The 288,358-nt window shown below is 38.2% G+C and overlaps 17 protein-coding genes, 1 long non-coding RNA gene and 1 other non-coding gene across 24 annotated transcripts; 10 read left to right on the plus strand and 9 right to left on the minus strand.

The window, feature by feature from the left end:
* Window positions 1-1,977: 1,977 nt before the first annotated feature.
* On the plus strand, window positions 1,978-5,498 carry LOC139934010 (uncharacterized). The gene is made up of 2 exons (XM_071928276.1): window positions 1,978-3,772; window positions 4,228-5,498. Exons 1-2 carry the CDS (start codon window positions 2,152-2,154, stop codon window positions 4,269-4,271), a joined length of 1,665 nt encoding a protein of 554 aa, XP_071784377.1. The 5' UTR covers window positions 1,978-2,151; the 3' UTR covers window positions 4,272-5,498.
* Window positions 5,499-6,140: 642 nt separating this feature from the next.
* On the plus strand, window positions 6,141-17,436 carry LOC139954524 (uncharacterized). Its single transcript, XM_071954365.1, has 2 exons — window positions 6,141-6,673; window positions 13,721-17,436. The coding sequence occupies exon 2, from the start codon at window positions 13,730-13,732 to the stop codon at window positions 15,212-15,214; it is 1,485 nt and encodes a 494-aa protein (XP_071810466.1). The 5' UTR covers window positions 6,141-6,673; window positions 13,721-13,729; the 3' UTR covers window positions 15,215-17,436.
* A 2,371-nt stretch (window positions 17,437-19,807) lies between these two features.
* On the minus strand, window positions 19,808-19,880 carry Trnar-ccu (transfer RNA arginine (anticodon CCU)). The gene has a single exon. It is a non-coding gene; the product is annotated as a tRNA-Arg (tRNA).
* A 1,480-nt stretch (window positions 19,881-21,360) lies between these two features.
* On the minus strand, window positions 21,361-31,491 carry LOC139954107 (U3 small nucleolar ribonucleoprotein protein IMP4-like). Its single transcript, XM_071953765.1, has 9 exons — window positions 31,359-31,491; window positions 30,065-30,173; window positions 29,482-29,565; window positions 27,911-28,017; window positions 26,687-26,819; window positions 24,464-24,618; window positions 23,939-24,033; window positions 23,070-23,143; window positions 21,361-22,876 (listed from the first exon to the last, which is right to left on the minus strand). Exons 1-9 carry the CDS (start codon window positions 31,359-31,361, stop codon window positions 22,764-22,766), a joined length of 873 nt encoding a protein of 290 aa, XP_071809866.1. The 5' UTR covers window positions 31,362-31,491; the 3' UTR covers window positions 21,361-22,763.
* A 224-nt stretch (window positions 31,492-31,715) lies between these two features.
* On the plus strand, window positions 31,716-39,354 carry LOC139953904 (pre-mRNA-splicing factor ISY1 homolog). Its single transcript, XM_071953510.1, has 9 exons — window positions 31,716-31,859; window positions 32,365-32,387; window positions 33,007-33,167; window positions 33,697-33,809; window positions 34,715-34,832; window positions 36,065-36,187; window positions 36,497-36,615; window positions 37,442-37,531; window positions 37,827-39,354. Exons 1-9 carry the CDS (start codon window positions 31,857-31,859, stop codon window positions 37,932-37,934), a joined length of 858 nt encoding a protein of 285 aa, XP_071809611.1. The 5' UTR covers window positions 31,716-31,856; the 3' UTR covers window positions 37,935-39,354.
* An 868-nt stretch (window positions 39,355-40,222) lies between these two features.
* Window positions 40,223-51,946, plus strand: LOC139933909 (haloacid dehalogenase-like hydrolase domain-containing 5). The gene is made up of 8 exons (XM_071928141.1): window positions 40,223-40,379; window positions 42,150-42,362; window positions 42,855-42,967; window positions 45,264-45,360; window positions 46,100-46,308; window positions 47,124-47,169; window positions 48,138-48,280; window positions 49,304-51,946. The coding sequence occupies exons 1-8, from the start codon at window positions 40,269-40,271 to the stop codon at window positions 49,764-49,766; spliced, it is 1,395 nt and encodes a 464-aa protein (XP_071784242.1). The 5' UTR covers window positions 40,223-40,268; the 3' UTR covers window positions 49,767-51,946.
* A 2,961-nt stretch (window positions 51,947-54,907) lies between these two features.
* On the minus strand, window positions 54,908-63,774 carry LOC139954234 (ras-related protein Rab-43-like). The gene is made up of 3 exons (XM_071953953.1): window positions 63,458-63,774; window positions 59,405-59,588; window positions 54,908-58,421 (listed from the first exon to the last, which is right to left on the minus strand). The coding sequence occupies exons 1-3, from the start codon at window positions 63,653-63,655 to the stop codon at window positions 58,171-58,173; spliced, it is 633 nt and encodes a 210-aa protein (XP_071810054.1). The 5' UTR covers window positions 63,656-63,774; the 3' UTR covers window positions 54,908-58,170.
* A 426-nt stretch (window positions 63,775-64,200) lies between these two features.
* LOC139954130 (proteasome subunit alpha type-5-like) lies at window positions 64,201-73,759 on the plus strand. Its single transcript, XM_071953801.1, has 9 exons — window positions 64,201-64,350; window positions 65,422-65,469; window positions 66,138-66,204; window positions 66,695-66,889; window positions 67,254-67,361; window positions 68,205-68,263; window positions 68,988-69,090; window positions 69,660-69,746; window positions 70,565-73,759. The coding sequence occupies exons 2-9, from the start codon at window positions 65,441-65,443 to the stop codon at window positions 70,640-70,642; spliced, it is 726 nt and encodes a 241-aa protein (XP_071809902.1). The 5' UTR covers window positions 64,201-64,350; window positions 65,422-65,440; the 3' UTR covers window positions 70,643-73,759.
* Window positions 73,650-76,084, minus strand: LOC139954131 (meiosis expressed gene 1 protein homolog). The gene is made up of 3 exons (XM_071953803.1): window positions 75,919-76,084; window positions 74,963-75,139; window positions 73,650-74,019 (listed from the first exon to the last, which is right to left on the minus strand). The coding sequence occupies exons 2-3, from the start codon at window positions 75,104-75,106 to the stop codon at window positions 73,891-73,893; spliced, it is 273 nt and encodes a 90-aa protein (XP_071809904.1). The 5' UTR covers window positions 75,107-75,139; window positions 75,919-76,084; the 3' UTR covers window positions 73,650-73,890.
* A 1,438-nt stretch (window positions 76,085-77,522) lies between these two features.
* On the plus strand, window positions 77,523-88,318 carry LOC139954531 (nicotinamide phosphoribosyltransferase-like). The gene is made up of 10 exons (XM_071954374.1): window positions 77,523-77,635; window positions 78,312-78,394; window positions 79,294-79,524; window positions 80,210-80,338; window positions 81,219-81,377; window positions 82,057-82,187; window positions 82,827-83,055; window positions 83,418-83,678; window positions 84,151-84,273; window positions 84,978-88,318. The coding sequence occupies exons 2-10, from the start codon at window positions 78,341-78,343 to the stop codon at window positions 85,086-85,088; spliced, it is 1,428 nt and encodes a 475-aa protein (XP_071810475.1). The 5' UTR covers window positions 77,523-77,635; window positions 78,312-78,340; the 3' UTR covers window positions 85,089-88,318.
* Window positions 88,319-94,935: 6,617 nt separating this feature from the next.
* LOC139934040 (uncharacterized) lies at window positions 94,936-123,229 on the plus strand. The gene is made up of 2 exons (XM_071928310.1): window positions 94,936-95,372; window positions 119,445-123,229. Exons 1-2 carry the CDS (start codon window positions 95,172-95,174, stop codon window positions 119,685-119,687), a joined length of 444 nt encoding a protein of 147 aa, XP_071784411.1. The 5' UTR covers window positions 94,936-95,171; the 3' UTR covers window positions 119,688-123,229.
* A 6,049-nt stretch (window positions 123,230-129,278) lies between these two features.
* LOC139933919 (uncharacterized) lies at window positions 129,279-156,827 on the minus strand. 2 transcript variants are annotated; one of them, XM_071928153.1, is made up of 11 exons: window positions 156,747-156,827; window positions 154,074-154,302; window positions 153,008-153,590; window positions 152,175-152,339; window positions 150,236-150,411; window positions 148,989-149,135; window positions 143,397-143,614; window positions 136,176-136,373; window positions 135,301-135,390; window positions 132,908-133,131; window positions 129,279-131,777 (listed from the first exon to the last, which is right to left on the minus strand). In XM_071928153.1, exons 2-10 carry the CDS (start codon window positions 154,182-154,184, stop codon window positions 132,939-132,941), a joined length of 1,881 nt encoding a protein of 626 aa, XP_071784254.1. In that variant the 5' UTR covers window positions 154,185-154,302; window positions 156,747-156,827; the 3' UTR covers window positions 129,279-131,777; window positions 132,908-132,938. The 2 variants fall into 2 exon arrangements, with proteins under 2 accessions (XP_071784254.1, XP_071784253.1); XM_071928152.1 differs by having other exon boundaries at window positions 129,279-133,131.
* A 1,710-nt stretch (window positions 156,828-158,537) lies between these two features.
* Window positions 158,538-178,235, plus strand: LOC139954137 (uncharacterized). 5 transcript variants are annotated; one of them, XM_071953813.1, is made up of 29 exons: window positions 158,539-158,653; window positions 158,952-158,993; window positions 160,848-160,931; window positions 161,833-161,892; window positions 162,204-162,251; window positions 162,823-162,870; window positions 163,364-163,417; window positions 163,558-163,622; window positions 164,269-164,329; window positions 165,513-165,566; window positions 166,008-166,063; window positions 166,618-166,678; window positions 167,497-167,550; window positions 167,966-168,021; window positions 168,576-168,636; window positions 169,442-169,495; window positions 169,913-169,968; window positions 170,536-170,596; window positions 170,989-171,036; window positions 171,279-171,313; window positions 171,902-171,962; window positions 172,272-172,325; window positions 172,831-172,887; window positions 173,225-173,259; window positions 174,343-174,367; window positions 175,621-175,671; window positions 176,507-176,554; window positions 176,779-176,841; window positions 177,179-178,235. In XM_071953813.1, exons 2-29 carry the CDS (start codon window positions 158,984-158,986, stop codon window positions 177,193-177,195), a joined length of 1,437 nt encoding a protein of 478 aa, XP_071809914.1. In that variant the 5' UTR covers window positions 158,539-158,653; window positions 158,952-158,983; the 3' UTR covers window positions 177,196-178,235. The 5 variants fall into 5 exon arrangements, with proteins under 5 accessions (XP_071809918.1, XP_071809914.1, XP_071809916.1 ...); XM_071953814.1 differs by having other exon boundaries at window positions 158,641-158,679; XM_071953815.1 differs by lacking the exon at window positions 175,621-175,671.
* A 152-nt stretch (window positions 178,236-178,387) lies between these two features.
* On the minus strand, window positions 178,388-189,814 carry LOC139954138 (scavenger receptor cysteine-rich domain-containing group B protein-like). The gene is made up of 9 exons (XM_071953818.1): window positions 189,576-189,814; window positions 186,853-186,909; window positions 185,877-185,996; window positions 184,194-184,402; window positions 182,866-183,001; window positions 182,400-182,711; window positions 181,498-181,809; window positions 180,696-180,756; window positions 178,388-179,774 (listed from the first exon to the last, which is right to left on the minus strand). The coding sequence occupies exons 1-8, from the start codon at window positions 189,625-189,627 to the stop codon at window positions 180,713-180,715; spliced, it is 1,242 nt and encodes a 413-aa protein (XP_071809919.1). The 5' UTR covers window positions 189,628-189,814; the 3' UTR covers window positions 178,388-179,774; window positions 180,696-180,712.
* Window positions 189,815-194,565: 4,751 nt separating this feature from the next.
* On the minus strand, window positions 194,566-197,896 carry LOC139949616 (uncharacterized). Its single transcript, XM_071948056.1, has 3 exons — window positions 197,634-197,896; window positions 196,780-196,896; window positions 194,566-195,550 (listed from the first exon to the last, which is right to left on the minus strand). Exons 1-3 carry the CDS (start codon window positions 197,894-197,896, stop codon window positions 195,493-195,495), a joined length of 438 nt encoding a protein of 145 aa, XP_071804157.1. The 3' UTR covers window positions 194,566-195,492.
* Window positions 197,897-198,425: 529 nt separating this feature from the next.
* LOC139949625 (uncharacterized) lies at window positions 198,426-206,686 on the plus strand. Its single transcript, XM_071948068.1, has 9 exons — window positions 198,426-198,501; window positions 198,790-198,843; window positions 199,350-199,406; window positions 199,743-199,777; window positions 200,855-200,879; window positions 202,117-202,167; window positions 203,015-203,062; window positions 203,287-203,349; window positions 203,690-206,686. Exons 1-9 carry the CDS (start codon window positions 198,426-198,428, stop codon window positions 203,704-203,706), a joined length of 426 nt encoding a protein of 141 aa, XP_071804169.1. The 3' UTR covers window positions 203,707-206,686.
* Window positions 206,687-206,698: 12 nt separating this feature from the next.
* Window positions 206,699-227,726, minus strand: LOC139954139 (uncharacterized). Its single transcript, XM_071953820.1, has 12 exons — window positions 227,565-227,726; window positions 225,429-225,485; window positions 223,848-223,967; window positions 222,561-222,760; window positions 222,005-222,140; window positions 214,267-214,323; window positions 212,875-212,998; window positions 210,435-210,630; window positions 209,514-209,652; window positions 209,049-209,360; window positions 208,147-208,458; window positions 206,699-207,415 (listed from the first exon to the last, which is right to left on the minus strand). Exons 1-12 carry the CDS (start codon window positions 227,611-227,613, stop codon window positions 207,372-207,374), a joined length of 1,746 nt encoding a protein of 581 aa, XP_071809921.1. The 5' UTR covers window positions 227,614-227,726; the 3' UTR covers window positions 206,699-207,371.
* A 2,113-nt stretch (window positions 227,727-229,839) lies between these two features.
* On the plus strand, window positions 229,840-239,861 carry LOC139933914 (uncharacterized). Its single transcript, XR_011785653.1, has 3 exons — window positions 229,840-230,131; window positions 230,653-230,962; window positions 239,772-239,861. It is a non-coding gene; the product is annotated as an uncharacterized lncRNA (long non-coding RNA).
* On the minus strand, window positions 231,123-243,228 carry LOC139933913 (uncharacterized). Its single transcript, XM_071928146.1, has 6 exons — window positions 243,083-243,228; window positions 242,058-242,213; window positions 240,672-240,761; window positions 239,742-240,086; window positions 238,901-239,014; window positions 231,123-238,765 (listed from the first exon to the last, which is right to left on the minus strand). Exons 2-6 carry the CDS (start codon window positions 242,116-242,118, stop codon window positions 234,201-234,203), a joined length of 5,175 nt encoding a protein of 1,724 aa, XP_071784247.1. The 5' UTR covers window positions 242,119-242,213; window positions 243,083-243,228; the 3' UTR covers window positions 231,123-234,200.
* Window positions 243,229-288,358: the final 45,130 nt, after the last annotated feature.

The following is a 288,358-nucleotide window of genomic DNA, read 5'->3' on the forward strand; positions in this document are numbered from 1 at the left end:
TGTTAAGGTGGCAATTTTTTCGGTAAGTTGTTTTTTTGCGGCAATTTTTTTTCCGTGCCGACAAATTTTGGGCCAGCAACCCTTTTCGGGGCAGCAACTTTTGTGGGGACAGCAACTTTTTTGGGGGCAGCAACTTTTTTTGTGGCAATTTTGTTGATTTAGGCCATGACTACTTTTTTACTTGGCGACTTTTTTTCTCACGGGCCCACTATTTTTGGGGGCAACAACTTTTTACGGGGGCAGCAACTTTCGTTGAGTCTTTCGTCGCGTCGAATTACTCCTCTGAAAAACTGCATCTAAATCGGAGCTTTATTTCACCGCTTTGTTGTTCATTTCACATAGAGATACGCGACGAAAGTCGGCAGTGTTACTGCGTAATGTTTGGGCATGGAAAGCTCATGTTAACTGCACTAATCCAATGATATCATTGTATCCACTGGAACCGCTGGATCGAGCGGGCCTGGGGCCTTTCTCGAACCACGGCTTGGGCTCCGGCTTCGCGAGCTGTGTACACAGCTTGCATGTAACCTGCAAGTTGGAGCAGCGCGTTTTGCACGTGGAGCCTGAGCCGGAGCCCAAGCCGTGGTTTGAGAAAGGCCCCTGCCTTTATCCTAATATGGTGGATAAAGACATGCGCACAGAAATCGACCCAAGTCACAGGATTTCCAATAGAGGGCGCATGTTAAAAAAGCCGACTTGAACCAAGTCTAAGTCGATCCCGGTGGGGTTTGATTAGCTCTCACTTCATTACTCCAGGGGCTCACCACGAGGAGCAAGTGTTCAATTAGCTCTTGTCAGGGGCTCACCCGTGCTGGGCGGTGGACACAGGGAAGCTGATCAAAACATGGAGCAATCGAACCCACACATGAGTTGGGTGGGAGAGAGCAGTATTTTTGTTATAGCTCTTTGGACCAGTTTGATCAAATTTCCCAAAAATATACACATAGACTTAACTGTGCCAAATCAAGTGTTTTACGGATTGTTAATTCGTTTCAAGACATGGTCTCGGGATTTTACTCTATACCGACGGTGGTGTTTTTCAAACTTCCCGGGCCAATGCAATATAACTAATGTAGCTGTGAACTACTGCGCATGACAGGTTGTTTTGAATAAGCACAGTTATACTTTTTTTGGTGCATATTTAACCGAGATCCCGCCCATTTCACACTGTCACAGTATGTTCAAACTCTGGGACGGGAGACAAATATACGAAAATATGACAGTGTTCAGACTGTGGATCAAAGTGTGCCCGCACTGCGTTCAAACTGCTGTCCAGAAGAGGAATGTATTCAAATATATGAAAATACATTTATGAACAGTAAAATTACAAGACTATAAAATTATGCCCGTTGTTTGGGGTTGAATGGGAACAACGAGAACCTCAATCGCAAGTTTCTGTCAATATTATGGTTTATTAAAGGCTAGTGGTCATTTACTAGTGGCAATGATTCAAAATTATGAGCTTAAAACCTTAGTAATTGGAGAGATGTTGATAATACAAAACATTGTTACAAACTGCTTACTCTGAAGTAACAGAGGGAAAATTTTCGAGAAAGAAGTAATTTTCCAAGAATTTAATTTTGATACCTCAGCATTAGATTTTGAGGTCTCGTAATTAAGCATCTGAAAGACAAAACTTCGTGTGACAAGGGTGTTTTTCTTTCATAATTATCTCGCAATTTCGATGCCGGCCGGCCATGCAAATCAAGATGTTCTGTTGATCAACAAATGACCGATGTAAAACAAAACGCCCATCCATGGCCATACTGCAAAAAGTGCCCCGGCCCGCCCTACACTGCGTACAAAGCGCTGTCATGAAAACAAAAAACACCCGCTAGCGTTTTGAAACGCACACGCCGCCATTCAATGTGCAGTAAAAGATAGTATTCCATTTCGCGTCCGACAGGCAGGGCCTCTGTTCTATATCGCGTGCGCGTTGAGAAGCTAATTTGCTTTGACGCGTTGCGTTGGTTTGAACTCAACTTGTTTAAGTTTTCCGTCTTCATCATCAGCTGGATGACACTTCTTCATGACGTTTATCATGTATTTTTCCTACTCTTGCAAGAACAGAAAATAGTGTAGGCATAATACGCGTCTTCCCTTGACTAGATGTAACCATGACACTATATCCTGAAGTGCCTGAATCCAGACATGGGTTGCGGAACCAGTGTGGATGTAAAAGAGTTTAAGTATCAGCAGAGCCCCCAGAGAGAAGCCCATCTTGACTTCCGAAAGTCAACTTCCATCGTGTCAGATGCTCCGAGCCCTACATGCAGCCCTTGCACATATAGCATTTACACTGCCACAACAGACGGAGGATCGCTGACGGGTGAGTTTTGGCCATCATCAACCGGTCCCGAAGTGGTGTCAGTCGCAACACTCGAAGGCCACTCTGAGCTGGAAACATCCCATCGTCAGAAGAAGAACAAGATCTTTTTACTACAGAAACAAAGTTTGGCCGTGGCAGTTGAGAAGGCCGTGGTTATTCGAAAGACACGAAGTGATGAGACTGGAACAGACGTCCCAGCACCCCAGCAGCTGGACACCCCGTCCGCGTCACAGTCTTACCCCGTGATTCCTGGCGGCACCATCGAGCAGAGCAGGCCGAGAAGAGACAAACTATCAATGGAGTACAATCGGGACAACTTCACTCACTTGAAATGTAAAGAAGAAAACTCAGCTGACGACGAAGCCATTCGGCACACAGTCTCCACGGAGGAGGCAGTTCGTGGCTACCATGTTACGCTGGACCAACCGTTCAGATCGCAGTATCTTTCACTGCACAGCAATGACCAAACGACCCGCCGAATTCGCATGCTACTTATGTCAGGAGGAGTAGCTCCGGCTACAGGATCCATTGGCCTGAACTATAGACCGATCAGCATCGATGATAGTACAGCCTCCGATGAGATGGACGATTCTGAAGAAAGTGCCGAGGAGGATGATTCTGTGACAACCGAAGAGGCAGATGACACAGACCACCCCAAACTAGACTGTCAAGCCGGCCAAATCGAACCTGGCACAGGACAGAAATCTGGCGATGTTTCTCAAAGCCTGGACGGCATCATTCAAGAGGATGTGGCTTTGGTTGATACGGATCATGATGATAAGATGAGCGAAGTTGCGGAAGAATTCGAAACGCCCTCGGTGTTGTCCATCCTCGACCACGTCGATCACGGTGCAGCATCTGACAAGTCCGACGCCGATGATGAAATGTCAGAGCTAACTTCTCTTCATTCTGTGTCTTCCCACTCAAGCCTCGAAGACTCTGACAACTGGATTGAAGAGGGTTACTATCCTATGGCTGAATGTGACCCACCAGGAACGAAGACACCTCCAATAGAAGACAGCTCACTCTCGAGTCTTCCACACGTCATCTCAAAATTGCTAAAATCGAAAACCCTACCCAAGGCGAAAACGACGAGCAGCGATCCAGCCATAGCACAACCACACACTTTTGTCAATCTGCTTAAACTACCAGAATCCAGCCACAAACTTGGTCTTGGCGACCACAGATGTAGAAGCTCCACAATTTTCAGTCCTTCGACCTCATCGCTGACACTCGACCAACCATCCATAGGCCTACATGATGTCGACATGTCAGACAACACCAACAACAGCGGCTCTGCTCGGGCTGCTGGTGCCGTCATCCGCCGTGTAGGACGAGGGTCGTCCGACGGTGCAATTTCCATGGTATCCGGTGATAACAATGACAGTTTGGAAGAAATGACGAGTTGCAGCAACATTCACTTACACGAAAACTTCTTCAACGGTGAGTTTTATGCAATGGGTTCGTTTGTTTAGATGACCATCCCGTCAAGGGATCTCGGCAATGCTCCCACAATGTCAAGGTGTGAACATCAAATCTCTCTCCTACACACTATTTTGTTTGTAATAAATTGCAGAAATCGGGGAAGTGTGGTTCAGTACTACTTTAGACGACATTATCATAATTAAAGTACCATGTGTAATCAGCGGTGAGCTTGGTAGGATTAGAACCTACAACCTTGCAAGTGCAGCTAACCACATTGGAACACGGTGATTTTTTTTTTTAAATAATCGTGAAAAAAACAATCATTTTGTAACGTAAATAAGACATTGCACCAGCACAATTCATTCAATCTTCATGGAAACATATTCGGCACCACGTTGGGCCTTTGGGATACAAGTGTGTGCAATTGTTTTGATTTTTCTTGATTTCCCCTCCGTTTATTTAATTGTTCACAGATTTTGGTGATAATTTTGACGATGAGGACTTTCGTCGGCTGTAGAAGTGTCGCGTCAATTTACAACCATGACACCGATTGTATGAAGTGACCGAAGAGATAGGTTGTTGCGGGTCTTGGATTAACACCGTGCTGGGTGAATGAGGACTCCTCACTGTTAACTCCAAACAATTAGCCGAACCAAAATAAATGGGTGTAATTGGTGACTTAGTACACAAATAGTGACTTAGAACATTCCAGGGTCCAGTTTAATAGAGGTGCTAAGCCAAACATTTTGCTTAGCATTATATTTCTTCCTTCTGATAAAACATGAATACCACCCAAATGTCCGCGTGAATTTCAGAATTAGCAAACAACAGCTAAATACCATGTAACATTGTAACAAGCAAAATGCAACAAATAAAAATTTGGTTGGTAATCCTTTTTTTATCAAGGAAGTATTTTCATGCTAAGCAAATTTTCGTGCTTAGCAGCTCTATGAAGTTGTGCCCATGTCACGTCCGGGCAGGCGATACACAAGATACACAAGACAGGCCATAATATGGGTAGTCGTTTATATAAGAATCTTTTTTCGTGTCACAATTTCAACAAATATTCAAGTGTTCTAAAAATAGCTGCTGAAAACTTTTGAATGTTACTCTTATAGCAGGATGCAACAGATTATTTGATACGATGAATAAAGGTGAGTTAGAAACATAAGCAAAACAAAACAATACTAATGCACACAAGTGTCCTCGCTATGTTTTTTTTAATTCAAGAGCAGCTATTGTTATTTTTTTAAAGTTTTGTTTTCAGTTTTCGAGACGAGAGAGGGCAGAGTTGTATTATTTCTTCTTTCAAACGCAGTTTTCATTTACAAAAGCAGTTTTTTAAAGACAATTATTTTTTTAAATCAGCTTTTTCTTTCTTTTTCCGAAGCAGTTATTATTTTTCTTTATTATAAACAACTGCTTTTGAAAACAAACTGATGGCTTCTGAAAATAAAAATTAAATGCTTCAGACTTTCATGCAAAAGAATGCCTGAAATAATTGGTTTGCTTTCATGCTCTTCGTTGATTTTAATAGAAAAGGAACACTACTATTACTAAAAAATACATAACTATTTATATGACGTTTTTTTATTGAAACGCCAGGCAGCCGGGCAAAATTGCATTCATAATTATCCTTTGAGAGAAAAAACATTTTGGTTTGACAATAATTATAAATAATCGGAACGTTTTGATGTAACGACAAACAAACAAGTTAATAAAATATAGTTTAAAAAATGTATAATTAGTGTTTGATTGCTTTTAATGTTAGACTTGTCTTTTTATCTTTCTTTCTCGAATTTGTTTGAAACATGTTTAAACATAAGTATTATTAAACTAAATTCAGATTTTGTAAGTTCTTTTTTTTTTTTTTTTTTTTTTTTTTAACGTGATAACGGCTCAAGGATCATGTGGGACTGGAGAGAACATGGAGTCAGGGTTACTGTTCATTGACGACGCTGCAATAATAGTTAAATGGTCACTACAAATTTTGGAGGTGCATTTTAAATGGAACGCAAATCCTGGCAACAAAAATAATGAGTTATGTTCGCACTCATGCGCTATGCTACTTTATAAATAAGGCATTGGTGAATTCCCCCTTGGTACTTTTGGGCAGTTCGAGTACCCCTCCCCCACGTAATAAGTCAAGTGGCCAATTTACATTTCGTCTTGATACATTGTTGTATTAGGACTATCTAGTTCTTTATGGATATTGATGAAGAGGTTATTGCACAATGTAAAATGTTTGTGTATAGTAAACAAACAAGAGTATGTGCAGTGATGCGGTTACACCTGCAGAAAAGACGAGTACGTAAATGGTGTGTACACAAAGCTATTAATATTGACAAGGCCTCTCGCGCTGGTTGCCACCAGGGAGACGGGGGAGTGGGGCAGCTCTCGCACGGTGCAAAGTTTACACCCAGCACCATGGAGACAGGGCAACACAATACCCATGCACAGTTTGCGCCTCGCGTTGTGGTGGGTTGTCACAGAGCCGTGCAGTGTTGCTGATGAAATGGTTCCATAGAACTGCATATTCAATAGGGTCAATATTTGGCCTAACCTCGCGGTCTCTATGTAGTTCACATGTACAAAACAAACCAAAAAGCTAGTTATGTACACGTTCATTGTGTACGACTGGTAGCGGATGAAACATTATCACTGAGTGGTTCGAACTTCTTGATTTGTTGATTCCTCTCATTATTCAGGATAGAATTCCAGCGTTTCTCGTTGTGATAACATCTGAGGCTCCATGGAAGTTTCCACCTACATGTGAATTTTGTTACAACGGCTTGGAATTCTCTGAACTAGGCAAGGACCGAAGTTTACACTTGAAGACAGCCGGCCCCGTGGACGGTGTGTGTGTGAGAGGACCGAAAGGGGTCACATCTGCAGTGGGTCCCCTACTCAAATTACGAGGTTAGTATTTTGTGGTGGTGCGTGTTTCCTTTCTTGATGGTTAACATTTAACCCTGATGTAGGGGTTCCTGTATGATTTGGACCTTCTGCTCAGCCAGGTCTTTGGTGTATGACTCTATCGAGTGTAAAACACTTCAAGTTTAGTCTTCATGTGGGTCACACTTTTCCGGAAACGAATAGATTGTTGGATCTCAAAAAATAACCTGATGGGGTTCTCATGGTTTGGACCTTCTGCTCGTGTGTGACTCTATCGAGTGTAAACAGTTCAAGTTGTGGGTCACACTTTTCCCGAAACGTTGTTGGAACTCAAAACATAACCTAATGAGCTGATCAGGTCACTGGTATGACTATTGTAAACAGGTCAGGTTTAGTCGTCATTGGGTCACCTTTATTCGTAGATTGCAGGAACTCACGACAGACCGACTTCCCGGTTAGACGATCATCATTGCTAATTTGTAGACCCAGTAACGTAACTTAATTAACTTTAATTTGGGGGAAAATGTCCGTATCCTGCCACCATTCCCCAATCCATTCTTTTAAAAAAATGAAAATCTCATTTTGAGTGTTACTAATTTATTTCAGAACGAATGAAAAAGTGGTGGCAGGTACGAACATTTGTTCCTACTTTTTTTGTTTACATTAGCATCTTCGTACGAAAATGCAAAATATGTAAAAACAATTTAAGTCAGTACAGAGTCCCAGTTTATCCTTGTTTAGTCTAATAATAATAATCATTGATAAGATAGCCCATTTTCAATGCATTTAAAATGCAATGCACTAGACTTGAGTGGTTCATACGGTCATCACGGTATAGCGTTTCAATTAGGGCCTACAACGTATTTGTAAGAGTAATAATAAACAAATGTTGTATATCATGGAGGTTCATGTTTTAAAATGTATCCATGATTTATGGTTTTCGTTCTGCACCACGGAAGACGAATTGGTCCCGTCGGAGACAAAACGCTAATACACCTTGTATTGATGAATTTATAAATTGTTGGTTTTGGCCACAATTCCAGAAACACTCAGCAGACCAAAAGACGCACGCAGACAAGACGGGTGCTAAAATTTCCTGCGCTTTTACCAAATAAAATGAGTGAAATGAATGACAGGACTTAGGCATATTAACCATGTCATCCATGATACCCTAACGTCCGTCGATATCGGTTTTTTCCCATTACCGATATATCGAAAATTTAATATCGAGTATACTCGATATATCGAGTGTTTCCCGCGCGCAAGATGAAGCCTAAAAACAGCACTTGGTATACTCATGGCGAGTAGAAATATATATACCGTAGACTGACAGTTTAATAGGGTTCTATTTAAACCTGTTTTTGGGGGCCCCGACCTTGTTTGTAGTTCAAAAATTTCAAATTGCGTAGTCCCGCGCCCCGATTATTTCTGGTTTTACAACAAAGTATGATCGCCGCTACCGCTGGCTTGGCCAATATTGGTGAACGCGCACCACAATTCTCGATTCGTGATTGGCCATGATTGACCGTCTCAAAACGACACAGAGCCTTTGTGAGTTGCGTGACTTGCCGACATTAAGGTGTCAGTTGCCGATGCACTGACGTAAAAGTGTCAATCAAGTTGTCCGACGGGCGCGCGGGCGGGCGGCTTTGGGTTGAGATCTTTGGTACGATGTGGAAAAAAAAATTGGTGCGACAGGCCCGCTGTTGTGGAGAGTGAAGTGTGTTAGGGGAGCGCGGCGCTTCAAACTTTGTCAACACTAAATGAATTAGTTACTAAACTTTTTGAGAGTCTAATGCCCTTCAAAATAACGACAATTCACGGCAATATTATTAGATACATAATAAATGTCCGCTGGTATGTTACACTACTTTTACGGTTGAAAATGGTTGAGATAATCATCCAAAAAAATCACGAGAAAGTCCCGCAAAACACAGACCTACCACTCCGCGCTCACAATATACAACGCAAGCAGCATGATGCAGTCACATAGTCTCCAATAAAGGCTCGTAGCACTTAGCAGTCTATAGTAAAGGCATTAAAATTGAATGCGAGAAAGCCCTCTATTGTCGAAATAACGCAGTGCATCACGCGATACCGCCTTGAAAAAAGACTGCACGTGTCTGTGCATGCTTGGGCAAACGGGTTTTCCCCCCGAATTGCAATAACCACACACGCTGGTGTGCACGCTTAAACCGTACAACAGCAAAGTCTTCGCTGGTACGCACGCAATAGCCGCCGACAGCGTGGTCTGCGAAGCATATAGTTCCTCGGAAGTGTAAGCTTGTTTACGAAAACAACAACGTGTAGGCTTTATTTGACCAAAATGACGCCATTATGATACCTTGGATTGATAGAAAGATTATTTTACTGTATAACGTAAGATTGTTTTCTTCCTTGTTTTGTTATGTCTTGTTGATTCGGGGAAGTTTTTGCGGGGTATTTTTGCAAACCAGCGGTGGTTTCTTGTGAGGTTTTACCGTGCGCTCGCCGCGGAGTTGTGAACTTCTGCGACGGGCCAGCGGCTGATGGCGAAAACACAAAGAACAAGCAGACATACTTGGTTGTAAAACGTATTTTATTTAATAGAGCAACTCGAAATTATGAAATTACATAACGACGACGGCTTTTCCAATACTCAAACACAGATTTCTTTTAAATAATCGGACACTCTTTTGGTATTTTCGATATCATTTAGGAACATCGAATTTTTCAAAACATCGAAATTTTTCGATATATCGAAAATCCGATATTACGATATGATTATAAAAGTGACATCGGCGATTTCGATGTCAAAAAAATATCGAGTTTTTGAGTATTTTCGATATATCGACGGACGTTATGATACCCCATGGAGGCAATGAAGGCAATTGCCTCCATGCCCCCTGGTCATTGCATAGGTGCCCTTGAGATGCTCCAGTAGAAATTTACGATTTCCTTCTAGGGTGCCCTACCAAAGAGAAAGTGCCTTGGTGCCCTTGCCCTTTCAAAAACGAAGCATACAGGCCATGGAGTCTTCCACTCTAATCTTTGGCAGTGCCTCCACTGGCTGTTCCTTATTCCTGTTACGTTTTTGCAACTTACACTCTCACAGCCAGTCGCCAAAGTTTTCTTTGTTTTCCCACGTGGTTTCGATAATTTTCAAAAAGGAGAAAACGAACATTTTTAGTTTTGTTTTATCAAAATTGTGTTTGCAATCATTGTGACGACTGACGCGTAACTTTGAAACATGACTGGGGATCGAAGTTGCTTGTGATAGATCAATAGTTTGCTAAACCGTCTGGCTCGACCTCTCTTTATATAATACAAAGAACGGAATGTTCATTGCTTGGATACTGCGATCGACATTCATGATTTCACTCTCTAACTAGTAACCCTATAGTTTTATACACATTGATAAAAAAACACCACTGAGGACATAAAAAAGCGCGGCAATCGTTTAGGCCCATACATGTCGGAATTTGGTTTCTTTGGAGTGACATTTTTCACATCTACATGCTGCGACGAAAATTGATGATGACAAATTCAGAAACCGCTTTTTGTAAGCATTTAAAGAATGATTGACATAATGTTTTGCCCTTTGAGAACTATTTTGCTGTGGTAAAAACGTCAGGCCTTTGGATACAGTTCACTACAATGTAAGCAAAACAGTAAATATTTGAAAAAGACACAAAAGTGACCCAACGTCCATACTGATAACCAGAATTATATATTATGCCTACAAGATTTTTGAAGATTTAGTTGAACTTATTCTTTACCAAGACATAAAAAGGAAGGCTTTGCTTTTTTTCTCTACGGATTATGTGCCACTTTGTAACAATCCTATAGATACTTCATTACAATGCCACTGAGCGAGTATACCAATTTCTACGTCATGAATGAGGCAATGAAGTGTGCCAAAACGAACCAGAATTGTTTTAATTACGAGAACACTTGTCCAGTTTAATTGATTGTTTAGCCAGCCCTTATACATAATTCTGGCTTACTGGGTAAAAACCCACTTGGACTTTGCGTCGACGTTCGAAGAATTGCATGAGAGTGATCACCGCAATGTTCACATTATGAACTCCAAAACCCCCGTTAAAGGCACTGGGGTGGATTTCACAAAGATAGTCGTAACTTAGGACTAGTCCTAGGCAATGCTAATAGATAGGACCAGTCCTAAGTCAGGATGAGCTACTGGTCCCAACTTTAGGACCAGTCCTATCTCTTAGCATTGCCTAGGACTAGTCCTAAGTTAGGACTACCTTTGTGAAATCCACCCCTGGACACGATTGGGAATATTGTCAAAGACCAGTATTCTCACTTGGTGTATCCCAAGATTATGCATACAACTAATAGCAGTGAAAATTTGGGCTCATTTGGTCATCGAGTTTGCAATAGAATAATGAGAAACAGAACACCATTGCTGCATTGCTTTATGATGTGCTTTCAGATTCAGAATAAAAAAGGCTTCATTTTATTATTTGAGTGAGAAATGACCCCTTTCTCAACTACAACTACGTTACTTCATAGAGAGAGAGAGAGAGGGGGGGGGGAGCCGTTTTCACAATGTTTTGTACCATCAACAGCTCTCCATTGGTCGTTACCAAGCAAGTTTTTAATGCTAACAATTATTTTGAGTAACTACCAATAATGTCCATAGTGCCTTTGATACCTGCGTATAAGACCGATGTGTTACCATAGCTCCATTGACAACCTAACAGTAAACATACTTGGGCTTGTTTGATCAAGCCATATACATGACGCAGTGGAATGAGTCAGATGGTTTTATTTGCTCGAGCCGATATGCAGGATTTTTAATGATTTTGTTTTAATCTGATAAGTTGCAATTTTGCTGGCGGTTGTTTTCTTGAAAACCCACAAGTGGAGTGCATACTCCACGGTTGCTATACACTGCAAACGTGATCATGGGCGACTATGAGCTAATTCTGCTGACAGATGGGAATATATGAGACCGTTAGATGCGTATGAACTATTAATTGCCCCTTCATTAACAACATTGAAACAGACTAGGTCTCAATTAAAAGAACAACAACAGCAATTAATGTGTAATTTATTCGTCGTGGTCTTTACATAGAAAATAATTGCCCCATCACCAACAACATTGATGGATTTTGACACACAGCTTTTTTTCATTTGCATTTTAATTTTTTTTTAATTATTAAACTGGAATGACTGACTGCTGTGCTACACTTTTTATTAGAAAAAAGGTAAATGTTTGTGTTACAGTTCAACGCTTAAACGATGTTGTCAAACAATCTGTGCGTCAAGAGCCTTGCATCTCATTGAGATCGTTACGTAATTCCACTTAGTTTTATCACCAACTTTACAAGCATCGCTTTACAAAACAAATATTTTTTTTTATGTGATGTATATAATGGACAGCTTTGACCTTTGACCAATAAAGACAAGAGCTACATGACGTATGTGGTCATGTTGATGACGCCATAACCTCTTCCTTTTTATTCCTCGCAAAGTTACGAAAATCAGACAACCCACAATAGCAAGAACTAACAAATGATTAATGGTTGGATTTGAAATGATGTTCGCCGTGTCCTTAGCCCTTTTTACACGACAAAGGTAAATTATATGGTACCTGTAATGATCTCTTATTCCTATGCATCAAACAAAGTGATTTGTCCGAATATAAATCAACTCTTTAGGTTCATGAAATCACACAATTTCACCATAGACAAAGAGGACCGGATTGCACGTAACATGGTCCTTTGCTGTATGTTCAGAAGCAGTCGAAGTCGCCCGAGGTATCTCCCCTCAACCTCTCAACACAAACCAAGGCTTATGTGTAATGCGATTGGATCCGTATCTTTACTTAGTCGGGTTGGAGGCAAAACATGCATTGTGCCTCTTTATGATGAAGAACGCTCATCATCTTAAAGACTGGTGGTCTGGAGTGTCTGCTCTTATTTGAATAGACTTGATTTAAAGTCTGTGTTCGCAGATTGTTTGCTTTAAAAAGCCTCCACACCCTAACAAAAACACACCACACCAAGTAGATGGAGTCTGAGACATGACCCTTGCACACATACTGCATTGGTTCTTGTGCAAATCATGGCTTCGATGGGGCCTTTATCGAAGAAGACCCAATATTTAATTACATTGTTGAATGCCTTGTCACATAAGGCAATTTACAGGCAACCCGTTCTAGGCAATCTCCAAGGGAATCTCTGGGGGAAAAAAACCACATTCATATGTTAATTTCTGCACAATTATCTTGGGACAGATAAGATGTGTGGAAAAATGTATGGTGTACATTGCACTCATGTGCATGAGTTTCGCTTTTATGTGTACCCGGACATTGAGGTGGTGGGAACTCCCCTTTCAAGCCATGGCCTAAAAAATACAGGCATATTAACAAACAATGGATAACTTTGGGGAAAAAGGAAACGTGCAGTTTCTTAAAAATCTTACTGCTGATATCAGAAGTACCCTTCAAAGCAATGGGTGTCAAATGGCGCACTTTCCACCGACAGTCTAACAAGTCAACCCACTGAACCGTGGGTCGGCCTCTGACACCAATAAATGGTAAAATGAGGAGGACTTCAGGCAATTTAATGAAAATGAAATCTTGGCAACGACCCGAGAAACAACTGTGGTTCCTATTATACAGAAGAAATGCGAGATGTCAGAAGTTATTATTGCGTTCGGCTACCGGCACTTCTGGGAACTTGGTTGCATTTAATTAAAAGGCTTCAAACAAAAACTCTTGTTTTTTCTGTTGTTGCTCATTGACATTCAGCTCCCGTTTGCCAGCGTACATGGGTAAAATTCTAGGGCCTTCTTTGGGAGGCAAAGCAGCTATTATATGTTCTTGATTCTTGTGTAGGTTTGTTTTTAATGAATGGGCACATGCTGCATTTACTTCGTTAATGACAACAGTCATGTGGGCATAGAACAGCCGTTGGCATTAGGCTGACAGTCTGTCCTTAAATTGAACACTGAATTTTAAATTGTAATTACCATTTGTCCAGTTTTAGTTCACAGTCACCATGAATATTAATTTGTGCAAAGTTTCTAATTATTTTATAATTTTCCATTTCCCCCTTCCAGATTTCAAACATGGCAGACACCGAGACTGCGCAGGAGACGGTTCCAGACACAACGGTCGCCGTAAAGGGCAGTGAAGCCGAAGAGAACAATAACTCTGCAGATAGCCCGGCTGCAGTCGACGAAAAGCCCACTGATGGCGAGCCCATATCAGCAGAGAGTGGGGAAGTGGAGAAACCGGAGGACAGCCAACCAGAACAAGTACCCGAGGGAGATCAAACAGATGCACCTCAAGAAGCAGTTGAACCGGATCAACCTTCAGAACCCGCTGGTGGGGAAGAGCAGACCGTGGACGCACCAAAACCAGATGAGGATGGTCCAACATCTAGTGAAGGTGTTGAAGAAGCAGCTAAAGAGGGTGAAGTACCAGAAGATGCCCCCCAAGAGGTGGTGGTTGATAGCCAGGAAACACCCGCACCATCAGTCGTTATAGAGGATGAGAAACCAGAAGAGGAAACTTCGTCGCCTAAGACAGATGAGGTAGCAGTGGATGAAGTAGCCGATGAACTCATACCAGAGAAAGTTCATAAAACTGAAAATCCTGTTCTTGAGGAACCCAGGCCGGAGAAAGTTCCCGAAACAGAGAATAGTGTTCTTGAGGAGCCCACGCCAGAGAGAGCCGCTGATGAAATCGATGGCGATGCCACCGAATCAGAAAAACAAATTGAGCAGCCACAGGAGGACCAATCAAACATTCATGAAAATGAAGAGAAACCAGAGGACTCAAATGTTGAGGACACAAGCAAAGAGCTTGATTTAAAAGCAAAGGATGACGCCCCCGTAGATATTTCTGTGACCGTCGGAGATGTAGCGACAGCCGATATCCATGAAGCAGTCCCAGAAGATATAGATGAAATTAAACCGGTAGACCCTGAACCACAAGAACCTCCCCAAGAAACTACCACCGAAGAGGCGCAGCCTACAACAAGGGCAGAAGAAGGGGAAACTTCTGGAGAAAATGTTCATGAAATCGGTACATTCGAGGAAAAGTACAGCGCTGCTCAGCGTGACATTCAGGAACTGAGAGCCTTGAACGTTGAGATACAGCAAAGGCTGGATAAATCAGAAGCAGAGTCAAAAGATAGGAAACGCCAATCAAGTGTCGATAATAAAGAAGGCATGAAAGTCCAGTCAGACTACCTGGCAAGGGAGCTCTCCCAACAGCAAGACACAGAAAAGTACCTCCGGGAGAAACTGGCCGAGACGTTGGAAGAGAAGGAGGAGAGTGAACGCAAGTGTAAGGACTTACAGTTGAGGCTCAAGCGCTTCGCCAAAGACGACCAGGCCAAGGACGAGCGGATGAAAAAATTGGAGAGCGATCTGCGCGATATTTCACAGGAAGTTCAGACGCTCGAGGAACATTTCGACGAGGAGACACTGAAGACGATCAGGGAGTCAAAGGGTACGAACGCCACCAACGGCCAGACAACGACAGCAAGGACGCAGCAGAAACAAGAGACCCCTGTCCCACAGTCAAAAACATGTACTATTCTGTGATCTCGTTATTAGTTTTATTTCTAATGACTTGATGCATGCCCTTTCATAAAGTGTGTGATTATGGTTGTTTTTGCAACATCCTTGGGCCAAGTTTGAATGGCGACAATTTTGTCAACCACTAGTTATATTCCATATGGTTATTCCATTATGGTTACCTACGCATTGAAAACGTCCTGGGTACCAGGCAAAATCAACCAATGGTTGACTTTAGTCCGTCACTCAAACTTTCCCGTGTGCAGGGCTGTATGCGCTTCGTTTTTGACAGGGCAAGGACACCAAGGGCATTTTCTCCTTGGAAATGGCACCAAGGCAATGGCCGGGGGGACAGAGGTTGTCGCCTCCGCCTATGTTAAGGATCGGGCCTGCTTGTGTTACGTTGTCTGTAGGGTTAAGAGGGTTTGTTTTGCATTTTTGTTCCAACAATAGTGTGATGTTAACATGTTCAGGGTCTTGGGTAATTTAGACTTATTTTTTTGTGCTTATTAATTGAATTTTATTATTTGGTTTCAATTACCATTGACATACCGATTTTGTATACGCAAAGGGTGATGGCATAGTTTGCCCTGCTCCCTTTAAACAATTACTGTCCCATGTTGATTGACACACCCCTGTAGGACGAGTGGCATGGTCCAGCCTAGGATATCAAGGCTGTGGAGCTAACCAGCGTGCACGATGTGGTCGATACAATTGAAATAATGTTTAAACATAATATGAGGGGAAAACGTACCTCCTTGCAGGGCCCAACTTCATAGAGGTGCTTATAATATGCGCAAAAGGTAGTTAGTACTCAACAGGATTATGCTTATCAGAATTAGGTTACCATCCAAAATAGCATGCCACATGTATCATGTGTGACTGGTATCCTGCTTATTTTTGCTGAGTACAATTTGCTGAGTCTTCGTAACACTACGGTTGGCACTGAGGAAGAGTCCTACATGGCTGGGCAGGGTATACTTTTGGTATTGTCAGTGGCAGTATATATTCCCAAATAACGACCTGTGAAAAATTTGGCTTGCTCAATTAGTTTTCAAGTTGCAAGAAAGTAATGAAAGAAAAAAAAACTCGTTACATAGAATTATCTGTTTCCATATTATGCCTAAAAGCCTTTGTTATAATATTCAAATTTGTTGGTGAAAAATTAAATAGCCTTTTCGCCAAAACAACAGCTCTCCAGTAATTGTTACTAAATCAGTTTTTTTAGGTCGTGAATCTTTAGAGCAATTACGAAAGCTTTACTCTTCATTTAACAAATATCGTTTTGTCATGTGCAACCAGTATGATTTGTTTCCTGCAATTCGGCCCAAACTGTTTTTCAGTGCATAATAACATTAATATACGAGCACTTTAAAGGCACTGTACACGTCTGGTATTATCAAAGACCAGTGTTGGTGTATCCCATCATAAGCATATAAAAACAACCTGTGAAAATTTGGGCTCAATTGGTCATCAAAGTTGCGAGAAAATGATGAAAGAAAAAACACCTTTGTTGGACGATTTTTTGTGCTTTCAGATAGGAATAAACGACTAGCTAGTAGTCTTTTATTATTTTAGAGAGAAATTACCTCTTTCTCAAAAACTACGTTACTTTAGAGGGAGTCGTTTCTCGCAATGTTTTATACTATCAACAGCTCTCCAATGCTCGGTACCAAGTCAGTTTTTAAGTTAATATTTGTTTTGAGTAATTACCAAACGTGTACCTTCCCTTTAACCCCGGACTTGCATGACCATTGTAACAATATCAATGACTTTTGGTTGTTCAGGATTGAAGTACATGTACAATTGTATTGGCTTATCAGTGTAACTGCAGGAGGTCCTTTTCTCAGAAGTTAATTTAATGTTACGTTACGTACAGGGTATAATTCCTAGTTGGCAAAGCGGGTAGTAATGTAAATATGTTTTGCCGTTTATCTTGTTGACAAGTCTACTTGATGAGTCTGGATGTGGACCAATGGGTATAAGGCCGGGTATGTTTTAACCATAGAGCAAGGAATGTTTAACATCAACACAATGTGATCATGGAGCTATAAGATTAGATATAATTAAATTCTTTGATCAGGTGCAAGTACAAAACGACACCAGCGATTTTGTGAGACAAATGGGTTTGATGGTTCATCATGTAACATAATTCGAAACGAATGTTCTTGATTAATCTTAATGAGGAGTCATGAATATATAAATAAGGGTGCTCATGCAGACAGAGCAACTCAAGCAAATTTAAACGAGACCCAAATGCTGTAGATTTTACCTCGTTGACGTGTTTAAATCGTGTTGAAACATTAATTTGTAAAAAAAAATGTAATCTTTTAAATATGGAAACAATGATCATGTCCATTATATCAAACGCAAATTGATTATTTTTTATGTGTAACTACATGTAGTTTAAACAAAATTTGGGTTAATTTGTTTATTTTTTTAATTTCATTTTGAGTAAGACATTTGAAAATAAAGGATATTTTCGACGGGTGTAAGAATTAATGGACTGAAAAGTCGAAGGTAATTATGTGTCAGTAACGTGTGCTATGACAGCATGAATTATTTCAAAATGCAGTGTTTACTTTTTGTTTGTTTTCTAAGTGTGTTTTTTTTTGGACGGGGGGGGGGGGGGGGTGTTGATCTCGAATTCAAAGGTCCAACATTTCTATGCCTATTTTGGAAACGTTTTTTAACTACATGGCATTGTAATAACCTTTTTTAATTTTCATCTATCAATTTAATATAAAAAAAGGTAAACAAAACCAAATGGAACATAAAGAATCAAAAATAAATTGTTTACTGACTTTTTGTATAATTGTACATTATCATAACTCTATATTCTCCAATAATGTATACACACGCCCATAAAAACTACGTCATTCTTAAACAAAACCCAATATTTTTAAAATTGTACTAAGCAGGCGTGCTATAATTCTTTTGAAATGATTTTTGTAAGTCAACGCAAAACGGCACCCATTCAATGAATTGTATGGTTGATAAAATGTTTTGTTGTAATTTGTTTAATGACCCAATATGTACTGGTAATTAGTTTTCAAAATAAATAGTATTTATGTTTTGTTAAAATTTATCAATGCTTTAATTGTGTATACCGTCCAGATATTTTCAAAAGTTTAATGCTAAGGTTTGTAATGTTTCTTCTAACTATTTTCTGTATACGAAAATAAACAAAAGGATAAACTTGAAGAAGAAAAAAAAGGATATTCGATGACCTAATTCGTGCCGATTTTTTGTTTGCTGTCTCGCCAAAACCAACCCTTTCAGCCTGTGGGCATGCAAATGTTTTTAGTGTTGATACTACTAATATAATGTTGACGTCAAACTAAAGGATACAATTTCAGGGGGAAGAATGCACCAACGATTTTTCTTCTTCTAGGGAAGCACTTCTGGTCAATTAAAAACTATATAGTTCCGTTTGATCTTACACGAGTCCCTTTTTAGCTATTTAATAAGATTGTTCCTTTGTAAAAACAAAATACATTGTCTGCGGGAAAATGGATAATTATTTTTGAAAAACACTGCAATATTATCACATTAAAGGCAGTGGACACAATAATTACTCAAAAAAATTATCATCATAAAACCTTTCTTGATAACGAGTAATGGGGAAAGGTTGATGGTATTCAACATTGTGAGAAACAGCTCCCTCTGAAGTGACATAGTTTTCGAGAAAGAAGTAATTTTCCACGAATTTGATTTCGAGACCTCAAGTTTAGAATTTGAGGTCCCGAAATCAAGCATCAGAAAGCACACAACTTCGTGTGACAAGGGTGTTTTTTTTCTTTCATTATTATCTCACAAATTCGACGACCGATTGAGCTCAAATTTTCACAGGTTTGTTATTTTATGCATATGTTGAGATACACCAACTGTGAAGGCTAGTCTTTGACAATTACCAATAGTGTCCACTGCCTTTAAAGGCACTGGACACTATTGGTAATTAGGGCCTACTCAAAAGAATTGTTAGCATAAAAACTTTACTTCGGTAACAAGCAATGGAGAGCTGTTGATAAAACATTGTGAGAAACGGCTCCCTCCTGAAGTGGAGTACTTTTCGAGACAGAAGTAATTTTCTACTAAAATGTTTGAATTAAATTTCGAGACCTCATAATCATAGATTTTGAGGTTCCCAAATCAAGCATCTGAAAGCACACAACTTCGTGTGGCAAGGGCGTTTTTTCTTCCAACTTCGATGACTGCACAAATTTTCACATGTTTTTAATTTTATCCATATGTTGAGATACACCAAGTGAGAAGACAGGTCTTTGATAATTACAGATTGTGTCCGGGGCTTTAAAGCTTATAAAACTAACGTAAAATTTGATTCTAAATGAAAAGACTGGTCTTTGACAAGTGCCAAATGTGTCCAGCTAAAAAAAAAAGGAAACAATTTATGACTTTTCACGTTTGGCATTACTCACACCCTTAGAGTATATAGGCCTACAATGCTGGGAGTATAGAACTAATTCATCAGTAATCTTCATAAAAAAAAACACGAAGATGTCCAGCTTTCGTGCTAAAAACAAGATCAAACCTTATTTATGAGCACTCATTATGGACACAGTGTAATAAAAGTGAATAATAAAAACCCGAAAAAACAAACACCTCCGACGGGACTCGAACCCGCAACCCCCGGCTTAGGAGGCCGATGTCTTATCCATTAGACTACGGAGGCTCTCATTAATTTTGGGGCAAGCTTCACTTTTATAGTGTAAAAGCTATTAACTTATATTGTTCTTACTATCACAGTAAATTTAATCGTGCTATTGTTTATTTCTTGATACTTTGCTTCTTCACACAAACATGTAATTCATCAGACTTGCGACTCCACAAAATATCAATATCAAACGTGTCCATCACAATCACGCACGCAGTATGGGCTGGCAAAGTTTCAACAAAGATGGCGCTATTCATAATCAACAGTCGCGGTACGCACGTGTCTGAAACTACTACATGTATTTCGGAATGACTTCCATCATCGCATCCACCCATAAAATACAAACTTGTACATTTGTATACATACACCATGGCTAATTCTACCTCCATGATACAAACGACTGGTTATTTTTCCCTTCCAAAGAAGAAATTTTTCACCCGGTGAAATAGTTTCACCAGATGTTATGTTATTTTTGAAGAAGAATTTATAATTGTTTTCAGCCGTTCATCGTTTTATTTTCCCAACAATGAACAGTCTGAACCTGTCCTTACTCATGGTCTGAAGAAAAACGAGTGCAAAAAGATGATGGAGAAGCATTATATTATATATAAAATAGGTAGCTTCTTCTGAAGATCACAGTTTTGCACTTTTTTGTTTAGTGCTACGGACGCAAACATAAATGGAAACAGGTCATCGGAACGCTATTCAATTCTACACCAAAACAGTCAAACTGACACAAAAAAAGATAATTTTATAATGCTATTTCCTGTCATGACAAAAAGTTTCCGCTGGCAAAAAGTGTCCGCTGAGTATTTTTTTTCACTACCTAAACACGTACTGAACACTTTTGAATCCAACAAACTCGGCACTATAAAAAAAATCAGCCTCCATAAACCATGGAGCAATAAACCCATTATTTCAAACCTAAGACAAACGACACGAACAATTCCTCCATGAACAAACCATCTCTGTCCTTACTCTATGAACAAACCAATAACGAATTGCCAGTTTCAATTATTACGACAGAATCTTCTAGCTACACCCTTAGGATCATCAGGAAGGGTTCATTCCTCCACGGTTTTGCCGACTTGCTATACCCGCCACAAACAGCGACATCAATCCCCCCCCCCCCAAAAAAAAAAAAAAAAAAAGGCATAATGTTTTTCATTTAATTTTATCATGGACTGATATACCAATTGGTGTCTCCGCAATTTATTTTGATTAATTTTTGTTTCCCACTGAGAAAGAGTGTAGTTAGGAACAGATTTGACCTAACTTCGATGAAGTCGGGCTTTACCCTGGTTTCACTGCAGTTCTAGGCCGTTTTTCCCATACCGGATCTAATTCTGTGTAACGACCGGTTAATATTAAATAATAAATCAATAAATGCATTCGACATAGTTCTCTTCTGAGCTATCACACAAAGTAGCATTTACAAAATAAATAAATAAACAAATAAATTGATGTCTCTTATATCCGATGTTTTGTTTTAACGATGTATCTGGTTTATTGTTTTCATGATATTAGTTTTTTCTTTTCTTAAACAGTTTTGTTATTTTCTGAAAACTAATACATGAACCCTTATGATTTACATTGTCAATGAAGCAAAGTCCAAGCACTTTGTTCAAAGGTATCGTTTCAATAATAAAATGATAAAGTTGCAATTCAACACAAAGAGTATATCTTTCAATATAAAATAATTTTTAGCATAAAACCTTTCTTGGTGATGAGTAATGTGGAGAGGTCTCGAAATTACCCATCTAAACGCACACAACTTCGTGTGACATGGGTGCTTTTTTCTTTCATTATTATCTCGCAAGTTCGAAGACCGATTGAGCTCAAATTTTCACAGGTTTGTTATTTTATGCATATGTTGAGATACCCCAACTGTGAAGGCTAGTCTTTGACAATTACCAATAGTGTCCACTGCCTTTAATGACGATGTGCCTTTTGACAAATTCAAATGACTGTTTATAGGCGCTGTCACTAACAGGCAACCAATTGCACCCACTGTATGCACAAGGAACTATTCGGCGGCAAAAGACACTTTATTTTTCAGTAGTTCACTATCCCCACAAAAGTAGATGAGAAACTGAAATATGACTGAGTTGTCTTATTGATCGATTGCCTCGAACTGGTTGCCTGTTAATCTCCTCCTGTGAAGTGAATAACCACCAGCACCCAACCAACTTACCCAAAAGGCATTGCCTCATCACTGTCCCACCCAGTGAGGAACAAAATTATAATGTCAAACCAATTGTTGACCATTTGTAGATTTCAACCTTGCAGAGTGGTCATCTTTCTGCTTTTTGATTTCCTCTTTTATTGTACCCGTTCCCGCTCTTTGTCTATTATGATGATTGAAAATATGACCGGTTATTACCTGCATGGTTCCATTCCAACTGTTAGACATTACAAGTTAGGTTTTAATATTATGATCATTCTGGACATAAATGGACCAGGAAAACCTCAGAAATGCCTGAAGAACCCGAGAAGACGAAGAAATTTAAAAAAAATTATGCGGAAGGGAAAAAAAAACATATACATGTGTAGAGTTAAAAACCAAGTAATCAGGTAGCGATTGAAAACCCAACCCACATGTAAGGCTCCAATCTAAGGCGGAACTCGAACCACGGTCTCGAAGGTGAAGGAAGGAAAGAAACCACTTTTGCCTAGCCTGGATGGTAGTCTTGCTATTCCCTGAGACAGGTGTAGCTTGGGCACCTCTTCGAAGCACTCTTCCCTGATAACTGAGAGCAGGAAGCAACCTGCCCCCAAGGATTTAGTGTACTTATTTAACTAGATGTAATCAACCATCATTAACCTCTCAGGGCTTGGCTGAATATAGTTTAACTCTGGTTAACCCTGGTAAGCGGTCGATCTTGCTCCAGCTCGTGATGATCATTTTTCGCTGAGATGTTTGCGTTTCTTGGCGGTGTTCATGTAGGGTCTTGCTACCCATTCTGTCTCCCCTGGATCTGACTTTTCGATGGTGCCCAAACGGATTTCGTACACTGCAAGAACAAAAAAATTAATAGTTGTAAACTAAACAATTTTCAAATCTGATTATGATTTGAGCCCGCCACCGAAGCACTTTGTATTTGTGAAAGGCAAGCTAATATTTAGTTTTTACTGGAAGGGAAAAGCTTTTAAAGTTTTTAATTGGGCTCAAACGTATGAATCTGGTAAGACAATAAAGGCACTTACACTTCATTTCAAATCTTGGTCCAACCTCTGATAACTCTATAGTTTTTTGGTCTGCTTTCTTGTACATGTGATGTCTGGAAAAACAATATAGTAAAACAAAATAACTGTTAGCTTGCGTTATGTATATCTGTTGGTGATGGGCCTTGCTTGATCACATCTTAAAAGGTAACATTTACATTAACCCATGGGTATACAAGGTAAATCATTCAACAAGGTATAACACGAGTAAGTTAGTTTGCATCAGCTTTTAGGTAAACTGGAGAGATTAGCAGGGGGCCCATGCCACCCAGTTGATGTCTGTGTCCCCACATTTGATATCTGTACTTTCGAGATAAAAAATATCCAGAATAACAAATTTGCATTTTTCATTGCTTCTATATGTAAAATTTCCAATGTTATAACAACTTGTTTTCTATTTAACACGCAGACCCTGTATTTATGTTTTACCTCTATATCTTGGGGGCGTTCTCATGGTCGTAATCAATTAACTGTTTTGGCCAATGGCCAGTGTTTAACCAATCTCAACCGAAACAGGTATTGGTTATGATTGCAAAAAATGCACCCCAGACTATCTTATAAAAAAAATAAAATAAAAAAAATTACAAGAGTGCTGAAAAGGGGCTTGTTAAAGAAAACTATGAACAAAAACTGCATGTTTAATTAATTGGCCAGGTGGCCCCTAGAAGTAAAATTGTCAACCCATTTGTTATGATATGTAATAGGGACTACTTTAACCACCACATTGTATTGTTCGTAAGAGGTCATCAGACCAAATTCAGAGTCCAGAATCACTTCACTATGTGCCCTACTAAAATATTGCCCAACTTTTGTCGCTGTTCCAAATTGTTATAGAGGTCTGTTCTTCTCACCTAAAGGAAATGACATCATCTTGGTTGGCAAAAGTTATGACCCTCTTACTCTCCTCCTTTGGTACTGGGAACAAGTACTTCAAGATGTTCAAGACCTGTATAGAGAGTGAAATAAATAGAAAGAAAGGTTATATAAGCAGTAGGCATACAGGTAAAGCGTCTACATCTATGCCTCTATATGAAAAAAATGGCCAGAGTGTTTAAGGGAAGGGTTACATTTGGTAACCACTCTTAAAATTACTGGGAACATAAACTTTTGGTTAGAAGCCTACAACCGCTTTCAAAAGTATTACAAATTTGGAAAACATTGCACTTCATGCCCCAAAATTTGATCTGAGAAGCATCACCACATTTCGGCCATATTTCAAAAAAGAAATAAAATTGTTGTATACACCTACATTTATATGGGATTAAAACAATCAAACAGTTTCAAAAACCTAAGGTAAACTTTGCCTTTAATCAGCGCCTACAAATTGGATGCAGATTTTTAAAGCTGCCTCGTAAGTTTCCGCATGAAATTCTTACCCTTTCGCCCAGCTTCGACTTGAAGTTATGAAAGAGGAGGTGTGGATAGACTTCTGACATTGTACCAATATTTGGTATGTCATGTCTCATTACAGTATTGAGGAGAGTGAAGAAGGCGGTCGGTCCATAAGGAAGATGACAAACTTGTAGGGCATCTGTGGACGAAATAAGGAAAAAAGAATAAATCAATGTATTTGCGACACAGTTCAAATTCTAACTTAAATTTGTATCATAGTTTAAAGAATTTTTTTGATTTATATACGTTATTAATATTTGTGCATCTTGTTACACACTGCTGGTTTGTGGCGTTTATAAATATCGTTTGCTTTTACCCTTAGGCAAAAAAAAAAAAGTTATGTTGGCGTAACCCGACCTACCCTGAAAATATGGCCGACCCTCGATATTTATTTTTCCAAGGGAAGAAACTTGATGATTAAAATCCATTAAAGACATAAAAATAAAATAAATGTCATAAGAGTTTAAAAAAACCTATTTGTTGTGTGTAGCCTTGTTTTCTTTTGTTATCGTGTACACTACCGGCTTAAACAATTAGAAAACATGTCATTTTCGTTGCTGGGAGGGAAAAAAAAACCCCCAAAAACCTACATACCAACCCTATTTTGGGGGCCTGTTACACCTGTATAACATTTTATTTTATGCCTTAAACTGATGTGTTTAGCCCTGAAAATCCACAGGCAAATCACTCAAGTGGGATTCGAACCAACAACCTTTGTATTGCTACAGCAGATGTCTTTACCACTAGACCAGCGAGCTAGTATGGTGTTAAGAGGCTGTTCGAATCATATGTTTTAGCAGCATGTACCCAACATTTTAATAGATGTTACTTTTGCATCGGGTGTAACGTTCCTACTGGCTGACCATTCAATATCATCTACTATAGTTTCAAATTATAGATAAACTATGTAAGCCTACAGTATGGTGAATGCATCTACGCAGTTCACATTCAACCCTCCTACTATATGACCACCTAATCATACACTGTGGTTTTGAATTGCTGACAAACTACACCAGCCTGCAATAAAAGGTCACGCGGTACATGCATCACCAGTCAACCTTCCTACTCTTACTACTCAATATCATCCACTGTGATTTTGAATGTCAGATTAATTATGCCATCCTAAGACGTGGTGAGTGTACCTGCACAGTACACAGTCAACCCTCCTACTGTCTGATCATTCAGAATAATCCACTGTTGTTTTGAATGGTAGCTAAACCTTCCCAGTCTGCAAAACCGGGCGACTGTTTCTTGTGTGATTACATAGTAAATTGTATCTAACATCAACCCTTCAGTTTTAAAGGCAGTGGACACTATTGGTAATTACTCAAAATAATTATTTGCACAGAACCTTACTTTTGATTTTCGAGACCTCAGATTTAGAATTAGAGGTCTCAAAATCAAGCATCAGAAAGCACACAACTTCGTGTGACAAGGGTGTTTTTTTTCTCTTTCATTATTATCTTGCAACTTTGACGACCGATTGAGCTCAAATTTTCACAGGTTTGTTGTTTTATGCATAATGTTGAGATACACCAACTGCAAAGACTAGTCTTTGACAATTACCAATAGTGTGCAGTGTCTTGAAGGCCATTGTATTTTAAATACAAATGTTGCTCTTAAAATTAAAAATTAATTGACAAACAAACATAAAAAATGGTTAAATATATGTAGCATTTTAACAACTATGTAATAAAATAAGCTAAAATAAAACCCAAACAGAATGTATATTTTGTTTTTATTCTTACAGCGATGCGTATACACTGTATATTTCAAACTTTCCGTAACAATCCATAGGCAAATAAATCGGGTGGGATTAGAACCCACCCAAGTAATATTTGCCTTGGAATTTTCCTCTTCACAGAACTCTGGAAAGTACTGAGATATACAGACAGTGCTTAATTCACATCACTGTTAGAGTAAAAACAAAATATATTCTTTATCTCTGATGCAAAAATATCATCCAATATAGAATAACCCCTTTGATGCTATGAAAGTGGCCATATTGTATGGCAGACTGTATGCGCGTCTAAACGCGTACATCAATGAAGCACTCAGCATGCAGCGTTCCCGGTTTGATTTTGTATGGCACACGCACACACACGCTCACAGACACCAAGTTGAGGGCAGGTATTGGAGTAGTTATATTCGATACAGTCTAAAGAGTGGGGGAAAAAATAGAAAGATAACATAGTTTCAGTACATACCTGGTACACCTCGATGCTCATGAATTATTAATAGATCAGTGACTTCATTAGCTCGGCAGGCTTGGACTAGCTGATCCACATCGTAGTTACCACGGTTTAAGCGCTGGGCATTCGGGAAGATCAACTTTACTTCCTGTGGAGAGAAATATAAATAGCTGTTGCAAACTGCTTACCAACCAAAAGGACCTATGTATAATTGCAAACATGGCCTGACGTTTCGACCCTGGAAGAATCCTTCTCGAAAGAAAGACTCTGCTAGGGTCGAAACGTCTGGTCATTAAATATGTTTTGCAAAATTGGATTTCCTTGTTAGAATAAAGTAGTTGTTGAGCATCCTATGTAAATCAAGGTGGGAGGGGGGGGGGGGGGTAGTAATGAACAGGGGTGAAATTAGAATCCAAATTTCAGAAGGTATCTTGAACTACTAGAATTTCTACCCTTCGGTAACCCCTGGGGTTTAGATTCTACAGAGCTTTTAGGAACAAATGTCCCCAGCACTAGAGAAGTAATAGGGAAAACAAAGGGAGTTCTTTGTATACGTGGAAACAATTTTTCTCCACCAGACTGACATAACAATTCTGGATTCAGATGAAATGCAAAGGGAACTTCCTTTGAAACAATCTATGAGAAAGTTTGGAAGAGGCACCAAGGCCAAGACCAGGGCAACGGAGCCTCAATTCCAGGCCTTTAATGAGGTCTGATCCGTTTTTAAAAGTTTTATTTTGTGCATATCCTACACAACTGGAATGAACTCTAAAATCCAAGGTTGTACCTATCCTTAACCCTTTCACATGCACCATTTATTTTAGTGATAAGTTTATCATATGGACACATTAATTGTGTAATCGTTTTTTTGGAGGGCAAATTGCGACCCCTAAAACAACCAGCAGCCGATTTTACGAAACTTTACGCAACTGCGTAAGTCCACTTGCCCAATTTACGCCATAAACGTTGCGCAAGTGTATGCCATAAACGTTGCGCAAGTGGACTTACGCAGTTGTGTAAAGTTTTGTGAAATCGGCCCCTGGTCACATTAGCACGCTCTATAGTCCTCCTTCAAATTCTAAAAACTGTGTGGCCGTGCGGTCTTTTTTATTTGTTTTACTACTATTTTTCTGATGGATTTAAACCGCTCGCTAGTGACTGGTCGGCACATGAAAGAGTTTTAAAAAAACAAAAAACTAAAGCATTTTGTTAAAAACAAACAATTTAAATGGTTCTCACTTTGGCAAACTGTTTGAGTTTGGAGCTTGGATCTCTGGAGGTGGTCAGCATAATCTTGGGGTCTTCTACTCCGGCCCAACGATATTCATCATCCATGTGATTCAAATCTGAAGTTGACAAAAGTAAGGTAATTTATCACAATAAGATCTGCAAAGAATGTAGAGTTAGCATATTTACGTAGCGAATTTAACTCAAGTTCTGGAGGCCAAGTCATCAGAGTGTGGGTTTAAATTCTTTATGTGACAGCATAATATAGTGGAAAGCTTCCCTTCAAATATTACTTACTGAGGTGCTGTAGTTTTTGAGAAGTGAGTAAAACAATGTCATGAAAATATGTTTGTAAATGATTAAAATAATTTTCGTCTCAGGAGACGAAAATTATTTTCATGCCATTGTTTTACTCATTTCCCCAAAACTACAGCACCTCAGCACGTAATATTTTCAGGGAAGCTTTCTACTATCATTATCTTCAAACTGTGTAAGTTTAGTGTAAATCTGTGGACATTGCGTTTTTTGTCCTACAAAAGTTACATAGACCCTTTAATGGTAGGGTTAAAGATTGGTTTTTGTCAACGTAATGCTGATTTGTAGGCAGAATTATCAATAAAGATATAATACAAGTCACATGTGAAAGTTTCAGCTAAATATGGCATCTACACTGTACTTGCTAAGAAAATAGCAAAAGAAATGTCAAGGTATTTTCATCAAGACTGTCGCATCCATCCACAATTCCACATTTGGAGAGGTGACAGCAAGTAACAACTATGTCTCTGCATGCAACACTCACAAATAGACATACAATTTTTGAATCCCTAAACTCGTGTTGAGGTCAGTTTTGGAGATTCTAATTTGTTGACATTATTTTTACAGGATCCTACTGCTTACTACATGTACCATTACCATCTTTATAACAATGAGGTTTTTCGGCTAGAAATAACCCTACACATGTATCTATCTTTGCGGGTCATTGCTAAAGTAAGACCCTACATTAAATCATAATTGCTTCTCATTATCCAGGAGTAAATTAGCACCTACAAAGATAAAGATTGTACTAAGCTTGGGCGATATCACTTTATTTTATTCATGATATATCGCCGACAATATATCGCGATATTCGATATAATCGCGATTAATTAAATTTGACATCATCAGTCTTCAAACTCCCACTGAAAGTTGTTGAAGAGACAGTCATAGCATAAGAGAGGTGTTCTAATGACCTATTCTTCTGGTTTTACTCCAAACCTATGGGGTGCAAGATGTCTCAGCTAGGAAATACATCGCGATATTGCGATACTTAATCGATATAGTGATATATCGCGATATATCGCAATATATCGATATTTCGATTAAAACCAAATCGATCCGATATCGAAATCGTTTCCAAATTAGTATCGCGATGTTCGATAATATTGAGATATCGCCCAAGCTTAGATTGTACAGCTGTGAATGATGAGCAACTTGTGTAGCAGAAAGTAGTTGTTACATGGTACACCCTGAAAACAAGGTGAAGTAAAACAAATAAAAGATTGATAAACCAAAGGGAAAAAAAGGAAGAAAAAAAAAACACTTACCTGTCCCTCCTTCATCATCAAACGCCAGGGCTTTTTGTAAACTCAAAGCATCCTTCCTCAACTCCGTTGGGATTGGTTTGTTCTCTATACATTTGAGAAGAATAAAAATCAACAATTAAATGATAAAAGTACTTGAATTACTGAATTTCTAGACAAGTTCAAGAAGTGTTTTGACTGGCCTTTGGCTGCGGATGATTGTTAAGGTAGTCTTGCTTTGCAATGCTCTTGTGTTCTTTATGTGCAAAGTATCGCCAAAACATCACACACACATCACTATCACACACAAACCAGTATCACACACGAACCACTTATGTTAGCTGTTTGCATGTTAGCACACTCTTTTTGCGATGTACAAATGTTGCAAATAAAGTACACAGAAGTGACACTGGCTCTCTGTAGAACTATGGCATCCCTTGGAATAGTTAACAACAAGGCCTGGGAGATGGTAGTCTTGGTGCACCTTCGAAATGCAAAATGCAAATGGCCTTAAACCCCTCTCAGAGATGAAATTCCTGGTTCTATCTCATCCAACTTCATCATCTTTTCTTGACCACTTTTAGCTGCTGTCTGGCCAAATACCTACCGTCCAAGGCATCTTTAAGCTTCCTTTTCCTCTCACTGATGACTCGGTCTTTGGTCTCCTGAGACTTCCTGTACAGATACTCCCGTCGTAGTCTAGATTGTCTTCGTAACTGCCAAATGATATTAAACCATTACAATTTTTCACTACACTTTGATCAGTGTTTTGGCCTAAAATAGTATACTTAGAAAACAGTGTGGTCCCCCACATTCAAATGTGAGGTGGACCACCTCGTTTCCTTATTGTTAGTCTAAGATCAAAGACTATCTGTACTTGTTCACAAGCACTTTTGTACTTTCTGTAGGTCTTGACAGTCTGACGACTCGATGGGTCAGACAATTTGACCTTGACAGCTGTATGGTACGCACGGTCTACAACCGTAAGACAAGTCGACGTTTGATCTGATTGACTGAGCATGCTGAGTGATGTCAGTAACGTACATAGATCAGTCATTCACCGTCGACTTGTCTTGGCTCTTGCGGTGTGGCACTCGAGTTGACTCGTGTGGTGGCACTCACAACCGAGTTGTCTCACTGCTGATGCATCAGTACGGAATGTCAAACTGTCGAATTGTCTGAATAGTTGAGTTTTCTGAATTTGACCCATCAAGTTGTCAGACTGTCTTAGTTGTTCGACATTCGCATCACAAGAGCTGATCAACTCGTTTGTTTTTTTGATATCGCTACAGCGCCCAGTTTTACTACGCGCTGCTTGTTCCGCCGTGGTGAGCAAAGAAATGCATTGTCCCAACCAAAGATTACTCGTCTCTCGCTTGCACGTATCAAATCAACGAATATCATGGCATTGACGATGTTTGAATTTTTGTGCAAAAGTTAATCTCTAATTTCTAACGAATGAAAATGTAAACAACAAATACAACAGTTACATCATACATAAATAGCATAATAAATGCTATATTTATAAAACAATAATAATAATACGTTTTCAATATTAAAATTAGTATATTATCTTAAAAGTTAAGTATTCATGGTAATTTGGGGCCTACTGTATTTAAATATATAATTATAATTTAAAAATAATTATAAACATAATTATAAAATAAAAATTGAAAATTGAACGGAAAAGTTTCCGTATGGCGCCACCACTTTTTCATTCTATTTTTATCTATGAAAATGAAATATTTATAAATATCTAATTTTCTAACTAACTAATTCTAAATCTAATTCCTCAATGAGATATCCCTTTTTGTAAAAATGAGTGAAAAAGTGGTGGCGCCAAACGGAAAGTTATCCTCGTTCTTCTTTTTGTTCTAATCCCACTTACATTCATTACTTACCATTTTTAACTGTTTTTATGTTGTTAATTCTGGCATACACACTTCCTTCTACTTGACATTGCTTAGCTATTTTGTATAAGAAGGTACACGTGTTTGGTGTTTTGTGCCGAGTAGTGTGGTACCCACTTTAGTTGACCAAGTACTCATTTGTACAAACTTTGATGGGTACTGGGTCCCAGACCACAGTGTCCCTTTGCCTAAAAAAGTTGACATGTAACATTGTTTTTCATTGGTTGTTTCAACTACACAAAATTATGAACAACCAATGAAAGTACTTTTTATAGAGTACACGGTGGGCGCTTATAACTTGCGGGACTTTATCGCCGCTTGAGGGCGACATGTACACGCTTTAGAAACGTAAAGTTGATCGAAAACGATTACGAAGAGTTACATGGCTTCTCAAAATGATGGCAGAAAATGACTGCAAATTGACGTTTAACTTTCTCGAACCAAATTGATATTTTCATGAGAGATACCTCTGGGTAAAGAGAACCAACAATGGTAAGAACTTTGTCATATTGATTTTTATAAATTGAAGAAAAAACTAAAAATAAAAACTTTGTTATTTACTTTTTAAAAATAAATTTGAAGAATAATTCTAATTTGTGTTGATCCTGTTGATCTTCGGTACCCTTGATCTTAATATGTGGGCCTTATAATATTAAACTTATTAAACTTAATTTAAAACACTAGGCATGCTGTCAGTATAAATCATTGTCCGTAGCCGTAGGCCATGCTCCATCAAAAAAGCATTAAATTTTTTTTAAAGTCACTAGGGCCTACATCCAAAAAGGAAATCAAACAAGAATCTACGTCTTCATTTAATAATCGTATGTCGCTGTCTAATAAATTTTCTCACCATTTTTCAGAATCCTTTCCTTCTGGTTACAATATTGTTACTGGTGGTGAAGCTGTCCTTGATGTATTAAATTATAACCAAAATATAAAATAGATTAAATTGAAAACGAGATATTAACAAGTGCTTTCTTCTCCTTTGTTTTAACAGGCTCGGAATTCAGAAAAAGCAATGTGAGTATGTTGGCATATACGTGGTGTATACCCCGAGCGTGCCATCTGTGTGTGTGTTTTGCAGTCTTCTCTTTGTTATATTTGGTCTTAGTTGCCAGAAATACCAGAATGCCAGGCTGGATATAGACCCAGTGGGGCTCTGTTACTGGCCTTCTTAAGACAGATAATAGTTCTATTTCTTCTTCCTTGAAAAGTGACAAAGTTCAGCTTCTTCTCCCATTTTATTACTTGACACTAGAGAGTCCATATCTCAGGATAAAAATGCCAAGGAGCAATTGAAGTGTTTGGTTCAAAGATACAAGACCTGCCGGGGACCGAGACTTTGAGATTTGAACTTGCATTGTGATGACTGAGCCATAAATAATTCAATTCAATTCAATTCAATAAACGTTTATTCCATACTCTAGTAACAATACAATAATGCAATATGGCAATGACCCATTATGATATCAGTTATGAAAACTGATACCTTGAACTAGCCTTGAAGCTGCTCATCTTGAAATTCACGTAGATATCGTTTTGCAAGGGATATGTTGATTGGTAAAAGAGAGAAATAAACATAATAGCTATGACAACAGTTTAAAGTGTAACAATACTATTTTTCTCACCCATTTTTCAGGACCAAGCTGGCACGATGGCGTCAAGCACAGATGGAAGAAGGAAAGGTGAGGGAGAAGCGACCTTACCTGGCCACAGAATGTGAAGACTTACACAAGGCAGAGAAATGGAGACGTCAGATTGTATCGGAGGTGTCCAAGAAGGTAGCTCAGATACAGAACGGTGAGTACTAGCTGCGAAAATCAAAGCAGGGGGTGCCTTACCCACTCAGGGGATAAGTCCACAAGACCGATGGGCTTGTAGTTAGCTCCAAACTTTAGACTGACTGCAATTTTATTTGCCATATTGGCTCCTGACTGACCTTACTTTGTGTACTCAGGAATGTTATTTGGCCAGTGGCCAGTAGTAAGTTTGTGGATTATGCCTGTACTAGTGAAATTTACTACTAGACTAGTCGAGTCACAAATAGTTGCGACTTAAAAACTAGTCATGAATAGTTGCATATGGGAAATTGTCTGATTGTGTTGTAAATTATGTTGTTGTGAATAGTCCTGAGCGACACACAATTGGTTTCCAAAGCAGGAAGTCGCGACTATTTTTGTAGTAGTCGTGGCAGAACGATTAAGCGAGTAGTTGAAAAACAGTAGCCGTGACTCGACTAAGCAATAGTCACGACTTTGTTGACACTAGTCGCCCAGGCTTAGTTTATATCCTTAGAAAAATTGAACATTCCATCCATTACATCCAACAGCTGGACTCGGTGAGTTTCGAGTGCGTGATCTTAACGATGAAATCAACAAACTTCTGAGAGAAAAAATCCACTGGGAGTCTCGGATCGTTGAGCTTGGTGGTCCTGATTACAGGGTGAGTCATCTTTGAAATCAGTGTTCGAACATAAGTTTGTTAAATTATTATTGAACAGTTTTAAAAATTTCTTTTTGGTACTCCAGGTAGAAAGTAAAAGTATACTTTGTCCCTAGTTTAAGAATAACATCTTGGAGTAAATGTTTTGTTTTTAAGTCCCTGAAACTTTGTTGCGTATCAATAAGTTATGGCAAAAAATTGCTGAATGGTTTTCCAAATAAAAGCATGATAATAAAATTAAAATTTTATTATTTTATTAAAAATTTAAATGATGCTAATGCTCTAAAACAAAAACAAGAGACCCAAAAGAAATAAAATTTTGGCTCATTCTTTGTGTGAATCAAATTACTAACCATTCGACAGGCCAGTAATTTCATCTGTGAAAGGTGAAAGCCATTTTCATTTTGCAAGGGCACTACCTTTTGAAAAGTCTCTGGGAAATTTTGAAGGGGCACTTAGGGCAAGTGGAACCTACCTGGGCTCTGTGTCATTCCAGTCCGACTTCAACGTTAAAAGCTGATGCAGTTATAATAATAATAACAATATCAAAGTTTTATATAGCACACGTATCTACCAAACAAGGTACCCAAGGCGCTGAGTATATACAACTTTCAGAAAGAAAGGTTATTGCAGTGATGAGTTCTGAAACCCAATTATTTAGCACCTTATAAGGGTTCACAAGGTGCTACGGCGCAAACAGCAGCCACAGCCAGGAACACCGGGGCGCGAACTTCTTCTCTTTTCGATAAGTGCACTGGGTTCTTTTACATGCGTTACACAACACATGGGACCAACGGCTTTACGTCCCATCCGAAGGACGAAGCAATGGTTAAGTGTCTTGCTTAAGGACACAAGTGTCAAGGCTTATGTCACTGTTATACTCTGTTTGGTCCCCTCATCCCCAGAAAATTGGCCCAAGGATGTTAGACAAGGAAGGAAAGGAAGTTCCAGGAAACCGAGGGTATAAATACTTTGGAGCAGCCAAGGATCTACCGGGAGTGAGAGAACTCTTTGAGCATGAACGTAAGTTTAAAACTAAACACTCAGTTTTTGTCAACTACAAAAACCTGGTGTTCGAGAAATTTTAAAGGATGGGGAGTGGCTCACTAAGTGGCGTCTCCTAATGAATATCCAACTATATGTGAAGTTTCAAAATTATAGGAGTTTTTGAAGTGTGCTTTTGTTAGCTGAAACTCGCAGGGGGTTAGGAAAAAAAAAGAGAAAAAAAGTCTTTTTAAAACCAGATATTTAGAGTTTGTTTTCAGACAAGCTCAAGGTTTTCAGCTTACGGATGTACAAGCCTGGTGGAAAATAGTACAAAAATATTGCAGTTTGATTTATTCTTGAGATATGTAATAATACCTAATTTATTTCAGTAAATGATAAATCTCCTGAGGATGAGCATCCCCTGGTCAAAACTGCTTAAAGGAACACGTTGCCTTGGATTGGTCGAGTTGGTCTTTGAAAAGCGTTTTGTAACCGTTTGTTAGAAAATCGATATGGTTAGAAAGATGTTGTAAAAGTAGAATACAATGTTCTACACAAATATGCCTCGAAATTGCGTGGTTTTCGTTTTACCTCGTCGACAAACACGGTCGGCCATTTATGGGAGTCAAAAATTTGACTCCCATAAATGGCTGACCGTGTTAGTTCGCGACGTAAAATGAAAACCGTACAATTTTGAGTAACACTTGTGTGGATCATTATATTCTACTTTTAAAACATCTTTCTAACCTTATGCATTTCATAACAAACGCTTTTCATAGACCAACTCGTCCGATCCAAGGCAACGTGTTCTGTTAATGCGCCGTAGCACCTTGTAAACCCTTGTAAGGTGTTACATAATCGGTTCTCAGAATATATCACTTCAATAATCTCTTTTTCTGAAAGTTTGTATATGCTCAGCGCCTTGAGTACCTTGTTGGTAGATACATGCACTATATAAGACTTTGATATTCAATTTTAAAACTTCAAGGCTGTTATCATTTATCACAAAGAAGCTACTTTACCCATGTGGTTGTTACCCACAGTCTCATTTCTTATTTTGGAAATTTGTTTTGCAAATTTCGTCTCTGGAAGTGTGGTCAGATCCCCCCTACCTTGCCCCTCCTGTCCCCCTGCCCATCTCACTATCTCACTCACTTCCCAAGTACATAATGGTCAAGTTTTTTAAATGCCCTTGGTACCCTTTATGAAACATTCACAACAAAATTAAAACAGTATCTAGCAAATGTTTTTTGTTTCGTTTCATTCAGCACCACCACCTCCAAGAAAGACGAGAGCAGAATTGATGAAGTTTATTGATGCTGATTACTATGGTTACAGAGATGAGGATGATGGAGTCTTGGTACCTCTTGAGGTGGAACATGAAAAAGAAAGTAAGTGTTTGCGTAAGTCCTTTTATAGGCTGCATCTTCTTGTGACGCCTTACCAAGCCATTCATATTTTAAAAGAAGATTTTGTTTTAAACTGTGTGAGTTCTTTATATTGAAAATAAAATCTACTAGACTGACAAACACTTCCTGTGACATCACAAATTCACAACAAATAATTTGCATTAGTTGAACTGCGAAAACTGCCATGTGACAATTAAATTTGCTTCACAAACTTAACTTGAAAAATGGTCCACCAATGAAAGAGAAAATGAACTTGAAATTCTCACCCATCCATAAATTTTTATCTTCCAGTTATTGCAGCAGCAGTAAGTGAATGGAGGTCGAAGAAGGAGGCAGGGTTACTAAGCGAGGAAATCACCAAGGACCAAGAAGCAGAAGAGGACATCTACGCCATCCAGCAAGACCCAGTGGTCAGAACCATTGATTATCTTAACCCCCTAGTATCTTTGACCGTAGACCCCATTCCAGAGCTCCATTATGAGAAGGAATTCGAACCAGGGTCCATAAAGAGAATGGCAGGGTGAGATACCACTGATGAGCCAACCTGAACTAAAAAAAACCAATGCATATGCTGGGGCTCCACTTTGAGGCGGGATTTAAACCAAATTTGTTTGCTAAGTGTGGTAGGGATCCGATCTTGGTTTTTCTCATTTAGCAAGCGAGTGCCCCCACAGTTAGTATTTTTGTTAGGTTTATTCATTCTTTTTTCTAAGTGTACCCTTTTTCGGGGGTTTCATTAGCAAAAAATGAATGGGGCACCAGTCACAACAATGTCAACTTGGAATGTTGGTTGGTAACCTGTTTCTTCTAATAAAGCAAGACTTATCTATACTTAGTAAGTTGTTTGCTTACCACTTCATAAATTTGAGCACATGGCCCAGTTTCTTAAAGCTGTTAAGCAATATTTATTGGCTAAGCAAGAAAGGACAGGGATACCAATAGCAGCAATGGAAACTGTATTTTAATATGCAAAGGTTTGTTGTGCTTTAGTAAGTTTGTGTGCTTACAGGTTTTATGAAATTGGGCCCAGGGGCGGATTTCTCAAAGACTTAGGACTAGTCTTATCTCGAGTTAGGATGAGTTACATGTCCTAACTTAGGACTAGCCTTTAGTTGTTAAGATCTCCTAGGACTAGTCCCAAGTTAGGACACATCCTAAGTTCTTTGTGAAATCGACCCCCTAATCCCTTAAGTTCTATTTTCTGACCTGCATTTTGTGTATTTGATTTACAAACAGTCTGATGATGATGAGGAAGCTGAGGAGATGGATGCGGAGGAGGGCCAGCCTCGGTATGTCGCCCACGTACCAGTACCATCACAAAAAGAGGTCAGTTTAACAAACTTATTAATATGGGGTTTAGAACATTGCATGCTTGGTTTTTGAAAGGGCAAGGGCACCAAGAGATGTCCGCCTTGGTAAAGGGCACCCTATAAGGAAATTGTAAATTTCTACTGGAGCATTTCAAGGGCACCAAGGCAATGACCAGGGGCATCGAGGCAATCGCCTACGTTGCCTCTGTGAAGTATAGGTTTGCGGTAACACCATGTGTATATCTACTTGCTAGGTAGATTTGTTCTTTCTACTGGCGTATTTTGATGATTTCTTATTTTATTTTGAACAGGTCGAAGAGGCATTGTTGAGAAGGAAAAAGATGGAGCTGTTAGAAAAATACGCCAGTGAAACGTTAATACAACAAGGGAATGAAGCTAAGACATTAATGGGAATTTAGCAGAACTTTATCTTACTGTGGTAAAAAAACCTTGTGGGGTTGGAAAACGTTGGCTCTGAGAAAGAACAACTTTGTGGGTAGAACAACTGTTTGGGGGTTGGAAAAATAATATTAAAAAAAATGACAACTTTGGGGGTTGGAAAGAGCGGGTTCATTTAAAATAAGTATTTTGTTTTTCAGTAAAGGTCAAATATTGTTTCTATTAGGTTTGTGGTGAAGTTATTTTCTTTATTTTTTGGCTCGTAAAAAAATCTCATTCTGGGTCATTGATATCTGTATCTACAATTTACCCTCTTTATTTCCTTTCATCAATGAACACTTCTTAGTAGTTTGCTCAACCCATCGCTGATTCAGTACTAAAAAGTTGTTTTATTGCGTCGGGACAAGTGTGAGCCAAATTTACATGATGCAAAACGTGTAAAACAAAAAGATTCTCTGTTTTTCACTGTTATTAATATTTATTTTGTTGGTGATTGAATCGAGAAAACAACTGATTTCAAAATTTGTTTGATTACCAGTTGGGGTTTTAGTTATTGTTGACTTCAATATCATGTGAACTGAAAATATTTTTAATGAGACGATAAAATGTCTATAATATGGATACAGGATAGTTGAAGCAGGGAAATAAGCTCCCGGTTAAACCTGGCTTATACAGTGTCATGAAACTACTCACTAAAGTTAAAGTTAAAGAAACTGGACATTATTGGTAATTGTCAAAGACTAGTCTTCTCACTTGGTGTATCTAAACTTATGCTTAAAATAACCAACCTGTGAAAATTTGAGCTCAATTGGTCGTTGAAGTTGCGAGATAATAATGAAAGAGAAAAACACCTTGTCACACGAAGTTGTATGTTTTCAGATGCTTGATTTCGAAAGCACACAATTCTATGCAACAAAGATATTTCCCCTAATTGTTTTTTTTTCCCAACTTTGTTAACCAATTGGGCCCCAACTTCGATAACCAAATGGGCCCTAATTGGCACAGCCTTGGATTTCACAAAGGTAGTCCTAACTTAGGACTAGTCCTAGGCAATGCTAAGAGATAGGACTGGTCCTAAGTTAGGATGAGATACTGGTCCTAACTTAGGACTGGTCCTATCTCTTAGCATTGCCAAGGACTAGTCCTAAGTTAGGACTACCTTTGTGAAATCCACCCCAGGTTTGTTATTGTATACATATGTTGGAGTACACCGAGTGAGGGTACTTTTCTGTTAAGTTTACCAAAATAATACCCTCCCTGTTCTTTTTTTGTTTTATAGGGACACAAATAGCCATGGATGCGTTTTTGTAAAAATGTAGTTGTAGATAATGTTTTCAATTGTAAGGTTTAAGCTTACACTCATTAAATTTGCTTAATCTTTTGTTAAGGAAATGAAGACATAATAAAGATGTAAAAAAAAGTACTCAGTTTCACATTCAATTGTGTTTTGCTTGAGTCTTTGTAAATGTTGTAGGTGTAACTTTTTTGTTTAGCATTTTCTAAAGAGATAACCAAAGAACTCAAACTTAGAAAGGACACAATTGTTGAAAAGAGAAATAAGTTACTTGCACAGTTCACTAAACATGAAAATTAATGTGAGAAACCCATCAGTTTGCCCTGTGGTTTTAAAAATAGCGACGGAGCATACACTTGTTTAAATCTTGTTTTGGGTAATTTTAACAGTTTAGCCCGTGTTTATTTGTGTACGGCCAAAAAGGAGATGTGACAACGCAAAGAACCTCACAACAATTCTATACCATCCACCCTGATAATAGGACAGTTCTTTTCAGAACTGGGAAGTCTCCCGAACCCCCGATTATCAACTCCGCGGCAGTAGAATATAGCATGAATATAGCAAGACAGTTCTCTAAGAACAAACTCTACCTGGCTTCTCTAAGAACAAACTCTACCTGGCAAAGTAGATACACAATTCTAGATACAACAATTCTAAAGTTGACAATAGTACCGGGGTCCGCCCAAAATAATTATTTACTGTTTACAAAATAAATAGTTTGACCCGTACTAGTTTCTGTGTTGTTTTGTACATCATGTGCTCTCCATATATTACCAACAAATAAATAGGGGTAAGTACATGGTACGTCATTGCATTTCTGGGCAGTGTCCGGTCACGTGAGACAAATCGTGCCATGTCATTGGTCACGCCCACTTTCTATTAATACGTCATATGTATGGTACCTGAACGTAAGCATACGTTTAAGAGCGTTCCGATTCTAAAAATTAGTGGGTACCAGTTTAAAGTAGATAATTAGTCGCCTTCTTGTCGCTGGAACGCCGGTTACAATGCTTTTCTGACGTGATTAGAAAGAAGTGTTTTTCTGTTATATTGGCTGAACATGGCGGCCAAGAGGTGTATTCAGACACTTTTGCAACGGAATTGCTCCCAGTTACGGAGACATTTTAGCGTTTTTAACAACCGGAGACAATCCTTTAATGTTCATAACGAGGTATGGTATACTTTTGTTTGGTAAACTAAGTGATCAAAGGTATTTTTTTTTTCTCCGAAGATAAATCAATATTTGTTGCCGATTTGGTCGATCGTGTGTCTTTTCAAAAGAATTGTCTGCTAGAAAGTATTTTGCATTGTGTTTGGTTTGGCATTATGATTATTATACTGAACTGAAAGGGAGTTCTTCATCTTCAAACCCCGATAAATAAATGCTTGTATAAATTGCTGAATAGATGCGATGATCATAAACCCTCTGGCCCGATCAGGAACCAGACTGCTCATCAATGGTTTTTTAGTATTCTTTTTTAGAAAACATTGTTTTTTATGATGAGGAAAAAATAAAATAATCAAATCCAATGGAATCCAATTTCAGTAAACCATGGAGGAAGAATGTGAAAATTACATCCAAGTTGGTGTTCACTTTGTTACTTTTTTTCTGAAATATTGCTGCAATATGAGTCAACTCGGTCCTAAGTGAACTCGGTCCCAGTCAACTCAGTCCCAAGTCAACTCGGTCCCAAGGCCAAATCAACTCGATCCCAAGTCAACTCGGTCCCAAGTCAACTCGGTCTGTATGGTTGACGGGAAGTATGTTTTCTTTGAATTGGAAAAAAAACAACTAATAGACCTTATGCATTGACGTCATCCAGTCGCCATCTGTGAGGTCAAACGGTGAAGAAATAATCGAAACGCACATAGATTGGGCGGCCAATGAACGTTCTACTTTTGACCTCAATGCAGGGGCGCCGTACTGAAATGACGTCATGTGTATACGGTCTATGTAATGTCCTTTGACTTTGTACATGAAACGGGATAAGTGTGCATCGATGTTCGGGGTATACTATTCGATGCCTTCAATAGCGACCCATTTGTTTCTATATTCAACATTCACTTTTGAAAATTACCGATTGCGTTGGCCAAAAAAAAATGTATTGGAATGTCTCTTTGCTTTCAGTCAGAGTATTGTTTTCTGTATGGCTCTCCTAATTCATTAACGTTAACTGACAAACATTAATAATTGAATCCTCTTTGATTTCTTTTCAAGTAACTTACGTTTAAAATTAAATGATAAAAAAAACAGTACGAATTACATAATTTTTAAAAACTAAAGAAAGGATATTAATGTTTGGTTAAATTATAAAGAAAACTTTCAAGTTAACGGATCACCAATTTAAGAATAATAAATAATATCCAAAATCTACTAATTAATAATAATAATAATAATAATAATAACAATAAACAACAAGACTTATAAAAGTGCATTTTACAAGATACAATTAAAAAACTAGAAACTATTAAGGAAATTAATGTTTGGTCGAAAATAAATAACAAATATAATATCGTGTATATGTGTTACTTTCCCTGCTTTTCACCTACGTGACTCCCGGTTAGAATCACACCTCAGACCAAAGCTTTGTATGTGGATTGGATTTTCAGTCCCTTCCTGATTGCGTGAGTTTCCCTTCAGTTGGGGTTTCCCTCCCACATCCAAAGACTAAACATTTCCTCACAGTTCCTATTCATCCTGTTACTGGCGCTCATTGTGCTATTAAATGTGTTTTAATAATAACAATTTTAAAAAGATTATAGATTTTCCATTTTGAGTGTATTTTGGGCCAAGTAAAATGAGCGAGACACTCTTTGTTTTTCATAGAAAATTTTTTATTAGTTAAAAACAATTAAATAAACAATTAAAGCTCCTTGTTGTCGCCCGATTTAAAATATGGATAATTCTTTTTACTTGTATTAATTTTTGTCTACGATTCAGGAATTTGGCCAGTCCCCTCAGTTCGGCATATTGTTTGACATTGACGGAGTTCTAGTACGCGGGAAGCGTGTCCTGAACGAAGCAGTCGAGGCCTTCCAGAAGCTGTCCGATGGAGAGGGTCATCTACGAGTGCCAGCGGTGTTTGTTACCAACGCTGGCAACAAGCTGAGACAAGCTAAAGCAAAGCAGCTAACCGAATGGCTGGGCGTTAAGGTAACTACTTTATTGTAACTAGTCCTAACCCCTACACATAGTTAAAAAAAAATAAAAAATGGGCTACTGAATACTCTCAGCGGTCAGAGGCCAGTCAAGCTTGGCTTAGTTTCACAGTGCTGCTTACTACAACTGTGTTTGAGGTTATAACTTATGGCTGTCATACCCTAAGCCATGCTTAACTCAAAATAATCACATCGACATGGCTCCTTTCAGTGAACAGAGTTCAACCTGGGACTAGTTGTACAGTGCTGCTGACTGCACAACTGTGTTTAATGTTACATTTTTTGGGCCTACCTATTTATGTAACTACATTTATCATTGTAAAGCGCTGCAGAGCTCAAATCAAAATAAAAACCATTTTTAGTGTGGCCAGAGTTCAGCTGCAACGGTGTTTAAGGTTATAAATACATCTCAAATGTTTACACTAGTTTGTAAATTCATTGTGTTTTGATAATATTTTCCAACCTGACTTAATCTTTTTGTGCGTAGATTCATCCGGACCAGGTGGTTATGTCCCACAGCCCGCTCAAGATGTTTCCGCAATTCCATGACAATCACGTTCTTGTCTCGGGACAGGGGCCTATCAAAGAGATCGCTAAATAGTATCCTTTTTTATCACTTCTGTATAATATATTAGATGTTGAGTATCATGTTATCAAGAGTTATATTTATCTGAATGCTTGATGTTTGAAAATTGTTCTCTAGAAAAGTTTCATTTATGCACAAATTTCAAAGGAGCTGGTGAACAAATAACTACAGTACACGTATATAATACAAACCCTAACAAAAAACAAAAAAAAACAAGCGTCCACTTTTCTTTTGAACCTTGAAGGATCTGTCAAAACTATATCATGTGTAGGCCTATTTGGTGTTTTTTGTGTACAAATCAAGCATTTTCAGAGTTTGACCTTCTTATCTGCCAATATTGCACAATATTTAGTGTGGCCTCATACTTTCAAACACCAATCTAGATTTAGACTTTGCTGAAAGGTTGATGATCTTTATTTGGTGAACACCTGATTCATGCTATTACTGGGTTTTTTTGTGGAAGGCTCACAAACCATTTTTACTCTGTATTTTCTTGTGTGTTTGGGAGATTAACAGCAACAAGCTGTGAGATGGTGGTAACCATGATTGCGTTAACTCTGGGTATTTTTTACTTCCATTGTTTGTTAAAAATGTCAAAAGTGGATCAGGCTCTCTATTTTGTTAGTTGCTGATTCAACAAAATGAAAAATAAATAAACACTTACAGCCGGATAATCTTGGAGCCATTTGATATTTTATATCGTCAATCGTCTACAAGTGGTGGCCACAAACATTCGTAAAATTGAAAACTAAATGTCTACAGATGTGCGCAGTTCTTGCATGTTATAATCACTATAAACACATAGTCGAGGTGTAAAACTGTCCTCAAAATATCTTTTCCTGAACTGCAATAGTTTTTTTGAGAAATAAAAGTGTGGGTACTGGTTTTCGACAATACCATTAACATTGTACAATTGTCCATGGGCTTTAAATTCAAACCACTTAATGAAAATTCAATGAAAGTTTATTTTCTTCTCAGAATGTACAAGTGACATTGGTAAACAAACTTGATTACATGGACAGATGTTAATAATTTTATTTATTACCAAAACCAGTGGTTACCAGTACACAATTTGTACATTAATAGTAAGACTGCAAGGTCAGACCATGGAGCTGAACTGTGTACTTTTAACCCAGTAATAACCCCTGCTGTGGCTAGACAGAATGTAAGCATTATGGTCTCTGTTCAAACAAGTTCATTTGCATCAAATGCAGACAGACCATTAGCCTACCCTGGATGTCAAACCTTCTGTCACAGTTTAACATCAGATAATTATTTATTTTTTCCTTCTTTGGAAGGCTCCATGTTTAATTTGTTCATTTCTGGATACGTCAGAACTGTCATGGAGATTTCCTACTTGTGGGCTTTAGTCACCATGTGAATCATTGTGGTGTGATGGATAGTGCGTGTAGTTTTCCGGTCACAGGTCACAAATGCTTTTAATCTAAATAAAACCCTCCACAAAACCCCACATGAAAAGAAGGAAACATACACACAAAAGGATTACATATATATTTCTGTGACTTGTGGGTATCATTTTGCAGTTCTGTGAAATTACATACTTAATTTCTTAGAATGTTGTTATACAGCATTTAAATGTAGCACATTCCATTGGATAAGTGCAATGCAACTGACCATTTGGTTCATTTGTTCCTTCCTCTTTCGTACCAGACCAGTTTCTGCTCATGTTCTGAGCATGTGTACAGTGCTGTCTCTCAATGTGACATGTGCAGACACTTAGTATTGATTTTTGAATGTTCAGACCAGAGCAAATGACCATGAAGCTTTTTTACCTAATCCTACCTCCCTGTTCATCAGACCATATAGAGCTAGTGGGAGTTCTATGGTCCTTTCATAAGGATCTGTCCAGACTGCTGCTGGACCAAGGTCGAATGTGATTGACATATCACATGTGTCCACAGTTAGTGTTTCTGGCTAAAGCAAGGTTTTTAAAGCAAGGTTCAATTTCCTTTCTCTGTCCATGGTCCATTTTTTTCTTCCTCCATGGTCCAATAGACCTTGGTATGTTACCTGGGGCTTGTGGAATCACATGTTGACTATTTAGTGCCACATAGGCTGGACCCCATGTAGGCATGATTTGTTCATCAGCCCAAATGACAATATATTTTTTCTATAACAACTTTAGATATGATGAAAAGGGCACATCTCAAAACTACACTGTAGCTCAGTTGTTAGGGTTAGGGTCGGTTACATATATACACTAGTCAAAGTAATTTGTTCATTTGGTCAATGGATGATTTAATGGATTACAAAGACAGACTTTTCCTTAACCATGCTTTTCCTTCCCAGTCTTGGCTTTACTAAAGTGACCTCAGTTGAAGATGTACGTGATATGTTTCCACATCTAGACATGGTTGATCATCAGAGGAGAGCACCAGCAGGCAATGTGAGTCTCCTGACGATGACTAGAGCAAGCTAGTCGAAATGTTGAGACCAATTCAGAACTGACTCCGCGGCAGTACAGTTATTACGATCCTATAAGCTAAAGTAGTAGTCCAGTCTAATTTCTATACCATCTGCCCTGGTAATAGTTATAAAAGCAGGACAGTTCTTTTCAGAACTGATTATCTACTCCGCGGCAGTAGAATAAAGCAAGACAGTTCCCTAAGAACAACTCTACCTGGCAAGTAGATACACACATGGTGTTACCGCAAACCAAATATATATTGATACCCCACCATGCAATGCCTCAAATCCTATATAATGTAAGTACGCTTACACTGATGCGTTTCTTTGCAATAGTCTTTCTTGCACATTCGCAACACAGTTTCTGTTAAAAACTTTTTGTTTGAAGCTGCTTATTTGTTATCTGCTTATTGTAAGCTATTTTTCACTCATTGTATTTTTTATTGTTCTCTTTACAAGCTCAGAGGCTTTTGCATTAGGCATTTTGCACATGAATGTGCATCTAATGGCAGTTCCTTTGTTTTTAAAAGAAAAAGGCTCTGAGGTGTTTTCCTAAGTTTTAGGCATTAAAGATGAGTCGCATCCACACTACACGGACAAGTTAGTATTTAAGATCAATGCTCAAACAAGAACTGCACCGGAATGAAATTTAATACCACAGCAAATTGTACTTGTTCTTATTTTATTCTGACTAGAATACTTTTCTTTTTCTTCTTCAGCCCAACGTAGATATTTTCCTTCCTAAGATCGAGGCAGTTGTTCTATTCGGAGAGCCAGTCCGATGGGAGACCAATCTTCAGCTGATTCTCGATGTCCTTATCACCAACGGCCAGCTCAACCAAACGCTGGACCATGTGCCATACCCTAATATACCCGTGCTTGGATGCAATGTGGACCTCATGTGGATGTCTGAAGCCCCCCGCCCAAGGTAAGAACGGTCTCGGTCTTTTGGATTTAGATATATTCCCAACGCTCTTATTTAAACCAATCGAGAAGAGAGGAGACATTGAAGAAACTTCAGTTTTAGATGTGGGAGGAAAACCCCAGAGATTTTTTCCAGGGAAAACACGCGCAGTCAAGTAGGGACTGAAAACCCAGATTCACATAGTGCCCCATAGAGCCGAATGAGAAGAGAGGAGACAATGAAGAAATTTCAGTTTTAGAACCCCAGAGAATTATTCCAGGGATCGGGAACTCCCACGCAGTCAAGTAGGGACTGAAAACCCAATCCACACAGTGCCCTCGGTGGGATTCGAACTGGGATCATAGAGGTGGAAGGCAAGGCAAGACACCACTACACCAACCTGACCGCCTTTGAGATGGGACTGGTCAACTGTTCTCGGCCACTAAAAGGATAAAGTTTCCTTTTTTTCTTTTTTACTTGCGAACCTAAAGTATCCAGTCAACCATTTAGTATGGCCCTGGCTTGCTCAGTCAACCATGTATTGTGGCCCTGGTTTGCTCAGGGACTGTACATGTACATGTTATTGTCATGCACCACTGAATCATGTGAAAAGCTGTTGCTATGGTAACTGTCAATTCCAGCTTTGCTTTTGTCATACTGTACATGTATGAAGCATTAAAGTACGTAGTAATTTCACAGACATACAATGTAAATGTAAACAACAACAACAGTTTGTTATAAATGAGCTTAGCTACAACTGTTATTGTTGTAGGTAACAAAGCCATTTTGAATATGCTGTTGATGTTTTGTAAACTGTTGCTCTCTTCTTGTCCTATTAGGCTGGGTCATGGCTCCTTCATGGTCTGCTTAGAATCATTGTACAAGGTAAGGCATAGATTGTAATCACTTTATGGATGCATGCACAGAAAGTATCAGAGGGAAACCTCAGCCAAAAAATGCTTCAGGAACCTGAGTTGAATTAAACATACCATGTGACTTGATGTCATGTTGGAGAAAGAGGTTAACGGCAGTGGACACTATTGGTAATTACTCAAAATAATTATCATCATAAAACCTTTCTTGATTACCAGTAATGGGGAGAGGTTGATAGTATAAAACATTGTGAGAAATAGCTCCCTCTGAAGTGACGTAGTTTTCGAGAAAGAAGTAATTTTCCACGAGTTTGATTTCGAGACCTCAAGTTTAGAACTTGAGGTCTCAAAATCAACATCAGAAAGCACACAACTTCGTGTGACAAGGGTGTTTTTTTTTCTTTCATTATTATCTCGCAACTTCTACAACCGATTGAGCTCAAATTTTCACAGGTTTGTTATTTTATGTAATGTTGAGATACACCAAGTGAAGAGACTGGTCTTTGACAATTACTAATAGTGTCCACTGTCTTTAAAAATTGGAGTGGATTATGGTTTCTGATGGTTTATTTTTAATATATGGAGACTGCCAACTTCAGGGCTAGATAGCTTAGTTGGTAGAAAGCTGGCTCGTTCATGGTGTTAATCAGGAAGTCACAGGCTCTAATCCTGCACCAGTCATATTTTTCTTTGTTCAACCAAATAATGTAAAAAAAAAAAAAAAAAAACATTCTAAAGATTTTTCTCAAACCAACTGGAAAATTACAAAGGAATCGTCTGTAGGTTTCTCAAACACATTGCCAAGAATAGACCCCTTCCAATGGACAGTTCAACAGGGTGAACTCTCAAAATGCTTATTTATTTAAAAGTGAGCACTGGTTGTTAATTGTTTGGAGGCATCTTAACAGTATACAGTAGTTCTGCATTGATGCAAGGCAACTGTAACTTTACTTTATATCTTGATGGATTTACTTTCCACAGAAAATCACAGGGCGTGATCTACTGTACACAGTTCTAACGGGTAAACCCAGCCAGATAACCTACCACTGTGCCGAGAATGTACTGAGTCAACAGGCCCAGGCTATGGGGTGTACGGCACCGCTGAGGACCCTTTATGCGATAGGGTGAGTCTATAGAATCACTAGAGTGTGTTGCTAATGTGTGTTTTGTGTCTTTTTAATGGAAGGGTCATGGCTGAGCGGGATGGTATGTTCCCAGGCCTGGAATTTCAGCTTTGAATATGTTGAAAGGGCAAGGCCATTGTCATTTTGAAAAGGGCACTTCCATTTGAAAATCTTAATTATGGGAAACTTTTGAAGGGCGCCAAGGCCGAGACCAGGGGTAATCAAGGCCATGGCCGCTGTGGTCTGCATTTTAGGCCTGTATGCTGTGTGTTTGCCAGAGCCCAATTTTTGTATAAGAAGTTTTTATGCAGAAATTATGCAATTAGCATATTAGGCAAATCTTTCTGCTATGCAAAAAGAAGCAGGGAAGCATTCTGAAACTGTATACATAATGGGATTTGGCTGGTAACATGCTTTTGCGAAACAGGATTAACTTGCCTTGGGTTCAATTTCACAGCAATGCTTACCACGGAATTTTGCGCTTACGGTCCTCATTATGCGTTTACAGGAATGACACTCAATAAATGCGCTAGTTATGTAGAGCAAAGAGTTTGCGTATAGACAAGCATACAATGCATAAATTTCAATGTTACAGTAAGTGAAGATATATTGCAGAGATATGGATATACATGTAGGCTCTGGCCAGTCATGAGGCCCTTCCTTCCTGAGAGCGAATAATTCTATGTCAAAAATATCAAAGTTTGTATATTGCTTATGAATTGAGGGACTTTCCTATTGAATTTAAGAATTTATTCGGTATTGATTTGCACTTTCTGACATACTTCGACACTATATCCCAGAGTCTCTTAACCTCAGCACTCCAGCCATAATCTAACAATCCCTTTCATGACAAAAGGGTAGGGGACCAGCCCTTTTCAGTTGCTGGTCCCCGATGCTGGAACTCTCAACCAAATCACCTCACTCCAGACATTCAAGTGTAAATTAAAAACCTAAAAGTATTGTATCTCTGCAAAATATGCTTTTCAAGTCTTACTTATTAATTTTTGTTCTTATTAATTTTAGTGACAACCCCATGACGGACATCTACGGTGCCAATCTCTACAACCAGTACCTGATGGCCAAATCCAACAGTCGTCTCAAGGTCCCCGGTCATCGTCATACGGCTACAATCCGCCAAGGTGTTGCCATGTCGGACAGCCATCATCCGATTCCGGACATAGACACCAATGGAGAGGATAGCGGTCACCACATCATCAATGAGCTCAATAGTCATGTATGTGAGGGGGAGGTTAAGATGAACGACGTCGTCGATGACGGATGTTCCGTCTGTATGGAGTCTGTACTCGTCTACACCGGTGTGCATTCCAAACCCAACGAGGTGGGCCTTCTCAACGAAACCACGCTAGAGTTAGACCATGGACACAGGGACTTTGAATACAACAAAGCTCTGATTAAACCCAGTATAACCACGCAGAATGTACTTGAGGCAATCGACGTCATCTTCGATCGAGAGAGTTTCAAGTGAGCCTGTACCGCAAATCGTTCTGCCAAAATGTGTGTGATAATGGAGTGAAATGGGTGACTCCTTTAAAATGAAAACCCATCTAATTTATTGCTTCTGTGCACATTCTGTACTACGGTATGAAAGCAATTTTTGAAAACACTTTTGCATTCAAGGCTTGGGTGTGACGTGCAAACAAAGCTCTATTTTATATTTTTACTGGACTCTTTAAGGTCCCATAAAACACCGTTATTCTCAAGAATTTAACAACAATATTTCAAATATTTATTCTTGTGCACCATAAATTATTGAATGTTTTAAGTTTTTGGCGACAGATATTTTTTAAATGCCCTGCTCATCATAAGAGAGAAGAGAAGAATAATTTCCTCATGGGTGACAATAAAGAAAGTTTGAGCAAAACCAAGCTCGATTTGTGAAAATCATGAACCTCAAAACTGATTTTTAGAGGAATTGAATAAATAAAAGCGTCAGAAAAAATTACAAAAGCCTCACAAAATGATTTCTTGCCCCTGTTTTGGACCCCCCCCCCCCTCTCCAAAATGTTGAGCCATGCTATGGGTAATGTAGTGGTGTGTTGTGAGTGAGCGGTCAAGCACCCCAGACACAAGCTTTGTTGTTAAGAATCAGCAAAATATGGGTTCGAGTCTCGGTCGTGAAACTGACTTGTAAACACTATGGCCACAGATTTACATTAAACTGACACGGTTTGAAGATAATGATAGTAGAAAGCTTTCCTTGAAGTTTTACTTCAAATCGCCCTGCCTTTAAACATTATTACACATGAGCTGACTTGATCTAGAGTTGGCTGAGAAGGTTCAGTCATCCTTTACTAATTCTTATTCAGCCAAACGTGCTTTCATCATCGTAAATTATAACTTCAAATTTGTTAAATAGGGTGGTGTCTGACATCTTTTTAAAAAGTGTATAATTTAAGTGTTTTTCTCAAAGTATGCATTATAGTGTTTGATAGGCAAGGAGTGTGTATAGAGTTGGGACATTAGTTGTACAGGGGTGGTCTGCAGGACTAAGTGGTCTTGTTTTAGTGAACGTAATTAAAACTGGGCTTAATTTATTTGCGGCAAATAAAAATAAGCAAAGGGTAAGTTGCAGGGTCTTCAAATGAAGTTTCAACAACTTTGACAGTTTTACTTCATGCTTCTCTGGAGGATTAATATTTATTATGAACCTTGTAATCAGTGAGCTTTCAGATTGAAATAAATTCATTATTATTTCTGATTTTTGATAATAAACAATCCTGCATTAAATTAACAATCAAGCTTTAAATTTAGTTGTTTGTTTGTTTCCTTATAGCTAAGCATCGATTACCAAGCTCTCTTCCAACTTGGACTAAAAAATGTCTGCAAGATAAACCCAACTAGACAAATCTTGGTAAAACAGAAATTGGTTACTGGCTACAATATCATGTGATATACCGTCTTTTCTAACTGGTTCCCTCACGAATATTGTGCTATTTTTTTTTACAAGGTAAATATTAACCAAACTAATGTACTGTATAGGTTTCCTTTATTTAACATATGAACATGCAACTGTAAATATATTAGCATTTTCTGTAAATATCACTTCTGAATAAAAAATAAATCACTGTACTATCGCTAATAAACAGAAGCAAACATCAAGTGTTCCTAGTCACACATCATTTTCTTAAACTATTTATTTTATCATTCTATCACCCATTTTGTAAATTAATTTCTATAGAAGATTGAGTTGAACCAATTGTGGATATTATTTTGATTTAAAGTAAAAAAACAGTGAAAGTTAAAGAATGCTTTTCATACATGTTATTTGTTTGCTTTTGGAAGGTTTAATGCTATTTATTTTAAGGCTTTTTCATAAAAAGCCTTTATAAGAGCAGCATCATTTCAGATGCAGAGGTTTTTAAGTAGCAGCATTTGTACCACCCACATTGTTTCAGATAATGCACATCCTTTCATTTTCAACTGTACTGTTTTAAATATTTCATAAGAAAAGTTGAAAACTTACTAGAAATGCTTTTGTATGTCAAGCCTTTGTGTTCAAAGCACATTTAATGCAGATTTGACTATTTGCGGTGTATGATTACTTTCATTTTCATTGTTTTACCCTAGGTGTAATAGGTGAAATAATTTTAGAGAAAAATATAGGGTTAACTAATAAAGTGAACACTTCGGACATAGAGAAACACATTCCTAGTTTTAGTTTTTTCTCCTTTTGTTTTGTGTCTTGTATTTTGGGGGTTGGTTGATGGGGGGGGGGGGTAGTTGAGTAAAAACTTTCTGAGATTTCCTGGAAGAAAGTTTGGAAAAAGTACCAGAATTGTGGTACTCAGTTCTGTTAGATTATTAGGTTATTTCTGTTTTATATAATAAAAATTATAGTCTTCTTCTTTTTTATAGTCCTTTATACACAGGAGGGGGGTCTAAAAGTGCTTCCTAATTTTGAAAATGTTAAAATAGTGGGTAGCGACTGATACCCTAAAATTTGAAATTTAGCAGACTGAAAAGTAGCCCAGAAAAAAAAATGGGTCAACAATATCAAGCATTTCTGGGAAGAGGCTTGTTTGTTCACTTAGATTATCTTCCAGTGAAGGGAACTAAGCAAACACCAAGGTGGCAACAACCTATCTCTCTCATACAAACACATTGTGTAATGTCTGCGATTGTGAATTGCACAAATCAAGAAGTTGTGATTCAGTAACTAGATGACAATACTTAGTCTAGTCATTGTGAAATCAGCAGTTAGGTTTTAAGAATTGAACCTACAACCTTGTGATTGGAAGTCATTCGGTCTAACTGGACCCTGGTGACAGACAAGCAGTACAGCCTAAAGACTAACATGTTTAATTCCCAGGGAACTTCCCCCTCCAACACCAAAACACTACAAAAACAGGACCTATGGTATACAGGTTGGCTATGGTTTTCTTCCTCCATGGTTAGATATTTATAGTGTGTTTAATGAAAACTGGAGTATGGGAATGAATTTAATCTGTCAAATACAAGTGTTGTGCTGCCAATGATGCAGAGTCAACTCGGATGTCTGTCGTATTAATTAATAAGTCGTTGCTTGTATGCCCTCTAAGTTCAACAATTACAAACTACCAAACAGCCGATGTCCCATAGCAAGAGTTGAAAGCCTTTATGCAGGACTGTAGCCTATGCTTCGTTTTTTAAAAGGGCAAGGGCACCAAGGCATTTTTCTATTTGGTTTTAAAGGCATATGAGGAAATTCATTCAAAAGTGTAAATATCTACTGGAGCATTTTAAGGGGATCCAAGGCAATGACCAGGGGCATGTAGGCAATCGCCTTTGTTGCCTTGGTGAAGTATTAGTCCGGTTTATGACTTTTCAAGAAGCAGCAATCATGAACAGATATTGATATAATTTTTGTTAAACATTTTTTTATTTTTAGTTCCTTTTTTTAAATACATAAAAATAATTTCCAGAGAAAGCACTTCCAAAAGTGATTTACGTCTTTACACAAATTGCAATACACAAGAAAACATTGTAGGAATTGTTCTTGGCTGGTAAATAGTGCAATGTTTCTATAACTTTTGGCTTATACAAAATGGTCCCACACCGACACTTGACTGAGTTTACAGCTAGACCCTCCATGCATGACGCCACAATGTTGGAAATAATAGTAAACGGTTCTCATAGGAATATACAATTTATTAAGCGAAAAAAAATAATTTGACAACTTATTCTAGCACTGTACAGGCTAGGGTTTTGACATCTTGTTTGCATGAAATCTACCGGGACACAACAATTTTTATTAAGTGTTTATAATGGCAAGTTGTCCTGATGAATTAGGAATTCATAATCGGTCAACACCAAAGTGTCTTCCACTGTGCACAAATCAGTGCCTGGCTCAGAACCGCAATAAAATAGGAGACTTTGGCACGCTAGGTGGCAGCAGACTTACCAGGTAAAAGTCTATTGTTTACGTAGTTCTAAGCATGCGCACATAACCAAGAACAATGAATTTTACCTGGTAAGTCTGTTGCCACCAAGCGTCCCGAAAGTCTCCCGTTGGAGAGATTCTTGGATGGTACATTTACGTGGCTGCAGAGTTACACCCCAGGGCACGCTAAATTCCATGAAGCCGACAAGCACAAACAGGCAAGCACAGAAACGTTAGGCATTATGGTCCTATACAAATTCAACAGCTTAGCATTTCCAACATAAAGTTGTACACACAATTCTGTGAGATGACCAATAGTGCACACACTCCACACTCATGACTTCTGTAATAGGCCTTGAATTATAATTTTTGAATATAATTCTCATTTCTCAACAAGCCTGGGACAACCCGTAATTTCAAATTTAAATAATATAATAAACGTGCATGAAAACATCACTGAGGCAGCATGACCAGTAACAAGTCTGATACTTAATACAGAAATATCTTATTATAACCCACACACCAATACAAATTTAGCATTATGCAAATGCATCAATGAACCAGAGTGGACATTAGTGGACACAATAAAAATTTACCGAAACAAACTGATGAATTGAGATTTCCTTTTTTCCCTTTATGATCAAATAAGTTTTACTCATGACATATTTAACACATGACCACAACATCCATTTATTGAGATATGATGTTTTTCTGTTGTACAAACCAGTGACACAAACCACATGATGTGTTTACAATTTACATTAAGGTGGACATTAAACGGAAGACTGTGAATACGGTAGCTTTGACTTCACATCAATTAGACGCAATAATTTCCTTCATTCCGGGGTCGATTTCAAAAAGAGTTAGGACATATACAAATTGCATGGATAGTCCTAAGTTAGGACGAGTAACTGGTCCTAACTCGAGATAAGACTAGTCCAAACTCTTTGTGTGAAATCCACCCCTGCATTCATAAAGGCAATCACACACTTTCCAAAATTGTAAAAAGGACTCCAAGGTCAAACTCAATATTAATATAGACCAGATTGAGTATGTTGTCACCCTTCAAATATCTGCCCTACAGGATGGCGACTTTCATAGCAAAAAAGGGGTTATTCAAATGGTCGATTTGACTCTTTTATAAAAGAAAGTAGATCGAGTCCTACAGAGCTGGATGAGAGCTTTGTGACATGGAGAAACCAGTTTTATTCCGTCTTTTGATTGCTGTCCAAATTCAGAACAATCCACAAGGCAGTCTGGTCTCGCACCCAGGCGCACCACTGAGTTTTTTAAAACCCAAAATGGCTTTAAATCGCATGTTGTCAGAACTCTTTCAACACACAGCTCAGGAGCCATTACAATGGTGGGAATATATTTAAAGTCTGTATACCTCGCTTTAAATGGTGTCAATTATCATTATTTGATACTCTTTAGGAGCAGGAATTTGAAACATGTCCAAATTGGATATCAACAACAAATCGGTCTGACATTCCATAAGGAATTACATGAACTTCGCACATGCACAAACAAAAATCCCTGCTAACCTTGAAGTATGCTTAACATAAGAGCAGAATTCCCTGCTTAAGTAAGCGCCGATTCTTTGCTTAGGGTAAGCAGAGCCATGAAATGTGGCCCTAGAGTGTTTTTTATTCACCGTTTTCATTAGAAGCTCTGCTGATGTATTGCCCTGGCATATCCCTCTTGTCAAGGCACCATTATGAAAATAACAAAATTGGATGTTTCCAAAGAGCATGTGGAATAAAAGACACTTTGATAATTCATTAATTTGGCCTTGGTAAGAGCTAAATGCCAAAGAGCTTGATTGTATGTACATTGTACATCATAGTGGTAGTCATCTGTGAAGGGAGAAAAACTACAGAATGACCTATAAACTAATAAACACTTGCCTTTGAATTGTTCAAAATGTGACAATAATTGCATTAATTCAAACCATGATAACAATTCCCCCAACTATTGCACTTTGGCAGTTTTTGGCGCTCATTGACTGAACAAAATAAACCTCACCCCATGATTAGTTGAGGTTTAATCAGCATTGTAGATGCCACACACAACCATTAATAGCAAAAATAATTAATGGCATTCGTACACATTTCACAATTTATGTACTAATTCTTCCATAGGATATGGAGTATGTAAAGTATAAGTATATTTTGATCTTGAATTCTCTTTGGTAAACATGTGATGTCGTTAGTGTTATCATAATCATGGAGTGCTGATTTATACGACTGACGACTGTGTATTACATCTGTATATATGAAGGATTTACATGTAGGCTGAATAACAAACATTGAGTTTGTAGTAGTACTGTACTTCAAAGATGATGACAGGCGATAGAAAACAATTATGCTGTGATTGTTTACATTCAAACATACATGTAGCTTCACACTTAATTCAGGCCTGGAATTAAATCTTTGAAAGGGCAAGACCGTTTTCATTCTGCAAAGACCATCCGTTTGGATCTGGAAATTGTGTAAAGTCAGCACCATGGCCCAGACCATGGGCAACAAAGACCATGACCTCCATGTAATTACAGGCCTGATCTTAACAGGGCTTGAAATTGGTGGAATTGGTCAGGTCTTGGAGCTCAAAACCTTTACTGGACCAGAAATCCTCTTTTAAAAAACCTGGAAAAATCAGAAAAATCTTTCCAAACCGTTTTCTAAACAGTTAACTGTTTATAGTTGACAGAGGGAGAACAAAGATCTCTTTGTCTTATCAGTAAGTATCCCACAATATTCAACAAAATTGGTTGATATTGATCAAACTCAACGTCATCATTGAACATCATTTTTCATTTTAAAAAGTCAGTGAGGTATTACTATTTAATTGAAAAACACAATTAAAATACATCCTAAGTTTGGACGAGTTACTCATCCTAACTCGTGAAAGGATTATTCCTAGTGTTTTCGTGAAAACGGCCGCAATGGAATGACAAGCTATCTGGTTCTGCTGGATAGTCACTGACAAAGTTTGAAGGAAACCCTGTCCAATATTCTCCTCTCTTCAACAGTCACACCATAGAGCAAGGTCACACCATGAAGGTCGGAACCTCCGTGGTGACACCATCATGTTTTAGACATACAATGTATATATTGGTTGGAATGCCTAACCAAATGCCAAGGGTTTGTTATTTGGGCCTACCCATTGGCCCTGAGCTCTTCTGGTCTTTAATAGATAGAGGATCAGATAAAAAGAAAACCCAGGAAGCACTAGGGTAATGTTTAATAAAACGTAGGGAGGCAGAAAAAGGGAACTTGTTCTGAACCAAGATGCTTGTCAACAGTTTTATACAAAGTCGTTGTTTGGGCAACTTTATACTCACTTCAAAAAATTGACAGCTAAAAAAAAACAGCCTATAAATGTACTTAGCTATATTTTGTTTATAAATTAAAGCACCCAACTGTAATTATACCGATCCTCTCAAAGGTTTTTATCCCCAAAATAAACCCAACATTTCACCAAACCAATGTTTAAAAATTCCCCTCAAAATGACGAATTCAACAGGGACACATTACATCTACTGTAGTTGTGTAACAAAATATATATATATCACTAAAATTCACTACATGGACGTTTAGCAGTCTGCCTATATAGGGCAGTTTCTGCATTAAACAGCAATGGTGTCTTGACCCTGTGCCACTGACACACAAAAAAGATGTCAGCATTACTCAATACACATCTAACGATCAACCAAGTTACATGATACAAAAGGTGAAGCCATTTTATTTCTTCTTGTCCACAGTGTACGGCCCACTCTGAATCAAGCGATTACAGGGCTGGCTAGAGCCGTTGGCAGAAGTGACAACATCTAAGAAGGGGGACTTTCAGCAATCCTATCATAGTGACTGCCAAAGCTGTCGATTCAAACACAGCCTCACTTAAAGGGTCTACGTACTTTTTGTAAGACAATAAACACAATGTCCACAGATTTACATTAAACTTACACAGTTTGAAGACAATGATAGTAGAAAACTTCCGTAGAAATATTTCTTGCTGAGGTGCTGTAGTTTTTGAGAAATGAGTAGAACAATGTCATGAAAATAATTTTCATCTCATTTTAGCATGTAAAAACGTATTTTCATGAGTATTGTCTTTTCTCATTTCTCAAAAACTATACAGCAACTTAGCAACTAATATTTTAAGGTACGCTTTCCACTATCATTATCTTCAAACGGTGTAAGTGTAAATCTGTGGCCATTGTGTTCTGTGTTAAAAAAAGTACACAAACCCTTTAAACCGAGGCTGCGAGAGGAAATAGTCTGGTCCCTTTTTATGAGATGAGAATTTGAACTACATTGTTGTTAATCACACAGGGTATCAGACAAAGATGGCCACTGAAGGCCTATAGCAGGAGTCTACTCTATCCACCACTCAACACAGCGTAACTGCTACAGTATCATCTGAGGCAGCATTTCCTTAATACATATTATTCACAGTATTAATTTATAAACACAATGGGACCAACAAAGGTGATCATGTCGTCCAACCATCAACCACAACAGTTCCATCCATCGACCCTTTTGGCATTGTAGTTCAGTTTTAAACTGTCTCCGCCTTCTAGTGCTGGTCCCCCAGCGTGCCGAGATTTGAGTTCCCGCGCCAGCAGGGCGAATGTTTGTTCCACATTGGTGGAGTCTTTTGCTGATGTTTCCAAACACTGGATCATACTGTGGTGTTGTGCGATGGCCTGGGCGTCTGAAAAATCCACCTGTCTCAACTCCTCCAGATCCTTCTTGTTCCCTGGAAAAAAAGGGTTGATAAAAAATATTTGAGTTACAACCCCAAAAATATAAAGTTTTGTGTTTTGTGAAAAGCTTCCCGGTTATTTAAAATTTGTGTCACTACTCCAGAATTGCAAAGGTCGTGGGTTCAAATCCTACCCGAGTAATATGCCTGTGAATTTTGGTCACAGAGTTCGGGAAAGTACTGAGTATACAGTGCTAACAAACGACGGTAAAACCCAAATTAATATTGTGTCATAAAGTTGACATTTTAGTCTTGACACTTGTGCCTATGGGCTATACACTAAAACCATTATTGCTTCATCCTTCGGATGTGAGGTAAAGCTGCATGACCAAATGTGTTGTAGGATGCATGTAATTGTAAAAGAACCCAGTACACTTATCATTAAAGGGGGTCTGCTCCGGTTTTTTCTGGCTTGGTTGTTAACCCTTACAAGATGCTATAAAATTGATTCCAAAGTTAAACAACATGGCAGACGCCCGTGGACATAAACCCTATATAAAAACGTATTATTGTTCTTTGAGAGTTAGTTTGTGTAGTCAAGTTTGTACAATCAAATTTATTTAATAATTAGTGGCGCTTTGGCCTTAATTTGCACATGTCACCCTACAATTTGCATGTATCAACCCAATTCGCCAGCCTGTGCATGAGGCAACCCCTGCAGGCTTCTGGTTAGTGTTCTCTTTTGCAAATTAACAATTAAAATTGATAAGGCGCTAATAAATCACGATCATATCGCACATGGGAGCAATTAATATGGAAAAAGGCAAGTCTTTAGAACTTTATTACAGTAGATGAAATACGCTAACACATTCTTTAATGAGAGTAGGAAGAATATTCCAAATCATTGGCCCAGCTACACTGAAAGCTTTTTGAACTAGAATGTTGTTTGCTCGGGGAACTTTCAAGCGAGTGATGTCAAAAGTAGACCAAAGACTAACCAAGGCATTGGCCGTACCCATGCACAAAAAATAAGTTACCTATTAAAACTTGTGCTACTGCATTTCCAGCATACTTCTGCACATCTTCAATCCACCGTGGTACATTATTGAACGTTTCCTTCTTTGTAATGTCGTACGCAATGATGACACCATTTGCACTCCGGTAATAGCTTTGGGTGATAGTTCGGAAACGCTCCTGACCAGCTGTGTCCCACACTTGAAGCTATGAAAAGATAGAAGGTAGCAAATCCAAATTATTATCCACACAATTATTATCAATATTATCCAGTGACTGTTTCGTTTTGAATGACATGTGGTGTGTTTTGGGGGTTGTAAGTAATAAATGTTTGTCATTGACCAGTGATTAACCATTGGCCATTTCAACTGAAACAGTTATTGGTGAAATACTACTATTGCTTACTATTGCCAAAACGCATCACATAAACTTATGAAATCCTGTAATATTGTGGTGAACGTATGTACAATAGGCCTACACACATTATACAGTTAGTCCTTTGTGCCATAAACCTACATATTTCCTGCCCTTGAGTACAACCTCTTTCCCAGTGGTAGCGCAACCGAATACCACTCTATAGAAAGGCAAGATTGTGACACTCACTAGTGACAACAAGGTTGTTTTATAGAGCTGCCGAAAGCTTTGTAAAATGAACATCAATATGTAATTATTTCTAAAGCATTTGTTTAATAATTCTACAAGGCCTATTCTTCTGATTATTGCCTTTCCAGACTATTTGTCAACAACTGTCATACTATTACTCTAATACTTTTATTTCATCTTGTTCAAATAATTCTACAGCACTATGGTCTGAAGATTATCTGATGATAACTGAATCATGGTTAGCCTTGCTCAAGCCAGTCGAATTATTCACTCCGAAAAAAGACCGCCGCTGTATAAAAACCCACCCGTATTCACTGTGCGTAAAACCCACCCGTATTCACTGTGCGTACTATCGCACGACACGATGCCCCCGTACACTATCCGCATGCGGAGGCCATCAGGCCGACAGCCTTGTAGGGTCTGTGTTGAAGCCACTGACCTCATTACTATAATAAGCGAAGAGTTCCCACGGTCAGCTCATTACCATAATGCCCGCGAAAGATGAGACATGTCTACATCATCACACACCACCACCACGGACGCTCAGCGAGCATGATAGGCGTGTGTGATTGGACGCCAAAATGAATAATTCATTTGCCTCACATCCTGTGTTGTCTGATAGGTCTGACGAACGATATACATATTCATGAGCTGCATACTAGCATATCCTAGAGCCCCCCCAATTTCGTCCACTATTGGAATTTTTTCAATACAACACATTAAAACGGGAAGATACAGACCCGACAAGGCTGTCGGCCTGATGGCCTCCGCATGCGGTTAGTGGTGTACGAGTGCGATGACTTGTGTGAACAGTATTCGTACGATCTGACAGTGTGTATACGGGTGGGTCATTCGGTGTGATCGCACACACCATGCACAGGGTACACGGCGGGTGGGTTTACAGCTGCGTCTTTTCGGAGCGAATAATGCGACTGCCTTGAGCAAGGCTAAATCAAGGTTGAATTTTTAACATGATTTATGTGGCTGTCAGTAAATGATCTACATGTATTTGAGTTACAGGACTGACCGGGCGTACCCTCATGGAGGCAACGAAGGTGATTACCTCCATGGTCCTTAGTCATTGCCTTGGTGCACTTGAAATGCTCTAGCCTGAACGTCTGACGTCATTCTCGAGGCTCGTGAATAACGCCTGAGACCGGCACAAAACCGGCGTGTGGTTTGACCTTTGACCTCTCATAGAGATACACACAAATTCTACACCAACATTAAAGCAAGTACCGCATCCACCATGCATGTACTGTATGCATACTACCACACACGTGGACACACACGTGCCGACGACCGAAAGTAAGCTTTCCATATCTGTGTTTTGATTGGCCAACCGAGGTGAGTCAGACCAATCAAAACAAACCCAGCTACGGTAGCTTTCAGTCACTGCATTTATCCAATGGTATCGTTATACCCAATGGAATCACTGGATCTGAATAGCTGGTACCTGTCTTTATCCTTCCGGATAAAGACAGGGGCCCAGTCTAGAAATGCTCTGGCCTAGTAAAAATTTTTATAATTTTTATAGAGGGTGCCACTTACACTAGAAGAACATGCCTGTGGGTGCCCTTGCTCTTTCAAAAACCAAGCACACAGGAGTTACTTTCTACTGCCTTATATTTTAAGATTATCACATATACTAATCACTTTAGAACATTATCAACCACAAGAGCATAGTTTTCATTTTGTATATTACAGGCTTAATACTAAGCCTAGTAATCTGTTAATAACTACATTAAATGAATAAAATAATAATAGTACAAAGCAATGATATGGCGCTCTACAAAGAACACCACACCTCACCCCATTGCACATAATCAACAACATAATTCAATACAAAGAAATGAAGAAAAATGCATTAAAAACAAACAAAATCAATAAGCTGGGAAACAGGTGAGGTTTGTCACGCAGCTTCACTGATAGCACACGGCAGCTTGTTCCAATATTTAGGGGCAACAACAAAGAATGAACTATCCCAAGCCTTTCTTTGGAAGTTTGAAGCGCGGAACAATCAGCCAGGTGTCATCACTAATTCACTATCAGAAGAGGCGCCAAGCGCCCTGTGACCTTTAGGCCCATCTGTCTTACAAAAAGCGAGATTGTCAGAAATATGTTAACTTGGAGTATTATTCATAGTTTACTCGGAGTATCAGTTATGTCAGAATAAATAGGTCCTGAAATAGAACTAATCATGTTCACTGTTCAGGCTCGATCAATGCATTACTGAGATTAGAGTCCTAAGATGTCTCCAAGCTGAGGGGCCTGGTCAGTCGTTGCCAGCCTTTGGTGCTTATCTGACCTACATGTACAATGTCTCAAACTCAAGTTCAATCTGCTATCATCTCCATGAACCTCATTTAAGCCATTTGTTCAAGTACAACATCCTGTTCAAAACTTTTTGCCCTTCACGTTTACAAGTATGCAGTTTATTTTTTGAAATAAGATCTCGCCAAAAGTAGGCTCTATTTTGTCACTTGTGTACTTGTTTTCACAGTGAGCTCGGCATGTTGGTCTCAGTGAATTCACTCCACAAAAAAAAAAAAGAAAACCTGGCTGCGTACATGTACCATTTTCATTGTCATTCAGAATCCTTAAATTTCTGTAACAAAATGGCTGCTTCCGAGCCATCAATGAATGGTAGTAGGCTGCTTGCAATGCTGGTTCACGATAATCAATTGCAGCCATACCTTTTATTTCACATCCCATGCTAAATAAAAACAAGAATCGCTGCTAATGGCATGGAGGACTCCCACCTGCTGTTGCCCCTACAACCCTGTCTAAATTAAATATTGATACGATTTTATACAAACAAATAATGTTAGCAGTTAATCATTTATTTGTGAATTTTCTGTTTCTTGTGGCAGGATACAGACATTTCCCCCTATTTTCTTAATTGAGAAAACAATGTCCGTATCCTGCCACCACTTGTTCATTTGTTATGGAATAAATTAGTACAAATTTAGTTATTTACTCAATTGAGATATCCCCTTTGTTATATTAAAACTACAAATTATTGAAAAAATGGTAGCAGGATATATGGAAATTTTTCCGACAATAGAATTAGCCAGCAACGAACCAGCAAAAGGACCTGTGTAGTATAGTAATACATGTAGTTAGAAATAGGTCCTTTTGCTGGTTGCTGGCTAATTCTATTGATTATGATTTATACCAAAAATGTGGTATAAATAAATGCAAAGTATGATTAATGACCATGTAGGTTAATGCAGTACCAGTGTCTTTCTCTCTGTATGGTGTGTAGCAGAGGAAGGTTATGGGTTTAATTTATAATTTATAAATAATTTATAAATATAAACAAACCTTAAATTTGTAAAACAAAAATACAAACAGGCAAAAAATAACAAAGGAGTTCCCTAATAATGCAAGAACAAAATAAAACTCAGGCTTGACCATCGATGATGTTTCACATGCTGATACTGATAATGACATCTTAACGGTTCACCTACCTTAATTTTCTTGCCGTCAACGATTAGTGATTTCATTGTGAAATCAACTCCGATTGTGCTATGTTGTTTCTCCAGAAAAGTTCCAGATTTAAATCGCTGCACAACACAAGTTTTACCTACTCCGGCATCGCCGATTAACACAATTTTAAACAGATAATCAAAAGAGTCATCAGACTCCATATGGTATGGATACGACATCCTTCCCTCCTTCAGTTTGTGCAAAAGATAAAATTACTCTAAGTTAAACATTTTTTGATGAATCAGTGAAAATCGGCAGGTTTATGATGAGAGACACACCGCAGCCGAGCAGTTCACGTTTTTATAGATGGAGTTGATGACATCATCATCGTGCTCGTCATCGTTTTTGTTCATTTATGTGTTATATTTAATCCTATCACAGCAGAATCTACATGTATACAATTTTGCAACGGCCCACACGTACCTAGGAATACAACTTTTTATAATTGGCTGGTTAACAGATTATGCATTGTTTAATCGTTGCAATGAGCCGGATACCACGTTAAGTTATAAACCGGAAGAGGAGTCAGAAAGGCTAAACTTGCTGAAGTCGCTGCGGCGATTAAAAAGTCGACCTGAGAACTGAGGTTTTTTGTTTTTAACAGTAACTGTCAGCAATTTTAAAGAAAACTAAATTCGAAAAGTCGCATTAAGGATCAAATTTAATAAAAAATAAATGTATGTGGTTAAAAAAGAAGGAATTCACTTAATAAAGCAAAGAATAAACACGATAATATTGAATCTTTGTATCGCCCTTGTGTGTCAAAGGTGAATGGGGTCAAATATTACCTTCCGGCGTGTGTTCGCAAAATTTGAAGGCTTTCTGTGCATGGCATTTTGCATTGCAAAAAGGACAGATAATATAAGAGTTTGTGGTAAGTACCAAATGATAAGTAATTTCGGTGTTCATATACCGCTTTTGTACTAAACACAGGTTTTGAAGGATTTTGAATTTGTTTTTGTTTACAAAAAACTTGTCAAAAATAAATGGTCCAGTCTCCGGACAAAATTGCATTGACTTGCATTGCATTGCATTTGCAATGCATTGGTGAACTGAACATTTTATGACAGTAGATTTTGCTTGGTTGGTATTTCAATCATAATTTTCATTGGTACATACTGAGTAAGTAAGCAATTTTCATATAATTTTTATAAACTTAACATCACATTCAAAACCATTGGAATTTGGAGTTGTTGGACACTTCTGATTCTCCCGAGTCCCTGAAAAAACTGAACAGAACAAAAATAAAGTTCACAGATTTACATTTTACAATTTACAGGGTTTACAGAAGGCAATGGTGAAAGACTTACCTTGAAATATTATTCCATGAAATGCTTTACTTTTTGAGAAAACATTAAAACAGTTATCAATTCTCGATATCGAGAATAACAGATTTATTTTAAACACATGTCATGATGACCGGCGAAACATGCGGAAACAAGGGTGGGTTTTCCCGTTTTTTTCTCCCAACTCCGATGACTGATTGAGCCTAAGTTTTCACAGGTTTGTTATTAAACGAAGTGTGGTCCTTTGGTTTGGACAAACAATACTGTTTACCGATGTTGTGCGATTGCTTTAAAAATCAATTTGTTTTTAATTGAAATAAATAACTTTATACTCAAACTCACTCAGTCAAACATTTATTTTTTAATTGAAATTTAATTTGTTTCTCTCATGGTACACATTTAAATGGTTTTATATTTACATTACATTCAATTACAAAGCTGATGTTTCTTGTAAAACTTTGTTTTGTTTACATTTTGTTGATACCTTGGCAGCTGAGAGATTGCAGCTTCGTTGGGGGGGGGGGGGGGGTTAGGAATCTCCAAGGTCCATGTTAAGTTAGAACTTACAAGATTATTTAGTATATCGTCTATCATGGCACTTAGTGTAATGTTAGAAACGTATTTTGATGTTACCACTTGTTTCTTTGTTATCCTTTCAGATACAGAAATAAAAACACCATGTTTCAGACAAGATCGGAATATGACAGGTAAAGTGGTGAACTGCTTTAGCATGTTTGGTGTTGTGTACGGACGGCGTTGGTTGCGATAAAGTAACCCTCCTCCCGCCGTCGGGACGGCGTGGGGTTTCATTTCTACTTTCTCCCACTGCTCTGAGCCACCTTACTTCAGCATGTTCAGCTTGGCCCCTGCAACAATGTATTTAGTTATTAAACATGTTAAATTAATTCAAACCTTATTAAAAAATTCCATTCAAAATACACCTTTTGCACAAACAACAACTTTGAAAACAGCATGCTATTCGTTTAAAATCGTATGTGAAAGAATTACTCTAGTCAACTGATGGACACTCGTCTTGTTGGACACTCGTCTGTTTGCATGCAATGGGTAGGACTAAATATTGATACCATTTGAGACCATTTGAGACCAGCAACTTTGACACAAGAACATGCTCATTTTGAGGTATGGCAGACGTGATAGGGCTTTTTTTAGGCGTGTACTTGGTTTGGGTGTATACCCACAAATTTAACCCAAACCAGCGATTGTAGCATTGTGTCCGCTATATCTAAAAAAGGCTTATTCATGAAATGAATAACTCTAGTCTGCTGTTTGAAATCTTTTTCCTGTTTGACACTTCTGTTATTTTGCTTGAACCATGGCCATTATTTATTTGAATGTTTTTTTATTTTTATTGTAGGGGTGTGAACACATTTTCACCAGAGGGAAGACTGTTTCAAGTCGAGTATGCCATTGAAGCTATCAAGGTATGAAACGTCCTCTCCATTCTTTTACCATCCTGACTCTGTACAAGGTTCAAAATTAGCGACCGCCCGGTCGCCAAATGACTCTGTATAACATTGTCCAGCGAGTTTAATAACTTTCCAGAACCATTCAGGTTGTGCATGGTGAACCTTCCACTTTTATATGAACAAAACCATTTTTTATAGTGTTACCATTATACTGAGGATGATCAGAGCATACTGATCGAAACGTGGAGTTTTTAAACCACTCACTGGTTCTTCTCCGAACCGACACAGCTCATAAATAGATTTATAACATGGTGTCTCTGCAAACCTTACTTGATTGTACCTTCACCAAGCAAAGTTTCCAATCCTACTTATACCATTAAACTGTTAATAGTCAAAACAGTGTACAATAGTTTAGAAACACAGATTGGAGAAAATGCAAATAAAGCACAACGGAAACTGCAATCAAATTAACTTTTAATTCACAAAATAATGTATTCTTTTGCAGCTTGGCTCTACAGCAATTGGTATTCAAACCTCCGAAGGTTGCGTCCTGGCTGTGGAGAAGCGAGTTACATCCCCCCTCATGGAGGTGTCTAGCATTGAGAAGATTGTTGAAGTGGATAGTCACATCGGGTGTGCTATGAGCGGACTGATCGCAGATTCCAGGACGATGATCGACAGGGCCAGAGTAGAAGCACAGGTAAGAGATAAGCCTTAAGGAACATCTCAAAGCACCTTTGATTTCGCATTCATTTTAACATGGAGATTTGCAGTCAAATCCTACATACATGTTTACAAGCAACATTACATACAAACATTATGCACGCTGCATGACAACTGAAAGTGCAGCCCCTGACCAATCAAAACACAGATATAGAAAGCTTACTTCACTGCACGCTTATATTTGCTCCGGATTATATCTTTAAAAACGTGATTTTCACATGTTACGTTTGATTGTATTTATCTACATTTATAAAGGAATAAAACAATTGAACGGTTTCAAAAATCAGAGGTGTATATACTGTGCCTTTCAAGTTTGTTATTTTTTTCTCCCCATTTATCAGAGCCATTGGTTTACTTATAACGAGAAGATGTCTGTGGAGGCAGTAACACAAGCCGTGTCTAATCTAGCTATGCAGTTTGGAGATGATGATGCGGACAGTGGAGCAATGGTAAATCATTAACTCTAAATCCCTGTGCATTTGGCCCTCCTATATCTTCTTAAGAACCCCAACAGATTGAGACAAACTGATGTTAAAATTTGCATCAGGGATAAAGGATATTATTTGGTTTTACCCTTACACCGATGTGTGTAAAGTGCTGTAAAACTCATTGCTTTCCCGCGTTATGTGAACAAATAATCCACAGGCATATTTGAATCCATGAATAAATATATATTGAATCCGTGACCTTTTCCATTCTAGAGCAGATACTTATTACCACTGAGGTCGCCCGATAGCTAAAGGCAGTTCAAACTCTATAGTTTAGCAGTGGGTACTGCAAGGATTCTTAAACCAGTTCTTAAGAATGCCAATTTGTTATTTTGGCCTTCTTAGTTGGACAATTGTCTGGATAGGATTTTAGAGGATTTGATCCCGTTATGGTCAAGCAAAATTATAAAACTACTGGAATACCCCAGAGTCGGCAGCAAACCATTGTTTATGAACCCTGCAGTTCAGTGATGACAGAAAAGGATTTAGATACCACTGATCTTATTTACTCACAATTTATGCAAACTTGACTTATCCCAGGCCAAAGATGCTTAGACACAAAAAGTTGTGAAGTACAAATAAATATTGCTCACTAAAAAAAGAGGGTTACAAATGTGTTAAACGTTGAATGGCTATCACTAATTTTTTAGTATGCAGTGACATTTTTGTATTGTCAATTAAATTAGTTAAGCAATGTTTTCTGTTAAATCCCTTTACAAAAAAGGCTCTGTAAGTCTTCTGGCACCGCTGGTACTCTGAGAGAAATGTATGTATTGAATATATGTATTTGGTTGTTCCCAACAGAGTCGACCATTCGGTGTTGCTTTGCTGTTTGCTGGTTGTGACGAGAAAGGGCCAAGATTGTAAGTAAATGCTGATATTTGTATACGCTAGTGTAATAATAATAATAGTAATAATAGACAGGAGGTTTATAGAGCGCCTTTCAGGCCTCAAAATAACCCATGGCACCCACAGCAATTGCCATGGTGCCCTGTGCTTTAGCTGTGATGCCCTGTGCAAGGTTCCTGTACAAATTAACATTTTTCTCATAGAGGAAACAATTAACATTTTTCTCACCCAAGGAAAATTGCTGTGCCCCTTTTCAAGTTCAAGGCCTGGTTAACCAGAGAATGCAAAGCTCTGGAAAAAGAAAATGATTAGAAAAGCCAGAAAGATTAGGTGGGGGTAGACTGGGTAAACCCAGATGAAATATGACCAGAAAAAAAGATGAGTCTTGAGGGCCTTTTTGCAAGCAGTGAGACCAGTTGAGTTCCTTAAATGAGGGGAAAGAAAAAGCTCGGTCACCAGCTTAAAAATGAGATCTTGGAAAATCAAGACATTCACCTACAGACGAAGGGAGACAGTTTGAGGATGCCTTCTGTTATGAATAGAAGAATTATGAATAATATTAAACTTGCGGATACAACCATGTAAAAATTCTCTTTGGAGGGAGTGTTGGCTCTGAAAAGAGATTGTTTGGTCTCAACATTCCAAACAGTATTCTCTGCTCGTCTCCAGAAGAGAAAAAAATAAATCAATTTGGCTTCTTGTGTACTGAATATTGTTGTCTGTATGACCCTTCTGTAGATTTCACATGGATCCATCAGGAACCTTCATCCAGTACGAGGCTAAGGCTATAGGGTCAGGATCAGAAGGGGCGCAGTCACAACTGCAAGAGGTCTATCATAAGGTAATGAAACACAACGTCCCTTACAGATGTTTCCAAATCCATCCGCATATTTCAGCATTTTGTACTTCAACACCCAAATGTTTTGACTGTGATGATATTTGTTTGTCTGGCCTGATGTAGACAGGCATGTGATTTCTCAAAAGTATTCCTGATTTCAGGTTTTTTTTCAAAATCTCTTTGAACCTTCAAATTTGTTTGGGAGTAAAGCAGTTACCAATGGGTGAATAGCCTTTAATGTTGTATAAACCTGTAGTTCTATTTCTAGTGAATAGAACCCATAAACCTCCTGAATTGTAACATCTGAAAGGTTCTGGGTTTAGAATAAGAGGGAGGCCAGGCAAACATTTTTCCAGAAGTTTTCACATCTCATCCATGAAAGAATCGTGACTTAGTATGGACAGATCATAAATCAAATGGACAATGTATTTTTGATATGTATTTAAATAAACTTTTCACACCAGGAAAAGATTTCATGTACTTTTTAACGTGACAAATATTGAATTGATAGAATTGATTGTATTGACACAATTCTAGAGTAATCATGTGTTCTTGTTATTCTTGCTCTGCAGTCCATGACACTGAAGGAAGCTTCCAAGGAGGCCCTTGTCATACTCAAGCAAGTCATGGAAGAAAAACTAAGCTCAACTAATGTAGAGGTAAGGGTACACAATGAGAGGAAATAGTATAAGAAGTAAAGAATGGGTGTGGTTAACACCATTTTGCTGTAACAGAAAATCACAACAATTCTTGCCACAAGATTGGACCCTTCTGCTGTTTCTACATCCATCTTATCCCAAAATCTGCCAGATGCAGTGTTTTTAAGACCTAAATCCAGATTTAGTCAAAGGCATTGAGAACAGAGCTTACTGGGACTTCAGAAATTGAAGTAAGAATCAGGTTTCATCTTTGTATTCAGTGAGAGTTGCCGGCATGGAATTACATAATTATATAAGTGGACACTGTCACATTCATTTGTGAAGTGACAGTTCCATAATAGAACATGTTAAAGTCTATTGGAACATTTAAGAGGGGCACCAAGGCCAATACCAGGGGCAACAGAGGAATGGCCTTTAATGCTCGAGGGAAATCCAGGGATGGAGTGAAACAAATATTGTGTTCCACTAATTTTGCTCATCGGTGAGCATATCTGTTAACAATTTAATTGCTTCCACAGTAAAGTGTTACTAGCCATGAGGCAATTACTTTTGGAGTAAAGTTCTTTTCCCTGGCTATGTACATAAAGTGTAATCTCCAATTTACGGTGGTGAACTATCATGCTGTACATGTACATGTACATACGTGTACATTCAAAGAAAATAACCAGCAAGAAACTTGAAGTCTTTTGTGCCCTGTTTGTGTTGTCTGAGATTATGCAAAAGTGTCTTCATAATGTAAAACTCTTATGCTTCGCTAAAAATTAAAACTTGTATTTATTGTTTTTAACAATCAATTTCTTTCTTCTATATTTTCACAGATGGCCAACATAACGAGAGAGAACAATTTTGTCATGTTCACCAAGGAAGAGATTGAAGCCATTGTTGCAGAGATGTAGATAGGTCCAGATTGTTTGTTAAAGTTAAATCTTCTTTTGTTATTATTTGATGTCAAACCATGTCCCCTTAAAGATAAGTTTGTAAGTGGTTAACTATAAGTGGTCCACACAGTCACCCCATCTACTAGTCCACTGCCACTTTGTAAGGTACATTACAGAGTTGATTTTGCTAACAAACCAAACTATGGCAAAGTAAGCACTTTACGTAATCCATATGCACCAACTGATAAGTGATCGATCAGCCATCTGGGTCATGCAAAAATAGTGAAGAATCAATTACACATTTTTCATGACATCTTAACATTGTAGGTTAAGATTTGGGCCTATACATTAGTAATTGAGCTGCTTTAAAGCCATTGGACCCTTTCGGTACAGAAAAAAAAATAAAAGTTCACAGATTTACAAATAATTTACAGGGTTTACAGAAGGTAATGGTGAAAGACTTCTCTTGAAATATTATTCCATGAAATGCTTTACTTTTTGAGAAAACAGTAAAACAATATAAATTCTCGTTAGCGAGAATTACGGATTTATTTTAAACACATGTCATGACACGGCGAAACGCGCAGAAACAAGAGTGGGTTTTCCCGTTATTTTCTCCCGACTCCGATGACCGATTGAGCCTAAATTTTCACAGATTTGTTGTTTTATATATAAGTGGTGATACACGAAGTGTGGGACTTGGACAATACTGTTTACCGAAAGTGTATAATGGCTTTAAGCTAAAAGCTCAATAAAATTGTGTAAAGCAGAAAACAGTTACAAGTCCAAATCATATGCTTGTGGCTTATCATATTCGAATGGTCTTGGGCATCAGACTCAAGTTCTGGTGGTCAAGTCATTGAGGTGTGTGGGTTCAAGGGTTCCACTCTGGGGAATAGAGTATTTTTTAGCCAAGGTTAAGCCAAACCCAAAAGCAAATGCAGTGGTCAGCTACATACACCTTCATGATTGATGCAAATAATTGGCATGCCCAGTTTTCCCATTGTCAATCATAGAAACTCACTTCACTTTCACATAAAGGCTAAACAGGTGTGTTTCTTGGCCAAAGTATGCATTGTTCACCAGAATGAAGAACACCCCTAGAAGTATGAAGGCCTTGAAGATTGAGGCATGTTTATGTATGTGTCTAAAATATTGAGGATCCTTTAACTCTAAACTGTTGTAAATGTAACTGAATGATGGTACAAGTTTAACTTGCAAAATGTGAGCCCGTTCTCATTTAATTATTGAGCAGCATTACATTCCCCCATGGTCAGTCAGGACTGAAATTTCAATTTTGAGAGGGCAAGGCCACTTTCATTTGACAAAGGGCACTTCCATTTAAAAATCTTAATGGCTATGGGGAGCTTCTGAAGGGGCACCAAGACCAGGACCAGGGGCAAGAGACTCTGTGTAATTCTAGGCCTGGTCAGGACTCTATTTGGAATTTACGTTTTGGTGAAAATTGTCTCAGCAACAAACTTGGAATCTGTACACCAGTCAACTTGCTGTTTAAATATTGTATCAAATAGGTGCGCAATCATAGAAATAAATGTTGGTACATTTTTGACTAAACAATTGCTTTCTTTCCGGTTTGTTTGTTACCCCTAGCAGTTTCCGAACAAAGATATTGACAAAATAGGGACACTGCCAACATAGGGCTAGATAGCTCAGTTGGTAGAGCGCCAGCACGTTAATCCGGAGGTCGTTGGTTCGAATCCCACTCTCATCAATTCTTTGTTCAACCCCCAAAAACCCTAGCAGTTTTTTTAGCAAATGCGTAGATTTTTTTTTGTCTTTTCCCAATCCCCTTTAATTTGTTTTGTTTGAAACTTCACAACAAAACTATCAAAATGGAATACATATGTAATGATAATCAAATGTTTGTTTGCTTAAAAGTTCTTCATTTAATTTTATTTACAAACATAAGCAGCTTTAGCCTATTTCTCACAGTTAAACACAGTACAAGTATACATATTTCTCAAGTAAAAAAATTAGAGTCATCAGAAGAAATAACGAACATCCTGATTGGTTCAGTAATGTGGGGAAATAATTTAAAATCTTTTTTTTTTAGAAATCAATCCATATCATAAATGGATATTTAAGTGAATTTTAAGAAAATCTTTGAACAAATTTGTTGGCACTGGTTTGATACAACAGCCAAATCCTTTCTTAATAAATATTTCTAAATATAAGCAATTATCAGCATAGTAAATACCATTTTCACCTATTGGCCCCCTTGCGTGAAGCACAGTGCGCTTGCATGCGCCTATCCGTCACACATCTTGGGAGTCAAAGTTTAGACAAAATTGACCACCAAAATAGTGGAAATGGTAGACACGCATTTTGTGGAGGGGCAATCTGTGTCTTCGAGGGGTCAATAATATGCTGGTACAATTATTTCCACCACAAGGTATCGTAAATGCGTAAATTCATATGAAATTTAACAAAAATATTTCTTGAGCAATACATCAAGAAATTAACAAATTATCAAGTTATTCAATTAAAAAGATTTCAGTTAACATATTTTTGTATGTGTCCGTCATTTTATGCTTCAAGATGATGGCCAACCGATTCACTAATGAAATTCTACCTAGATCTGTTGAATAATGTAGTTTTAGTGAACAAAATTATGTCTAAACAATACAAGCACATTATGCACAAAGCACATTCTCTAATGTCGCCAGTCAGCAATTTAAATTTCTTTGTTTGCATATTCCAACTTGCTGTAAGTGTACATCAACATTTTTGTTTAAAACCAGGGCAATTGGATAGACTTGGGTTTTGGCTGAACTAGCCATATTCAAGTACCAACAGACACTGTTAGCCAAAGCCGTGAAACCACACAAGACAATATTATTTAATAGTCAGACAGTAGGCAGGAAGGCTAAAACCTGATGTACGATGTACGTTGTACGGTGTACGATGACTGAAAGACACTAGAACTGTGATTTGTTGAGGTTAAATTTTTCTGTTGCCACAACTTAATATTCCTTGTATCGCTGAGCTCACAAATATATTGTGGTTACCTTATAATGAGGCTATCTTACAATAACAACAAAATAGTAAGTTCAACTCTGTGAAAAAAATCAAACGGCAACAAAAATACCCCAAAACTCATTTTGAGTTACCCTATAAAGTTAAAGCCAATAACATAACATAAAGTAATAAACCATTTTATGAAACAGGTGGAAATTTAAATAGCACGTGAAAATAGAGTTCATGTCATATCGTGAATGAGTAAACGGCCAGCCATTTATCTCCACTTAGTAGGTGTACAACTTGATCTTGTTAACATCTTTATCAGCACACTCCCGGCCTTTGTTGTAGTAATAGAAGTTGCCATCTTTGCGTTGGAGTTTCTTAATGTAGCCCGACTTCGGCCATCTTTGGATCTGTTGTTGCAAAAGAAGAAAAAAGTGGACATTAGTTCTGTGCTTTCCTATTTTATCAATAATGCCCGATCACCAAGAATGCTAAAGAACATTCAGGGGTAGACTAACTTTATAGTTAGAGTGTGTTAGCACTTTATGTTTATGGCACATCATTTATTACAGATTCTTTTTCATATACTGATTTATCATGAGTAAAGCAGTTCTGGCACTGCAGTAAACAGATGAGCGATTCTTTACTTCACCTTTAATCAATTTTACAAGCACAAAAAGACGCATGCCAGTGAGTGAGCAGCTTTCTGAAATTGGGACCTGGGGTGGATTTCACAAAGAGTTAAGACTAGTCTTATCTCGATCAAGTTAGGACGAGTTACTCGTCCTAACTTAGGACTAGCCATACGTTTTTCATATCTCCTAGGATTAGTCCTAAGTTAGGACTAGTCCTAACTCTTTGTGAAATCGACCCCTGGGCCCATTTCCATGGCTCTGCTTGCCGCCGCATTCTGCACTTGGGATCACCATTCTTCTCTCACAGGGCAAGTGCTGAATTCTTACCCTAGCTGTATCATGAGCAAAGAATGTGAACAAGGGTGGTGTTCGTATGCAAAAGCAAAAAATGCCTGCCAACCCGCTCGAAGTAAGTGCACTATTCCCTTCTTCCGTAAAGCCGATTCTTTGCTTGTGGTAAGCAGAGCCTTGTAAACTGTGACCAAATAGACCGATCCACTAAGCTCCGCCCCATTGCGTATTGACCAATCACAACGCAACGAAGGTCCGACAAATAAGGTCCGACATGTGTGCGGGTATCTTGGCGCACAGGGCAGAGTTGTGAAGAAAGGCATTGAAGAGCCCCACGTGTTCTTGCTCACATGTGCGTCGTGGGCGGAGCCTACTGGATCGGTCTATTCTATCCAAACATGAAGAAGATGTTCACAATTTAACGTACATCTCCTTTGACTGTGTTGTATTCCATGGCATCTCTATAACCAGCAACCTGAAGTCTGTAGGCTTCCTCAACTTCCTCTGACCAATGTTTAGGTCTGCGGAGAGACTTTGGCTTAGCACCAGCAGCTGGAATAACACTTTCCATTATTATGTGTTTGGCGGTTTTCACAAAATACACCTAAAAAAAATGGAAATTAATGACTAATGTTATGAAAAATTGACATGAAAGAATTGATTTAAAAGAAAAATTACACAATCTATTATTAAGACACAAGATTTTTAAAATAGCACAAGGCCTAACAGTAAAGTATTTTAACATATTTTACTGTTTATTTAAACGTTTTTATCTCTACTAAGACTAGCCCCACTTGTGTGGCCAAGGATAGCTGAATAAGGATTCAGCTATCCTTGGCCACACAAGTGGGCCTACTTAGACTAAAGTCTAGTAGTAGAAGTAAAATCAAAACAAATTTTTGTAACTAAAAAGTGGAATTAAAAATGCAACAATAATAATACTAAAATATAATAAAAATAGAAAGTATGCACTACTTTATCAGTGAGTTTTACTTTAAAAATCAATTTATTAATTTTGCAATATTTTGTAACATCTTAAATAATAGTAAAGTAATGTCATAAAGTACAGAGTAAGTAGAGTTGCGTTTCTAATTCATAATACAAAAATTCAAAACTAAAATCTATGTGTAGAAATTCATAGCTTGGCTGTTAAGGGCTGAAAATGAATTGTAGCCAGGAATTTGCAGCTTCACTTTTTAAGATTTATGTCCACGAATGACAAGAATTACCATTCAATTCTACTGTCAATTCAACTTATCGAGCAAGGGTACCCGGAAGTAGGCCTATGGAGTATGGATGCACTTTGCAAAATTTAGTAATAAAACTTTTAAACAAAGTATTTAAAAACTTCATTTATTTTAAACACTATTTTTTCCGTCTTACCAAAGATTTTTAATCGGGTTATCTGCACTCTTCGAGCGGTATGGTTCACCACGGTAAGCTTATCAAGCTGAGCTGTTCCCTTCTGCAAGCTTTAATCTGTTTATGGTTGTTCCATTAAATAACAACAGAGAATAACAAAGGCCGCTCAGCTAAACTGTTTTGGATTGTTTAGGGAGTTGCCTAGCGAGCCAACTCTCACGAACAAGTCTCGCAAAACACGACGATTGGCGAGAAAAGGGTGAACTCGTATTTTAATAGCGCCCTCTTTTGAATCCTCATCCACTATTATTATTCCCCACAGGTTAGTTTTAAATCTCCGGGCGGTATACAAATACTGCAATAATTTTATTATTGTCTTAAGATAGGAGGCAACGGTTGCGACAATGCAGCACGAAATGGGCTTGGGAAAATAGCGAATGTTGCAAAAGCACAAATAAAGGAATTTTATGAGGAATTGAGACAAACACTGGTAAAATTGAGGAGCATGATAAGAAAGTATTTGAATGTGTCTAGCTCCGGTAAATAAAGAGAACCTGGCAAAAGTAGGAGAGCAATAAAAAGAAGGAAACTTCAAAATATTAACAACATGATACATTCAATACAATGTAATATAAGAAGCCAATGATTGTATGGCAATGACATTAATTTGTGCGGCTTTTTTTGAACTTCTGCTACTACTACTCACTGCGGTGCACCCTGTTAATGTGGGCAATCATGTCGATGGAGAGGGGCCGGGTTCGATGGAGGAATATTAATGCATGCAGAGCAGCCAATATTGCGCACGTGCGTGAGAGTCGGAGTCAAAACAAGGAATGCCAGAGAACCCTGGGAGCTAGACCTGTGGTGGACAATTTTAATGGAACAAAGAAAAAAAAATAAGAAAGTACAGTTTTAAAAAAAAAACGAAAGAAAAAGGCAATTCTACCTCCATGATTGAAGCAACAAAATTAATTTTTTTAAATGTTAAAAACTAATTATGTATTATTGTTATATTATGATGAGTGTGAATACCAAACTCGAGTTAAGGCATTTTCAAAAATAATATCAGTGAGCGCTGGCACGTTCATTCGGAGGTTGTTGGTTCATGTCCCGCTCAATACTTGCCGATCACAATCAAGAATCGGCCTATAGGAAGAGCACGCCGGGAAAACAAGTTTTTGTTCTTCAAAAATAAACTGTCTCAAAAATAGACTTGAATTTACTTGAATTACAACTACAAGTTCCACCGACCCCCGCTATTATGACGATCTGGGCAGCTGTAATTGATTTCTTGAAATACCTTATCATTTACCTCTAAATGCTTTATGAGCTAGACAATTCGCATAAACATTTAATTAGGCCTATTGCATTGTTTTTCATCCTCACATGTCAAGAAGGCTGATGAGTAATGCTCACGTCACACACAGAGCATGCGCGAGAACACGTCTTTGAATAGCCTTCATTCAAGGCGCTAGCTCGAACCCATAACACATGTCGAATGAAAAAGACTAGCAATGCATTTGAAAAAGCATGTGGCAACTATCATGTACAAGTAGGCCTACGTGTACATGTGCATGAAAGGGAGTACCGCATAAAACCATTGATCTCACCATAGAGGAAGGATCTCACAGAAACCAAGCGCGTTGCTATTTGTTGGGGGCGGTGTTCTAATGTTATCATAACCTGTGTTGATATTTGCCGTTGATGTTGTGCATTTCTTCGAGTGACATTGATAAAGGTAGGAATTATACCACATTACTTACTGTAAGATATGGTATTTAATAGCATTTTTTCCTTCCAAATTGGAATCCAATTTAAGTGTGTATTTTATTGTGAGAGGTTTGTCGAGTGGTGAGTTGGCTCAACACAAACGTTTTATTTTGGTTCTAGGCTCACACACATTATTTTGCAAGCTCACGACACGATGACACTGTCACGTCACACACTGTATTGCGAATGCGAGGAAATGTGAGGGAATTCCCCTTAAAATGCAATGTTTCTGTATCCAATTCGACCTATGTATGGAAGATTTGTTCGGTTAATTATGATTCTTTGGTGACAATAATATTAATAATAATAATAATAATTTTGTTAAAAAAAAAGATTAAAAAAAAAGAACAGTTAACTTCAGGTTCAGCTAATAGATAGTAATAGTCAAAGTAAAATTAGGTGTTTTTGTAAATAAAAAAGAGTCTATCTCAGTATCTGGTCATCTTTTTTGGAATACAAATTTATTTTTATTAATTAAATACCGACTACGGTAGCGGAGCGACCCTCATACTTAGTTCTAGGAGTAAGGGGGATTGCGTGCTTGGGGGGGGGGGGGATTAGCTGACATGCCTGACGCTTAGTATGGTCTAATCACGTATGTAAATAATCTAGTAAATGTTTGATTCGTTTGTTTTATTTTCCAGATTTTGAAGACAGTTTGTAAACTTTCAAAATGGCACATCCTTCAGCGGTAGACAACATACTGCTATGCACGGATTCTTATAAGGTATATGGTATAATCAAATTTACACAGCAAAAACGATGTATTTTGACGATATAACCCATTCTGTAGCCAGGGCCACTGTCTGTTCTCAGGAAACATACACAGACGGGCCTCCAATGGGCAAGTCCTGATTTATCCCAGTCACATGGCTTCCATGACTCAATATGTGGGGATTTGCTATTGAATCAACAGTGTTGACAATCATATTAAAAAACCATAGCAAGAAAATCATGAAAGACTATCTTACAAGACAAGACAAAAAAGGGATTTGTTTGTTGTCCTGAGAGAAATATTTGTGTAGCCACTCACTGTGATGCACAAAATCTTGTCTGTGGGCTGCTGGAAAGGGCTGAAAAACTACCTGGAGTTATAGATTTTGGGAACAGTATCCGCACTGCTCGAGAAGTAGATACAAAGCATTTATTTAGCTCTGTAGCAAGAACATAGTTGTTTAAGAACTGACTTCACGGTAGTACAGTTAATCACAATCCTATAAGCTAAAGCTGAAGTAGTAGTCCCAGCCTATTTTCTATACCATCCGCCCGGGTAAAAGTTTAAAAAGTAGGACAGTTCTTTTCAGAACTGAGAAGTCTCTCGAACCTCCGAACATCTACTCCGGGGTAGTAGAATAAAGCAAGCGATTCTCTAAGAACAAAGCCTACCTGGCAAGCAGATACACACTAGATGGTGTTACCGCAAACCAAATGCACTCTGTTTGTAAAGCACTCTGTTCTTGTATTTATAAAAAATTATATAAAAGAACAGAGTGCTTTACAAAAGACACGAAAAGAAGAATAAAAATAGAGCTTGACTTAATTTAATTATTCAGAGAAAAATGCAGAAATTGTTTTTACCTTAAACATCAGAAATTGATCATCCCTGAATGGCATTTTTATTTCCAGGTGACTCACCACTTTCAGTATCCCGATGGGACGACAAACGTGTACTCATATTTTGAAAGTCGAGGGGGCAAGTTTCCGGAGACGGTTTTCTTTGGTTTGCAGTACATCATTAAGAAGTGGCTACAGGGGAAGGTGGTAACCAAGGAAAAGATCACAGAGGCCAAGGAGTTTTACAAACTTCACTTTGGCCACGACGTCTTCAATGAAGAAGGATGGAACTATATTGTTGAGGTACATTTTGTTGAAAACCTGGGGCCCAATATCTTAGTGCTGATTAAAGGGAAGGTACACGTTTGGTAATTGGTGGTGTATCCCAACATAAGCATAAAATAACAAGCCTGTGAAAATTTGAGCTAAATTGGTCATCGAAGTTGCGAGAAAATGATGAGAGAAAAAACACCCTTGTTTGACAAGTTTGTGTGCTTTCAGATAGGATTAAAAGGCTTCTGGCTAGAAGTCTTTTATTATTTTAGTAATAAATTACCTCTTTCTTAAAATCAATGCTACTTCAGAGGGAGCCGTTTCTCACAATGTTTTACACTATCAACAGCTCTCCAATGCTCGTTACCAAGTCAGATTTGAAGTTAATATTTGTTTTGAGTAATTACCAAAAGTGTACCTTCCCTTTAAAGCCACTGGACACTATTGGTAATAACTCAAAATAATTGTTAGCATAAAAACGTACTTGGTTATGAGCAAAAGAGACCTGAAGATAATATAACATTAGGTGAGAAACGACTCCCTGTGAAGTAATGTAGTCTTTGAGAAAGAGGTAATTTCTCACTAATATACTTGAATCTGAGAAAGACTTGTAAGATGCCTGTTGCAAATGACAACTGTAAAGTGACTGCCTGATTGAGGTTTAAAACAATTGGAAGACTAATTTCCATATATTTCTTGCCTTTTTTTTTTTTAGAAACACGGAGGTAAACTGCCCCTGCTCATTAAAGCCATTCCTGAAGGTACAGTCGTGCCGACCAAGAATGTTCTCTTCACCGTGGAGAACACTGACCCCAAAGTGCCCTGGCTGACAAACTGGTTTGAGGTACGCAGAAATGTCGCTCTTTTCTTATGAATTTTGTTCAGTTCATATTCTACATAATTATATTTTTTAGGAGATTTACACTTTGTAAAATACATTTTATACTTCACAAAGGTAGGGCCAAAGATTGGTTTTTGTCAACGTAGTGCCGATTAATAGGTGTAGGACACATTGTTAATAAAAGTCACCGGAGAAAGATTCAGCACGGTCTGCACTCCAGCTGAGGTTAACATTGGGCCTTTTCACACTACACAAAATCTGCGTGTTGAACACCGATACGATCCGGATAATGTGCACTGACCTTTTCACACTACAACTTTTCAACACGGTGTCGATCCGGATATGGCGCTTTGTCCGTGTCGAAACCAACCCTGCCCGGGAGGTGGGTTGATAAGTCTCTATCCGTGTGGAAGATTCCAACACGGATCGAAAGCCGTAGTGTGAACCGCTCCGTGTTGTTTAGCTGTCTGGTGGTGTATGAATTTTTGGCAAAGTCTGAATCAATAAACTAGCTTTGCCACAGAACTCAGGAATATACACAGTGCTTACACACATTGGTGTTAAAGTAAAACCAAAGTAAATGTCATTTATCCCCGCTAATTTAAAATCTATTAAATCGTTGGCTGCTAAAATATACGATTTGAACTGCCTCTAGCTATTGGGCAATCTCGGTGGTCTAGTTGGTATGACACTGCTCTAGAATTGCAAAGTTCATGGGTATGGATCTCAACCTAGTAATATGCCTTTGATTCTTTTGCAGAACTCAGGAAAGTACTGAGTATACAGTGCTTAAAGCCTAATACACATCAGTGTATTGGTGTAAGGGTAAAACTAAAGTTAATATTAATGCTATGTAATTTATATTCCCCCCTATTTCTCTCAGACTATATTTGTGCAGGTATGGTACCCTATGACCGTTGCTACTAACTCAAGGGCTCAGAAGGAAGTTATTGCCAAGTACCTGAGTGAGACGGCAGACAACCTAGACTCCCTACCATTCAAACTTCATGACTTTGGATTCAGGGGAGTTGGATCAGTTGAGGTAGTTAAACAAAAAATTGATGAGTAAATTTTGCTCATAAAAAGCAGTACCAGCCTCACTTTTGAACAGCGCAGGGGTTTTCTCTTTAGCCTTTGAGAAACTTATGGCCAGTAGTACCACATTTTGAATACTACAGGTCATATTGGTTTTAAACGGCCATTTAACATCTTCAATTTTGATCCATGTAGAGCTCAAAGTAGTTCCATGTCCAAGTTCAGAGCTGAAGCTTTGGTTTAGTCAAACAACGTGCAAGTTTGAAACTTGCATGACCCAAAAATGAACATGATGAAGCTACCAACTTAGACCCAAGTACTATGTTTGGTTGTTGCTGCAATTTAAAGTGAGTGCAAAGCGAACTTGTGTAATGTTCAGAGTGAAAATTTCCATTTTTGTTACTTTGACCCCAATTTTTAGTAGCACAACACACTGTTTGAGGCATCAATAGAACCCCACATGCATTCAATCTTGTTCCCAGGGGTGAGTGATCTTGCTGAAAATTTTGTCCCCAGCATGCCTTGTTGCTCATAATCCCTGGAATTGGTTCATTAAAATGTAATGACCGGGACTTGAACCGACACATTCTGCTGTTTAGAATCACCAGAATGCAAGTCTGGTGCTCTTCTCCGCTTGGCCACGACCTGCCACTTTCCTTTTAACTGATTTTATTTTGGTTTCCTAGACGGCAGCCATTGGAGGATGCAGTCACATGGTGAATTTTATGGGCACAGATACTGTGGCTGGACTGGTACTTGCTAGGAAGTTCTATGGTTGCGCGATGGCTGGACATTCCATTCCTGCTGCAGAACACAGGTTAGGACAAGCTTTGAACCTCGTGCCCATCAGGCCTGGAATTTAATTTTTGAACATGTTGAAATGGCGAGGCCATTTTCATTTTTTCCTTTGGGTTTTGGGGTAGTATAATGATTAAGTTTGCTTTTCTGAGAGTCCTTGGCTCAAACACCAGAATTTATAAATGATGGGAGGGCGAATTGCTCATGTCAGATGAGTTGGAGACTGGTTGTGATTGGTTAATATGTTTAGGGCCAGGGCCCAATTTTGCAGAGATGCTGAAGGACACAACTCAGCACAGCCAAATTATGCTTACCAGAATTAAGTTACCAGCCTTTGCATGTATATCATCTGTGACTGGTATCCTGCTTATTTGGCTAAGCAGAACATGTTTTTGAGCAATTTTTATTCTGCTGAACAGCTCTATTAACATTGACCCTGACTCGAATGGAATGGACATTTTCAGTGGGCATGAAAGCAAAGGCGGGAAACTTTATGGAACTTCCCATTGTACAACTTTCCTAAGCAGAAAAACATGTGTTGTATGTTCTTAACTTCTGACCAGATATTAATTTTCTTGAAGGATAGGTAATTGTTGAAATATAATGCTGCATTTACAACTTGTTTAATTTCTCAAAAAAAACATTCTTTTTCTACCAGCACGATCACAACGTGGGGGAAAAGCGGAGAGCGAGATGCCTTTGCTAACATGCTGCAGAAGTTCCCAGAGGGACTTGTGGCGGTGGTCTCGGACAGTTTTGACATCTACAATGCTTGCGAGAAAGTGTGGGGGGAACAGCTGAAGGACATGGTCGTGGAACGAGGCAACAGAGATGGTGTGCTGGTCATACGACCAGATTCAGGAGACCCCCCTGAGGTTGTGGAAAAGGTACTGTCACCAACTCCAAAACATTTCAGTTATTTGCTAACAGTTCTTATAAATGCCCAATTCAATAATCTCAGACCATTCGTGCAAGAAATTTACAGGGCACTGTGGCACTTTATAATAAGAAAGTGTGACTAAGTTACATTCGTATCAGAATGGTTGTGACCAATCTTGCCTCATTTGGCAGGTTTTATTCACAGTAAATTATTTGGTACTGTCACCAACTCCCAAGTATTTCAGTTGTTTGCTAACTGTCCTTCATACATACCCAAATCAACCATCTCAGTTCAGTGGTGCAAGATATCAGTGTGACTAAGTAACATTTTAATCTGAATGTTTGTGACAAGTTTCGCCTCACTTCACAGGTTTTGAACATCCTTGGTAAAGCCTTCGGCACTGTTACCAACTCCAAAGGCTACAAGGAGTTACCCAAGTACCTGAGAGTCATCCAAGGAGACGGCATCAACCTAGAGATGCTAGACAAGATCCTTAGCTGTATGAAACGGGGTCAGTGGAGTGCAGAGAATGTCGTGTTTGGCAGTGGGGGCGCTCTCCTGCAGAAATTGAACCGTGACACGCAGAAGTGTGCATTCAAATGTAGCTCTTGCACCATCAAGGGGGAGCGAGTGAGTAGATATTTTTATTTTCCTGCTTCTTTCTGGATCCTTCCCTTAATCCTTTGCCCCTCTCTTTTTCTATAAAGTGGATATGTATTTGTCTGTTCTTGTTTTATGCCTCTGAAGAAGGTCCGGTTTGGATTGAAAGCTAAGGCCATCTACCCTATTCATTATATATGTTTCTTTAATAGTACACATTTAAATTTTGTATGCAATACTTTGTTAAACCCTTTACACTGGCATTACACGCGGCTACAGTCGACTCATAGTCTGCCATTTTAGGAATGGAATGCACACTCTTTGTACGACGGTGAAAAACCCCATACATTTTTAGCTGTTTAACAACTGTGTACCAACAGTGTAATTTAGACAAGTGAAGAAACCTTCACATGAACATGTCAGAGGTTTCATCCTTAAACAAATCTTTTACAAAAACCGTGAATGTCTATTCCTGTTTTCCCCCTCCATTCTCTTTGTTCAGAGAGATGTATTCAAGGAGCCCAAGACAGATCTGGTGAAAAAGTCAAAGAAGGGACTCTTAACGCTCGAACTGGAGAATAACAAGTTTGTGACAGTCCAGGAAGGAAAAGGGAATCCAGACAAGGTAAGAAGCCATGCAGAGGGTAGAGGTCAACTTCGATCCCTTTAAATTGTTTAGTGTCTAGCCATGACAGAAATTCTCTGCTATCCTGTAATGATTAGCCTCCTATTATTATTATTTGCATTACCAAGGCCCTCTTTAAAGACACTTCTGAAAACCCACTTTTTTCAGGAGGCCCTCCATCAATGACTTATTTATTTTTTCTCTGCCTCAGCACCTTTGAGCCAATCTTTGATTTAGGCGCTTTACAAATTGTTGTTCATTGATTGAATGATGGATAGTAGGGTTGTTTGTTTGTTTGTTAAGATGATCTTCCCATCAAGGGAACTCGGCAAACTCCGACAAGAGGATATAAACACCAAGCTGGCAACAACCAATCTCTCTCATACAAACATGGTTTATAGTTTAACGTTAATGATTATGAATTGCATAAATCAAGAAATTGTGATTCAGTAACTAGACAACAATATTTACTCTAGTCACTGTGAAATCAGCGGTTAGCTTGGGGATTCGAACCCACAACCTTGTGAATTGCAAGTCCTGCAGTCTAACCATTTGACCACGGTGACTTTCACTCAAGCATTAAAGCAAAGTTGTCCCTGAAAAGTTTGATTTTGCACAAAAGTTGCATGGTCCCTCAAAGATATTTGCACGTCCAGATTCTGAGATTATTTATTCTTGTGTCGTCTTGTCTCCTCTCTCTCTAGGATCTACTCGTACCTGTATTTAAAAACGGCGCCTTACTAGTTGACTACAACCTAGACGACATCAGACAACGAGCAGAGCTTCCATTGGTCAAGGAAATTTCGAAAAAGTGAGGAGACTCCCGGTAACAACATTGACAGCATTGTGCAGCTAAGTGAGGATGAATGAACTGTAGATATGACAGCAGGGTAAATGGCAAGATGTGTAATATATTATAACAACTATGCAGACACAATGGTTTAGGCAGGCTTAACAAGATTACTGCAAAAATCTCAAGCTACTCGGTCAATAAATTGTTATTATTGAATATTTATCAATGACGTTGCTGCTTTTCATTTATATATATTGATACCTCGCCATGCGATGCCTAAAATCCCATAATTATGCTTTTTATTTTGTTGAGTTTTTACCATGAACTGGCATGGTATTATTCCCCAATTTTGTTAAGCCCTTGGAAAAAAAATCTGAAAAAACTTTGATAAAATAGCCTGAAAAGTCTATTGAAGCCTACACCATACATACATGGACGTACTAAATAAAGTTGTCCTACTTTGTTCCAAGGACCCAATATCATGCCTTTTTAAGCCTGTGTATGTTGAATAGGCTGTGATTGCATGTTGATTTTTCTTTGGAGTACAAATATCTGGTAGAGGTCATAAGTATATATGGTTTCTATACTACCATATCCATTTCTGTGCATGACTGTATCACTTTGGCAAGTATTGAAAAACACAAGCAGTTACTTTAAAAAACAAAGCATAGTTTTAAAAAAGCGCAATAACACTGTAAATACAAATTTGCAAACACGCGGTATAGAGCAATTAATGCTCCCTGGATGTGGAAAAAAACCTTAATAGTAGATATAGAGGACCCATTGTTTAAATTTTTCTGAACACTGTCACGACAAGAACGTATTTTTAATAGATATCGGGATAAAGAATATTCATTTTTTGTTTTACCCATAATACATACCTAGCTGTGTGAGCACTGTATAACACAGTACTTTCTTGAGTTCTTGGGAAAAAATTCCAGACATATTTCTCTGGTGAAATTTGAACCCATGACCCTTGCTGTTCTAGAGTAGTGTTATACCAGAGCAGTGTCTAAACTGTCTAGTTGGTATGACACTACTCTAGAATTGATAACGCTGTGGGTTTGAATCCCACCCAAGTAATATGCCTGTGATATTTGTTCACAGGACTTGGGAGGTACTGAGTATACAGCGCTTACACACATTGGTGTTTGGGTAAAAAAAAAGTAAAACAAATGAATAAGAATGTATTCAATGTGTACATAAGCCTAGAAACATTCAAAAGTCAATCATGTGTGCAAGAAAATGATTTTAGAAGACAAATGATGATGTAGTCTTCGAACTTTTCACTATACTGGAAAATTGGTTTCACAGATAAGACCATTAAGTATTTTTCTTTCTCATTTATGTTCACCAGAGAAAATAGAATTAGCTGTTGCAAACTGCTATTGTATAGAAGGCTAAATGACAACAACCATGCACACAAAGTACACAAATGTAACAACAGTATACTTTACACTTCTTTGAAAAAGACTCTACTATAGGGACGAAATATCAGGCCATGAACTTTTTTGTGTGTTTATATTTACTGAAATGTAGGAGGCTGGGATTTGAAATCCCAAGTAGAAATTAGCTTTTAGCAAATCTAAAAAAGTATTTGGTGGGGAAATTTCAAGTCCAGTGGACTTGCTTGGTTGTGAGGCTACCCAACTGATTTTAAAATAAGAGATCCCTGCACTGATGGCATCATGGTTTCTCTACCGCATACCTAAAGGCCAGGGGCCCAATTTTATAGAGCTGCTTAAGTTCAAAAAGAGACAAATCGCAACCAAATTATGCTTATCAGAATAGCAAAGTCACATGTACAATTTGTGACTGGTATCCTGCTCGTTTCTTAAGACGATTGTTAAGTAATATTTACTGCTAAGCAGCTCTATGAAATAGAGACAACCAATTTGTATGCAACCAGTTCAAGGCAATCTCAAAGAAGGAACTTGGCATTCACATTTGAATGTTCAAGTTTTTACTTTGGGATCTTAAGACATTGTTTGGAAAATGACTCATGTGCCACCAAAGTGGTCCTGTAGCATGCACTGCAGCTGGTTGCCTCCAAGTTGCCTGCAAAAGTTGCCTCGTGTGACAAGGCCATAAGAAGTGCAGATACTTGGTACTGCATTTCTGACAGTTGAACAGAGACACAATGGTCTCCCAAACTTCTTAAAAATGGCGCACAACCTGTTAGGCGCATAGAGGAATCTTTTATTCATAATGCGCCTTATAAATGCTGTTTATTATTATTATTATTATCAGGGCCCAATTTTATAGAGCTGCTGCTTAAGCAGAAAAAACGCTTAACCTGTCTGCTAAGCGGAAATAAGCAGGATAGGAATATTATAAGTAGTAAGGAAATCCAGGCCGGGGGGGGGGGGATTTTTTTTCTTCATTTAATGGGTATATTTGTGGTGAATGTTTTTTTGTTTTTTATGTATATTAAGTCCCAGTGTATATATCACTATGTTGTCATGATAAATTCACTTGTACTTAATAGTTTTCCAAACCTTTGTATTTTCTTGGCAATAATTATATAAATGTATTATTAGGTATTATTTTCCTATAAAAATGGCCCGATGTTCTCACGAACAGTTTCATAATGTTAAATGCATGTGGTGTAGGTGACTGTGTAAATAATAAGGCCACCTCAAATAGATTCAGTATTAAATTGTGCAGGTAAGTTCTTCATGTGAAGGTGTTTGAAACAAATAATCACATACTGCAGTCACTTATGGGGAGTGAACCACTTGTAGTTGTTGCGTTCCCAAGTTAAAGGAACTATACAGAATTATTTTTTGCTAAAATAAAAACCAGTTGCTGGTAGTGTAAGCACTTTATGTAATCCATACATGAACGCAAAGCTGCAGATGTTTGAGATCGATCGGTCATCTGGGTCACGAGAAAATAGTGAACAAACGACACATTTTGCATGACGTCGATTAAAACAAAATGAATAAAACGCTCGCTGAGAGATTAAACTCCAAACGGGAAATTAGTTTTTCTTTATTTGTCAATTATGACATTTTAGACAGAAATATTCCAAGGGATGCTTTAATCTATTATCATCATTAGACCGCGTGTAAATCTGTGGTCTTATACGGGGTTCTTTCTTACCATGGAGGAACTCCATGTTCTTACAGATTCTGTAATGTTCCTTTAGTAAGTGTCCCCCCCCCCCTGGCTAACACCCGCCCAGTTCGCGAAGGACTAGGCTGCAATGTCTGAAATTTTCATGGTATTTACCAACATGGCAATTAAAGGCATTGACCTCAGACCTTGAAATGCAGTATAAAGCCTGTGAGTGCTTTTATGTAGATTCTGTTTTCCATTTCATGACTCGAGCTTACTTTTTTAAACAATTTTTTTTTATATAAACATATATGCTGACTCCTCGAAGAGGAAAATACTAGTTCCAAATGTCAGGAAACCCCTGGAGAATTATACTGACCACTGCTCCTCCTAATTAATCTACATAAGATATGGTGTAAATAATGGATCCCGTAGAAAGCTTTTAACCATTGGCCCGTTAGTAGCAATCATCACCATAGCTATTCCTCCCACATTCAATCTGATCTTTGAGACGCTTGGTGGTGGCAGCAGACTGACCAGGTAAATCCATTATTCTCGGCAATGAGCGCATGCTCAGAACTACGTAAGCAATGGAAGTTTATCTGGTAATTCTGCTGTCACTTATAGTTCAAACTCTCCCATTGGTCTATTCGTTGTTGAAGCTTTACAAACCATGGCACACAATTAGATTTCAAAGGTGATATTGTGTTTATTGAAAACTAGAGAACTAAAATATAAATCTTCCCCAAACTAAACGATGTACCTTTAAAGCACATTATTCTCAAGACTTGATAGAGTTTCACCTACTGTACCTCTAACCGTACACCATGAGTAGCACGTAAGGGTACTTGATCTATTCTGTATACGCCGTCTCTGTTGTTTGCGTCTAATTAAGTTTAATGAACAGAAACAAAAATAACTTAAAGGGAGTGTCGTACTTTGTTATTGAAAACGAAAATGTGTAAATGGCTTTGTGAAAATGTGCCAAGATCATGTGATAAGCTTGATCATGCGTAGAAACACGGGCAAACATTTAAACGGAATATACTTGGGGTAGTGAATTTACACATCCCCCATTAAATAATTATAAGTTTAAAACTAAATGCCCAAATCGTTATAAAACCGGTACCAAATTATTCTCCAGATAAATGGTTGCGTCTGAAACACTGTAAAATTCAAGGAAATATCATGAGACCCACAAATCGCCGATTATTCATTTCGATTGCAACATTGGCGTACAATTCAGGCCATTCAGAAATACGTTCACAAAATTCCTGGAACTTTAAATCCCCTTAATAGTTTTGTGTGTGCTCTCTCTAAAACGGAACACACCTCCAAATTTGATGGAATTCAAAAGCGTGTTATAATAGGAAAAGGATTGAAGAACATGATATGTTTTTCTCTTTTAAAGCACACCAAATTACCGATTAGCCTACCCCTTTAAGATTAGTTGCTATTTGACCGTAAATAAATACTTTTGCTCCAGTAAGTCCGGAGAAATCCAAGCAGGCGCGATGAGTCAAGGTTGTTGTTATATTTAAAGATCTCAGACTTTGTGAATCACGGCCATCGTACACAGCAGGGCTCATCATAAAACAGGATTGTACTAAGGGATAATGGCTTCGTGTAAATCGCGCATATCCGTCTCTCGGTGACGCTCGAGGCGCTTTAACAAACAATTTTCCGGGAAGGAGTATGCGGGACTACGTTTGAATAATGAGACCTATACCCATTATCACATAATAGTTTATGAGGTGCTGTGGCGCAATATGCTGCCAATCAATCCATGAACATCGGGGCGAATCCCTTTTCTTTTTGATAAGAACAATGGGTTCGTGAATTATACAACACACGGGACCAACGGCTTTACGTCCCATCCAAAGGACAAAGCATCAACTGCTTGCTTCAGGACACAATAATCACGACTGGGACTCGAACCCACACTCTGCTGATCAGAAACCTTTGAATCAGCTGTTCATGGCACACGCCAGGATTGGTTGGTCTGACGAAAAAGTGGCATTGTTGTGTCACCAACCATAACAAACATGAGTAACAAACCTGTGAAAGCCTTTATGTGAGTCTGAAGAAAAAAGTGGAGAGAAAAATGCATCCACATTGTCCTCTGTAACTGTCGAAATCAGATGTTGTGTTTTTTAATAGGTTTTCTGATACTGTTTTTTTTTTCTCTTTCGAATAGGCCTTTGACTTTATGTCAGAGCTAAAACATTCACAGTAAAAACGGTCCTAGAAATAAGGACTATTTAAACTTTGAATTCAGTAAGCTTTCAGACAAAACATAAACATTAATGTTTTGTTATCCTTACCAATCCTGATGTATAACATTATTTTAGATGAAATTTCACAATTTTAAGGGTTTTGACGTGACGGTACATCAGACTGCTATAAAGCAGCGATTTACACTTAAAGCCATTGGACACTTTGGACACATTGGACACAAATAACTTACAGGGTTTACAGAAGGTAGTGGTGAAAGACTTCTCTTGAAATATTATTCCATGAAATGCTTTACTTTTGGAGAAAACATTAAAACAATGTCAATTCTCGATATCGAGAATTACGGATTTATTTTAAACACGTGTCATGACACGACGAAACGTGCCGAAGGGTTTTCCCGTTATTTTCTCCTGATTCCGATGACCAATTGAGCCTTAATTTTCACAGGTTTGTTATTTTATATATAAGCTGTGATACACGAAGTGTGGGCCTATACTGTTTACCGAAAGTGTCCAATGGCTTTAAAGGCAGGGTACATGTTTGGTAATTGTCGAAGACCAGTATCCTTCACTTGGTACCTCAACATATGCACAAAACATCAAGTAGCATATGGTCCCTTTCGAAGCCACGGATTCAGCTTTGGATTCGGCTTCAGCTAGGCTGTAAGCCCCGAGCGGGGCCAATCTAGCCTGAGCCACTTCTTGAGTCGAAGCCGTGGTTTCGAAAAGGGCCTATGTGAAAGTTTTGGCTCAATATTGGTCATCGAGGTTGCAAGAAAATAAGGAAAGGTATATGCCCGAAAAAGACTAGACATGACTTTGATGACTGTTTACATGACTTCAAAGGATGTCATTCCTAATTAATGTATTTAAATATCAATATCTTTATCGTGAATTTTATTTGTCATCATTTGTGGAAAAAAACCAAGAAAAAGAAGAAAGAAAAAAACAATCAGTTTTTTTTTTAAATAGATGTTTCCCGCTAGTGTACCCAACCGGTTTACACACGTCAGAGTTGGGCCCCACGGTACCCATTTGGCTGAGGTAAGTAAAAGTAGTCCCCTAGTGGGATAATTACAGGCCTCATTTATTGACGCCACAACGTTCACATCCTAACAATCGAATTATAGCGTAGTTAAGACAAACAATGGTTAAACAATTGCGAACACACTTATATAACACGTGGCACCCATAATTGGCCAAGGGAATTAATTAAGGCCGGGTATATATAAGAAAAGGTGACTTCGGCTACAGATATGGTTACTCTCTCGTCTGCCTATTCTTCAACACTTTCTCTTCCTTCGTAGACAGACGCACTGATCCAAGGACAAGTTCGATTGCGACCATTTTGTCAACCATTAGTCAATGTTCCATGGTTACCTTTGCATGAAATACATCATTGGTACCAGGCAAAATCGCCCAGTGGTCAACAATAGTAGTCAACTATAGTCCCTTTTTAATCGAACTTGCTCCTATAGCTGATGTAGCTGTAGCCGAAGTCAACGTTTCGGACACGGCCTAATTAGCTCGTTGCCAGCGCCCGAACCAGAAATGGAGGCCGTGGATGAGACCGGGTGGGCGTAGACTTGTCCCATGTCTTTATCCGCAAGTTACCAAAGTGAAAACGGCCTTGCCCTCTCAAAGTGAAAACGGCCTTGCCCTCCCAAAGATGAAGTTCAGTAACGACATAATGTTGATGAAAATATATTTTCAAGCTGAGGAACCTTTCAATCTACTAAATTAAGTAAACGCGTTTAACGATCTTTTAATGTCAAACGGAGGGTATGACTGCACTGTCACTTTTAGATTATGCAGCACAATCAGCTGGGCCAAAAATTGACACCAACAATTATTATGATCCAATTTCCACAAGAACGACTTAAGAAAAAATTAAGAGTGCCTGAGATGGAAAGAATAATGGTATGGGTAAGAAAGACAGGGTGAAAAAAACTGAAGACAGAGAAAAAAAAATCAAGAGTGCAGGATATTATTAAGACGATTAAATCAAAGAAGTGGAGATGGGCAGGCCAGCTAGCAAGGAGGCATGACAACAGGTGGGCATGTAAAACAACCAACTGGACTCCAAGAAACTGGACAAGAACAAGAGGGCGACAAAACAGAATGGAGAGTTGGTGAAGAGGCTTACCAACTGCAGTCTGAAGTGAAATATAGATCCACAAGAAAGTTTCTACTCGTCTGACTTTAAAGGAACACGTTGCCTTGGATCGGTCGAGTTGGTATTTGAAAAGCGTTCTGTTACCGTTTGTTATAAAATCGGTATGGTTAGAAAGATGTTGTAAAAGTAGAATACAATGATCTACACAAATATGCCTCGAAATTGCGTGGTTTTCGTTTTACCTCGTCGAAAAACACGGTCGGCCATTTATGGGAGTCAAAAATTTGACCCCCACAAATGGCCGACCGTGTTAGTTCGCGACGTAAAATGAAACCGGTGCAATTTTGAGTGATACTTGTGTGGATCATTGTATTCTACTTTTAAAACATCTTTCTAACCATATACATTTCATAACAAACGGTTTCAAACGCTTTTCGTAGACCAACTCGTCCGATCCAAGGCAACGTGTTCCTTTAAGCAAATTGATAAACGAACCTCGGCACTTATACCTGTCAATTTGTTCGGCTATAGGAAAGTATATAGCGGGATTGGCGATAGTAAAACAAATAAGCAAAACGAAAACAACGCACTTAACAAACAAACCCGTCGGTAGGTTTGGGGAATAAATTGTGTTTCTTAATCGGCTTAACTTACATTTAGTATAATCGACATTTTTGTCCTCTTTTTAAAAGTACAGATCCACTAGTTTCCATCAATTCAATAAACCAACAAACAACCAGCGAAAGTTTATGTCACCGTACATTAGCAACCTTTATTCAGGTCGAATGAGAGTCTAATTACGGATCCCTTTCATCGTATAACGTGCACTTACCTTTTGTTTCGGGGTCCATGTATATCGCTTTCCGACCGAGATGACGCCTTACTTCGATTCAGTGTGATTCGCCCGCAAGCTGAGCGACCTCACGTCCCGTGTCCAAAGACAGAGACACGCTCTATTGTCGTAAACCACCGTACACACGACACAATGTCAATTTGCCGCCCGAATTAAATTAGGTACCCCGGATTCAGGACGCGAACCCCATCACCCAGACACGTCTGGTGGAACAAAGGCAGTTTGCGCAGAATATTGTTTAAAAATTGGTAATCAGATGGTAAACAAACCCAATTGGTGCGCCTATGAGATTATGTTAACAATATTTTTTCGCATCCATTTATTTTATCAGGTCAGTTTTTGGAATTCAATGTTGAAAGTGATTATAGTCAAAACACAAGTAAAAAACTCGAGTCCAAGTATACCATGACTCGAATCAGCAACTCTGGTTTATCATACCCGGATCATCGATGCCATTTTTCTTCTGTACGTAGAGCTTTTCAATGGGGAATATTGTTTCTTCTAAATCGATACAAACAAGGAATCCTGAAAAAAACAAAAAAACTTTCGAGGATGGCAATTCTATACTAAAGAAGAGAAAAAAACTGCACCCCGGTTCTATAGATAGCACATCCAATAGGGATAGAGAGTTGTGTATTATTGTATGACACATGATTAAAGTCTTCCCACTAACTTGTGACCATCCAACCAACATCTCACACAAGTAAACCAAAATAGCTCAACGCTATTAGCCTTTTTGAAAAAAGTTGGACACTATGGCTTTGCACTGTTTGGTTTGTGTGGACATGATCAGATTTACTCATTAAGTTAGTGTTACAACAGCGTGTCCGCCATAACTCAACATGGCTTAAAGAGCCATACCAAACTAGCAGTTTTCCCAGAAACATTGAGTGTCTATTTCTTCTAGATTCCAGCAGCCGGCATGTGGTCCATACTCCAACTCTACTTTCAGTTGGTTTGTTTTGTTCAAATTCTAACAAAACATCAAAAGAACCACCCGGGGTCAAAGAGGTCTGCTTATTGCAAAGGAGTCAGAAGTACTCGTTACAGATAAATAATGGTCTATTATTATACATCTTGCCTTGGAATGGGAAAGTCAAGGGTGAACAGCTTGAGAGTGTGCAGACCACAGACATCGATGTAACATCTAGAAAAATGTAAACTTTCCTGTAAACGAGGGATCTATCCCACACCAGTTCCATTCAGAACCAAATCGACTTATAATATCAAATTATGTACATGGCGTTATAAGCAAACCTTACATATAAACTACTTTATGGCGGATGCGTGCCCACAGCGGATGGATAAGTGTCGTAAACACCTGTTGAGTCTACACACTTTGAAGGCGGGCATGCGCAGTGTTGTCAACCGTTTTGGTCACGCACGTGACTTTTTTTTTCTCAGCGGACCATTGACAGCACACTAGATAGCGCAGTCACCACAAAAGAAGAAAAAAGTTAACTGCGGTGCTCTGTGGGTGTTTTTTTTTCTTTCTTCATATACGTTCATAGTGATGAGGTACTGGTTGATGGTGATGATGATGATAATGATGCTGATGGTAGAGACTCGTGGGCAAGGGAGCGTACGTGGGCAGTAAGTAAGACTTAAGTAAGCAACAAATCTTGGGAAGACAGACGATCAAGGAAACGACAGGCGAAAGAAACGGCAAATCATCAATCCGTGTGGTGAGGACGGTCAACCGGGAATTTGCGAACTCTCTCTCACACGACAGACGTACTTTGAAGTATTATACGGAGTGTGGAAGAGAGACGGGCCAGCCAAGGGGACGAGACGACGACGACGACGACGGTGGAGTTGAGAGGGGGCAACGAGGCACCGAAGATGTCCAAGACCAACGCGCTGTGCTGGTGTGGGCTTGTACTGCTTCTCTTCTTGTGTTGCATTCAACAAGTGGGATGCTACCACTCCCTCCGGAAGCGCCTGATCCCCCAAAGCAAAGATCTAGCTAACACCGACAGAAACACCCAGGAAGTGGAAGAGAGTGAAATGTATAATAGATATCGACGATTTCCAAGACTTCATGTAAGTAGCATTTCTTTTGGTTCTGCTTTACCAACTTCTCATTCCCCATAATCAGTTTCTGCAATACGGTACGACCACTACTATAGTAATTAACTGTTTTGTGCCTTTGGCGTTGGTTTAGTTGTTTAACAAACTTTTATTTCTGAAAAATTGATTTGATCGTTGGAAAAAATGTGGAGACCGCCAAAAAAACGTGGAAACAGCGAACATAGGGCTGTATACAGTTTGTAGAGTGCCGGCACGCTAATCCGGAGATCGTTGGTTCAAATCCCACTTTAGTCAATTTTCTTTGCTCAACCCCAAATCGAAAAAATATCGGTTTACAATGCAGTAGTGTATATATACTGATTATGAGTTTAACTATAAAATAATTATGTCCACAATACAGACCAAGCACTTAATGACAACTCGAGAAAAGAAAAGAAAACAATAACCAAGTCGAGATGTTTCAAGGTATTTCACGTCCAACACACAACGTTTTCAAACCGAATGATACGTGCAAGTTTAAAAGTGTGTTGTATTTCGAAGTTCAGGGTTATCACCAGAATATACTATAGCTCAATTGTTGTTTAAGTTTACAAGTTGAATTTTTCTCAGAAAACGAGTTTCAACCACTCAACGCGAAACTAGGGGCGCAGTAGGCACGTATTACAATCGACTGTTTGCCGAGTATATGACAAAATGATCTGTGAAAGTTAAATAAATCCATTGGCTGTATTTTGAAGAAAAAAAAGGGAAAGACACACAAAAAAAACAGGAAAGGAAAAACCTAAGAGGCACTGGACACTATTGGTCTTACTCTACGGAATTGTCGGCATAAAAACTTACTTGGTAACGAGTAACGGGGAGCTGTTGATGTTATAAAACACCCCTCAGAAGTATTAACGTAGTTTTTGAGAAAGAAGTAATTTCTGACACAAATATTAAAATACTTCAGGCCTGAAGCCTTTTAATATAGGCGACTAAAAACACACACATTTTGTGCAATAAGGGTGTTTTTCGTTCATTATTTTCTTGCAACTTCAAGTGATCACATTTTCACAGATTCGTTATTTTATGCATATTATGTTGAGATACACCAAGTGATAAAACAGGGGCCAATTTCATAGAGCTGCAGCACGAAAATAGCTCGCGTATTTTTCACATGTTACTGGCAAAAATGTCATGCCACATACATTGCTTGTGACTGGTATTTAGCTGTTGTTTACTTAGCATAACAATTGAGTAGAGTCTTGACCGGTAATATTATTTTACTAAGCAAGTTTTCTTTTGCTGAAGCAACATTTTGTGCTTATGCAGCTCTATGAAATTTGGTCCTGGTCTTTGAAAATAACCAAACGTTTCCAGAGCCTTTACGGCTTCTTTCTATTACAGCTAACAACATCCCTATTTCCTCATTTGATAGATTCAACCTAACCACCACAGTGTGAGAAAAAAACACCCAAAACCTCACTTGCCTCGATTTCTAGATCGTAGTCTTGCAAACAAACTCAAATTAACAGGGCATCGTTGCGAACAAAGTGAGGGGTATCCATGGTAACTGTGTTAAAATGTTGTCACCCTTAATAATGGCGCCATCATTAAGACGTCGCCGCGCGGCGAAAAGTATACATATACAGGTGAAGTTTACTCAGTTAGAAAAAAAGGTGCACTGATTAATGTTAAGGATATGTGTTTTTCTCTTTAAGCAAGAGGTCGGCTACGTGTAACGCATCAAGACCAATAACTCATCAATTTCCATTTGTTGTGCATCTTTAAACAAATTGCTGGGCATACATTTGCCTTTACGCACTCTTCCCGCAGTGTTTCAGCTCTTCAGTCTGAATTTGTTTAAATAAATTTACCTCGGTCAACCAAACTCGACATAAGGGTCTGGCAATGCATGCTCTTATTTTTGAAGAGTGGTGGACAATAACACTATTGGATCTTCTGTTTAGGAGCTTAGAATACAGTAGGGAAAAATAAGTAGTAAATTATATGGTTTGAAATGTTTGCTTGCATAATGTGGTATCTCTACACCCCTGTAGGGCAAGCGTAACATGAAACAAAAACCGAGCATGGTTTAAAGGGAGGGTCAACCATTATTTACGATAAAACCATGTAAGAAGCACTGAATCTGTTAAAAATGTAACACACATTGAGAAACACTGTCTTCCCTTCATACGAATGTGGTTTTTTGAGAGAGGGATTCAAAGACATTGCAATCGGAGACATTTTTCTGCATGAAAGGTTTCTCAGATTGTGTGAAATTCCAATATCACGGATGCGTGGACATAACCGCTCCAATATCTCAAAAGCAGTGTGTCCTTTTGGCAATTTTCGTAAAAAGGGTTTATGAGTTTACGGCTATCGCTATTTGTTTATGGCGAGTATTTGTCGTATAATGATAAAATGCACACATTAGCTTTTCAAGGCTTTTATCTGGCTCAATGCTCATACTGATTAATTGCTAATGACATTAGTTTTCGACAATAATATCATCATGATAAAATGAGCGTTTTGTTGGATAAGAGCTAAATTATTTAATCATCATTAGCGTCGACAAGTCAACTGTAAAGGGGAGTCTGAGTAATGATCTTTAAACAATGATAAATTGACCAACATGTATGACTGTCGGTTTTTTATTTCTAAAAGTTGCTTTTTTTCTACAACCAAAGTTGCTAGCGAGGTTTCCTCCTTCCGCTTGTTTCAATATATCGCTTTAGGCGGCTGGGCAGTCCAGTGGCTGTATTATGGTTAAAAAAACTTCACATGACTGGTTTTTGCCCACAAAACAGTTGCTGGCAGTGTAAGTACTTTATGTAATCTAACATGCACATGTACATAAACTGACCATAGAAGCAAGGAACTGACAAACCTGTAGAAACTTGAGATTGATCGGTCATCTGGGTCACGTGAAAATAGTGAAAACCGATTACATATTTTGCATGGCAATGATGCAAAAAACGCTCATTGAGCGATCTCCAAACGCGAAATTATATTATTTATTTCATATCAAAATGTGACATTTCAGACATAAATATTTCAAGGGATGTTTTCTTCTATCATCATCATTAGACCGTGTAAGTTTTATGCAATTCTGTGATATTCACCATTTGTGTTTCTAACCAAATCTTTAGAACAAAATTATATAATCAAACTGAACCTGGGATGTAGAAATCCAATGACTTTACACATCCAGGTCAAGTTGAATCATCTTTCACTCATCTGACTGCATTTTCCCCGGAGGGCTTATGGTTTATTTATCCTCATTGTTAGAGGGAAAATCACATTTGTTTTTGGACTAACCGTTTGATTGCTTCAATCCTAAACTAACCTGTGAATATTTCACTTCAAAAGATGGATACCGTTTCTGAGATATCACTGAAAAACCAGAGAGTGATTAAGTTCACGGGGGAAGAATTATCCGTAATTAAAAATTAAAAACTGGGAAACGTTACTGTCACGCTTCTCAGACGTTACTGTCAGTAACGCTTCTCAGATTCAAATTTTGGGAATAAAACACGGCATTTTACCATAACCATGCACTAATACTTACACGTGATTTAATTCTACTCGGTTCAAATAAGAAAAACCTTCATTCAAATTAGGTTCGTTTCTTTGCAAAACAGTGCTCCATATACAAGTCTAACGGAACAATCCAAGGCAAGTCAATTTCCCTTCCGTAATTATACATTTATTCTGTGGAACTTTGGAATTCACACAACAAAATATGTTTTACTTGTCTGCATGCGCAAAGAATGTTAATATCCAATGGCCATGATATTTAAACCAAGGCTGAATCGTGACTGGAAGCAAATATAGAAATTTTAATTTTAATTAAAAATGAAAGAAGATTGTGTGAGGAATGACGCCATTTTCAAGGGGGAACACTTGATGCTGAAGATAAGACGTGTATACAGAAAGCACAGTATAAGGCCCAGACAGTGTGGGCAATTAACCGTTTTAAAACTAACGTCGAGGGTGACAACAAAATCAACCGGTAATAATTGTAAGAACTAAACCAGTCCACTTTAGTTTCAAGACGATTTTGAATCGACCGAAGAATAACAAATGAGCAATTCTTGTTCTGCAAGCTTAGACCCACATCAAACAACAGTCCTGCGAAATGTTCATTGTCTAGTACTAAAAACCTACATTGTGCAAGATTATAGTTATCTGATTATCAACTGAAAAATGCACATAATTATGTGAAAGTGCACAAAAGTCAGACAAAAGATGTGTTATATACTGCAAAAGCGGGACTGAATTTTAGTAGATGAACATTTTCACATGTTAGCTGAATGGAGAGTTTGCTGAAAACAAGAACAAAAACACAAATTACTCTCAATATTTCTATTGTCGTTAGGAATCAGGGTGCAAAATAAAGGCAAAGACGGCGTTCACGAAACTATGGGCTTTTTCGAAATCGCAGCTTTGGCCGGCACCAGATTCGGCTCAGGCTATATAGTTGTGCGCCCTTGTGTTAGTGCTCAGGGCTTCAGAGTAGAAAACAGAGCCTGAAGCCGAATCCAAAGCCGAACCCAAGGCTTCGAAAAGGATCTAAGAGTAGCTTGGCGTTAACGCAGACTATGATCCGGGTCTCGTGGGGCCTGACCCTTGCCGGGTCAATTTGTGTCAACAGAACACGGAAAGTTTGACAAAATGACGCAAAATCCTACTTCAAATTCAATTTTAAAACCACTTTCCTGGTAATCTTGACCTGGAAGGATCATGCTGACCCAGAAGTGAATCAAGCTCACTTGGACGCGGAATCCGGGTCAATGCTGACCCGTAGTACGGTAGTATTGGTTGGAGCTGGTTTTTTAAAAGTTTTTTGAATTGAATTTGAATTGAATTGAATTGATGAAAGCATTTACCTGACCACGCCCTCTGTAGGCCTACCCCCTTGGTTTTCCATACAAATTTCCTGTTGAGTAAGAAAGGTTAGCAGTACGCTATGTGCAAATCTCTTTAGTGAGAGTGGTGGCTCTGAGAGGAGACGGTTTCACTGCTCGACGTTTCGGCCAGTTTGCTCTGACCGTCTTCCGGAGAAGGTCAAATGAAAAAGAAAAGTTCTTATTGCTGTCGATATAGCTGTCCCTTAGGACAGCAATTAAGATAATTTTCCACAGGAAACAAAACAAAAAAATACATTTTGCCATCAATGTATGATTAATTATCTGAGAGCGTTGCAGGTTACACTTGGTTGCATTTTGACCAAATTGTTCATTTGTTGACGACAACATTATTTTACGTTCATAAAATGAATATGAAACATTGTTTTTTTCTGATCCATCTGTACATTGATCAATGTTGGTGGTGCCGGGGAGCTTTTATATGGCGAATACGCATGCATGTGAAAAATTAACAATTGCCCCGAGTGTACAGAATAAAGGGGATTTTAAATTATAAAATCCCATCGTAGAACACAACTTGGACTCAACCAACTTCACTATGTTTAACAGGAACCCTTCGATGGTGGATTAATTTAGTTGTAAATATCCTCAGGAAATGAATGAGAAAATTGAAATGTAAATTAGTTTTTTTTTCTCTTGGAATGGGTTGCCTGTAAATTGCCCACGTTTGGCAAGGTCTTTGTGTAGGAATTTATTCTGAACCAACTTGAGTCAGTAGAAATGGCTCGTTATTTATAATTCATATAAAACAAAAATGCCACCTACTTGAAATGTTGTTTTAAAGGAACACGTTGCCTTGGATCGGACGAGTTGGTCAAAACAAAAGCGTTTGTAACCGTTTTTTATGAAATGCATATGGTTGGAAAGATGTTTTAAAAGTAGAATACAATGATCCACACAAGTTTGCCTCGAAATTGCGTGGTTTTCCTTCTACTGTGCGAACTAACATGGTCGGCCATTTATGGGAGTCAATATTTTGACCCCCATAAATGGCCGACGTGTTAGTCGACGAGGTAAAAGGAAAACCACGCAATTTCGAGGCATGTTTGTGTGGATCATTGTATTCTACTTTTACAACATCTTTCTACCCATATGCATTTTATAAAAAACGGTTACAAACGCTTTTCAAAGACCAACTCGACCGATCCAAGGCAACGTGTTCCTTTAAGCAAAGCCAAATTTGATTCTCTTCACAAATTGTGCGTGAGAGAAAAGTAAAACATTTCATGGAATAATATTTCAAGGGAAGTATTTCACCATTACCTTCTGTAAGCCCTGTTATTTGTAAATTTGTGAACTTTTAATTTTTGTTCTGTTCAGAATGTTTATAATGGATTTTAAAGCGTTATTTAGAAACTAAACCATCATGTAGGATTTGAAAGATTACATGGTGAAACTTTACATCCAACACCTATGTCTACAAGTTAGACATTACTGATGTATAAACATACGGGATTTCCATGTATTCAATATCGATGAACAAGGTAGACATTCGCTGTACAAATCTATGCGAATGACCAATGTACAATATCGAAAAGGCAAAATTGATATGCTGAACATGTTACATGTCCAATGTTACATTTTGTAGTTTGACTCAAAACATGTTTTCATCAAAACGGACACCAAGTCTAATGAATCGGATTGTCATCAAGGAAAGGTATAAATAGAGGGCCTGAACCAAGTTTTAGACCATCAAAGATGAATAGATGGAAATATGACTCGGCCAATATATTACACAACCCAATTGTTTCCCTTTTTGTGCATTTCTGAGGTGTGCTCCTTTAAAAAAAAAAACTTTTTATCGACTTATGTCCAAAAATAAAGTACTCCAGTCATCCAATGGGGTAACGGTCCATTTAAGATTTGAATGCCGTACTGCACTCTCTCTTTTCCCCCACTCCACTTTGACACTTTAGACGACGCGTTTTCTTGTGTGAAACATTGAAACGCGCGCGATTTATTTCACCACGCACTCAGTCATTTGAAATAGTCGTGTGCCAAGAAATGTCAAAACATCAGTTTGAGATAATGACTTGACCGATCTTGTTGAGAAAAAACTTGCAAGGATCGAATGATATTGTGTCAACAGTTTGGTGACCACTTTTGAAACATCTGATCAAACATTTTGTTAACTTTGTGCTGTTACTGGTATTCTTACTCATTTGCATCAAGATAATGTACGGCAATGACAGGTTCCTCCTTTCTTTAATTCCAGTTCCGGTAATTCCATTACTTTATTAGTCTGCCGTGCGTACCGACTTACGGTGTTAAACCTTGTGAGTTGGTCGTACGTAACAACAGCAACAAACACCAAATGATGATTGTTTGCATATATGGTGAGAAATTTCGACAAAACATTTGATTGCGGTATTTGCCAAATCCCTCTAATGGCTGGACACTATTGGTATTGTCAAAGACCAGTCTGCTCACTTGGTGTATCTCAACTCAACATATGCATAAAATAGCAAACCTGTGAAAAATTGACCTCAATTGGTTGTCGAAGTTTTGAGATAATAATGAAAGAAAGAAAAAACACCCTTGTCACATGCAGTTGTGTGCATGCTTTCAGATGCTTGATTTCGAGACCTCAAATTTTTATTTTGAGGTTTCGAAATCAAATTCGCGGAAAAATGCTTCTTTCTCAAAAACAACGTTACTTCAGAGGGAGCCGTTTTTTTTCTTAATTTTTTTCACCAAAAAAACCCACGTTTAAATTTGACACAAAAAGCAAGGAAACAATTATTGCAAGTCTCACTTAGCTATTAATTTTTATGATTTGGAAATATAACAGATTTGTAATTCCGGTTCAATAAATACATATTTCTTTGGCATTATTTGGAGACACGGCGAAGACAGAAAAACGAGTAGAGTAAAATGGCGGAATGCTCAATCCTGTCTATGGTGCCATATAGAACGGTTTTCTATACCCGGTGTTACTCTCTCCGATCCACCTTGTATGCCTATTTTCTTACGGGCAACACTTCAACATTTCAACATTAAATCCAGTAATATTTACACCCTAAGAGAACTGTTTAAGGAGAGTCAACACATCCTTCATAAAAACCGCCATTTTCGTTCTCAAAATTGTATCGTTTTTGAAAATAATTGTGATCTTGATTATGATTTTATTAAGATCAATAATTGTGAACAATCCAGATAAAAACAGACAAATTATGTGGCTCATCCGTCATAAAAATGAATAGAAATAAAAAAATAAATCAAAAAAGGAAACTGAAAGAGCCAACCTAATGATAACAGAACCACCTGTTTTGTAAACTTTTATGTAAGCACAACACAATGACATTAATGTTGCAAACATTCGGCCTCCCATATGCCGACCAGTGCGATTGGTTTACCTTCATTACGAATGTCGAGGTAGAGTAACATACATTGGCAGCCATTTTACTTTTTTAAACTCGTTTTTTCTCTCTAAAATGTTTGAATTAAATTCAACACCTCAGCAGCTGAAGTCTCGAATATTCAAGCATCTACAAGCACACAACTTGTGCAACAAGGGTGTTTTCTTCTCATTCTTTCGCAACTTCGACGACCAATTGACTCAAAATCTTCACAGGTGTGTTATTTTATGCATATGTTGAACTACACCAAGTGAGAAGACTGATCTTTGACAATTACCAAACGTGTCAAGTGCCTTCAAACCATGAGCATCAAATGATTTATGACGTCCGATGTTCAGGCTAGACCGAAATCAGTGTCAGACATCATCTGTGAAACTTAACCGACTTCGGAAATGTGAACATTTTAAAAATCGCAATTCAGAAACGCCGTCCATCGAAAACAAAAACTGAAGTAGAAATTTAATATTTCAAGTTGGCCGGTAAGTGGGCATTGGTTCAGTCACCCGAATAAGTGAACGGAATAAGATTTTCATGGCCTAAGCAACTCGTATTATTGTGTATTAAGTTTCCATGCAAACTTCATAATTATTTATGACCTATATGTTACCTCCTCAAATAAGAAACAGTTTTTTTCGAAGGGACCTTTTCCTGAAATGAAAAGTCTAAGAAAAGGGGTCACTTTAAACAAGCACAACAATTATCAAATAATTTGGTCTTTACTCTACACGCATCGGTGTATGGGTAACAAATGAAATATATTAATTATCCCCGATGCAAAAAGTTAACATCTATTATAACAATGTTGTTTTATTATAATACGCAAAGCAGCAACGAATATTTACTATCATCTTGAAAAACTAAATCTTGTGAGGGTTTGATATTTGATTTTTTTTCCCCCCTCAAAATAATGTGATCATTTCGTTAAGAAATTGCAAACAGTAAGAGGGGACCCCCTCCTGAGTAAAAACATCCCCAAAAAGTGTAGTGGTCAAAATCCCACCCCCCCCCCCCCCTTGTTAAACTCTATGTATCTAGACAGACTTTGAACCCATTGTTTCATTTGTGTGGACTTAATGTCCCTTTTGTAATGTCCTCGATTTGAATGTCCTTAAGACAACCACACCCACAAACACATCCAGCCTTAATGATCCAGTATGTAGGGTACTTCCATTATTGTTATCCCAACAGACACAACCTTGTGGGGTACCACTAGAACAAAGAAAACCTTGTGGGGTACCACTAGGACAAAGACAACCTTGTGAAGTAACACTAGAACAGAGCCAACCTTGTGGGGTTTCACTAGAACAAAGAAAACATTGTGGGTAGCAGTGTTCTAATGGTAAACAAATATCCTTAAGTTGGCTTAAAGGGTACAACCACACCCACACTGTGGGCGTCTCACTGTGGTTTGTTAATACTAAATAACACTTGCCTACATGAACAGCTAAGTGGCTTGTTGACTGTGTCCGGAAGACCGATAGCCTGCGGAGGGTAGCCTGTCGTTGCCGGCAGGCAGAGGCTTCTGATGTGGACCGTGTCAAAGTCCTTTTGTACGGTAGTGCTTACATACCTTTTCGCAAGGTAATATAAAAACAATAATCTTGCGGGTATTGGCTGAGGGACCGATAATCCAGTCTTTAAACAAGGCCTGCTTGGAAATAATTCTGTTGGGGTGCAAGCCTCGTTCCATTACCCGACAATCCATCAGTTCAGTCCGGGGTCTCATTTCAAATAGAGCTGCGTGAGCACAAAAGGCAGCTTAGCACAACCAACTTATGCTTACCAAATATTATGGTTATACCAGCCGATACACCATGTCACATGTACAATCTGTGGCTGGTATCCTGCTTATTATTGCTAAGCAGACATTGTTTTAGCATTATTTTCTGCTCTAAAGATTCGGCTGGTCCAAGAGGTTTCCCCCTTTTCAACTGAATACAATCACAAAAAATGCAAAATTTCGTTTGATTGTCGCCCGCGAGCGACTATATAGATGTATTTTACCTTCAAAAGCAAAGTTATCATTACGCCTAAATTGTTGTTATTTACATCGTTAAGAGCTGACGGCTGACACGAGTATTCAAATACTTGGTAATCGATTACTCGAATACTCGATTACTCGATTAATCGAATTCCGGGATACAAGATGTGTCCAACACATGCATTATAATACATCATAATGATAATAAAAAAATCTTCTAAAGCGCACAATCCGCTTAAAATTGCGATTTATTTCAAAAACGTGACCATGAAATATTGTGCACAGGTTAGTTTGATTGTATAGGCCCTATACCTACATATATTAAAGGGGTAAACTTTCCATTTAACTTACACCTAGGAGCTTTTTGTGTAGGCTTTATAACACTAAGTTGACAAAACAATTATTTAAAAATAATTCTCGTTCAAGTATCCTAGGGCAGTCAAGTCAGGATATAAAAACGTGCCCAGTGCCTTTAACATCATTTCACACATTTTTGTTAAAGGCAGATAAGTCATAATATAGCAGAAACCCAGCGTCACCAGAAGTGCAATTTTTCTCAACGATGTTCTTTTCTTCCTATCAAGTTAACAATGAGCAAGTTCGAGTGAGGCACTATAGTCGACTATAGTCGACCGTTGGTTGATTTTGCCTGGTACCCAGGATGTATTGAATGCATAGGTAACCATGGAACATTGACCAGTGGTTGAAAAATGGTCGTCACCCGAACTTGCTCAATGCTGTGTAGATGTAATATTTTTTAAGCAATCGCTCAGAATATTCAGTCGCTCGTCGGGTCTACATTTCAATCGTGTACTTTTAAGCGCCTGAACGCAGGTAGAGCGACAGTACTTCCGGCTGTTCAGCTGAACCAAGATCGTCCGGAGGATGGACTTATTTCAGGGCAAGGGTTCCGTGGCTAAGGGGCATATGAAACCCCCAAAGAGTCATGTTTTATTAATGTGTCTTCCAGTAATGCATGCATAACGAGATGAGAATGTTTTGAATGAATCTGTCCCAGAAAATAATTAACTCGTTTTGTTTTGGGGTTGAGAGGAGGAGGGAGTTTGGGGTTGGTGTTTGTATTTTGTGGAAAGACCCAAAGGGCATTATTTCTGTTAAGGATGAAAAGGATTTTTTACGGTAGCAATGGGAGGGAAGGAGATGAAGCTCTACCTTGAACCAGCCTGCATCTTCTTCAGTGTGTGGCCAGGGGCCCAGGGAATGACCTCACAAAACAAAGGGGAACGATGTCGCTGCCGTGCGGGTATGGATATTAGTTGTTGGGAAAGAGGAAGGTCTCACAGTTCACCCGTAAAATGTTGGTTTAAAACTTCAAGCAAAGGTCCTACGTTTGGTCCTTGCTCTATGGTATTTGGAACCGCTCGATTGTTTTAATCCTATATAAATGTAGATACACAATAAAACGAATTTCTGTTAAAGGCAGTGGACACTATTGGTAATTGTCAAAGACTAGCCTTCACAGTTTGTGTATCTCAACAAATGCATAAAATAATAAACCTGTGAAAATTTGAGCTCAGTCGGTCATCGAAGTTGCGAGATAATAATGAAAGAAAAATAACCCTTGTCACACGAAACTGTGTGCGTTTAGGTGGTTGATTTCGAGACCTCAAGTTCTAAATCTGAGGTCTCGAAATCAAATTCGTGGAAAATTACTTCTTTCTCGAAAACTATGGCACTTCAGAGGGAGCCGTTTCTCACAATGTTTTATACCATCAACCTCTCCCAATTACATGTCACCAAGAAAGGTTTTATGCCAGTAATTATTTTGAGTAATTACCAATAGTGTCCACTGCCTTTAAAATAAAATCCTGTCCAAAGGTGGTAGTTTTTTTAAAGTTTTTTTTTAGATATCGCCAAAAATCTGAAAAACACATTTTGGGAAAATTATCTGACAGTAACGTTTTCCAGATTCAAACTTTGTTGGATAAAAACTGAGGAAAATTTTAGAAGCGTTACTGCGGTAACGCCTTTCAGATTGAGATTTGGTTGGAATAAAAACTTGGGTATTAATAAATGCCAATTTTACTTGGTTTTAAAGTCACTGTTAGATTTTTATTATTTACAACATTGTTGTTTGACTATTAGTAACGAAGTTAGATATAAAACATAAGAACAAATAATTCCATTAAATATCTGAAAATATAATAACAAATAATTCCATTAAATATCTGAAAATTGTGTATTCCTAATACTATTATAGGGGCTACTCTTCCTGTTTGGACATGTTAAACCGCTCCTGATTTTCGGCGGTATTAAACAATCGAACGTTTCCAAAAACCAAAGGTATATTTTGCCTTTAAGCCGTGACTTCGTTGTAATTTTAGGTTGCAGGTATGTTGTTTGATATAAGTGCCATGTCTTGAATATGCAAAGGAACTTTTGGTTCTGTCATAACGTCTGGTTGCTTGCTAAGTTAAATGACGCCCTCAACGGTTTTTGGAAAAGAACAATAATAGTTATGGATACCCATCATCCAGTTTTCAACCAAACACACTATCCGTAATGCAACAACGAAAAATAGTTTAATCGGGATTTCCACAGGTACCTTATCGACGTGTACCCGGAAGATGGGCTCAAGGTTCTACGCCCGTCTTTCTCTTATACGCAGTTTTGGTTTGTGTAGTATGGAATTGCCATCCTAAAAAAAATCTAGATTTTGTTTTAAGGATTCCTTTTTTTAATCGATTAATAAAAATAAAAATACCTTTTAAAAAGTACTATGACAGTGGCAATTTTGATGTACAGAAACTAAAATTGCATCCCACAAACCAACCTCAATTACCATAAAGTGTCTCAGAGAAGGCGGATCCTATCGCTTGTTATGAGGGGGTTCATTCTAAAGCATTTCCCAATGTTGTTGGCTGTTGGCTGTTGTACAGCTGTTGTTGTTGTTGTTTTTGATATGTTTACATGGTGTATTTGTATAGGTTGCCCTACATTGTAGTCTCGATTCAAGCAGTAACAATCTCTCCCTCTTGTCCGGTACTTATAAATTGTCCTCATTTCCCAGGTAATAATGTATACACTGTCATTATTTTTTTCTTCTCCACTGTTTAACAAACAGCCACGCTAAACAAGGCTAACTATATATCCTCAGTGACCATGATGGAAACTTAATCTTTTGATTGCATGCCTCGTGGTAGTAAAGTGTTTTGTACCGTCTTCCTCGTGGTTCCGGCACCCCATCACTCCAAATTGGAATTCTTAATCAGCATATCCTGCAGTCAACAGGTACTTCAGACCCCCTCTGCTCGAGCCCCGTAGTCTTGTCCTTTTTTTTCGTCTTGTCCTTTTTTTCGCGCGGGAACCGTCGGAGAAAAAAAAAACTCGACCCGCGGAGAAGAAGATGGACCTCTCCCGGCCACGGGTTGTTAAGTGATTGCGACCAACCGTACTGTGGTTGGGCCCGGAGTTATACAACACTATGGGGGGGGGGGGGTGCTAAGAGAAGGCTAACAAATAGGGGGAGATGAGTGTTGGTTTGGACGTTGAATATTGGTAAAACCGACCGTACGATAGGTCAAAGTGTCAGGACTTTTTAAAGACACTGGACACTTGGTTATTGTCAAAGACCAGTCTTCTCACTTCGTGTACCTCAAAACATGCATACAATAACAAACCTGTGAAAATTTGAGCTCAATTGGTCGTCGAAGTTACGAGATAATACACCGCTTTGTCAGGGTAAAAACAAGATATTGTTTTTATCCAGATAACAATCATCCAACTAACACGAACCATTAATATTGAAATCTCTCTTTTTACGTTCTAAACGGTCTAAACAAAAGCCTATGTCATTCATTCATTCTAACGGCTTTAATCGGACATATTGTGATGGCTTTTCATTTTTCCCCATTTGTTTGAAGCAGAGAATTCTGTGCTTACGGCAAGCGTATTTCACGGGCTAGCGGCGAATTTTTGGCTTCTGCGCGTGCGTACTCCACTTTATTAGGCATTCTACGCTTACAAGGCTAGCGCAGAAATTCGGCGCTTGCACGTAAGCGGGGAATCGTGATCGTAAGCGCAGAATTCGTCGGTAAGCAGAGACATGAAATTGGGCCCCGATTTTGTATGACTGTATTGGATCCAAGTGAAGACAGGTGGAACGATGTTGTTTATATAAACATACAAAGTCAATTGATTAGTGAAAAGAACAACCAGCAACAAAACTGACCACAAATAATGTATTAATTAAAATAACCTCACATTAATTAATACCACAACTTCAATCCGTAGGACCTACCACGAACGGCGGATGTGCGGTCTTTATATGCGTCCGCAATTGGGGTGTATTATCACTCTTGTTCCCATATCGTTCTAATTCCTCTTTAACTTGCAAATCCAAGTTTCCTTCAATCCTTTTAATGCATTTTAATTGGGAATTACTACTTAAAAATAGGAGAGGTATAAAACAGAGACCTAGTTCCACCTTTTATACACGGAAGTCCGTATCATTAAATGCGCATTGATTGTTCTGTACTTGAAATTATGGAGAAATTCACCGATGCCCAAGGCACGGTGTACGCTACTATAGGCTTCCGTTACGGGCCGCCGCTTACGGGCCAGTTGAAATGGAACTATCCCGGGGTTAATAATGGCCTTTATGAGTTTTGAGGTCATTAGTATAGAATCTTATTTGCGGGGTACCACAGGGATCATACTTTGGCCTTTTAGATTGACAGGAATACATAAATGGTACAATTAAAACTAGAATTTTAATTGTCGGAGAGGACAATTTACAGTGCTCGGGTGTTTCGCTAGCTATAGGTTCGCCCTCGTTAACAATTTTTTGTCGAAATATATTAAACCAGTTTGAAAAGGGACTTGAAACAGGTTTTTTAGGTGTCAACATCAAACATGTCATCCAATGAAGTTATAATAATATTATTTAAGTTATCAGCGAGCACTGTTCTACAATATTATTTCATACAAGCCCGTGAACGAGGAAATATTTAAATATCATAGCGCCCCCTTTTGTTTGTGTGTCCACCTGGATAGGACAGGAGTACGTTTACTTTGTTAAAAGACAACGTATGACTTGCCCTTTAAATGTTTAGATCAAAATATATGTTAAAACATACGCAAAAATAAAAAAATACATAAATAAAAAAATATAAAAAAAAAATACTTAATATGTAAACAAATGAATTAAAGTAAATGAAAACAAATGAAATATATAATGATGGTCATAGAAGTGAATGAAAAGTCTTCATTTTTACGTTTTGTGGAAAAAACCCTGCTGATTTAACATTTAGGAGTTTAAGAACAGCAGCCCGCCGAAAATAGTGTGTCAAAATCTCTGAGTCACAGTTTGAATTATTCTTGGCTATACCACAGGCCCACACCAATCTTTGACGCTCCTTTTGGGATTGTGGATGGCCCAATTTCATACAGCGGTTTCGGAAAAAAGTAGCAAAAAACAACAAAGTACTACTTTCCAGAATTAAGTTACCAGCCAAAACATTATGCCACATCTTCCATTTGTGACTGTATCATGTACCTTTTTTTGCTTTGTTGAGCAGCTCTATGAAATTAGACCCTTATCCGCAAAGTGGTTCAACGTTGAGACATCTCTGTGTTTGTTAGCCTAGTTTCATACTTTTATTCTATTTTCTAAATATTATATATCTTCTGGCGTTTTTGACTTTGGCTTAAGTTTCGTCTGGATGAGGTAAAACCGCGTTATGGTTGTTAGGAATACATGTTGTGAATGTTCACGTTGTACTATATTAGCGATATCTTTGTTCTTACGTAGTATTAAGAATGAAAACCAATATATGTCCATTGGTGTGATAGAAGGTCCTAAGAAGCTAGCGGCAATCATTAAAGTATTCACTAAAAGCTTTAAATCAGGATTAATTTAATTTTTAGTGCAATGAGTCTACAATCAGACCCACCCCCAAAACGGAACATTACATCTTTTCAGCCTGCTAAATTGTCAATAATCACCACTTTCGCCTCCCAAAATAGTGAGGTTGAACTTGAGTGTACAATCGGTGCATAAATAATGCATTGCACGCTCCACTGAGTTCGCGTGCACACCTGTGTGTATGGGCGGTCCGGCGCTGGGCATTAAACAACGCAACGCTTTCGGCTCTTTGGGCTCGGAACAAGATCATCAGGTGCCGGAACAAATAACTTTCTAGCCGGAGTTGAACCGGAAAGACCTTTGAGAGATCTGCTGATGGCGAGTCTCTCGTGGGGACCGAGTGCAAGTCTCCATCACGATTGAGTATGGCTTTATGCTTAGGATAGGGACACAGAGGAAGGCGTGGGTATACCTCAGGCTCACTTAAAGGCACTGGACAGTATTGGTAATTGCTAAAGAATAGTTTGCAAAAAAAACATTTTTAACGTAAAAAACTCTCTCGGTAACGAGCAATGGAGAGCTGTTGATAGTATATATAACATTGCGTGAAACGGCTCCCACTGATGTAATCGGGGATAGAAGTAATTTCTCACTCAAATAAAGACTTCAGGCCTGAAGCCTATTTTAAGCATCTTAAAGCACACATTAGTTTGTGCAGCAAGTGTTTTTTTCTTTCGTTATTCTCTTGCAACTTCGATGACCAATTGAGCCGAAATTTTCACAGGTTTGTTATTTTATGCATATGTTGGGAAACACCAAGTAAAAAAATTGGTCTTTGACAAAATACCAAAGTTGTGCCTAACACTGGATGAATCGTATAATGGTTAACCTTGCAGTGATTACTTCAGAACTATAAATCTTCATCACTAGTTCTTCCATTAAAATGGTACTAATGGGATGGAGGCATGATCGTACATTATAATCCATCTCATGAAATGAATCATTTGGTTAAGAAACCTTGTCAACCAACCCGCTCGTTGCACCTGTTCAAAGGTGACAGTGTGTACTTTGCGGGTCCGGATAAACCAACCAAGAGTGCACCAGACTAAAAAAACATCCATGATAACAACTAATGAAACATATTCAAACATGCTCAACAAGTATTGTTAAAGGAACCATTATCGGTAATTAATCAAAATAACTATTTTCATAAAACCTTACTTGGTAACGAGTAACGGAGAGATGTTGATGGTATACAACATTGTGGGAAACAGCTCCCTCTGAAGTAACGTAGTTTTTGAGAAAGAAGTATTTTCTCACTAAAACATTTGAGTTTGATTTCAAAACCTCAGAATTAGATTTTGACGTCTCGAAATCAAGCATCTAAAAGCACGCATTTTTTGCAACAAGGGCGTATTTCCATCGTTGTCTCGCATCTTCGACGCAAATTTTTACAGGTTTTTTAATTAGTGTACAATGCCTTCTCAGCCTCTTGAAATTATATCAATTACAAGTTGCAGATATAGCTAAACTTCAGATTTATTTCCAAGTATTCTCACTTGATGTGTCGCAAATTCTTAAAATAATAAATCTGTGAACTTTTAGACTCCATTGGTCATCGAAGTTGAAAGGGAAAATGAACGAAAAACACCCTTGTTGCAGACATTTGTGCGCTTTCAGATGCCAAATAAAAGGCTTGAGGGGGAGCCATTTTTCAAAATGTTTTGTACTATCTACAGCTCTCCATTGCTCGTTACAAAGTAAGTTTTGTTATGCTTACAATTATTTTGATTAATTATCAATAGTGTCCAGTGCCTTTTAATGATTCTTACCACATTTTTGATCAGTTAAATAAGATATGTCTAAACTAAATCCGATAAAAGTTCTTGGAACAGCATCGTGTTTGGATAACACAAAGACGCACGTGACGTGACACGTTTTCAAATCGAGTTCCATTATTTTATGAAGTCATTTTTATTTCCTGTTCTGGCACAGAGTGTTATTGCATAGCAATAATATGCAAATCGGTTTGTACATCACGCTCGATCAATCAAAAGCCACGCGTTCGACGGCTGATATAGTCATCACGTGTGCGTAAAAATGAGAAGAGTTGAATGAAAAGGTAGTGTTTGTGATCAGATTGAAAATTTGAAATGATTTCAGTGGTGACGTCAGTGTTCAACATTTCTGACGTCATGTTGTGCTCACTGCAAGTCAGTCCACAGTTGTTTACAAACCCCAACAATACAAAAACACAAAGCATAATAATAAATGTTTTATAAATAAATAAAAAACAATAAATAAATAAATGTATAATGAAACAAAATACAATAACAAAATAAAAACAAAAAGAAACAATAAATATATACATTTTTTTAAACTTTGATTTTTTTGTTTACATTTCTCTGTCGCAAACCGAATATGAAATTTCTGTAACTCAATGTCTTTATTGTTTTTTTCCTTACAAGGACATTATTTGATTAAGTTATCAATCAGTGTCTCGTTATCCTTCTGGTTCACGGGTCTTTGCGGACGCTGGCTACCCGGTTCGCAATATCCCCTTTTAATTGGAAAATAAATATTGTATGAAGTCTAAAGTCGATTTGTCGGCTAGAAATCTCCAACTAAACCAGGTACTTTCTCATTTTCACAGATCTTTGCACCACACATCCATGGGTGTAGTTTTTGTTTTATTTATTATTATTTTTTAAATTTAAATAATGTGGTCATGAAGGGTCTTCTTCATTCTAATTATTTTAAAATTACGTTATTATAATATTCATTATTATAATTTTTTGCTGTATTAAAATCAAGCATGCTGAAAAAACCCCAGAATAAATGTAACTGATTAAAAGCTAAAACAAAGCTGATTACAAAATCGAGCTCCTCAAACACGAAGAAGACAAACAATAATTATATGGGGATACCTTTGATACTGTTTAATCTACCAGTGTTTTATACTTTGCTTGGCAATTTTATTATTTATATGCAGCCCTTTTAACGTTGTTTATTTGAAAATCGGATGCTGTAATTCGATTGTGTTTTTTTCCCCCATTTTTAATTCACATTTTACAATAGACCAACTAAAAATATAGCATACTCTAATGCCATGTTACACTGGGCGATCTTGCATGCAAAAACGAACACTTCGGCAGCACAATAATAAATACATTTTTATAAACCCACGTAGGCCAACTGCCACAAAAAAATATGTGTAACTTAACAAGTGATAGTTTGAATTTATTTTTGGAACTGGTTGCATGACTTTTCCTTTCCCATTGCAAAGTGGATTTGTTTCTTCAAATTATAGTCAGAACCCCTTTCCTCAGCCGATAGTATAGTCATCGAAACCATTAAATTCCCATCATTGTGGTTTGCCCATGTATTTCTTTTTAGGGATTGATTTTGAATGCAAATCACGTGTTGAAGTGCGACTAGTGGTTCTCTAGGGAGCGCCACTTTCCCGCTAATTCTCCCCCCTTCACGGCCGCTTGGTCGTATTCTCGTCTCGGTTCACTCTCCGTGGAGTGGGGCCCGCACTGTAGCTAAACCGTTTACGCTCACAAAATTGCTATTTTTTTCGCGACATTATAGAATGCGCATGTAAATCTGGTGCCCTCAACCTGAATCGCAACTGACAGAAATACAACATTAATCAGCGTAATGACTCACACACAGTGCTTGAGCAGTTTTGGCGCGAAACCAAAGTGCTGCATACTGTTTGCCGTCGAAGAAAACGCGCCGGTTTAAGATTTTTTTTTTCTCTCGATGTGGAGTTATACTACTCCGTTTATTCAACAACAATTATCGGCAACAACATACATCAATACAACAAGCTCCAATACATACTGCTATTATATAACAGATTAAATGAGCTACGGGCTGTAATACATAGAAATTAAATTGATAATATACAAACAAGAACAAGAGACATAAATATTTATATATACATTTTAGCGTGACTTAATCACGGTGTTCGAGAAAAACAATGGGTAGAAATTATTTTAGACAATAAAGGTTAATAAGACAAAAATAAATAAACAAAAAGGTTTAAGATTTGCTGTGGTCTTTATCAATGTCTTTACCTTTTTATGTCTTGCCTTGCGAGTCTCTCCTTGCGCATAGCGGTATAACTTTGCTTGAATTATGGGCTGTGAGTTGTATACAGAGTTGGGTTTCGTAGTAATAGTTTGAATTAACAAGATTTCAACTTCAATTCGGTCGCCTTTTGCTTTAGATTAGGGATAGGGTAGGCTTAACTTAACCCCTTCCAATTATGCACAAACTTCAAAAGAAGTTGTACACTGTGCAAAAACTTTTATCTTCCAAAGAAGTTGACGGCTCTTTGATACGGCATTTTAAATCATGTCAAACAACAGTTTTTATTTAAAGTATTATAATATTGACATACTTATTGGTTAATCTTTAAAAGGTTATTTCAAAAGGTTAATCTGTTTGGAATGGAAGCCTGGTGGTGCGGAAAATGTTGTTATGACCGACTTTAGACCTATGTTGCATTTATCATTCATGACTAATAGTGATAGACACTTTTCTAACGATTCAGTGTTGACGATCTCATAACAGGTTTTTAATGACAGCTAGATACATTATTTATTTAGCTTATATACTTGTTACCAGAAAATTGCACTTGCGTCATTGAAGGGTGTTGTTAGCTGTTCTAATTTTGAGTGTTTTATTTGGCATTTAAAGGCAAAACGTAGGCATACTTGGTTTTTGTTCAACCTTTCGATTGTTTTAATTCTACTAAAATGTAGACGTATATACAATAAAACTAACATGTGACAATTTCATTTCAAAAAGGTAGTCATCATTTTTGAAACATCACCGAAATTCCGTATATCGATTAATTCGGAACAATCCCCAGAACGAATACACAGTCTAAAAAGCATAACCGCAGTCAAAACGGGATGGTTTGTTTTGGTGAGGGATATATCTTTCTCTTAAAATGATTACAAAAATCCTTTTACACGAAAAATATATTTCCGCCTGAAAAACTGTCCGTTTTGAGGGGGACAAAGGTCAATTGACTTTGCCCATATCACCCCCTGCTTCGTCAGCTCGATATACATGTAGGGGCCTAGGGCCTACATGATACTTTAACTTTAAAAACACAGTCTGTCGTTGTTTTCACTGAATGCAGATCACCGCCTTGGTGGATAATTTCACTGAAAACCCAGAAAGAGAGAATTAATTTACGTTACCGAAGAAACACTGTATTTTCCCCTTAAACAACAATTGTGTCTTCCTTCCTGGCATCACATCCGATCAACCGGCAAAAGGTAGTAGGCCTAGTCCTGATAACCCATATAGTTCAGTTAGTCTTTCAAGTCAAGCCGCTTTTTGCGGCGTGTTTGTTTTTAAAGTTTTTTGAAGATGACTAACTGGGACAGGGGATGATTTCCGTAATGGGGAAATCACGATGAAACAAGAAGCCGGGAATTTGGCTAAGCAATTACGGTGATGGAAAACTCACGACAGTATTGGGGGTCATATATAGAGTTCTCTCTCGGAAACACTGAAATAATCTACTGAGCTGTATGGGTGTCATGGAGTGCTGGCCCCGGGAGCAAAAACAAAACAATTTTACAACTCCATGTTGGGAGTGGTAAAACTCTCGTAACCATAATAAGGAAATAAATGTAACCGTTCAATATTTTCCATGGATACTGAGCCATATTGAATAGCTACGTTTTGAACTTTTACGGCCTAAAAGGTGAAGGTGTTCATTTTGGTAATCACACACTTAATGCCCACGGAGTACGAGACCCGAGGAAATACAATTTCGGTAATTTTTTCTTCTTCTTTCTATACTAGTAAAAGTTAGACTTTCCACAGTTCAGTGTTGCATATAGGCGATCAGTAACAACTTTGCGTGATCCAGTTTAGACACTGCATTAGAAAGCAAACGGCATTGCCAACTGCAGGGTTTGTCACACACGACGCATCTTTGAATCTTTTAGATTTGCTGAACATTTCTGAAGATGCAAAGTCAATTTCCCATTACAAGAGATCAGTATCGGGCACTCGTTATTCTCTTGCTAAGAAAAATCTATACATGATAGGTCAAGCCACTACTTGTAGACCCACCCTGAAGCAAATAAACTCTAATTTTGATGGATCATATACTTTATGCATATTTTATCGAACTGCACTGACCGCGTGCTTCAATATTCGGTGGCTTTTACCGGAATTGCCAGTAACCTTGACGTCCTTGGTTTACAACTGACTTTTCGAAATCGATTACTTCTTTACTTTTTAGGTTACTATCACTAACTTTTTGTATGCAAGATGCCAGACACACAATGCCTGAAGGCCACTTCAAGGTGTGTGCTACAATCAATAATTTTTCCAGGGGCCGTTGCCACCTTCTCCTGGGGCTGAGACAGGGTTACTCCCTCTATAACAGTCCATACGGATGCAGGCTTGGGTATCATCCATCGTAAGCCTGCCGGCTGGTGGTAGCAGAAAGCACTACCGCCCCCAACTTTAACGAAGCAAACGTGATTTAATGTTTTGCCTAAAGGACACACGTGTCACGACCGGGACTCGAACCCACACTCCGCTGATCAAACATCAGAGCTCGAATATGGTGCTCTCAAACAGCTAGATGACACGCCACAAACTATAGTTAAAATTTGCTATTGTGATTGGTTTTTGTGGGAGAGAGAGGGGAGCCTATAAAGCTTTCACCAAATTTAAAACTTTCCCTTATAGTTGCGTATTAGAAACCATTGCCTATATCCATCAATTATTTCTGGACCTTTAAGTTTACTATCACTAACTATAGTTTACAAGTTTGCTATTGTGGCCGGTGTTTGTGGGGGGAGAGAGGGGGTTGCCTATAAAAGCTTTCATTTGAAGTTAAAAACTTTCAAACGTTCACACCAATTTACTCGTGTATTAGAAACCGTTGCCTGTATCCGTGTCGAGAGTGATCGCCTGATCCCTGCAGCTGATTCAATTTTGGGGCAACACCTTGTCAGGGAAAGACAACATCATCACTTTACATGTCAACATTTCCCCAACTATAAACCGGTAATCCGGAAAAATATATATCAGCATTGACAAAGTGTCTTTCATCAGTGGCGACAGAAGTGTATACAATAATGGTTGTTTTGTTCAACAAATCACGCTTTGAAATGTTTAATAAAGTAATGGTATCTCGACAGCAAAGAAGTAAAAATGCACAACTCGGTTTTCGTTTCAAAATTAAAATTCAAATCACGGCGAGTGTTTTCGAGTGGAGTCTGAATAAGAAAGATAGACCGATGTTTTGATTGGAGTTGAGTTAAATGATTTATCTATAAAGCATTGACAGGAAGAGAGGTTGACTGACAAGCCGAACCTTAAATTGGGAACCACAGGCTGTTGTCACTGCTGATAGTGTTTACTTGGCTATTATACCAATCAATATTCAACGACTCTGTTATTTTATTTCTTGTCATGTTTACTTCGCTGATCATTGCTTTGAATTAATATTTCCCGTCATTGTTTTTAACTACAACGTTATGAATAACTGATTGTCCTTGTTTTGAGGACCGATCTCTTTCGGAGAAGTGTCCGCTTGTTGTTTGTTTTGTAAGATTACCTTTTGTTTGCGTTCTTTGTACCGCAAGTTATACATTCAATGGGAAAGGGTAAGTCTTTACTGTATAAAATATCTTTTAAAAGGTCGCTCATTTTTAAACCTTTAAGAAATGACAACAAGAAAATTCCCTTTTTCTAAGGGGATTCTGAAATTATTTACAACACACCAAAGATTAATTTTGAGACGAGTTGTCAATATTACCAGATTCTATGTCACTTTCAGCTATTTCTTTGTCGTTGAATCCTGGGTCAAACTGACCCAGAAATGGGCAAGGCCAGACCCAGAAGTGGGTTAGGCCCATCAACGGGACTCGTATCTGGTCGGGTAATACCGACCAGTGAATGAGGTAAATGTTATCAAATGTTATAATTAATTGACTCTTTTTTTTCTCCATGCAGACCTGTATAACTGATTCGGATTGCGAGGGGCTGAACCGACCATCGTGCTGTGTGACGGTACACACCAGCTCCGTCCGGTTATGCAAGGAACTCAGTCAGCGGGGCCATATCTGTAACATCTACAGCCGGCCTCACATGTGGAGCGGGGAAAGACTAGGGCTTCACTGCCCATGTGAGCAGGGTCTGGAGTGTATCTCGGACTCGACTTCATCGTTTGCCAGTAGAGGCACTTGCATGAACTAGTAGGGGAACAACAAGTAAAGTGCCAACATCTCTCAAAGAAAGAACCCGTGCGACTCTTTCTCCAACTTTAGTGGAGATGAAAACGTGTTTATTGACTAGACTATATGACGAACTTACCATACTCTTTAGCAGAAGGTTCTTCTGTCAAGTTGACTTTATAAGAATGTAATACGGGGATGTGGCTAGCCTTGTCTTAGCTATATGAGATGGCCTACTCGCGGAATCATACGCATCAACGACAGGACCTTAAAGTCTCAATAACCACACAAACAACTGGTTTATTGAAATGTTTTTTTTTTAATGTCGACCGACAAGCTGGGGTTTTCATCAAGATCGGAATCGGAGTGGAGATCAGGATTGCATTGACACTGAAACGAAATATTAGACAACTACCGATCCTCCACACCGTAAAATGAACTTGTTAACTCACCACTGAACGGCGGGAAACACGTCTATGATGTTTTGACGCGCCAATTACGGTTTCGCCAGGGACGACTCCAAGTCGTCCTTATTGACGCATAAGGTCCTACGGTGTGACAAAGCCAGTTTTCATCCTCCAATGGTTGCTGGGTCAACTCGACTCCTAGCGGTGTTATTGACCAACGATGCAACACTTTACAAAAAAAGGCTGGGAAATGACTTGAATCGACAGAGAATGACGAATTTAGACATTCATAAGAAACTCGCCTTTTCGAAACGAAAGATCGGCCTCACTGCTAAAAGACACGACCCAGGACGGTTTTACCGAATTGACTTTTTCGAGAATTTTACCCGCTGTTATGAACTAATGTAATTCCATCCTTTAAACTGGCACATGTTCAAGTCTGAGCCGAATCTTGGTACGGAGTCCAAGTTCTGCTATTGCTGATTTCGACACAAGTAGTCTCAATCAGTTCTCATTGTCCCCGTCTACGGGCTGGATCTTGTTGACACATGACTATATACTATAATAATAATTTAGAATGCTTCTAAGGCCGTGTCCGAATTGGCGACTTCGGCTACAGCTACGGCTAGGGCGCGCGCGTCTGCCATTCTTCAACACTGACAGACGCGCTGAACTAGCCGTAGCTGTAGCCAAAGTCGCTAATTCGGACACGGCCTATTCTTCTATTGTCCTCAGTACTGCTGGCCTAACATGAAATAGTTATCGCCTCTATTTAAAACCTACAACTATTTACTGTCCGTGTTATCGCAAAGTGATTGTACCAAATAGTTTTAGAGATTTGAAATAACATACCCGTAGAAACAATGCAGTGTAACAGCAGTGGAGGCTAGACTCGCTGTAACGTCTACCATTGACCGTCACTTTCGCACTAAATTGCAATCAACAACCGTGACGTCATCACATCAATATTTGTTATTTAGTGATAACTATAAGCGGGGGGACGTGCAATTTGTTTACACACCTTCCTAACGACCCAGGAATGTAGCCCAAGTCTTATAATAATGCTATCAATCGTATTCCCCCTCCTTATGGTGTGATGCAGTTGAACATACCCATTGTATATATTATTTGGGTTGAGATGAATAATATTAGACAAGAATATTTATAAAGCGCCAAAATCCACCAAATTAAGGTATACAAGTTATAGTCAAGTATTTACTTATCAAGTTAGAGAGCGCACCATACGCGCTTTAATATGACATCTTATTATATCTAATGTTCGCTATTTCGTTCTTTGATGAAGAAAATTCTGAGATAATTAGGCTGAGATAGAGTTTGCTAATTGTACTTGGGGCATAAATATTATCCAGATGCAGTAACCCCATTACATCCAAAGCCGTGTTAAAACAGACAATCCTTGTAAGACGTCATGCACAACCTCCCGTATTATAGTACCGCGGCATGGAATACATACACTTTTACTCAAAGCGTACAATTAGACATACAATGATAATTTAATTAAGATATGAGCTAAATTGTGTCAAAAATACCTTGATCTATAGCTTGCATAAAAAGTACCACATCGGCAGTAGCATTAACCAAAACAGTAGTTTTTCTTTAAAAAAAACAACCTACACGTCACACGTCACATTCTTCGTGCGTCTTGCACGAAGTGTCTGGCCTCGGCCCAACATATTTCTTGATTGGCGGTCCAAGGACGTATTCGTTTGAAGCACAAACTTGTTGGCTCTTTGGTTCAGAAGACCTTGGTAGAAAGACCTTTGTTCAGAGGACCTTGGTTGAATGACCTTCGTTTAGGGACCTTGTATTTGGGACATAAGTTGAGTGACTTTAGTTCAGGGACCTGGGTAAAAGAGACCTATTTTTGAGAGACCTAGGATGAGGGACCTTGGATGTGAGACCTGGGACGAGGCCTTTGTAGAGGGACCTTGGTTGAGGGACTTTAGTTAAAGGATCTTGGGTTAAAGGACCTTTTATAGTGGCACCTTGGTCGAGGGACCACAGTTAAATGACCTCGTTTGAGGGACCACAATAATTGTAAAGGACCTTGTTTGAATGACCACGGGACCTTGTTTGATGGACTACATTTGAAGGACCTTGTTTGCGGAACCTTAGATGAAGGACCTTGTTTGAAGGACTTTAGAACCTTGCTTAAAGCTGTTGGACACTTTCGGTTAACAGTATTATCTAAAGGCCCACACTTCGTTTATCACAACTTTTATATAAAATAACAAACCTGTGAAAATTTAGGCTCAAACGGTCATCGGAGTCGGTAGAAAATAACGAGAAAACCCAACCTTGTTTCCACACGTTTTTTACAAAGACGATTTAAGGGCCTCACCTTTGACCTTAATATAGACATCTTTTTAGCGGTTTCAGAAAGCTTAATAGCTTTAAATTGTTTACCAGAATGTCATTAACAATGTCCCAAAGCGGCGGCATGCCGCCTATTTAAAAAAGAAGAAAAAAAATTGTAGATTCTTTATTTGTTATTCATTCTTAGGGACTACGCTTGTGTTTGATTAGAAAGACCCGACGTCCGACAATAACAAATAACATCAGTGCACCACAAGTCTAAACAAACTGCACATTAAAATTTAATTTTTGATATAACCAATTCTATAAACATTATCTAAAAAGCAAAATGGTATAATGCGTTGATGAAATATTTATTTGCAAAATGGAAAATGTTTTTTTTTCTGACGTGAATGTAAATGATAGCATTTGGAGTGTAAAGAAAAGACGACTGCTTACTTTGTTGTTGTATAAAAAAAAAAAAAAATGGTGACGTTATTTTGATCCTTGAGGATTTTTTCGACAATGGCACTTGGAGGCCTTCATGAATTTGTGTTTATTAGAAGGATATAGCTACTGTACAATAACAATGAATTATTTAGTTGTGCCAACATTTGTAGTAACAGGCAATTAAATCCTATGTGTATAACATAATACAGGGCTGGTTTTAAGGAGACGCCATAGAAAAAGTAGATAATGCTGAGTGTACAGTAGGTGTATTTTGTTGTTATTCTCGCCAAGTGTGTACAAATATTATTTTCCTGTAAGTTCAATGCATATATTAATATAAATTCTTTATTGAAAAGCAAGTTATTATCATGGCACAATATTGTTCTTTATTCTTATTTACTGCCATATGTAAAACAAATAAACTGATTTAATATCATTATTTTGTTTCAAAGCAAACTTTGACTTTACATTATTTCATTATTTTCTTATCTTATTTTCATCTTTCCTTGCAACCCAAACTGACTTCAACATCAAACGGTACACGCGACTTTGATAACATAAAACAAAAATACTTGACTTTTTGCCACGTTGGTCTTTAAATGCACTGGGCACTATTGGTAATTACTCAAAATATGAGCAATGGAGAGCTGTTGATAGTATAAAACATGGTGAGAAACGGCTCCCTCTAAAGTAACGTATAGGTTTTGAGAAAGAAGTAATTTCTCACTAAAATATTTATTTGAATTGTTTTCGAGACCTCAGAATCTGATTTTGAGGTCTCTAAATGAAGTTTCTAAAAGCTCACAACTTGTGCAACAAGGGCGTTTTTTTCTTCCAGTAGTCTCTCACTTATTGACGTCCAATTGAGCCCACATTTGTACAGGTTTGTCATTCCATGCATATGTTGAGACACCAATAATGCCCAGTGTCTATGGTTATTGGAACCGTTTGATTGTTTTATACAAAAAGTTATCTAAAAAAAAAAAAAACATAAACAAGTGAAACTTTTGTCGCGTTTTTGAAATATCGCCGGAATAATGACCCCTTGTAGAAATACATAATCTTCTGGCAGTAACGCTTCTCAGATTAAGTGAAATGATTTTCAAAATGCTGTATCGAAAGCTGTTGTATAGACGATGTGACCTTAGTTTACATTCAAACCGCCCTCTGTTGAAAAAACACTGTAAACGTAATGTTTCGCCGGGCAAAAAGACACGTAGTCATGGTAAGAGTGCATACACTTTCTAGCTGGCTGCCAAAACACAAAGGTTTTGCCCGGCGGAATGCGCGCGAATCGTGTTATGGTTTTCGTGTGACGTCAGAGGTCATATCGTCTATAGGCTTCTGAAAAACATCGGTATTGCCACACATTTTAAGAGTAAGTGATGTTTACCAAACGTTTAACTTCCCTAAAGGCACTGGCGACCCATGGTAACTGTCAAAGACCAGTGAGCCTATTCTCATCATTTTGTTAGCCCCAACATTATGCAAAAAAAATAACAAAACTTTGAGTGAGAAATTACCACTTTCTCAAAACCTACGTACTTCAGAAGGAGCTGTTTCGCACTATGATTTATATCAAAGTCAGCACTTCATTGCTCGTTACTAGTCCTAACTTTATATGACTATTCAATCATATAGGAGATATTAAACACTTAAGGGTAGTCCTAAGACGGCAAGTACTCATCCAATAACTCGAGATAAGATAAAGTCTCAACTCCTTGTGAAATAAACCCCAGTGCCTTTTAAAAACAAAAAAAGGGAACAAGATGGGATTACACAAAAAACACTTACAGTGAAGGCGAATAAAAGAGGGCAGGTAAAAACAGTGGAACCCAGAAATTATCTGACGAGTGGGTGAGAATTAGATCGTGCCCCAGGCGGGCGGGTGGGTGTGGGATGGCGTTACAAAATAAAACAATATCGCAGCTCAACAACAGGTTTAGTGCCCTTTTTGTACAACATTTTCTCATTCACTTTAAATTTCATTTCCACACCGACAACAAATAAGGGAATCAATGTGTGGTGAAGAGGCTTTCAACTAGTGGTTTAATCCCAACGAGGCCTGGTTCTTGATAATTTTACCAAGACGAAGTTGAGGTAAATTATCAAGAACCAGGCCTCGGTCAAAAAATACCTTTTCGGTCAAAAAACATCAATACTTTTCCCATTCATAAATACCTTTTCGGTCAAAAAACATCAACATTTTTAAAATAGATGAACAAATTATAATTGTTCAATGATTTCTTTCAACACAACACAACACCCCTCCAGCTATGAAATGGTAAGACCCTCCGCCGTCCTCAGGTAAACCACTCCTTATTAGGGAATGCTGTGCGCGTCGTGTCGTATCGCGTGATGTGACACAACTGTCCCGGCCGTTGGTCTCGACCAATAGAAACTGTCTTTTATAAGCATAGGTGCAAGCTCGCGTGTCACGCCCATGTTTCAACACTTATAACTGGTCATAAACAAATGTTTGTACACACCCACGTGACATGCTCTCCACCAATATGAATAGCGAAACTGTCTCAGGTATTTATGAATAACAGCTTTCTCTCAAAAAGACGATCAGAGCTATAGCTGATCGAAACGTTTAAACATACGGTTTGTTTCAGAACCACCTCAACTCATTTAGAGATAATGTGTTACTGCAAATCTTACTATATATTGTTTTTCCGCCATGCAAAGTTTCAAAGAGAGAACCAAAAAATACACAAAGACCTAACCTGGGTGGTTGGCTGATACAGAGCTGTGTCCATAGAGAGTTGAGACAACTTGCGATTTTAAGTCATTTCGGGTCCGACCAAAAACGCATGTGCACACACAGGGTGTCAGACTAGACTGCACATACGGCGTCCAGCACGGAATTTAAAGTTCACAAAGCGTGAGGAGTGCACCATAGCCACATAAGACCACTGTTGGGGAGTATACACTTTTACCCAGTGACATGTATAGCGCCAAGTCGTATCCACCGTACCTCAAAATGGCTTATTCTATTTGCAAGGACTTGTACCAATATATTTGTTGTGAGGCATTTTTAAAGCCACAGAATAAAATTTAAATGGCCGTTTTTCACACACAAGCTGAAGTAGGCGTATCATCGCCACTGCGCAGCTGCAAAAGCCCTCCCCGGAAACATGGCTTCCTCCCCAAACCCCATGTACGTCAGTTTGGGGTTCTGAAGAACCTTCATGAATAATGCATGAAGGATCTGTGTCATGTGACATCTGGGCGATAGCCGGAAGTGGAGGCTCGCATCTCGAAGATTTCGGAGGATGCTCTCTTCGCACGCTCCCCAAGACGGTAAGTATTTTGGAAGATGACCATGGTGTATACCCGCGGGGGATATAAGATGTGGGCCTTATAGTTTACGTGGTGAAGTGCATGTTAGGTTACATAGCCTGTCGGATAAGTGGGTTGAAAAACAAACTCTAGTCCTCTGGGGTCGGTTTCAACTACCTTGGGGCCAGCTGCTGTCCCACAATTCTATAACAAATTCAGTCTTCACCCTTAATTTTGTTCAAAAGATAGGCGACTATCATTAACGTCGGGTAATGACAAATATCATCATAACTGGGGACAGTACTTACATATAAAGAAACAATACCTCACAAAATTAAACTGAGACCTATGGGAGTGTTAAGGCATGAGGAAGACAATTATTTTCTTCTACATGGTTAAAGGGACATTGTGAACAAAAATCAAATAAAGTCACTGTTATGAGCCATCTCATAAAATGTGACTTAGTGCATGTCATAAATATGACTAAAAGCTGATTACGTCAATTATGGCACAGCTTAAAGGCCCTGGACACTACATTTATTATTGTAATTTCTCAAAATATTTATTAGCATAAAAACTTACTTGGTAACGAGCAATGTCACACTTATTAGAAACAAAGTTCACATGGTCTAACACAGGGACCTTGGACTCAAGTCCTCAAATTAAAGAATTATAAACTGTAACTCAGTCGACTGGGTTTATTTACAAACGATGTGTAACCGGAAAGCGTATCCTGACGTCAGCAGGGCCCGATTTCTCCTTCACGCTTTGCAAATTTAAGTACGTGTCAAATTGTGCGAATAATTTGGTTGTGCAACCTTATGACGTCAGAGGCCCCCTCTCCACGTTCAAGGTGTAAATACGTAGAAAGACCGGTCCAAGAATAAAGACAGGTATTGGTTTTACGTAACCAGTGATTTCAATGGATACAGTGATTTCATTGGATAAACGTGCAATGACGTAAGTGTTCCATGATTGGTCCGAGGTGATGTTTGGTAGCTTCAGTCGGGTCGTCTGCATGCAGCAGCAGACATTTGTTTTATAATTATGTATATAAAAATGTACGCAGGATTTGACTGCGAATCTTCATATGAAATGAATGCGAGGTCAAAGAAGATTATGGACTGGAATTGACGCAGGCTCAAGGCAGATCTCTGGCATAGTTAAAGGCAGTGGACACTATTGGTAATTACTCAAAATAATTATTAGCATAAAACCTTACTTGGTAACGAGTAATGGGGAGAGGTTGATGGTGTAAAACATTGTGAGAAACGGCTCCCTCTGAAGTGACGTAGTTTTCGAGAAACAAGTAATTTTCCACGAATTTGATTTCGATACCTCAGATTTTTGCTTTCATTATTATCTCGCAACAATTGAGCTCAAATTTTCACATGTTTGTTATTTTATGCATATGTTGTGATACACCAAGTGAGAAGACTGGGTCTTTAACAATTACAAATACTAAATAGTGTCCAGTGTCTTTAATGAGCCTCAAGTGTAACGTCAGATAAACACGCGAACAAATAGATGACTGTTTCATTGAGTTCTTATACAAACAAATAATCAAACGAACAAAGACATTTTAAATCAAGAAGCCCTTTATCGGAGCACATTACAATTATTTACTGTCACTCACAGTATACCCGCATTACAATAAATGTTTTAACAGGCAATTTGATTTGGCAAATCATACAATATATTAAAAAGGTCATTTAAACTATATAGAAGAAAGCACAATCATTCAGCTGAAAGAAATTAACGATAGGCCCTAATTATTATCACCAGCAGCCATTAACAAAAATGTCTTGCCTTAGATTTAAAAAGGTGATCAGTGACAGCTTAATTAAATAAAGAAAGCACATCAAATGAAGTTTAGTTTAATAGTACGTTTAATTATTGCGTAACCTAGGGGAATACCTCGTCAAGAATACCCCCCCCCCAAAAAAAAAAAAAAAAAAAAAAAAAAATAGATGACTTCATACAAATTAGCAACCCAAAATAAAAATGTCAGTATACCCTACTGGCTTGTCGTCCAGGTTCGGATTTTGAAATGTATTTTCCATCACTGGTTTTCAACAAACTGCCCTGTCATCAAAACCTGTGACCGTTTCATGAAATCACGATTTCGAGAAATAAGTCAATGAGCATTTAGGCTATGATGTTTTTCACACTTTAGATTCCGCTACAAACAAGAATCGAATTTCCTTAATATTGAAATCGTTTATTTTGTTTACGACATGCATTTTTCGATTTTGAAATCGTAAATTTTGTTACCGACCATATACTTTTCGATTCAGAATTTTGTTTCCGGCCATACATTTTTCGTTTTTTAAATCGTTCATTTTGTTTCCGACCATACACTTTCCGATTTGGAAATCGTTCATTATGTTTCATACCAACACCTTTCGACTATTTGTTTTTGACCACTATCTACAATTTTCGATTTTGAAAATTTTCATTCGTTTTCCCAACCATATACTTTTTTAGTTTAGCACGTTCATTTTGTTTCCAACCATATAGGCCCTAACATATTCGATTTGAAATCTTTCATTGTCCCAACCATGCACTTCTCAAATCGTCAATTTTATTTTCGACGCTACACGTTCGATTTGAAAATCGTTGATTATGTTTCTGATTTTCTGACCATACACCGTTCGATTAGGAAATCGTTCATTTCGTTTCATACTATACTTTTCGTTTTTTATTTGTTCTTTACGATTTGAAATTGTTCATTTTGTTTCAGATCATAAATATACTTTACGATTCTGAAATCGTTCATTTTCTTTTCAACTATACACTTTTCGATATGAAAACAAAAGTTAATTTTGTTTGTGACCATACACTTTTTGATTTTGAAATCCCACATTTTTCCCCTGACCATTACTAATCCATGCATCTAAAAACTGCAAATCAAGTGACTTGCTCGAGTCCCCCGAAGCATATAAATGATACTCATTATCGCCTTAAAATAGCCCAATGTTGACAATCTGCCCACACAGACCGCAAGATAAATTTAGAATACAGTAACATGTACACACATGGAATTGGAAAATAACGCAACGAGAAAGTTAAAAATATACGTAAACAATGTGACCATGGTCGGCAAATACAGTATTCTAGTGTCCCCCGCCCCCTCCCCCCCCCCCATAAAAAAACACACACATCAAATTGTGTCTTTTGTTTTCGCCTCAGCTACTGGTTACATACCAACCAAAAGTAAACCTTCAGATCTGATTTTTGTTAACCATGGAATTAGATTAGTATAGTCGAGGTTTTACAAGGAGATGTTTTGAATCTGTGGTTTCTATTGGTAAAACGCAAATTTAATTTCAAAATAAGACAATTACAAGTTAGTTAGTCATAATACATTTAAAGCAAATCAATATTTAGTTCATGTAATAATAAAACATTGATGAAGACATTAATAAGCATAATTTGGACTGTGTTTTGAAAATGTGGATATCTTTGTGGATATCTCCATATGAAATCACAGACACCGGGAATCTCCCGCGGCCTGTTCCACCCTTTCATGTACAATTTCATTACAAAAAGCAAATTTTGATAGCCCCAAAAAGCATAATCCTTGAGATTTAATACATAATACTATAGATTTGATAATTATTTTCAATATAATTATTTACATTTTATTTTGATTACATTGCACTTTTACGAGATAGAGTTGATGGCAATAATTAGCTGAAAATTACCAATTACTTACATGGGCATTGGCCAAAACAAGTGGAGCATGTCTACGCCCCCCCCCCCCACCCTAAAAAAAAAACCTTTTGGTGATCATTTAAATTTCGAACGTAAAACGGTATGCATGGCTCTTTTGCATACCCAAATATGTTTTTGCATACCCATAAATATATTTTCATGGTTTACAAATTAACTAAAAGCATACTTTGTATGTACATTGTACAAGCAACCTGGAGGATCAATAAACTAAAGTCAAGGTTTAACAGACAACAGACAACAGTTACGATTTGCTGCTGTTCTTTTTGAACGAGGCCTATTGGTTGTAATTTAGAATACTGACGGTATACATGCATCCATTCAACCTCTTTAGTTCCAACTAACTCTCAGGGGCCAACATCATGAAACCCGTAAGCGCATATTTGCCGCTAACAGAGAAGCTCATAGCACGGTTTTGATAAAAAAACAGCGTACCGTATTGTAATTATTAAGCAAGCAACAAACCGCCAATTTGGCGGTTTTTGTAAGCAGATAATTGACGCACCCTAGTTTCGTTGGTCGGGTTAACACTTTTGCTTGTGTATATTTTTCTGTAACATATTTACATTGTTATCTCACCCTCTTATTTTATTTCATTTGTAATATGTTTAAATGTTTTTGGTTTTCTTTGTTATTCAGCGTTTGTGTTGCAAGGACTGTTTTTTACTAAACCATTTTATCTATCTAAATGTATATATCTCTCTCTACATTAGGGGAGATGGCCTCAGGTTTTGATCCAGAACAGACCTCCGTCAGAGGCATACCAAACCAAAAAACGAAAAGGGAAGCAAAGAATTAGGGGAAGGCATCCAGTTGGAAATTTAAAACTGTTGGAAGATGTTCCGAAAGGAAAAAGTAAAATTGGAACAAATTAAAATGGCTTTGGTATAAATGAATAAAAACAATGAATTTACTCTATAACTTGTGTTGTTCCCAAAATAAGTCGATTTCATTCAAGGTATGTCAGTTAGTCACATAAGATTTTTTGAGATATGTCGGACACAATCCCTCTACACTATCAGGTTCAGGTAAATTTGCTGGTATACAACAAAACCAGTGCGCTCCTATAGTGTCCACCATATCTCAAATAGGCTTATTGAGTTGTCCTCAAATAGTGTTCTGTGCTGTGACTTTTCCTGAGATTATAGCATTGGTGACAGATCCTTTTTTCATCGGCTGCCCACAAACTATGGAATGAACTGCCATCTGACATTCAACACTCTCAATTCATTCATATTTTCAAGTGAAAAGTGAAGACTTTTCTTTTCAATAATACTTGTATGTCATTGTGTCTGTATGTAGATTTTTTTGTATGTTAATTTGTCAGTACTTTTTATCTAATGTTTTTTAAACTTCTTGATGGAATGCGTGGCTGGTAATTTTTTGTGGAAATGGCAAAATATACATCTCTAATTTTTTGAATTATTGCTGCATAAAATCAGCTTGGAATGCGTGGCTGGTAATTTTTTGTGGTAATGGCAAAATATACATCTCTAATTTTTTGAATTATTGCTGCATAAAATCAGCTTTATATGAAACTGCCAGAGCCTCGAAACCACATCCTATTGGATCCAGTTTCTTATACTAAGGTGCAGCAGCCATCAAAAAAACATTTCTCCGATTCAATCCAAGTTTAACCAAATCAGGTGGTCAACCTTGCTGAAGTGCAAGTGGTGAAACTGCAGGACTCCCACTCACAATGTCGTGGGTTCCAATCTAGCAAGGCTTATTGCTGATTTCACAATGGCTAGAGTAAATATTATGTTCATCTGTGTATTTACTGAATCACAATTTCTTGATTTGTGCACTTAATAGTCATAGACGCTAAGCCATTGTTGTCTGTGAGAGATTTGCGGTTGCCAGCTTGGCGTTGGCGTCCCCTTGTGGATAGCTTTGAGATCCCTTGTTGGGATGATCATCTGAACAAACAAAGTGCAAAATAAGAATAGCGATCAGTATTGATGATTGTATATTTGCAGTTAGCTAAGGTCGTGTTTGAAATGGCGACTATTGCTACAACTATGGCTAGATTGCGCACGTCTGCCTATTCTTTAACACCGACAGCTGCACTGATCTAGCCGTAGCTGTAGCCGAAGTTGCCAATTTTTGAATCGTTCTAAGATTTTTACTGAGCGCTAACAATTCATCCTTGGCAGCGAATTAGGTGACCAGCCATTGCTGTATAATTGACACTAGTTTGATTGGTGCTTGGGGACCAATGACTCTGCTTACCAAGGCCCTTACCATAAGTGAAAAATCTGCACTTAGGGAAGCATATAGATCGGTGACTTACATTAAGGGTATGCCACAGGAAAGCAAGGATGCTTTGAGTGTGTGTGCGTACATCACATCACTAAGCATTCTTTGCTTCCTCAGCTAGCACAGGAATTAGGCGCTTACACTGTACACAGAAAGCAATAACCGTAAGCGCAGAATTCTGTGGTAAGCAGAGCTATGACAGGCCTTGAATTACACAGAGGCCACGGACGGGAGGCAATTTCATAGAGCTGCTTAAGCACGAAATTCTGCTTAAGCAAAAAAATCCATGCTTTGTAAAATTAGATTACCGGCCAAGAATCCACTCAATTGTTATGCTAAGTAAACAACAGCTAAATACCAGTCACAACAAAGAATATGGCATGAAATTTTGGCCTGTAACATGTGTAAAATAAGCAAGCTACTTTCATGCTTAACCAAATTTTTTGCTTAAGCAGCTCTATGAAATTGGCCCCTGGTCTTGGCCTTAGTGCCCTTTTAAAAGTCTCCCATAGACTTTATGATTTTCCAATACAAGTGCCCTTCTCAAACTGGCCTTGCCCTTTCAGAGATGATATACCAGCAGCCGATTTCACGAAATGCTAGGATTAATCCTATCTTGAGTTAGGACGAGTAACCCGTCCTAACTTAGGATGGGTTCAATGCGTCCTACGCCTTTGGATACGGAATTTAAATCGTCCTAAGTCCTAAGATTAATCCTAAGTTGGGAAGAGTTTGGTGAAATCGACGGCAAGCCTGATGAAATCAGCCCCAGTAATTGATATCAGCTTACAAGCCTGATGAAATTGAATGCAGGTGTTGATTCATGGTATGGCCATCATATCCAGTAGGGCATTGATCTTGACGTCTAACCACTGAGTCTGCTTCGGTCTGAGGTTCAACACCCAGTGTTTGGGTAGCTTCTTATAGCCGCAATGGCAGCCCAATACAGCTCCGGCTACACCCACATTACTTGGACTATCCCTTCCAAACATCACTAGCTTCGTTATCGACTCTCTTTGGTAAAAAAGGAGAAGAAAAAATAAGGCAGATTAATAGGATTGTATAGCCTCGAAGACTGTATTCATAAAACAAATTTGAATATTTATATTATAGTATTTTATTATACTTTCAAATATTATTGTTATATTACTATATCATTTTGGTAATGAAACTATCAAGTGACTTAAAACTGACTAGAACTTCAACCATTAGGCCTGAGATACCTGTTTATTGTTATTTTATTAATAACTTGACAAACACAGTAATTGTATTGGTGCCTAATTAACATAGAAGTAAAACAACCAAACTCAGGATGAGAGAAAAATCAAGGGTCTTGGGTTCCAATCACTCATTGGGATTGGAACCCAAGACCTTTGAAACTCCGGGCAGATGCTCTACCAACTGAGCTATGAGGCACAGCGGTATACTCCCTCAGGTTTTCCCTAAGAACCACATGTTTTTCTTCTCAGTGCTGCATGATGCGCAACTATTATTTGTTTGATCTACCAAAAAAGCACTTAAAAATACAGGATTAACAAAACAATACAGCGAGGACAATAATGCAATGGCACATGCCTGGAATAAAAAAAGGTTAACTCATTAAAATAGAGAAAATGGAAATAGCTCACCAACCAAAATGACCAATGGTATGATTGCAAACAAATAGTTAATGGCCTGAGGTTTTGTTTGTTTGTTTAGATGATCTTCCCATCAAGGGAACTCGGCAAATTCCCACAAAGGGATATAAACACCAAACTGGCAACAACCAATCTCTCTCACAAACATTGGTTTAACGTCTATGATTATGAGTTGCACAAATCAAGAAATTGTGATTCAGTAACTAGACGACAATAATTATTCTTGTCATTGTGAAATCAGCGGTTAGCTGGGGGATTCGAACCCACAGTCTTGACAACAAGAAGAGTCTTTCTGAAAGGCTGAAAAAAGGAGTCAAAAAAGTGTGACTCAAAATTGTTTTATCTTTGATGCCACTGGCTACATCAAAATACAGAAATAAAACATAAGAATGACATGAATACAACATACAGAAATACAAGTATAGATATGAATACAAAGAATACACAATTCTGGATAGGTTAAAATGCTACAGAGAAAATATTTATAGAATTATTGCAGTACATATAAAAAATCAAAATTTGATTTCAGCAATATGATATTAAGTTAAAATACACTTAACATACAATGCAAGTTAGTGGCATCTCGGTTAACTTGTCCACCCCTTATGATGGAAAATGGCGGTTTAAGATGCGTGAGGAAAACCCAAACAAGGGAAACCCCAACATGCAAGGCTCTGGTATGGGATTCCCCAACCAGGATCAAAAAAAAGGCACGGAAAAAAACACCAACCAAAATTTTAAAAATGCACATCACCATGAACAATATTAAAAAATAACAGAACAACCTTTACAGTCACGTCCTTTTCTCTGAGTTGTTTAAAAACAACTCTCTCTCCCTCTGTCGTTAATCCGACATGGATTTATTATTAATTTATCCATTAAAAGTCGCTGATACATCTGTAATTTATCACTCTCCTTTTTCGGGGGGTGACACGATATGATTAGTTATTCATTAAATCATTAATAATAATATGTGGAACTTATACAGCGCATATTACTGTGGAGTCTGTTAGGAAAAAATGAAGAAAAAAAACCTCAATAATCCTTGGTCAATGGGCATACTTGACCCCTTCCTAGAAATTCACTAAACTCCCTGGTTACAAAACAACCCTACGCAATTTGTATGAAGAGCAAACAAGTATCAAACACACTCGACTCATCACATCCTGTAAAAATACCTATTTGTACTCCTGGGCATAGGGAAGCAAACAGCAGCTTGATTTAATGCCCGGGATACAATCACAATGAATGACATAATGGGGAATCAAACATCCACACTCAACTTGATTAAAGATTAAAGGCATATAATTTTCCCAATGACCTGCAGATGATTTCGTGAAACGGTAGGATTAATCCCATCTTAAAATAGGACGAGTAATTTGTCCTAACTTAGGAGGGGTTCAATGCGTCCTATCGTCTATGGATACGGAGCTTAAATAGTCCCAAGTCCTAAGATTAATCCTAAGTTTGGAAGAGTTTGGTGAAATGGACGGCAGGGCACTAATTTAAAGTGCATTGACAACAAGTTACTATTATATGTACCCACCTGAAGGAGAGTCCAGATTGAAGGGCGATCATTGCAGCTGATAATGGTTTGAAGGTGTAGCTAAACTTGTTGGGGTGTAGCTTAGACCAACTGAAAGTTAATTAATTTAATTTTAATAATACAGCATCTTATATAGCGCAATTTAAAAAAAAATTATAATTGCGCTTCACAAAAAAACAAAAAAACAACAAAAGCAATTATAACACACTAGAATAAATAAGTTTTGAGATTGCATTTGTTCCATTTAAAAACAGAATTAAGTTGTGACATGAATTAATCCTTAAGCGTTGCTATTATTGGGCTTGTCATGGTTTTGCAACTTAGTTCATCAATTTGGTTTACATGTCTACAAACATTACTGAAGTTGTCATTAAACTGATATAATCAGTTAATGTTGTCATTGCAGAAACTTTTACTTTGGAATAAGAGGGGATAACTTTGGAGAAACAGTTGAAGACTTGCCTACATGTATGTTGGGGTTGTCCCATAGTGGTGTAGAGTACGGGTATCAACAACTTGTTGTTGTTAAAACGATTAATATTTTAAGTAGGATTTGAAACTTTGCATGGTGGAGATAAGATATAGAAGAGTTTGCGGTAACACTATTTTAATGCAAAGTTAACGTGTTACTGAGTTAAAATTAACTAATTTTTCACATTTGAACAAAGAAAAATTTACAAGTTAACGTGCCAGTGCTGAACTGGCTCAGTTACTGAGCTTTCTAGCCCTATGTTGGCAGTTTCCCTATTTTGTCAATATCTTTGTTCAACCCCAAATCATTTAGAATTTACCCAGTCAGTTTCCCAAGTGGTTTACAATATATGACATAATTGTGTTTTTTATAAAACGGTAAAATGCTTTTTGAGTTTTATCACCTTTCGAAGTCATTCAAGTTGCAGAAGTCGTCAAAGTCTTGTAGATGGGAGGGCTCTTTCAGGAACATCCTCCCCGCTTCGGTTGCCATGGAAACAATGGACTTGAGAAACGATGCCTCGGGAGATGTGCAGAGACTTTGGTTATTTTGGAGAAGCAAGGCGATCAGGACGGAGAGGACTACACAGCTTGCTTGACACCTTGTTTAGTAAGATACAGAAAAACAAAGAATGGAATTTATTTTTCCATGGAGCTACATATATAGAACTCAACAAATATTGTTTTATTTTATTTGCTGCTATTGCAGTCTTTGTGTTATCATCGTCACAAGGAGTTTCCTTACATGAGACTGGATTACAAACAACAAAATTGACGGGCAATACTGGTTGATTTTAAAACTTGTTGATAGTTTAAGGCACTTTACACAATTGGTACTTACTAAAAAAATATTTAAGTATATATTTTAGTATAACAACATACTTGGTACCTCAACGGAGAGCTGTTGATAGTACAAAACATTAGGAGAAACGACTCCCTCTGAAGTAAAATAGTTTTTGAAAAAAAGAAGTTATTTTTCACTAAAATACCTGAATCCGAGAAAGACTTCATGCCTGAAGCCCTTTCTCAAGCATCTGAAAGCACACACATTTGTGCAGTTAGGTTGTTTTTCTTTCATTATTTTCTTGTTTCAAAGACCAAGTGAGCCACAATTTTCCCGTATTGGTTATTATATGCATGTTTGAATTCAGCATGTGAGGATACTGGTCTTTAACAAATTAACAAATGTGTCAGTGCCTTTAGGAAGAATGATAAATAACCCTGTTCGAGCGCATCAATTTATTGGCACAAAATGAAGAATAAAAAAAAATAAAAAAAATGACCACGATTTTAACTACAAAAAGCAAAAACAAAATTCTACAGAACTATGATTTTGTTTCAATGCATAAATTTCTCGCATCCTTTTTAAAATGACGAAAAAAAACCCTCCAAAACCATTTGAGTATGCTTTCACAACTAAACGAAAACAAAACTTGTAGCAGGAAATATGTTTAATAGGATGTATTTATTCCAGGTGGGTGCATGCAATTTTATAAGCACTTTTTCTCCACGGTTCATCTTCCGACAATAAGTTTTTAACTGCAAACTCAAACCAAAGGTTAATACACAATTAGTTGCCCAGCTTACACAGGCATATCATAGCGCTGGTAAAATTAGTATGCATAATGTCACTCTACAATGGTTAGATAGACTGAATGATATTTAAATTTAATAAATAATAACTATGACCGGTAAATAATAAGATTAAGTTTGACAAAACCACTCATGTTGAGACTGCAGGAAAACAACATTTGACTACGCCTGCAACAAACAACACCAATAACAGCATGCAATCCTGTTAAAGGCAGTGGATACTATTGGTAATTACTCAAAATAATTGTTAGCATAAAAACTTACTTGGTAATGAGCATGGAGAGCTGTTGATAGTATAAAACATTGTGAGAAACAGCTCCCTCTGAAGTAACATAGTTTTTGAGGAAGAGGTAATTTCTCACTCAAATAATAAACCTTCTTTTATGGATCTGCTGAAAGCACACAAAGTGTGCAACAAGGGTGTGTTTCTTTCATTATTCTCTTGCAACTTCGATGACAAATTGAGCCCAAATTTTTCCAGGTTTGTTATTTTACGCATACATGTTTGGATACACCAAGTGAGAATACTGGGCCCAATTTCATGGCTCTGCTTACTGTCGAATTCTGCGCTTACGATCGCAATTCCCCGCTTACGTGCAAGCGCCGAATTTCTGCGCTAGCCTTGTAAGCGTAGAATGCCTAGTAACGTGAAGTACGCACGCGCAGCAGCCCAAATTCGCCGCTAACCCTTGAAATACACTTGCCGTAAGCACAGAATTCCCTGCTTCCGTAAGCGCTGATTTTGCTTACGGTAAGCAAAGCCATGAAATTGGGCCCTGGGGCCAATTTCATAGAGCTGCTTAAGCAAAAAATTTGCTTAAGCACGAAAATAGCTCGCTTATTTTACACATGTTCTGGCCAAAATTTCATGCCATATACATTGCTTGTGACTGGTATTTAGCTGTTGTTTACTTAGCATAACAATTGAGTGGAGTCTTGGCCGGTAATCTGGTTTTACTAAGCAAGGTTTTTTTTGCTTAAGCAAAATTTTGCGCTTAAGCAGCTCTATGAAATTGGGCCCTGGTCTTTGACAATTACCAAACATGTCCAGTGCCTTGAATGCTACAGACATGACAGAGAGCCCTTTTCATAACTTAATAAGACAGCTTTTCAAAATCATATCTTCTCAATTTGTAATTCTGAAGCTTCATACCGGACGGCCATAAGTGAGCTACAGTTAAATAGCCTCAGAGCAATGAATAATTTCCATGCATTTATAATTGTGCAGAGGGAAAAAATTGGATGACAAGTACAAATCTGAAGCTGGATTTAAGTCAACAAGCTATCTGTATTCAAATGGACAAATATTGCACCATATTATTCTTCTCCCATCCTCGTCTGTCTGTAACATTTAGCAAAAACCATTTAAATGATAATAAACCACACTGATTGCCTTCCTATGGTCTTGTCACAAATTTACATTATGGATTGTGTAGAAATTTCCAGTTAAAGGAACACGTAGCCTTGGATCGGTCGAGTTGGTCTTTGAAAAGCGTTTAAACCATTTGTTATAAAATGCATATGGTTAGAAAGATGTTTTAAAAGTAGAATACAATGATCAACACAAATAAGCCTCGAAATTGCGTGGTTTTCCTTTTATTTTGCAAAATAACACAGTCGGCAATTTATGGGAGTCAAAAATTTTACTCCCATAAATGGCCGACAGTGTTAGTCGGCGAGGTAAAAGGAAAACCGCGCAATTTCGAGTGATACTTGTGTGGATCATTATATTCTACTTTTAAAATATCTCTCTTATCATATGCATTTTATAACAAACGGTTGCAAACGCTTTTCAAAGACCAACTCGACCGATCCAAGGCAACGTGTTCCTTTAAAAAAGGTTGCCTCATCAGTTATGAAGAGAGCGGCAAAGAAATGAACAAAACAGTCAGGTATAAGATGCTATCAGTGAAGGATAACGCATTTATGGACGACTGCAATTATTAATAGCAGCTCAGACGGATTAAGTTTTGATGGTTCGATTAAAACAATGTATATTACAATGCACATGTCTGTGTATCATACATAAATGTACATTACAATTTGTAAGACTTGTTGATCGTGCAAAGAAAACGTTAGGGTAAACGGAAGGGGTTAAAAATACCATGGAGATATCACATCCCTGCCTTGACATTCTTAAAGCATCATCCTCAAGCAGTAGGTCTCATGTAGTGCACACAAAATAACCGTGTACACTTGGGGTTTGCCCTAGCTTTTCTGGCAGTTAGTCTAGACGAGATTGCAAAAAGGGCTCTAGTTTTATAAAGGAGGTGAGCGGCATTTTTTAGTAAAAGTTGGTAACGTATTTGGGGGTGCTGATTCCGAAAATGATGGATACCAAGGCTAATTTTAAGTCATTGTCCCTGTAAAATCTTATTTAAAACAACACAGAAAAACCTAGTAATGACAGTACTTCATGCAGAAAACGCCAGGTTCTGCAGTAGTTCTATATAGGTGTTGTCAGGATTCCATACAAGACAGGTATCCTGTTAGTCAGGTATCCGGTTCAGAGTTTTGAGTGTAATTCATACATTCACAACATGCATTTATCTTACACTTAAAGCCATTGGACCCTTTTGGTAAACAGTGTTGTCCAAGGCCCACACTTTGTGTACCACAACTTCTATATCAAATAACAAACCTGTGAAAATTTAGGCTCAATCGGTCATCGGAGTCGGGAGAAAACAACGGAAAAACCCACCCTTGTTTCCGCGCGTTTCGCCGTGTCATGACATGTGTTTAATATAAATCCGTAATTCTCGTTAACGAGAATTTATATTGTTTTGCTGTTTTCTCAAAAAGTAAAGCATTTCATGGAATAATATTTCAAGAGAAGTCTTTCACCATTGCCTTCTGTAAACCCTGTAAGTTATTTGTAAATCTGTGAACTTTTTTTTTTTTCTGAACCGAAAGGGAAGGTACATGTTTGGTAATTGTCAAAGACCAGTGTTTCACTTGGTGTATCCCATCATACCCATAAACTAACAAGCCTGTGAAAATTTGGGCTCAATTGGTCATCGAATTTGCGAGGAAATGATGACAAAGAACACCCTTGTTAGACGAATTTGTGTGCTTTCAGATAAGAAGAAAAGACTTCTAGCTAGAAGCCTTTTATTATTTTAGTGAGAAATTACCTCTTTCTCAAAAACTAAGTTACTTCAGAGGGAGTCATTTCCCACAATGTTTTATACTACCAACAGCTCTCCAATGCTCGTTACCAAGTCAGTTTTTAAGTTATTATTTGTTTTGAGTAACTACCAAATGTGTACCTTCCCTTTAACAGCAAGAGGTACGTTACCAAATTTAACTTAAAAATGCCGCTCAAAGTTTTTTTAATTTTTAAATCTGGTCTAGACTACAGTGGCTGCTCAGTGTGCCACATCACCTTGTATACCCTTAATAAGGTGCTACGTATATCAGTCTCATTTAACTCAAAACAAAATTTTCAAAAACCTGTCTTCAAAATGATTCTCTTTGATCAAGTTCCTTGAGTATCTTATTAGTACATGCACTGTATAAGACTTCAGAACTGTAATGTGTAGCACTGGACTTAAAGCCATTATACACTTTTGGAACAGAAAAAAAAAAAAAAAAGTTCACAGATTTACAAATAACTAACAGGGTTTACAGAAGGTAATGGAAAAATACTTCTCTTGAAATATTATTCCATGAAATGCTTTACTTTTTGAGAAAACATTAAAACAATTATCAATTCTCGATATCGAGAATTACGGATTTATAGTAAACACATAGTAAAAACGTGCGGAAACAAGGGTGGGTTTTCCTGTTATTTTCTCCCAACTCCGATGACCGATTGAGCCTAAATTTTCACAGGTTTGTTATTTTATATATAAGTTGTGATACACAAAGTGTGGGCCTTGGACAACAATGTTTACCAAAAGTGTCCACTGGCTTTAATATTTCATTACACAATGAGTTAAGTGAAATTAAGGTTGAGTTAGACACAAAGTTATGTACTGGTCGCTAAGCAGGATATTCTGCAAATAACATTTAAACAATCAATTTACAAGTGGATGAACAACAAAGTACCGTAGATATAGAAATGTGTGACTTTTTGTCTCACTAGGTGGCAGCAGATAACCTGCCATTGATTTCACCAAACTTTTCCTAACTTAGGGTTAATCTAAGGACTAAGGACGAGTTAAGTTCTGTGTCCGAAGGCGTATGACAAATTGAACCCATCCTAAGTTAGGATGGGTTACTCATCCTAACTCGAGATAGGATTAATCATAGTGTTTCGTGAAAACGGCTGCATGTACCCATTCTTCCCTGACATCAGTGAATGCTCAGAACTTAATGATCAAGTGAGGTTTGCAGAGACACCATGAACATAGTCTCTCTTTATAAGTCGTGGTGGTTTTGAGAAGAACTGGTGGTTTAAAGGCAGTGGACACTATTGGTAATTACTCAAAATAATCAAAACCTTACTTGGTGAGGAGTAATGGGGAGCTGTTAATGGTATAAAACATTGTGAGAAACGGCTCCCTCTGAAGTGCCATAGTTTTCGAGAAGGAAGTAATTTTCCATGAATTTGATTTCAAGACCTCAGATTTAGAACTTGATGTCTCAAAATCAACCATCTAAACGCACACAACTTCGTGTGACAAGGGTTATTTTTCTTTCATTATCTCGCAACTTCGATGACCGATTGAGCTCAAATTTTCACAGGTTTGTTATTTTATGCATATGTTGAGATACACCAACTGTGCAGGCTAGTCTTTGACAATTACCAATAGTGTCCACTGCCTTTAACAACTCAACATTTTGATTGAAACTTCGCATGGTGGGATCAAATACAGTCAATTGAGGTTTGCCAAGACACCAGTACAATAATCTCTCTTTATGGGTTTTTGAGAAGAAGTGGTGTGTTTGACAACTCAACACTTCGATAAGTGCGGTAAGCCTAGCCGCCAGTTAACTTCATTGTCAGTACTTATAAGCCTCTAGCTACCAGGCAATCTCAGTAGGCTAGTTGGTAAGACCCTGCTCCAGAATAACAAGGGTCGAATCCCACCCGAGTAATATGCCTGTGATATTTTTTCACAGGACTCAGGGAAGTACTAAGTATATACAGTGATAGCACACATTGGTGTATGGGTAAAAACCAAAATTAATATTCTTTATCCCCAATGCAAATTTAACATCTATTCTATAAGTACTTGTTTTTGTTTTTCTTTTGAGGCGCTGTGTTAATTGTAGAGCACCATAGAAACGTTTACTATTATTATTATTATTATCATTAGGGCAGGCAGGTTGGCTCAGTGTTTTTTTTTTCCCCCTGCCTTTCAACTGTATGGACCACAGGTTTCAGCCCAGACCAGTCCCTTAAATGTTGATTAGGTTTGTCAGTCCCTACCTAGCATAGTGGGTTTTTCCTTAGGGGGGGGGGGGGGGGGTTTCTTCCCATCATCTGAAACTTCTTACAAAAAGTTGGTGTGATGTTTCCATTGGGATGCTTTGCTGAATAATAATTCAGATTCAGATTCAGATCATGCAGCAACAGAGTACAGCATTCTCCTGCAGACGATCACAGCATACTGATTTGAAACATTGCTCAGCGTTTTGAAAAGTATACCCTGCTCGTCTTCAGGAGAATCACAAGGACCACACCGACTGTTTTCAGAGCCAACGCTCCCTCAAAAGAGATCTTACACATGGTTGTACCCGGAAGTTTGACTTTTTAGTATTTATAGTAATTTCTTATTAATTTTCACACCATACAAAGCTTCAAACACCAAGGCCCAATTTCATAGAGCTGCTTAGCACAAAAATTTGCTAAGCATGACATTTCTTCCTTGAAAACAGGATTACCAACCAAACTTCCATTTGTTGCATATTGCTTGTTACTGGTGTTCAGCTGTTGTTTGCTTATGCTGAAAATCACATGGAAATTTGGTTGGTTATCCTGCTTTCTATCAAGGAAGAAATTTCATGCTAAGCAAATTTTGTGCTTAGCAGCTCTATGACATTGGGCCCAGATCAATCTGTTGTAACCACAGGCACAGACTCACCTTGGGTCAAAGTGCGTTGCCCTGCAAATCCTGGTTGTATTGTTGGCGACCTCCTTCAGGTTATGGAATTGTGGGACACCCAAAATGGCTGCCCGCACCACTGCAGCGTTGTCTGCAAGATGATCGCATGACTCTACGTCAAGATGATCATGTGATCTATCCCATAATCCTTGGGAGACTCCATGCGGGTCGCTGCTGAATTTTGCATTGGAGAGCACCTGGAGGTTAGAGGAAAAAATAAATGTTGGAGTTTATATCAAGGCACTGGACACCTTTGGTAATCGTCAAAGACCAGTCTTCTCACTTGGTGTATGCCAACGATCGCATAAAATAACAAGTCTGGGAAAATTTTGACTCAAATTGGTAATCTAAGTTGCAAGAGAATAATGAAAGATAAAACAGCCTTGTTGCAAAAATTTGTGTGCTTGCAGATGCCTAATAAAAAGATTCAGGCCCGAAGTCTTTGAATATTTGAGTGAGAAAACCACACGTTACTTCAGAGGGAGCCGTTAATCACAAAGTTCTGTATAACCTGTATAATGGCTACTCCCGGGCCCCCAGGGAAAACACCCTTAGGACCAGCTCTTAGGACCTTTAAATCAACACAACTTTCTCACGATTCACATTCACGGATGTACGTGCATCTAAACCACTCTAACATATACAGAGTAATCCACTTAATCAGTAGGAGAAGTTAACATTCCATGCCAATACCAGGCACTTCCTGGTACAACTCCCAAAGCTGGCTTCAATCGCAGGCCTGGGATATCATCTTTGAGAGGTTAAAAGCCTTTTCATTTTGCAAATGGCACTTTAACCGGAAAATCTTTAAGTGTATGGGAAAATTTTGAAGGGGCATTAAAGACCAGCCGTCGATTTCACAAAGAGTCAGGACTCGTCTTATCTCGAGGTTAGGACGAGTAACTCGTCCTAACTTAGGATTAATCTTAAGGTCTGCATGCTACAGTGCAGGGTTGGGACTCGTCTTAAGTTCTAAGATCAGTCTTAAGTTAGGAAGAGTTTTGTGAAATCGACGGCTGGGTCAACAGAGGCTATGGCCACATGGGATCTGTGTAATGCCAGGCATGCAGATGAGAATAATTAGTTGTATATGTATAGGAGAAGCACCATCAATAGACTCACTCAAGATTATACTAGGCTAGACAATCCAAATGACGACTTTCATAAGGGGAGGTAATTTTGTCTACTTGCCACATCACACCTGCAACTTATACCCCATGTAGATCCTGTGAGGAGTTTGTTGCAGTACTTGACAGATACAGACACAGATACGTGGCTTTAAACAGGGAAATTGATCTTTTACACTGAACAAGTTCTACTCATGAGTTTCAGTTAAAGAGTGATGACATATGAATAAGTTTTGTGGCTTTACAGGGTGTAACTGTGCTTATCATGAATCCATGCTGTCATTAATAATACTCTACAAGTATTATTAAGAAAACCTTTCAAATAATACATAATTAGGGCCTATTAAATGAAAGTACATGTAGTTATAAACCATCACATAGATTTTGAAAAACAACAGTCACATTGATATTTCAGTCTGATGTTTTTGAATTCTGATACAATTTAATTATTTTTGAGACCTGCCTGATTTTGACATCACATTCGGTCCGTCACACTTTGTCTGAAACAAGTCACTTTGCAAAATTGGAAATCATCTATTGTGCATTGTACTCCGGATTCATGAACTATATCCAAATATTACTACTAAACTTCTCACTAACTTAATAAAAACCTTCAATCAAATTATCAAGTGTTCACTTTGAGAAACCTAGTTGAAAACACTTTAAAATTTGGAAGGAAACATTAACATTATCTTCAGTTTTGTTTAGGTCAAGGCCCGCTTTTTAAAGTATCTCCGTCATGTATTACTGTGTTCCTTTTTCTGCTTGTTAGGCTTTTTATAGTTGTTCAGTGATTTGTATGATCTTTTGTGCTGTTTTTAATTTTTTTTATTGCCTTTTCTTGCTTTAATATTTTCCTGGCTGTTCTGGGATTTGGGAGACAATATGCCTTTTGGCAACAGTAACATTTTTAACTGTTGCTCTCCTGGGCATCCCACTGTTGTTTATCTTAAGTTTTTAATATATTTTTAATGTGTGTACATGTACTTGTGAATGTTTTGCCTGAATAAATATTATTATTATTATTATTACTCCTATAGTAGGTTTGTGTCAATGATTATGTTCATGTATGTATATACATGTATGTTACACACGGTGAAAGGGGGTGTTTTTCGTTTCAATATATTCCATTTTGACAGAATTTATATTAGCACCGAGCTGGCGACGGACCAGACGGAGGCAGTCTTGCTGTCTGTCTGAACGAATCTAAATAAAATAAAAACCTACCACGCACCTTCAGCTCGTATTCATTCTCTTGTGCATTACAGTTCATATATATACAAACCGTCTGGAGACCCTGTGCATCTCAAACAAGTCTTTATCCCCGATGCAAATTTCCATCTACCAAAAATTTGATCTTATAATCTTTTGGTGAAATTCGATGAATAAATGAAAAAGTAAGCCACTAGTTAACCTTGATTAACCTTGGAACGGGGTGAAAATAACAATGTTTGTATTTTATGTTTGATATGAGAGCATGTTGGTTGGGGGGGGGGAAGAAGTAGTTCATAATCCCTTCCTAATACACCCATCTCCACTAAAAGCTGTTCCATCAAATATTGAGTACATTAGTGGATTAAGTATTGTTTGTTTTCAAGTTCGAATAACTAAAAAGGATTTTTGGGTTCTACTCCCTCATTCTATTTGTTGATTGCTTAACCTTGAGATTTGATATTATTACCATCTCTAGTCACGTTACCCATGGGTGAAACTTTTAAAATAACATTAAAATAGTCAAGTCGTGGTGGTTGCTAAAATGATTCAGGTTTCCACAATCAAATACTGCTCTCGTGAGATCACTGATCTCAGGCGAACTGCTGGCTGTCGACAAGGACCATAGTCAGGAGAGCAGTAGTCTCGCAGGGGCCAGCTTAAGACTTAAGACGAAACAAACATTGACTTTGCAAGAATGAAACAATTCCAGCTTGACATATATGTAAATTCTGGTGAACGAGGGCGCTATTCATACTCAACAGAGACCAGAGCAGAAAGAAACAAAGATAAACCAGGCCTGATGCTTCACATGGGGGCAACTGTCTCCTTTGCTTCTGTGTTTCTGATCAGCAGAGTATGGGTTCGAATCCCCAGCCGTGACACTTGTGTCCTTAATCTAGACACATAACCATTGCTTCGTTCTTCGGATGGGACATAAAGCCGTTGGTCCCATGTGTTGTGTAACGCATGTAAAAGAACCCAGTGCACTTATCAAAAAGAGAAGTGGTTCGCCCCGGTATTCCTGGATGTGGCTGCTGTATGTGCCGTAGCACCTTGTAAACCCTTCGAAGGTGCTAAATAATTGGGTCTCAGGATTCAACACTGCAATAGCATATCTTTCTGAAAGTTTGTACATACTCAGCGCCTGAGTACCGTGTTTGGTAGATACGTGCGCTATATAACACTTTGATATTATTTTTTCTTGGTGCCCTTTGAACTGTTCCAATAAAAATTAACATTTTCCTCACAGAGGCGACCTTACAAGCAGTGGACACTATTGGTAATTACTCAAAATAATTATTAGCATAAAATCTTTCTTGGTGACGAGTGATGGGGAGAGGTTGATGGTATGAAACATCGTGAGAAACAGCTCGCTCTGAAGTGCCATAGTTTTTGAGAAAGAAGTAACTTTCTACAAATTTGATTTTGAGACCTCAGATGGGGTGTTTTTTTCTTTGATTATTATCTCGCAAGTTTGAGGACCGATTGAGCTCAAATTTTCACAGTTTTTTTTTATGTATACGTTAAAATACACCAACTGTGAAGGCTAGTTTTTGACAATTACCAATAGTGTCCACTGCCTTTAACAGAAGAGAAAATGCCTTGGTGCCCTACTGCCCTTGCCCTTTTAAAAAAGAGGCATCAGACCAGCCTGATCCTGTTTAGTTCTTACTCACTACATCTTGTTTAGCTTCAATCTTAGAAATAATTGAGCTGTAATAACTAGCGGGAAAGTCCCACTAGTTGAGTTAATTTTAAAGGCACTGGAAACATTTGAAAGACCAGTATTCTCACTTGGTGTATCCCAACATAAATAACAAATCTGTGAAAATTTGGGTTCAATTGGTCATCGAAGTTGCAAGAAAATAATGAAAGAAAAAAAAAGCTTGTCCCACAACGTTGTGCACTTTCAGATGCCTATTCATTGGATTCAAATTTTTGCGGTGAGAACATTTCCATCTTTCCCAAACACTGTTACTTCAGAGGGAGTTGTTCTTTCTCACGATGTTTGATACCACCAACAGCTATATGTTTTGACTTATTACCAAAAGTGTCCAGTGCACTTTAAATAAGACGGTCAGTGCACCTAATAATTTAGACATGCAAAGTATTATGTACAGACAGTAGTCCTAATACCATTTCATCCCTGGCCTCTGCATAATGCACTGTCGACGACACGACTGTCCTGATATTGGGTTACACAATGACTACAAAAGTACCCCATTAGGCCTACTGATAATAAGATTCAATACAAAGCACAGCAGGCCAGGGGCTCTGAGAGCAAAACTGCTACTTTTTATGTAGAAATAAAAAGATCTCTGAATCAAGGTGCATTTATCAAGCCAAGTTACAGTGACTCAGTGAGAACTTACTGGAACTGCAGGATATTATGTAAAAAGCAATACTTTCCTGAATATGATGTTTTGTGTATACTTTGCAGACTTTATAAGATTGCGTTGGCTCAAATCCCAACCGAGTATTATGGCCGTCAGGAAAGTCCAGCGGTGTATGGGTGAAATCAAATTAATATTCTTTATCCCTGATGCAAAAATAACAAGCAAATCCTTGTGGTACCTGCTGCTATTCCTGCGAATATAGGGGACTTTACTGGCCTCTATATAGCTATCGACAAGATAGGTGGTATAGTCGTGTGACATCTACTCTAGAATAGCAAAGGTCATGGGTTTGAATCCCACAATATTAATATAATATGCCTGTGGATCTTTCCACAGGACTCAGGAAAGTACCCGCCGCGCATAAAGTGCTATACACACATCGGTAAAAGGGTACAAATAATGTTCTTTATCCCGATGCAAATAAACACGCATGCCACTCAGCTGTTTTTCAGCATCAAATATCAGCATTTAAAATCTCCTGTTCAAGATTTTGATTGCATTTTGCCTTTCCTGTTTTACTGTTCACACAAGAAGCAGAGTATAATCGGCAGTGTTGTAGCTATTTAGACCAACTTTAGCGGTGGGCTATAAATCCAATTTAGTTTACCAAGGGCGAGTGTTTCAACAAAATTATTCATGTTTAGCTATGGGGCCATCATTGCTGTTGTGCAATCTGGGGAAAATCTGTGCTGGGCAGCACCCAGTGTCATGTATATTGGTCAAAGTGCTGGGCGAAATTTGTTAGCTCTGGGCAGGCCCGCCCAGCACCGCCCACCGTGGCTACAACACTGATAACTGTTGCAAACCTGTGGAGGCAAACATTTTCTACCCACCTTAGCGACAGTATTGCTGAAGCCGGTAATCCCCTGCTTGTCTCCTAACTCTGGAAAGCCATGCTGGGTCCAATGTTGAAGCCGTTTTGCAAAATCCAACTCGTCAACGACCCCTGCCCAGTGGAGTATAGAGTCCAACACCAAAACCTGAACAAATGGAAAAACCGGTGGAGTTAAAGGTACAGTGTATATGACATCTTGGTTTTATGCTGGAGTAAATTCAATCCCATCAACTTGTTCTCAGAAAACCTGTATCAACCTTCAAAAATATAATAACATAATATTCAATTCAATTCAATTCAATATACATTTAATTCCAAAAAACATTTCCACAATATTATAGTAATACATACAGGTATATATAAATGATAGAAAAAAAAAATACACTGGCGGAAAACGCGTGAAGGCAAGGCCCAAAATAAGCCAGGTTACAAGGTAGCTTGTAGCGGCTTGCCTTTACATAACAAAATAGATGAAGTCTTATAAAGCGCACGTATCTACCAACCAAGCTACTCACAGCGCTTACAGAAAAAGTGGTTATTTAAGTTATGAATTCTGATACCAAATATGTAGCATTTTATAAGGGTTTACAAGGTCACATAGGTACTACGGCGCATACAGCAGCCACAGCCAGGAACACAGGGGCGCCACCTTCTCTTTTTGATAAGTGCACTGTTTTTTTTTTACATGCGTTACACAACACATGGGACCAACGGCTTTACGTCCCATCCGAAGGACGAAGTGTCTTGCTTTAAGGACACAAGTGTCACCGTTTGGGATTCGAACCCACACGCTGCTGATCAGAAACACCGGAGTTTGAATTTGGTGCTCTTTACCGCTTGGCCACGACACTTCCACTTCCATATAATAACATGGCATGTCCTGGTCAAGCGGTCTACTCCACCGGACCCAAGCTCTGGTGTTGTCAGCAGCAGAGTGAAGGTTCGATACCTGGACCCAATTTCATGGATCTGCTTAAGCACAGAAATAAGCTAAGCAAAACAAAATTATGCAAACCGAATAACGTTACCAGACAGAAAAACCAGATCACACGTACAGTTTTGGACCGGTGCCCTGCTCATTATTGCTAACCAGGGATTTTTTAAGCAGTATTTTCTGCTTAGGCAGCTCTATGAAATTGTGCTCAGGTTATGACACATGTACCCTTGAGCAAGGCACTTAACCATAATTGCTCCCTTAAAAGTTGGGAAGGTACTGCATTCAAACAATCTTTTTTAACAACTAACCATTTGATCAAATGCCGTTGTCCAATCTCCCTTCTCCCACTGCAACCTGTACTTATCGATGATGATGTCTTGGTAGGAAAGAGCGCCCTCGTCGTAATGAAAGCAGCATTCGTCTGCGCTCATCTGAGCTGTACTGAGGCCGAGGGCGTCACCGATAGCTGCTCCATACAACAAACCTGGACGAGAAAAGAAGACACGATTGGAAATTTGTAATTCGAAATTTGTAATTTGAAATTTGTAATTTGTAAAAAACTAAAGGAGTCAATTGTCGGAATACCCTTACTCGCTACAGTGAACGAGCCTTCTCTGTTTGTTCCCCAAAACTTTGGAACAATCTCCCTGTTATCATCTGCAATTCCCCCGACAGTGAACACGTTCAAAACTAGACTCAAAAATTACCAATTGAACTCATGATTGCTCTTTTTTCCATTTTTCTTCTATTGTTTTTTTGTAAAGCGCTTAGAAACACTATGTATAAAGTGCTATATAGATTTTGTACATTATTATTATTATTTATACCATTACAAATAAACAAGCCAAAACAGGCTGAAATTTTCCATGAAACTTTTGATTGTAAACTTAAATTCCAAAAAGTATCTTATTAGATATTGACGACTTCCTTCCTGATAAATAACATCAGACATGGGTTCAAATTAGCATTGAAAGAAAACATGCCGATGTGAGTTGAACAATTTAAACAACTCAACTTTAAACTCCTTTATCCAAGTTTCATTCTCTCACATTTCTTTGTGTTTCTACTTTCACAACTTTTGAACCAAAGTGGTAACAACATGGGGGTCTTTACAGCACTAAAGCATGGATAAAATGAATAAATGAATGAATGAAATAGTAAACATGTCCTGAGTCCACAAACAATTTTTTACTTGATAGCATCACATTAATTGAATGGAATAAATATTGAAAACCAATCCATTGTAAATGCTGTGTAGACCCACATGTAGGGCCTATCTACTAGGTTTTTTTTCTTCTTGCTATTACTGGAATGCAAGTTGATCAACCATTTGAAACTTCATTGCACATGTACAGGTTGTGTATGGTGACGTAACTGTGGACAGAAATGCACCAACCAAATGGTATCAAATGGTATTGGGAGTGTCGTGGCCAAGCGGTTAAGAGCGCCGAATTCAAACTCTGGTGTTTCTGATCAGCAGAGTGTGGGTTCGAATCCCCAGCCGTGACACTTGTGTCCTTAAGCAAGACACATAACCATTGCTTCGTCCTTCGGATGGGACGTAAAGCCGTTGGTCCCATGTGTTGTGTAAACGCATGTAAAAGAACCCAGTGCACTTATCGAAAAGAGAAGGGGTTCGCCCCGGTGTTCCTGGCTGGATTGGCAGCATATTGCACCATAGCACCTTGTAAACTATTACATGGTTCTTAAGGATTAGGTCTTATATCTCAAAATTCACCCCACTCCTTGCAGTAATAATACCTGGCGCTTTGTATACTTCGGCGAAAGGCGCGTTATAAATACGGTTATTATTATTGCAAGTGTATGAACCAAAAATTCAAAACCATATTGGATGATATTAAAGGCACTGGATACTTTTGCAATAACGAGCAATGGAGAGCTGTTGATTGTAAAAACATTGTGAGAAACAGCTACCTGTGAAAAAAAGTTTTAGAGAAAGAGGTACTTCCTCACTCAAATATTTAAAGACCTCAGGCCTGAAGCCTTTTAATTTGCATCATTCTTAAAGCACACCAATTTGTGCAATACATTTTTTTTTTTTTTTTCCTTATTCTCTTGCAAATTACATGACCAATTGAGTCGAAATTTTCAAAGATTTGTTATTTTTATGCATATGTTGGGACACACCAAGTGAGAATACTGGTCTTGTACAATATCAAAGGTGTCCAGTGCCTTAAAATAGTAAGACAGTGGGAGGGAAAAAGCATGGTTTTCATCTTTCCTCACCAACAATCTTGTCTTTAAGTTCATCAGCCTCGAGTGTTGTTGCATCCAATGGAGGTCTTAAGGGCGTTCGTATTCTACTGGTTGTATTCGTTGTTTCTGTTTGCTGCTGAAGGTACTGTGCTCTTGCTGAGTGGGGGTTGGAGACGGCGGACTGTAAAACATCACCTGCAATGTTAAGAGCAATAGGTTAGTGACTAATAAAGACAACGGACACTATTGGTAATTGTCAAGACCAGTCTTCTCACTTGGTATATCTCAACATATGCATAAAATAACAAACCTGTGAACATTTGGTCGTCGAATTTGCAAGATAATAATGGAAGAAAAAACAACCTTGTCACACGAAGTTGTGTGCTTTCGAATGCTTGATTTTAAGACCTCAAACTCTAATTCTGAGGTCTCAAAATCAAATTTGTGGAAATTATTTCTTTCTCAAAACCTACGTTACTTTAGAGGGGGACAGTTCTCACATTGTTTATACCTATACTATCAACAGCTCTCCATTACTTGTTACCAAGTAAGGTTTTATGCTAATAATTATTTTGAGTACATACCAATAGTGTCCACTGCCTTTAACATGGGCAGTATTGAAAATTAAAAAATTATTAGTAAATTTTATCAATATTATCGCATTGTGACCAAAGGGTCAAATTGTCAAAGTCTAATTGGACAACAATTAAACAATATTTATAAAATGGAAACTACCCAGTAAACTGGTAAAAGGGAGCTTATTTAAGTAGATGGAGAGGTTGAAAGGAAAATTCTAACACACTTGATTGAGGTGATTTGAGGAGGACCAAGAAAAGATGGACCAGATACGGCATCTTACACACCTCTTGCTCTCTTGAAGATGTTTCCATGTTCGGTTGCTTCCGGTGTGAAACCATTTCTACATTGTTTCTTTAAGAATCTCAAGATGGCGTCTGATCCTTCATTGCATATCGACTGCAGTGGAACGACACATCGATTATTCACCGCTAAGATCACTCTCAGACTCCCCGACTGACCGAAGGAAGGCGGTATGACAGTCAGAAAGTTATCGCCGACGTTCAGCTTCGTTAACGACTCCATGTTCCCCATTGTCTCCGGTAGCATCTCCAGTGCATTATGGGATACATCCAGCCTCTGCAGCTTTACAAGATGCACAAATGACTCTGGTAGCGTCTGCAATTGGTTGTGGTGTATGAGCAGTGTCTTGAGATGGAAGAGCAGGGCAAAGCTTTCCGGGAGGGCGACAAGGCGATTGTGGCTGAGGTTCAGATGGGACAGATGGGGGACACGCATGGGAAGCTCGGCTGGTAACCTATAGAGCAGATTGAAGGAGGCATCTAAGTGCTCATAAAGAGAGATGGAATCCACCAACTCCCAGGGAAGCTCGGTCAGGGCACCAGGTATGTCATCATTGCCATCCACATGCTACGGAAAAGAAAAACAAAACAAACCAAACTACTTCAATATGAAGATAACTTTTAAACTTTAATCAAATAATAATCCACACAGGAAACTGACTGGGTTAAATTTAAATGATTGTGGGTTGAACGAATTCAAGTGTTTGAGATTCGATATAGCAAGCGCATTGCTATAGCCACTTTGGAAATCGGTTCAACAGAGGCACTTAGCCCTACCACTTTGGTACATGTAGCACATGAGTGGTTTTCCAACCACTATCTTACGATCCCCAGGAAAAATATGTGCATTTCAAATGTTGCTTGCTTTTTACTCTCAAGTAATACACCAATCCGGGTGCGGAGTCTCCAGTGCCTAGATTATGCACAAAGACACCGCAGTTGTTTAATTTTGTCAATAGAGGGCGTTTCCAATTTTGTTTTGTCAGAATTGGTATGTAGGCAAATAGCTAAGGAGAGAAATAAGTGAGAGCTGCAATTTCTGAGAACACACCTTCTGGTATTGCTTCTGTGTAATCTTCCTGGTCAGCTTGAGTTGCCTCCTCTCATCTGGTCGGACAGGAGGAAGGTCGTGAGTCTCCACATTTCCCATGATGCTCCACATACACTGTCACAAATTGTTCTTCCCGCTTGCATTGCTTGTAGAAAATATCAAATTATGGAATTATAGCAGCAGGACTAAAAAACTAAATGCTCACGTTCGTGATGATGACTGAAACTCTCTGGAAAATAAAATGACAGAAAGTAAAGTTACAGGACTGGTAATTATGAGATGAAAACGGTTAGATCAGTTTCATTCTAGGGCTGTAGGGTGTCAACCTGAAAACACTACTTACAAGTTAGGCCAAAAAAATAAAAAATAAAACAGGTGATCGTCCCCTCTCTCACGTTTTTTTTTCTGTGTATTTCTCATTAAACTTACTAATATTTAAGAACTTGTAATGCATTTAAAAGTAAGTGGTGACTTTAAAGTAAAGAATTGGTGGCCAGTTTGAAATTAAAACGCTTGGCAGCACCCCAGACGATCAACTGGTATTTTTTTTTTTTAGGCCTTACTATACAGATTTACACATGGTTGTACCCGGAATAGCCACTTCTCTGTATAAAATGTGCCCTATATTAAAGATCTGTTGAAACATGAACTGTTTTCCTTTCATAATACAAAACCATGACAGACGGATTTTGTTGAATGAATCCGACATGACTTCTTCCATATGGAGCTACTCCAGCTGCTGGGTGTGCAGGGAAAGGTTTAAACTGGGTACAACAAAAGAGGACGCAACAGGGTCCCCCAGTTTGCAGTTAGTTGGAATGCTTGTACGAAAGCAATGAGAGCTGTTGCCTTACAGTGAGTTAGAGTACAAAAAAAGGAACAATCAAGAGGTCCCTGATTGCAGGTATTACAAACTTACAGTGTGTTTATATGGGGGGAGGGGGGAGGGGGGGGAGGGGGTCAGTCCACCCCCATGGAGAATGTATGTTGCCAAATTGTCACGACTCGGGCACGATTATGACTAGAGCCTTTTGTGTAGTGGCAATTGAGTCGGCAGTGCTCAATTATACAAAAGTAGAACTATAGTGCTAGTGGATTTCCGACACTTTGTACCTTTGCCACTTCGAACCCTTGACACTTCGTACCTTTGGGACATTTCGTACCAAAGCCAAACTGGTCACTTTATACCGTAGGCATGGTACAAGGTGACTATCGGCTGAGTCACGTCGTACCTTCAACCGAGTCACTTGGTACCTTCATAATGTGTATTCTTTTAAACAGTTAAAGGGAAGGTACACGTTTGGTAATTACTCAAAACAAATATAACTTTAAAACTGACTTGGTAACGAGCATTGGAGAGCTGTTGATAGTATCAAACATTGTGGGAAACGACTCCCTCTGAAGTAACGTTGTTTTTGAGAAAGAGGAAATTTCTCACTTAAATAATAAAAGACTTCTAGCTAGAAGTCTTTTATTCTTATTTATAGTTTATATTTTCTCGCAACTTCGATGACTGATTGAGCTCAAATTTTCACAGGTGTGTTATTTTATGGCTATGATGGGATACACCAAGTGAGAAGACTGGTCTTTGACAATTACCAAAAGTGTACCTTCCCTTTAATAAGTTAAAATGTTCGTTGAGATACAAACTAAATGATACTTAATGAATTGTAACTTTTTGATTAATTATGTGAATGTCCATCTTCTGCCCATATTTTTTGCTAATGTTTTAAAGTCAAACAATCAAGCAATTGTCAAAATGGCTACTTGGTCCCAACAAAATAATAATAATTTGTTTAATTTGTTTTTATTTCAAAATCATCTGATCACAAAATAATCATAAATGATGCAGAAATCCCGATTTAGTACAAGGTACGAAGTGTCTTGTAAGAATGTACGGAGTGTCTTGTAAAAAGGTACAAAGTTTCCAAGGTAAGACAGTACAAAGTGTCCAAAGTCAATTGTGTCCAGACTCCAGGGTTCGCAGTGGCAACAAAAGTACGAAGTGTCCTGACACCATGCTAGTTAACTTATGGCATGAATAGTAGTACCATACCGTCAATGCATGGAGCAATAAACTTGCTCCATAGTACGGTACTCCATCCACTCTGAGAGTGAGTGCTGGTGCCAGAGTCACAACAGTTAGTTTGGGTCTAGGCCTGGGGGTGTGGTGGGCACTGACTCGAGAGGAGTCGATTCAGGGGTTCGTTAGCTAAACCGCCTGCACGCCTGCTGAGGAGGCTGCAACACGAGCCGTTCAGTTCAGCATGGTTCAGCATACGATACGTGGCAGTCTAGAAATGTAGTTTGTGTTTAATTTACTTAACTATATTAAATAATAACAATAAAGATTGAAGACCTGCATACGTGTTATCATGATGATTTCATGATTTCGTCTACCAGATATTTTACAGTGTTAGTGTATGCTGTGATGGGAGCTTCGGATGGGGTGTTCGAGAATGCCTGATGGTTCAAAAGAGTGATAAGAAATTCATGAGCACCACCAAAAACTTCGCTTTCACTATTTTTATTCCTAAAATTTAAAAGTTTCCTAAACCAGTTGTTTCGCTGCTGTCAGCTCCTCCGGACGGAACAAAATTTCAAGCTTTCCTCTGTCAATCCGGTACATACGTTCTAGTTAAGTAACTATGAAAAATGTTGGCGTCAACGTACCTTTTCGTCGTGTAAATTATGACATTTCCATGTTGTTTTGTTGGTGTTCGCACAGTCTGCACATTGCACTCTCAAGCTCCAGCAGGCAACAAAACGCAAGGTTTAGCAGGGTGGCTAGAGCGCCCTCTGTTGTTGGACTTTGGCGCAGCCCTAAACTTGATGTTTTATTCGACTGAGAATTTTGCGGCCCACAGCCGAGTCGAGTGTGGTGGTTAAAATTTGAACTCCGTTTCTTTTATGTCTTGGGTGTAATTGAGGTGTTTTGGGCAAAAAAATGTTGATGTAATTTTTGTGCGAAAAAGTTGGAAATCCCAAGGTATTGCGAATCGGGCATGTCTCTCCTAATGTATACACAGAAATGTTCGACCCACTGCACCCGTCAAAACGCATAATGATGAAATTAATGTCCACTAAAAATCCAAAATGGCCGCAATTTGTAGCTCTCTAAGATTTTTTTTTTTTTAATTCCACTGAAATCCAGATGGATTGGATGATATACCGCGACAGACTACGGTAGGCTTAGGGCCTACTGCCTCCAGCTGAAACGTTTGAATGCCAATCCGTAACTCCACCTTGAACACTTTTATGTAATTAATTTCTTTAAAGTCTTTTTTAAAACGAACAAATAGTTCGGGCTTGTTATTATTTTCAAAACGGGTAGGCTGATGTGACACATATAGGCCGGTTTTTACATGCCAGATACCGTGAAATACTTTTGCGTGGGCCTCCACAAAGATAAACAAACTTTCGGTCAAAAAACTGTTTTGAAATTGGTGCACCTTCCAGAACAGCAAAATCTCGGGTTCGGAACCGGTGTCGCATGCAATTATGTCCTGTTTGCAAAACTATCCGGAGGACATTATTGCATATGCAATAATGTCCGCCGGACGGTTATGCATATGCAGTCGTGTCCGCCCGGACGCTGCTGCATAATGTGTGTCTGCCCGGACACATTTGCATATGCAGTTGTGTCCGCCCCGTGTGTAGGTTAAGTGCATGCACGCTCGCTTACGCGCGCACACACCCCATGTACAGTCATGTACATGTCCACCGGACGGTTTTTGCATAGCCCCGGGCACGATTGCACATGCAAAAGTGTCCGGAGCGGACAGTATTGCATGGAGGACACAATTGCATCTGACACAGGCGCCGAACCGGAGATTTTTTTTTCAACCCGTTTCACACTGTAAACATTTCAATCCGCCTCCGATCCTAGTAGCATGCTCCTAGCCGGCCGGGTTGAAATCAACCCTGGCTGGGTTGAAAATCTCAATCCGGGTCGAAATTGCATTTTTCGGCGTGAACCGTTATACTGTATTAGCTGGTTCACGAAAAGACCAGTGTGAATGTTGTCTCTGATCTAAATTTATGTCGAATTAGGAGCGAGGTTGAACCGACCCGGGTAGGTTTCATCGCGGCTCAAAATGGAGGCTATGGGTGCGTTCGTTTAGCTTCCCTGGGTCGACCCCGGTGTGTGACGGGTTTTTTTTCCAGGACGAACGTGGGTAATTATCTGCACACGTTCGTTCTTGAAAAAGAAACGCCACACACCGGGGTCACCCCAGGGAGGCTAAACGAACGCACCCAGTGTGAAAAGGCTTTATTTGTCATGGTGAAACTTACGCTCCAAGGCTGTGAGGCAACTGAACTGTGACGAGCCTAAAACCGCAGTTTGAACTCACTTTTTGAAACCTTCAGAAACAGTCCACAAATGGTATAACAATAAACATATTCTTTCTGTTTTGTGGTCATGCAAACGAAGCCTTGATTTTTGTTGGTTGATTGTTCGGCAGTCAGTGAGGCGTGTAGGACACAAGCAAGTACCAAGAACCTTCAGTGGGAGTGGAATATAAGAGCAAAGGTTTACGTGTGTGGGTGCAGTTGTTGGCGTTTTCTGTACATGAACGGTTAGTTACTTCACATCGATTCATAAATACGATTTACATTGTAGACAACCATTTCAAACTTGCTTACTATTACACATTTCCCAAAAGACTTCCAATGATAGGTTCTGATCAAATTATATTATCTTATTTAGAGTGTTTTCGAAGAGCATTTTTGTGGCCAACTGGTTTAGCTAGTCCTTGACAGTGTTGTCATTGAACCTGTGTTTGGATCGAGTTGAAAAAAAGGTCGTAAAAGTGATAGTCCTACTTCATTCCAATAATTGTGCATTGATGACAACTTTTGCTTTGTTTTTATCAGGGAGAGTATCACCGCAAGCAATCTGAGTTTTTATGCAAACGGGTAAGCAAATCGACAACAAATGTTTTGTATACGAGAATAGGGCCGATCCTATGCGAAGCACTTAAAGCCATTATACACTTTCGGTACAGAAAAAAAGTTCACAGATTTACAAATAATTTACAGGGTTTACAGAAGGTAATGGTGAAAGACTTCTCTTGAAATATTGTTCCATGAAATGCTTTACTTTTGAGAAAACATTAAAACAATATCAATTCTCGTTAGCGAGAATTACGGATTTATTTGAAACACGTGTCATGGCACGGCGAAAACAAGAGTGGGTTTTCCCGTTATTTTCTCCCGACTCCGATGACCGATTGAGCCTAAATTTTCACATGTTTGTTATTTTATATATAAGTTGTGATACACACAGTGTGGGACTTGGCAATTACTGTTTACCGAAAGTGTATAATGGCTGTAACCAAGGACTCTCAGAAAAGCGAACTTTAAAGCAGTGAACACTATTGGTAAATATACTCAACATATTTATTAGCATAAAACCTTACTTGGTAACGAGTAATGAAAGCTGTTGATAGTATAAAACATTATGAGAAGCGGCTCCCTCTGAAGTAACGTAGTTTTCGAGAAATAAGTAATTTTCCACGAATTTTATTTCGAGACCTCAGAATTAGATTTTGAGGTCTCGAAATCAAGCATCTGAAAGCACACACCTTTGTGACAAGGGTGTTTTTTTCTTTCATAATTATCTCGTAACTTCGACGACCAATTGAGCTCAAATTTTCACAGGTTTGTTATTTTTATGCATATTATGTTGAGATACACCAAGTCAGAAGACTGGTCGAAACCACCAATAGTGTCCTTTGTCTTGAATTGCACTGTAGGATTACTTACCCCCCCCCCCAAAAAAAAAAATGGAAAAAGTTTCATTTGATAGACGTAGGAGGAAAACCCAGTGAGCTATCACAGAATTATCAAAATACTTAGTGAAGTTTAGGACTCTCAGAAAGTTCTTGTATTTCATTATTTTTTTTCACTGCCTATAAATTTAATGTGTTTTGTTTAGGGATGCTATACTTTTCGTTCATACCTCAGTACACTAAATTATGAATTTAATCAAGCATTTTGGGCGCCCCACTACAGAAGGGTTTTACCTTCTCTGGTTGCAACCCCCATTTTGTACTTTTTAGTTGTTATAAGTTTCTTTACTTACTTGAAATGTATTGTATTTGTGTTGTTGTACGAATAAAAAAGAAAAAACTCTCAGTAGGCCTATGTAGAAACAAGGTAATGGACCATAACCTATTCCACCAAGGATGCGCATGAGTTATTTCAAAAATCAAATAAATATTTATTCAAGCTGTTTAGTCCTCTCAGCCATGATATGCAATTATTTTGCCACAACTAGCTGTTTGTGACAATCATTGACGTGGACATTCAGTTGCAGTAGTGAAGAATTGCCAGAATTTCAATAATACGCCCACGGCATTTTTGAACAGCTAGTGTTCCCCATACATCAAAAATCTTTGTAAATCTTTTGCGAAAATATTTCAACTATTATGGTCTTCTCAAGAATGTTGTTCTGCTGGTGCAGTTTAAACTGTTTTTATTAGTCTTAATATAGAGGGGGAGTTGATAACTGTTCTTTCTTTGTTGCGTTTTATAAGTAATTTTTAAATATTTGGTCACACGAGGAAATTTTTACAGCCAACTTGGAGCAATTTAGAGCAAAATAATTGTAACTTTGTGTATGTGAGTTTTGAAAACCTGAACATGAAATTCGTAAATCTTCTCTCCCATAACAAAAGAACAACAACCTGTGTTTCACAGTACTTATCTACTTTTCAAAGTGTATTATTGTTGTTTCCAGTAAGAAATCTGCCATTATTCAATTTGCAGAAAACAAAGTACAAGAAAACACAACAATGCAACTCTTGATTGTGCTTACTGTATGTCTCGGGTTGGCCAACTCGATGACTTTAGGTAAGTACGGATATACTGACTCTATTCTGAAATTCCACACAAAAATGGGACTCCTTCAAACACAATTATTGTGTCAAGGTTAACTCTGTGTTATGTGTTATGTCGGTCAACTTTATGTTTTGCTTTGCTGTTATGGCTCTTTAGAATGTTTATAAAATGAAGAGTTGTTTTAAGTTTGAATAAAGTATACTGATCATCAACCCCAAACTAAATGCTGAAGAGGTGTACAAACTTACTCCAAAACCTGACAAATTGACTGAGTTTAAGGTGCAGTGTTGAATTGACTGTCGTTGATTGTTGAGCATTTTAGCTTAACGATTGGAAATTTGCTTAGCAGACCTCTAATGAAATTGGGCCAGATGGAATTAGTGCATGCTGAACCGCTTGCCCCTTACCAATGTAGCTCTGGTTCGACTCCCGGTTGGGTCGTGGGTTCTTTTGGTTCTGATGCTTCGTGATCATTTTTGTGTACCTGTCCCTGTCTCACTCGTTTTAAGTACTAAGATTAAAGACACTGGACACTATTGGTAATTGTCAAAGACCAGTATTCTCACTTGGTGTATCCCATTATATGCATAAAATAACAATCCTGTGAGAGTTTGGGCTCAATTGGTCAACGAACTTGTGTGCTATTAGATGCCTGCCGAGGTCTTTTATTATTTGAGTGAGATAACTACCTCTGTCTCAAAAAGTACGTTACTTCAAAGGAAACCGTTTCTCACAATGTTTTATGCTATCAACAGCTCTCCATTGCTCGTTAATACCAAATAAGTTTATATGTCAAACGCCACCACTGAGTGCGTGTGGCTCGAAATGTTGTTTTTCCCGCGTCTTTCCCGAGAATGCAGATTCTCAGATGCAAGTATAGGATGACTATCGTATCAATTCATTTATGTTACAGGTCGTCCCCAACAAAGAGAAGAAGAAAGAGAGATCGGATTACTATCTCAGAAGTTGGAAGGTAGTGTTTTGAATAAATAGAGTCGCAAATATTATCTCGTTTTCTGTATTTTGTTTTCAGGCCGGTCAGTTTTAAACTGAAAATGATACCGTTTATATTGATGTTTTTTTAATGGACACAAACAGTATGATGTTCTTATTAGCATTTTCGTTTCTAGAACAAATTGACAGTGGGCAACTGTTCCATCTAACGTGCTTTATATAAATTATGATACCCTTTGGTAAAGAGTATAAAGTTTGTTAAATACTTGTAATCGATGAAGTCTAAGTAGTAATATTATATTAATTCGTGGTGGGTTTTTTTCAAACTAGGTGAGAAAGAACGGGGTGGTTATGGTGAAGAAGAGAGACACTGGATGGGTAAGTGGAAACCAACCTAGAACGATATCACCAAACAGTATTGATCCTCATTTTGTTTTAAAGGCAGTGGACACTATTGGTAGTTACTCAAAATAACAATTAGCATAAAACCTTTCTTGGTGACGAGTAATGGGGAGAGGTTGATGGTATAAAACATTGTGAGAAACGGCTCCCTCTGAAGTGCCATAGTTTTCAAGAAAGAAGTAATTTTCCACGAATTTGATTTCGAGACCTCAGATTTAGAACTTGAGGTCTCGAAATCAACCATCTAAACGCACACAACTATGTGTGACTAAGGTGTTTTTTCTTTCATTATTATCTCGCAAGTTCGATGACCGATTGAGCTAAAATTTTCACAGGTTTGTTATTTTATGCATGTGTTAAGATACACCAACTGTGAGGGCTAGTCTTTGACAATTACCAATAGTGTCCACCGACTTTAACCATACACTCGCCGTCAAGTTTATCGTGATGCACAATGTTGAAAAAGTACCTTCCCTATAGTGGGTATTCAGTCTTTACATTCGTTGTTCCTTGATGATTTTTTATTAATTGTCTTTATTCTGATCAGGAGAAGAGGGTGGAGAACTGAAAACTACGGAGGAGAAACGAAAAGAAGGTAAACGTTTTGATGCAAAGGAACGATAGTGATTAACTTAGCATGTATACAAAAGGCTATAGTCAACAGTAAAGCCCTGTTAATTTTGTGTTCATACTTCCTGCGAATGCAAAGGCAAATGCGATAAAAATGTTGACGTCACAGGGCTGTGTTTGTAGCGATTGTTTTTGTAGCGATTGTTTTGCAGGAGTTGCCCAAAAAGTCAACTGATGTGAATTATTCGTTGCGAACTTGTGACGTCAAAGTTCGTATCGCATTTGCATTCGCAGGAAGAATGAACCGGGCTCAAGGGTATGTATTTGTTTCCAGATGATGTTTAAATTTTTAACTCGGCTTTCCAACCATAAATCACAAAGTATCTTGTCGTTGTTTTGTTGTTTTTTCATCAGCAATTTTCAAAATAAATGAATAAATAAATACATACAAAGGTGTTTACGGCCTGCTTGACCTTAGACATGGGTTTATGTTTTATTTATATCTTGATAATTCACAGAAGAACTTGCATCCTTGAAGGAAGAGCTGGTCAGAGTACTGAAAGAAAAACTCGGTGAGAATATTATGTTTGTCTTTGTTTTTAAAACTTGGGAATACATTTCGGACACGGCCTAATATTAAAGAATGTAAATTATAAGATGATGCAATTTCATTCACTAAAAATTCATGATAGTATTTTTTGCAACTTTATAGCCAAGAAAGGGAGAGAATGGGAGGAGGAGGAGGAGGAGGAGGAGGAGGAGGAGGAGGAGGAAAAGGTCAGTTCCTAAATCAAATCAGTCAAAGAAATTCCACGGTGGATATTATTATAGATCAATTTATATTAAATGGAAGTAAAATAAGTTGTTGAGGAATTTCTTTAGGGACTACTTATTAACCTAAAGAGTCTTCAGCACTTAGAAGAACAGTAAACAATAAGTGGTATTCTTTCAACTTTCCTCTAATGATATAAACGTAAACATCTCGTTCATTTGTTGGTTTTCTATTCGTGTTTTTTTTTTATCACTAACTCGATAATGTTTATGGAATTTGAGGCATTGCATGGTGATGTATCAATTTACATGTATATTTGGTTTGCGGTAACACCATGTATGTATTTACTTGCCAGCTAAATGTTGTTCTTTAGAGAACTGTCTTGCTATATACTAAATTACCACGGAGTAGATTTTTGGAATTCGGGAGACTTCTCAGTTCTGAAAAGAACTGTCCTGCTTCTTACCTTATGTTGAAGATAGAACATTGGCTGGGACTACTACTTTAGCTTAGAGAGGATCGTATTTAACTTCACTACCACGGAGTGAGTTTTTAATCGATCTCGACGTTTCGACTAGCTGACCCTAGTCATCGTCAGGAGACTCGATAGTTATTAATTTATTTATTGTTTATATTATGATTTTCTTGAAGGCTGAGCTTGAGGAACGCCGATTGGCCATCCAGAAGGAAGCAGAGGAGAAACGAGCCCAAGGTAGCCAACAACACAAACTCGCATAAATAGCAACATTGCATATCGCTGCTTAGCTGGTTATTGATACCAGCTATAACTAAGGACGTACTGTTCAAACATGATGCTGTTTTTGCTAAGAGTTCTTTTTTTGTCTGCTTATCACAATCTATAGCTGTGCTTGGTATATACATATGGAATGTTTTAGCTAATGGTTAACTTTCTTCACGAAGAATGGGCTTTCACCTTCAAAGACAGGCAGCCGAATTCACGAAAGGCTAAGATTAACCCTATCTCGAGTTAGAACGAGTAACTCGTTCTATTTAGGATGGGTTTATATCGTTCTAACGTCTATGAATACGGAAATTAACTCGTTAAGAACTAAGATTAATCCTACTTTAGGAAGAGTTTAGTGAAATCGACGGCTTGAGTAGAAAGGTTTATCCAGTCGAATTCTTAGTTTTGCTGGAGTTGTTGTTTTTTCAGCAAATTCTTGTTACTTTTGCTAAGGTTTTTGTCTGCTTATCACAATCTATAGCTGTGCTTGGTATATACATTATGGAATGCCCTAGGTATAGTTGGTTAACTTTCTTCATGGGCTTTCACCTTCAAAGACAGGCAGCCGAATTCACGAAAGGCTAAGATTAACCCTATCTCGAGTTAGAACGAGTAACTCGTTCTATTTAGGATGGGTTTATATCGTCCTAACGTCTATGAATACGGAAATTAACTCATTTTAAATACTAAGATTAATCCTAAGTTAGGAAGAGTTTGGTGAAATCGACGGCTTGAGTAGAAGGTTTTATCCAGTCGAACTCTGTGTTAGTTTTGCTGGAGTTGTTGTTTTTCAGCAAATTCTCGAAGAAAATAAATTCACGGAGGAAATTCTTCATTCAAACTTAAATTAACTATCCTTCTGAAGACGAGCAGAGTTTACTGTTCAAAACGTCGAGACCAACCGGTGCTTTTTAGAGCCAACACTCCTTCAAAAGAGATTTTACTCGTGGTTGTACCCGCAAGTTTACTATTCATATTTATATTTATATTACTCATGAAACAACTCCTCTGCCACAACTTTAACACTCGGGCATCTATGTCGAAGGTCTCAACGGGAGTTGATGACTTCATCTATATCAAGCAAATTGAAGAAACACTTTTTTTAATCTGTAGGGTGACGTTTTTAAAAATACATCTTGATAATTCACAGAAGAACGTGCATCGCTAAAGGAAGAGCTGGTCAGACTACTGGAAGAAAAACTCGGTGAGAATAATATTAGTCTTCGTTTTTAAACTTGAAATTACATTCTGCGATAGTTCTTGACAACTTAAACACAGTAAAACTACTCATAAAGAGACTCTTTTCTCAACATTTACCCCCCCCCCCCGAAAAAAAAAAAAAAAAAAAAAAAAAAAAAGGAAAACCTGCTACAAAGTGACAGAAATATTGTAGCGAGAATACTTTGCAGTAATTGATTTACTTTTAGCCAGAGCCGTACATTGAGGAAGTTGAGAAGCCATTTTGTGTTCCCTCAAACGCATTGACGAATACCAGGGGATGATTCTAACTTAGGACTAGCCTTATTTTCTAGGAAGTTCATTGTGAAATTGACCTCAAGTGACTGACTAATTGCCCTGGGTTGTCAATTAGATGATGCAATTTTATTCCCTCGAAATCCATGATAGTATTTGTTTGCGTTTTTAGCCAAGAAAGAGAACCAAGGAGACGAATATGGGGAGGAGGAGGAGGAGAAGGAAAAGGTCAGTTCCTAAATCACATCAGTCAAAGGAATTCCAGTAATGACATGTTGGATTTTATTAAAGATCAATTTAAATTAAATGGAAGTAAAATAAGTTGTTGTGTGATATAAACGTAAACATCTGGTCATTTGTTTGTTTTTTATTTGTGTTTTATTTATCACTTACTCGATAATGTTTATGGAATTTGAGGCATTGCATGGTGAGGTATAAATATACATGTATGTTTGCGGTAACACCATGTATGTATTTACTTGCCAGCTAAATGTTGTTCTTAAGAGAACTACCTTGCTATTATATTATATTACCGCGGAGTAGATTTTTTTATTTCGGGAGACTTCTCAGTTCTGAAAAGAACTGTCCTGCTTCTTACCTTGGGTGAAGGTAGACCATCAGCTGGAACTACTAATTCAGCTCATAGAGGATCGTTATTAACTTCACTAGCACGGAGTAAGTTTTTAATTGGTCTCGACGTTTCGACTAGCTTGCCCTAGTCCTCGTCAGGAGTCTAGATAATTATTAATTTATTTATTGTTTGTATTATGATTTTCTTGAAGGCTGAGAATGAGGAACGCCGATTGGCCATTCAGAAGGAAGCAGAGGAGAAACGAGCTCAAGGTAGCCAACAACACAAGCTCGCATAAAAAGCAACATTGCATATCGCTGCTTATGTTATTGATACCAGCTACAACTAAGGACGTACTGTTCAAACATGATGCTACTTTTGCTAAGAGTTCTTTTTTTGTCTGCTTATCACAATCTCTAGCTGTGCTTGGTATATACATATGGAATCTCTTAGCTAAAACCTTCTTCACGAAGAATGGGCTTTCACCTTCAAAGACAAGCAGCCGAATTTTGCGAAAGGCTGTGGATTAACCCTATCTGGAGTTAGAACGAGTAACTCGTCCTAACTTAGGGCGGGTTCATATCGTCGTAACGTCTATGACCGGAAATTAACTCGTTTTAAGAACTAAGATTAATCCTACTTTAGGAAGAGTTTGGTGAAATCGACGGCTTGAGTAGAAAGGTTTATCCAGTCGAACTCTTAGTTTTGCTGGAGTTGTTGTTTTTTCAGCAAATTCTCGAACAAACATTTTTTGTTCACGGAGGAAATTCTTCATTCAAACTTAAAACAACTATCCTCCTGAAGACGAGCAGAGTTTACTATTCAAAACGTCGAGACCAAACCGGTGCTTTTTAGAGCCAACACTCCTTCAAAAGAGATTTTACTCGTGGTTGTACCCGCAAGTTGACTATTCATATTTATATTTATATTACTCTTAAAACAATTCCTCTGCCACAACTTTAACACTCGGGCATCTATGTCGAAGTTCTCTACGGGAGTTGGTGACTTCATCTATATCAAGCAAATTGAAGAAACACTTTTTTTAATCTGTAGGGTTACGTTTTTAAAAATACATCTTGATACTTCACAGAAGAACTTGCATCGCTAAAGGAAGAGCTGGTCAGACTACTGGAAGAAAAACTCGGTGAGAATAATATTTGTCTTCGTTTTTAAACTTGGAATTACATTCTGCGATAGCTCTTGACAACACAAACACAGTAAAACTTCTCATTATTTTTAAGAGACTCTTTTCGCAAAATTTACAAAAAAGCCGCACAACACGCTACAGAATGAAAGAAATATTGTAGCGAGAATACTTTGCAGTAATTGATTTACTTTTAGCCAGAGCCGTACATTGAGGAAGTTGAGAAGCCATTTTGTGTTTTCTCAAACGCATTGACGAATACAAGGGGATGATTCTAACTTAGGACTAGCCTTATTTTCTAGGAAGTTCATTGTGAAATTGACCTCAAGTGACTGACTAATTGCCCTGGGTTGTCAATTAGATGATGCAATTTTATTCCCTCGAAATCCATGATAGTATTTGTTTGCGTTTTTAGCCAAGAAAGAGAACCAAGGAGACGAATATGGGGAGGAGGAGGAGGAGGAGGAAAAGGTCAGTTCCTAAATCACATCAGTCAAAGGAATTCCAGTAATGACATGTTGGATTTTATTAAAGATCAATTTAAATTAAATGGAAGTAAAATAAGTTGTTGTGTGATATAAACGTAAACATCTGGTCATTTGTTTGTTTTTTATTTGTGTTTTATTTATCACTTACTCGATAATGTTTATGGAATTTGAGGCATTGCATGGTGAGGTATAAATATACATGTATTTTTGCGGTAACACCATGTATGTATTTACTTGCCAGCTAAATGTTGTTCTTAAGAGAACTACCTTGCTGTTATATTATATTACCGCGGAGTTGATTTTTTGATTTCGGGAGACTTCTCAGTTCTGAAAAGAACTGTCCAGCTTCTTACCTTGGGTGAAGGTAGACCATCAGCTGGAACTACTAATTCAGCTCATAGAGGATCGTTATTAACTTCACTACCACGGAGTAAGTTTTTAATTGGTCTCGACGTTTCGACTAGCTTGCCCTAGTCCTCGTCAGGAGTCTAGATAATTATTAATTTATTTATTGTTTGTATAATGATTTTCTTGAAGGCTGAGATTGAGGAACGCCGATTGGCCATTCAGAAGGAAGCAGAGGAGAAACGAGCCCAAGGTAGCCAACAACACAAGCTCGCATAAAAAGCAACATTGCATATCGCTGCTTAGCTGGTTATTGATACCAGCTACAGCTAAGGACGTACTTTTCAAACATGATGCTACTTTTGCTAAGAGTTCTTTTTTTGTCTGCTTATCACAATCTATATAGCTGTGCTTTGTATATACATATGGAATGTCTTAGCTAATGGTTAACTTTCTTCACGAAGAATGGGCTTTCACCTTCAAAGACAAGCAGCAGAATTTTGCGAAAGGCTGTAGGATTAACCCCAACTGGAGTTAGAACGAGTAACTCGTCCTAACTTAGGGCGGGTTCAAATCGTCTTAACGTCTATGACCGGAAATTAACTCGTTTTAAGAACTAAGATTAATCCTACTTTAGGAAGATTTTGTTGAAATCGACGGTTTGATTAGAAAGGTTTATCCAGTCGAACTCTTAGTTTTGCTGGAGTTGTTGTTTTTCAGCAAATTCTCGAACACAAATTTTTTGTTCACGGAGTAAATTCTTTATTCAAACTTAAAACAACTATCCTCCTGAAGACGAGCAGAGTTTACTGTTCAAAACGTCGAGACCAAACCGCTGCTTTTCAGAGCCAACACTCCTTCAAAAGAGATTTTACTCGTGGTTGTACCCGCAAGTTTACTATTCATATTTATATTTATATGACTCTTAAACAACTCCTCTGCCGGCCGTCGAAGGTCTCAACGGGAGTTGATGACTTCATCTTTATCAAGCAAATTGAAGAAAAACTTTTTTTAATCTGTAGGGTGACGTTTTTAATACACATCTTGATAATTCACAGAAGAACGTGCATTGCTAAAGGAAGAGCTGGTCAGATTAATGGAAGAAAAACTCGGTGAGAATAATATTTGTCTTCGTTTTTAAACTTGGAATTACATTCTGCGATAGCTCTTGACAACACAAACACAGTAAAACTTCTCATTATTTTTAAGAGACTCTTTTCGCAAAATTTACAAAAAAAGCCGCACAACATGCTACAGAACGAAAAAAAATATTGTAGCGAGAATACTTTGCAGTAATTGATTTACTTTTAGCCAGAGCCGTACATTGAGGAAGTTGAGAAGCCATTTTGTGTTCCCTCAAACGCATTGACGAATACCAGGGGATGATTCTAACTTAGGACTAGCCTTATTTTCTAGGAAGTTCATTGTGAAATTGACCCCAAGTGACTGACTAATTGAATTGGGTTGTCAATTAGATGATGCAATTTTATTCCCTCGAAATCCATGATAGTATTTGTTTGCGTTTTTAGCCAAGAAAGAGAACCAAGGAGACGAATATGGGGAGGAGGAGGAGGAGAAGGAAAAGGTCAGTTCCTAAATCACATCAGTCAAAGGAATTCCAGTAATGACACGCTGGATATTATTAAAGATAAATTTCAATGAAATGGAAGCAAAATAATTTGTTGTGTGATATAAACGTAAACAACTCGTTCATTCGTTTGTTTTCTATTCGTGTTTTATTTATCACATAACTCGATAATGTTTATGGGATTTGAGGCATTGCATGGTGAGGTATAAATATACATGTATATTTGGATTGCGGTAATACCATTATGTGTGTGTTTACTTGCCATCTAAATGTTGTTCTTTAGAGAACTGTCTTGCTATATTATATTTTATTACCGCGGAGTAGCTTTTTGGAGTTCGGGAGACTTCTCAGTTCTGAAAAGAACTGTCCTGCTTTTTACCTTATGTTGAAGATAGAACATCGACTGGGACTACTACTTTAGCTTAGAGAGGATCGTATTTAACTTCACTACCACGGAGTGCGTTTTTAATTGGTCTCGACGTTTCGACTAGCTTGCCCTAGTCCTCGTCAGGAGTCTAGATTATTATTAATTTATTTATTGTTTGTATTATGATTTTGTTGAAGGCTAAGATTGAGGAACGCCGATTGGCTATTCAGAAGGAAGCAGAGGAGAAACGAGCCCAAGGTAGCCAACAATACAAACTCGCATAAATAGCAACATTGCATATCGCTGCTTAGCTGGTTATTGATACCAGCTATACGGATCCAGCTAGCTTGAGTAGAAAGGTTTATCCAGTCGAACTCGATGTTAGTTTTGCTGGAGTTTGTTTCTGCTCAGCAAATTTTCGAACAATTTGATTAAAAAAATAAAATCCACGGAGGAAATTCTTTATTCAAACTTGAAATAGCTCCTCTGTCACAAATCAACACTTAGGCATCTTTGTCAAAGTTCTCTCCGGGAGTTGATGGTGGCTTCACATAATATCAAGCAAATTGAAAAACAAACTTGTTTTATTATGTAGTTGAAAAGATACGTGATCCTTTTCCATTGTTTACTTTGTCTTTAATTCTGATCAGGTGAAAAGAGGGTAGAAGCCCAAGCTACGGAGGAGAAACGAGTAGAAGGTAAACATTCTGATAATAAACATGACATTTATATAGCGCCTTTTACCAGAGGATGCAAAGCGCTGGAGAGAGAAAAGAACAGAGAGCCAGAAGAGAAGGGCAGGGTTGGGTGGGTGGGGGGGGGGTACACTGGAGAAACCCAGATTTTTATTCTTCACTCTTAATGAATGCCATTTCTTGCAATTGTATTAATTTAAAAGGTATTTTAAGACTTTAAAAAAAACCTTTTATTGGATTTTCAGCCCAGGAAGAAGAAAAGGAGGAGGAGAAAAAAAAGGTCAGATATCACATCAGTCAAAAGATTCCAATAATGAGATGTTCGATTTTATTTGGTGGATTATTTGGATGGTATATTTCGTATCGCATAGAAAGCTACCTTTTAATTCCAGGTCTGTGTAAAGGCACCTGGCACTTTTGGTAATTGTCAAAGATCAGCTTTTCACTTGGTGTTTATACATAAAACAACAAACCTGTGAAAAATTGGGCTGAATTTCATCGAAGTTGCAGGAGAATATTGAAAGAAAAAACACCATTGTTACACACCATTTCTGGCTTTCAGATGCCTGAGAAAGGCTTCGGGCCTGAAGTCTTGTATTATTTAAGTGAGAAATTTCCTTTTTCTCAAAAGCTACGGTACTTCGGAGTTTCGCACAATGTTTTATACTATAAACAGCTCTCCAATTTAAGCTTTTATGGTATCAATTATTTGGAGGAATTAGTGTCACGTGCCTTTAATTCAACGCCGTTCCAACACGGAGTGGTTTCACCGAGGAAAGCAAACAACCGCTCTTGTTCCTTTTATCGTTTAAAGGCCTTATTATAAATCGATATTTTAATAACGTATTTAATTATGATTTTGTTGAAGGCTGAGATTGAGGAACGCAAATTGGCCATTCAGAAGGAAGCAGAGGAGAAACGAGCCCAAGGTAGCCAACAATACACGCTCGCATAAATAGCAACATTGTATATCGCTGCTTAGCTGGACGGATTTTGTTTCATCACTTTTAACTTATTTTATTCAAGCTATTATTTATATTTATAATCTTATATTTTAAGAAGTTTGTATTATTATTATTATTATTATTATTATTATTATTATTATTATTATTATTATTATTAGTAATATCATTTTACACATTGGTACTATATTCTTTATCCCCGCTGCAAATAATTACATATTATTTTATTTATTACATCTTTAATCTTTCTAATTTTGTACAATTGTTTTTATTCAGCGGTTGAGCTTGAAACTCTTCATGAGGCAGAAGAAGAGAAGAAACGCGAAGGAGGTATTATAATGAAATTAATCTTGAATTCATCAAGTGCAATGATTCTCAAAATAATCGAAAGATGATGTACTATTAACCAAGTTAATTGGCATTAATTTTAAGAGTGACTTCCAAACTTCGAGACCATGTGACCTTTTTTTACAACAAGTGTGACCTTGTACATGCTTTGGCTAGTCTGGCAGGCAAGATATTGCACAGGTCATTTGTAAAAGTTTACATTTTGTGTGCATAATTTCCACATAAATCCAAGAGTTATGAAAGTAAAAGCTGGACAAGTTTTGAGATGTACCCCCTTTCATCATATCAAAAGTTTATAAGAATTGGACAGTGCAATCTCGATAAAATCTAAGATTTCATGTCTTCTTCCATTAGGCTGTGTACACATCGTGCCAGCAGGAAGTCTAGGCTTGGTGGCTCTTTTGTAAACATATGATGTCACAGGTCACATCGTCTATACCTTCCCTTTAAGTTTTATTTTTGACATAATATATTGTTCTTGTTTCAGAAGTAGAAGTTGCAGCCTTAAAGGAGGAGTTGGTTAGGCTTCTTCAAGAGGAGATCGGTGAGAGTGTAGCATCATGTTTATATATTTCAGAGATTGGATTCGCCCGGCCCATTTAATTCTCTTAAAAGTGTCTATAGAAAAAAAACTCGAAGTTTATATAAGCACATTTTTTCCAACTCGGCTATCACTCTGTAAGCAACATATTCTGAGGGAGGAGAACCCATGGGAATTATCAAATTTCGTTGTTTGTTTTGTCGTGTCTTTACATTGTATTTATTATGGTTAGTGCTAATCGTGTATTATACTTCAAACACACCATCATCTTCAAGATGTTGAGAGATGTTTAAAGTCTTAAGGACAATTTATTGTATAGTTGAATTGTATTCCTTTTCAGCTAAGAGAGAAGAAGAGGAAGATGCACTTAAAAAGGTCAGTTGTGATTTAAAAAATATTGCATACATAAGATTTTGACTTCTAAAGACTTCTGCATGGATTGTGTTGATTGATCATGTTCAAAGGCGAATTAATATAAAGGGACATTACAGAGTTGGTTTTTGCTAACAAAATAGTTGCTGGCAGTGTAGGCACTTTATGTCATCCATCGTATACATAAACTGACAAACCTGTAGAAGTTTGAGATCGATCGGCCATCTTGGTCGCGAGAAGAAAAAAATGGAAAACCGATTACACATTTTGCATGATATTTTCGATGCAAAAATAAAACTATAAAAACGCGAAATTAAATTATTTATTTCTCATCAAAGAAGGTCCGGTTTGGATCGAAAGCTAAGGCCATCCCTACTCATCATTAAATATGATATTTTTCAGAAATATTTAGGCCTAAAGGAATGTTTTCTACGTTCACCGTCATTAGACGGTGTAAATTAATCTGTGATCTTCACGATTTCTTTTCTTACCAAATCTGTAACGTTCTTTTAACATTTTTATCAATAACATTCAGCCATCAAAACTCTACACTTCGCTCTAAATATCTAGAACTGTCTCGGATTCATGGCTCTGACCCATTTCCGGTTCAGGCTGATTCATTTCGGGGTCAGATGGACCTAAAAAGTGGTGAACCACTCTTGTTTTGTCTTGTGTTTTTAACGACCCTGATTTTTCAATCAGCTGTTGGGGTTACCCTTGGCTTTTTTTCATTGTCAATGTTTTGTATTTCCTGTGTATGCTTAAGTTTAATGGCGAATAAATTAATAGTAATAAGGAGAAGAAGAACCCGGATTCTGTGCCGTTTTGAAGCCATATTGAGACAGATTCCGGGTCGACTGATGACCCCCATCTCAGTCAAGTCCACGAGGCCCGGTTTTAGTTTTTAGGGGTGTACAACAATACTTCAAGGTTGGGCCTGGAGAAACAAAATACAGAGCAATTACTGTGATTAGATAAGCAACCAACATGAGCCTGATCTGAGCATAGGGAGAAAAACATTTGCATAACGAATATTGAACATTTAAAATCTGTATTTCCCTTTCTCTTTATCTGACATATCTGAAGGAAGCCGAGGAGGAACGTGCCAAAGGTATTTTGTTTAATTAATGGTTTTTTTTGTTCACCTATCAAATAGGCCTAGATAAACAACAAAGGGAAACATTACTTGTCTAACACTGATTTAAGCCCCGGAACAGCGCAGTAAAACAAGAGAGTTCAGACAACTGCTGATTTAAAGGCAGTGGACACTATTGTCAAAGGTAATTGTCAAAGACTAGCCTCCACAGTTGGTGTATCTCAACATATGCATAAAATAACAAACCTGTGAAAATTTGAGCTCAATCGGTCTTCGAACTTGCGAGATATTAATGAAAGAAAAAACACCCATGCTACACGAAGTTGTGTGCGTTTAGATGGTTGATTTCGAGACCTCAAGTTCTAAATCTGAGGTCTCGAAATCAAATTCGTGGAAAATTACTTCTTTCTCGAAAACTATGGCACTTCAGAGGGAGCCGTTTCTCACAATGTTTTATACCATCAACCTCTCCCTATTACTCGTCACCGAGAAAGGTTTTATGCTTAAAATTACCAATAGTGTCCGCTGCCTTTAATTCTAGAGAGTTGTTGGTAACGTCCGGAGCGCGGCTTGTTGTTACATTCTGGTGTTCGTTATGTGTCAAGGTGATACATTTTAAAATAGTGCATATAATTATTTTGTATAATGGGAGACTTTGAAACGCTAGGTGGCAGCAGACTTACCAGGTAAATTTCTATTGTTACTCTATATTTATTTGTATATCTTCTTCGTTAATTCTGATAATGACTTTGTCTTTTTCTATAAGGATTTATTTAAATGTTACTCTGTAAAGCGCTATGAAGCATTGGTTTTAGATGGATTTTGCGCTATATAAATGTTTGCTGTTATTTGTTATTAGCGATATTTGTATTTGTTGTTGACCTGGGGTGTCTGAAATTCTTTAAAGGATTTTAGACGGTGTGGTAGGCCTTCTTTATCTGTACGTTAGAGGAAAATAGCATGGACTAGACAGTATGGGAACTTTATGTATACCCTCTGCCCCCATGTCATGGTACATGTATATATTGGGCGAATTATCTCATAAGCCATTTTGAGATATAGTAGACACAATACTGTGACACTGTTAGGTTTGGGTATAGTAAGTTTGTCTGATTACACCCAAAACCAAATAATGCATTTCAAATTTTTTCCATCATAATGAAAAAGAGTAAACAACTCATTCCCTTGTCCGAGGGGTGTCAGTTTCCCTCTGTTGAGAGTCCCCCATAGTTGACCTCTGTTGACCTTTAAGCCTTGTTTGTACTCAGAACTCGAGCGTAAAGCCCTTCAAGAGGAGGAACAAAAACGCATTGAAGAAGGTAACGGAACATTATATACTGCATCTTTGATATTGCTATTATATATTGGAACTGGCCACTCATCATGAGATTCGACGTCTCGAATCTAGATTTAAACTTTTTAGGTTGTAATTTTGGAGAAAAGTATAAGCTTTCATTTAAGGCATTGGACGGAGAAACCCGCCATTGATATTTTGGTAGTGAAGTTAAACCTGAAAGATCAATGAATGTTAGGATAACGATATTAGGCCGCTATATCGCGCCCCAAACATTTTGACTTGTCTAGTATTCTAGTGGTAGGCCTCGTTTGTATGTGCCCCCCCCCCCATTTTAAACAGCATCAACTGACAAAGTTCGTGTCAAAACTGTTTATTGTTCTACCCATGTCTTTGAAATGTACTATTTCAATGTTTTTGTAGGTCACAAGTGGAGTTTGAATAAGCTAACATTAACCAATAGAAACGAGTACCAATTATATTGTATTGTATTGTATGTAACGCCAGAGAGAGGCTCAATTTCTCAAAATTGCTCAAAGATAACGATAACGACGCAAAGAGAACGCATTCTATAGGTTGAATATTGCTCCATGCAGAATACGCCCATGCTTATTCAACCAATCGAGGGCATGCATTTTAACGTTCTCGATTTCGTTCTCGTTTTCGTTCTCAATATCGAGGCCTGTGTGACCGGGGCTTTTTGAAAGTTTTTTAACGTGACTGAAAAAGGGGAAAGAACAAAAAAAGGAAATTATCGTAAATAGGGAAGGGTTTCTCCAAATGGGATATTTAGTACCGATTGTTGTCTCAACATCAGTTTCCTTTGAAAACTGAACTTTAATCTTGTTTTCCTTATTCAGAGCTAGAACATGAAACTCTTACCGAGGAGAAAAAGGGAGAGAAAGAAGGTAAACAAACAAGTAAAACGGTATCACCTTGAGCATTGTGTTGAAACCGATGGTTCTTTTTAAATACTCCCAACTCATTTAGAGATTTATCATTACCATAGTGTTACCGAAAACCTTTAAACGAATTTTCACCGTGCAAAGTTTAAACCATACATAATAACAGTGTTATAACAATTGGCATAAGAACGGTATTATACCACAAACATTTTAATTGATGTTTACAGAGATTTTATCAGCCGTCATGAAGGAAGAGATGCTTAGAGTTCTGCGGGAGAGGCTCGAAGAGGGTAAGTTTCCAGAACACACTGCCATATCATTGTTTGAGTGGCCTTCTGCAAAAACCGGGGTGTTAAAATTGACATCGTGTGGTCATAAAGATACCGAAGAGGGAATCAAAACTGGTTACAGCAATGATTTGAGCGCCGTTTTATTATTGTTGTTATAACCTTATGTACAATAATACACATATTGAAGCACTTTTGTCGGACCCGTTGTACTGTCTACAAAGAATAATAACTGTTATTTTGGAATTTTTTTTCTTTTTTTTTCTTTCAACAATTTAAGAAAAAGAATAGGTCTGCAAACCGATTCATGCTTGTATTATTGTTGTTGTTTTTTTCACAGCTCAAAAAGAAGAGTAATTACGCTTTGGGCACGAGACTGACATCGATTTAACCTCCGAGGGAGGCAGCGTGGAGACCCACTTTGGATAGATTTTATGAAATTCTTTAGGATTTGGGATTGCAGTTTTTGAACACTTTTTGTGCAAGATATCTCTTTAATTTTCATTGCTTTAAAATATATAGTGACCATACAAGCTATGTATTAATTCAATCAATTTAATCGACATTATTTCTATTTTTGTAAACAAATAAAAATAAAAATAATAAACAAATTATGTGAGTAATTATTTAAGTCAAAGACAGTCAAGGACAGATCTAGAAATTAAATAATGAAAATTAAGTGAAAACTTCGATGACCAACTAGGCCATTTTCACAGGTTTGTTAAGATATGCTATAGTTTGGATAAACCAAGTGAGAATACTTGTATTTTACAATCACCAAAGTTTACCCTTTCGTTTGCATTGTACCCACTTTGCAATACACGCACCCCTCAACCGATGGAGTCCGTATTCGATATTATGATCCATCAAAGAATCATGCACCAAATTGTGCGAATTTTATTTCAAATATCAGTCAAAATGCCATCTCTTGAAAATTTAAGGTTATAAGTAATTTGAATATATCTACATGTAATGGGTTTTCGGGTTTTCGTTGAGATTATTCTTCCTTTTTAATAAACACCGAGTAAAATAACAGGTAGATAACTAGATAATGGTTTTTAATACTGGTTACTGGGCCCAACAATTAAAGTTAAAAGTGGATAACTTGTTCGACAAAGTTGGGACTTTTAATTAAAAACACGGTCATCTGATGCCAACCAGCCGTTCCTCCATGCTTTCACCATGGAGGTAGAAATTTCACAATTGAAGTTACTCACACAATGGCACGCAAGGTCAAAGGTGAATCTCGCTTGTAACTGGCAGGTTCTAACCGCCGGTCTGGCGCTAGACACAGAAGCCTCGAAGTGTGACGTCAGATGTTGAAATTGGAATGTTTTATTGTCCGCATTATATAATACATAAATTTAGCTTCCATTGGCACATGAGAATAAAACAGTTATTAGTTAAAAAACATGTTAGGAAGTGCAGCGTAACAAATATATTCAAGATACCACTCGTTTGCATTGCATTCCCGGCTGTACTATACTTTTTGGTGGCTGGTTTACACCATATTGAGCCATTCAATAATCAGGATTAAAAACACTTGAACTATGTTACCTCCACTCTTTGCAGTTGGTTTTATTTTTTATATAAAAAGGCACTTAAAAACAGGAATTGCATAATATGTAGTGTAGCTATTCAACCCCCATTAGTTGGTACAAATTAGACGTTAGTAATAATGTGATTCCACTAATAAAAAAATATCTTTAAGCAACCTCATTGCCTTGGCTATTTCTCAGTTTTCTCAGTGTCGCATCAGAGTTTCTTTACAGATGACAGAGGATGACAGAATTTAGTTTTCGTGTTCTTTAATACACTACAGATTGCAATCAACGACTGAGCTGTTTGTATCCCCTTGTCCACGTCATAAGTGTGTCGCTGGAACCGTATCAGCCGTTAGAATGGTTTTAATTATTAACAATAATTCTATATTGTGAATTATTAACAATAATTGTTTCCTAACTGCATGCATCAACTGACCAAATTCCTTCTCACAACCCCGAACCAGACAGAAATGCAAAATAATGTCAATCATTCGCCCTCTACGTTCACCGCAGTGCAAATTGTAAATCTTGATTGTTATTTTACTGAGTATATATTATTTAAAAGCAATAAGCAAAACACACACATTTTTTTAAATACGCTAAAGCCAGCAAAAATTGTTCAACATAATAATAATAATAACAATTGAAGAATATTTATGAGGCGCCAAAATCCACCAAATTGAGGTGCTCAAGGTTCACAAGAGGGAGCAGACCCTTTGCATTGGCTGCCATCTTTGATGAAACGTTCACGCGTGAAGGCTATCATTGGCCGAGTCGTGCGCAGCGTGTACACGAGTAAGATTTTCCATTGGTTGGCTTCAAAGATGACGAACAGTGACGTCATGCGCATTCCTTTTATTGAATTTTGTTCATCATAGACGCAAAGTATTGACCACCAGGTAGTTTGTGAAATCCGAATGTCTACATACAGTGTTGAGTGAATTTTATACGGAATGAAGTTTTAAGTGGTTGAAAGGTCCATTGAGCCGGACTTAAACACCTTTATCTTGATGCAATCATCTTTGTCTGGTCCCCTGCCAACCATATTAATGATGGGCTCTGATTTCTAAAATCACGAAGAAGGGACGCAACTATTTTCTTTCGAGCCTCGGTTTGGTGATATTAGTTTGAATGAGAGAAAAACAAAATGGCTGCACCATGATAAAGGTCTGTACCTTTACTTCAAGCCTCGGTTTGATTACTGGGTTGTCGTTTTGTAAAAATAAGATGGATGCACCACACAAGTGTCTTTAGCTAATTAGAACAAAACATGATTTTTAAAATTGAAACTTACTCTTTAAATTGAAACTATATTCAAATTACTAATAATTAAAGGTAGCGTGGTTCGATAAGATGAAAGTCATCATCGACATGACGTACTGTTTATCATATCTGGAAAAAAACAATAATAAAATAATAAACAGTACGTATGAAACTGTGTAATCCTTATAGGTGTCTGACCAATTTCTCGGTCAACATGAGACCTACCTGGAAACTGGTTTCCAAAAGGATTTCAACTCGGATTATGCGTCAGTTTGACCTGCTTTCCGGGTCAGGTTGACCCTGAAACGGTTCAGATACCACAGGACCAATGAGTTTGTGAAATGAAGGGCCATACTGTCTATTAGTGACAAGTCAATCCCATGGTATTCGAAAAACAAGTTCGGACGAAGCGCCGTGTTAAACAAACTTTTTCTGGTATAACGATGAATGTGGACATTGTGGTTCAAATCAAATTAAATAGTCGCTTAAATGCAGTGCCTTTAGGGAGGGTAAACGTTTGGTAACCACATGTTTATTTAATCATAAATGTATCCATTCTACTCGTGTATTGTCACAAAATCAAATTACTTGGCGAAATCTGCCTTTTCCATTTTCACTAGACTTAAACTTGTGCAATGGAATAACCCAGCATACTCCAGCCCGTAATTATAATCTGCCACAATGCAGCTACGTTCATCGAGCCTTGTCCAAGGCTCTTAACGCAAGCACCGGCGCGGCCCACTCTGAATTCGATCACCAGATAGTTGGACGACGAACTGCATAGATACATGTACTAGCACGGTGCTGATGATGGGTACCTGATACAGTACTTGATAGCGTGGGTCGAAGGATGGTTTTTCGAGGTTTTTCAACCTCGTTTTCGGCTTCGTTGTACGAGGTTGAAAAACCATGCCTCGACCCCCACGGTATACTGTATATCATGTACAGCATGCAGTACCAGTTCGTCGTCCAACGTCTGATTCATGCTACCTGTTGAATTCAGAGCGGGTCACAAGGCTATACATTAATCAATTATTTATAGAATCTTACACTTGACGACAGCAGAATTACTGCAAGGCCGGGATTTCTCCAATCTCAGTCTCCATATTTCCTAAAAGAAAATCATGTGTAAGAACAAAGGATAACTATTTAAATAATTAAATTAAAAGAATGAAAATACAAAACAAATTGACGAACAAAGCTGGTGTTGGGGACACGGTTTGACTCCTCCTGAAATCGATGTATGGTAATTACCAAACAGGTCTCTCGTTTCGGGGCACGAGTTTCGATAGCTGCTCAGGAATTATTATTATTGGTTTATTAAAAATGCAAACATGGCCGAATTGCGGATGCATATATACACCGAGTAAAAATACTGTTACTATTACTATAATTATATTATATACAAAATATTTTTAAAATGCATTAAAGTTATTAACATACACATTACACAAGGTAGATCAATGGACTTTTACCCAAAGGACGTTGATTGAAAACATTAAATATTCTGGGATAATATTGTATAATACTTGCTTGGTAAAACCAAATCATTGTATTAATTTCACACCATGTACGTTTCACACAGTCAACACTTCAGAAGGGGGAGGTGAGGGTATCCACACTATTCACATGTGATTGGTCGTCCTTCGTGAATATTTGTGAGTTTGAAAAGCTGCTGTTTGGGTTGGAATCACTTGTTTTTTTGTAATCATGCAGCCGTGTTCTCATTACCGCCCGTTAATGGTATCACCATGCTCCTTCTGACTATAGGATGGTTTATAGTATCATGTAAAGATATCACAGGATTGTAACTATTTTAGAAAGGGTTCGCAAACTCAAGAATTGAGATTACCGTTATGACAGACGACTCCCGCAGTTTCTGTGCTGTTACACTTCGGCGCATCCCAGCAATGCGAAGGGCAGTCGGTGATCTTGGCCTCGGAACCATCACATGTAACCCCTTGCATGTACATAGGGCCCTCTGGTTCGCCAAAGTAAGAACCGGTCTTTGCCTCCGTGGCACCAGAGAAGCCTAGCTGTCGACAGACTACCCCGGCATCGATGATATCCCACTCTGTATCGCAGATTGTACCCCATGTGTCTTTCTTGAACAGCTCAACTCGTCCACTCGTCTTGTTTCCACCTCCAACCAGCCGGATAGTGTCTGCACAAAAAAATATGATGAAAAAAGAAAATCTTACCCCTAAATGCTTGTATAACGTTTATCGGTATAGTGCATTCCGTTATCACCAGCGGTCGATTTCACCAAACTCTTCCTAACTTAGGACTAATCTTAAGACTTAGGACGAGTTGAATCCCGTATCCAAATACGTAGGAAGCAATCAACCCATCCTAAGTTAGGACGGGTTACTCGTCCTAGCTCGAGTTAGGATTAATCCTAGAGTTTCGTGAAATCGGCTGCAGGCGCTATAATGGATGATACCCATGCCTACATCCTTATAGACTGTGGAGGGGTAGCCCTGTTTCAGCCCCATGGCAGGAGTAGGTGGCAACGTGTCTCTGGTGACAGGACAGTTGAGTTAGGTCAATAGCCCAAATCATCATCAACAACACTATTCTTCATTTTGTGTATACCTCATTGTGTCCCATTACATTTCAAATAACGTTCTTCTCGAAACTTACCTTCTGCAAAACAACACAGGAAACGTCGCAAAACACAAAAAGGAATAACGTGAAAACGATTTCAGAAAATTAAAATGATATTGTCACAAGAAATGATCTGCAATTCCTTACTTGGTTTACAGACAACTCCAGCTGTACTGTTACAAGTTTGATTGCCATCCCTACAAACAAATGCACAGTCGGATAGATAAGACTCCGTTCCTTTACAGGCGACTCGATCCATCACGATGGGAAGTTCTGTCGCTCCAAAGTATGATCCAATCTTAGCCTCACTTGCTTCTAGGAATCCGAGCTGTCTGCATACAGTAGTCGCATCCTTGAAGTCCCAGTTGGTATCACAAACTGCACCCCAACCATCGTCATGGTAAATCTCGACTCGACCACTAGATGCGTCATCACCTCCCACTAATCGGACGATACCATCTTCAATAAAACAGAACAGAGTCACAATCGTAGACTGTTCGTTATGTTTTATAATAGTATGAATTTTCCCTAAATAAAGTTAGCATTTTTTTTTACATTTTAACATAAGAATATAATATCAATTAAAGCAACAATCATATGTTTTGAGCGGTACCTCTACATCCAAGGACTTCAAAATCCAGGTGAGGAGTGAGTGTCCAAGTGAGTGGCAGTATTCTGAGAAATCTGGTTTGCAGTACCTCCGGGAAATTTACAGTCCTTTGTTCTCCACCATTGACATTGCCATTGAACTATAATAGTCAAATTGAGAGGTTTGAGTTTGTTTTGAATGAGTTAACGCTCCTTGCGATCCTGCAAATCGTTTAATTGGAAGTTGTAGCCTACTAACTGGTCATTCGTCACCATCTATGAATTGATTCCAAAGCTTCGGGGATTTAGACATTAATTGCTTTGTAATGATAGCTGTATCCCATTTTTCACTTTTTGCTTTTTGCCTGGTGTGCCGTTTTGTTTCCCAATTTTTCTTAATTTCTATGAACCCGAAGTGGCTAATGAAAAAATCATTACAGATTGCCTTGAAATAAATAGCAAATTACTCTATCCATAATGATTGAAGTTCTTTCAAACATTAGCGTTAATGCGCGATTGAAACTGAAGCAAACAATTTTAAAGTGAAAGCCAATTAACATTCATGAAGCAAACATTTTCAAAGTGTTAATTGTAGAGCGCCATAGAAATGTTTACTATTATTATTATTGATAAGACGTGTACATCAATGAACACAATTCGCAAAACTGTGATTTTGTATTCGTGTTGCACATAGCCGTTCGAACCGCGTACAACCGAAACCCAATTCGTTTGTCGGAATTAAAAAGGTGTTAAAGGCAGTGGACACTTGGTAATTACTCAAAATAATTATTAGCATAAAACCTTACTTGGTGACGAGTAATTGGGAGAGGTTGATGGTATAAAACAATGTGAGAAACGGCACCCTCTGAAGTACCGTAGTTTTCGAGTAAGAAGTAATTTTCCACGAATTTGATTTCGACACCTCAGATTTAGAATTTGAGGTCTCGAAATCAAGCATCTGAAAGCACACAACTTCGTGTGACAAGGGTGTTTTTTCTGTCATTATTATCTTGCAACTTCGAAGACCAATTGAACTAAAATTTTCACAGGTTTGTTATTTTATGCATATGTTGAGATACACCAAGTGAGAGACTAGTCTTTGACAATAACCAATAGTGTCCAGTGTCTTTAACAACGCCAATGCTAAAGGTCTTTTTGTGAACCCCCTTTTATGTATAAAAAAAACAAACAAAAAACAAAAAACAACAATGCTTTATTCAATAGCTAAATTTTGCCCCATCACTTTTGCCTTTCAATTATTCAACAAATGAAGTTGAAGTGCAAACTCTTTATACCATAGCGACTATTGTAAGAAAACCAACAACTGAACTCAAAAGGATATTGTATTATTACATGTATCGTATCTCCTTCGGTGTCGACTAAATAAGTCCAGCTTTCGGCGCTCCCGTCGTCGCTGTACTGCACGCTGAAAGTTGCCACATATTGAGATGTATGCCCCTGCACAATCAGTCCTGTGACAACTGGACCTGGCAGTCCCAGATCAACTTGAATCCAAGAGTCGGCTACTGGGTTAGGAATCCAAAAGTTGCTGCCTCCGTTCTCTTGTAAATTAAAACACCAATACATGTAGAAATAGTCAATTACGCACCCATCTTAGTGAAATGACAGGAAGGTAGTCGTGTATGAATATTGGAAATGACAGGAAGGTAGTCGTGTATGAATATTGGAAATGACAGGAAGGTAGTCGTGTATGAATATTGGGTGGTTTTTCAACCACCCCGCCCCTGAACTCTTATTCCCCCCCCCCCAAAAAAAAAAAAAAATAAATAAATAAATAAGTAAATCAATCAGTAAAAATATAAATAAATACATCAATAAATAAATAAATAAATAAATAAATAAATAAAAAATATATAAAAAAAATATACAAAAATAAACAATAAAATTAAAAAAATATAAAAAAATATCAAAGTAAAAACTTTTGACGTTTTAGGTTTGTTTAATGAGTTGAGGGTATCCACACTAAGTTGTTTTGGTAAAACATTTAATAAGCCGCTATTTGATCTGATGTTTAAGATGCCTACAATATTTTATTGTTTTATTTATATATTACACCGAGTACAACACTTTATGTTCCGAATCATCCGAATCACTGCAATTGTAGAATAGGCTCACACTTTTATGGCACTTTATACAAACGGGTTTGAAACAACTTTATATTAATCATGTACTCTATCGTAATATGACAGAGCCTTGAAGGTGTAGATTTGAGATGATTTTGAAACAAGGGGATTTCAATGAGCATTCAGCAGGCTACTCTTTCTAAAGCAACACGAACCGATCATTAAGGGAATCAATGTGTGGTGAAGAGGTTTTCAACTAGTGGTTTAAAACCCAACGAGGCCTGGTTCTTGATAATTATACCGAAGTCGAGGTAAATTATCAAGAACCAGGCCTCCCCGGGTTTGAACCACTAGTTGAAAACCGATTCAACACACTTTGATTCCCATTCATAAATACCTTTTCGGTCAAAACACATCAACATATTTTGGTCAAAAAGTAAATTAAATGCAAAAATGTTAATTGCCGATCGGGTAAACAACTCCTTATAAGGGAATGCTGTGCGCGTCGCGCGTATCGCGTGATGTGGCACAACTGTCCTGGCCGTTGCTTTCGACGAATAGGAATGAAGAAACTGTCTTATAAGCACAGGTGCAACCTCGCGTGTCACGCCCATGTTTCAACACTTTTCACTGGTCATAAACAAAGGTTTATACACACCCACGTGACGCGCTCTCCACCATTAGGAATAGTGAAACTGTCTGAGGTATTTATGAATGTTGTATAACCATTATCTTTGCAACGCCGCAAATTATTTGTAAAGATATTTGTGATCATTTGCGACATCGCACACATTTGCAAACAAAATTGCAAAGGTTAATGCGAGTTTCTTTTTGAAATTTCAGGAATGTTCAAAGATATTTTTGATGTGGGGTTTACCTTCAGGTCCACCATTTAAGTTTGTGTTAATTGTTCATTGCGAACAAAATCATAACAAGATGGTGGTCCACTTACCAATATTAAGTCGAGCGTATTTAGGGAGCCAATATACGCTAAGGTAAGAGGATGCAGTTATACTCTCATCAGGGATTTCTTCACTCTCCATTCCCAAGGGTTCACTTGCACAGAGGGGTCCTATATAGTCGGGTTAAATAAACACTTGTACATTTAAAGAAATAATGTTATATTTGTTATAGCAATGACAACTTGTTCTCTTGCACCGATTACCTTCGATCTGGTAAGTTGGTGTATGAAAAACGTTTGAAACCATTTGTTATAATAATCATAAGGTTAGAAAGATGTTTGAAAAGTAGAATATAATGATCCACACAATTATGCCTCGAAATGGCATGGCAACGTGTCCCTTTAATTTAAAGAGTCACGACGCAGTTGTGATTTATAACTTCGACACTCAGTGATTTTAAGAGTGTCATCGTTATAGACCCTGAATAAAGTCTAATTAGTAGCACAAACAAATACAATGTTAAAAATATGGCAATGTAAAAGGTTGACAAATTTTGTGTGGCGGTAACGTTTATATATCTACACATAGATGCCCTAAGGTTTTGCGAAGTTACTGCGAATGCATTGAGGTAAAGTGAAGTTTCTTGCCTCACAATGGGAAAAACAGCCCGTACAGATTATTGCGTCACCAAATTTCGCATCGCATTTTACATTTGCAGGAAGTATGAACCGGTCATTCACTCCCAAAATGGCACAACCAAGGCTGTATCGTGATGATGACGTCGGTTGTAATGGGTCGATATGAAGAAATCGCTTCGTAAATTAAACACCAAAGTTATAATAAATAAATAAAAAATAAATAAAAAAGTAAAAAAAAAAAAAAAAATGAGTGTAGTTAAAAAATAAAGTTATTGCGATTTTCAATAATGTGGTCAACCTCACAAGTCAACAAATCGAATTAAAGGGAAGGAAATAAAGAAAGAAAAGAGCCAAACACAACCACCGAATAAAAAAAAAAATACTTCACCTGTTGAATATGGTTCGCGAGTTTCCACACTGCTGATGGGATGGGCCAAAGAAAGTCCTGGACAAGATTGACAAACAAATAGGAAGTAGTACAACAAGGGGGAAAAATTACTCATTAAATAACACCTATTCTTTGAGAGCAAGGCTAGACAACAATAGCCTTGATTCAAGGCTGTTGGCGTAGTGTGCCCCGGCCCGGTGCGCGGCACGATTCGGCATCAAAAACTGCACGCAGTGTATACACGAACAACGTATAAATTGTTTGTGCAGTACATTGTACAGCGAGAACAGTATAGCGTAGTCATGAGTACGGTCGTGTCTTCAACCTCGTGCGTACAGATGGTACATGTATGTACATGTATGTATACGTTGTACACGTATTATATGCACTGTGTTATGTATGGGGGTGCAATGGCGGAATTCAGTGATTGGGACTGGGATTTTGCAGGTCGCGGCTGGCTGGAGCGCCTTGATCAAGGCTAACACAACAACTGCGAGCTGAAACACACACACGAAATATACCCAGCTGCCAGTGGTCGTACATGTATATCCACTTAAAGACACTACAAAGACCGGTCTTCTCACTTGGTGTATCTCAACACATGCATAACATACAAACATGTGAAAATGTGAACTCAATTGGTCGTCGAAGTTACGAGAGAATAATACGAGAATTAACGTCCGTCGATGTCGGTTTTTTCCCATAACCGATATATCGAAAATTTAATATCGAGTATACTCGATATATCGAGTATTTCCCGCGCGCAAGATGGAATCCTAAAAACAGCACTTGGTATACTCATGGAGGTAGAAATATATATACCGTAGACTGACAGTTTAATAGGGTTACATTTCAACCTGTTTTTGTTTGATCCCCCGAACTTGTTTGTAGTTCAAACAATTTCAAATTGCGTAGTCCCGCCCCGATTATTTCTGGTTTTACAACAAAGTATGATCGCCGCTACCGCTGGCTTGGCCATTTGGTGAACGCTCACCACAATTCTCGATTCGTGATTGGCCATGATTGGCCGTCTCAAAATGACACAGAGCCTTTGTGAGTTGCGTGACTCGCCGACATTAAGGTGTCAGTTGCCGATGCATTGACGTAGAAGTGTCAATCAAGTTGTCCGACAGGCGCCCGGACTACCTTTACGGTTGAAAATGGTTGAGATAATCGTCGAAAAAAAATCACTAGAAAGTCCCGCAAAACACAGACCTACCACTCCGCATGCAGTCACATAGTCTCCAATAAAGGCTCGTAGTCTTTTTACTTTGCATTCTATAACAAAGGCAAGAAACATTGAATGCTAGAACGCCCTCTACTGTCGAAATAACGCAGTGCATCACGCGTTACCGCCTTGACCAAAGACTGCACGTGTCTGTGCATGCTTGGGCAAACGGGTTTTCCCCCCGAATTGCAATAACCATACACGCTGGTGTGCACACTTAAACCGTACAAAAGCATAGTCTTCGCTGGTACGCACGCAATAGCCGCCGACAGCGTGGTCTGTGCTGCGAAGCATAAAGTTCCTCGGAAATGTTAGCTTGTTTACCGAAAACAACACAACGTGTAGGCTTTATTTGACTACGAAACCTTGGATTGTTAGAAAGATTATTTTACTATATAACGTAAGATTGTTTTCTTCCTTGTTTTCTTTTGTCTTGTTGATTCGGGGAAGTTTTTGCGGGGTGAAGACGCATTGATTTTGATCACATGCGCAATGGGAAGTTGCATCTTAAACAGCCGATGGGGCAGCAGCGGCGGTTTCTTTTGAGGTTTTACCGAGCGCTCGCCGCGGGGTCGTGAACTTCTGCGGCGGGCCGGCGGCTGATGGCGAAAACACAAAGAACAAGCAGACATACTTGGTTGTAAAACGTATTTTATTTAATAGGGCAACTCAAAATGATGAAACTACATAACGACGACGGCTTTTCTAATACTCAAACACAGATTTCTTTTAAATAATCGGACACTCTTTTGGTATTTTCGATATCATTTAGGCACATCGAAATTTTCAAAACATCGAAATTATTTTCGATATATAGAAAATCCGATATTACGATATGATTATAAAAGTGATATCGCGATTTCGATGTCAAAAAAATATCGAGTTTTTGAGTATTTTCGATATATCGACGGACGTTAACGAGAATAAGAAAAAATACCCTTGTCGCACAAGTTGAGTGCTTTCAGATGCCTTGAATTCGAGACCTCAGCTCGAATTCAATTCAATATTTTAGTGAGAAATTACTTCTTTCTCAAAAACTACGTTACTCCAGAGGGAGCCGTTTCTCACAAAATGTTATACTATCAACAACTCTCCATTGCTCGTTACAAATGCTAACGATTACTGTGAGTAATTACCAACAGTGTCCAGTGCCTTTAACAATCGTTCTCAGATTTTTTTCTTTCTTTTTGCACCCTACTTAAAGTGAAAGTTGGCTCTGCTATACCACTCATGGCAGTACAAACGTACTTTCGGTTGTATAAAGCATTTTAACAATAATTTCACTTCGAACTTAAAATATTTTTCATGGTACAAGATGTTAATTTGTATTCCCCCAAATTTGAATTTAAGAAAACGTTTCTGTCGGAAATGTTTCCCATTTAGGGTAATGACATACTCGCATATACATGAACTAGAAATATAATTGTGTTGGTTGAAGAGGAAGGAATGATAACGTTTAGATTCTTTAGTCTATGAAACGTAAACCTTTACTCACCGATAAGAAGTGCATCCAGCAGCAGCATCGAATTAGCAACAGTAGACATCATGATGATTGTTAATACAAGAATCGGCTTTTGCAGTACTGCAAATAATTGGGCACGGCCCTACTTTTATAAGAAACCCCTTTGAACATACAACCACGTGATGATTGGTGTCTTGCCAAAACAAACAAGAAGGATCTAGACTTTAGCTTCATGGAAAATATGTTTGCCAAGGATCACGTCCGGGTTACTGTGAATCCGGAAAGTTTAACCTTAAAAGCCCCCTATCGTCAAAGAAAAACCAGTTTTTGCAATAGCGCCCTCTCGCTCATAAAAGTTGTTTACGCTGTTCTGCGAGGGTGACTTACACCCTCTGTTAGTTCGTCGTGAATACAAAGATGGCGGAATCGGAGATGATACACTGTTCATGGTAAGCCCGTCACTCTGTGCTTGTTGCAAGAACACTTGCCAGAAAACAGTGGAACACGGGGAGCTTTCCCACGAGCTTTGCGAGTGTGTGTGGCACAAGACAAACAAAAGGACCGGAAGGAAGTGAGGAACAACAACAGGAATCTCAATAATAAAGTAAGCGTTACCACTATTTTAGCCTTATGTGTTACTGTTACAGTCGTTTGACCAGTTCTGGATCACTTTTTGAATTCACATTGTTTTTTGTTGCAATCTCTTTGATATTTTAAACAAAAAAGTTTATCAGTTTCCTAAACATGACATAAAACTCACCAAGTATTCACTGACAAAAAAGATTAGTTCTTTTGAAGAGGCTTTAAGAAAAGTATTGTCACCTGTTTGACCAGTTCAGGATCAGTTGAATCTATTCTGAATCAGTAGAGTGCCCTTTATTGCAATCCTATACTCCCATTCATAAAACTGTCTCTCAAGGACACAAAACTTCAGAGGTGTGTTGGCATGGACTTGGACTTCATTTGTTTAGTGAATGTCATGCAAGTGTCTTCAATAGCAGCGCAAAAACCCAGTGACAAAACCACAAAACAACAGCAAAGGCAAATGAAAAAGTGAAGCGAACCTAAAAAGCATTATCGACCCCTCCAAGTTCAAATTTCTCAAAAAAAAAAAAATCTAAAAGAAATTGTTGAAGTAATGTTTCTCAAAATCATCTGAATAAACTTTCTACTGCAGTAGTATGATTTTACCATACTTAGTAAGTTAGTGCGGCACCATTTGACGCAATGAGATGTTGAGTGATCCCGAACTGGTCAAGGGTAAGTTGCCCCCCTAAAGAAGATTTTGGTAACTTCGTCTCCTCAAAAAAACAAGATGTCTGAACAGTATTTACAGGAATGTTTTTTTACACATTTTTATCATTTTACATAAATATTTTTTGCCCCGGCACTCCAATTCTAAAGGTAAGAAGTTTTAACAGTGTTTTTCAACCAACATTTTTAAACAAAAAAATGATAAATTTTGCAGACAACCTTCAGGAAAACAGCCATAATTTATTTGCTGATGATGTTTGGCACCTTGTTTTGGGTTTGTTGGTTTAATGGGTGTTAATCTTCACATTTATCAACAGAAATTGGTAATAATGAGAAGTGATATAACTATTTGGTTATTGCAAAGTTGAAGTGATCCCGAACTGGTCAATGATCCCGAACTGGTCAAATGACTGTACCCCAGTTTTATCCAAGTCGATCCAATCGTGTTTATTGTCACTTTCGTTATTATTCACCGTTCTGGAAAACGGGTGAATTTTCATCATTTTCTCTCGAGAAAACGGCAAACGGTTTGAGTACTTATTGTACTTGTAGGATCAGGACACAAAACACAAATATCTATAATCTACTAGCCTTGCTCAAGGCAGTCGCATTATTTGCTCCGAAAAGACGCAGCTGTAAACCCACCCGCCGTATACCCTGTGCATGGTGTGTGCGATCACACCGAATGACCAACCCGTATACACACTGTCACATCGCACGAATACTGTTCACACAAGTCATCGCACTCGTACACCACTAACCGCATGCGGAGGCCGTCAGGCCGACAGCCTTGTCGGATCTGTATCTTCCCGTTTTAATGTGTTGTATTGAAAAAATTCCAATAGTGGACGAAATTGGGGGGGCTCGAGGATATGCTAGTATGCAGCTCATGAATATGTATATCGTTCGTCAGACCTATCAGACAACACAGGATGTGAGGCAAATGAATTATTCATTTTGACGTCCAATCATGCACTTCCCTTATCACGACCTTTGGACCCTATCATGCGTCCGTGGTGGTGGTGTGTGAGGTAAACATGTCTCGTCTTTCGCGGGCATTATGGTAATGAGCTGACCGTGGGAACTCTTCGCTTATAGTAATGAGGTCAGTGGCTTCAACACAGATCCTACAAGGCTGTCGGCCTGACGGCCTCCGCATGCGGATAGTGTACGGGGGCATCGTGTCGTGCGATGTTACGCACAGTGAATACGGGTGGGTTTTACGCACAGTGAATACAGGTGGGTTTTTATACAGCGGCGGTCTTTTTTCGGAGTGAATAATTCGACTGCCTTGAGCAAGGCTAATAATCTACAGATTTACATTAAACTTATACGGTAAATACTGATAGCTACCCTTACAATACTATACTTGCTGATACCCTGGTGAGACGAACAATTATTACAGCATGTAAAATATGTTACCAGTAAGTTATACTAGTATTTATAGCATAACTTGTAATTACGTTTTTACATGCGTGCTAAAACGGAGATGGATTATTTTGCGTGACTTTGTTTTACCAAATGCCTCAATACTTTGCAGCAAGTAACTTTTTAAGAGAAGCTTTTTACTACCCAAAATGTGTAAGTTAAATGTAAATCTGAAAACATGTTACAACAAAAACCCAACAATTTGTTTACAGCAATTTATTGTGGCAAACGGATAGGGCACTATAATTAAATTCTGTATTTTTTCAGGAGTCGGATTCAGAAACAACTGAAGGCGAGGGGAGAACAGGCAAATCTGATGCTGTGCGAAACAAATTCAAGAAGAGAAAGCAATATCAAGGTATTCTGAATGTACAAATACAAGTTAAAATATGTCTATATGGTTTACAGGAGCTGCATGTACCTGAATCAGTCTGTGAAAATATATAGATGAATTTCATCAAAATAAAACAATATTTATGTATATGGAAAACTAACTGAACTTGAATGAAGAAAGACAGCAAGGCAAGGGGGAGAATAATAAATAATATTTATACACATAAAAACACTATGAATCAAACCATAAAATTACAAACCAAAAATTAGGGAAATATTTACAGGGGCATATACAAATACAAAATAAATACATAAAATAAAACATTTAGAGCAGGTGCAGGCATGATATACTGGTAATTTTGGAAAACAACAACAACAAATAGTTTAGATAGTGGAAGGGCTGATCTTCACATGGTGTAAGGCTATCGTACACTTATCACAGTTGTCTGGTTTTCCCAAGAGCAACACATTGTCAAACAGCCTAGGATGAATATGCCTGAATGTAAATAACAATAATGTGTGTCTACCGTTTCAGAAATATCTCAACACTCTTCCAAGGAGGTTGAAAATGTAACCGCAGAGCTGTAGAGACAGCAGCTTGTAGCATGTCAATTGCATTCTGCAGCTAACAAGCACAAGCCATGAACCCCAAGCTCCCCCTCAAGAAGTTTTGCCATGGTGCAGATGTAGAAATCGCAGGGATATAACGCTGCTGGAGGAGAATAAGTTTTGCACTAGAAGGTGAAATGGGTGCCTCACACACACACACACACAGCTCATGGATTACATGGATGACATGCTGGCAGCAGAGCAAATCCACAATAATGACAGTTTTTCAGCATGCAGCATAATAGGCAGCATGTTTTTTTTAGCAGCATGGGCGACTTGGTGCTATAAACCGTAGATTCATCCCATGTGTTTTGTTTTATCAATAAGGGATAGGTTTCTAGCACCAAATGGTGTTTATATTGGGTTCAGACCTCGAAGGCTCTTATTACAAATAATATTGCAATTTTTCAGCATGTTCTAAAATATTTTAATTGCTTGAGTTTGAACAAAGAGAAATTAACCGCAGCGAGACATGAACCAATGACCTCTGAATTAACGTACAAGTGTTCTACCAACTGAGCTATCCAGCCCATGCTGGCGGTGTCCCTATTTGTCATCAGAAATTGATTAATAGGGAAACAGCCAACATAGTGCTGGCTAGCTCATTTTGTTAGAGTGCATGTACGCTAATCTTAAGATTGCTGGTTCAAGTCTCATTCCAATTACTTTTCCATTGTTCAAACCCAAACTACTTTTAAAACTCACACAATCTGTTCCCCTTGTTATTTTTTGCATATTTTAGTATGAGTGTCTCCACACTAATTTATAAGCTCAGCTCATTAATTTTTGCAATCGAGACATAGGAGGGTTGTTATAAGCAGCTGTATGTAGCTGGTTTCTACATAGTGAATTTTTTTTACACACAAAAATATTAAGTATAACAACAATATGAGATTTAGGATATGTTTTATTTGCATCAGGGATTATGAATATTTATTTGGGTTTTACCCATATAAACCGATGCGTGTGAGCCACTGTATTTTGGAACTTATCAAAAATCTTTGAAAAAAAAAATCACAGACAAATTACTTGGGTGGTATTCGAACCCACGACCCTTGCAGCGCTTAGAAACTTTGTATTAAGCGCTATATAAATGCATGTTATTATATTATTATTTGCAATTCTAGAGCAGTGTCATAGAAACTAGTCTAATTGGCTCTAGAATTGCAAAGGTCATTGGTTTGAATCCCACCCGAGTAACATGCTTGCGTTTTTTTCACAGAATTTGGTGGAAGTACTGAGTATGCTATTGACACATCGATGTATATGGGTCAAGCCAAAATGAGGAACAAGATTAATAAAAACAAACTATGGATAAAGAAATTACATTAATTCAAAGGTGTATCATTCATAACAAGGACATACTCAAAAGACAAGAAAATGATCCAAGAACACGTCATTTTACCTCAACTTGTTAAATTTAATGATCAAGTCAGAAATGAGACCTTCCACTTGGTACATATGTATTTAGGAAATTAAAGTGGGAGTTAATTTTGGCTGATAGTTGTGATTTTGGCTGATATGAACAATCTTCAAGATGATCACTATTGGTAAACTACTCAAAATAATTGTTAGCATAAAAACTTGGTAACAAGCAATGGAGAGCTGTTGATAGTGTAAAACATTGTGAAAAACGGCTCCCTCGGAAGTAACTTAGTTTCCAAGAAAGAAGTAATTTTCCACGAATGTGACTTCGAGACCTCAGATTTAGAATTTGAGGTCTCAAAATCAAGACATGAAAGCACATAACTTGGTGTGACAAGGGTTTTTTTCTTCCATTATTTTACCGCAACTTTGATGACCAATTGAGTTCAAATTTTCACAGGTTTGTTATTTTGTGCATATAAATGTTGAGATACTCAACGTGAGAAAACTGATCTTTGACAACTACCAAAAAGTGTCTATAAAACAGACGTTACAAAATATTTAACCTGCAATAGTTTTAAACCATGTAACGCCAATGGTTTTAAAACCATTGATGGACTGACCCACAAATTAAAATAGTTTACACATCTTTTAAATTTAGTGCTGCAATGCTGCACTACAAAACATGTATGATTTCAACCCAAACAAACAAGTGGTTTTGTTTTTCAAAGTGAAAAGAATGAGATTTCCAATTTCTTTACTCCTTGTTCATCCCATCAAGTCTCTCCTAGACTAGTTTTTCTATGGATGGGGCTGGCACTTTTGCAATGGTGAAAGAAATGCGTTGTGGATTATCATCAGATAAAGTAAAAAGTGACATGCTATGATAAATAACCATGTACCCGCCCCGCCCACTTATGATCTTTTAGCTGCAATCCTCTCCATCGAATCTGTGATGTAGCTATAGGGCTGCGGTTTGGGCTTGGGATGTGCTGACCATTTCTTTTACCTGTGGAAACCTGGGAAAGGGAAATAATAATATGAGATCAGAAAAATACACCTTGGTTTGACGAGTTAAAGTGTTCTGGAGCTCTTGAAAAATTAAGAATTTTATTACAAGAGGATGTATTGAAATGAATATGTGTGTTCCTAAGAATATCCTTTGGAAGGTTTATTTAGTTACTAGAGGTGTAGTTTGTTGATATAACAAAAACAACTGATTTTGGAAACAGCTTACTTTTACGAAACATTCAAGGATACACGCGCACATACTTGGGTGTTAAAATTGACACAAGATCAATGTCAAACAAAGATACATGTACAAACAACAACTTATTGTTTACATCATTGGGTGTTTAGCAACATGAAAATAACACTCATCGAGTTGGTCTTTGAAAAGTGTTTGTAACCGTTTTTAGAAAATACATTATGATTAGAAAGATATTTTAAAAGTAGAATATAATGATCCACACTAGTATTACGCGAAATTGGGTGGTTATCCTTTTACCTCATCGACTAACACAGTCGGCCATTTGTGGGCGTAAAATTTCTCCCATAAATGGCCGACCGTGTTAATTCGCAAAGTAAAAGGAAAACCTTGCAATTTCGAGGCAAATTTGTGTGGATCATTGTATTCTACTTTTGAATCATTTTTCTAACCATATGCTTTTTATTACAAACGGTTACGCTTTTCAAAGAACAACTCGACTGATCCAAGGCAACGTGTTCCTTTAATTTGGGTTATTTTTAGGGTCTCAATAAAGTGAAAATACATTGGTGTTAATTTTTTACACCCCAGTTTTTGCAGTGCATAAAGGCAAGGCATTTTCTGTCTATTTATTGGCAAGTTAAAAGTTTTAACTGTTTTTCTGTTTAGTCGTAATTTGGAATAAAAGGCATCCTAATTGTTACAATAAATGTTCTTTCAAAAACAACCTGTCATGCCCATTTTTGTTTTGATACTAGACTTGTTTAACCTGTATGAGTGACGTTTGTGAACAAACATCAAATTATGATTATTGTCTGTTCAGAAACAAAATTAACAGTGTATGCATTTAGCCTTCGAAATTAGACTGGGTTGAAACGTCAGGCCATTATCTATTTTGTGCATTCACGGTCGTTGTGGTTGATCAGTTCACAAGTAGCCTTAGTATATATAAAACAAGACAAGTTGCAAGGTCCTTGAATGCCATCCCTTCTTCATAGAACCTTCAGAAAGATTGTAGTCTCTGACAACTTTATTACTAACCGTTCTGAGTTAATGTCTGCATGGTCTAGTGACATTCCTTTCTCCATGGGTCCAAACAGTCTCTTTGCTGTGGTTTTCTTTATTGGCGTTGATGACACCAGTAGACTATCTTGATCACTGAAAAGTGAAATTAAACACAACACATTTATGGTATGACCATGAGTATACATTATGATACCGTTTGTTTACACGACAAGGCATTTATTTATTCTTCCAAGTTTTTCCCCTCCATTTTCAGTTGTATTGTTTATTTTCTTCTAGAGGGTCCCTAGACTATGCCAGGGAGAAAAGGGTTTTCACACTGATGTCAGGCATGCAACTACATCAGCTGATATAATTTTTTTTTATTCTCAGTACTTTCAATTGAAAAATATCGTACAAAATTTTGTGACATTTTGTAATTTCCTCCTTTTTGTTTAAGTTACAGTTGCATGCCTGTGACGACCCTGCTGTGTGAAAACATAGGCCTTATTAACCGTTTATTTAGATTTTATTTTTTTATAATGAAAACAAAATTAATCAATGAGACCTTTCCAGCTATTTTGCAGGCATATTCTTTAGTACAAAAAAATTATAATAAAAAACCCCGAAACCAAGCTCTTTCGTAAAAAAAAACCTGGATCAATAAGAAGCCCGTTTCATTATAATTAATTCTTTAATCCACTTTAAAACAAAAAAGAAGAAATATTTAAACATTATTTTCGTAATATCATCACTTGTGGAGGGGGGCCCGCAAAAAGCATAGCTTGTCGAGAGTATGGACCCCTAACCTAACGAAAGCAATGAACTGAAGCAAAAATTAATACATAGGTGGAGAGAGCGAGTAAAATGCGAGTAAAACTTTAATAGCCTACCTTCTGGTGAATATTCTAGTCGTAAACTCTGGTCTTGACCACAAGTAGAAGTCTACTGGTAGATCTAGAACATGAACAGTGTAGTAGGTAAACAAGATCGCGGACAGGACTGTCATCAGATGTTTGACAAACTGGGACAGTTTTGAGTTAATGAATTTACACTGCTCTCGCATTGATTGGAACTCATCATTCGCATCAGCTGGATTGACCTTACTCCTAGAACTATTTCGGTTTCGTCCGGCTATCGTCTCCCGTAACCTCATAGGTTTATATCTCTCACGCGTTAAACGACCCATGGTTCAATGAATTTAGGCATCAGGAATCTCTCTTTTTTTTTTTTTTAATCTCGCCAAAATTAGGCTCTATGTGTCCTTTGATGTATCAATGTGTATTCTTTTGACCAGAGAATCCACTCCACAATCTCAAAAATTGTTAAAAATGATAAATTCTTACCGTAATTTCAGATTCCCTATCTACTGAACGTGTTACTCCTCTGCCAACAATAATTGAAAATTACCCGACCTCGTTTTGCGAAAATGCGTCACGAGAGGGCGGGTACGATCCGTGATTTGTGTACAAAACATACACGGAACCACGAAGCTCGCACAGGGTACCAGTATGTAAACGGCTGTGTGCAAAAAGTGTATTCTTGAGGAATTAGTGTCACGTGCCTTTAATTCAACGCCGTTCCAACACGGAGTGGTTTCACCGAGGAAAGCAAACAACCGCTCTGGTTCCTTTTATCGTTTAAAGGCCTTATTATAAGTCGATATTTTAATAATGTATTTTATTATGATTTTGTTGAAGGCTGAGATTGAGGAACGCAAATTGGCCATTCAGAAGGAAGCAGAGGAGAAACGAGCCCAAGGTAGCCAACACTACACGCTCGCATAAATAGCAACATTGTATATCGCTGCTTAGCTGGACGGATTTTGTTTCATCACTTTTAACTTATTTTATTCAAGCTATTATTTATATTTATTATCTTATATTTTAAGAAGTTTGTAGTACTATTATTATTATTATTATTAGTAGTAGTAGTAATATCATTTTACACATTGGTACTATATTCTTTATCCCCGCTGCAAATAATTACATATTATTTTGTTTATTACATCTTTAATCTTTCTAATTTTGTACAATTGTTTTTATTCAGCGGTTGAGCTTGAAACTCTTCATGAGGCAGAAGAAGAGAAGAAACGCGAAGGAGGTATTATAATGAAATTAATCTTGAATTCATCAAATGCAATGATTCTCAAAATAATCGAAAGATGATGTACTATTAACCAAGTTAATTGGCATTAATTTTAAGAGTGACTTCCAAACTTCGAGACCATGTGACCTTTTTTTACAACAAGTGTGACCTTGTACATGCTTTGGCTAGTATGGCAGGCAAGATATTGCACAGGTCATATGGGAAAGTTGACATTTTGTGTGCATAATTTCCACATAAATCCAAGAGTTATGAAAGTAAAAGCTGGACAAATTTTGAGATGTACCCCCCTTTCATCATATCAAAAGTTGATAAGAATTGGACTGTGCAATCTCGATAAAATCTAAGATTTCATGTCTTCTTCCATTAGGCTGTGTACACATCGTGCCAGCAGGAAGTCTAGGCTTGGTGGCTCTTTTGTAAACATATGATGTCACAGGTCACATCGTCTATACCTTCCCTTTAAGTTTTATATTTGACATAATATATTGTTCTTGTTTCAGAAGTAGAAGTTGCAGCCTTAAAGGAGGAGTTGGTTAGGCTTCTTCAAGAGGAGATCGGTGAGAGTGTAGCATCATGTTTATATATTTCAGAGATTGGATTCGCCCGGCCCATTTAATTCTCTTAAAAGTGTCTATAGATAAAAACTCGAAGTTTATATAAGCACATTTTTTCCAACTCGGCTATCACTCTGTAAGCAACATATTCTTAGGGAGGAGAACCCATGGGAATTATCAAATTTCGTGGTTTGTTTTGTCGTGTCTTTACATTGTATTTATTATGGTTAGTGCTAATCGTGTATTATACTTCAAACACACCATCATCTTCAAGATGGTGAGAGATGTTTAAAGTCTTAAGGACAATTTATTGTATAGTTGAATTGTATTCCTTTTCAGCTAAGAGAGAAGAAGAGGAAGATGCACTTAAAAAGGTCAGTTGTGATTTAAAAAATATTGCATACATAAGACTTTGACTTCTAAAGACTTCTGCATGGATTGTGTTGATTGATCATGTTCAAAGGCGAATTGTTATATAGGGACATTACAGAGTTGGTTTTTGCTAACAAAATAGTTGCTGGCAGTGTAGGCACTTTATGTCATCCATCGTATACATAAACTGACAAACCTGTAGAAGTTTGAGATCGATCGGCCATCTTGGTTGCGAAAAAATAAATGGAAAACCGATTACACATTTTGCATGATATTTTCGATGCAAAAATAAAATTATAAAAACGCGAAATTAAATTATTTATTTCTCATCAAAGAAGGTCCGGTTTGGATCGAAAGCTAAGGCCATCCCTACTCATCATTAAATATGATATTTTTCAGAAATATTTAGGCCTAAAGGAATGTTTTCTACTTTCACCGTCATTAGACGGTGTAAATTAATCTGTGATCTTCACGATTTCTTTTCTTACCAAATCTGTAACGTTCTTTTAACATTTTTATTAATAACATTCAGCCATCAAAACACTACACTTCGCTCTAAATATTTAGAACTGGCTCGGATTCATGGCTCTGACTCATTTCCGGTTCAGGCTGATTCATTTCGGGGTCAGATGGACCTAAAAAGTGGTGAACCACTCTTGTTTTGTCTTGTGTTTTTAACGACCCTGATTTTCCAATCAGCTGTTGGGGTTACCCTTGGCTTTTTTTCATTGTCAATGTTTTGTATTTCCTGTGTATGCTTAAGTTTAATGGCGAATAAATTAATAGAAGGAGAAGAAGAACCCGGATTCTGTGCCGTTTTGAAGCCATATTGAGACAGATTCCGGGTCGACTGATGACCCCCATCTCAGTCAAGTCCACGAGGCCCGGTTTTAGTTTTTAGGGGTGTACAACAATACTTCAAGGTTGGGCCTGGAGAAACAAAATACAGAGCAATTACTGTGATTAGATAAGCAACCAATATGAGCCTGATCTGAGCATAGGGAGAAAAACATTTGCATAACGAATATTGAACATTTAAAATCTGTATTTCCCTTTCTCTTTATCTGACATATCTGAAGGAAGCCGAGGAGGAACGTGCCAAAGGTATTTTGTTTAATTAATGGTTTTTTTTGTTCACCTATCAAATAGATAAACAACAAAGGGAAACATTACGTGTCTAACACTGATTTAAGCCCCGGAACAGCGCAGTAAAACAAGAGAGTTCAGACAACTGCTGATTTAAAGGCAGTAGACACTATTGGTAATTGTCAAAGACTAGCCTCCACAGTTGGTGTATCTCAACATATGCATAAAATAACAAACCTGTGAAAATTTGAGCTCAATCGGTCTTCGAACTTGCGAGATAATAATGAAAGAAAAAACACCCATGCTACACGAAGTTGTGTGCGTTTAGATAGTTGATTTCGAGACCTCAAGTTCTAAATCTGAGGTCTCGAAATCAAATTCGTGGAAAATTACTTCTTTCTTGAAAACTATGGCACTTCAGAGGGAGCCGTTTCTCACAATGTTTTATACCATCAACCTCTCCCTATTACTCGTCACCGAGAAAGGTTTTATGCTTAAAATTACCAATAGTGTCCGCTGCCTTTAATTCTAGAGAGTTGTTGGTAACGTCCGGAGCGCGGCTTGTTGTTACATTCTGGTGTTCGTTATGTGTCAAGGTGATACATTTTAAAATAGTGCATATATTTTGTATAATGGGAGACTTTGAAACGCTAGGTGGCAGCAGACTTACCAGGTAAATTTCTATTGTTACTCTATATTTATTTGTATATCTTCTTCGTTAATTCTGATAATGACTTTGTCTTTTTCTATAAGGATTTATTTAAATGTTACTCTGTAAAGCGCTATGAAGCATTGGTTTTAGATGGATTTTGCGCTATATAAATGTTTGCTGTTATTTGTTATTAGCGATATTTGTATTTGTTGTTGACCTGGGGTGTCTGAAATTCTTTAGAGGATTTTAGACGGTGTGGTAGGCCTTCTTTATCTGTACGTTAGAGGAAAATAGCATGGACTAGACAGTATGGGAACTTTATGTATACCCTCTGCCCCCATGTCATGGTACATGTATATATTGGGCGAATTATCTCATAAGCCATTTTGAGATATAGTAGACACAATACTGTGACACTGTTAGGTTTGGGTATAGTAAGTTTGTCTGATTACACCCAAAACCAAATAATGCATTTCAAATTTTTTCCATCATAATGAAAAAGAGTAAACAACTCATTCCCTTGTCCGGGGGTGTCAGTTTCCCTCTGTTGAGAGTCCCCCCATAGTTGACCTCTGTTGACCTTTAAGCCTTGTTTGTACTCAGAACTCGAGCGTAAAGCCCTTCAAGAGGAGGAACAAAAACGCATGGAAGAAGGTAACAGAGCATTATATACTGCATCTTTGATATTGCTATTATATATTGGAACTGGCCACTCATCATGAGATTCGACGTCTCGAATCTAGATTTAAACTTTTTAGGTTGTAATTTTGGAGAAAAGTATAAGCTTTCATTTAAGGCATTGGACGGAGAAACCCGCCATTGATATTTTGGTAGTGAAATTAAACCTGAAAGATCAATGAATGTTAGGATAACGATATTAGGCCGCTATATCGCGCCCCAAACATTTTGACTTGTCTCGTATTCTAGTGGTAGGCCTCGTTTGTATGTGCCCCCCCCCCATTTTAAACAGCATCAACTGACAAAGTTCGTGTCAAAACTGTTTATTGTTCTACCCATGTCTTTGAAATGTACTATTTCAATGTTTTTGTAGGTCACGAGTGGAGTTTGAATAAGCTAACATTAACCAATAGAAACGAGTACCAATTATATTGTATTGTTTTGTATGTAACGCCAGAGAGAGGCTCAATTTCTCAAAATTGCTCAAAGATAACGATAACGACGCAAAGAGAACGCATTCTATAGGTTGAATATTGCTCCATGCAGAATACGCCCATGCTTATTCAACCAATCGAGGGCATGCATTTTAACGTTCTCGATTTCGTTCTCGTTTTCGTTCTCGTTTTCGTTCTCAATATCGAGGCATGTGTGACCGGGGCTTTTTGAAAGTTTTTTAACGTGACTGAAAAAGGGGAAAGAACAAAAAAAAGGAAATTATTGTAAATAGGGAAGGGTTTCTCCAAATGGGATAATTAGTACCGATTGTTGTCTCAACATCAGTTTCCTTTGAAAACTGAACTTTAATCTTGTTTTCCTTATTCAGAGCTAGAACATGAAACTCTTGCCGAGGAGAAAAGGGGAGAGAAAGAAGGTAAACAAACAAGTAAAACGGTATCACCTTAAGCATTGTGTTGAAACCGATGGTTCTTTTTAGATACTCCCAACTCATTTAGAGATTTATCATTACCATGGTGTTACCGCAAACCTTTAAACGAATTTTCACCGTGCAAAGTTTAAACCCTACATAATAACAGTGTTATAACAATTGGCATAAGAACGGTATTATACCACAAACATTTTAATTGATGTTTACAGAGATTTTATCAGCCGTCATGAAGGAAGAGATGCTTAGAGTTCTGCGGGAGAGGCTCGAAGAGGGTAAGTTTCCAGAACACACTGCCATATCATTGTTTGAGTGGCCTTCTGCAAAAACCGGGGTGTTAAAATTGACATCATGGGTGTGGTCATAAAGATACCGAAGAGGGAATCAAAACTGGTTACAGCAATGATTTGAGCGCCGTTTTATTATTGTTGTTATAACCTTATGTACAATAATACACATATTGAAGCACTTTTGTCGGACCCGTTGTACTGTCTACAAAGAATAATAACTGTTATTTTGGAATTTTTTTCTTTTTTTTCTTTAAACAATTTAAGAAAAAGAATAGGTCTGCAAACCGATTCATGCTTGTATTATTATTATTTTTTTTTCCCACAGCTCAAAAAGAAGAGTAATTACGCTTTGGGCACGAGACTGACATCGATTTAACCTCCGAGGGAGGCAGCGTGGAGACCCACCTTGGATAGATTTTATGAAATTCTTTAGGATTTGGGATTGCAGTTATTGAACACTTTTTGTGCAAGATATCTCTTTAATTTTCATTGCTTTAAAATATCCATAGTGACCATACAAGCTATGTATTAATTCAATCAATTTAATCGACATTATTTCTATTTTTGTAAACAAATAAAAACAAAAATAATAAACAAATTATGTGAGTAATTATTTAAGTCAAAGACAGTCAAGGACAGATCTAGAAATTAAATAATGAAAATTAAGTGAAAACTTCGATGACCAACTAGGCCATGTTCACAGGTTTGTTAAGATATGTTATAGTTTGGATAAACCAAGTGAGAATACTTGTATTTTACAATCACCAAAGTTTACCCTTTCGTTTGCATTGTACCCACTTTGCAATACACGCACCCCTCAACCGATGGAGTCCGTATTCGATATTATGATCCATCAAAGAATCATGCACCAAATTGTGCGAATTTTATTTCAAATATCAGTCAAAATGCCATCTCTTGAAAATTTAAGGTTATAAGTAATTTAAATATATCTAATGGGTTTTCGGGTTTTCGTTGAGATTATTCTTCCTTTTTAATAAACACCGAGTAAAATAACAGGTAGATAACTAGATAATGGTTTTTAATACTGGTTACTGGCCCAACAATTAAAGTTAAAAGTAGATAACTTGTTCGACAAAGTTGAAAGCTTTCATTTAAAGTACTGTACGTAAAACTTGGGACTTTTAATTAAAAACACGGTCATCTGATGCCAACCAGCCGTTCCTCCATGCTTTCACCATGGAGGTAGAAATTTCACAATTGAAGTTACTCACACAATGGCACGCAAGGTCAAAGGTGAATCTCGCTTGTAACTGGCAGGTTCTAATCGCCCGTCTGGCGCTACATAGAGGCCTCGAAGTGTGACGTCAGATGTTGAAATTGGAATGTTTTATTCTAAACAGTTATTAGTTAAAAAACATGTTAGGAAGTGCAGCGTAACAAATATATTCAAGATACCACTCGTTTGCATTGCATTCCCGGCTGTACTATACTTTTTGGTGGCTGGTTTACACCATATTGAGCCATTCAATAATCAGGATTAAAAACACTTGCACTATGTTACCTCCACTCTTTGCAGTTGGTTTTATTTTTATATAAAAAGTCACTTAAAAACAGGAATTGCATAATATGTAGTGTAGCTATTCAACCCCCATTCAAATAAAATATTAGTTGGTACAAATTAACCGTTAGTAATAATGTGATTCCATTAATTAAAAAAATTTCTTTAAGCAACCTCATTGCCTTGGCTATTTCTCAGATTTCTCAGTGTCGCATCAGAGTTTCTTTACAGATGACAGAGGATGACAGAATTTAATTTTCGTGTTCTTTAATACACTATAGATTGTAATCAACGACTGAGCTGTTTGTATCCCCTTGTCCACGTCATAAGTGTGTCGCTGAACCGTATCGGCCGTTAGAGTGGTTTGAATTATAAACAATAATTCTATATTGTGAATTATTCACAATAATTGTTTCCTTACTGCGTGCATCAACTGACCAAATTCCTTCTCACAACCCCGAACCAGACAGAAATGCAAAATAATGTCAATCATTCGCCCTCTACGTTCACCGCAGTGCAAATAGTAAACCTTGGGTGGATTTCACAAAGAGTTAGGACTAGTCTTATTTCGAGTAGGACGAGTTACTCGTCCTAACTTAGGACTATCCATGCAATTTGAATATCTCCTAGGACTAGTCCTAACTAGTCCTAACTCTTTGTGAAATCGACCCCTTGTCTGTTATTTTACTGAGTATATATTATTTAACAGCAATAAGCAAAACACACACATTTTTTCAATACGCTAAAGCTAGCAAGAATTGTTCACGCGTGAAGGCTATCATTGGCTGAGTCGTGCGCAGCGTGTACACGAGTAAGATTTTCCATTGGTTGGCTTCAAAGATGACGGACAGTGACGTCATGCGCATTCCTTTTATTGAATTTTGTTCATCATAGACGCAAAATATTGCCCACCAGGTAGTTTGTGAAATCCGAATGTCTACATACAGTGTTGAGTGAATTTTATACGGAATGAAGTTTTAAGTGGTTGAAAGGTCCATTGAGCCGGACTTAAACACCTTTATCTTGATGCAATCATCTTTGTCTGGTCCCCTGCCAACCGTATTGATGATGGGTTCTGATTTATTAAATCACGAAGAAGGGATGCAACTATTTTCTTTCGATCCTCGGTTTGGTAACATTGGTTTGAATGAGAAAAAAACAAAATGGCTGCACCATGATAAAGGTTTGAACCTTTACTTCAAGCCTCGGTTTGATTACTGGGTTGTCGTTTTGTAAAAGTAAGATGGATGCACCACAGAAGTGTCTTTAGCTAATTAGAACAAAACATGATTATTAAAACTAAAACTTACTCTTAAAACTAAAACTATTCAAATTACTAATAATAAAAGCTAGCATGGTTCGATAGAGCTGCCTTGTATAAGACGAACGTCATCCTCGACGTGACGTGCTGTATATCATATCATATATCGTTCGGACGAAGCACCGTGTTAAACAAACTTTTTTCTGGTATAACGATGAATGTAGACATTGTGGTTCAAATCAAATTAAATAGTCGCTTAAAGGAACACGTTGCCTTGGATCGGTCGAGTTGGTCTATAAAAAGCGTTCGTAACCGTTTGTTATCAAAGGCATGTGGGTAGAAAGATGTTTTAAAAGTAGAATACAATGATCACCGCAAACATGCCTCGAAAATGCACGGTTTTCCTTTTTATTGTCGGCCATTTATGGAAGTCAAATTTTTGACTCCCATAAATGGCCGACCGTGTTAGTTCGCACAGTAAAAGGAAAACCACGCAATTTCGAGGCAAACTTGTGTGGATCATTGTACTTTACTTTTAAAACATCTTTCCAACCATATGCATTATATACAAAACGGTTACAGACGCTTTTTATAGACCAACTCGTCCGATCCAAGGCAACGTGTTCCTTTAACGCTTAAAGGCAGGGCCTTTAGGAAGGGTAAACGTTTGGTAACCACATGTTTATTTAATCATAAATGTATCCATTCTACTCGTGTATTGTCACAAAATCAAATTACTTGGCGAAATCTGCCTTTTCCATTTTCACTAGACTTAAACTTGTGCAATGGAATAACCCAGCATACTCCAGCCCGTAATTATAATCTGCCACAATGCAGCTACGTTCATCGAGCCTTGTCCAAGGCTCTTAACGCAAGCACCGGCGCGGCCCGCTCTGAATTCGATCACCAGATAGTTGGACGACGAACTGCATAGATACATGTATTAGCACGGTGCTGATGGATACCTGATACAGTACTTGATAGCGTGGGTCGAAGGATGGTTTTTCGAGGTTTTTCAACCTCGTTTTCGGCTTCGTTGTACAATGTTGAAAAAGCATGCTTCGACCCCCACGGTATACTGTATATCATGTACTGCATGCGGTACCGGTGCATGCAGTTCGTCGTCCAACGTGTGATTCATGCTACCTGTTGAATTCAGAGCGGGTGCTTGACAAGGCTATACATTAATCAAGTATTTATAGAATCTTACACTTGACGACAGCAGAATTACTGCAAGGCCGGGATTTCTTCAATCTCAGTCTTCAAATTTCCTAAAAGAAAATCATGTGTAAGAACAAAGGATAACTATTTAAATAATTAAATTAAAAGAATGACAATACAAACCAAATTGACGAACAAAGCTGGTGTTGGGGACACGGTTTGACTCCTCCTGAAATCGATGCATGGTCTATTACCAAACAGGTCTCTCGTTTCGGGGCAAGTTTCGATAGCCGCTCAGGATTTATTATTATTGGTTTATTAAAAATGCAAACATGGCCGAATTGCGGATGCATATATACACCGAGTAAAAATACTGTTACTATTACTATAATTATATTATATAAAAAATATTTAAAAAATGCATTAAAGTTATTAACATACACATTACACAAGGTAGATCAATGGACTTTTACCCAAAGGACGTTGATTGAAAACATTAAATATTCTGGGATAATATTGTATAATACTTGCTTGGTAAAACTAAATCATTGTATTAATTTCACACCATGTACGTTTCACACAGTCAACACTTCAGAAGGGGGAGGTGAGGGTATCCACACTAATTCACATGTGATTGGTCGTCCTTCGTGAATATTTGTGAGTTTGAAAAGCTGCTGTTTGGGTTGGAATCACTTGGTTTTTTAAAATTACCGCCCGTTAATGGTATCACCATGCTCCTTCTGACTATAGGATGGTTTACAGTCTCATGTAAAGATATCAGAGGATTGTAACTATTTTAGAAAGGGTTATGCTTGTTCGCAAACTCAAGAATTGAGATTACCGTTATGACAGACGACTCCCGCAGTTTCTGTGCTGTTACACTTCGGCGCATCCCAGCAATGCGAAGGGCAGTCGGTGATCTTGGCCTCGGAACCATCACATGTAACCCCTTGCATGTACATAGGGCCCTCTGGTTCGCCAAAGTAAGAACCGGTCTTTGCCTCCGTGGCACCAGAGAAGCCTAGCTGTCGACAGACTACCCCAGCATCAATGATATCCCAGTCGGTATCGCAGATTGTACCCCATGTGTCTTTCTTGAACAGCTCAACTCGTCCACTCGTCTTGTTTCCACCTCCAACCAGCCGGATAGTGTCTGCACAAAAAAATATGATGAAAAAAGAAAATCTTACCCCTAAATGCTTGTATAACGTTTATCGGTATAGTGCATTCCGTTATCACCAGCGGTCGATTTCACCAAACTGTTCCTAACTTAGGACTAATCTTAAGACTTAGGACGAGTTGAATCCCGTATCCAAATACGTAGGAAGCAATCAACCCATCCTAAGTTAGGACGGGTTACTCGTCCTAGCTCGAGTTAGGATTAATCCTAGAGTTTCGTGAAATCGGCTGCAGGCGCTATAATGGATGATACCCATGCCTACATCCTTATAGACTGTGGAGGGGTAGCCCTGTTTCAGCCCCATGGCAGGAGTAGGTGGCAACGTGTCTCTGGTGACAGGACAGTTGAATTAGGTCAATAGCCCAAATCATCATCAACAACACTATTCTTCATTTTGTGTACACCTCATTGTGTCCCATTACATTTCAAATAACGTTCTTCTCGAAACTTACCTTCTGCAAAACAACACAGGAAACGTCGCAAAACACAAAAAGGAATAACGTGAAAACGATTTCAGAGAATTAAAATGATATTGTCACAAGAAATGATCTGCAATTTCTTACTTGGTTTACAGACAACTCCAGCTGTACTGTTACAAGTTTGATTGCCATCCCTACAAACAAATGCACAGTCGGATAGATAAGACTCCGTTCCTTTACAGGCGACTCGATCCATCACGATGGGAAGTTCTGTCGCTCCAAAGTATGATCCAATCTTAGCCTCACTTGCTTCTAGGAATCCGAGCTGTCTGCATACAGTAGTCGCATCCTTGAAGTCCCAGTTGGTATCACAAACTGCACCCCAACCACCGTCATGGTAAATCTCGACTCGACCACTAGATGCGTCATCACCTCCCACTAATCGGACGATACCATCTTCAATAAAACAGAACAGAGTCACAATCGTAGACTGTTCGTTATGTTTTATAATAGTATGAATTTTCCCTAAATAAAGTTAGCATTTTTTTTACATTTTAACATAAAAAGACAATATCAATTAAAGCAACAATCATATGTTTTGAGCAGTACCTCTACATCCAAGGACTTCAAAATCCAGGCAAGGAGCGGCAGATGTCCAAGTGAGTGGCAGTATTCTGAGAAATCTGGTTTGCAGTACCTCCGGGAAATTTACAGTCCTTTGTTCTCCACCATTGACATTGCCATTGAACTATAATAGTCAAATTGAGAGGTTTGAGTTTGTTTTGAATGAGTTAACGCTCATTGCGATCCTGCAAATCGTTTTATTGGAAGTTGTAGCCCACTAACTGGTCATTCGTCACCATGTATGAATTGATTCCAAAGCTTCGGGGATTTACACATTAATTGCTTTGTAATGATAGCTGTATCCCATTTCTCACTTTATGCTCTTTGCCTGGTGTGCCGTTTTGTTTCCCGAGTGGCATGGCGAGTGGGATTTCTTAATGTCTATGAACCCGAAGTGGCTAATGAAAAATCATTACAGGTTGCCTTGAAATAAATAGCAAATAACTATTATCCATAATGGTTGGAGTTCTTTCAAACGTTATCGTTTATGCGCGATTGAAACTCACCACTACTTTAACATTCATGAAGCAAACAATTTCAAAGTGTTAATTGTAGAGCGCCATAGAAATGTTTACTATAATTATTATTAACATCAATGAACACAATTCGCAAAACTGTGATTGTGTATTCGTGTTGCACATATCCATTCGAACCACGTACAACCGAAACCCAATTCGTTTGTCGGAATTAAAAAGGTGTTAAAAACGCCAATGCTAAAGGTCTATTTTGTCGATTATTCAATAATGATCTATGACTCCAATAATTAAATAAATATACCAGTGAACCCCCTTTTATAAAATAAAAAGAATGCATTATTAAATAGCAAACTCTTTATACCACAACGACTATTTTAAGAAGACCAATGGGGACTCAACAACTGAACTCAAAAGGATATTGTATTATTACATGTATCGTATCTCCTTCGGTGTCGACTAAACAAGTCCAGCTTTCGGCGCTCCCGTCGTCGCTGTACTGCACGCTGAAAGTTGCCACATATTGAGATGTATGCCCCTGCACAATCAGTCCTGTGACAACTGGATCTGGCAGTCCCAGATCAACTTGAATCCAAGAGTCGGCTGCTGGCTTAGGAATCCAAAAGTTGCTGCCTCCGTTCTCTTGTAAATTAAAACAACAATACATATAGAAATAGTCAATTACGCACCCATCTTAGTGAAAGGACAGGAAGGTAGTCGTGTATGAATATTGGAAATGACAGGAATGTAGTCGTGTATGAATATTGGAAATGACAGGAAGGTGGTCGTGTATGAATATTGGGTGGTTTTTCAACCACCCCGCCCCTGAACTCTTATTCTGATAAGCGATATTTCCCCCCCCCCAAAAAAAAAAAAAAAATAAATAAATAAATAAATAAATAAATAAATAAATAAATAAAAATAAATAAATAAATAAATAAATAAATAAATAAATAAATAAATAAATAAAAAATATATACAAAAAAATATACAAAAATAAACAATAAAATTAAAAAAATAGAAAAAAATATAAAAATAAAAACTTTTGACGTTTTAGGTTTGTTCAATAAGTTGACAAATAATTTGTTGATTGTTTTTGGTAAAACATTTAATAAGACCCTATTTGATCTGATGTTTAAGATGCCTACAATATTTTTGTGTTTTATTTATATATTACATCGAGTACAACACTTTATGTTCCGAGTCACTGCAATTGTAGAATAGGCTGACACTTTTATGGCACTTTATATAAACGGGTTTGAAACAACTTTATATAAAGCATGTATTCAGGACTTGTAAAAGTTTCTATCGTAATATAACAGAGCCTTGAAGGTGTAGATTAGAGATGATTTTGAATCAAGGGGAGATTTCAATGAGCATTCAGCAGGCTACTCTTTCTAAAGCAACACGAACCGATCATTAAGGGAATCAATGTGTGGTGAAGAGGTTTTCAACTAATGGTTTAAACCCAACGAGGCCTGGTTCTTGATAATTATACCGAGACGAAGTCGAGGTAAATTATCAAGAACCAGGCCTCCCCGGGTTTAAACCACTTGTTGAAAACCGATTCAACACATTTTGATTCCCATTCATAAATACGTTTTCGGTCAAAACACATCAACACTTTTTGGTCAAAAAGTAAATTAAATGCACAATTTTTAATTGTTCAACACAAAACCCCTCCAGCCTTGAAATGGTAAGGCCCTCGGGCCGATCGGCTAAACAACTCCTTATAAGGGAATGTTGTGCGCGTCCCGGCCGTTGCTTTCGACCATAGACCTTATCGCAAATACCAATGCGCAAGCGCAGACTGTTGAATGAGGTGCATTGTGGGATATATATGAATCAAATTTGTAATCAGCTAGACCACAATGCACCTAATTCCAAGCTTTACGCGCGCGCCCCAGTATTTGCGAAAAGGTCTATGTACCAATAGACTGTGCAAGTCTCGCGAGAAATTGAACTTCCGGGACCATTGTGGTCCCAACCTAATGGAGTTTTACGTTGGGGAGATTTTGTTCTGTCAATAATTTTAGTTTAACATAAGTTATGACTCTAAAAAGTGAATGTGTTCTTGGGAATGTAAAAATAAGTGATTAAAAACAGAAAAGTAAAATCAATTCAACAAATTAACGAAGAAAACTGAAGAAAAAAACTTGACATCCAGTTTCCGGTTTACTCTAAACAATTAAGAATATTACCCAATTGACGTTCCCATTATCGCTGAACCTATGTGATGATCGCACCAATTGGACGTGATTCACAAACGGGGTTTATTAGAAAAACCATCCAGGTCGATGTCGAACAGCGATCCTCGTCCCGATAAATGTATAATTTTTACGTTAATTTAAATAAAACAATTATTATGTACACGAATTAAAATAATAATTATACAAAAAGTACGTTAAAAATAATAATTTTTAAGAATTTTTTTAACAAATAACAATTTCAATACAGTTTGGTTTTGTACAAAAATATACTTTTTTTCGAATTAAGTTCTCGTTTTCGCTACGTGCGAGACTTGCACAGTCTATAGGAATGACGAAACTGTTTTATAAGCACAGGTACAATCTCGCGTGTCACGCCCATGTTTCAACACTTTTTACTGGTCATAAACAAAGGTTTATACACACCCACGTGACGCGCTCAATAGGAATAGGGAAACTGTCTGAGGTATTTATTAATGTTGTTTGTGATTATTTGCGGCATCGCACACATTTGCAAACAAAATTGCAAAGGTTATTGCGAGTTTCTTTTTGAAGCTTCAGGAGTGTACAAAGATATTTTTGATGTGGGGTTTACCTTCAGGTCCACCATTTAAGTTTGTGTTAATTGTTCATTGCGAACAAAATCATAACAAGATGGTGGTCCACTTACCAATATTAAGTCGAGCGTATTTAGGGAGCCAATTTACGTTATAGTATGAGGATGCAGTTATACTCTCATCAGGAATTTCTTCACTCTCCATTCCCAAGGGTCCACTTGCACAGAGGGGTCCTATTAAGTCGGATAAATAAACACTTGTACGTTAAAGGAACACGTTGCCTTGGATCGGTCGAGTTGGTCTTTGAAGAGCGTTTGTTATAAAAATGCACATGGGTAGAAAGATGTTGTAAAAGTAGAATACAATGATCCACAAAAACATGCCTCGGAATTGCACGGTTTTCCTTTTACCTCGTCGACTATAAGACGGTCGGCCATTTATGGGAGTCAAACTTTTGACTCCCATAAATGACCGTGTTAGTTTGCAAAGTAAAAGGAAAACCACACAATTTCGAGGCAAATGTGGATCATTGTAATCTACTTTTATATAATCTTTCCAACCATATGCATTTTATAGAAAACGGTTACAAGGCGCTTTTTATAGACCAACTCGTCCGATCCAAGGCAACGTGTTCCTTTAATAAAAATTATGTTATTTGTTATAGCAATGACAACTTGTTCTCTTGCACCGATTACCTTGTATGGAATAATGAAAAGAAACACAGAAAGGGACACCTGCCTTGGATCGGGTGAGTTGGTCTATGAAAAACGTTTGAAACCATTTGTTATAATAATCATAAGGTTAGAAAGATGTTTGAAAAGTAGAATATAATGATCCACACAATAATTATGCCTCGAAATGGCACGGCAACGTGTCCCTTTAATTTAAAGAGTCACGACGCAGTTGTGATTTATAACTTCGACACTCGGTGGTTTTAAGAGTGTCATCGTTATAGATCCTGAATAAAGTCTAATTAGTAGCACAAACAAATACAATGTTAAAAACATGGCGATGTAAAAGGTTGACAAATTTTGTGTGGCGGTAACGTTTATATATCCACACATAGATGCCCTAAGGTTTTGCGAAGTTACTGCGAATGCTTCGAGGTAAAGTGAAGTTTCTTGCCTCACAATAGGAAAAACAGCCCGTACAGATTATTGCGTCACCAAATTTCGCATCGCATTTTACATTTGCAGGAAGTATGAACCGGTCATTCACTCCCAAAATGGCACAACCAAGGCTGTATCGTGATGATGACGTCGGTTGTACTGTGTCGATTTGAAGAAATCGCTTCGTAAAAAATAAACACCATAGTAAAAATAAAAAATAAATAATAACAATTAAAATATAGAGTATAAATATTAGAGTATAGTTAAAAAATAAAGTTATTGCGATTTTCAATAATGTGGTCAACCTTGCAAGTCAACAAATCGAATTAAAAGGAAAAAAAGAAAAGAAAAGAGCCAAACACAAACACCGAATAACAACAAAAATACTTCACCTGTTGAATATGGTTCGCGAGTTTCCACACTGCTGATGGGATGGGCCAAAGAAAGTCCTGGACAAGATTGACAAACAAATAGGAAGTAGTACAACAAGGGAGAAAAGTTACTTACTATATATTACGTTAAATAACACCTATTCTTTGAGAGCAAGGGTACACAACACACGAAATATACCCAGCTGCCAGTGGTCGTACATGTATATCCACTTAAAGACACTACAAAGACCGGTCTTCTCACTTGGTGTATCTCAACACATGCATAACATAACAAACATGTGAAAATGTGAACTCAATTGGTGGTCGAAGTTGCGAGCTAATAATACGAGAATAAGAAAAAAAACTTGTCGCACAAGTTGAGTGCTTTCAGATGCCTTGAATTCGAGACCTCAGCTTGAATTCAATTCAATATTTTAGTGAGAAATTACTTCTTTCTCAAAAACTACGTTACTCCAGAGGGCGCCGTTTCTCACAAAATGTTATACTATCAACAGCTCTCCATTGCTCGTTACAAATGCTAACGATTGTGAGTAACTACCAACAGTGTCCAGGGATGGATTTCACATAGAGTTAGGACTAGTCTTCTCTCGAGTTAGGACCAGTTACTCGTCATAACTTAGGACTATCCATGTAATTTGTATATCTCCTAGGACAAGTCCTAAGTTAGGACTAGTCCTAACTCTTTGTGAAATCGACCCCTGTGCCTTTAACCAACAATCGTTCTCATATTTTTTTCTTTCTTTCTTTTTGCACCCTACTTAAAGTGAAAGTTGGCTCTGCTATACCACTCATGGCAGTACAAACGTACTTTCGGTTGTGTAAAGCATTTTAATAATAATTTCACTTCGAACTTAAAATATTGTTGTCATGGTACAAGATGTTAATTTGTATTCCCCCAAATTTGAATTTAAGAAAACGTTTCTGTCAGAAATGTTTCCCATTTAGGGTAATGGCATACTCGCATATACAGGAACTAGAAATATAATTGTGTTGGTTGAAGAGGAAGGAATGATAACTTTTAGATTCTTTATTCTATGAAACGTAAATATTTAACTCACCGATAAGAAGTGCATCCAGCAGCAGCATCGAATTAGCAACAGTAGACATCATGATGGTTGTTAATACAAGAATCGGCTTTTGCAGTACTGCAAATAATTGGGCTCGGCCCTACTTTTATAAGAAACCCCTTTGAACATACAACCACGTGATGATTGGTGTCTTGCCAAAACAAACAAGAAGGATCTAGACTTTAGCTTCATGGAAAATATGTTTGCCAAGGATCACGTCCCGGTTACTGTGAATCCGGGAAGTTTAACCTTAAATAAGGGTCCACTGTTATCTGCAAGATGACATTTCAAGGTTTTATTTTAAAGTGATAACTTGCCAATCACTAAATAGCTTTATGTTGAAACAAAAAAAGATGGAACATCAAGTTTAAGAAATATCATCCTTGTATATACTTTTGTGACATCAATATCAGTTCTATAATTACTTGCTTTTGGGATACAGAAATATGCGTATCAGGTTTTTGTTTTAGTGTTGGGATGTGTGAACCCCGATTCATCTGCCCTCGCAGTGAATGTTTCGCAGGAGTTGCCCACAGTTCAACTTATTCGTTGCGAATTTGTGGCGTCAAAATTCTTATCGCATTCGCAGGAAGAATGAGCTGGACTTTAAGCCTGTGCATGATTGACGTATATGCATTTCGTTTTACATTAAATATTTCAGATGTTTTAGTCAAGAACTGTTTCGATAAATCATACTTGGAGATAGCATGACATTCAGCATGGTGTGTGTGTGGGTTTGTTTCCACATTCAACCGGGGACCTATAACAAAAGGGACAATGGGTCCACGGTTGCTATCACAAAGGAATACAATGGGGTCCCCGATTGCTATCACAAAGAGTTGAACAAGGAGGGTCCCCGATTGCAGGCGTTTCCACACTTGTGTGTGTGTGGGGGGGGGGGGTCTAAAAGCCACATTACAAACACTATTACAAAACAAATTCCCATTCTGTTGATATGTTGATGTAAGTTAGAACTGAGAAGGGGCCACGGGGCCGGTACCCCGATCTAATGCCACACGAACATTGCCTAGATCACAACGGTCATCATTATTGCGTCTTTTTATAAAACTGGTACCAGACTGAAACAGTGAAATTTCTTGTTTGGGAATGGTCCATCTGGTTACTCGATGAAAAACAATGTTATTTATGCGAATTGCGTCTACTGCTTTAAATAGCTAGTAAATTTAAAAGTAGGTTACAATGTGCAAATGGTATTAGTTCGCCGACTTCAAAAACATTTTCTGATTGGTTAAAACGAAACATGCCACTCCGACCACATAATGGAAACACTCGAAATGGTTAATAAGTTTACAATGTGATTTATTACTTGATAGTCAAAAAGTAGGAATGAAGTATAACATGTAATAATTGTTTTGTATGTTTTTCGGTATAGCTAGGGCTCAAGGAGGCATATCATAGAATTTGTCGGTAAGCAGAGCCATGAATTTGGCACAGGGCCCACTTTCATAAAGATGTTTAGCAAGCAAAGTAAGCAAATTGTGCTTACCGTAGCAGAAAAATTTGCGTTAGCATTAAACGCATTTTAACATGATTTTTTCAAGTAAGCAGAAAGTTTTTAGGCCCGCATGCTCGTTCACGATGAATTTGGAATGTTACGTCACTCATGTGCTTACCGCGGGTATGGGATCATTTACCCACTGCTTACGGTCAACAGCTTTATGAAATAGAAGTTCTGCTGTGACATCCAAATAAAACGTCTACATACAGTGTTGAGTGAAAATTAAATGGATTGAAGTTTTAAGTGTACGAAAGGACCAATGAGCCGGAACTAAACACCTTTATCTTGTGGAAGGCACTAAATACTAAACTCCACAGCGGTTCGGCCCAACCAGGTCCCAGTGGTTAGTCCACTCTTATGTAACAACTCTCCCCAAACCTGCTGCTACAAATGTACTTTAATATAGAGGTCTGAAGCAGTGCTTGCATATTTTAAACATGGAAATATAAACAACCAGGTCCCAGTGGTTAGTCCACTCATATGTAACAACTCCCCAAAACCTGCTGCTACAAATGTACTTGAATAATGAGGTCTTAAGCAGTGCTTGAATCTTTTAAACATGAAAATACAAACAACCATGTCCCAGTGGTTAGTCCACTCTTATGTAACAACTCCCCAAACCTGCTGCTACAAATGTACTTTAATATAGAGGTCTGAAGCAGTACTTGCATCTTTTAAACATGAAAATATAAACAACCAGGTCCCAGTGGTTAGTCCACTCTTATGTAAAAACTCCCCAAACCTGCTGCTACAAATGTACTTGAATAAAGAGGTCTGAAGCAGTACTTGCATCTTTTAGACATGAAATAATTAACAACCAGGTCCTAGTGGTTAGTCCACTCTTATGTAACAACTCCCCAAACCTGCTGCTACAAAGGTACTTGAATTAAGAGGTCTGAAGCAGTACTTGCATCTTTTAGACATGAAATAATTAACAATCAGGTCCTAGTGGTTAGTCCACTCTTATGTAACAACTCCCCAAACCTGCTGCTACAAAGGTACTTGAATTAAGAGGTCTGAAGCAGTGCTTGCATCTTTTAAACATGAAAATATAAACAACCAGGTCCCAGTGGTTAGTCCACTCTTATGTAACAACTCCCCAAACCTGCTGCTACAAATGTACTTGAATAAAGAGGTCTGAAGCAGCACTTGCATCTTTTAAACATGAAATAATTAACAACCAGGTCCTAGTGGTTAGTCCACTCTTATGTAACAACTCCCCAAACCTGCTGCATGGAGAATCGTCGCGAACCGTGCCGGAATGTTCCGAGAGCACACGAAAAGTTCCGAACCGCTGTAGAGGTTAGTTTTTAGTTCCTTCCTTATCTTGTTGCAATCATCTTTGTCTGGTCCCCTGTCAACCATATTGATAATGGGTACTGATTAATAAAATCACCAAGAGGACCCAACTATTTTTCTTTCGAGCCTTGGTTTGGTTTGAATGAGAGAAAAACAAGATGCTACAAGATAAAGGTAATAAATATGTACCTTTACTTTAAGCCTCGGTTTGATTGCTTGCTTGTCATTTTGTAAAAACAAGATAGATGCACCTTAGAATGGTAATTAAAGGCAATGGACACTGTTGGTAATTACTCAAAATAATTATTAGCATAAAACCCTACTTGGTAACGAGTAATGGGGAGAGGGTGATAGTATAACTAACGGCTCCCTCTGAAGTGCCATAGTTTTCGAGAAAGAAGTAATTTTCCACGAATTTGATTTCGAGACCTCAGTTTTAGAACTTGAGGTCTCGAAATCAACCATCTAAACGCACACAACTTCGTGTGACAAGGGAGTTTTTGTGTTTCATTATCATCTCGCAAGTTCGAAGACCGATTGAGCTCAATTTTTTTTACAGGTTTGTTGTTTTATGCATATTATGTTGAGATACACTTACTGTGTAGGCTAGTCTTGGACAATTACCAATAGTGTCCACTGCCTTTAACAGGATTACTAACATTGAACATTACTCATATAAAACTGCAGCTATTCAACTTACCAATAAACGCTAGCAAGATGGCTGCACTGAGATAAAATTCTGTACCCGTATTTACTTCAAGCCTCGCTTTGATTGCTTGGTTGTCATTTTTTTTTAAACAAGATGGATGCACCAAAGAAATTTGTCTTGGAAACTGCTATACTTTAAAACCAGTTTTTGTTTTGATTAAACACTCATTGTAGTGATAATTCTCAATTTTTCCCACACGCTGATGAACAAACCATTATAGTTCTTTGCACCATTGACTAGGTGTTGCATGATGGTGTAGTCTTATATAAAGACATCAGCAGATTGTAACTATGTTTCATCAAGGGACAAATTCGTCCCACAAACTCAAATCGCTATCTCTCGTTTCAGGGATGAGATTACACTCTAAAAACTATAGTGTGTGAAGTGACAATCCATTCTTTGAAAATAACAATCATGTGATTTCGACGAAGTTGCAATATTATGAGATATTAATCTTTGAAAATATTAATTTAACTTTTCATAATGTTACTAAAATTCAATAATAATTTTATACAGTTGTGAATGAACGCACTCTTTAAAGGCACTGGCCGGACGCTATTGGTAATACTTAAAAAACTGTTAGCATAAAAACTTACTTGGTAACGAGCAATGGAGAGCTGTTGATGGTATAAAACAAGGTAAGAAACGGCTCCCTCTGAATGAAGTAATGAAGTATTTGAGTTGAGTTCGAGACATCTGCTAAGGTCTCGAATTCAAGCATCTGAAACCACCCAACTTGTGTGCGACAAAGGTGTTATTTCTTTTACTATTCTATTTTATGCATGTTGAGATACACCAGGTGAGGAGACTGGTTTTTGACAATGTACCAAAGGTGTCCAGTGCCTGTAAGGTGTAAATTCAACACTTTGAAGTTTAAAAACTATAGGTGTAGCCTACCTTAAAGGCAGACAACTCCAGCAGTTTCTGTGCTGCTACACTTCGGCGCATCCCAGCAATGCGACGGGCAGTCGGTGATCTTGGCCTCGGAACCATCACACGAAACCCCTTGCATGTACTTAGGGCCCTCTAGTTCGCCAAAGTAAGAACCTGACTTTGCCTCCTTGGCACCAGAGAAGCCTAGCTGTCGACAGACGACCCCAGCATCAATGATATCCCAGTCTGTATCGCAGATTGCACCCCATGTGTCATTCTTGAACAGCTCAACTTGTCCCCTCGTCTTGTTTCCACCTCCAGCCAACCGGATAGCATCTAAAAGAATATATATAAAAAAAAATTATGACGATGTCGATATTTGGGGTATAAGGTTCTTTCTCGAAATTCCTGTAAAAAATAAACTGTGCGCCAAATCATCATCAGCTAAACCTGTGTGACGATATGATGTAATCCTTTACTGTGATGAGAAATACAAATTAGCTCCAATCAAAAGGACTGATGGTATAAATTAACGCAAAACATTGTTAATGTCCTAACACAGAGTCTTTCTCGAAGGTTAAATGACAACACAACACAACACAACATTGTGTTGACATTTGGCTTTCGGGAAAGACTCTGGTAAGGTCGAAACGTCAGACCATTAACCAATTGTTGCACTCTTACTTTTGTACGATAATCTGCAAATGAGTTAGGGTTTCGAGTTGGAACCAACGGTTCTTTTAAGAACCACCCCAACTCGTCACGAGATATCATTACAAGGTGTTGCCGTAAACCTTTACTTATAAACTTAGTTTGTCACTAGAAATTATCTGCAATTCCTTACTTGGTTTACAGACCACTCCAGCTGTGTTTTTACAGGTTTGCACTTCATCCATACAAACAAATGCACAGTCAGCTAGATGTTTCTCCGTTCCTTTACAGTTGACTCGATCCATCACGATGGGAAGTTCTGTCGCTCCAAAGTATGATCCAATCTTAGCCTCGCTTGCTTCTAGGAATCCGAGCTGCCTGCATACAGCAGTCGCATCCTTGAAGTCCCAGTTGGTATCACAAACTGCGCCCCAACTACCTTCATGAACAATCTCGACTCGACCACTAAGTTCGTCATCACCTTCCACTAATCGGACGAGGCCATCATCTTCAAAAGTTACTGTGAATAGTTATCACAATCAAATTGTTCTTTATATTATCAAACAAAGTTGTGCGTTTCCCCAAAGAACGTTCGTTTCACCCGAAGCAATGCCAGCGGGTTTGAGCGGTAAATCGTTTTGTTTATTAACACAAACCATTATCAAACTTGCAGAAAGTTTCGATCAGTAGTTGCATTGCACTTAATTGCTTTATTTTTGTAAAAGCATTTCGTGTTTATAAAACCATTTCGATTGCGAGAAAATGTTTTGATTTGCAGGTGTTTCGGCGGCAAGTACGAGTCGTAGTTTGTGAGGCAAAACGTGTAAAAACGAGGTTGCCGGAGTTAGACAACTATAACGGCAGCATACATCTGATGGCCTTAATGTTTTATTGCTGTCACTGTACTTAGCAACAAAACCTAGACGGGGTTAACAAAGAGTTATGACTATAGTCTTATCTCGACTTAGGACTAGCCTTAAACTGTAAATATCTTCTGGGACTTGACCTAAGATAGGAATAGTCCTAACGCTTTGTGAAATGAGCCCCAGGTTTCTTTACTTCTTTGGAGGCAAAACGTCAATGTTTTACACGATGTCAGCACTTCAAAAATCTAAATAACAACAGAAAAGTTAACAAACAGATCTCAAATTGGGTGACTTTGGAATGCTAGGTGCAGCAGACTTACCCGGTAAATTTCCATTGTTTAAAGAGAGTAGGCATGTGTACATTACCGAAAACAATTGATTTATTTTGTAGGTCTGCTGCCACCTAGCCTCGAAAAAGATTTAGAATTTGAGGTGTCGTAATCAAGCGTCTGAAAGCACACAACTTCATGTGACAAGGTTTTTTTTTTTTTTTTTTCTTTCATTATTATCTCGCAACTTCGATGACCAATTGAGCTCAAATTTTCACAGGTTTGTTATTTTATGCGTATGTTGATAAGACTGGTCTTTGACAATTACCAATAGTGTCAAGTGTCTTTAAAATAAGGTGTTAATTTGCTATTGTGGCGTTAGTTATATAGGTACTATTGTCACATATTCAGTCCTTTAATATCTTAATTATTTTTGACAAAAGAGAAAATATTAGTGACAAATTTAGAACAGACTAAAAGCATACCTTGACACCCAAGAACTTCAAACTTCAGGCGAGGTGACCGATAGTTCCAACTTTGGGGCAGAATTCTGAGAAATCTTGTCCGCTGTACCACCGGGAAGTTCACAGTCCTTTGTTCTCCATTGTAATTGCCATCGAACTGAAATAAACAAGCAATAAAGTGATTAAATGACGTATTCACGCTCAGTGTTTTGATTTCCAACACAAATTTTTGAACATGATTTTTGTACCCACACCCACATGTTCAGAATCATGTGTGTGTGGGCATCTTCAAGATAGCGGGGGTGTAGTAAGTAATAAAATACAATTAAAAACTAAAGATATATTCTAATCTAACTAGAGGCTAGTGTGCCAGGAAGTCTTTTTATCAACAGTGATGTTTTTCTTTCATTATTCTCTTGCAACTTCGATGACCAATGGAGCAATTTTTTTTTGTTATTTTGCGCATGATGTTGGGATACACCAAGTGAGATTACTGGTCTTTAACAATCAAACAAACTTGCCCAGTGCCTTTAAGAAGAAATGAACCCAACACCTGAACTCAGAAGAAGTATCTTACCCGTATGGTTTCTCCGTCGGTGTCGACCAAATCAGTCCAGCTCTCGGCGCCTCCATCGTCGCTGTATTGAACATTGAAAGTTGTAACATGTGCATCTCTGATACCCTGTACTATCAGTCCTGTGACAGCTGGACTCGGCAGTCCCAGATCAACTTGAATCCAAGAGGCGAATGTATATCTAGGAATCCAGAATTCGTCGCCTTTGTTTGGAAAACAGAAACAGTCACATAAGGGGCAGACTTGTAAACACCAATCTTGGTAAATTGCAGAAAGGTACTATAATTCGTAGGCAAATAAAGTTTATGGGTCGTTTGTAAAACCGCACCCGCCCTCGGCCTGATGATTATAAAATTCAACTCTTTTTCTGATAATTTTCTGATATTTTTTGTTCTTGTTAAAGCCACGCACCTTTAAATTGTGTTATAAAACTATTATAAGTGAACTTAGGCCCTATTATATAATTTGTGATGCTCATGACCTTATTCAAAAACAAATTGAGCGCTAACACAACTAAACACTCATTTCCCAGGTTTATATCGCGCGTTCAAAAATGGCAACACGGTCTCCTCCGGCCCTTTTCGAAACCACGGCTTTGGCTTTAGATTCGGCTCCGTTCTGTCGTCTGAAGCCTTGAGCGCTTACGCAAAGCACGCGCAATAATATCGTCAAAACAACCGCGGAGCCAAGATGAGCCGAATCCAAAGTCGAAGCCGTGGTTTCGAAAAGAGCCTATGAACGAAGTTCGAGAGGTTACTCAGTTGCGGTTTTGTTTTTAGAACTTATTCAGTGTCGGATAATTTCAAGTGAAACCAAATATTACCACAGATTACCGAAGGATGTTAAAGGAACACGTTGCCTTGGATCGGCCGAGTTGGTCTTTGAAAAGCGTTCTGTAACCGTTTGTTATAAAATGCATAATGGGTAGAAAGATGTAAAAGTAGAATACAATGATCTATACAAATATGCCTCGAAATTGCGCGGTTTTCTTTTTACCTCGTCGACTAACACGGTCGGGTCATTTATGGGAGTCAAATTTTTGACTCACATAAATGGCCGACAGTGTTAGTTCGCGACGTAAAATGAAAACCACGCAATTTTGAGAGTGATACTTGTGTGGATCGTATTTCTACTTTTAAAACATCTTTCCAACCATATGCATTTTATAACAAGCGGTTTCAAACGCTTTTTATAGACCAAACTCGTCCGATACGAGGCAACGTGTTCCTTTAAACTGGTGTTGATGAATAATGACTGTGAAAAGAGTATAAGTTTTCGTGGTCGACTTACCAACATTAAGTCGGGCATTTATCGGAGGATAAGAAGGGCCGAAGTACGAGGAAGCAGTTATACTATCATCTGGTATCAGTCCACTCTCCATACCCAAAGGTTCACCTGTACAGCTCAATCCTAAACTCGGGATAAATAAACACTCACAAATTTAAAGACATTTGAAGACACTAAAATAACTTGACACGTTTGGTAATTTATTGTCCAGTATGCATAAAATAGAAAATCTGTGAACATTTTGACTCCATTGGTCATCGAAGTTGATTAGCTGCCAGATGCATTTATTTGAGTGAGAATTTACCTCTTTCTCAAGAAAAATATGTTACTTTAGAGGGAGCACGATATTTTATACCGTCAACAGCTCTCCATTGCTTGTTTACAAAGTAAGTGTTGTCATGCCAACAACTATTTTGAGTAGTTACCAATAGTGCACAGTGCCTTTAATATTTAAGAACAAGGGTATGAGAACCACATTATGTGTTATATCAATGACATCTTGTTCCCTTGCACGGATAACATCTGTATAGGAACAAAAATGAATTTGAAGAGTCACGACCTCTCTGTACATAAAGACCTGTTTGAAGGAATATTTCAAGTCGTGAACTTTGCTGAATTTCATTTAAAATGTTCGAGTCATACCCATGACTATATTTAGATTTTAATTGTGTAAAAAAAAATCAATTCGAATTCCCTTATCCAGTGCTTTTCTGAAATATTTGCGAAAAGCTCCGTTACGTAATCACTCATGTAACCTCATGGGAGCTCCAATTTGTTTCGCCGCTTTGTTGCACCGTGGAGGTAAAACAAAGAAAACTCCCATACATGACGTCAAAGCATTGTCATTTTGACGCGCGCTGTCAACGGCAGAAGTGTTTTGTGTTTTTAGTCTTTCAAAACTGTGAGTGTACAATTACCAAAATATTACAAAGTAAACACGTTGTAAACACGATTAGGCCTAAATACCGGTCACCAACAAATTCGCTCAAGTGCAGAGCAGTTTCAATGGGTGTCACCAATATCTGTAATGTCATGAAGTTACTATATTTATTTTATTTTATTTGTTTTTTATTTTATTTTTTTATTTTTTTTTTTTTGGGGGAGGGGGCGGCCTTCTGGGTGTGTGACATTCAACTCGGGTGAAGTGCCTAGGGGGAACGAGTAAACAAAACCATTGTGAGTTGTTTTACAACAAAATACAAACAAAAGGGGAACAAAAGGAGAGCCCCGGTTGGTGTTTGTGGGGTCTGTTGTTTCCTATGGTGGGTTTAACTTTCGCTTTTCTCTTTCGGGGTCTATTGTTCCACTGTGTAAAACACTTGTGTCATGGGATCATGGGACGCGTTTCGCCATGTCATGACATGTGTTTAAAATAAATCCGTAATTCTCGTTAACGAGAATTTATATTGTTTTACTGTTTTCTCAAAAAGTAAAGCATTTCATGGAATAATATTTCAAGAGAAGTATTTCACCACTACCTTCTGTAAACCCTGTAAGTTATTTGTAAATCTGTGAACTTTTTTTTTCTGTACCGAAAGGGTCCAATGGCTTTAAACAAACAATGGACTATTACACTATCATTACCTGTGTAAAGAGGTTCTTTGGAGTCCACACCGCTGATGGTATGAGCCAAAGAGCGTCCTGTGAATAAGATTGATCAAAAGGAAACAGAAAACAAAAGGTGACATTTTCATATTCAACAATATTTATTTCCTCAAACTGACGTCTCACTTCACTTCAGGAAAGGTTGTGAAAGTGTGAAATCAACACTAAAAATGAGTTTTCAACGCTTCCTGGTGGTCTACTGGCTGCAGACCGGTGTCGCATGCAGTTATGTCCTCTATGCAATACTATCCGGAGGTAATTATTGCATATGCAATAATGTCCGCCGGGCGGTTTTCATATGCAATCGTGTCCGCCCGGACGCTGCTGCATAATGCAATTGTGTCCGCCCGGACACATTTGCACATGCAGTTGTGTCCGCCCCCCGTGCAAAACCGTCCTTGGTCGACGGAACGCTTTCGCCATTTTTTTTTTACAAGCTAAGTACATGTCATGAATGACATGGGAAATGTTCGGCCGTTGGGTATTCGCTGCAATCATAAAATACGTGAATATACATAGGTTTAGTGCATGTACGCTCGCTTACGCGCGCACATACATACTCATGTGCATGTCCGCCGGACGTTTTTTGCATAGCCCCGGATACGATTGCATATGCAAAAGTATCCGGAGCGAACAGTATTGCATGGCGGACACAATTGCATGTGACACCGGCAGTGCAGTCGTGTACATCTGAGTCTGACAATAGACTTTGTTCCAAGTATATGGTTGGTTTTGGTCTACCCGACAGCCAACACATCATTGCCAGAAATAGCGCCCTCTTGCAGATTAACCTTCGTCATTGGCCTGCGAGTTGGAGTGTGTGATAACAAATCTGCAGGGGGGGGGGGCGATTATGCGTGGCTCATGTAGAGAAATAACCTCAGTCTCAGACTTGAATTTAAATCTAACCTGACAAGGGCGGTGCATCACAGGGTTACAGATCAAAATCAAAGGCAAACAATTATTCATAAACACCTCATGACAGTTTCACTATTCCTATTAGTGGAGAGCGCGTCACGTGGGGGTATTTAAACGGTTGATAATGACCAGCTTGAGCTCTGTTTATAACCGGTTGTAGTCGGATACTACACGCTAGTATTGGTACAAGACGTTTCTTGATACGGGCAATACGGGCGCTGTCGGTGAGTTGGCTGCGCTGCACTGCGTGTCAAAACGAGAACGTCTTGCACCAAGACAACAACGCGCAAGAACACACGGACGTCGTACATACAAAGCTCAAGCACGTCGGAAACGGATACGTTTTACAAAGTTTCTTACTTTATTACGCCTTTTTTTAACAAGGCATTTATGAATAAGAATAAAAGAGTAGTAACTCGTTTTGTAACGGCCGTTTAAAACCTTTCAGGGTCGTTGCCGTGTGATAAAGGCCCTCCCCTTCGGCTCGGGCCATCACACGGCAACCTGCCTGTTTTAAACGGCCGTTAAAGAACTCGCCGCTATCCTTTTATTTCCTTATTTATTCAATTAAAGTAGGTTCGTAAAGTGTTCCCAAAAACAAGCTCAGTTGTGGTTATGTCAGTTTTAATAAATAACCAAAACATTTGTATCTGAGAAGCGTTACTGCAGTAAAAGCTCTTAAAGCAAAGTTTTCTTTCAAGACCATATGATATTAAAGGAACACGTTGCCTTGGATCGGACGAGTTGGTCAAAACAAAAGCGTTTGTAACCGTTTTTTATAAAATGCATATGGGTAGAAAGATGTTGTAAAAGTAGAATACAATGATCCACACAAGTTTGCCTCGAAATTGCGTGGTTTTCCTTCTACTGTGCGAACTAACACGGTCGGCCATTTATGGGAGTCAACATTTTGACCCCCATAAATGGCCGACGTGTAAGTCGACGAGGTAAAAGGAAAACCACGCAATTTCGAGGCATGTTTGTGTGGATCATTGTATTCTACTTTTACAACATCTTTCTACCCATATGCGTTTTATAAAAAACGGTTACAAACACTTTTCAAAGACCAACTCGACCGATCCAAGGCAACGTGTTCCTTTAATACCATTAGTCATTTGTATGTGGACACTTACAATTGATATGCATACGCATTTAATATGGATCCATGCTCCAGGAGTTACGTAAACCTTTACTTACCAACTAGAAGTAAATTTAGCAGCAGTATTGAACGAGCTACAGTAGCCATCTTGAAAATTGTAAAGACTGAAATTTCAGCTATCGCAGGAACAAACTAAAGAGCACGTCCCGTCCTTACAACATATCGTACTCAATGGTCACGTAGAAAAGAGTTTCAAATCATGCTGTCAAAAGTACGAGTGAGTGTGAATCCAACGAAAGTTTAGCCTAAAACAATGGCCGGAAAGACCAGGTCAGTTCCTCTGTTTGATGAACCTGGACGTTTCAAGGTTTTACTTTAAAGTGAAAGTTACCATTTCTACAAAAGGTTTTATGTTGAAAAACAAAATGAAAAGAAACATGGAACTTTGAAGTGGGTTCTGTTTGAGGATTCTAATTATAATGTTTAGAAATTATAAAATTGTATGATGTAATCTTGATTAGAATGACAAGACAAGTTCAATAATAAATGATTAATAAATGAACTCGGATGAGGACCTTTTGCGAGCACTATAGTCGGTTATATAGTGTCCAGCTATATAATGCTTGATTGATGCATGCATTTCGGTTTACAGTAAATTTTTCAGATGTCATCTTCATAATAATGAAGAGACAAGTTCATTAAAAATGATTACAAAAGGAACTCGGATTAGGATTTTGGGATGTAGAGGCGTGCACTATGTCGGTTATATAGTTTAATATATAATAGTTTATTGATTTTAGCGTTTCGGTTTACACAGTAAATGTTTCAGATGTTGGTTCAAGCTTTTAAAACTGTTTCGATAAATCACACTTGTGGATAGTGTGGCCTTGGTGTGCGATGCGATCATGAAGTCAAATAATCCTACCTCCATGGTCAAACACAAGAACTTCATTTCCGTTGATGTGAGTAAGAATTTTACGACAAGGGCCACGGGTGCAATATTTTTCTGCACTATGCAATTGCCACTGTCGTAGTTCTTTTCAACGGGGAAGGGGGATCCTTGAAAAAAAAACATCAGGAAAACTTTACAGGATGACAATGCTATGATGTGCAGAAATGTCCCATTGGGTCGATCCCCTGATCTAACGCCACACTCGTCTTGTCAACACCACGATCATCACGATTGGTTTATTGCGTCTTTTATTTAAACCGGTACAAGACTAAAACAGTGACAATTGGAATGTTCCATGCGATGGGACTTGGTGAAAATAACTTTTAATTATTTATATGAATTGCGTCTACTACTTTAAAGCAAGAACGGAAACAAAAACGAAGGTTTGATTAAATGTCACCTTTGAATTGATGTTCCGAAGGTAGGAAGGATGTGCAAGAACACAATAAAGTACAGTTCCTGTGCCTATTTGTTATGTATGTTTGTATGGCAAGGGCTCAAGGGCACAGCTGTTTAGCTAGCAACCGCGGGAGCGATCAAATGGTAGTAACTTTTGTCTTTTAATGTTATTTCACGGTTTAAACCATCAGGTGTGTGGTACATGCTGGAAACAATTTATTATGTGAACTCCGTTCTTTCCAGGTATCTGCAGGGAATGTGTGGAACGGTCTGCCACATTACATCAGATCCATCCATGGAGACAACAGACATTTCAAAACAAACTGGATTGTTTTAAGTTTTTCTTGATCTTGACACCGCTGGAGGACAACAAAATAGGAAACTTTTGCACTGAAGCAATGAGCACTTGTGTGGATACCGGCACTGAAAAAAAGCATTATGATCCCATGATCTGAAACGGAAGTCACATTGTTTTTTGTAATGTTATTTTTATTTTGCTCAGCGAGTTGAACCCGATTAAGGGTAGCGACAATTTCTTTGACGGCCGTTTAAAACCGGCAGGGTCGTTGCCGTGTGATAAAGGACCGAGCCGCACGGCAACGAGCCATGCAAGGTTTTAAACAGACGTTTAAGAACGAGTCACTACTCTGTTATTCCCATCCCTAAATATGCGCTTTTGTTAAAAAAAGTACAAAAAATGTTCAATCCATGTTTTCTTTCTTTTTTAAATTTCTAACAGGGATCAATGTGCCTTTGTACTTAATCTAATTTGTTTTTTACTTAGTTCGTTCAATTCATTGTGTAACAATGTGATTTTATAGGTGATTTATAATATATCTATGTTCCCCGTAACTTTGAAATGTAAATGGACTAATGTAAATTCCAGTTGGAAGTAGTTGACACAATGTAAACTAATTGGCGATTACGTTATCTATAACGTTCCCTGGAACTTTGGAATGTGATGTGATGCAATTTCCAGGAATAATATATTAGGCTGGTCCGTGGGCCGCCAATGGAGAGCCCTATGGCTACTCATTGTGTTATTTAAAGGGAACAAAACATAGTTTTTTGTTTCCTTCAAATTCCTCCGTCGCGGTATTTAAGACGAGGAAAGGGCGTTGGTTAGAGGCACTAAGGGATGCAAGACGAGAGACGAAGTCACGCCGGGCAACCTGGTCGTGAGAACCCCGTGTTTTGCAGAGGATAGGGGTATATGGTACTACTGTATGTGCCACAGAGTTCAGTGGGCAGAACCGGAGAAAATACTGATTTTCGTGCAGCCTCGTCAACTCCATCAAAACCACTTTAAAACCTGTGAGTAAATTAATTGACGCCAAGGGTACGCACTAATCGTCACCGATCTTTATATCTATATATTCATGTACATGGAAGGTTGGAAAACGTTCGAGTGTATAAACTGTGACGGAGACGGAGGACTGAAAGTTTAGGGTTTTTGGAACTTGGGTTTCAGCATCGGACCCCACCCAAGACAGTCGACGCTCAACCAGATCCCTAAAGAGATATTTAACCAACCCCATAATAATTAGTTGTGAGACACTTCAAATGGATTTTATTCGAATGGTTATGATTTATAATTATTGTATTCACCAGTCGTATTCGATTTAAAAGAATGTTAAAGTTAAGTTTTCTTATTATCGTATAACTTCTCATTGTCCACTTATTTCGTCCGGGTTTTCAGCATTGTGGAGTGTTGGTGCAAAGGTGCCATTTTTAAAGCCAAGACCGCATATAAGGATGGTTTTGTGACAAATTACAAACTTTTTAAAGAATAATTAATTGAAAACAAATATTAACGGTATGTTATTCATTGCCAGATTGACCGATATTTTGGGTCCTGATAATCGGGTCTGACCCATTGCTGGGTCAGGCTGACCCAAAACCGTGTCAACAAAAACAAGATGACCCAAAAAATATGCCCGACCAAGACCTGACCAAGACATCATCACCAAGACATCATGGGTCAGGGACCAGACCCTTGGACCCAGAATCCGAGTCAATTGTGACCCGGCAGTCTTCAAAGTGTGTAGTTTATGAAAGCTACCAACTTTACCAGCCAAACTAACCTGATAAAAACACACGCATACAAGAGGTCAGATGAAATACATATATGAAGCAGAAACACAAGTTAGTATCATAATCAACTCTTTATTCTATTTGTTCATATCACAAACACTTAAATATCATAATTTGACTTTGATATTGAAAAACGTTTCTTCTTATGAATGATATAATAGTAAAATTATTTTCCAAAATAGAAAAGTGGAAAAGTTTCAATATTGTTCAGAGTTATACTTCGATTTGACAGAGTACTAACATTTGTCTAAGACATTCATCGTATGATGACATTTCTTAATATCACTTGATTTGTTTTGTGACATCACAGTTTGCTATAGTAAGATCATTAATATTCTATCTCTGTTAAATCAACCCAAGCTGTTTAGTGTAATTTTGATAATCGTCAGATACTACCATTTTATAAATGGCTGTACAAATAATACTAAAACATTATTTACTTCAAGGCTTTGGTATATTTTCAGGTCAGGGATAGATTCAAAATATAAACAAACCTCAAATCATTTTCATCCAAGATAAAAAATAAAAAAGATAAAAATACCAGAGCATCATGCAACAATAATGTTAAAGTTTTACCAACAAGTACAAGTAAAGATTTATATAGATGTACTGCATATCGGGTTGTAATGTAATTGGACAAAGTGTCAGATAAATGGGCCATCAAATTATTGAACCCCCATTAACTGAATTTACTGTTAACTCGATGGCTTTTAGTCCAATGGCATATTTCGACTTTTGGACTGATGAAATATCTTTAGATCCCATCAGATTATCAAAAACGATGATCTTCAATTAGCTTAAAAGAACGTTACAGAATTGGTAAGAAACAAAAATCGTTAAGATCACAGATTTACATCAAACTTACACGGTGTAAAAAACATAGTAGAAATCATCCCTTGAAATATTTCTGTCTGAAATTTCATATTTGATGAGAAAAAAATAATCTGATTTCGCGTTTTGAGTTTATCGCTCAGTGAGCGTTTTATTCATTTTTGTTTTGGCATCGATGCAATGCAAAATTTGTAATTGGTTTTTCACTATTCTCTCGTGACCCAAATGGCCGATCGATCTCAAACTTCTATACAGGTTTGTCAGTTTATGTATATCGTGGATGACTAGAGTGCTTACACTGCCAGCAACTTTTTTGCTAGGAAAACCAACTCTGTAATGTTCCTTTAAGTTGTTTATTTCGGAAATCAACTAAAACCTATAACAGTGAACACTAATATTATTGCTTATAATCTATTATTAACTTCAATTTTCAAAAATAACCTAAAACTTGGTACATATTGCACACTTATTAATACTTCTAATCTATAACAAACTATATATACTTTTTTTCTGAGAAAAAAGTTCAAGTGTATTTCTTTCCCCAGACAGCATGAAGACGGATTAACTAAATTATGAAGGGGCAGGTTTAAGCCGGTTGGTGCTTAAAAATGTGGCACGGCCTGAGAAATAAATCATGATCATACAATCTGAAACACAATACAGAAAGTCTTTGATGAGGCCACATTCATGAATGTTCTTCTTTGCTGCAATGAGTAAGAACCTCTGTATACCCTTAAAGACACTGGACACATTTGGTAATTGTCAAAGACCAGTCTTCCCACTTGGTGTATCCCATCATAAGCATAAAATAACAAACCTGTGAAAATTTGGGCTCAATTGGTCATCGAAGTTGCAAGAAAATGATGAAAGAAAAAACACCCTTGTTGGACGAAATTGTGTGCTTTCAGATAAGAATAAATGACTTGTAGCTAGAAGTATTTTATTATTTTAGTGAGAAATTCCCTCTGTCAAAAACTACGTTACTTCAGAGGGAGTCGTTTCACACAATGTTTATACTATCAACAGCTCTCCATTGCTCGTTACCAAAACAGTTTTTAAGTTAATATTTGTTTTGAGTAATTACTAAACGTGTACCTTCCCTTTAAGGAGATAAAGCAGTTTTAGTACTTTCACGAGTTCTTTTGATTGGTTACCGATTTAAAAAAACAACATCATTCCCACTCTAATTAACAAGTAATTTGTTGTGTCTTTTTGCATTCCGACTATAATTATACATACAAAATTATAGATGTAATGAAAACATTGCTCCAAAATGTAATAATAGCTCAATAAACAGAAACTTATCAAATCTAAGATAAATCTGAGATAAATGAGTAAATACTAACCAAGTAATTTAATATCAATATTAATCTGTCTGAAAGTACTATTTGACATTAAAATACACACAATATAAAATACGAAAACAATGCAGATGATTGCCTGATTTCGCATTATTTACTATGGAATGACAATGATATCAAAGGGAAAAATTATGAAAATATTTTTTCAGTTATTGATTTATTAAATCTTTTTCTCATGGTATTTCACTACTGCCCAGAAAAAAAGTTTCTAGTTAATTTCTTGTGTTTGTGTACATCAACTGGGAAAATGGCTCCTGTTAAGCTTGTATTGGTTCGAGGGTTCGACCATTGTGGAGTCTTTCTTGAAGGCCTTCAAGAAGACTGCAAAGGTCGAAATGTCAGACCACCGATAACAACTATCATCTAAACATTAGGGTATTTTCGTGGTAACAGTTTGCATCAGCTGATTAAATCGTCTTGCTTAAAAGAGTACTCAAGAGAATGCTGTAAATATTGTTCAATTTGCTGGGAAAACTAGTATGGATGTAGTTTTACACTTGGCATTTCAGCCTTGTGCATAGAATGAAGGGCTCGGGGTGTTGTGATGTACGAACAGATTCACATCATCTGCCATCCTGGGTACATGCCATAATAATGTGTGTTACACGTTGAACCATTTTAGTGCAAAACAACAAACAATAAACATGGTTTATGTTCTCAGGAATGTTCAGCACATTACCAATCCACACTTAATTTCGATTGTGGCGATCAAACTTACATGATATTCAGACAAAGGTATTTCACTGGAGATAGTCCTGGTACAAGAATGAATTAAGCCATTTATTATGTGAGCTTTCAGGTTGAATATAGGATAACCCATGCTCCTAATAACTTCTAACAAATCGATCATTTCTGTCAAAAAGCAACTGCCTCATCTGTAACTGTATATGTTTCTATGCTTAATGTTTCTTGGAATGGAAATTGTTTATAATAAAATAGTTTGAAACTTCTGTCACTATAAAATCTGAATTTCAAGGCTCAACCATCATTCTGAAGAGTAGTAGAGTCAAAACTTTATTTTAACCAACAGCTAGACACTGTCAGTTTGAGGAGTCATCATACTTGCTGGAAGACGTTTGAATGGCACATTCTACACCTCAAGTTGAGGAAATTTCAAGAAGACGGTGACCACACTTGTGACATAATTTACGCACACGTTGCTTCAGCCTGGACACAGTGACTGTAATTTTACAGTGGTCACAATGGCCTTTCTTGAGTTCACATACATTAAATGCTTCAATACCATGCTCAATGTTGAATCCAATGAAGAACTCTACCTCTCTGTTTAGGTAATTCTTCCCAAATAGGCCATAATGTTTGGGTACGTACACAGCAATCAGCGAACTTGTGGTACCAGTCTGGTGCAGGCCACCAGTGGTGATTGCAATTTGTCCATGAAATGGCATTTCACATGATTTGATTACGCCTGTGCAGACTTGCAATTTGGCATGTGCACTTTCATCTTGCCAGAAGCGTTTCTCAGAATTCCATGAACCTAGACAGCTCCTGTGGACCAAGCAATGGATGCTTTTCTCCTTGTTTGTTCTCAGCCATTCCCAGGCAAACTTCCTGTGAATACGATTTACAGTGGTTTTCTTTTCCTCCATTTTCCCCAGAAGGCTTTTTGACTCTAATAGGTACACCTTTTTCTGAGTCAGAAGAGCTAGAGTTGTGTTGACAACATACAGGTAGTACAAAGTCATAATGGACTGTGGCGTCAGGCTGTGGCAATGTTTAACTTGTGGTAGTACTTTCTCAGACATCGAGTAGACGGTGGATTGAAGACTCGTGTTCCGAATGGCAACAATCCAATCGCTTACTTCAGCACTTACATCAATGGAAATACTTCTCCTATAAGCTTCCCTGAAGATTTTCTCATAGAGCTCAACTATTTTCTCAACATCATCCCCTGATGTGATGTTGTTCAAAATATGAGTTGTTGTTCTGCGAGCTGATCGTTTACCATTGTGTTTCAATGTGTAGATGGCTATCTTGCCTCTATAGCTGTCCACGTCTTCTCTTCCTTTCCAATACTTCAAAGCTGTACCTGGATCATCAAATATTGCCGAAAACCAATTCAGGCAAGAGTCAAGTTCATCAGTTTCAGGCTGCCGAGTTGTTTTCATTAAATCTTGGTACTGTCTTAGCAGAACATTTACTCTGGAGAAACAACTTTCAACCAATTCCTTAGCTTCAGCACTGTTGTTCTCTGAGGTAAGAAATCCGTAGTACCCACCTTGCTCATAGCATGTTGCTACATAGTCGGCAATATGCAAACGAACTTTGACTTCTCCAATATAGCCATAACTTTCATCCATACCTTTTTTCAGATGCTGTCTACAGGTACTAAAGTTGTGGATAGCTGAGCTTGCATACTTACATACCTCTCGAAAAAGGTCATGCTGATCGGGCTTGCCAATGTAATGCTTCCTGTCCTTGAGTTTCCCACCACCAATGAGTGATTTTATTTTATCATGGTGGAGGTTACCAAGGTTGTGATAAATTGTGCAAAGAATTGCATCTTGCATACTCTCACCTTGATTTGTTGTGTCACTGTGGTGGTATTTCTCAGCCTTTATTTCCAACTGTCGAAGTTCTTTTGCCTTGGTCAAGTGTGCGAGAGATTTCTCAAAATCATGGGTGTAGATATTGCATGCTCTTCCTAAATGAGAAACAAAGGTTGGATCTGAAGGAAAACACTTAACAAGGTGTTCCATGAGATCTAACTTCTTCAGTTCAGAAGTATCTTGGATGTCACACATCAGCCTCGACAGAAGTTCTCGTTTGTACTGATCTTGTCCTATCTCTTTGTAGTCACGGTGGATGAAGATAGCTCTCAATGTACGCATGAAATATGAAGAGGGGTCAGGTTTGGAGTATTTCAGCCTCTTGCTTGCATATGTTAAGAACTCTTTGGCAAACTCCCTCAAATTTCTTCTTGCCCGATTGCTCAGATCATTACCCTCTCCATTACTGGGACTGCCTTCTGTGAGTATTTGCTCTAGTATCTCCTTGGCCACAGCATGGTGGGTTATTCTCCAGGTGCACTTGCGTGTGTCTTCCAGCACAAACTGTTTGCCACTGTGAGTCAAGACATCACAGGCAGACACGATTTCAGTATCCTTTTTACCAAAAAGGAGTGAAAAAATGTTACAGGGGATGCATTTGTGCCCATAAAAGAAAGCCAGAGCCAAGTAACCTACTGCTGTTTGCCAGTCGTTTAAGGCCTCGTTTCTTTTTAGAGCCAAGTACCCTCTCACGTAAGGTCTGAGACCTTTGTAATCCTCATTGTAGGCTGTCAACCCAAACTCATACACAAAGTGTTTTTTCGTTTTTTCGTCCACTTCCCTCACCAGTTTCTGCAGTTGCAACTTGACTCTCCCTTTTGTAATCTGGGAAAAGACTGCATTGAAGCGTTGAGCTTCGCAACTGTCAACCTCTCCTTTGAGCCAAAACTTATCTTTTGCATGAGTTTGATTTCCAATGGCCTTGGTATAACGTTGCACACTTAGAATGACAATGTGGATCTTACCTTGAGTCATCTCAAACAATTCTTGGAGTAACCTGGATTCTTGCCCATCCACAACAAGCAGAATCGGTGTTTTGGTTTGACAGTATAAGGACTCTAGCCTTTGGAATATTTTGCTTGGGTCAAGAACATCAGCAAGTGCACACACACACGGAAACTGATCATGAAAATCCCACAGTATTCTACGACTCAATGTTGTCCCACCTGCTCCTGGCTCATGGTAGAGTGTGACAATACAAGAAGAACCTTTGTGAAGACGGCACTGCAGGAATGCATCCAGTTCCTTCAAAAGGTTCCGCTTAGCATCAAAGATGCCAATATGCATTTCCTGCCAGTTCAGAGTTCCGCCTCTTAAAAATACCTCACCAGGTGTAACATTTCCCTGTTTTAAGAGCTCGTCACTTTTGTACAACACCTCAAGCTCTTCGTGAAGCCACCTTGAATCACGGTTACTGATACTTCCAACACTACCTGGTAGATGACGCACAATATCTGCATGAGGTTGATCATCAACAATACTCAACATTCCAAAACACAATCTATCAAGAGATATCTCAATCACCTTGGTAATTTCCAGCTCATGACAAAGTTCCTTCATCAAATTGCAGCTATCATCATCAGCTGGAGTCTGTTGCATGCATATAATGTAGGTGATACCACTGGTTATGTGTTCATCAAGCTTTTGCAGTGTGCGCTTCAGATGACGGAGGATATCTTTGCTCCCATACCACACAACAACGATGGTCAGTGGTTTATCTTCACAATGCGTGCTCAGCAAGTCACAGTAATTGTCAAGATGTTTGCCTACTCTTGAAACCCACTCTCTAACACTGCATGGAACTAGACTGTCTTCCCGCTTTGTTAGACCTCTCACAAATAGCCATTCAAGGAAGGACTCAGACAGAGAATCTTGTGGGGCATCATTCCAGGTCCTGACAGCTAACCGCTCCTGGAGGTCAGCTTCACAAACTGCCAGAAAACCACTTTCTCGACTATCTGGATCAAAATCCCATACTTGCAGCCAGGAAAACTTAGCCAAAGCTTGTAAGTTCCTTGTCTCGTTGGAACACTTACTCGCCAGTAAACAGTAACTACGCCTTGGTTGGTTCTCAAGGTCTAATTTCTGTAAGAATTCTTCCCATGCTTCATCCTCCCCGTTCCTGGAACTCCTGTGCGATGATGTTTTGTCTGGTGTTGAGTGAAACCATTTGTATATCTGATCTTGGTGCTTTTGATTTGCAGGCATTATTGTACCTCCATCGCAAAACAAAATGTTATTCTGAGTCCAGTCATCCCCTTTCGTTTCAGTTGCCCAGCAAACTTCACCCGACCCTTTACTGTTTGGAATACCAACAACACCAAATACCTTGTCTGAATACTCCACCTCTGAATAATAAAATGTGGGTGTGTGTGAGAAGCATCTTTGAAACATTGCTTGATAGTCTGCATTAATTCTGCGATTCTGTAACCCAATTAACTCATGCGGTGGAGACGAGCATCCTTTCACACCGATGATTAAGAACACATCACCATTTCTTGGTGTATTCCACCAGGCAACAACATCCTTTGTAAAAGTAATTGAACCAGATTCTCCAGAATACTCTTTCTCGGTCCTAAACTTTACAGAGGTATCGCCACTCTTTGCAATAAGTTTAGCAAATTGTTTGGCATCTGGCATTTGACAATACAACTTGTGGGTTGTGGGCGTTTCACTCACAGATTTGTGTATCTGTTTCGTTATTTTTTTACTTTTGGCTGGATGCCATTCACAAAGTTCGGTTGTGTGTAATGACTGCTCAGATGGTTTTCCATACTTACCCGAGTTGTCGCTTTCATAATTATCCCCAACTAGTGGTAAAACACGAAGCTTGCTCTTATCGTCATTAACTACTTGAACGAACTTCTCTTTGTCCATTGTTATTAACTTCGTGCGTCTACTTCTATCTCTTACATACATCTCTATGCTTCCAACACCAATGTTCTTAAATTGTAGCCCTTTGGTGCCGTATTTGTCATCAAAGCGTTCTTCCAACTCTGTTAAGTTCATCTGAACATTGATGTTGGCAAAGCTTGGGGTAATGACGGAAATCAACAGAAAATCTGCAAGTACAACTTCATCAATTCCCGAGTCATCTGCAAAAAAAGTTGCATAATTTATAACAACTGACAGCTTTGAGTGACTGTCAAAGATAAGGAAATTATGATGTATCTAGTCAGCAATAGGAAAGAGATTAAATCTTTAAATTGATGACCATTTTAAAATCTTACCCTTTAGTTGTACTTGAAGCAATGGTTCTGTACTCCCTTCCAGTCCAATAGTGAGAATTCCCTCATTATCAACTTCATGCTTAACTTTTGGACGTACTTTTGGCCTTGCTCCAGCTGAAAGTGAGAACAAAAACATGCCATGTGCCTAATTTCATAGAGCTGCTTAAGCACACAATTTTGTTAAAGCAAAAAGAAATCCTTGCTTAGTAAAATCCGATTACCGGCCAAGACTCCACTAATTATTATACTAAGTAAACAACAGCTAAATACCAGTCACAAGCAATGTTTATGGCATGACATTTTGGCCAGTAACATGTGTAAAATAAGCGAGCTATTTTTGTGCTTAAGCAGATTTGTTGCTTAAGCAGCTCTATGAAATTGGCCCCTGATGGAACAACTTTGGAAGGATCCCTTCGGAGACAGCTCACTCTTGGGTACCTGTCACTGTGAAAACATTCCTGCCTTTGAAGTCACATGAACTTCAAAGAAATAAGGCTGGTGACGGGATCCATTATAAGTTTATTATTGTAGACAACATTATTTTCTGTTAGTGAAACTTCAGTATGAGTTATTCTGGCTATAATCTGCAAACACTGAGTTAATCTGAACTACTGCTACTATCAAATACTATAACTACAAAATAAAGGGTCAATTTGACTTTGTTCAGGGAAATTGATAAGCCCATAGGATTCAAACCCACATTATTTTTATGCTAAACATAATTTGGATAGGCTATGTTGCATTGGGGTGATAACTGGATTTTCATCAATGCTTTGATGTTATATTGTGATGAAATGAAAAGGAACAAAATACTGCTCAACTGTCTACCCTCGATACTTACTGTCTTTCTGTTTTGGTTTCTTCTTTGTAGCTCCACCAGTATTCACACTCTCCAGCTCTTGACCACTGTCCTCCCAGCAGTGATGTTTCTTAAGGGTTGCCTTCAGAGCTTCGTATTTATCCTCATCATCTCCAGGCCTGATTCCCTTCCACTTCACCAGTGCCTGATACTTCTGCTCTCTGCTGTCATTCTGATTATCCTTCTCAATCTCACCAATGAGAACATCTACGTTTTTAATAAAGGGGCTGACAAGATCCCGGAATATTGGTTTCCAATCCTTGACATGAATATTATTTGTCTTGCTTTGAAGAAATGTTTCGCTCAATATATTGGTTCGTTGCCTACCTGTAGAATGCAGAAACAGTAACCCTTTTTAGAAATTCCACAATTTTGGCACACTCATAAAAATAAAGTGCCCAGGGCTTGTATTCACAAAGCACTAAGGTTCATCTGAAGATGAGTTGTCAAGATTACCATATAGTGATTTGAATTGTGACATCAAACTTTGCTTTGCAATTAAAGATTGATACACCATTAACATCAATCTTAAAACTTCGTGAAATCAAGCCAAGACATTGTTAATTGTAACTGACTTTTTATCAAGCTAATAAGGACAAGACAAAAAATGAAAACAATTGTTGTTGGCATTTAAAGTATAGATTAAATAATGCTAACACATGAAGTAAACATTATGATGTGACTTATGATGTGAATTATGATGTGACTATACAAAGCATGACATTTCATATAACACTGAAGACAATCAAAACTTTGTATGAAAGTATACACAAACTTGAAAACAATAAGTGGACATCCCGCTTTGGTTATTAGGAATTTTGTTCTAATTTTACCCTACACACAACTTTCCTTTTGGCTTATTGCATATTACAAATTATAGATCACATCTATTTGCACAAGCCTTTTAAGTACCTGATTGGTAAACATCACTACTAGATCTCCCTCCAAGGATGGATCCATCATCTGAGAATGCCCTGCTTTCTAGTGACAGTAAAGATGCACCTGTGAAAAAAAAATTGAGTGCTCACAAACATTGTTTGAACAATATTACAGAAACTTCATGATCCTGCTCTCTGCAACAGTGTTTATGGCTTAGGCAACCACAGAACAATCTGAAAATGTGTACACAGAAGCATAACCACAGGGTGGATGAAGCCTGCACTCAGAATCCCTGCCCCCATCACCCCCCTCCCCAAAGAAAAAAATACTGTTCATTGTCTTGATTGCACCCGTAATGAAAGTGTTAGTATCGAGGCCACTGTTGGTATGCATCACCACAGTAATTTAACATTTTCAAGGCTGACTACATCATTCATCCAGAACCATGTGGGTGATGGCATTTGATTGATCAAGATCGATCTCTAAGGCTTATTGGTTGTCCTCATACAATGACACTTCAAATCTTCTGATCGAATATTATTTTTGAGAGGGAAGGCATCACCATGACCCTTCGAAGGGTCATTTTCATTTTGCAATATATAGGCACTTGCATTGCAAACTTTTAAAGGAGTATAATTGCCACTAGACTTTAAGGTAACAGAAGCTCATAATGTGTGTCATTCCAGGGGTGGATTTCACAAAGAGTTAGGACTAGTCTTATCTCAAGTTAGGACCAGTTACTCGTCCTAACTTAGGACTATCCATGCAATTTTTATATCTCCTAGGACTAGTCCTAAGTTAGGACTAGTCCCAACTCCTTGTGAAGTCGACCCCAGGCCAATTTTTCACTTGACAAAATGGCAATAAATCCAGTATTTCTTCTTCTCAATAAACATAAAAATACTTTAAGGCATACTCTTTGTGAAATCCCCTCCCACTCCTTGAACCCTGCTTGTCACACAAGGCCACGTCTCATGAGAGGTAAGCAGAAAATGGTGCTTGGATTAATTGATTTGCTTAGCAGATAGCCGAGAACCAGTCACGTGAGATGTACATGGCAGCTATAGTCTAGTATAACTAGCCCTAAATTGGGAAGAACTCACATTGGTTTTAAAAGCAAAATTCTTCTATTAACTTAATGTTTCAGCTTCGAGAGCCCACACTAGTTTTGATTCCTGTTGAAAATAGGTTGCTGGTTTTGCTTGTGTTTTTTTGTTTTTTAGCTTAATATTAATTACAACTATGGTCAAAAACATACGTTTCTTGTAAATAAAAGCGATCATATGTTTTATATCAAGTTTATCTTCCTCATGTTACACCCCCCCCCCAGTCCACCCCAACCAATTATGTTTGAAAGTTAAATGTTGTCAGTTTCGAAGGGCCCTTCAAATAATAAAAAAGAGAGTTCCCACTGCTTACCTTTTTGTGGAGCCTTTCTTCTTCTTTGATGCACCCACTCGTCATCTTCTTGACTGCTCATTTTGTCTCCCAGTCCCAGGGTTTTCAGTGCCAAGTCTTTCTAGACAAATTATGTTCTCCGGTGCAGTATTGTGATTGGAAAGACAGTCATTTTAACTGTGAATGTAACAAATTATTATTCACATTAATAAGTTTTGTTTTAATAAGAAAGACCACCCCCCCCCAAAAAAAAAAACCCAAAAAACAACAACAACAACAACAAAAAACAACAAAAAACATATAATAATAATAGTAGCAGTAGCAGTAGCAGTAGCAGTAGCAGTAGCAGTAGCAGTAGCAGTAGCAGTAGCAGTAATAAATAAATAAATAAAAAAATAAATAAAATGAATCCTCCAAAAGCTCTATAAGGAATGTTATATGAGCCAAGGAAGTGATAACAAACCTATACGAATCTTATGCAGTCCTATGGGATTCTACTTTCAGTGAAAAAATAACCGATAATCATTTAATTAAATAATGTAGGTTGACTGCAAACAAAATTCTGGAATGAGTTTTGCGTGTATAGGCCCTACATTTCATATAATGTCTGCTTTGTGAAGGTGCTTTGGATTGGTCATTGTACAAACAATACTATTAAATACATTTTGAAACACAGTGCACAGTTTAAAACTCAAATATCACTGTTTGTATAGACCCCTATCAGAATTAATCTGTGTCTAAAATACACTTTTTGATAATGTTATAAAATATATGTGTGCATCCCGTCACGCCGTTTTAAGTGATGTTTGAAACCTTTAACTTCGTTTTGTGGAAAACGTTAATAATATATTAATTGCAAAATAAAATGAAAAATAAAAAAACACCGACACAATTAAGAAAATTGAGTTACAACTCTAACAAATTATATACTGTTAGTGTTACAGAAATTACCCGTATGACTTGTGACTTTGATCATATAAACCAACCCATTATTGTTGAACTAAAATATAAGAAACACCCCGTTTTTACAGGTCGTCAATTCTTACCCGCCGATGTCAAAATACAATTCCAGAATCTTCAGGTGCCTATCTTGTCTTCTTTCATTGAATATTTCTACCAAATGTCTGCAATTCTTCTTCTTATGGGGTGATAAATAGGCTAAAATATACACAGATAATTGCTGAGTACTGACGGTTTTTATGCCTGGTGTAAATGCTGCTCAAAATGCAACAGCGATTTCTGTGTCGGGGAATTTCCCCGTCAACTGGTTTCCGCACTTCAGCATGAGTAAACATAACGAGTAATGGTGTGTACCAATGATCCAAACAAGGATCGATTGCTCGACAATGAATATCTAATTAGTTGCACAATGAGCGCGGAGCTGCGTGAACTTCACTTGACACATTGCGAATTAAGTTCAAGGACACTGGGGAGAGCCATTCTTGCGGCCTTTCCGACAAAAATGTTTTTATTAAACGTTATCCAATTTGAATTCTTCTCGCCATTTTGGTGATTTTCATGACCAAGCGTACATATACCCGGAGTGGATTGGTCCAAAGGTGCCGGTGTGCGCACCAGTAAAAGGGGCTCATCAAAATAAAAAAACAGACTGGGGACAAATGGTACTAAATTCGTGTATTAATTATGCGGGATGGCAGGGGTGCCGATCCGTCTTGAAAGATGGCAGTGGTGTCAATCCGTTTTGAAAGATAGGTGGGACATAACATTTACGACGTGGTGACGGGGCCCGCTTTAGGGCCCCGAGAAATTGTTTGGGCCGTCCGTAGATGCTTTCTGGTGCAATCTAGGGAGTCTGAGGGGTGATGTGCCCCCCCCCCCCCTCAGATGTTGGAATTTAGTGCATATTTCAAGCTATGATGCACCTAATTTTGCTATCATGGTTATTGTTTCTCAGTCGTAGCTTTAGTAATATCCATTGTTTCTGCACTATAACGCTCAGGCGGCGTTTCATCCCCCTATAATCACCAGCATCGTCAAGGGTGGATCAAGACAAGAAAAGAAGGAGCCTGCTATAAAGCTGAGAGCGAAGCCTTTTACGGACTGGGGTCCGGGCCCGCCTAAAGGCTCAGGGAAAATTTGCATTCTAGATGCTCTGTGTTGCATTCGACAGCAAAATAAGAGGCAACAAGAATTGAATAGATCATAACCCTTTAAAATGTGAGAAGTAGTAGAACCATTTGAGTTAACAGCATCCTCAGGTGCGGATCGTGAGGCAAATGTTTAGGGGGCTAATATTCTGTCAAAGAGTGCAGCATGCGAGAGTGAAACCTGTATGGCATGGGTCCGCATCCGGGCCCACTTTAGGGGCCGGAAAAAATTTTGCATTCTAGATGCTCTGTGGTACAATCCTGGTCCAGTAAGAGGCATACGGAATGGAACAGAACATAAAGCTTTTAAAATGTGAGCAGCAGAGCTGATCTATGACACAACTTTTAGGGGCAAATCTGTCAACCAGTGAGCGTGCAAGTGTGAAGACTTTTCGGCATGGGTCCGGGCCCGCTTAAGGGCGCGGGAAAATGTTGCATTTTAGATGCTCTGTGATGCAATCTAGGGCCAATTTTGAGGGGGACATTTGATATAGTGTACCCCACCCTTAAAAAAGTTGTTTCAACCTTTTCCCCCAGGATTATGCCCATGGAGGGACACAGGGTTTGGTCTTATACACAGTGCAAAACATGAGTTTCATGATAAAGGTGACCAAAAGACACGGGGAATTTTTGATATTGTGTCCCCCAAACCCTACGAAAATGGGGTGTGGGTGGGGGACACATCCCTTCCACTCCTTCAAGGGGGAGGTGCAAATCTGTCAACGATGGAGCATACGTGTGAGAAGCTTATACGGCGTGGGCTGCGTTCTCGATTAAGGGCCCGGGAAAACTTTGCATTTTAGATGCTCTGGGATGATGCAATCTACAGTTTTGAGGGGGACATTTGATATAGTGTCCCCCACCCTTCAAAAAGTTGTGTCATCCTTTGCCCCGCAGAATTAATGTCCATGGTTGGAAACAGGGTTTGGTCTAACACAGTGCAAAACTTGGGCTTATAAAGGCGGTCAAAAAGTTGGAGGGGGATATCGTGTCCCCCACCCTCCAAAAGATGGGGGTCCCCCTGCCCCTCCCCCTGATTGATGCCCATGATACTTGCATTTCCAGACCTAAAACTTTTTAACAGGGTCATCTATGAATTACTGAAAGAAAAATGGTTACGGCATTACATTGCTAGGGCGTGCATTTTTCAAGAGGGATCAGGCGTGTGATTTTATTCGCACGCAGGGTAGATCCTCCTCGAAATCAGGGCGTGTTGCTTAAATTCCTCATGAGATAATGTCTGTGAGTGAAATAATATTCAAATAATAATAATAAACGGCTTTTACATAGCGCCCTTAATCCCAAAGGGTTCCGAGGCGCTTCACAGAGGTTAAAATATTAAGCATACAGACCAATTTAAGGAAAAAACAATTAAAGAAAGAAAAAAAAAAAGATTAAAAATGCTTAAGAAAATTACAAACGACCAAAGACAATTATTAAAAAGTTAAGCAAGTAAGAACAATGCTGGGCGATTTAAGACAAACAGATTTAAAATGCTTAAGAACATTACAACAACAGTGTTAAAAATATAAATGGACAATCTCAAAATTGATGAAACAGGCAGGCAGATTGAGAAACATTAAAGAGAGCAATGGCTTAAAAATCATTAGCCCCATGGTTTCATAGTTCTACAAAAACCCAATAAATGGTTAAAAAGGAAATTTTTGAGTTTGGATTTAAAAATGTTTACAGATGATGCAAGCCTGATATTAATAGTCGCCCACAATGAAACAAAGTGTACGACGGGTTATTAATAGCTTTTTGGGTACAAAAATACCCAGATTGGTGTAGTCCCCCCCCCCCCCACCTTCCCCCTTTTTGTCTCTTTTTTTCTCTCCCTCTTGTTTTTTTTTGTGTGACAAAAAGCGAGGGGTCGTCGTGCGCCCCGCACGACCCCTCCCCATCCGCACCTGACGACTTTTGCATGGGAAGACCGTCCCATATTCTTCAACGCATGATGCCGACGTGAAACAGCCACAGCCAAAAGCCGTAGACTCTTATTCGGACATGGGCATACAATTCCAATCCAGGGTCCACTCAAAAACACAAAAGCCATTTACTAATTATATGCAGATTCGGTCTTGGAAACCAACCAGCAACCGGACGCCGTGTAATACGATTATCGATACTGTGTGTACATTAATCAGTGACAAAATGGCCGGGCTCCTTCAAGATGGAACTACGACACTGCCTTGCGAAAACCATTTCCACATGACTGCCACTTTCTAAGGGTTTGGTTTTTAACAGTTTTTTAAAGTACTCATGGCAAGGAGTATTGATGGCTAAAATACAATTACTGAAAGTTTTAAGAGAAAATCAAAGCGGACATTTTCGATGTAAGATCAGAACTCACGCGCACTAGTCTCGTGCATAAACAGCACACTAAAGCACACACTACCCATGGAGTGTCAAATGACCACCGTAAAGCAAAACAATGTTTACTTTTCGCAACTTTGAACACTTGTTTAGTTCCATCCTTTCCACATAATAAATTCTTTCATTCATTCTGAACATTTTTGGATGTTACTTATTAAAAGGAAGATTATAAAGTGGCAGTCAGAAACGGTTTCGTCTTACGAACTTCAAGTTCAAAGCATCTTGCTGCCGTGATACACACATTATGATTAATGACAGTTGTCATAGTTGCAGTTGTCGTTTTAGTTTCATCAAGACTTTGCTTCAGTGACAGCAGAATGAGGATATGCCATCGTTCTCACATCATAATGTATCCTTTTGGAAACTTGATTTTGACACACATGCTTATTATTGAAGAAATGTTTGAAGATGTATAATATTAAACTTATTAATATTGTTCTTTTTGGTGTCAGGGGTGGATTTCACAAAGAGTTAGGACTAGTCTTATCTCGAGTTAGGACCAGTTACTCGTCCTAACTTAGGACTATCCATGCAATTTGTATATCTCCTAGGACTAGTCCTAACCTAACTCTTTGTGAAATCGACCCCTGAAACATTTATTTTTATTTTATATAAAAAAACAGTATTTTTGTTTTAACTATATTACTCTTGCATCGCGCTTAAATATAACGTAATTCGAACTGCCAGCTACTTCGCTTGGTGGTCTAGGCAGGAAGACAGCTCTACTACTAGAACATAAGGTTTATCGCGTTCAGAAATGCAATGCATTGTGGGAAGGAATATAGGGCGGTTTCTGTGCAGTTTCTACCACTCGCTCACGCAACGCCTATACCTTTGTGTGGGTTCAACAGCGCCCTCTCTTGATATTTTGCTAGTCGCGATAAACCTTATGATGTAGTTGTGATATTGTAACCCTCCTCCCTCCAGCTGTCTAGAGGAGGGCTACGGCAACTATAGAACATAGAACGGAAAGGTTGTAGATTTGATTCCCGCCCAAGCAATTGTAGATCATTGATGCAGAGGCGTGAACCCATTTTATTTGTTTGTCAATCAACTGTTTTGTTATTTTAAACATATTTTCACGAATCCAGTCTCGAAAAAAAAAAGTAACAAACAGAAAAATAGTCAGTGTCAGGGCTTAAAGCAACCCCCCCCCCCAACCTGAACCCTTTTTGTACCAAGGAACGCATGCTGCCGTCTCAAACAGAAAAGACACCACCCCAGTTACCCTTTTTCTTGCCTGGCAAAGAGTTATTCAACAAGAACAATAAACAAATCGTTTACAAAATATGTCCCTGACTAAACTACAACTTAAGCTAGTTATTTGGAGAATTGGAACAATCGAACAAATTTTGTCAATGAAACAGTAGTTCACAATCCAAGGAATGGAAATACTGTTCACCAAAATTAATATAGAAAAGTAAAGAAAGTTATTGTTGTGAAAAAAGGGAACTTGGAGGAATTCTTTTTATATGAAAACTTGTCCACTTCAACATTTTCATGACAAACTTGGAGCACAATGACAATATTGGTTATTTGTCATTTCCATACTATTTTATTTTTAATAAGGCAAACAAAATAATAAAATTTATTAATTGTAATGTTACTGTTGAATAAGCATCGCACAGATCAAAAGTACTTCGTTTACTAATTTTCAAATCTCTTGTACTATTGAGGCAAACAACTTGATCAAAGTTATTATCAAACAACTCATGAGATCAAATCAATTTATTTTTAATAATTTTTCAATAGCAATTCAAGCAAAACTTTTCAACGGGAAGTTGTTGGCCATTAACATGTGCAAATCTATAAGTGGAAGTACACTGTAACATAAAGAAACAAAATTGTTAGGTTGGTTGTATCATAATGCTGAAAATAATCACACCCTTGTTCGCCATGTTGGAGGTGTCTGGCTTTAAAAAAAAGTTGGGATTCTTATATATTTGGTGTGCGGTAACACCATGTGTGTATCTACTTGCCAGGTAGAGTTTGTTCTGAGAGAACTGTCTTGCTTTATTCTACTAACGCGGAGTAATACTTTGCTCACCCTTGTTTTAATTTGTAAGCAGAATTGAATTAGACACCAGAATCATTCTTAGTGCATATCTGTAGTTTACAGCTCGGGGAAGTTGTACCATTGTACAAAGTTTGCTCATTACCATGGATTAAATTTTTAGGCAGAAATGGAACTTCCCCATTCACCATCCCAGGAAAGCCCAAGCCAAAATTAGGGACTGTTTGGGAGCCAAATTGGTTTTTTTCAACATTTGGAACAAAACCTGCAGCCAGCAGATCTTCTTTAACAGTTTGTGCTGCCTTGGCACACAAATTAGCATTACTCTGTCTTCCCCATCCATCGTCAAGAAACCATAAAGATGCCTTTCTCTCGCCAATGCTGTACTAGAGGTCTGAGGCATTTGGTAAACACTAACGAGGCTGTTGAAATTCCGAAAGGTAAAACTGAAAATGAGAAATACTTGGTCGAATTATCCATGACCCAAGAAAAGCTTAAGAACTTAGTATGATCGGGGAAAATATCAAAATGATGGTACCCAGCCTTCAGATCAAAAGCGAACATAAAGTCCCCCTTTTCGAAGTAAGTCAAAGCTTCGTTCCAATCCTCATGTTTTGCTTTATCCTTCCAAAGAAATTTATTTATGTATCTGAGATCTAAAATCAGCCTTTTCTTCCCAGAGCTAATAATGGTGGTGTTTCATTACATTGAAAAATTAAACCCTTAATTATTAGTTCACGTAAGGCTTCCATAACAAAATCTAGCGCCGACTTGTTGTTATGCTTAATACAGAGTACTCAGTAGGGGTAGTGTTTAACCTTGCTGAACCACAACCAAAACAACACCATTGTCTGTGATACTTTCCCAGAAGGCAAAAGCTGACTTGAGTCTACCTTCAACAAGCGGTTGTGCTAATCCTTGTTTATACTTAAAGTAGTTACTTGTCAATTTGAACTCGTACTCCATTTCCTGGCTAGCTTCAATGTTCTCTTCTGCCACGATGTCTCTGTCTAACAGTGGTAACTCTAGAGGCAACTCTGAAAGACAATCTGAATGTCAGTATCAGTTGGGTTTTCTCCTGTCTCTTTTTTTGTAGATGCACGTGCTTTGCGCATCCGCTTCTCATCTTCTGAGTCGCTGGCCAATTCGTCACTTACGTACTCTTCAACTACTTTCCACGCAGCATCCAATTTGTCTGCCAGTCGGATAAGCTTGTTGCGCTTCTTAAGGTCCGCTATAGCTTCTTTTACAAGTGTCTCTGCTACTTCTTCCTTAGCACCGCCTAGATATTGGCTAACCTTTTCAAGCTTCTCTAACACTGAAGAGTTAAAGTTGTATTTAGTCTTCTAGCCTTTGAATCTAAAAGACATGTCAGCGGCCCGCTTGAGCTGTTGTACTTCTTGGGTCGATGTTGCCAGCTTTCTCTCGTTCTCCCTCTGTAGAGAATCCAGCGAGCTATCGAAATAGTGTTTAAAATCACACAATGCCTCTTTTATAGTTTGGCCGACTATCTCTCTTGTAAGCGAAGCAAACTGTGGGTAGGCAGGCTCAGGAGTGTCACTGACAGACATGTTAAGAGCAAACTTGACTGAGCTGAATTTGCTGTCCAAAAAACTATTTATTAAGATGAATGGCGGTAAAGATGGCTTGTGTTGGCACGTCTGTATGCTTGTGCGTAAATCAGTAAGTGGTCTTCCACCACACACCTTCTGCTGTGTCCCATGCATGACCAAGTTCATTTTTTTCCAGGGGGGGGGGGGGCTCAACTCCATACATGTACAAAATAACACCATACAGATTGAAATTTGAAAGTTTTCCACATGTAGAAACAACACAGCATTCTGATTGAATACATACTGCAGGATGTAGTCAATTAGTATTGTCGTTAGTTTAGTTTCATGAAAGGGAAAAAATAAAGAAGTGAGAAAAACTAATTTTGGCTGATTTTGTTAAATCTTTATACTAGCAACTCTACCAATAGCATTTCAAGTAATACCATGTTAGTCATATACTATATCTATATATTTTTTTGAAGTACCATGAGCAAATGTGTACTTTAAGGCAAATAACTTTTTGAAAAATCATTGTTCAAGCAAACCACAAGATAAAAACCAACTGTATTACTCATTTCTAAAAACTAGTTGAACTACAAAGCAAATAACTTGGTTAAAGTTATTAATTTTAATCAAATGCTACTTTTGATCAAGCAACTCACAAAAACTATTTTTTTTTGCTCATTTGCCAAAACATTTAGCATTCCGGTTGCATCAATGTTGTGGTTACCTCATCCTCCTGGCTGACCTCTGGTACTGGTTGTAACACAGCTATCGTACCATCTATCCTCTCCAAATCCGTTAGGCCAAGTAAAATAAATAACATGTTGCTCGTCCCCGCCTGCCTCGGTTTTGGCGGTCGCACCGATTTTTAAAAAATTTGTTATTTAAAAAAAAACTCTTTAGAAATAATTACAATGTATTAAAATGGACACAGAAACACACACAGAATTTTAGGACATACAGAAGATACTCATAAAACCATAAAACCATTTTCAAGTTCGATATGGCGGCCATCTTAGACATGGTGGCTATCTTGAAAAAAATAACAAACAATTTGAAAATAACAAGGACCTCCCTCACCAACGTTTTCAAAAAGTCGGGACGAGCAACATGTTATTTATTTTACTTGGTCTTATTGGTCCTCTGCAATCCAAGGTTTCCAATGGTTCTCCTTCACAGGGTTTAAGTCGGTCAAAGTGAACTAAGCTTGGCTTATATTTGGACCTCTTTTGTATCCGATATGTGACATCTGACATCTTTGTCACTACCAAGTATGGGCCTTCCCATCTGTCTTGTAACTTTGGAGAAACTCCCTTCTTCCTTGCTGTTTTATGGAGCCAAACAAAGACGTTTTCCGGAACAGGTGGTTGTGAGGTTTCAATTTCCCCACAACCCTCTTTATGTTGGCGTTGCCTCCTTCCATTCCATTCAGCTATGGTTGGATCCTGGGATCCTCCTCTAGCGAAACACTCTTCTGTCCGGCATGTGCCATTGGCATTACCTGATAATGTACACCAGGTTCAATCTAATCTGTGATGGTTGAGGGAAATTGTTTCGGGGGGATCTCCCTTGGTGTTTCTTCATTTCTTTCTCTTTCATTTTGGTTTGATATATTTTGATATATTCAGCCAAAGCTGTCTAATTTCTTGTTTGTTATTTTCTAGCTGGTAGTGCAACTCTTGCAGGAAGCCTTTCATCTTTGTTGTATAATTATTATTAAATTGTAATAATCCAAATCCCACTGCTTTACACCAAGGTGACACTTTTCTCTTACGACCCCCCCCCCCCCCTCCCCCCCCCCCCCCTTCGGCTGTCCCGCCGGCTAGCAGAAAGGAGGTATAAGAATACACACTTGGTGCTTTTACTCAAAGCTAAACTGTTCGTTAATTTCTGACACCATAAAATCCCTGTCAGCAAGCGGGCTGGCAGAAAAGTACGTGGATCCGTTTGACGGAAATATACCACCAGGATTTACTATTTGAGAACAATTAATACTTTAATAAATGGGGGAATTCCTTAAGAGATGTGAAACAGCAGGCAAATGAACAATGTTTACTTAACAATTACCTTAATGGCCGATTGAAGTAAAACCAGTGATGAGTGGAATTTAGAGATATTTTGGCCAGAGGGAAATATTCAAAATGTCATGATGTATACATAGCTCATAGACTTGGAAAATAAAATTTTCGTTACAAATACAATCTCCTTGACAAACACAACAGGGTACATCCCCTTTTATGGAAATTACTCTAGTTTGCATACAGCTATTTCATAATGCTTTGATTAGGGCACATCATCACATCACAACCTGTCAGGTCAGATGCATCTGCTAACGGTAACCTGTAGCCCGTTACAACCTGTCACAGAGTAGGGGGAAGGGGTTAGGGGTGGGCATCATAAAAAAGTAGGATAGGTAGTGCACGTAAAAGAACAGCAAACACTTCTCATGCTTCCACCTTGCTTGGTGGTTTTGGCAGGAAGACACCCCTGGAACACGTAGTTGTGATAACCTAACCCTCCTCCCTTCGGCCGTCGAGAGGAGGGTTACGCTATCGCAGCTATAGAACATAAAAGCAAAGATTCTGGATGTGATTTCTCGCCCAAGCAATATGTGTCACTGCACATACAAGAACCAAGAACACTACCGTAATCAAGGAAGAATAGGTATAAACACAAAGGGTACATAACAGCTATTTCTTTCCGTGCACAACCTGTCACGTTAGGGGCATCTGCTAATATTAACCTGTGGCCAACTACAGCTCGATACAACCTGTCACAGAGGGGGGTCCTCATGTATTATGACCAGGATAGGATATTTCAACTAGTTGTAAATAAAGCAAATTACTTGATTAAAGCACTGAGGTAGAAATAGAAGAAGGTTATTCATGTAAATCAAATGCTACTTTTGATCAAGCAACTGACAAGATCAAAACTAATTTGTTTTGCTCATTTTCCAAAAAGAATTCAGCATTTCAAGCAATATTATTCCATGGGAAGTTGTTGACTATTACCTTCTTTGTACATGTTGTACAATGTAAGTTAAGTGCAAATCTATAAATATTTGTCCTTCCCTTCCCTTCCATTTAGCTATGGTTGGATCCTGGGATCCTCCATTAGCGAAACACTCTTCTGTCTGGCATTGGTCCGACTAACCCGACACAAATGAAAGTGGGGTTACCGGTGCCCCACTCTCCTCTTTATGTTGGTGTTGCGTCATTCCCTTCCATTCAGCTATGGTTGGATCCTGGGATCCTCCTCTAGCGAAATACTCTTCTGTCCGACGTTGGTCCGACTGACCCAGCACAGGTAAAGTGGGGTTTGCATTGCCCCACTACCCTCTTTATGTTGGCGTTGTGTCCTTCCCTTCCGTTCAGCTATGGTTGGATCCTGGGATCCTCCTCTAGCGAAATACTCTTCTGTCCCACGTTAGTCCGACTGACCCGGCACAGGTAAAGTGCATGGGGTTTCCATTGCCCCACTACCCTCTTTATGTTGGCGTTGTGTCCTTCCCTTCCATTTAGCTATGGTTGGATCCTGGGATCCTCCATTAGCGAAACACTCTTCTGTCTGGCATTGGTCCGACTAACCCGACACAAATGAAAGTGGGGTTACCGGTGCCCCACTCTCCTCTTTATGTTGGTGTTGCGTCATTCCCTTCCACTCAGCTATGGTTGGATCCTGGGATCCTCCTCTAGCGAAATACTCTTCTGTCCGACGTTGGTCCGACTGACCCAGCACAGGTAAAGTGGGGTTTGCATTGCCCCACTACCCTCTTTATGTTGGCGTTGTGTCCTTCCCTTCCGTTCAGCTATGGTTGGATCCTGGGATCCTCCTCTAGCGAAATACTCTTCTGTCCCACGTTAGTCCGACTGACCCAGCACAGGTAAAGTGCATGGGGTTTCCATTGCCCCACTACCCTCTTTATGTTGGCGTTGTGTCCTTCCCTTCCGTTCAGCTATGGTTGGATCATGGGATCCTCCTCTAGCGAAATACTCTTCTGTCCGATGTTGGTCCGACCGTCCCGCCACAGGTAAAGTGGGGTTTCCATTGCCCCACTACCCTCTTTATGTTGGCGTTGTGTCCTTCCCTTCCATTCAGCTATGGTTGGATCCAGGGATCCTCCTCTAGCGAAATACTCTTCTATCCGACGTTGGTCCGACTGACCCAGCACAGGTAAAGTGGGGTTTCCATTGCCCCACTACCCTCTTTATGTTGGCATTGTGTCCTTCCCTCCCATTCAGCTATGGTTGGATCCTGGGATCCTCCTCTAGCTAAATACTCTTCAGTCCGACGTTGGTCCGACTGACCCAGCACAGGTAAAGTGGGGTTTCCATTTCCCCACTACCCTCTTTATGTTGGCATTTTGTCCTTCCCTCCCATTCAGCTATGGTTGGATCCTGGGATCCTCCTCTAGCGAAATACTCTTCAGTCCCACGTTAGTCCGACTGACCCGGCACAGGTAAAGTGCATAGGGTTTCCATTGCCCCACTACCCTCTTTATGTTGGCGTTGTGTCCTTCCCTTCCGTTCAGCTATGGTTGGATCATGGGATCCTCCTCTAGCGAAATACTCTTCTGTCCCACGTTAGTCCGACTGACCCGGCACAGGTAAAGTGCATGGGGTTTCCATTGCCCCACTACCCTCTTTATGTTGGCGTTGTGTCCTTCCCTTCCGTTCAGCTATGGTTGGATCATGGGATCCTCCTCTAGCGAAATACTCTTCTGTCCGATGTTGGTCCGACCGTCCCGCCACAGGTAAAGTGGGGTTTCCATTGCCCCACTACCCTCTTTATGTTGGCGTTGTGTCCTTCCCTTCCATTCAGCTATGGTTGGATCCAGGGATCCTCCTCTAGCGAAATACTCTTCTATCCGACGTTGGTCCGACTGACCCAGCACAGGTAAAGTGGGGTTTCCATTGCCCCACTACCCTCTTTATGTTGGCATTGTGTCCTTCCCTCCCATTCAGCTATGGTTGGATCCTGGGATCCTCCTCTAGCGAAATACTCTTCTGTCCGACGTTGGTCCGACTGACCCAGCACAGGTAAAGTGGGGTTTCCATTTCCCCACTACCCTCTTTATGTTGGCATTTTGTCCTTCCCTCCCATTCAGCTATGGTTGGATCCTGGGATCCTCCTCTAGCGAAATACTCTTCTGTCCGACATTGGTCCGACTGACCCGGCACAGGTAAAGTGGGGTTTCCATTGCCCCACTACCCTCTTTATGTTGGCGTGTGTCCTTCCCTCCCATTCAGCTATGGTTGGATCCTGGGATCCTCCTCTAGCGAAATACTCTTCAGTCCGACTTTGGTCCGACTGACCCGGCACAGGTAAAGTGGGGTTTCCATTGCCCCACTACCCTCTTTATGTTGGCGATGTGTCCTTCCCTTCCATTCAGCTATGGTTGGATCCTGGGATCCTCCTCTAGCGAAATACTCTTCAGTCCGACTTTGGTCCGACTGACCCGGCACAGGTAAAGTGGGGTTTCCATTGCCCCACTACCCTCTTTATGTTGGCGTGTGTCCTTCCCTCCCATTCAGCTATGGTTGGATCCTGGGATCCTCCTCTAGCGAAATACTCTTCAGTCCGACTTTGGTCCGACTGACCCGGCACAGGTAAAGTGGGGTTTCCATTGCCCCACTACCCTCTTTATGTTGGCGATGTGTCCTTCCCTTCCATTCAGCTATGGTTGGATCCTGGGATCCTCCTCTAGCGAAATACTCTTCTGTCCAACGTTGGTCCGACCGACCAGGCACAGGTGATAGTGGGATTTTCTCTGTCTCACCATTTCGTTACAATATTTACAATCTCCTTGACAAACACAACAGGGTACATCCCCTTTTATGGTAATTACTTTAGTTTGCATACAGCTATTTCATAATGCATTGTTTAAGGCACATCATCAGTGTAATCTTTTTTTTTTTTTGCGTTTAAAACAAAATTTGTAGGCCTTCTTTTGAAAGTTGGTAAAATTATCATGCTGCAAATACCAACATTACTATAAGCTATGCCGGAAGTGTCTGGCTCTTTGAAACCGAGCTGGGATCCTGTTTTAAATTTGGAAACTATGCATTCCTATGCCTATCTGTCAATTTAAACACCCAGCCATTTTCCACATGAGCAAGATTGTTTTGAAGCTGTGAACATTTTTGCCTAATCTGTCATTTAAAACTTGTGGAGGTTATACATGTACATGATATATTTACAATCGCCTTGAAAAAAGGGGTATCCATTTTACGAGATTTACTTTTAGTTTGCATACAGCTGCATAATTCATTGATTTAGGCACATCATCACATCACAACCTGTCAGGTCAGGTGCATCCTGCTAACGGTACCCTGTAACCCGTTACAACCTGTCACAGAGTAGGGGGAAGGGGTTGGTGGATGGGGGCTTCATAAAAAAATAGAATAGGTAGTGCACATTAAAGGGCCCAGAACACTTCTTATGCTTCCACCTTGCTAGGTGGTCTAGGCAGGAAGAATTATGTAGTTGTGAAAACCTAACCCACCTCCCTTCGGCCGTCGAGAGGAGGGTTACGCTATCGCAACTATAGAACATAATGGCAAAGGTTGAGGGTTTGGTTTGCTACCCAAGCAATACCATGTTTTGGTATCTACACAAACAAATTCTTGCAAACTTGAATACAGTACATTGGGCAAAAAATGACAATTCAGAAACTATTGTTATATTGAAATACTAACTTGGGAGGGGGCAATACAGCTCCATACATGTGCTGGCTATCACCACACCATAGGGATTGAAATTCTAAAAGTTTTTCCACATGTAGAAACACAGCATTCTAATTGAATACATACTGCAGGATGTGTTCAATAAGAATTGTCATTAGTTTAGTTTAAAAAAAGAGAAACATAACAGTGTGAAAGTATTTTAGGGTACTTTACAACTCATGGTTACAATTTTATGACAGAATCTTAGTCCATGTCACACCCTATTTCGTAATGGAGGCATGCAGTCACTATAGTTGGCCCAAACATTAAGGTCTCAACTGCTGACTGGACCAGTGAGCTTATATTATATTCCAATTATCCTCATCTCTGTCAAACTTCTCATCAACTTCAATGGTGACACTTTGTAGAGGCAGTTTCCTATATTAGTGCATGGTGGAGGCAAGGGGTGGTTTTCTAGAGGCCATCCTCTGCAGATACATAAAATTAAACCATGCATGAATGTAGGTGCTGCCAGTGTTATAAATTTACTTCAAAGTTAAATTCTAATTATACATTTGTTACCTATCTTTAATAATTAAAAGGAGCATTGTGTTTAAAAGATAGCATTAAAAAAAAACTTTAATAGTTACAACAATTTTTAACTGTGAACCTGATGAGTGTGTGTGTAAACACTACAACCACACTCATGATCATTGGTGGGTAATTGAAACGATCTAATGTCAGAAACAGAGTGTGGTATTACTTGATGAGAGACTGACGTGTGATGAGATGTGTGTGTGTGTGTGTGCGTTAAAATAAAACCTGTAGCCATTTTTTGTCTCACAAAAAGTACTGTAGCTTGGAAGGGAGGCTTGGGTGCAATTACAATTAAATGTTGGTAATTCATGGGTTACCAAGGCCAATAGAAATTGCCCAAGCCTACCATAAAACATGAGATGGTGCAGGTGAAGATGGAAGACTTTTGAAGAAACCAGGGGTCCTTGGTGTGCACCATCAGTAGGGTACCCCAATTGTATATGAGGACATAGACACCTAGTTATTTCAGGGAGTTTCCGAGAGAGGTCATAGTGGGACTGGCAAGGAGGAGCTTTCTGGTTGGTGGTATCATGGTGTTTGGACTTTTGATCTAGATCCGAGACCCTGGGCAGACACTTGCACTTCCTGATGTCCTCCTCAAGCTGTGACCTGTGGTTGTTGGGCATTTCGGCGGTTCCTGTGGGTAATGGCAGGGTGGGAGTTCGCTGGGATGTTTGCTGGGGTATCAGGTCCTGGCTGTATGGTATGCCAATGTTGCACCATTAAGGATAGCAGCTGATGGAATAGGGGTTATTGTGGTTGCCTCTGTTGTCAGACGGGTCTTTGTAAGTGCTTCTTGAATCTGTGTTAATCTGGGTGGGTGGTTGTCGATAGTTCTATGGGGAGGATGTATGTGGCTAATCGTGAATGTAAGGCGCTTCATTACAGGGTGTAGACTTGTAAGGTGCACATGTAGTCCAGACTTGAGGCTGGCATTGAATGGGGTCCATGGCGCCAGCACAAGTTAGTCCGGTGATGATTACTACTGATTTAATCCATCAATGGTACCTAGATGGGTTAAATTAGTACGAGGGAGCTGGGCGAAACTTGTGTGGATCTCGGGAGATATCAAGCTCAACTCTGTAGGCTCACATCTTGCTCGTTGGAGCCCCGGTAATGAAGTTCATTGCAGTCTTACAGGCATTATTAGTTACATACATCCTTCCCACTGAACCATCGATAAGCACACATTCAGAGGAACACATTTTCTGGAGGCCAGAGAGCCGGCTGCTGCACAGACGATCACCGTAGCTCTTATCCATCAGTTGCCTAACTTGATGCTGCAAGGTTGGCATGGCATGCAGACGGGGCTTGAAACTTCGGCCATTCCAGTGGCTTTTGCTCTGTTCATTATTCACAGGTGCCAATGAAATGCCTGATGATCACATCTCACAGCTTGTACAGGTGGGCACCAAGAAGGTCAAGTCTCTGACTAGGGCCTTGGTGTCTTGATCAGGAGCCCGGGCATCAAGATTCCATCAATTGGGGAGTAAGTCCTTGACATTACCACTTCTCTCTCCCCCCTAAGTGAAATAACTAGTGATGTCAAACCACCTGTCCTTATATACAATGCATTATCACCACCAATCCTTAAAACACAGGAGTGCATAATAGTCATCTTGCATGCGTGCTGCACACTTACAACCCTGCGCATCAACACCTTTGATCACACAAAATGTCAAAATAGTTAACACCTACAAAAAAAAACATTCAAAAACTTTCATTTTGTGTACAGTATATCCTCAAAAACAAACAGGAAAACTGTCATGTGTTTAAAAATAACCTTGATCCAGCCTGGTCTGCCTACTGTAAAATCAAAAGAGAGAAAAACAAACACAAGTTGGCTTTGGGAGGAAATAAATTCAAGAATGAAAAATTATTTACATCTCTTCTTTTTGTGTGCTTAAAAAGTATTTAAAAAAAGAACACTCCTCCCATGCTGCATATTTTAACCATGTGGCTGTGTGGCTGGAATTCTTCTTGAAAACATTTTTCTTCTTCTAATTTTGAAAAAAAAGAGCTGCCAGTTGCATGTAGATTAACTGGCCTAGGAACTTTTTGTACTGCCAGGGGAGGATTGTCTAAAACAAAACTTTCCTGGCAGAGTTCAAGAAAGTAACATAACTTCAACAAGAAACCTCCCATCACAAACTCAACACTGGACTTAAATTTCAAAATGACTGGATCATCCTGAAAAAATTCATCCAAAGGTGAGAAAGAAGCACACACAAACCATCTTTTGTTTGATTGAGTATCATTGGAAATGGCTGAAAGGTTCATGGCATGACTGATGATTTGTGCAAAAATTTAAACATAGACATTTGCGGCATGTGATGCAGCAGCGTGTAGTGCATCCTATTATGCTCCTAGACTGTGTTAAGGACTACTGGTGATGTGGGTACTCTATAAGGAAGTAGCTATGATGCTGGTTGCCCTGTGAATAACTAACCACCCCTCCATTTGCAAATGCTTTACTCATTATGGAATGGAATAGAACAAGAATGCACATTTCATTGAAAACTCAGGGTCAATTGTTTGAAAAAAATATTTCATCTGCTCAGGACAATAAGATCATTAATAGGCAACTTATGGATTTCATCAAATTGCTTTGCATGTTTTGGAGCTCTTTTACTGCTTAAAAGTGTTCTTCAAAGCTTTTGTTTGGTAAAAAAACATTTATTTTTGATAGATTTTTTTTAAATTGATACATACTTTTCATTTCAATGACTTTTGATCATTATGTCATATTTGTCTAAATTTTTGTTTTATGAAGTGGGTACGTCTACTTGGAAACTATCAATTGAAAGAAACAGAGGACAATAAGTAAACATAATGAGTACAAGTATGAGTTTATGGAGGGGGTGGTGGGATTGTGATGGCATTTAGGTGTCATTATGGTTAGCTAGATGTATTAGGGCTACATTTATAGGGCATATAGCTACTTCCTATTGCATAGACACACCATTACATCATATTGGTCAGGTCAGGTGCTTATTTTAGCTGGCATCTGCTAACGGTAAACCTGTAGCCCGTTACAACCTGCCACAGAGAGGGCCCGCCTTGCCGCGCTATAAAACATCACCACATTGTAGCAAAGATGCCACCATCCAAACATCATGGTGGCGAGGACTGGTTTCTTCAAAAGTTAACAACAGGGCTCAATTTCATAAAGCTGTGAAGCAGACTGGTTTTAATTTCTTTCAAATCAATATGCAAAGCAAGAAAATATGTGGAACTATTTATAAACAGTCCATCCATTTGTTTAAATGGTTCCTGCTTGTGCTTTGCAAATTAGAACGAATCAAAAATCCACCCTGGAAGCAAAAATGTGTATAATTTATGAAAACAGTTGACAGAACCTATGAATGCATTTCATTGGTTGTGACAGTGCTTTGTTTGTAGATAAAAGACCCAAGTGTCAGATGCATATGACACTTGGGTCTACTTTTACATGTCCTGTACATGTACTTTGTACTCGAAGCAATAGTTTCTACAGGTAATTTCAATGGTTGATCAGTCTAGAGCTTCAGCTTGAAATTGGGCCCAACAGGCCTGTAGCAACACTACTCCTTAAATTCCATCCCAAGAAAATCTTAGTTCACATTTCAATACTCATTATATCTTTTAGAGGACTCATTTACTTAAGTACTTTCCTGGGGATGCGGCATATAACCATCTTTAGCGGTTGATCCAGGTGGTGGCCCTTGGGCCCGGGGGCCACCCCCTGTCCCCTACTCTTCTCTTCAGGAAATTTCTGAATAAATACTGTAAAAAAGGAAGAACAAATTTTTTGCAAAATATTTTTTCTTCTCAATTCTCTTCATCAAAAACAAATCTCTAATAGCAAATTTTCTCATCACACGTTGTCAGGTCAGGTGCTTATATCAGCTTGCATTGCTAACGTTAATCTGTAGCCTGTTACAACCTGTCACAGAGAGGGGGGCGGGGGGGGGGGGGGGGGGGCTGGACTATCCTGCTCAAACTAAGATACCAATCACCCAATCACTTTGCAACACATAGAGCAGGCTGTCTATAGTGACACATTGTTTAGGCCCAGCAGGGATTTCGAACCGTACTAGCATTAGACAGCCCTAAAAGAACACCAAGCTACGGGCCTGTACTAACAACCATTCCCATCTTCCACTTCACCTGCACGTTACCATCTTCATTTTTGTAATATTCAAGTAGTATACAGTACTAAAGTGTGACAAAAACAATCCTAGAAATTTGAAAATTTAAAATGAAGGTTTTTACAACTGTTATTTTAAATTTTATGGCTGCAGGTTTTGAGTTTGCAATTTTTAAAAAAAAGTGTGAGATATGATAAATTGAACGTGTGATATCCAGTGTGAAAGAGTCTGCACATTTTAAGAAAAGTAAATCACAAATATTAGTACACATGCATGTTGAATGTGAAAAACAGTATTTATCCTCGTTGAAAAAGGGAGTCCTAGATTAACTGTCATGAAATGTCTGTCTATCAAAAAAAACAGACATGGCTAAGTTTGTGAGCTTTGTGTCTATCAAAAAACAGACATGACTAAGTTTGTGAGCTTTGTGTCTCTTTAAAAAAACAGACATGGCTAAGTTTGTGGGCTTTGTGTCTATCAAAAAAACAGACATGGCTAAGTTTGTGGGCTTTGTGTCTATCAAAAAACAGACATGGCTAAGTTTGTGGGCTTTGTGTCTATCAAAAAAACAGACATGGCTAAGTTTGTGAGGTTTGTGTCTATCAAAAAACAGAATGGCTAAGTTTGTGGGCTTTGTGTCTATCAAAAAAACAGACATGGCTAAGTTTGTGGGCTTTGTGTCTATCAAAAAACAGACATGGCTAAGTTTGTGAGCTTTGTGTCTATCAAAAAACAGAATGGCTAAGTTTGTGGGCTTTGTGTCTATCAAAAAACAGACATGGCTAAGTTTGTGGGCTTTGTGTCTATCAAAAAAACAGACATGGCTAAGTTTGTGAGCTTTGTGTCTCTTTAAAAAAAAACAGACATGGCTAAGTTTGTGGGCTTTGTGTCTATCAAAAAACAGACATGGCTAAGTTTGTGGGCTTTGTGTCTATCAAAAAAACAGACATGGCTAAGTTTGTTGGCTTTGTGTCTATCAAAAAACAGAATGGCTAAGTTTGTGGGCTTTGTGTCTATCAAAAAAACATACATGGCTAAGTTTGTGGGCTTTGTGTCTATCAAAAAACAGACATGGCTAAGTTTGTGGGCTTTGTGTCTATCAAAAAACAGACATGGCTAAGTTTGTGAGCTTTGTGTCTCTTTTAAAAAACCAGACATGACTAAGTTTGTGAGCTTTGTGTCTCTTTAAAAAAAACAGACATGGCTAAGTTTGTGGGCTTTGTGTCTATCAAAAAAACAGACATGGCTAAGTTTGTGGGCTTTGTGTCTATAAAAAAACAGACATTGCTAAGTTTGTGGGCTTTGTGTCTATCAAAAAAACAGACATGGCTAAGTGTGTGGGCTTTGTGTCTATCAAAAAAACCAGACATGACTAAGTTTGTGAGCTTTGTGTCTCTTAAAAAAAAACAGACATGGCTAAGTTTGTGGGCGTTGTGTCTATCAAAAAAACAGACATGGCAAAGTTTGTGGGCTTTGTGTCTATAAAAAAAACAGACATTGCTAAGAGTGTGGGCTTTTTCAAAGAGACACAAAGCTCAAAACTTAAGTGAGACAAAAACAACCATCATCAAGTTTATAGTCAGCATATTTGGCACTGTTTGCCCCAAAAAGTATCATCAAACAAATTATTTTGATGTCAAGATTTAAATTGGTAGTGTTTCTAGGTTCACAGACAGACAATTTTATTACACCTGATGAAACAAATTTCTTTTGTGCTCAGAAGAAAGTGTTTTAGGAAGTGGTGTTCTAAAGTATATGGCTACAGGTTTTGAGTTTACAACTGTGTAAACATTGTTGTGAGTTATGATAAAGTGAGCGAATGAATGTCTTGGCAGTTTGAGGAAAATAAATTCAAGGTATGCATGTTAAATGTCAAATATAGTCTACAGTATTTTATCCTAGTTCATATATAATGTGTTTTCGCTTATGATACCAGAGTTTGGAAATGGAAGAACTTGGTTTACTGTCATGAAATGAGAATTCCATTTTTGTTTGACCATGCTCAAACATGGTTTCAACATCAAAGCAATCATAGAAGAAAACATGATATTGATGTGCGTTTGGACTATCGATAGTTGAGTGGAATCAGACTTATGCTAGTGCCACTCTGTTTCTGACAAGTTTCTGAGGGTATTTTACAGAAGTTTTTTTACATCGCATCTTAGCGGCAGGGTAAACCTTTGGTGATATTGTCCAAGACCAGTATCCTCACTTGGTGTATCTCAACATAGTCATAAATTTAATAACAAACCTGTACATAATTTGGGCTCAATCATCAGCCATCAAAGTTGCAAGAAAATAATGAAAGAAACAATTACTCTTTTTGCTTAGAATTTTAGATGCCTCAGAAAGGCTTTATGTGTAAAGCCTTTCTCAGATTCAAAACGATTGGTGAAAAATTACCTCTTTCTCTAAAACTACATTCTTCAAAGTGTGTCATTTCTAGCAGTGTTGATAACTTCAACAGCTCTACAGTGCTCTGTACCTACATGTCATGCATTTTTATAGTCCTTTACCTCGGAGTAACTACCAAAAGTACACCCTGCCTTAACACAATGCTCCTCTACCAACTTTTGTATTCATTGGCTCACTGTTCAGTCCAGTAGGATGACGGCATGATGCAGATATTCATCTATGCATCTTGTATCTAAACCTTATCTGTTTGGGTCGAGATCCCTCTGTGATTTTGTATCTTTTCATTCAAAATATAGGGCAATTATTTATGGTGTGGTGAAACTCCTGGTCTACAATACATGTAGCTAATGGTCCATCTGAAGGCCCCCTACCCCAAGTTTTTTTTTTTCATATCGGGTATGAAATTTTTCCCACCCTAATCTAATTTCTGCTTACTTTTTTTCCTGTAAAAGTATAGCATAAATTATTTAGCCCCCTCCATCAGCATAGTAGGGCAAAACACATTCTCAACCAACCCCTGGAATCTGGGTTTATATTTAAGATTGAACTATTTAAAATATCTACATACATATGGGACAATGTCATAAAAATTCAAATAAAACAGAGACATGTACACTGACCTCCAGCAAGTATTAAATGAACTTGGCAAATTGTAGTACAAATTCATAAAAGCTTTTAATATATTTGATGCCACACCAAGTATATTGACAACAGCTCTATTTGTAAACCAGCCTTGTACAAGTGCTTCCATTATGGGTTCAACTTATGAGATGGTTCTGGGTTCTTAGTTTCCCATGTTTACTTGGAGGAAAAACTTTGTATATAAAGCTTTTCAAGTTTTTATGTTTTTTGCTTCAGCAAAGTAGATGCATACTTTTGAGCATTTATATGCAATCTTGTTGGTGTAAGGTATGACATCTGCACTACCATGCAGATTGTTGTGGGTTCGAGTCCCACCCAATTTGCCTATAGGTGCTTGAAGGCATTAAACATGCAAAGAGCTAGATTGCTGAAGTTCAAAATTTACAACATAAAAAAACAATGCCATGCCAAGTATTTCACAAAAGCCCTTTTTGTACACCAGCAACTTATATACATTATGTACTTCATGTAAAGTACTTAGCCCCCTCCACCAGCATAATCGGGCAAAACACTTTCTCAACTAACCTTGGAATCTTGGTTTTCTGTTTTAAGTTTTAATTGTTTTGAATATCTACATCCATGTTAGAAAGTTTCGTAATAAAAGTTCAAATCAAGCAAACTTATGTACAGTGACCTCCAGCAAGTCTTAAATGATCTCAGCAAAATGTATGGTATTTAATTTGAAAGAAGGCAAAGAAGTTGCGAAGCAAAAGACAAGTGCATAAGTCAATGCTATCCAGTTTTCACTCAACTGACAGGGCTTCCCAGAAAAAGAGCCCTCCAAATTTGATCAATACTTTCAAATAATGTGAAAAATAAAATTGTCAAGTTTTTGAGTAACATATTTTTTACAAATAACGACAGAAACAAAATCCTGACCAGTAATTCTGTCTGGATAACGTTGGAATTAATAAAATAACATTGATTGAGAAGGAACAGTAAAACAATTGTCCTTGAAGCAAAGGGACAAAATAAGAGGCAGTTTCTTGTTAACTTTTTTGTAAGTTTGTTTCTTTTGTGCTACCATGCCAAGTTTGCCCACAAAAGCCTAATTGGTACACCTGCAACTTGTACCGGTAGCTAAACTGAACGTATTGAGAAAGTTCTGGGTTCAGCTCCTCTTCTAGTTTCCTAAATTGACTTACAAGGGAAAAAATTCCCAGGGATGATCAATCTAGTCGCACTTTTTGAAGTCATAGCACTAGTTTGAGTGAGTACAAAATCATCAAAGCATTTAACAATATTTGAACACCACACAAATTACTTTCGCGACAGCTCTATTTGTAAACTGGCCTCGTACTTGTGCTTCCATTCTGGGTTCAATTTATGAGATGGTTCTGGGTTCTTAGTTTCCAATATTTACTTGAAGGAAAAACTTAAGATATATTTTGAAATCATACTGGTTTTAAAGTGTTTATATGTATTTATTTTGCTTCAGCAAAGTAGATGCATATACCTTTGAGCAATCTTGCAATCTTGCAATATGCAATATGCAATCTTGTTGGTGTAAGGTATGACATCTGGACTACCATGCAGATTGTTGTGGGTTCGAGTCCCACCCAATTTGCCTATAGGTGCTTGAAGGCATTAAATATGCATAGAGCTAGATTGCTGAAGTTCAAAATTTACAACATAATTGAAATGCCATGCCAAGTATTTCACAAAAGCCTTATTTGTACACCAGCAAGTAATATACACGATGTACATTGAATGCACTCTAGATGATTCTGGGTTCACTTATGCTCCCCATAGAATCAATCAGAGCAGTGACTGACTCTACACTGAAACTTTTGAGCCCCTATAAATGGGCCCACTTCTTTCATATCTCTTCAGTCTCCTGAGAACCAATTAAGAACTCACTTTGTGGTAGTGAAGTTCATAGCGATCCTATTAGGTTAAGTAGTAGTCCCGGCTGATTTTCTACATTCCGCCAAGGTAGTTGTTAAAAGCAGGACAGTTCCTGAAAATCTACCTCGTGCTAGTAGAATATATAGTAGGAATGTTCTCTGAAGAGCGTAATATACCTGGCAAGAAGACACACACATGGTGTTACCACCTCACCATGCAAAATGCCTCATATCCCATAGACAAATTTCTTAAACACATTAAGTGATTGAAATTCTATACCAAAATCTTTTCACAAATGCCTTATAAGGCTTTAACCAGCAACTTGTATGCATTATGTACTTTCATTGATCTACCTTGGTTTGTTCTGGGTTCAACTTATGCTGAAGTTTTCTACTTTTACTTGGTTGAAAAACTTTATATATTTTATGATCACTTTTGTTTTCCAATTTTTATATTTTGTGCTTCAGCGACTTCCCTATGTTAAGCTACTGCAATACCTTTCAGCATTGATAGGCGTGACAAGGTGTGACATCTGCACAACTATGCAGATTGTTGTGGGTTCGAGTCCCACCCAATTTGTCTATAAATGTTCTAAGGTATTATATAAGCATAGCTAGGTTCCTGAAGTTCAAAACTTTCCACAAAATTGAATCGGTTCAAGCCAAGTAAAATAAAAATTCTAAAGCATAATTTGTAACCCAAAGACAAACATTGTGTACTTCCATTTTAGACTTTTGTTGACAAAACTTATGCAAATAAGTTAGAGAAAAAATGCAAATAGCTCTAGTCGTTGAAGGACAAAGTTTTCAGAGTTGTGGTTGTATCGCTTCATTTATGCTCTTGCCTAAAACATATCTTACACAGCAGATTTCATTATCTAGTTGGTGAGAAACAAAGACAATTGTGTTTTCATGTTACGGGTAGAAATAAAATGTAGCCTTGCGGCTGCACCTTTTGAGCATTGCCTAGTTACCAACCTAGCAAATAACTTGTATGCTATGTCTGCCAAAATAACATTTGAGGTATTTATTAAATGAGAAGAAAACATTGAAAATTTGATGATTAAAATCCTTTTAGAATTTAATACTCATAGGCAAGAATTCCTCCAATGTTGCTTAATTTATTAGAAACCTATAGTGGCCAAACAATTACTTTCATTTTTTTTTTTGCCAGCAATAACTGTATCAGCTACAAAAAAAAACATTGTGAAAAACTATCATTCTTTTGGCTCACTCTCTGTTATGAAACTCCTAACCCGTTCCAATTCTCCATAGACACACCCCACCAAAAATGCAAGTTAATGTAAATGGCCCGACACAGGCTAAATGAAAATGACAACACAGAGCGCATTGCAACAGAAGCAATAACTGTACCATGTAATATCCTTCTTGCTGTGAAGGAGTTTCCAACAGCTAATTCTCTTATCACAAAAACAAACGCCTCAGTCAAAACATGAAACTCAGATTTTAACTGTCACCTTTCTAAATTTTAATGATAATTCCACCTTTTTACAACTGAACTAAAAACAACTGTGAATGTTTATTTCCTATTTAGCTGGAGTAACAGAAACCAACTGTGCTATGATTGGCTTCATGGTGTCTGCTTTTGTTAAACTTGTTATGAAAACAATTCACTATTGTGTGTCTGATTTTTAAAGCTTCTTATTTCTATTGAATTGCAATGCAGTATGCCAAGGTGGTCTTGTGGCAGCAGTGATTGATGGAACACCTCTTGGACACCGTCGTGCATGGGGTTGGACGACCAAAACTCTGCTGGATCAACAGACTCACCAGGTGGAGCATACGAGGACTGGCGAGTTCTGAAAGTGTCACTTTGGATGGATGTTGGCTGCTGATGGGGGCTTTGTGGCAACAGCTCCCCATGGACCTGGATCCTGCCATTTTGAGGGACATTTTCAGGAACAAGACTGAGCAGGACATTATATTTCGGGCATATTGCTCGGGTGGGATTCGAACCCACAACCCTTGCAATTCTAGAGCAGTGTCTAACCAACTAGACCACCGAGATCGCCCAGTAGCAAGAGGCAGAAGGTAGCTGATTTGAAACTTTGCACGGTCGAAGTTTGACTAGTAAGAAAGGTTTTCCGTAAAACCATGTTAAAATTTAGTCTGCGTGTAGTGTTGGTTCTAAAAAGAACCCATGGATAATGACTCCACAATCAGCAGCCTACGAGGACTGACGATAGCGATGACGGAAGAAAATCAAAAGGAGTTTTGAAAGTGTCAGTTTGGATGGATGTTGGATGCTGGTGGGGGCTTTGTGGCCACAGTTCCCCCTGGACCTGGATCCTGCCATTGGCAGACGTTTTTAAGAACAAGACTGAGCAGGACACCTCAAGTTTCTTCTGTGAAGGTACAGAACATTTTGTTTATAAACATTATTGTAAGCATCTGAGTTATGACCCATTCTTTGTTCCCAATTGCAAATGTGTAATTTATGTAATCGGATATGACTTCTTGTGACAGCTGTACTATCATATCAATCTCAATTATTGAGTAATTATACTCAATTAGGCAGCTAGGCATCACTTGCAGAACTCATTGAGACTTAATTCATTGAGGCAATACTCTAGGGAAAAAAAGCTTCATTCCTGAGTAAACAATTCTAGGGTTTTTACACTTTTGACTTTGCAAAACAAAAGTTTACAGTGTATCTTGATTAGGCTGTGTTCCCTATGCCCACAAATCTTTGTTGTCTTTAAACCACTATTGCTTCGTGCAGCAGCAGCTTCGTGTAATGATTGCGCTAGTGAATCGGAACGTGCTACGGTTACATATTGCGCTGCCGGAAAAGTTTCCCATGTAACACTTTGCGTATAGGTCTGCATCAATTTGAGTATGTAATGACTCCTGAGGTCAGGATATCATATTTCACTGCCATTGGTCAGACCATGTCTCAAACCAGTTTGGTTTAAGATTTGCCCTCAATATGGACATCGCGTGCCGGACCAACGGGTCTGGCAAACGGATTTAGCAGCATTTGACCATGGGTGTACCAGGCATTATTTTAAACAATGCTTTTGCCATTGTGATTACATTTAATATTGATTGGAAAGAACCAAAGGAAGAGGGAAATATAATGTGACTGTGTGAATGGCATGTAGCAATAATTATGTTGTCTTTTTGTTAATTGGACGACTAAATAACTTGAATTAGAACATCTGATGCTGTATTAATATTCTCCATAAATCATAAATTATCAGACTTTAAAGGCACTGGACATTGGACATTTTGGACATTGTTAAAGACCAGTCATCTCACTTAGTGTATCTCAACATAACCATAAAATAACATACTTGTGAAAATTTGGACTCAATTGGTCGTCAAAGTTAAGAATAATGAAAGAAAAAACACCCTTGTTTGCACAAGTTGTGTGCTTTCACTGCTTGAATTCGAGACCTGAGCTGAGGTCTCAAATTCAATGCAAATGTTCTAGTGAGAAAATTACTTATTTCGTAAAAAACTTGGATACTTCAGAGGGAGCTGTTTCTCACAATGTTTTATAATATCAACAACTCTCCATTGCTCATTACTAAATAAGTTTTTATGTTAACAATTGTTTTGAGTAATTACCAGAAGTGTCCAGTACCTTTAATGAACTATGATCCTTGAAATTATTATCAGGGAGTAATTTTGTCCGGCTGATACATTTTGTGTAGCATTTTGAAAATTTGTCTTTCGATCATAGCACACTTTGATATTACTATTGTAAAACCAGTGTGAAGTTATGAAACTCGCATATCAATTAGTAGAGGGAAAGTGAGACATTGGTTTGTGGAATTATGTTTTTCAAATCATAACTTGGTAGGATTTGAAACTTTGCATGGTTGAAGTATAACTTAGAGAGGTTTTTGGTAAAACCATGTGAAAATCTGTTCTGAGTTGTGTTGGTTCTAACAAAAATTGGTGGTTAATCACTCATGATTATAACCTTGTAAACATGCATGTTGGTGTTGGTCTGAGGCACCCAGTGATAATTCGTCATGTATTGATGGCTGGAATCGTCTTAGCGTGGGTAGATCTTTCCCAGACTGGGCACGTATACTCTGCAGATGAATAACAGAGGGCTAACGCCGTTGATCAGAGAGTGTCTGGACTGGCACCCCATCTTGTTCCAGTGAGTTTGCTGGCAATGTTGTTTCTGCACAGACTTTGGCTTTGGTCTTCTCAACATGACTCTTGAAGGAGAGGCAGCGGTCTAGGGTGACACCGAGATATACTGGGTGACACCGAGATATACTGAGTGGTCGCGGTTTTCAAGGGGAGCCCAAGACCAGGAGACGTTCAGTTGGCGTTTGCCTTCTCAACTACTCAGATGAAAGGCACACACCTGTGTTTTCTTTATATGGATTTGCATGGAGGTGGTTCTCTTTATAGTAAGGTGACAATGTGTCACGAGCAAGTGAGAGTCTTTCTTCAACAGTACTGAAGTCACTGTCTTGAACTGTCTCATCTCCATTGCAATAAAACCTGCTTGAACTACTGAGGCATCAGTACCCACACCTTAACCACAGAGAGCCAGACGATGCTGCAATCAGAGAGGGCATTTGTTTGAAGTCACTTCATATCATGTGAAGACATTCCAGAAGTTATTTGTTCTCAAAAGTTGTATCTTTGGTGTGACAGGATGCTAATCACAATGCATCTAATAAGTGGAGACTCCAGATGGATGTTCATGCAAGAACTGCAACAAATTGCCGCCAACATTGGTTGTTCATTTCATGAAGTCCAGTCACAGAGTGGACTGAATGTCATGTTACTGATGGAAGACTGTAATATCAAAGAAGAGCAGCAAGGAGCAACCAGGATGCCAGTAAATGTTGATGGTGAAATAACCATTGGAAACACAAGTAATTTGAGACTCCAGACTCAAGAAGAGACGCAAGAACTTCATAATTGCCACCAACATCGTTGTTTATTTCATGCATAGAGTGGATTGTGTGTCATGTTCATACCTATGGAAGACTCTCATTTTCTACAGTAGTTTCAGGGAAACAAGGATGCCAGTGTTGATGGTGAAATAGTCAAGGAAAACATTTACAATTGGAAATTTATTAGAAAGAATTGTAGTATGTAGATGCAAGAAGTAGCTAAATCAATGGGTGTGCCTCAGATGCATATGTGTGACGCAATGTCTTACATGAAGTCCAGTCACAGAGTGGTCTGTATGTCATGTTTGATACTGATGGAGGACTATCGTACCTAAAGTAGCTCAAGTGAAATAACGGGCAACCTAGATATCAATAAGGGTTGACTCCAGACTGAACTATTGAAGCAAGAACTGCGTAATTGACACCAAAATCAATTGTTTATTTCATAAACTTTTTAAAACTCTTTTTAACTTTTTAAAAACTTTTTCTTACTTTTTAACTTTTCAAATTTTTTAATCTGTGCCCCAAAAGTAGCAATGCACAATGAAATTGTGTTTACCAGTTCACAAGCAAAAGTGCCATGTCACAATGTTCAACATTTTAAACTTTTCAAAATTGTCCATGAAGCAATGCACATGTACAGTGTTACAACTTGTGTGCATTACATGTTTTTTGCTTAAGCTGTGTTTTTTGGGGTTACCTTGTCTCATTTCCTGATGGCAAGTCTTGCGATGTGACTCAAGATCCACTGTCATACTAAAGCCTGTGGCGAACTTACATAAGTATTAGATGTGTTTGTAAATGGTCAAGTTGTGTTGGCTCTAGTTCTGACGGCAGAATCAAATTTGGGCTAAGAAAACTTGACCACTACACGATCAATGCTTCTTAGCATCAAAGTTCACCACATGCTTAACTATTACTATGGATCTTCACCCACATTTTCTGACTCAAAAATCTGATGGCTAGGTCATAAATGTGGGTCAAAATTCTGTGTTAAAAGCAAGTATTGAATTTAATGGTTGAGAGCATTGATTGTAAATTGTGAAGTTATCTTCAAGCTTTGGAGCTGGAAGTAGCTAAATCAATGGGTGTGCCTCAGCTGCATGTGTCTGACGCAATGTCTTACATGAAGTCCAGTCACAGAGTGGTCTGTATGTCATGTTTGATACTGATGGAGGACTGTATTTTGTCTAATGTAGCTCAAGTGCAATTAACGAGCAACCAAGATAGCAATAAAAAGTGTTAACTTAATTTTGTTTTAAACTTTTTGTTAACTTATGTTTTATCTTATTAACTTTTCAAAATGTTCAATCTGTGCAAAATTTTTCAGATCTGCCTTTAAGCAACCAAAAAGTAGCTATGCACAATGAAATTGTGTTTACCAGTTCACAAGCGAAAGTGCCATGTACCAATGTTTAAAAAAATTTTCTTTTCAAAATTGTCCATGAAGCAATGTACATAATGTCTACAGTGTTACAACTTGTGTGCATTACGTATTTTTGGCTTGAGCTGTGTTTTTGTTGTTACCTTGGCTCATTTCCTGATGGCCAAGTCTTGGGATGTGAGTCAATATCCACTGTCATAGTAAAGCCTGTGGCGAACTTTAATGTGTAGGAGATGTGTTTGTAAATGGTCAAGTTTGTTGGCTCTAGTTCTGAAGGCGGAGTGGTAGAATGTGGGTTAAGATCCATAGTCATGGTTGGGACTGAGGTGAACTTTAAAGCTTAGAAGGGTTGATTGTAAATGGTCAAGTTATCTTGGCTCAAGTTCTGATGGCCGAATCAAAGAATGTGGGTCGAGATCCATAGTCATAGTTAAGCCTGTGGAGGGCAGTAATGTTAATAGAAGCATTGATTGTAAATGGTCATCTTGGCTCAAGTTCTGATGGCCGAATCTTAGAATGTGGGTCAAGATTTCCACATCATTTACAATTAAGGCGTCTATTAAGATTAAAGTTTTCCACAGGCTTAACTATGAATATGGATCTTGACACGCATTCTGCGATTCAGCCATCGCAATTTGGGCTAAGAAAACTTGACCACTACATGATCAATGCTTCTTAGCATCAAAGTTCACCACATGCTTAACTATTACTATGGATCTTCACCCACACTTTCTGACTCAAAAACTGATGGCTGGGTCATAAATGTGGGTCAAAATTCTGTGTTAAAAGCAAGTATTGAATTTAATGGTTGAGAGCATTGATTGTAAATTGTCAAGTTATCTTCAAGCTTTGGAGCTGGAAGTAGCTAAATCAATGGGTGTGCCTCGGATGCATATGTGTGACGCAATGTCTTACATGAAGTCCAGTCACAGAGTGGTCTGTATGTCATGTTTGATACTGATGGAGGACTGTATTTCGTCTAATGTAGCTCAAGTGCAATTAACGAGCAACCAAGATAGCAATAAAAAGTGTTAACTTAATTTTGTTTTTAACTTTTTTTTAATTTATTTTTTATCTTATTAACTTTTCAAAATGTTCAATCTGTGCAAAATTTTTCAGATCTGCCTTTAAGCAACCAAAAAGTAGCTATGCACAATGAAATTGTGTTTACCAGTTCACAAGCGAAAGTGCCATGTACCAATGTTTAAACAAATTTTCTTTTCAAAATTGTCCATGAAGCAATGTACATAATGTCTACAGTGTTACAACTTGTGTGCATTACATATTTTTTGCTTGAGCTGTGTTTTTGTTGTTACCTTGGCTCATTTCCTGATGGCCAAGTCTTGGGATGTGAGTCAATATCCACTGTCATAGTAAAGCCTGTGGCGAACTTTAATGTGTAGGAGATGTGTTTGTAAATGGTCAAGTTTGTTGGCTCTAGTTCTGAAGGTGGAGTGGTAGAATGTGGGTCAAGATCCATAGTCATGGTTAGGACTGTGGTGAACTTTAAAGCTTAGAAGAGTTTATTGTTAACGGTCAAGTTATCTTGGCTCAAGTTCTGATGGCCGAATCAAAGAATGCGGGTCAAGATCCATAGTCGTAGTGAAGTCTGTGGGGAACTTTAATGTTAATAGAAGCGTTGATTGTAAGTGGTCATCTTGGCTCAAGTTCTGATGGCCGAATCTTAGAGTGTGGGTCAAGATCCACACCATTTACAATTAACTCTTTTATAAAGATTTAAGTTTTCCACAGGCTTAACTATGACTATGGATGTTGACATGCATTTTGGGATTCAGCCATCACAATTTGGGCTAAGAAAACTTGACCACTAAACGATCAATGCTTCTAAGCATCAAAGTTCACCACATGCTGAACTATTACTATGGATCTTCACCCCCATTTTCTAGCTCAAGTTCTGATGGCTGAGTCATAAATGTGGGTCTAAATTCAATGTTGTAAGCAAGTATTCAATTGAATGGTTTTAGAAGCATTTGCTGTACATTGTCAAGTTATCTTCCAGCTTTGGAGCTGGAAGTAGCTAAATCAATGGGTGTGCCTCGGATGCATGTGTGTGACAAAATGTCTTACATGAAGTCCAGTCACAGAGTGGTCTGTATGTCATGTTTGATACTGATGAGGACTGTCATATCTAATGTTGTTCAAGAGCAATAATGAACAACCAAGATATCAATAAGTCTTGATGGTGAAATACGAAAGGGGAACATTTATAAGTGGAGACTCAGGACTTAATTTTAGAAGCAAAAACTGCATAATTGACACAAACATCAATTTTTTATTACATGAAGTCCAGTCACAGAGTGGTCTGTATGTCTTGTTTAATACTGATGGAGGACTGTCATATCTAATATTGTTTGAGAGCAATAATGAGCAACCAAGATAAGTGTTAACTTAATTTTGTTTTTAACTTTTTAACTTTTTAAAACTTTGTTTAACTTTTTAAAACTTTTTAACTTTTTAAAAACTTGTTTTTATCTTTTTCAACTTTTCAAAATGTTCAATTTGGGCAACCAAAAAGTAGCGATGCACAATGAAATTGTGTTTACCAGTTCAAAAGCAAAAGTGTCATGTCACAATGTTTAACAGTTTTTAACTTTTCAAAATTGTCCATGAAGCATATGTACTGTATGTACACAGTGTTACAACTTGTGCATTACATATTTTTTGCTTAAGCTGTGTTTTTTTTTGGTTACCTTGTCTCTTTTCCTGATGGCCAAGTCTTGTGATGTGACTCAAGATCCACTGTCATACTAAAGCCTGGGGCGAATTTACATGAGTATTAGATGTGTTTGTAAATGGTCAAGTTGTGTTGGCTCTAGTTCTGAAGGCTGAATCGTAGAATGTGGGTCAAGATCCATAGTCATGGTTAGGACTGTGGTGAACTTTATTACTTAGGAGGGTTGATTGTAAATGGTCAAGTTATCTTGGCTCAAGTTCTGATGGCCGAATCAAAGAATGTGGGTCAAGATCCATAGTCGTAGTTAAGTCTGTGGGGAATTTTAATGTTAATAGAAGCGTTGATTGTAAGTGGTCATCTTGGCTCAAGTTCTGATGGCCGAATCTTAGAATGTGGGTCAAGATCCACACCATTAACAATTAATGCTTCTATTAAGATTAAAGTTTTCCACAGGCGTAACTATGACGATGGATCTTGACATGCATTCTGCGATTCAGCCATCTCAATTTGAGCTAAGAAAACTTGACCACTAAACGATCAATGCTTCTAACATTAAAGTTCACCACATGCTGAACTATTGCTATGGATCTTCACCCACATTTTCTTGCTCAGGTTCTGATGGCTGAGTCATAAATGTGGGTCCAAATTCTATGTTATAAGCCAGTATTGAATTGAATGGTTAGAAGCATTTGCTGTACATTGTCAAGTTATCTTCCAGCTTTGGAGCTGAAAGTAGCTAAATCAATGGGTGTGCCTCGGATGCATGTGTGTGACGCAATGTCTTACATGAAGTCCAGTCACAGAGTGGTCTGTATGTCATGTTTGATACTGATGGAGGACTCTCACATCGAACGTAGCGTAAGTGTAATAATGAGCAACCAAGATAACAATAAGTCTTGATGGTGAAATATTTAAGGGAAACATGTATAAGTGGAGACTCCAGACTGAAGTATAGATGCAACACCTGTATAATTGATACCTTCATGGTCGGTATGTCACTGTTTGATACTGATGAGGACTGTCATATCTAATGTTGTTCAAGAGCAATAATGTTCAACCAAGATATCAATAAGTCTTGATGGTGAAATACGAAAGGGGAACATTTATAAGTGGAGACTCAGGACTTAATTTTAGAAGCAAAAACTGCATAATTGACACAAACATCAATTTTTTATTACATGAAGTCCAGTCACAGAGTGGTCTGTATGTCTTGTTTAATACTGATGGAGGACTGTCATATCTAATATTGTTTGAGAGCAATAATGAGCAACCAAGATACCAAAAAGTGTTAACTTAATTTTGTTTTTAACTTTGTAGCTTTTTAAAGCTTTGTTTAACTGTTTAAACCTTTCAAACTTTTCTTTTTCAACTCTTCAAAATGTTCAATTTGGGCAACCAAAAAGTAGCGATGCACAATGAAATTGTGTTTACCAGTTCACAAGCAATAAGTGTCATGTCACATTTTTCAAAATTGTCCATGAAGCATATGTACATGTATACACTGTTACAACCTGTGCATTACATATTTTTTGCTAAAGCTGTGTTTAAAAGATTGCTGAAGTTCAAAATTTACAACATAATTGAAATGCCATGCCAAGTATTTCACTAAAGCCTTATTTGTACACCAGCAACTTATATACACGATGTACATTGAATGTACTCTAGATGATTCTGGGTTCAACTTATGCTCCCACAGAATCAATCAGAGCAGTGACTGACGATCTTCTCTGAAACCACTGAGCCCCTATAAATAGCCCCACTTCTCTCATATCTCTCTGGAGATGACTAGTGCAAGCTACAGTAGAAAGGTTGAGACCAGTTAAGAACTCACTTCATGGTAGTGAAGTTTATAGCGATCCTATTGGGTGAAGTAGTAGTCCCGGCCGATTTTCTTCCTTCCGCCAAGGTAGTTGTTAAAAGCTAGACAAGTCCTTTTAGAACAGAAGAGTCTCCTGAAAATATACCTTGCGCTAGTAGAATACATAGCAGGAATGTTCTCTGAAGAGCCTAATCTACCTGGCAAGAAGACACATACATGGTGTTACCACCTCACCATGCAATGCTTCAAATCACATAGACAAATTTCTTAAACACATTTTAAAAGTGATTGAAATTCTATACCAAAACATTTTCACAAATGCCTTATAAGGCTTTTGTGAAAATAAATTTGTAAACCAGCAACTTGTATGCATTATGTACTTTCATTGATCTACCTTGGTTTGTTCTGGGTTCAACTTATGCTGGAATTTTCTACTTTTACTTGGTTGAAAAACTTTATATATTTTACGATCACTTTTGTTTTCCAATTTTTATATTTTGTGCTTCAGCGACTTCCCTATGTTAAGCTACTGCAATACCTTTCAGCATTGATAGGTGTGACAAGGTGTGACATCTGCACAACTATGCAGATTGTTGTGGGTTCGAGTCCCACCCAATTGGTCTATAAATGTTCTAAGGTATTATATAAGCATAGCTAGGTTCCTGAAGTACAAAACTTTCCACAAAATTAAATCAGTTGAATCCGTGTAAAATAAAAAATCCAAAGCATAATAAATATTTGTAACCCAAAGACAAACAATGTGTACTTCCATTTTAGACTTTTGTTGACAAAACTTATGCAAATAAGTTAGAGAAAGTATGCAAATAGCTCTAGTTGAAGGACAAAGTTTTCAGAGTTGTGGATGTATCACTTCATTTTGGCTCTGGACTAGACTAGTGTGTGACGCAATGCCTTACATGAAGTCCAGTCACAGAGTGGTCTGTATGTCATGTTTGATACTAATGGAGGACTGTCTTATCTAATGTAGCTCAAGTGAAACATTGACCATCCAAGATATCAATAAGTCTGGATGGTGAAATATTTAAGGGAAACGTGTAAGTGGAGACTCAAGACTGAAGTATAGAAGCAAGAACTGTATAATTGATACCTTCATGGTCGGTATGTCACTGTTTGATACTGATGAGGACTGTCATATCTAATGTTGTTTATGAGCAATAATGAGCAACCAAGATATCAATAAGTCTTGATGGTGAAATACGAAAGGGGACATTTATAAGTGGAGACTTTGGACTTAATTTTAGAAGCAAAAACTGCATAATTGACACAAACATCATTGTTTATTACATGAAGTCCAGTCACAGAGTGGTCTGTATGTCATGTTTGATACTGATGAGGACTGTCATATTTAATATTGTTTAAGAGTGATAAATGAGCAACCAAGATATCAATAAGTGTTAACTTAATTTTCTTTTTAACTTTTTAAATCTTATTTTAATTTTTTTAACTTTTTAACTTTTTTAAAACTTTTTTTTTTATCTTTTTCAACTTTTCAAAATGTTCAATTTGGGCAACCAAAAAGTAGCCATGCACAATGAAATTGTGTTTACCAGTTCACAAGCAATAAGTGTCATGTCACAATGTTTAACAGTTTTTAACTTTTCAAAATTGTCCATGAAGCATATGTACATGTACACAATGTTACAACTTTTGCATTACATATTGTTTGCTTAAGCTGTGTTTTTTGGGGTTACCTTGTCTCACTTCCTGATGGCCAAGTCTTGTGACTCAAGATCCACTGTCATACTAAAGCCTGTGGCGAACTTACATGAGTATTAGATGTGTTTGTAAATGGTCAAGTTATGTTGGCTCTAGTTCTGAAGGCTAAATCGTAGAATGTGGGTCAAGATCCCTAGTCATGGTTAGGACTGTGGTGAACTTTAAAGCTTAGAAGGGTTGATTGTAAATGGTCAAGTTATCATGGCTCAAGTTCTGATGGCCGAATCAAAGAATGTGGGTCGAGATCCATAGTCATAGTTAAGCATGTGGGGAACAGTAATGTTAATAGAAGCGTTGATTGTAAATGGTCATCTTGGCTCAAGTTCTGATGGCCGAATCTTAGAGTGTGGGTCAGGATCCACACCATTTACAATTAACGCTTCTATTAAGATTAAAGTTTTCCACAGGCTTAACTATGACTATGGATCTTGACACGCATTCTGCGATTCAGCCATCACAATTTGAGCTAAGAAAACTTGACCACTAAACGATCAATGCTTCTAACATTAAAGTTCACCACATGCTGAACTATTGCTATGGATCTTCACCCACATTTTCTGGCTGAAGTTCTGATGGCTGAGTCATAAAAGTGGGTTCAAATTCTATGTTATAAGCCAGTATTTAATTGAATGGTTACAAGCATTTGCTGTACATTGTCAAGTTATCTTCCAGCTTTGGAGCTGAAAGTAGCTAAATCAATTGGTGTGCCTCAGATGCATGTGTGTGACGAAATGTCTTACATGAAGTCCAGTCACAGAGTGGTCTGTATGTCATGTTTGATACTGATGGAGGACTGTCTTATCTAATGTAGCTCAAGTGAAACAATGACCATCCAAGATATCAATAAGTCTGGATGGTGAAATATTTAAGGAAAACTAGTGTAAGTGGAGACTCAAGACTGAAGTATAGAAGCAAGAACTGTATAATTGATACCTTCATGGTCGGTATGTCACCGTTGATACTGATGAGGACTGTCATATCTAATGTTGGTTATGAGCAATAATGAGCAACCAAGATATCAATAAGTCTTGATGGTGAAAAACGAAAGGGGACATTTATAAGTGGAGACTTGGGACTTAATTTTAGAAGCAAAAACTGCATAATTGCCACAAACATCATTGTTTATTACATGAAGTCCAGTCACAGAGTGGTCTGTTTGTCATGTTTGATACTGATGAGGACTGTCATATCTAATACTGTTTGAGAGTGATAATGAGCAACCAAGATATCAATAAGTGTTAACTTAATTTTCTTTTTAACTTTTTAAATCTTATTTTAATTTTTTTAACTTTTTAACTTTTTTAAAACTTTTTTTTTTATCTTTTTCAACTTTTCAAAATGTTCAATTTGGGCAACCAAAAAGTAGCCATGCACAATGAAATTGTGTTTACCAGTTCACAAGCAATAAGTGTCATGTCACAATGTTTAACAGTTTTTAACTTTTCAAAATTGTCCATGAAGCATATGTACATGTACACAATGTTACAACTTTTGCATTACATATTGTTTGCTTAAGCTGTGTTTTTTTGGGTTACCTTGTCTCACTTCCTGATGGCCAAGTCTTGTGACTCAAGATCCACTGTCATACTAAAGCCTGTGGCGAACTTACATGAGTATTAGATGTGTTTGTAAATGGTCAAGTTATGTTGGCTCTAGTTCTGAAGGCTGAATCGTAGAATGTGGGTCAAGATCCTTAGTCATGGTTAGGACTGAGGTGAACTTTAAAGCTTAGAAGGGTTGATTGTAAATGGTCAAGTTATCATGGCTCAAGTTCTGATGGCCGAATCAAAGAATGTGGGTCAAGATCCATAGTCATAGTTAAGCCTGTGGGGAACTTTAATGTTAATAGAAGCGTTGATTGTAAGTGGTCATCTTGGCTCAAGTTCTGATGGCCGAATCGTAGAGTGTGGGTCAGGATCCACACCATTTACAATTAACGCTTCTATTAAGATTAAAGCTTTCCACAGGCTTAACTAAGACTATGGATCTTGACACGCATTCTGCTATTCAGCCATCACAATTTGAGCTAAGAAAACTTGACCACTAAACGATCAATGCTTCTAACATTAAAGTTCACCACATGCTGAACTAATTCTATGGATCTTCACCCACATTTTCTGGCTCAAGTTCTGATGGCTGAGTCATAAATGTGGGTCCAAATTCTATGTTATAAGCCAGTATTGAATTGAATGGTTAGAAGCATTTGCTGTACATTGTCAAGTTATCTTCCAGCTTTGGAGCTGAAAGTAGCTAAATCAATGGGTGTGCCTCGGATGCATGTGTGTGACGCAATGTCTTACATGAAGTCCAGTCACAGAGTGGTCTGTATGTCATGTTTGATACTGATGGAGAACTCTCACATCTAATGTAGCTTAAGTGTAATAATGAGCAACCAAGATAACAATAAGTCTTGATGGTGAAATATTTAAGGGAAACATGTATAAGTGGAGACTCCAAACTGAAGTATAGATGCAACACCTGTATAATTGATACCTTCATGGTCGGTATGTCACCGTTGATACTGATGAGGACTGTCATATCTAATGTTGTTCAAGAGCAATAATGAGCAACCAAGATAACAATAAGTCTTGATGGTGAAATATTTAAGGGAAACATGAATAAGTGGAGACTCCAAACTGAAGTATAGATGCAACACCTGTATAATTGATACCTTCATGGTCTGTATGTCACCGTTGATACTGATGACGCCTGTCATATCTAATGTTGTTCAAGAGCAATAAAAAGCAACCAAGATATCAATAAGGGGAACATTTATAAGTGGAGACTCAGGACTTAATTTTAGAAGCAAAACTGCATAATTGACACAAACATCAATTTTTTATTACATGAAGTCCAGTCACAGAGTGGTCTGTATGTCTTGTTAAATACTGATGGAGGACTGTCATATCTAATATTGTTTGAGAGCAATAATGAGCAACCAAGAAACCAATAAGTGTTAACTTAATTTTGTTCTTAACTTTTTAACTTTTTAAATCTTTGTTTAACTTTTTAAAACTTTTTAACTTTTTAAAAACTTTTTGTTATCTTTTTCAACTTTTCAAAATGTTCAATTTGGGCAACCAAAAAGCAGCGATGCACAATGAAATTGTGTTTACCATGTCATGTCACAATGTTTAACAGTTTTTAACTTTTCAAAATTTTCCATGAAGCATATGTACTGTATGTACACAGTGTTACAACTTGTGCATTACATATTTTTTGCTTAAGCTGTGTTTTTTTTTGGTTACCTTGTCTCATTTCCTGATGGCCAAGTCTTGTGATGTGACTCAAGATCACTATCATACTAAAGCCTGTGGTGAACTTACATAAGTATTAGATGTGTTTGTAAATGGTCAAGTTATGCTGGCTCTAGTTCTGACGGCAGAATCGTAGAATGTGGGTCAAGATCCATAGTCATGGTTGGGACTGAGGTGAACTTTAAAGCTAAGAAGGGTTGATTGTAAATGGTTAAGTTATCATGGCTCAAGTTCTGATGGCCGAATCAAAGAATGTGGGTCGAGATCCATAGTCATAGTAAAGCCTGTGAAGGGCAGTAATGTTAATAGAAGCGTTGATTGTAAATGGTCATCTTGGCCCAAGTTCTGATGGCCGAATCTTAGAATGTGGGTCAAGATTTCCACACCATTAACAATTAAGGCTTCTATTAAGATTAAAGTTTTCCACAGACTTAACTATGACTATGGATCTACACACGCATTCTGCGATTCAGCCATCACAATTTGGGCCAAGAAAACTTTACCACTAAACGATCAATGCTTCTAAGCATCAAAGTTCACTACATGCTTAACTATGACTATGGATCTTCACCCACATTCTCTGGTTTAAGTTCTGATGGCTGAGTCATAAATGTGGGTCTAAATTCAATGTTGTAAGCAAGTATTGAATTGAATGGTTAGAAGCATTGATTGTAAAATGTCAAGTTATCTTCAAGCTTTGGAGCTGGAATTAGCTAAATCAATGGGTGTGCCTCGGATGCATGTGTGTGACGAAATGTCTTACATGAAGTCCAGTCACAGAGTGGTCTGTATGTCATGTTTGATACTGATGAAGGACTTTCTAATGTAGCTCAAGTGTAATAATGAGCAACCAAGATAACAATTAGTGTTGATGGTGAAAAAATTAGGGGAAACATGTTTAAGTGGAGACTCGAGACTGAAGTATAGAAGCAAAAACATCATTATTGACACCAACATCAATTGTATATTTCATGAAGTCCAGTCACAGAGTGGTCTGTATGTCATGTTTCATACTGATGAGGACTGTCCTATCAAATATTGTTCAAGAGCAATACTGAGCAACCAACATACCAAAAAGTGTTGACTTAATTTTGTTTTTAACTTTTCAAAAACTTTTTTAACTTGTTTACTTTAAACGTTTTTTTAACTTGTTAACTTTTTAAAATGTTCAATCTGTTCCAAATTTTTCAGATCTGCTTTAAGCAACCAAAAAGTAGCTATGCCAGTGAAATTGTGTGTGCCATGTCACAATGTTTAAAATTTTTAACTTTTCAAAATTGTCCATGAAGCATATAATGTATGTATACAGTGGAACAACTTGCTTAAACGCTTTTGCTTTGTTTTGTTACTTTGGCTCATTTCCTGATGGCCAAGTCTTGGGTTTTGAGTCAAAATCCACTGTCATAGCAAAGCCTGTGGTGAACTTTAATGGGTTCTGTGTTTGTAAATGGTCAAGTTATGTTGGCTCTAGTTCTGAAGGCCGAATCGCTGAACCATTGGGTGGCTCAAGTTCTGATGGCTGAGTCAAAGAGTGTGGGTCAAACTCCAATGTAGTAATCGCAAGTGGGGAAGTTGAATGCTTAAAAGCGTTGATTGTAAATTGTCAAGTTATCTTCAAGCTTTAAAACTGGAAGTAGATAAATCGTTGGGTGGCTCAAGTTCTGATGGCAGAGTCATAGAGTGTGGGTCAAACTCCAATGTTATAACAGCAAGTGGAGAGGTTGAATTCGTAAAAGCGTTGATTGTAAATTGTCAAGTTATCTTCAAGCTTTAAAACTGGAAGTAGTTAAATTGTTGGGTGGCTCAAGTTCTGATGGCAGAGTCACAGAGTGTGGGTCAAACTCCAATGTAATAACGGCAAGTGGTGAGGTTGAATGCTTAAAAGCGTTGATGTAAATTGTCAAGTTATCTTCAAGCTTTAAAACTGGAAGTAGTTAAATTGTTGGGTGGCTCAAGTTCTGATGGCAGAGTCATAGAGTGTGGGTCAAACTCCAATGTTATAACAACAGTGAGGTTGAATGCTTAAAAGCGTTGATTGTAAATTATCAAGTTATCTTCAAGCTTTAAAACTGGAAGTAGATAAATCGTTGGGTGGCTCAAGTTCTGATGGCAGAGTCATAGAGTGTGGGTCAAACTCCAATGTTATAACAGCAAGTGGTGAGGTTGAATGCTTAAAAGCGTTGGTTGTAAATTGTCAAGTTATCTTCAAGCTTTAAAACTGGAAGTAGTTAAATTGTTGGGTGGCTCAAGTTCTGATGGCAGAGTCATAGAGTGTGGGTCAAACTCCAATGTTATAACAGCACGTGGTGAGGTTGAATGCTTAAAAGCGTTGGTTGTAAATTGACAAGTTATCTTGTCACACACAATGTGACTGGTACACTGTTATTTTTGCCTCTCCTAAAAACGTGTAAAGCAGTTTTTTAGGCTTAAGCAGCTGGATGAAATCAGGCAATTGAGATTATTGAGGAGGTACTAGTGAAACTGTCTGTTTTAGAAGTTTTAATCGTAGATAATCTTTATTGAAAATATCTAATTTATCTTGGCTCAATTTCTGGTGTCGGAGTCAGAATGTGGGTCAAGATCCATAGTCTTAGTTAGCCTTTACTGCTTAGAAGCGTTGGTTGTAAATGGACAAGTTTTCTTGGCACCTACATGTAGCTCATCTTAGCACTAAACTCAAGTCAACTTGATACTGGACTCGCAATCTGATGTCTGAGTCATATCTTAGAATGTGGGATCCAGATCCAATGTCTAGTTAGTTGGCAAACTTTGATGAAAGAATCGTTTTAAAGGAACACGTTGCCTTGGATCGGACGAGTTGGTCTATAAAAAGCGTTTGAATCCGTTTGTTATGAAATGTATACGGTTAGAAAGATGTTTTAAAAGTAGAATATAATGATCCACACAAGTATCACTCAAAATTGCACGGTTTTCGTTTTACGTCGCGAACTATCACGGTCGGCCATTTATGGGAGTCAAAATTTTGACCCCCATAAATGGCCGACGTGTTAGTCGACGAGGTAATAAGAAAACCACGCAATTTCGAGGCATATTTGTGTAGATCATTGTATTCTACTTTTAAATCATCTTTCTAACCATATGCATTTTATAACAAACGGTCACAAAACGCTTTTCAAAGACCAACTCGACCGATCCAAGGCAACGTGTTCCTTTAAGCAATAATTGTGAAGTGCAAGATTACTTGGCACTAGACTCTGGTTATATTAGCACTTAACTCAAGTTCTGATGGCCGAGTCATAGAATGTGGGTTGAGAATCATAATCAGAGTTGTGGTGAAGTACAGTTTAGAGTGTATAATGGCCAAGTCATCTGAGCATCGGAACTCATGTTCTGATGTTCAAATTCTCAAATTGTGAGTTTTGATGTAGACATTGATGTAGCTAGGGGGTGGGGGCAAGGGGTGACAAAATGTGCCACAAATTTGTTGTGTTTATGTTATGTTCTGAAGTTTATTTATTTATTTTTATATATATTTTTTTGCAACATGGCACCAACCTCTCATCTTGCCCCCAGGCGCCACGAACCCTATCTACTTCAATGGATACATAAATTAATCTAAAACAACTTAGATAAATGTACACAAACTTTAAAAACTTTACACTTTTAAAAACGTCACTTGTAAAAGATTTATGACAATGCTTTGTACTTCCAAGACACTTAATATAGCAGGCTGTAGATGATGTCATGTGTTTAGGGGTTATATGTTTATTGCAGCTGTATTAAATGTTTTTAGATTTGTTTTGGACTTGCCCTTGCTAAGTAAATAAACATAGTTGAAACCTGCAACTGAGGGTTGTACATCTGCCTAGTGTGCATGTATAATATATACAATTTGCTCTCTACCTTGGACTTCATGTGTGTACAGCCCCTGGTCATAGTTAAAGACTGGTTTATTGATCGTCAACATCCTCTGCGATTTCTCACTGTGCCTCAGTGATAACTATCAACTGTGTTTTGATTATGAACATGTGTCAAGTCACTTGTCCGACTACAACTTGGCCGTACAGGTCAGATTAAAAAAATTGATTCCTGGATGTTGTTGACCACATAGCTTGGGCGCAAGTTCTCAGTTTATTCTGTCAAAGAACAACTTCAGAGAAGACAACATTGATGAACATGTATGAGCTTCTTCATCTAAGGAGACTTGAATGAGGCAATGGTGCTTGTGAATCAATACTCACTGTGTGGGGAAACAGCACTGTCTCTACCAAGCTTCTCCAAGTAGTTGACTGGATTGCTGCTCATAAGATGCTACCTCTTTCTTCTGATGACGCTTTCTCTGATAATAAGATGCTGACTCTCTCTTCATCATCATGATCATGTTGCTTGATCAGTGGTGCTTTTGAATCAGTTTAAATCACTTTTTGGGGATGACAGCCTTTTTGTTAATTGATGGAAAGTTAATTTGATCATGGACAAAACATTTTTTATTAGTTTACTAAGTTTGCAAATGTTTTAAATGCCTTAAAATTAGGAATCCCCTCAAACCTCTAAAATGCTTCACTTAAAGCTACATGGAAATTGGAGGATTTTGGAGGCTGAGTGTTCAAATTAATACAGCAACTATAAAGGTCTTCTAAATGTTATATCGCCATTCATACTGTTCATATGTTGGGAATTTTTGGGTTAACTTTGAACAAAATGGTTTTTTGTTTTGTTTTTTAAATTTTGTTTTTGTAATGCCTTTCCTCAGTGGTGAAATGTTGTTCACGAGTCCACGTCCATATTGAGTGCCGTTAAAATAAATCGTTGTCGTCATCGTTATGCTCGGTTTTCATGTCAATTCGCATTAGCCGGGGCTGCGTTCAACTAGTTAAACACAGAAACCCAATTGCCGTTGTCATAGCACATAACATTGCTCACCTGCTCGTAATATTGCTGCTTGTACATAGTGTGGGTATAGGAACACAAGCCACGTCTTGCTCGTAATATTGCCGCTTGTACATAGTGTGGGTATAGGAACACAAGCCACGCCTACATGTTTTCTTCATCAACTTTGATTTTCAGAACTTGAAAGATAAGGTAGTGTCGCAAGAAGTCATGTTTTAGCTCCTAGTCCCCCTTGGTTTTTGATATTGTGCATATTGTACCAATTGTAGTTTTTATTTAGTATTAGTAGAAGTATGCCCACTGCATCTATGCATACAAATTTTATGCATTTATTTATTCAATCATTCCTCCTTTTTTTAAACCAAGAGTTGCACAGACAAAGACTTAAATTAGCACCACTGCAGTATAGGGGTACATAAACACATTTTTACTAATGATCTACAAACTATTTGACATGAACCAAAAAAAGGGTCGCAAAATAACATTCGAGTGTTGCCAAACTTTTTCAGAATCCATTAAAAGATTCATTAAAAGATGTTGTATTTTTTTCTGAAAGTTATTTGTGAGTTCGTTGTGATTACTCTCAATTATAAACAATAAAAAAACTCTCCTTTATAAACAATTTACCTCTGTTAAGATTAACCTGTGTACTTGAAGTGAACTCTGTAGTGGGGTTAAGCACGTTTGGGTTTTGGCTTAGTGCATGTCATTTCATGGCCTAAAACATTTTGGATCAATGATTCATCTTTATTTTTATTTGCTTGCAATAGTCCGAAGGAGAGAACAAAATATACTTGAGAAAATATACAATGAGCTCTTTCCAACCTGCTTACCAACCAAACAAACCTTCGCTATAAATGTTAACACTCTTAGTGGCCTCATATTTTGACCCTACAGGGTCAAAACATTTAAAGTAAATATTTTTTTCAAATTACACTTATTAAATTTTTTATAAAAGTTTTCCGTGCTCTTAAACACTGTAGGCCTACTGAGAAAATTTCCTGAGAAACAGATTTGTGTTGGTAAATGGTTACACATTAAATTTAAGTTGCTTTTAAAACGTGAACTCTGACCTGAAGAGAGCATGCTACTAGACTAGCAACTTTAAAGAAATAAGATTCAATTACTTAATCTATAACGCAATCAGCAACAACAAATATTCCTGAAACGGGATACACCTGAGAAAGAGAAAGAGATATTTTTGTCTTTGAATTTTGGAATAAATCATCACAAGTATTTTAAAAAAATAAATCCAAGATTTGACAACTAAATAATATTAAGTAACCTTTGGCTACATGTAGATTGAGCTTTTATTTGTCGTCTTTTAACAAGGTGCA

The sequence above is a fragment of the Asterias amurensis genome, chromosome 2, assembly GCF_032118995.1.
Source record: "Asterias amurensis chromosome 2, ASM3211899v1".
In the NCBI taxonomy this organism is placed as follows: domain Eukaryota; kingdom Metazoa; phylum Echinodermata; class Asteroidea; order Forcipulatida; family Asteriidae; genus Asterias; species Asterias amurensis.

Excerpts from the sequence above, each read along its gene's own strand:
- LOC139934010 (XM_071928276.1), top strand. The coding sequence starts at position 2,152 with ATGGGTTGCGGAACCAGTGTGGATGTAAAAGAGTTTAAGTATCAGCAG. Across the intron at positions 3,773-4,227 it reads ACACGAAAACTTCTTCAACG|ATTTTGGTGATAATTTTGAC; the intron begins GTGAGTTTTATG and ends AATTGTTCACAG.
- LOC139954524 (XM_071954365.1), top strand. The coding sequence starts at position 13,730 with ATGGCAGACACCGAGACTGCGCAGGAGACGGTTCCAGACACAACGGTC.
- LOC139954107 (XM_071953765.1), bottom strand. Across the intron at positions 24,619-26,686 it reads TGAGCATCGAGGTGTACCAG|ATGCCCTACAAGTTTGTCAT; the intron begins GTATGTACTGAA and ends TTTCGTCCACAG. Across the intron at positions 22,877-23,069 it reads ACCAAGATTTGAAATGAAGT|TGTACGAAATCCGTTTGGGC; the intron begins GTAAGTGCCTTT and ends TTGTTCTTGCAG.
- LOC139953904 (XM_071953510.1), top strand. Across the intron at positions 33,810-34,714 it reads TTGGTGGTCCTGATTACAGG|AAAATTGGCCCAAGGATGTT; the intron begins GTGAGTCATCTT and ends CCTCATCCCCAG. Across the intron at positions 36,188-36,496 it reads GGTGGAACATGAAAAAGAAA|TTATTGCAGCAGCAGTAAGT; the intron begins GTAAGTGTTTGC and ends TTTATCTTCCAG.
- LOC139933909 (XM_071928141.1), top strand. The coding sequence starts at position 40,269 with ATGGCGGCCAAGAGGTGTATTCAGACACTTTTGCAACGGAATTGCTCC. Across the intron at positions 40,380-42,149 it reads CCTTTAATGTTCATAACGAG|GAATTTGGCCAGTCCCCTCA; the intron begins GTATGGTATACT and ends TCTACGATTCAG. Across the intron at positions 45,361-46,099 it reads GGAGAGCACCAGCAGGCAAT|CCCAACGTAGATATTTTCCT; the intron begins GTGAGTCTCCTG and ends TTTCTTCTTCAG.
- LOC139954234 (XM_071953953.1), bottom strand. The coding sequence starts at position 63,655 with ATGTCGTATCCATACCATATGGAGTCTGATGACTCTTTTGATTATCTG. Across the intron at positions 59,589-63,457 it reads TTGACGGCAAGAAAATTAAG|CTTCAAGTGTGGGACACAGC; the intron begins GTAGGTGAACCG and ends ATCTTTTCATAG. Across the intron at positions 58,422-59,404 it reads AGTAGCACAAGTTTTAATAG|GGAACAAGAAGGATCTGGAG; the intron begins GTAACTTATTTT and ends CTTTTTTTCCAG.
- LOC139954130 (XM_071953801.1), top strand. The coding sequence starts at position 65,441 with ATGTTTCAGACAAGATCGGAATATGACAG. Across the intron at positions 66,890-67,253 it reads GGGCCAGAGTAGAAGCACAG|AGCCATTGGTTTACTTATAA; the intron begins GTAAGAGATAAG and ends CCCATTTATCAG. Across the intron at positions 67,362-68,204 it reads ATGCGGACAGTGGAGCAATG|AGTCGACCATTCGGTGTTGC; the intron begins GTAAATCATTAA and ends TGTTCCCAACAG.
- LOC139954131 (XM_071953803.1), bottom strand. The coding sequence starts at position 75,106 with ATGGAAAGTGTTATTCCAGCTGCTGGTGCTAAGCCAAAGTCTCTCCGC. Across the intron at positions 74,020-74,962 it reads ACAACACAGTCAAAGGAGAT|ATCCAAAGATGGCCGAAGTC; the intron begins GTACGTTAAATT and ends TTGCAACAACAG.
- LOC139954531 (XM_071954374.1), top strand. The coding sequence starts at position 78,341 with ATGGCACATCCTTCAGCGGTAGACAACATACTGCTATGCACGGATTCT. Across the intron at positions 81,378-82,056 it reads GGGGAGTTGGATCAGTTGAG|ACGGCAGCCATTGGAGGATG; the intron begins GTAGTTAAACAA and ends TTGGTTTCCTAG. Across the intron at positions 82,188-82,826 it reads ATTCCTGCTGCAGAACACAG|CACGATCACAACGTGGGGGA; the intron begins GTTAGGACAAGC and ends TTTTTCTACCAG.
- LOC139934040 (XM_071928310.1), top strand. The coding sequence starts at position 95,172 with ATGTCCAAGACCAACGCGCTGTGCTGGTGTGGGCTTGTACTGCTTCTC. Across the intron at positions 95,373-119,444 it reads GACGATTTCCAAGACTTCAT|ACCTGTATAACTGATTCGGA; the intron begins GTAAGTAGCATT and ends TTCTCCATGCAG.
- LOC139933919 (XM_071928153.1), bottom strand. The coding sequence starts at position 154,184 with ATGTGGAGCATCATGGGAAATGTGGAGACTCACGACCTTCCTCCTGTC. Across the intron at positions 149,136-150,235 it reads CAACGGCATTTGATCAAATG|GTTTTGGTGTTGGACTCTAT; the intron begins GTTAGTTGTTAA and ends CCATTTGTTCAG. Across the intron at positions 143,615-148,988 it reads TCAGCAATACTGTCGCTAAG|GTGCTCTCCAATGCAAAATT; the intron begins GTGGGTAGAAAA and ends TCTAACCTCCAG.
- LOC139954137 (XM_071953813.1), top strand. Across the intron at positions 172,888-173,224 it reads GCTTCTTCAAGAGGAGATCG|CTAAGAGAGAAGAAGAGGAA; the intron begins GTGAGAGTGTAG and ends ATTCCTTTTCAG. Across the intron at positions 175,672-176,506 it reads ACAAAAACGCATTGAAGAAG|AGCTAGAACATGAAACTCTT; the intron begins GTAACGGAACAT and ends TTCCTTATTCAG.
- LOC139954138 (XM_071953818.1), bottom strand. The coding sequence starts at position 189,627 with ATGATGTCTACTGTTGCTAATTCGATGCTGCTGCTGGATGCACTTCTT. Across the intron at positions 184,403-185,876 it reads ATACGCTCGACTTAATATTG|AGAACGGAGGCAGCAACTTT; the intron begins GTAAGTGGACCA and ends TTAATTTACAAG. Across the intron at positions 181,810-182,399 it reads TGGAGTTGTCTGTAAACCAA|ACACTATCCGGCTGGTTGGA; the intron begins GTAAGGAATTGC and ends TTTTTTGTGCAG.
- LOC139949616 (XM_071948056.1), bottom strand. The coding sequence starts at position 197,896 with ATGAGGTTACGGGAGACGATAGCCGGACGAAACCGAAATAGTTCTAGG. Across the intron at positions 196,897-197,633 it reads ACTAGAATATTCACCAGAAG|TGATCAAGATAGTCTACTGG; the intron begins GTAGGCTATTAA and ends TTCACTTTTCAG. Across the intron at positions 195,551-196,779 it reads GCAGACATTAACTCAGAACG|GTTTCCACAGGTAAAAGAAA; the intron begins GTTAGTAATAAA and ends TCCCTTTCCCAG.
- LOC139949625 (XM_071948068.1), top strand. The coding sequence starts at position 198,426 with ATGATTTTGTTGAAGGCTGAGATTGAGGAACGCAAATTGGCCATTCAG. Across the intron at positions 198,502-198,789 it reads AGAGGAGAAACGAGCCCAAG|CGGTTGAGCTTGAAACTCTT; the intron begins GTAGCCAACACT and ends GTTTTTATTCAG. Across the intron at positions 198,844-199,349 it reads AGAGAAGAAACGCGAAGGAG|AAGTAGAAGTTGCAGCCTTA; the intron begins GTATTATAATGA and ends TTCTTGTTTCAG.
- LOC139954139 (XM_071953820.1), bottom strand. The coding sequence starts at position 227,613 with ATGGCTACTGTAGCTCGTTCAATACTGCTGCTAAATTTACTTCTAGTT. Across the intron at positions 212,999-214,266 it reads TCGCGAACCATATTCAACAG|GACCCCTCTGTGCAAGTGGA; the intron begins GTGAAGTATTTT and ends CCGACTTAATAG. Across the intron at positions 210,631-212,874 it reads GCTCGACTTAATATTGGTAA|CAACTTTTGGATTCCTAAGC; the intron begins GTGGACCACCAT and ends GAACGGAGGCAG.
- LOC139933913 (XM_071928146.1), bottom strand. The coding sequence starts at position 242,118 with ATGAGCAGTCAAGAAGATGACGAGTGGGTGCATCAAAGAAGAAGAAAG. Across the intron at positions 240,762-242,057 it reads AAGAAAGGCTCCACAAAAAG|GTGCATCTTTACTGTCACTA; the intron begins GTAAGCAGTGGG and ends TTTTTTTCACAG. Across the intron at positions 239,015-239,741 it reads GAAACCAAAACAGAAAGACA|CTGGAGCAAGGCCAAAAGTA; the intron begins GTAAGTATCGAG and ends TCTCACTTTCAG.